Source organism: Myotis yumanensis, unplaced genomic scaffold (genome assembly GCF_028538775.1).
Source record: "Myotis yumanensis isolate MYYU_CA2020_CCGP unplaced genomic scaffold, mMyoYum1.0.hap1 SCAF_4, whole genome shotgun sequence".
In the NCBI taxonomy this organism is placed as follows: Eukaryota; Metazoa; Chordata; class Mammalia; order Chiroptera; family Vespertilionidae; genus Myotis; species Myotis yumanensis.
The window spans coordinates 105971201-106247288 of NW_027223755.1; the positions used below are offsets into that span (position 1 = coordinate 105971201).

The 276088-nt window shown below is 50.9% G+C and overlaps 19 protein-coding genes, 1 non-coding gene and 1 pseudogene across 31 annotated transcripts; 8 read left to right on the forward strand and 13 right to left on the reverse strand.

Annotated features, from left to right (window-relative positions):
* The first annotated feature begins 7834 nt into the window (after nucleotides 1-7834).
* Nucleotides 7835-21837, forward strand: KCTD13 (potassium channel tetramerization domain containing 13). Its single transcript, XM_070413538.1, has 6 exons — nucleotides 7835-8165; nucleotides 9546-9715; nucleotides 18285-18374; nucleotides 18461-18513; nucleotides 19178-19373; nucleotides 21046-21837. Exons 1-6 carry the CDS (start codon nucleotides 7925-7927, stop codon nucleotides 21280-21282), a joined length of 987 nt encoding a protein of 328 aa, XP_070269639.1. The 5' UTR covers nucleotides 7835-7924; the 3' UTR covers nucleotides 21283-21837.
* On the reverse strand, nucleotides 21814-25446 carry ASPHD1 (aspartate beta-hydroxylase domain containing 1). Its single transcript, XM_070413537.1, has 3 exons — nucleotides 24352-25446; nucleotides 22885-22998; nucleotides 21814-22232 (listed from the first exon to the last, which is right to left on the reverse strand). Exons 1-3 carry the CDS (start codon nucleotides 25220-25222, stop codon nucleotides 22123-22125), a joined length of 1095 nt encoding a protein of 364 aa, XP_070269638.1. The 5' UTR covers nucleotides 25223-25446; the 3' UTR covers nucleotides 21814-22122.
* On the forward strand, nucleotides 22487-22612 carry LOC139009692 (U6atac minor spliceosomal RNA). The gene has a single exon (XR_011471404.1). It is a non-coding gene; the product is annotated as a U6atac minor spliceosomal RNA (small nuclear RNA).
* SEZ6L2 (seizure related 6 homolog like 2) lies at nucleotides 23410-45083 on the forward strand. 3 transcript variants are annotated; one of them, XM_070413535.1, is made up of 18 exons: nucleotides 23410-23656; nucleotides 28113-28244; nucleotides 28910-29209; nucleotides 29538-29677; nucleotides 29960-30161; nucleotides 34608-34793; nucleotides 35474-35642; nucleotides 36297-36460; nucleotides 38129-38329; nucleotides 38770-38908; nucleotides 39530-39726; nucleotides 39843-40037; nucleotides 42563-42754; nucleotides 42838-43029; nucleotides 43530-43568; nucleotides 43750-43867; nucleotides 43979-44075; nucleotides 44525-45083. In XM_070413535.1, the coding sequence occupies exons 2-18, from the start codon at nucleotides 28229-28231 to the stop codon at nucleotides 44552-44554; spliced, it is 2577 nt and encodes an 858-aa protein (XP_070269636.1). In that variant the 5' UTR covers nucleotides 23410-23656; nucleotides 28113-28228; the 3' UTR covers nucleotides 44555-45083. The 3 variants fall into 3 exon arrangements, with proteins under 3 accessions (XP_070269636.1, XP_070269634.1, XP_070269635.1); XM_070413533.1 differs by lacking the exon at nucleotides 23410-23656 and adding an exon at nucleotides 26629-27230; XM_070413534.1 differs by lacking the exons at nucleotides 23410-23656; nucleotides 43530-43568 and adding an exon at nucleotides 26630-27230.
* Nucleotides 45084-46283: 1200 nt separating this feature from the next.
* Nucleotides 46284-52896, reverse strand: LOC139009305 (putative protein T-ENOL). Of its 3 annotated transcripts, XR_011471295.1 has the most exons (6): nucleotides 52524-52896; nucleotides 52138-52222; nucleotides 51775-51925; nucleotides 51475-51508; nucleotides 51228-51285; nucleotides 46284-46547 (listed from the first exon to the last, which is right to left on the reverse strand). XR_011471295.1 is itself a non-coding variant. In XM_070413541.1 (5 exons), the coding sequence occupies exons 1-5, from the start codon at nucleotides 52288-52290 to the stop codon at nucleotides 46512-46514; spliced, it is 432 nt and encodes a 143-aa protein (XP_070269642.1). In that variant the 5' UTR covers nucleotides 52291-52895; the 3' UTR covers nucleotides 46284-46511. The 3 variants fall into 3 exon arrangements, 1 of the variants encoding a protein (XP_070269642.1); XR_011471296.1 differs by having other exon boundaries at nucleotides 52143-52896; XM_070413541.1 differs by having other exon boundaries at nucleotides 52138-52895.
* Nucleotides 52897-53033: 137 nt separating this feature from the next.
* Nucleotides 53034-56777, forward strand: CDIPT (CDP-diacylglycerol--inositol 3-phosphatidyltransferase). Of its 2 annotated transcripts, none has more exons than XM_070413540.1 (6): nucleotides 53034-53135; nucleotides 53805-53939; nucleotides 54674-54827; nucleotides 55248-55329; nucleotides 55610-55691; nucleotides 55808-56777. In XM_070413540.1, the coding sequence occupies exons 2-6, from the start codon at nucleotides 53846-53848 to the stop codon at nucleotides 55951-55953; spliced, it is 558 nt and encodes a 185-aa protein (XP_070269641.1). In that variant the 5' UTR covers nucleotides 53034-53135; nucleotides 53805-53845; the 3' UTR covers nucleotides 55954-56777. The 2 variants fall into 2 exon arrangements, with proteins under 2 accessions (XP_070269641.1, XP_070269640.1); XM_070413539.1 differs by lacking the exon at nucleotides 53034-53135 and adding an exon at nucleotides 53271-53706.
* A 6774-nt stretch (nucleotides 56778-63551) lies between these two features.
* Nucleotides 63552-85135, reverse strand: MVP (major vault protein). 3 transcript variants are annotated; one of them, XM_070413543.1, is made up of 15 exons: nucleotides 85037-85135; nucleotides 78819-78957; nucleotides 78440-78635; nucleotides 75802-75925; nucleotides 75568-75699; nucleotides 74953-75047; nucleotides 74425-74661; nucleotides 71946-72227; nucleotides 70906-71144; nucleotides 70291-70488; nucleotides 68247-68633; nucleotides 65905-66021; nucleotides 65431-65557; nucleotides 64744-64932; nucleotides 63552-63808 (listed from the first exon to the last, which is right to left on the reverse strand). In XM_070413543.1, exons 2-15 carry the CDS (start codon nucleotides 78941-78943, stop codon nucleotides 63599-63601), a joined length of 2658 nt encoding a protein of 885 aa, XP_070269644.1. In that variant the 5' UTR covers nucleotides 78944-78957; nucleotides 85037-85135; the 3' UTR covers nucleotides 63552-63598. The 3 variants fall into 3 exon arrangements, with proteins under 3 accessions (XP_070269644.1, XP_070269643.1, XP_070269645.1); XM_070413542.1 differs by having other exon boundaries at nucleotides 84931-85088; XM_070413544.1 differs by lacking the exon at nucleotides 85037-85135 and adding an exon at nucleotides 79468-79711.
* Nucleotides 85136-85338: 203 nt separating this feature from the next.
* Nucleotides 85339-88055, reverse strand: PAGR1 (PAXIP1 associated glutamate rich protein 1). Its single transcript, XM_070413546.1, has 3 exons — nucleotides 87252-88055; nucleotides 87029-87111; nucleotides 85339-85771 (listed from the first exon to the last, which is right to left on the reverse strand). Exons 1-3 carry the CDS (start codon nucleotides 87731-87733, stop codon nucleotides 85572-85574), a joined length of 765 nt encoding a protein of 254 aa, XP_070269647.1. The 5' UTR covers nucleotides 87734-88055; the 3' UTR covers nucleotides 85339-85571.
* A 255-nt stretch (nucleotides 88056-88310) lies between these two features.
* Nucleotides 88311-91970, reverse strand: PRRT2 (proline rich transmembrane protein 2). The gene is made up of 4 exons (XM_070413545.1): nucleotides 91809-91970; nucleotides 90192-91135; nucleotides 89702-89834; nucleotides 88311-89527 (listed from the first exon to the last, which is right to left on the reverse strand). Exons 2-4 carry the CDS (start codon nucleotides 91068-91070, stop codon nucleotides 89517-89519), a joined length of 1023 nt encoding a protein of 340 aa, XP_070269646.1. The 5' UTR covers nucleotides 91071-91135; nucleotides 91809-91970; the 3' UTR covers nucleotides 88311-89516.
* A 1909-nt stretch (nucleotides 91971-93879) lies between these two features.
* Nucleotides 93880-97612, reverse strand: MAZ (MYC associated zinc finger protein). The gene is given in 7 exon segments (XM_070413547.1): nucleotides 93880-93964; nucleotides 94256-94480; nucleotides 95285-95456; nucleotides 95724-95787; nucleotides 96200-97056; nucleotides 97140-97298; nucleotides 97300-97612. Coding segments are annotated over 6 exon segments (1605 nt in total). The 5' UTR covers nucleotides 97450-97612; the 3' UTR covers nucleotides 93880-93964; nucleotides 94256-94277.
* Nucleotides 97613-98608: 996 nt separating this feature from the next.
* On the reverse strand, nucleotides 98609-114045 carry KIF22 (kinesin family member 22). Its single transcript, XM_070411647.1, has 14 exons — nucleotides 113979-114045; nucleotides 107043-107238; nucleotides 104894-105021; nucleotides 104649-104803; nucleotides 104218-104427; nucleotides 103909-104139; nucleotides 103618-103771; nucleotides 103357-103492; nucleotides 101398-101566; nucleotides 100405-100573; nucleotides 99946-100013; nucleotides 98991-99203; nucleotides 98830-98889; nucleotides 98609-98745 (listed from the first exon to the last, which is right to left on the reverse strand). The coding sequence occupies exons 1-14, from the start codon at nucleotides 113995-113997 to the stop codon at nucleotides 98698-98700; spliced, it is 1956 nt and encodes a 651-aa protein (XP_070267748.1). The 5' UTR covers nucleotides 113998-114045; the 3' UTR covers nucleotides 98609-98697.
* Nucleotides 114046-124427: 10382 nt separating this feature from the next.
* On the reverse strand, nucleotides 124428-126146 carry ZG16 (zymogen granule protein 16). Its single transcript, XM_070411646.1, has 3 exons — nucleotides 126055-126146; nucleotides 125759-125891; nucleotides 124428-124840 (listed from the first exon to the last, which is right to left on the reverse strand). Exons 1-3 carry the CDS (start codon nucleotides 126107-126109, stop codon nucleotides 124525-124527), a joined length of 504 nt encoding a protein of 167 aa, XP_070267747.1. The 5' UTR covers nucleotides 126110-126146; the 3' UTR covers nucleotides 124428-124524.
* A 30497-nt stretch (nucleotides 126147-156643) lies between these two features.
* CUNH16orf54 (chromosome unknown C16orf54 homolog) lies at nucleotides 156644-159006 on the forward strand. Its single transcript, XM_070411648.1, has 2 exons — nucleotides 156644-156808; nucleotides 157198-159006. Exon 2 carries the CDS (start codon nucleotides 157198-157200, stop codon nucleotides 157879-157881), a length of 684 nt encoding a protein of 227 aa, XP_070267749.1. The 5' UTR covers nucleotides 156644-156808; the 3' UTR covers nucleotides 157882-159006.
* A 13115-nt stretch (nucleotides 159007-172121) lies between these two features.
* Nucleotides 172122-188767, reverse strand: QPRT (quinolinate phosphoribosyltransferase). Its single transcript, XM_070411650.1, has 4 exons — nucleotides 188516-188767; nucleotides 174068-174603; nucleotides 172521-172652; nucleotides 172122-172450 (listed from the first exon to the last, which is right to left on the reverse strand). Exons 1-4 carry the CDS (start codon nucleotides 188526-188528, stop codon nucleotides 172232-172234), a joined length of 900 nt encoding a protein of 299 aa, XP_070267751.1. The 5' UTR covers nucleotides 188529-188767; the 3' UTR covers nucleotides 172122-172231.
* Nucleotides 188768-196376: 7609 nt separating this feature from the next.
* On the reverse strand, nucleotides 196377-201112 carry SPN (sialophorin). 2 transcript variants are annotated; one of them, XR_011471297.1, is made up of 3 exons: nucleotides 201062-201112; nucleotides 198679-200699; nucleotides 196377-198266 (listed from the first exon to the last, which is right to left on the reverse strand). XR_011471297.1 is itself a non-coding variant. In XM_070413549.1 (2 exons), exon 2 carries the CDS (start codon nucleotides 200681-200683, stop codon nucleotides 199352-199354), a length of 1332 nt encoding a protein of 443 aa, XP_070269650.1. In that variant the 5' UTR covers nucleotides 200684-200699; nucleotides 201062-201112; the 3' UTR covers nucleotides 196377-199351. The 2 variants fall into 2 exon arrangements, 1 of the variants encoding a protein (XP_070269650.1); XM_070413549.1 differs by having other exon boundaries at nucleotides 196377-200699.
* A 19471-nt stretch (nucleotides 201113-220583) lies between these two features.
* Nucleotides 220584-221046, forward strand: LOC139008336 (ubiquitin-conjugating enzyme E2 L3-like; annotated as a pseudogene).
* A 7887-nt stretch (nucleotides 221047-228933) lies between these two features.
* On the reverse strand, nucleotides 228934-234173 carry CD2BP2 (CD2 cytoplasmic tail binding protein 2). Of its 3 annotated transcripts, XR_011471298.1 has the most exons (8): nucleotides 234118-234173; nucleotides 233502-233594; nucleotides 232335-232470; nucleotides 232061-232218; nucleotides 231520-231949; nucleotides 231332-231438; nucleotides 230095-231275; nucleotides 228934-229964 (listed from the first exon to the last, which is right to left on the reverse strand). XR_011471298.1 is itself a non-coding variant. In XM_070413551.1 (7 exons), the coding sequence occupies exons 2-7, from the start codon at nucleotides 233577-233579 to the stop codon at nucleotides 231144-231146; spliced, it is 1020 nt and encodes a 339-aa protein (XP_070269652.1). In that variant the 5' UTR covers nucleotides 233580-233594; nucleotides 234118-234173; the 3' UTR covers nucleotides 228934-231143. The 3 variants fall into 3 exon arrangements, 2 of the variants coding, with proteins under 2 accessions (XP_070269652.1, XP_070269651.1); XM_070413551.1 differs by having other exon boundaries at nucleotides 228934-231254; XM_070413550.1 differs by having other exon boundaries at nucleotides 228934-231275.
* A 1657-nt stretch (nucleotides 234174-235830) lies between these two features.
* Nucleotides 235831-249065, reverse strand: TBC1D10B (TBC1 domain family member 10B). The gene is made up of 9 exons (XM_070413552.1): nucleotides 247585-249065; nucleotides 243146-243245; nucleotides 242743-242850; nucleotides 242546-242652; nucleotides 238893-239007; nucleotides 238706-238771; nucleotides 238335-238524; nucleotides 237441-237595; nucleotides 235831-237350 (listed from the first exon to the last, which is right to left on the reverse strand). The coding sequence occupies exons 1-9, from the start codon at nucleotides 248772-248774 to the stop codon at nucleotides 236703-236705; spliced, it is 2679 nt and encodes an 892-aa protein (XP_070269653.1). The 5' UTR covers nucleotides 248775-249065; the 3' UTR covers nucleotides 235831-236702.
* Nucleotides 249066-252918: 3853 nt separating this feature from the next.
* On the forward strand, nucleotides 252919-255210 carry MYL11 (myosin light chain 11). The gene is made up of 7 exons (XM_070411651.1): nucleotides 252919-253024; nucleotides 253718-253813; nucleotides 254057-254132; nucleotides 254330-254434; nucleotides 254530-254608; nucleotides 254898-254946; nucleotides 255039-255210. Exons 1-7 carry the CDS (start codon nucleotides 253022-253024, stop codon nucleotides 255141-255143), a joined length of 513 nt encoding a protein of 170 aa, XP_070267752.1. The 5' UTR covers nucleotides 252919-253021; the 3' UTR covers nucleotides 255144-255210.
* Nucleotides 255211-255342: 132 nt separating this feature from the next.
* On the reverse strand, nucleotides 255343-260349 carry SEPTIN1 (septin 1). 2 transcript variants are annotated; one of them, XM_070413555.1, is made up of 11 exons: nucleotides 260301-260349; nucleotides 260072-260136; nucleotides 259876-259962; nucleotides 259524-259647; nucleotides 259064-259198; nucleotides 258854-258971; nucleotides 256948-257049; nucleotides 256730-256829; nucleotides 256324-256489; nucleotides 255993-256083; nucleotides 255343-255889 (listed from the first exon to the last, which is right to left on the reverse strand). In XM_070413555.1, the coding sequence occupies exons 2-11, from the start codon at nucleotides 260124-260126 to the stop codon at nucleotides 255803-255805; spliced, it is 1065 nt and encodes a 354-aa protein (XP_070269656.1). In that variant the 5' UTR covers nucleotides 260127-260136; nucleotides 260301-260349; the 3' UTR covers nucleotides 255343-255802. The 2 variants fall into 2 exon arrangements, with proteins under 2 accessions (XP_070269656.1, XP_070269654.1); XM_070413553.1 differs by having other exon boundaries at nucleotides 260046-260136.
* A 9206-nt stretch (nucleotides 260350-269555) lies between these two features.
* ZNF48 (zinc finger protein 48) lies at nucleotides 269556-273187 on the forward strand. Its single transcript, XM_070413556.1, has 3 exons — nucleotides 269556-269746; nucleotides 269909-270001; nucleotides 271110-273187. The coding sequence occupies exons 2-3, from the start codon at nucleotides 269923-269925 to the stop codon at nucleotides 272909-272911; spliced, it is 1881 nt and encodes a 626-aa protein (XP_070269657.1). The 5' UTR covers nucleotides 269556-269746; nucleotides 269909-269922; the 3' UTR covers nucleotides 272912-273187.
* The last annotated feature ends 2901 nt before the right edge of the window (nucleotides 273188-276088 follow it).

The following is a 276088-nucleotide window of genomic DNA, read 5'->3' on the forward strand; positions in this document are numbered from 1 at the left end:
CCCTCTCCCTACCCCACTTCTGCCTTAACCTTTGGCAATCACTAGTCTGTTCTCCTCAATAATTTTGTAATTTCTAGATTGTTGTATAAATAGAATTGTAAGGTTGGCTTTTTCCTCCCCATTCAATATAACTCCCTGAGTGAAACTCCCTAAGCTATTGTATGTATTAATAGTTTGTTCCTTTTTATTGCCAAGTAGTATGGTAACCAATAGCTCAGAAACCTAACAGGAGATGCTGAGACAACCCACAAATGAACAATAGCAGAAAGCTGTTACCTATTCTCAAACCGGAGAAACAAAGGGTTAGTGTTATCAGTTCCTGGAGCAAAGATCACCTGTAGAAGCTGGAATCATGACTGGCCTCTGTGGTGCAAGCTGGACCCATGTGAGAGCTACAGCCATGGGGGATGCTACCTAAACTAAGCTGGGAATGGGAGTGGGAGCAGAGGGTGCTGTTGAGAAATATCCTGGCTTTTCCCCTCCTCCCTCTTTCCATTCTTCCTCCACTGTCTCCCACTGGCTGAGTCCAACGGAAGCCAGCTGATAGAGCTGTCTGAGATGCGTAGTCTGCAGCTGACACAAAACGGAACACATCAGGGGGCAATAAGGAGTGGATCTGAGGCAAACGGGTGCAGGACTTACACAGTAGCATATGTGAGTGTTGAATTTTATAAGAAAATGCCAACTGTTTTTCTAAGTGGAAAAGGTTCCAATGCATTTCAAAGTCATGGACTAACTTAAAAGCATAAACCTACTATCAGCATAAACATTTGTTTTATATCTTTTGTCAGCTGGCAGGTCCAGGTGAAGGTAATTAATTTACCATCTGAGCTGATTTAATTTCTAGGACAACTCACAAGGATAAATCCAAGATTGTGATAAAATAGTCTGCTTGGGCCCAGCTGGTTTGGCTCAGCGGTTGAGCGCCGACCTATGAACCAGGAGGTCACAGTTTGATTCCCGGTCAGGGCACATGCCGGGTTGTGGGCTTGATCCCTGGTGGGGGTGTGTGCAGGAGGCAGCCGATCAATAATTCTCTCTCATCATTGATGTTTCTATCTCTCTACCTCTCCCTTTTTCTCTGAAATCAATAAAAATATATTTTAAAAAAAGAACTGGTGATGCTCATGAAGAGATATGAGGAAGTTAAAGCTCTTAGTTAGCAACACACATGACTAAATCAGGGATCAACTAGGGTATGTAGAGGATCAATGCAGAATTTGATAGTTCCCTGATAAAGGAAAAGAACCATAGGCTCCCCCTTTGTGCCAGATTTATGGGGTTGCTTGATGAATAGTGGTGTATAAAAGGAAAACAACAATATTCTATAGGCAGGTATGCCACCAATCAAGAAGTATTGAGTATTTTAGAATAGAAAACTAGAAGAGCCTTTAGAACGGAGGGTAGGATGGGGGAACCATTACAGTTGGTAGAGACCCTAAAAATAAATCAAGGGAAAGTTTCACACATTCTGCTGTTGTTGCTATAGCTCTTAGATGAGGTAGATATGCCTTGGCTGCTGGACCTAATGAAAGACTGAAATAATGAGTAGCCTCTGGTGATGCCCCTGTAATTAACCAGGACCCCTAGTGCTTGTTCAGACTTTACATGAACAAAAAGGGAAAGGGGCTTGTGAATAGAAAATCCTGGAAACAAATCTTTTTGTAGGCAATTATCATGCCAGTCTTTGGCTTAAATATAATTTTTTTAACTTGAAAAGTATATGATAATTGACAGGTATTTATATTAACATACTTTACTCATGTATAAATAATGTAGGAAGATAAACTCTCCTTTTGATTTATTAGTTGTTGTTGTTTTTAAAGTATATGAGTTTAGCAGACAAAAGGACTCTTATAATGATTTTGAATTAATGTTTGGAGAATTGCAAATCAATCTAATTATTCCTATTGCTTTTTGTTTTATAGAGTACAGGAGCAGAACTTTGTGTTACCTAATGGGCATTTTAAGAAACCCAAAGATAGTTTAGAAATCAAAAAATGTCCTGCCCTGGCCAGTTTTCCTCAGTGGTTAGAGCGTCAGCCCTCAGACGGAAGGGTCACGGGTTCCATTCCGGTCAAGGGTACATACCTCAGTTTCCAGCTCAATTCCCGGCTCTTGTGGGAGGCAGCCAAGTCGATGTGTCTCTTACGTAGATGTCTCTCTCTCTTTGTCTCTCCCCCTCCCTTCTACTCTGTCTTTAAAAAAAAAATCAATGGGAAAAAAATCCTTAGGCGAGGATTAACAGAAAAATAAAAGTCCCATTGGTTTTAATTTTATTTATTTTTTAAATCCTCATCTGAGGAAATTTTTCCACTGATTTGAGAGAGAGTGGAAGAGAGAGAGAAAGATCGATGTGAGAGAAATAGATTGATTGGTTGCCTCCTGGATGGGCCGGGGAGGAGCTTGCAACCAAGGTATGTGCCCTTGACTATAATTGAACCCTGGACCCTTTGGTCTGCAGGCCAATGCTGTATCCACTGAGCCAAACTGGCTAGGGCCCATTGGTTTTGTCTAAATTTGGGGGCTGAATTTAGGAAAAAGCAAAATCCAGAATAGTTGTAGAGAAAATATATAAATATCTAAGAAAAAAATATGATACATCTAAAGGAATTCTGATTCAAAAGAATATATACATCCCTATGTTCATTGCAGCATTATTTACAATAGCCATGATTACAATAATGCTATTGTAAATAGCATTATTTACAATAGCCAAATGCCCTTCAGTAGATGAGTGAATAAAAAAGCTGTGGTACATTTATACCGTGGAATACTACTCAGCCATAAAAAAGAAAAGCTTAACTTTTGTGACAGCATGGATGAACCTGGAGAGTATTATGCCAAGTGAAATAAAGCCAATCAGAGAAAGACAAGTACCATATGATTTCACTCGTATGCAGAATCTAATGAACAATATAAACAAACAAAATAGAAACAGATTCAGAGATACAGAACACAGACTGACAGATGCTAGAGGGGAGGGGGTTTGGGGGGCTGGGTGGGAAAAGTGAAGGTATTAAGCAGAAAAACCTCATAGACACAACAAGAGGGAAAGGGGATGGGGAGGTAGGAGAGGGTAAAGGGGAGATCATGGTGACAGAAGGAGAGGTGATTGGGATGGTGAACACACAATACAATATACAGATGAGGCATGACAGAATTGTACAACTGAAACTGTATCATTTTATTAACCAATGTCACCCTAATAAATTCAATAAAATTTTAAAAATATATTTATAGGCAATGTTGTAATAACACGTAGCAATGAATAATGTTCACTAGGTACTTAACTTTTTTGAAAAATGATTTAAGAGTATGTCAAAAAACACTAATGTGGGGAAGCACGGGACGTGGCTGGAAGGTCTGTGAGGAGGATTCTCTGAAAGGTCGGAGGCCTCTGGGGGACCTTGCCGAAGGCGGCAGCCCCTGCCTTGACTTTTCCAAGCAAGTCTGACCCCCGGGTGTTTTACTAGAATCTTTATGTTTAGACCTCAAAATGTCCTTGCTTGAAAGACGCTACAGATGCAGGTGCTTTTAGTTCAAGCTGTTGTGACAATAAAAGCCTAAGGAGGCAGGCGACCAGGGCCATTTGCTCCTAAAGCAAGCAGCCCCTTAGCCCTCTCTTTCACAGAAACGTGTGTCAGAGTAATTAATCATCGTTTAGGGTCTGCCGGTCAGTCCCTGCACACTAAGAGTTGCCCTGGCCAGTATGGCTCAGTTGGTTGGGGGTTGTCCTAGACCAGTGATGGCGAACCTTTTGAGCTCGGCGTGCCAGCATTTTGAAAAACCCTAACTTAACTCTGGTGCCGTGTCACATATAGAAATTTTTTGATATTTGCAACCATAGGAAAACAAAGACTTATATTTTTGATATTTATTTTATATATTTAAATGCCTTTTAACAAAGAAAAATCAACCAAAAAAATGAGTTCGCGTGTCACCTCTGACACGCGTGTCATAGGTTCGCCAACACTGTCCTATACACTAATGGGTTGCTAGTTCGATTCCCAGTCAGAGCACATGCCCAGGTTGTGGGCTCGATCCCCAGTAGGGTGCCTGCAAGAGGCAGTCAATAGATGTTTCTCTCCATTCCTCTCTCTCTAAAAATCAATAAACTATTAAAAATATATATTTATCTAGACATAAAATCATTTTACAGAAAAAAAGGCCCAAATTCTAATTTTCCTCCTTTTATATATTATTCATGTAACATTTTTCAATGAATTATTATTATGTACACATATATATACTGGTATGTTTAGGCACACATAGATACATAAATAAACAAATAGGTAATAAATTGAATGCTTTAAAACATAACCCCCTGGCCAGTGTGGCTCAGATGGTTGGAGCATTGTCCCATACACCAAAAGGTTGCAGGTTTGATTCCCAGTGAGGGCATATACCCAGATTGTGGGTTCGATCCCCAGTCAGGGCACATGTGGGAGTCAACCGATCGATGTTTCTCTCTCACATTGGTGTTTCTGTCTCTCCTCTGTCCCCCTCTTCCTCTCTTTCACTCTTTAAAATCAATGGGGAAAATATCCTCCAGTGAGGAATAACTCCCCCCAAAAATAAATAACTCTCTTAACAAATACATAGAAATTATAACCATGATTTTGTATACATATTCTTATTTTGTATTGTACCTCTATATATTATTATACCTAGTGTAGTCAAACATTTATATTTATTATCATATTTAACCAAAGTAACCTTTTTTCCCAGAATCAAGGGAAAACTAGAGGACAGAAAATCAAGAATTGTTTAGCTAACTTTTTTCTATGAGCATTCATTTAATATCACTTTAACAAATTATGGTGGCAAAATAAATATATTTATAATATAACCCAAAGGCATTTTTATCTTTTATTAACCTATTGCCATTTTAAGAAATAAGGGTAAAAGTTATGTGTGAGTGACCAATATTTTGTATTTGTTTCTTATGTAGAAACTATATAGGCATTTAAAGATTATTAATACATTAATTATTAATTAATTAATTAAATATCAGCCCTTCTTAACTTCTTCTAAAAAATAGAAAAGGAGGGAACACTTCCAGACTCATTGTACAAGGCCAGCATTACCCTGATACCAAAATCAGACAAGCACATTTCAAGAAAAGAAAATTGCAGGCTAAGAACCCGTAAACATAAATGTAAAAATCCTCAAAAAGATACCAGGAAATGGAGTTCAATAATATATTGAAAGCATCAAAGATTATGATCAAGTGGGATTTATTCTAGAGATGTGAGAACAGTTCAACATTTGCAAATCAATCAATATGCCATGCCACATTAACAAAATGAAGGATAAAAACCATATGATCATGTCAATATATGCATAAAAGCACTTGACAAAATTCTACATTCATTCATAATAAAAAATCTCAACAAATTTGGTACAGAGGAAATGTACCTCAACATAATAAAGGCCACATATGACAAGCCCACAGCTAACATCGTACTCACTGGTGAAAAGCTGACAGCTCTTCCTTAAGATCAGGAACAAGACAAGGACGTTCACTCTTGCCACTTTTATTCAATGTAGTACTAGAAAGCCTAGCCCGTGTTATTGGGCAACACACAGAAATAAAAGGCACCCAAATCAGAAGGAAAGAAGTAAAATTGTTTCCATTTAGAACTAATAAATAAATTCAGTCAAGTTGCAGAATACAACCTCAATATATAAAAATCAGTTGCATTTCTATAAACTAATAAGTTTGTGAAAGATAAATTATGAAAACAATTATTTACAATTGCATCCCAAAGAAAAAAATATCTAGGAATAAACTTAACCAAGGAGGTTAAAAGAACTGTACATTGAAAACTATACGACATTGCCCAGCAGGTGTGGCTCAGTGGATTGAGCGTTGTCCCAGGCACCAAGAGGTCAGGGCACATGCCAGTGTTGCAATCTCAGTCCCTAGTAGTGGGGTGTGCAGGAGGCAGCCAATCGATGTTTCTACCTCTCTCCCTTTCTCTCTCTAAAAAATCAAAATCAATAAAAACATATTTTTAAAAAGAAAAATATAAGACATTGATAAAAGTAATGGAAGAAGACACAAATAAATGGAAAGATAGTCTGTGCTCATAGATTGGAAGAACTAATATTGCTAAAATGCCCATACTACCCAAAGCAATCTTCAGATTCGATGTAATTTTACCAAAATTCCAAATGCATTTTTCACAGAAATAGGAAAAAAAGTCCTAAAACTTGTATAGAAACAGAAAAATATTGAATAGCCAAAGCAATCTTGAGAAAGAACAACAAAGCTGGAAGCATCACATTTCCTGATTTCAAACTATATTATAAAGCTACAGTAATCAGCCCTAGCTGGTCTGTCTCAGTGGTTAGAGTGTTGGCCCAAGAACTGAATGAAGAGTTATGGGTTCGATTCTGGTCAAGGACACATATCTTGGTTGCAGGCTTGATCCCTGGCCCTGGTCAGGGTGTGTGAGGGAGGCAACCAATTAATGTGTCTCTCTCACATTGATGTGTATCTCTCTCTCTCTCTCTCCTCCCCCTCCCTCCCTCCCTCCCTTCTACTCTCTCTACAAATCAATAGAAAAAAATAGCCTTAGGTGAGGATTAACAATAACAACAATAACAATAATCTTCTCTCTATATAAAAGCCTAAGTGACCATTATGACCAGATGACTGGCCAGTAGCTATGATGCACACTGACCACCAGGGGGCAGATGCTCAATGCAGGAGCTGCCCCCTGGTGGTCAGTGTGCTACCACACCGACCACCCCTGACATCCTTTCAGCCCCTTACATACACCAAGCCTGTTCCTGCCTCCGGGTCTTTGCAGTGCCCTTTTCTCTGCCTGGAACTCTCTGCCCTCATACCTCTCCCCGGCCATTCTCAGCGTTAGCTCAGTAACACCTCCTCGGAGAGGCCCTCCGTGATGACCTTACCTACCCACACCCCGCATGCCCTAGCACTACTGCCACCTCCCCTGGGAGGCCATTCCCCTTAGCCTTGTTGAAAACAATTAACAGGCCTAAAAGGGGAGTCACTTGTGCTGAGCCCCACATCAGCAAACCAAGACTTAACACCCAACCTAAATGCAACCTCAACATCTCCCAGGAATGCAATCTCTAACCAGGCAACGTGGGATGAGCTGGTCAGCACTAGCGAGATAATACCCCCCCCCCCCCCCTCCAAACACACACACACACACACACACACACACACACACAGACCCCCTTCCAGACCTCTTAGGAGGCCCACCTTTCCTGAAGCAATATATTCTTTGCTAATAATGTCCCATTTTTGCCCCCTTTCTGCCTTTAAAAACCTTTTCTTTCCTGTAGCTTAGGCTCCTTTCTATTTGCTAGATGGGATGCCATCTGACTCATGAGTGGTGGAATAAAGCCAGTTTGATCTTTAAACGGACTCAGCTGGACTTTCGTCTTTTCACAGCAAAGAGCTCCCCTTGGTGTCTGCTCGCAGCTCAGCTCTGTCCAGTGCGAGGGGCTGGCCGGCGGGACACCCTGCCCAGAACCCTGCTCCTCGGGGCCTCAGTTTCCCCGTCACGCTCGGGAGTCGCTCTGAGAGCGCCCGCCTGACCAAGGATCCGGACGTCGCTTTCCACACCAGGCAGGTGACCAGGAGCAGGGACCTGGTCCTCGGTGGTAACAAGGGGCGCGCCCCGCCCGCGGCCCTGCACCGGCCCGAGGCCACTGCGCATGCTCCGCACTCCCCGCCTCGCGAGGTCGGGACGCGACGTTGCCGCGCCTGCGCAGCTGCCGGGAGGTGCTGGCGCGCGGGGCTGTGGGCCAGTGTCTCCGCGGAGCGGCGGCGTGCGGACGTGTGGGCCGGGCTGTCGGGCAGGAGGGGTCGGCCCCGGGGTCCCGGGGAGCGGCCGGAGGGCGCGGAGAGAGCCCCAGGCCGCCGCCGCCGCCACCTGGCATGTCGGCCGAGGCCTCGGGCCCGGCGGCGGCCGGGGCCCTGTCCCTGGAAGTCCCCACGCCCTGGGGGCTCGAGCCTGGCGCCGCCGCCGGGCTCCAGCCGCAGACGCCGAACAGCAAGTACGTGAAGCTAAACGTGGGGGGCTCGCTGCACTACACCACGCTGCGCACCCTCACGGGGCAGGACACCATGCTCAAGGCCATGTTCAGCGGCCGCGCCGAGGTACTCACCGACGCCGGAGGTACCGCACGCCCCGCTCGCGCTGCCCTCCGCCCTCCTGGGAGACCCGACTCCTCGTCTCGTCGCCCAGGGCCTTCGTGTCCCTTCCCTCCGCTCACTGCCCGCCAGCAGCTCACTCACATCCTTCCATCCCCACATCCCATCTCGTCTCCCTCTTTTCGTTCATAACCTTCCTCCTCCCCCAGCCTTTACCCCCAGCAACAGCCTGCACTTAGAAACAACCCCGTCTGCAGCTCTGCCAGGCCCCGTGGTGAGGGGTTTAACGTGTCACTTCAGAGTTTCCATTGCCTCTCCCAGTTCTCCCACCCTCACCGCCCCAGCTCAAACACCTTGGGAGCCGGCCCTGCTGCCAGCAGCATCCGTCCGGCAACCTTGGTCAGTTTTTCCCAGCTGCCCAGTTCGTTCCCCTCTCTGTCTCAGCGCTGCTGACAGCCAGCCCGCGGAGTTGGGAGATCTTGTCTGTGTCTGTGTTTCCCCTAATGCACTCGAGGACGCCATCTGCAAGTGCAGGTTGTGGAAGGAGAGGCTGCGTGTGGTTTGCCAGGGACAGCAGAGCGGAGGGTGGAGGGTTCTCTCTGGCAGGTGAACCCTACCTTCTTGGAGTGTTGCGTTCAGGTTTGGGCCTCACAGGCCCAAGTGGAATCTTGCAGTTTTGGAGGGGGCGATTCAGGGTGGGGTGGGGTGGGGTGGGGGTTAACGAAGATTGTGAGAGCAGGAAAAGAAACATTTGGGAGGTGGAGCTCAGTCTTCAACTGTCTAAAGGGGAAGAAATTACTTGTTCAGTAAGTATTTGTAAAGCGCCAGTTCATACTGGAGATACTTTGTTTGGGTAAATGGATCCGAGGAGATTAGCCTTATTGAGTTTACTTCTTTCTGGGGACAGGGGAGAACAGTAAACAAACATACCAATAAAAAGAGACATGTGCCCTGGCCGGGTGGCTCTGTTGGTTGGAGTGCCGTCCTGTCCCACAAAAGATTGTGGGTTCCATTCCTGGTCAGGGCACATACTTGGATTGGCGGGTTTCATCCCCAGTCCTTGGTGTGCAGGAGGCAGCCAATCAATGATTCTCTCTCATCATTGATGTTTCTATCTAGCTCTCCCTCTCCCTTCTTCTCTGAAATCAACTGTGTGTATATATATATATATATATATATATACACACACACACACACACACACATATATATATACATGTATATATATATATTATTGGGGGGGGCATGGAAACACTGGACATGTTTTAATGGTATTTTCTTGGATAACGCAGAGGTTTGAGAAAACTTCAGACTTGTAGCTTTGGAATCCTTTTTTCATAAAAGTTTAGTAGCTCCAGGGCCCCCAGAAAAGCCATCCCTTCTCTTTCTTCTCTGTATCCCACCAGGCTGGGTGCTGATTGACCGGAGCGGCCGTCACTTTGGTACAATCCTCAACTACCTTCGGGATGGGTCTGTGCCACTGCCTGAAAGTACCAGAGAACTGGGGGAGCTACTAGGTGAAGCACGCTACTACCTGGTCCAGGGCCTGATTGAGGACTGCCAGCTGGCACTACAGGTGAGGGTCCTTCCCCCCACCTCCTGAGTTCCACTCCTATGCCCATGATCCTGGGAGAGCTGCTCACGTAGTTAGATATAAGGGCATTAGAAACAATGAAAGGAAATAATGGGATACTACTGTGAGAGGCTGCCTCTGGCCTGGCTTTGAGTAGCCATGACCCCAGAAAATTTGGGGGTGCTGTCTTCTGCATCCCTGCTGTTTTAGGCAGGGCCCCTCTCAACATCTCATGCCGAGACTATTGCAATGGTTAAATGATTGCTCTCTCTGCTTGCTGTTTCTACCCAGCCAAACCAGCTGTTACGCTACCACCTGATGAATTATCCTAAAAAATAATCCCAATGTATTCTCCCCTTTGCCCAGAAATCAAATCATAAATAACTCTCTTGTGCCACTAGTAAAAAAAATCTAAACTTAAACGGAATGTAGTGACCTCCATGATCTGATTCTATCCTGGCAGGCAACACCCCGCCTACCCCCAGGGGCTTAAAAAAATTTTTTTTGACAGAAGCTTTGGGGGTTCCAGAGCCCTACCTGCTGTGCTTCATTTCTGTGGATCTCAGGGTTCTGAGGAGAAGATATTGGAAAGCACAGCCAGGCATAGGGGTTAAGTGTCACCTCTACTGTAGCTGACTGGCTGGCCTTCAGTGAGTCAAGTTCTACCTTGGCATTCTGTCCTCATGTTCCACAAGATAGGGAAGTGAGAAAAATAAGTACAATGTAGTGAGTTTTACATAAAGCCTTTTATTCTGTCCTATTTTTACAATGTTAAAACATCCTTTCTCTTATGATACAATATTAATGGAGACTACGAGGGTTTCTTTTTTGATGTCTTTTGTATATTAAAAAGTGATAGCTATGAACAAGTGTTTGTTACCTTGGGGAATACTTATTCTTGGAATCCAAAAGTATAGGATTTCTTTGGGCTGTATCCATATTTTTCAAACTTTGTGACTGCATCCCATAGAGAAAATGCATTTCATATTCATAACTGAAATAAGAGTTTTATAAAATGATACTTTCAAGGAAATGCATTCTGAAATATTTTTTCTTTCCTTTAATGCTCTTTGAGACCCATTAAAGTTATTTCATGACCCATTAATGCAGTGGTTCTCAACCTTCTGGCCTTTAAATACAGTTCCTCATGTTGTGACCCAACCATAAAATTATTTTCGTTGCTACTTCATAACTGTCATGTTGCTGCTGTTATGAATCGTAATGTAAATATCTGATATGCAGGATGGTCTTAGGTGACCCCTGTGAAAGGGTCGTTTGACCGCCAAAGGGGTCGAGACCCACAGGTTGAGAACCGCTGCATTAATGGGTACCCACTTGCAGTTGGAATGGGATGATCTTGGAAGCGCATTCCTGAGCTATAGATTCACATTTGTCTAATGTCATCTCACACCCACTCCTGAAGCTAATGTTGATCTAATGTTATCCACCCCCACATAATCACTCCTGTGTGTCAGGAGGGATTCTGCTGCTTGTATGTTCATCTTGTTCCCCTGTTTGACATTTATTTTTTAAAGAGGATGTTGGGGATGCATCCAAGGTCAAAGAGCCAGTAAGCAGCAAAGCTCACATTCAACCCCAGGTTATCTGGCTTCCAAGGACAGTGCTTTTTCTGTGCTCCAGCTACCTCCCTTCCAGGTTTCTGAGACCGTTCCCATCCCACCCCACTTGGCTAGTGTTTGCTTGTTTGTTCGGAGATTTTTGTTTTTGTTTTTAAGACTTGGGGACAGAATGCTCCTCAATGTGTGGCACTTAATCATCATTGGTCTATGCAAATCTTTTCTCTTTTTATTTTTTTTCCTTTATTTCCAAACCCCTTCCCACTTCCCTTTCCCCCATAGGTACTCCTCCATATGCTTGGATTATGTTTGTTCCCTTGAAAAGCTAAAGCATTGTTTTGTATGCATATAAGTTTCTATAAATGGCATTGAGTTATGGATCATGTGTTTTGTTTCTTAATTCAGTACTTTTTTCAAGTTTTATTCATGCTGCTTCATGTACATTTAGTTCTTTGCTTCTAACTATTGCACAGGAATCTGTGGTATGCACTCACCATATTTTATTTATGCATTTCCCTGAGGTTAGAGACCTAGAGGGACTCCCCACTTTCTGCCCCCACAAATGGTGCCACCGTGAACATCTTCATACATGTGCCCTTGTGGGTCCTCGGCCAGGGTTTCTCATGATTGGAGCTGGGAGTGGAATTGCTGGGTCACAGGACACATATAAACAGATTTCATCAGTATCATCAGATTACTCTCCCGAATGGCTGTAGCACCTTGCACTCTTGTCCAGCAGTGCATAGGGATCTTGTTTCTGCATATCCTTGACGGCACCTAGCATGATCCAGTGTTCTAATTTGCCAATCTGATTCCTATAGAGTGATCTCATTTTAATTTGCATTCCTCTCATTACTAATGAGATCTTTTTATATACTAGCTTTTTTGGTTTCCCCTTCTGTTCATACTCTTGTTATTTTTCCATGTGTTTATTGATTTTTAGAGCGAAGAAGGAAGAGAGAAATATCAATCAGTTGCCTCCGATACGAGCCCCAGCCTGCCCCAAGTGGGATGGAACCTGCAACCTAGGTATGTGCCTGACTGGGAATCAAACCCTCGACCTTTTGGTGTATGGGACAGTGCTCAACCAACTGAGCTGCCTATTCATATTCTTTACTAAATTTTCTACTGCGTTTTTTAAAAATCTTTTTCTTGGCCGGTCATGTGGCTTAGTGGTTGAGCATCACATGAACCAAGAGGTCACAGTTCAATTCCTGGTCAGGGCACATGCCCCCATTGTGGCTCAATCCCCAGTAGGGGGCATGCAGGGGGCAGCTGATTGATGATGTTTCTATCTCTCTATCCCACTCCCTCTCTAAAAATCAATAAAAACATTTGAAAACATTTTAAAAATATTTTTTTCTTGTTGCTTTACAGGAGACCCTTGCATAATTTAGCTTAGTTCCTAGGGAGAATTAAGGCCTATTTCCCTAAGGCATGTATTATGCATAATAAATTTACCTTTCTCCTATGTATCTAGACTGGTACTACTTACCTACCCTCCTTGGGAAAGCTCAGAAAATAGTTACTCAGATTATTTGCTAAGTTTTCAGTTTCATGAGAGGAACCCCAGCTGAAGAAGTTTGTTTCTCATAATAATTTCTAGTCAGTTTTAGATGTTGCCAGTATTTTCTCCTAGAATGTCACTTGCCTATAGCAGCTATTGTTGAATGGAAATACTTGATTTTTTTTATTGTAAATAACCATTTATTATTTTTAAAGCAGTATGTATATGTTATAGAAATTTAGAAAACACGGATAATTAAAAATACGAAAGTATCAAATATCCTTCCAGGTGTGTGTGTGTGTGAGAAAATACAGTCACACTGTATGTGCTGTTTGTAATCTGCTTTGTTTGTTAATAATTGCCATCTTTCCATGTCAGTAAAATTTTATCTTATCTAATATCCAGGGCACACACACATTCTAGAAATGTCTTTTATAGCTGGTTCATCTAAACAAGGACCCAGTCTAGATCCTTGCACCATGTCTGGTTATTATGTTCTTCAAGATTCTTCCAACCCAGTTCCTTTTTTCACATGATGCTGACTTGTTAAAGAGACCACCAGTTGCATAATGACCCAATTTCCAAATTTGCCTAGTTGTTTACTTGTGGTATTATTTGGTTTGTAACCCACCCCATTCTGAGTTTTCTATAAACTACATGATGGATATAAAGGCTTGATATTAAACATTTTGGTTAGAATACATTTTAGGTAATTTTACATTTTTTACATTGTTTGTATTGAGAGATCCATAATATTGCTAATGTGGCTTGTCATTAGTGATGCTCAGAATTAGCCCCTTGATTCAGGTGATGTTGGTGTGATCCTTCCATTGTAGTTACATTCCCTTGTTGCCAACTAAAAAGTAATCTGTATGATGTTATTTTGGCACTATATGAATGGCAATTACCTATCAACCACACACCAATTGATGACCCTTACCTGAGTCAATAATTTCATTGGGGTTGTAGAATAATTATAATTCTGTCATACATCAACATTATTAAGTGTGGTTATTTGTAAGGTTTCCATTGTCAACCAGAGAAATTCTGAATTTAATTTAGTCAAATTCCTTTTTTTCCCCCCCTAAAGGTGTATCCTTTGGGATCTTGTTTAAGAAGTTTTTTCCATTCTGCATTTTTAAAATAACTTTATATTTGTATCTTTTATATATGGATCTTTTAATCTAAATGTTTTTAATCTGTTGTAAATATGAATTATGAAGGGATTTAACTCTTTTTTGTCCTCCTTACAGTGAACTAATTTTCCCAATGCCATTTATTAAACAATCTGTGCTAGCCAGTGTCCAAAATGTCCACCAAGCTCAGCTAGCTTGGCTCAGTGGTTGAGCATGGACTTATGAACCAGGAGGTCACGGTTCAATTCCCTGTCAGGGCACATGACTGGGTTGTGGGCTCGATCACCAGTAGGGGGCATGCAGGAGGCAGCTGATCAATGATTCTCTCTCATTATTGATATTTCTATCACTCTCTCCCTCTCCCTTCCTTTCTGAAATCAATTAAAAAAATTAAACAAAAATGGCCACCAAAATTGTCCAAAATTCTTGCCTCCTGCTTATTCTGGCTCATGTTTAATCCCCTCCCACACTGAATAGGGCTAACCTCTGTAACCAATAGGACATTGCAGAAATGGTAGTGTGTGACTTAAAGCTAGGTCATAAAGATACTGCTGTTTCTGCCCTTCTCTTGGGTCACTCATTCTGAGGGAAGCCAGCTGCCATGTGAGGATCCTCAAGCAGCCCTGGCTTGGGGAGGAACTGAAGCCTCCTTCCAGCAGTCAGCACAAACTCCCACTCATATGGGTGAACTATCTCAGAAGCGGATCCTGGAGGCCACTCAGGTCCTCAGATCACTACAGCCCTGGCCAACATCTGGACTCCAGCTTCATAAAAGACCATGGTCCAGGACCACCTAGCTAAGCCAATCTCAGTTCCCAACCTCCAGAAACTGTGTGAGATAATAAATATTTGTTTTAAGCCAATAAGTTTGTAGTAATTTGTTGCCCAGCAATAAATAACATTTTGATATCTGGAGTGGGATTCTGCCATAACAAAAACTTTAAATGTGGGCATGGCTTTAGACCTGGGAAGTGGGCAGAAGCTGGAATGACTTTGAAGAGTGTTAATAAAAGCCTAAATAGTTTTAAAGAGTTCGTTTATAGGAGTCTGATAACCTTTAAGGAGGCTGCAGTGAGGAAAATGTTATTGGAAACTGGTGCAAAGGCGATCCTTGTTCTGTAGTGGCAGAAGTTTATCAACACTGTCTCCTACAGTAATGTGGAAGGTAGAAACATACCTGGTGAACTGGGTGACCTAGCTAAAGAGACTTCCAGACTGTTGAAGTTGCCACAGTGTTTCTTGTTGCCTACAGTAAAATAAAAGAGGAGAGGGTAAGCTAAAAGAAAAACAGTTGAACAAAATGGAGCCAGGAATTAGAGTTTGAAAATTCCCAGCTTTTCCAGATAACAAATGATGTTGAAATTAATGAAAGGCTTGCCCTAGCCGGTTTGGCTCAGTGGATAGAGTGTCGGCCTGTGGACTGAAGGGTCCCAGGTTTGATTCCAGTCAAGGGCACATGCCAGGGTTGTGGGCTCAATCCCCAGGAGGGGGCATGCAGAAGGCAGCTGATCAATGATGTTTCTGTCTCTCCCTCTCCCTCTCTGAAATCAATTTATATTTATATTTATATATTTATATTTATAAATATTTATATTTATATTTATTTATTTAAAAATGGCTTGTTGGCCTAGAGCAAATACAGGGTATTTTCAGTAAAACTTGGTCTAAAGAGGAAGCTGTGGATGCAATTGTAAAATCTTTTAAAATCTCAAAAATATCCAAGAAGATATCTCAGATAATCATTCAATCAAATAATAGTGCATCCAAGAAGCTTAAAGATGCCCCTCGGCAGTCTCAGCACAAGCCCAAAGTAGAGAAGAGCTTATTTCACAGATTTGTGTATGTGGCTTTTGCCTAGTGAAGTGAACCCCAAGACATAAGATACCCAATAAATTTTTAAGAAAATTCTTTTGGCAAAAACACTAAAAGGCACAGAGCTAGTGCAAGAGGAGAAGAGGCCTTTAGAACCCCAAAATTCTGCAGGCAGGAAATGACTAAGGAAACTGGAGCTGCAAGCATGGACTGTCTTTCATGGAAAAGGAAGGCTGACTCAGGGCAGAACCAAAGCCACAGAGAATCATTTTGGGGTAAGAGTAAGTATCAGAGAGCTCCCAACATTTGTCCAGCTGGATTAAGAGTTTTCATGAAGCAGTGCCTTCTAGGTGCCTCCTGTCCCCTGCCCCGCCCTTTTGAACAAGAGCTCCCTAGTTTGTATCCTCACTAGTATGTCGGTCCCACCTTGTGTATTGGGTGTTTGGGAGAGACAACTTCACAGGCCTTCAGATCAAGAGCAAATGTACCTCAGGAGCTATAGTTAAGGAACTACATCCAAAGCGCCTCATCCGCACCTGGACCTGATTTAGATGACAAGATCCTGTACTTCAAGCTGATGCTGTAATGAGACTTTGGAGGATCATTGGAAGCCGTAGATGTGTTTTACATGTGGGAGGGATTTGATTCAATGGGAGCCGGCCTCTATGGCAGTCCCCAATGACCTTATTTTCAGAATTCATTCTCTTGTGTAGTTTCCTCCCACACTGAGTAGGTCTGACAAAACTAGGTCATAAAAGACATTTAGGCCTCCACCTTGCTCCCTCTGGAATTACTTGCTTTGGAGAAGCCATCTGCCGTGTTATAAGGGCTCTCAAGCAACTCTATGGAGAAGTCCAAGGGACAGGGATCAGATATTTCCAGCCAATAACCAGCATGAACTTGACAGCCATATGAACAAGCTTTCTCAGAAACAAATCCTTCAGACTCCGCCATGCCTTCAGATTACTGCAGCCCCAGCTGACTTGACTGCAACCTCATGAGAGACCCATGCCAGGACCACCCAGCTGAACTCCTGAATTCCTGAACCACAGAAACTGAGAAATGTTGATTGTTGATTTAAACTGTTAAGTTTTGGAACAGTTTGCTACACAGCAATAATCAATACACACTCCATACTTTCCCCATTGATTTTTTAAAAATATATTTTTATAGATTTCAGAGAGGAAGGAAGAGGGAAAGAGATATAGAAACATCCATGATGAGAGAGAATCATGGATCGGCTGCCTCCTGCAAGTCCCCGACTGGGGATCAAGCCCACAACCTGGGCATGTGCCCTTAACCAGAATCGAACCTGGGACCTTTCAGTTCGCAGGCTGACGCTCTAGTCACTGAGCCAAACCGGCTAGGGCTTCCCCATTGATTTGTGGTGCTGTCTTTGTAAATATCAGTTCTCATATATACATTAGTCTGTTTCCAGTCTCTCTACTGTGTTCCATTGTTTGCTTCTGCACCAAAACAACACTGTTTTCATTATTATGGCTTTGTAGGATATTTTAATATCTGGCTCTTTTTTAAATTGACCTAAATAATAGTAGACTTTTTTTAACAGTTATTTTTATATATGTATATATATTTTATTGATTTTTTACAGAGAGGAAGGGAGAGGGATAGAAAGTTAGAAACATTGATGAGAGAGAAACATCGATCAGCTGCCTCCTGCACGCCCCCTACTGGGGATGTGCCCGCAACCAAGGTACATGCCCTTGATCAGATTCGAACCTGGGACCCTTCAGTCCGCAGGCCGACACTATCCACTGAGCCAAACCGGTTAGGGCTAGACTTTTATTCCATATTAATTTTAGAAAAAGCTTTATGGGTGTCAAAAAAATTTTTTTTTGGAATTTGTGTTAGAATTGCACATCTAGTTTATAGGTCGGGAGAGGTAAGAGGAGCTTTGGCATGATGATTCTAGAAGACAGAAAAGGAAAGAAGCATGTGTGTCCGGTTCTGATTCTGCCTTCAGCCTCTCACCCAGCCAGACTCATTAATTTATTATACAGGAGTAATAAATGTATTACTGAGCATCTATTGTACACTATGCACTTACCACCTACATGGGAAGAGACAGACCTTAGCAAATAGACTAAAAACTGAGAAAATGTGAGGAACTGAGTGCTGTGAAGAAAGTGAACTGATACTGTGAAGAGGAAGTAGAGGAGGCTGCTGTAGCCAGGGAGCTTAGGGAGGACCAGTACCCTGAGGGGCACTGCTGAGTTGAGATCTGAATGATGTGGAGGAGCCAGAAACTTAGTGCAAAGTGTCTCTGGTAGTGGGAACAGCAAAGGGTTAGGTGGGCACAAACCGGATGTGCCACACAACAAGCCATTGGTGGGATTGAAGCCCAGCAAGCCGGGGGAGAGGTAGGGACACGATCAGAGATGCCAGATGCTGCAGACTCTTGTGGACAACTAAGGAGTCTGGATTTTCCCCAAAGGTGGCAAGCAGCTTTTGAAGACTTTGAAGTGGGTAAGTGAGTGACCTTTGGTTGTGCTGTTAACCACCTTCCGCTTCTTCTCCAGCAAAAAAGGGAGACCCTGTCCCAGCTGTGCCTCGTCCCCATGGTGACATCTCCCCAGGAGGAGCAGCAGCTCCTGGCCAGCACCTCCAAGGTGAGGCCCTGAGTCCTTAGGGTGGAGGTTGGGGCCTCTCGCCGCAGCCTGAGCCCCACCCTTCTCCATCCTCTCTCCCCCAACAGCCCGTGGTGAAGCTCCTGCACAACCGCAGTAACAACAAGTACTCCTACACCAGGTGACTGGCAGGGGCTAGGGAGGCGCCCTGGGTGGAACCCTGGGCTCAAGACAGCCCTGCTCCTGGCCCAAGGGGAGGGCTATGGCCACACAGAGGGACGAAAGGAGTGCCTGCTGAATGGGAATTCCAGCTCTGCCACTTTACCCACTGGGTACCTCGGACAGGTCATTTTCACTTCTGAGCTTTAGTTTTATCAGCAAACAGGTTTTGGTGAGGATTTGATGATAATGACTAGCATTTACTAAGTGCTTATGTTGTAACAGGCATTATTCTAAGTGCTTTACATATATTAATACGTAATCCTCACAATTGTTTGAAGGAGGTATTGTGATCTCCAGTTTGCAGCTAAAGAAATTGAAGCACTGAGAGGTGAAGTAATTTGCCTAGTTTCACCCAGTTAAAAAGTGGTGGAGCTAGGATGCCAGGTGGTGCAGCCTGACTCCAGAGACTGCACAGGTAGCCACTCTACTGTGCTGGGATTTGCTCAGCAAATGCTGCTTCCTTGCAGAGGCCTGCGTGGCCTGGCCCCAGGGGTGGAGGAAGGTCCCTGCTGGGCACCAAACCCCTGGGCAGGACCAGAGTGCTGGGTGTCCGGGCCCTATGCTGGGGGGAACAGAAGGTGGGAAGCCACTTGTGCTGAGGCCTCCTGGCCCCCGGTCTTCAGCACTTCAGATGACAACCTACTTAAGAACATCGAGCTGTTTGACAAACTGGCCCTGCGCTTCCATGGGCGGCTGCTCTTCCTCAAGGATGTACTGGGGGACGAGATCTGCTGCTGGTCTTTCTACGGGCAGGGCCGCAAAATCGCCGAGGTGTGCTGCACCTCCATTGTCTATGCCACGGAGAAGAAGCAGACCAAGGTCAGAAGGGGTTCAGGGCCTGGTCAGGGAGGGCTATGGTGGTTGGCAGGACCAGGACCCTGGACAAAGGCAGCTGAGCAGATCAGGCAGGGGGAAATCTATCACTGAGAGTCAGGATCCAAGTTCTGGGGTCTTAACTGTGTAAATCATGATGTCATACCATCTTGCCTCTGACAGTCTTATCAGCCTGGTCTCTTCTGACCTTCATGAGGGATGTGCCTCAGATACCAGAATCTTGAAAGTCTCTGTGTATCAAATGCTATTTCACACCTCCCCAACTTTGCACACATTATTCCTTTTTGTTGTTGTTAATCCTCACCCTAGGATATTTTTTCCATTGACTTTTAGACAGAGTGGGGGGCGGGGGGGAGAAGGGGAAGAAACATCAATGTGAGAGAGAGACATTGATTGGTTTCCTCCTGCACATGACCCAACAGGAGGCTGGGGATCAAACCTGCAACCCAGGTGCATGCCCTTGACCAGGAATTGAACCCACTACCCTTTCAGGGCTCAGCTGGTGCTCTAACCACTGTGCAACCAGCCAGGGTTACATTATTCCTTTTTCTTGGGATTATTTTTCCTCATCCCTGTCTGCCTGATGAACTTGTACTTAATCTCTAAGACCCAAGTTAAGCATCACTTTGAGACACCTTCACTCATGAACATTTACACTGACAGTCCCAGACAAAGTTGGTCATTCTTCCTTAGCTAAATAAAGCTGGGGATGCTGAGGGGTGTCAGTAGTAAGGTGTTAGCTCCTTGAGAGTAGGGCTGTATCTTTTTTTTCTTCCAACTTCTTTAGCACTAGTGGGGCTCATAGAAGAGTCTCTCATAGTGGAAGCTAGGAAACACTTATTGATGCGTGAATGAATTGCCCAGCTCTAAGAAGCTTCCTCTGTTATTGGGAAAACAAGATAAACCAATAATTAGAAGGTAGCTTGTTAAGAGTTATGTTAGTTATATTCCTCCAAGACACACAAGGGGAACCCCAGTCACCTCTTTGTTTCGTCCCTTCTACTTCATCACTCTGTGCCGGTGCATTGGCCTTGCTGCTGATGTTCAAATCATCCACCAGACCCACTCCTGTGCCAGAGCTTTTACACTTGCTGTTGCCTCTTCCCAGACTGCTCTTCCTCTAGTTGCCCACCTGGCTCCCTCCCTCTTCTCCTTTGGCCATTGGTCAAGTGTCATCTTCTCAGTGAGGCCTTCTCTGAATACCCTCTGAGGACATTCCTGGCCATGATTATCCCCACCCCCCATAACATTTGTGATCATCTGACAGTTTATATTTTATTAAATGTATGTCTGTGTCCTCCCCCTAGGATGTAAACTTCCTGTGGGTAGGAACTTTGTTTTGTTCATTGCTATGTTCCCAATGTCTAGAACAACCCTGCTACAGCGCACTTATTCAATAAGATTTGTCTAATGAAAGAATATACCAAAAGACTTAGTAGCAAAGGAGAGAAAATAAATAACAGCCTGACTTCAGAGCTGGACCTTGAAGTATAAGTGTGACTTTGCTGAGTTAAGAAGTTGCACAGAGGACAGTCCAGGCCAAAGAACCTGTGATTGCAAAGACTAGGAGGTGTGCCAGTGCAGGAGCAGCTGGGGGAAGGGCTTGCTGTGTGGCTGGACCAGAGGATGGGAGCTGGGGGTTGCTGGCCTTTTGCAGGTGGAATTCCCAGAGGCCCGGATCTTTGAGGAGACCCTGAACATCCTGATCTACGAGACTCCCCGGGGCCCAGACCCAGCCCTCCTGGAGGCCACAGGGGGTGTAGCTGGAGGTGGTGGGATGGCCCGAGGGGAGGATGAGGAGAACCGAGAGCATCGTGTCCGCAGGATCCATGTCCGGCGCCACATCACCCATGACGAGCGTCCTCATGGCCAACAGATTGTCTTCAAGGACTGATCTTGACCTTTCTCCCTGTTTTTCTTCTGCCACTGGGACCCCGTCCCTCTTTCTTTTCCTCCCCTTCCCATACCTTTGCCCCGGCTTTGCTGGCCAAGTCGTGGGTCTCCCTTGTGTCCTTTTATTGCATGGTACTTTCACTTTGGCCCTTTTCCATTCATTCTCACTTCATTGCTAATAACATGGTACATTCCAGCCCCTTCCCTCAGTCAGAGCCCTTCAGAAGGCTACATTCATTCCCTCATTACCACTCTGGCCCTGCTATTTTCCCTTACCAGCTGGTTTAAAATGATTTAGAGTTCTCTTTTTTTAGTACATTGTACATGCCAAAGTGTCAAGCCAGCCCTTAATAACACCCTCCACATTCTGAGCTGCCTCCCAACCATTGTGCAGGGTAGTTTGCTCCCTCTTTCCCTTTCCATTCTCCCTACCTCTTTAAGTTTGTATTAGGCTGGCCTGGGCCTGCACCAGCTCAGCTGTCTTCTCAATCTGTTTCATATTATTTATTATTTTAATTTTCTATTAAATTATTGAAATAAAGTTGAATTGAGGATCTGGTGCTAACTCCCAGGGTGATGGCCAGGGCGATGGCTTGTGTTAAGGGGGTACCTAGCTAGCTGGTTGGGAAGACATGCACCACTGCCATGGGGCTGGTAGCTGGGAAGAAAGTAGTCAGGAGTTAAAAGAGAATTTAAGATCTGTATTTTGATGTTTCACTAGCAAGTTCCCACCCTCAGCCCCACCCCGCCTCCTGCATTGGAGAGGAGGTCCTGGCAACAATGCAACCACCCCGGAGTGCAGCATATCTCCAGCCCAGATGTCTGAAGGCAACACCTTCCTTCAAGGGTCTGGTGCAAAGACAAAGTCGAGGGCCTGGCGCTCAGCTCCAGCCACATTGGGATGCCAAAGGTCCACGATGAAGACCACTCGAGGTCCATCTTCAGGGGAGCCTAGGGTACATGGGAATGGATGCAGAGAGTAGCTGACATTAAGCGCTTATATGCCAGAGCACTCACCAGGTAACCAAAAAAGCAAACACTTTGTAAGTAAATGCCAGGCACTGTTCATCATGTGCATTAATTCTTAATCATCAAAACAAACTCTGAGATAGTTCCATAATTATTCCTATTTTATACAAAGTAACAGGTACAAGGAGGTTAAATAACTTGCCCAAGTTCAAGGAGCTAGTAAATGCCAGGGGTATGTATTGTATTAAAGGAGAGAAGGTTAGCACTCCCCTTGACAAGGGTGGAGGAGGCCCTTAGGCCTGACAACATACGTGTAGTTAAGGTGTTGCCACCTACTTGGTAGCATTTAACCATGTAGGTGCCAGAGGAGCACAGGAACCCCAATCCAGGCCCAGGGTCTTGTGCTGTTAACCACTTTGCACCTACATTAATTTATTTAATCCTTCAGCCACCTGACCAACAAAGCAGTTTCCTTATTTCACAGGTGATTGGAAATTATGACTTGTTCAAGGTTATGCAGCTAGAAAATGGTGGCACTGGAACAGCAAGCCAGTGGGCCTGCGTCTGCAGCCTCTCATCTATTCCCCTCCACTCTTAGTCCCGCATCCCTTCTAGCAGAATGGGACCCCATTACCATTATGAGCCACTGTGTGCAGGAAGGAGTCATCCACCAGGAGACAGTGTCCCTCAGCCCAGCACTGGGGCTCACCCCCAACCACCAGCTCACAGCCAAGGGGGATCTTCAGACCTGTGGGAAAAGACCCAGGCATCCAGCATTCCGGCCTCTATGGAAGGAGCCCACCCCATTCACAGAAAGCAGACAGAGGGTCCTAAACACCAGGTTCTGTGGCGGTTCCTCTTGCTCTCTGGAAGGTGACTGGAATAGAATTATAAAACAACTAGAGGCTCGATGCACGAAAATGTGTGCAAGAACAGGCCTGCCTTCCTCTGGCACCCGGGACCTGGGACCCGGCTGGCTTCCCTCAGGACCCGGTTTCCGTCAGGAACGATGTCAGGAAGACATCTGGTCTGATTAGCATATTACCGTTTTATTATTATAGATACTGGCTGAAAGAAGAACTGGGAGATAAGGGAAATGCAGTGCAAAGCACAATTTTTTCTGTTTTAGAGAAAAGGGAAGGCTTCCTGGAGGAAGTGGCATCTCTTCCTAGGCTTCTGACAATTTAACTCAAGAACCTATTATGTGCTGGGCCTTCCCTCCCTGCGAGATATGAAACTAATGACTTCATCCTTGCCCAGGGACCACACAGCTGTACTGTGAGAAAACTGAGCAGCCACTTCAAATGATGAGGAATAAGAAGACATCCCAGAGGAGGTGTGACACTTGAAAATATGAGTGCTAAAGACTAAGTACGAGTTTTCCAGGAGGTGATGAAATGATAAAGGTAAAGACATTTTAGGTTAAGGGTATAGCATAAATGTGGTGTCTGCCAGGATTAGCCAGAAGGCCTTTATTTTGAAAGCATGGTGGGAGAAAAGGCAAGGAAGGGAACAGATGGGAGGTGAGGAGAGAAAGGATCTAGACTTGATCCTGAGGCGAGGGTACATCCATCTGGTAGCACAATAAGATCATGGAATGAAATAACCAGAAACTTGTTTTCCTTTCCATTTTCTCCATCTTTAAAACATCAAAAAGAGCATCTCAAGTTTGGTGCTACCATGACACTAACACCTTACTAATATTGCTCCCTTCTAAGTAAAGAGAGTGTAGGCTTGTGTCTCAGACTAGAGTATTTAGCCAAAATTTGTAAAGCCTTTTTTGAAGTTTAAATTTGTTTTCATGATTACTCACTATTTAGGACACATAATACTGATTATCATTGTTCTATAAAAATTCCTTTTAAGTAAGTAAAACAAAATGTGGGGGGAGTCCATATGAAGAAACACAGTCCAGGTGGTAAGTGACTATGGCAAAGCTTATGAAGATAGTTTGCAAGTAACTGAAGCTCGGGAAATGCCACTGCTGTGGGCAACAGTTGTAGTGGAAGATTCTGAGAAGAGGCATGATCAGAACACAGTGTACAAAGCTCTGGTGGCAGAGGAGAGGCAAGGAGGTTGTCTGCAGGCATCATCTACTTACCCAGGTGGCATCTGACCCGGGCATTGGTGGGTCCACAGCGGCCTTCAAGCCGGGCCCCCGGAAGAAGGACAGAAAAGCCAGCATTGCCGAAGGAGTTGGCACTCATGAAGCTCCGCAGCCCCCTCAGTGCCCGATAGGCCCCAGGGCACCGGCGGCAGTTGTTGGGCTGGCACCGGCCTGCTTGGTACAGCAGGAGCTGGTAGCACCCAGGAGCCAGTGGTGGGGACCAGCCCCGAGGCAGAGGGGTAGTTCCTGAGAAATCCCAGCTCACAGCCCCAAAGTCCCGCAAAATAGCAGGGAAGCTGCTTTCCAGAAGCTCCACATCATGTCGCTGGGCATCCCGCGGCACGAAGGGCACAGAGGGCAAGTTTGGCAGGAAAAGCAGGCCTGGGCGCTGAATGCCCAGGACCCCTGGCCCTCCTCCAGGGCCTAGGCCACCCTGAGCTGCCCGCCTCACCCTACCCATCCCTGCCCAGGAGTAGCGCCTGGCGTAGGCCCGAAGGCGGCGGCTCACTAGTCCTTCTGTCCTAGGTCCTTCCCCAGTCTCCCCAGAGCTCCCTGGGCTTGGCCTGCCGACCTCAGAGCATCCCCCAGGCCCACCACTGACACCCCCAGCCTGACTCCCTGCCGCCAGGGCCTGCAGATCCTGGGAGCCTAAGTAGTAGCAGTACCAGAGGAAGAGGGAAGTGAGGGCTCCGAGCAGCAGGGTGAAGGCTGAGGAGACCAGGGGCAAAGACCATGTGGGCATGATGGGCAAGGAGGCCATGGCCAAGAGGCCTGGAGCATCTTCCAGACCCCAGTTCCCCTGTCCCCCCAGTTCTTCCTCCATGGCTACTCCCTGGTTCCCCCCGGGGCTGTTTCCCTTCCACATTTCCACTCTGTTCTCCCTCCTTCTGAAGTCTCTCCACCTTGTACCTCCCTCCTTCTCTCCTCCCTCGTGTACCTTTAACCCTCTTCTCCCTTTCCTATCTTCTGCCTCTCTCCCCACTCTCTTATCTCTCCTTTCTCCTTCCGGCACTTTCCTCTCTCACCCTCCGCCTCTCCTTTCCCCACCTTCCGTCTCCCCCTCTCCTTTCTTCTCTCCTCCCTCCACCCCCACCCTCCGTCCCTTTCCTTCTAGCTTCCCTGGACAGCAGTTCCTACCCCAGCTGGACCCGCAGCCCCGGGGACCGGAACCTGCCACCAGTCGTCCTCCGCAGCGGCTTCTCTCCTCTCCCCCTCTCTCTCCTACGGCCCTCTAATCTCATTCCACCCGGCTGGCGGGTTCTCCCTCTCGCTCTCGCTCGCTCTTTCTCCCCTACTCGCTCCTTCCTTGGCTCTCACACATCCTGACGTCATTCCTTCCTACAGCAGTCTGCTCAGCTTAGTTACCCCAGCCCCTGCCCAGTGGCAGCGGTAACTCAGGCGGGGGCGGGGGGGGGGGGGGGGAGGTAGGGGGGTCGTCGCCGGATTTCCCTCTCCCCGGACCCCGAAAGGGCGCCACGTGCGGCGCCAGGGGCAAGTTGCCAACCTCCAGCCACCCCGCAATGCGTAAAGTAGGGGCGGGACAAACCAAGGGGTGGGGCGGACTGCGGACGGAACGCTGTGGCCTGTCCTTGGGTCTGCAGAACCCTGGACCCATCTGCCTGTGACTCCGCCTCCCCTTTCGCTTCCCCCGGAGCCAGCCGGGGGGGGGGGGGGGGGGGGGGGGCAGCCTGATTGACAGTAAAGGCGGCTTCAGCCAATTGCCCACGGCGCTGGGGGCGGGGCCCGCTCAGGCACGGCCGGGAGAGCTGTCCGCGCGCTGGTGGTGCTGAACAAACGCGTCGGAAGCGTTGTGTGTGAGGCCAGAAATAAAAAAGTTAAAGCCCCTGCCGGCTGGCCCGGCTCATGTTGTATGTTGTCTGGTAAGATGAAGGGTCTCTCCTCTCCAAAAACCAGCCTGGTTACCCCTTGGGCTTCTCACAAGTGTGGAAACCTGCCATTCTCCTGGAGGAGGGCGGGGAAAGCCATTGCACAGGACCTTCGGTAGAAAGGAAGGGGAAGTCTGAATAAGGGTTGGGGGCATATTGGGAGCCTCGGCAGCCTGGGAGGAGGCGATTCAGAGTCCAGATGTTGCTGTAACAGGGAGAGGGGTCCGTAATTACTGCTGGAGCCAGAGTTTCCCTTGCCTCCCCTAGGGGCCGCGGGAGTGAGGATTACGGTCCTGGCTCATATGGTCCCTCCTTCCTCCATCTGCACTTCCTCCTCCCTCCCGCCCCCCAATAAATCTCAGGCCCCTCCCTTCGCCCGTCCCCAGGATCTGACGTGGACTCGACACCTTTCTCAGCTTCTCCCTCCGCAGCTCTAGTGCCCGAGCTTCGGCTCTCTAGGTTCCGCAACCCCCTCTGCTCCCCGCCAAGCCCCTCTAGAGCCCAGTAGATCCCCGACCCCACCCCAGGCCCCTCACAAGCTGTCTTGCCTTTCCCCAGCTGGATCACACCTTGGGATCCAGCCAGCCTGGTGGACCCAGGCGCCCGACCAGGAGGGTAACCCAGGAGGCCCGGTCCTTCGGCCCTCTCGGCTCCACCCCCTGCAGCCGGAGCCGCGCCCCCTCTCCCTCAGATCCCGGAGCAGAGAACAGAGGAGATTGGGCAAAGAGGCTTGGGCTCCAGGCGACCCCCCAGCCCAATTCTGCCCCTCCATCCCAAAGGGTAGAGAAATTGTCTTCCTTGCTAACTGCCAGGAAGAAAAATAATAAAGGGGAAGATAGAGACAGAAGAAAGGTGACAGCTAGATTATTTAAGAGAGGCGCAGAGACGAGAAATCAGTGTGAGTCGCCATGGGGACTCCCAAGGCCCAGCATCAACCGCCTCCCCAGCTGCTGTTCCTAATTCTGCTGAGCTGCCCCTGGATTCAGGGTAAGGACATGGGATCGTGGGGGTGGGCCATGAAAGCCCCCAGGGGGGGCCCTTTACCCTCCTTTCTCAGAACACCCTGGTCTCCAAAGCTCCTGAGGCAGGGGAGGGGCACCGCTGATGGAAAGCGACTAGCCAGGGCTTTCCAGTTTGTACCTGGAGCCCCTGACCCCACTGTAGAAGCGGTGGGGGAATGAGTGAGGGTAGCTTTTAGCAGCATCTCAAGGGTTACATACAGGAAGGAGGGCTGGGAAAGTTGGGGGGATGTCTGTGGAGGCGGCAGAACACGCAGAGTACCTGAGTAGGAGATGGAGATGCTGGGAGGGATGCCAGGCACTGCACACACAACTGTTCTTGGATGTATGGACAAAGACAGATGAGCAAAGGCACTGCTCAGAGACCAGATATTCAGTCCTCCACTCTGCCCCTCAGCGAGACCCGGGAGAGACCACAGAGAAATGAGAAAGGAGAGAGAGAGAGAGAGAACGTACACCACACTGCAGAGATAGAAATCCAGAGAGAAAGCTGGGTACTGCAGAAGCAAGGGCTGGGAGGTGCTGTCAGACCAGGAAACCAGGAGACCACTGAGGTGAAATGAAGGCAGCACCATCCCCCCTTCTCCACCCTGCTGGCATGTCCAGGGTTCATTGGAGCCAAGGTGCTCACTGAAGGCCCACACCGCCTGGGGGGAAACGTGGAGAAGAAGGTGGAAGATTGTGAGGGGCAGCTGGGAGCCTCTCCTTCCATCTTAGCTCTCAGCTCAGCCTGGGACCCTGTGAGCTCCTGAAGGCCCAGCTGAGGAGGGAGGAATAACTCCGGAAAAGATCTTTCTGGTGAATGGGGAGTGTGGGGCAGTAGAAGGGCTCATACAGCTTCATCTCTTAGGTCTGCCCGTGAAAGAGGAGGAGGCACTGCTGGAGCCTGGAAGCGAGACCCCCACGGTAGCCTCCGAGGCCTTGGCTGAGCTGCTCCACGGGGCCCTGCTGAGGAGGGGCCCAGAGATGGGCTACCTGCCAGGTGAGCTCCCAGAGTGGCAAGAATAGCACAGAGGCAGAGGGAGGGACAGTCACTCAGGGAATCGGGGAACCAGGCCATTAACATTCAGAGGGAGATAGAGGGTGATGGTTAGAGAGAGCCAAAACTGAGCAAAGACAGATAAATAGAATGGTCAAGAGATAGAAAAACAGATAATCAGAGAAAAAGACAGATGGAAAATCAGAGAACCAGAATCAGAAAAATGGTGGGAGAAAGACACAAAAAGAGAAAGAGAAATACAGAGATTAGTAAACCTAGAATCATAAAATCAGAGTGATAAGAATACTAATCAGAGAAATAAAACGAGTTCCAGAAAGAGCAAGACAGAGGAAAGAGAAAGCGGTAGCTAGGAGAGGAACCAGATCTGAATGGGGAGGCAGAGAGAGAGGCTCAAGGAGACTATCAGAGTGGAAGGACCTGGTCCAGAAGTGAACAGCGGAAGAGAAAGGGGAGAGGATGTCAGGCTGTAGAAGCCTTGGGAGGAGGTGAGGAATTGGGGTGGGGAAAATAGAAGTGGAGGGTCTGCACCTTGTGGGGGAGATCTTTTGGGTTCAGTGGGGAACCCCCAGTTTCCCTCAGCCCTGTGCCCCCCTCAAGACCCACCAATTTGCTCTTCCTGTGCCCTGACTTCCCTTGCACTGTCCCAGGATCTGATCCAGACCCCACGCTAGCCACCCCTCCAGCCGGCCAGACTCTTGCAGCACCCTCCCTGCCACGGGCCACTGAGCCAGGGACAGGGCCTCTGACAACAGCCGTAACCCCTAAGGAGGGTAGGGGGGCAGGCCCCACCGCGCCCGAGCTGCTGACCCCGCCTCCAGGAACTACAGCCCCACCCCTTTCTGGCCCCACCTCCCCAGGCCCGCCCCTTGGGCCTGAGGGAGGAGAGGAGGAGACCACGACCACCATCATCACCACAACAACTGTCACCACCACGGTGACGAGCCCAGGTGAGGCGATTGAAAGGGAATGGAGTAGTGTTCAAGAGGAGCAGGATATGAATAGGAGAGAGGCTGCAGGGAAGGGGTGCAAGAAGGGATCTGGGTACAGATAGGAGAGTTTCTGCTTAATAATATGCACCCATACCATGTACCTTTCTATGTTTTATCCATGTTACAGTTGGGGGAAGGGGATTCTGGGCACAGGGGGAGAGGAGCTTTGGATAAAGATGACGAGGGGTGCAGGGGAGAAGAGAGATGGGGGCCCCCAGAGTTGCATGACTGGGAGGGCAAGAACACAGAGATTTGTTCGACTCCAGCCACTTATATATCTTTTTAGTTTTGTGTAATAACAACATCTCCGAAGGTGAAGGGCATATTGAGTCTCCAGATTTAGGAAGCAGCACCAGCCGCACCTTGGGACTCCTGGACTGTACATACAGCATCCATGTCTACCCTGGCTACGGCATTGAGATCCAGGTAAGTGGACGTAGCATAAAATCCTGAAACCTCCAAGCCCTTTCTTCTGGGTCCTAGGGTGTGCACAGATTTGACCTAAGAGCCAGAGAACCTGTTTCCTAACACAAATGGGCCTGCCTTCTGATGGTCAGGAAGACACCTGGAGTTCTACAACTTGGCCACTGTCACTGTGGTGTTTGGGCTGCCACATACAGGGAAAAGGAACGCAAGGGGGGGGGGCGGATTTTGGGGTTTTCCACCCAGGTTGACTTACCCTGGTGAGTCTGGGTCTGGCTTCTGTAGGTGCAGACGCTGAACCTGTCACGGGAGGAGGAACTCTTGGTGTTGGCTGGTGGGGGAGCCCCAGGCCTGGCCCCCCGACTGCTGGCCAACTCCTCCATGCTGGGAGAAGGACAGGTCCTTCGGAGCCCAACCAACCGGCTGCTCCTGCACTTCCAGAGTCCTCGAGTCCCAAGAGGCGGTGGCTTCAGGATCCATTATCAGGGTGAGAGTCCAGGGTGCTGGTGGAAGGGCAGGGGCCACACTGGCACAAGGGACATCCCTCGGAGACTTCCATGCACAGGGCAACATGGGGACTTTTCCTCCTGACTAGCACCCTGGGGGCAGAACTCTCAGAGGGGACGTGGGCAGTTATTTCACACACTTACAGGCCTATGTCTGAGTGTGCATGCATCCAAGTGACAGCTCATCCATTCACTCAACAAATGCTTAGCTAGTTCCACTTCATACTGGCCCTGGGTTAGCCTTGGGGAGAGGAATGAAGAAGCCACATGTAAATCTGACTTCAAGGAACTCAGAATCTAGGTAGGAAGACGGACAAGTAATCAGGATGATTATAATTCGGGGAGCTAAGGACCCTTATCCCTATGGTGGAGGAATACAGGCAGAAGGAGCAAATATCAAAGGAACCTAAATTTCCCCTATGGAATATAGGGACACCTTCTTGGAGGAGATGATTAAGCTGAGACCTAAAAGATTAGTTAGCTAGGGAAAGGGTAGGAGGAAGCAAAAGAGGAAGGAAGGCAGATGTCAAGATGGATGGAAAAGCACACTCCAAGACCCAGAGAGGAGAAAAAATGTGAGCCCCTTGAAGAGTTGAAGTAATTCATCATGGAAGATAGAATGGTCATAGCTTTGTGATCTGGGACAAGTTACTTAACTTTTCATTGTCTCATCTGAAAAATGGGGATTATAATACTTACCTTGTGGTATTATTAAGATGATCAAATGAGTTAATACATGTCAAGTGCTTAAAATAGCATCTGGTACACAGTGAGAGCTGAAAATGTCAGTCGTTGCTATTACAGTAAAAGCACAGAAAGGGGAGGCGGGAGAAGTAAGCTAAGAGACCAGACCAGGAGGAAGGTTGGATTGTGATCATGCTCTTATCAGCACCAATAAGGAGTTCAGACTCTTCTTCCGGTAAGGGAGGGGGGATATTTTGAAGTATTTAAAGCAGGATAGTGACAGCCTCAGATTTGAGACCTAGAAAGATCCTGCTTGCTTCTGGGGCAGGGAAGGGAATATATTCGTGCATGACTGCATTCATGAGCATCTACCCACAGACAACCTACACACATGTATATCCACACTCGCCTGTGTGTACGGGGAACCTTCCCACAATGCAAGTGTATGTCCTAGCATCCATGTGTACATGTGTGCAGAGGGCCCAGCCACTGTCCCGTTCCACACACCGCTGCCTCTCAAAAAAGCCTTCCTATGTCCTCAGAGACAAGGAAACTGGGTTGAGTCAATGTCCCTTTCACATCACCTCATGGCCTTGCCTGCCCTTTTGTTAGCTTTGCTGACCCCATACTCCTTTCCCAGGGCACGCACACAACTTATATCCCCACTTCATACCCTCTCCAGCCTTTCCTGAGGCTTCCACTGGAGACCTGCTCCAGGGACTCATATGTGCAAGGTGGAGGCACCCTGCGCCAGACCTATTCGTGGAGAGACCAGTGAACTGAGGGACACACAGTTGGTAGTCAGGGCCATATGTAGTTGTTGGGGAGCGAGGGCATGCCTTGAGGGCCTAGGGCAGAGGGTTGGACTTCAGATATTACAGAATGTTCCCCTGCTGCCTCCTTTAAGCAGCCACTTCTCTGGGGCATTGAAAATAGGACTCTAGGCTAAGTAGAACATTTGGGGAAGCAGGGTTACTTCATAAATTGGCCTTCATTACCTATCTCTGTCTTCCCTGCTTTACAGCTTCTCCAGGCACCTTTGGGACCAAAACCCTGTTTAAGCCCTTCCAAATGTGCCCTAGCTGGGCCTCTGGTCCAGCGTGGCCTCATTAGCTTCTCTGACAGACCAAAGTCTCCATCACCCCTCACCCCAAGCCCAACAACTATTGTTTCATTTGCTTCCCACAGCAACCCTGGGGGTGGCCATTGTCAACTCCATCTCTGGGAGGAAGAGAAAGACTCGGGTTATGTGGTTTGCTCAGTCACCTGCAAATTCATTGCAGAGTCAGAACTGCGATTCCCTGACTCCCAGTCATTCATTAATTACGGCTGGCGAGACGCAGGGGACTAACATTTTCTGAGCACTTTTTATATGCTGGCTGCTTTGCATGTTTGTTTGTTTGTTTGTTTCACTTCAAGGCCAATCCTTATTGATAGGGATTATTATTGCCAGTTATAGGTTAGAGGCCCTAGAGGCGAAGTCGCCTGCTGAAGGTCATATAGCTAATAAGTTATTATCTGGAACTCAGATCTGCCTGTCTCCAAAACCAGTGCTCTTTGCACTGTCACATTGCTGCTTGGCTGCACCAATTGATCAGCTAGGCCAGGCTTTTAGAAGACAAAATAAATAAGGCTTGGTTCCATCTCTTAATGGCAATAGACAGTGGTTAATGTGATTATAAACTTACTAGAGGCCCAGTGCATGAAATTTGTGCATGGGTAGGGTCCCTAGCGGCTGCCGGCTGCCAGCCAGGGCCTTCCTTCATTCCATGCCACTCCCTGGTGGTTATAGCAAGCGATCAAACTCCCAAGGGGACACTTTGCATATTAGGCTTTTATATATATAGCTATGTGTGGGACTGTGTATAGGCAAGAGAGCAACCAACTCTATTGGGGAGAGAAAGGGTCAGGAAGCCTACCTGAAAGAGATGGCACATCAGTTACTCCTTGAAAGATTAGAAAAAGCCAGAGAAGGCCTTGCAGGTAGGGGAAATGGTATAAAAAACCATGGAGGTGAGACCATAAGGAGTCACAACCTACACTATGTAGGATATATGGGCCATAGGTGATGAGAATTGGAGGTAGATGTGCTGGGCAGGACCCTGCTGTGGGGCTTGAATGTCAATCTAACGTACTGAGACCTAAAAGACAATAAATAAATAAATAAATAAATAAAGTACTGAGACTCGATTCTGTTGGTCCTGGAGAGCCATCACAGAGGCTAACATTTATTCAAATCAATGTTTCCTAGACAGTTGTTTTTATGTCTGTCTATCTCAGTAGTCTGTAGATTCCCAAAGAGTAAGGCCTGAGTCTTTTCATCTCTTTCTCCCCAGGACCCTGCCAAGGAACTACTTGTTGAATTTTGAATATAGGGAGAGACTAGGTCTCTTACAGAATCACTAAGGGCTAGAGAGTCCGAAAAAGCAAAGGCCTAGGCCAGTGGTCGGCAGACCGCGGCTCATGAGCCACATGTGGCTCTTTGGCCCCTTGAGTGTGGCTCTTCCTAAGCCTTAGGAGTACCCTAATTAAGTTAATAACAATGTACCTACCTATATAGTTTAAGTTTAAAAAATTTGGCTCTCAAAAGAAATTTCAATCGTTGTACTGTTGATATTTGGCTCTGTTGACTAATGAGTTTGCTGACCACTGGCCTAGGCAAGCTGGTATCTCCCAAGCCCTCTGCTAATTATACTCTTCCCCTCCTTCAAGACCCAGCTTTGATGTATTTCTTCTAAGAAGCCCTTCTCGATGAGCTCTGCCTGGTCTGAAACAGACACACGGAGCTCTGTCAAGATCAAGTTCATAGTCCATAATTTACTACCAAGTCACTTTCTATTTCTTTGTTTTATCTCGTATAATTCTACAAGAATTTCAGGAGGCTTTCAAAAAAGAATTCAAGCAATAAAAAGAAATAGAATAAGAAAAAATTGGTACCAGGTAATGTTTATTAAAGCTGAGAAAATAGACTGTGGACAAGCCTTGTTGCCAGGGATAAGCTATAATCTGGTTCTGAGCTTCCTAGCAGCCAGTGCAAAAATAATAGAGAGATTACACAGTTCTCACAACAAGAAAGGAAAAGACAAAGCAGTTCTTTAATGAAAGCAAAGCTGTCCCTAAGCACTTCACTTACACGGGGAGATCTATTTAGGGAGCAGTGAGTATGATGGCCTTTAATGGTGAAATAGTCCAAGTTTCTAGAGGAGTTTCATTTGGTTCCTCTGGATGAAAGCTGAGGGCATAATACCCTAGTGTACCTCAGTGGAAGTCCACTGCATGTGTAGAGGGGAGAAAATGCACTGAATAACTTGAATGCTCATTGGCTGCATCTGGAAATAGGTCACAGTGTTTCTCTGACTACCTCAAAAGCACTGTGTGAACTCACTTTGGAAGGCGAACAAGCTCTGCAAATATATTATTTGTTATTATTAGAGCTGGATGGGGTTCAGAGAGGTCAATTGATTTGCCTGGGGTCACACAGCAAAAGAATTCTAGGATCCAGAATTTCTTTGAGTCTCAGGTACCTTATCTATAAAGTGAAAGGCAAAGTGGGTAAATTACAAAGATTAGAGGAGATAAGAGATGTTGAAATGAGCTCTTCATGAGACAGTTTGCCCATGTGAGGACTCCAGTATGGAGCCATTTTGTGCCCCCAGTGGTCCTAGAAAGAGGGGAGGAAGTGCTGGGGGACTGGGAGGGTGACATGGAAAATGACCCCCCTCCTCCCTGCTCTCCCGCTCCAGCCTACCTCTTGAGCTGCGGCTTCCCTCCCCGGCCGGCCCACGGGGACGTGAGTGTGACAGACCTGCACCCTGGGGGCACGGCCACCTTCCACTGTGATTCAGGCTACCAGCTGCACGGTGAGGAGACCCTCATCTGCCTCAATAGCACCCGGCCAGCCTGGAGCGGTGAACCCCCCAGTTGCATGGGTGAGTCTCCTGCCACAATAGGTGGGGGCTTCTGTCCTAGGAACCCCACTGGAAGGGTCCTCTCTTGGGGGTCTCCATCTTTGGGGAACACCCATCTTGAAGGGGTTTGGACCCTGAAGAGTTGCTATCCTGGGGCCTCCATCTGGAGCTCTTTACACCGAGGTCTCTATCCTTGGAGTCCCCATCGTTGGGGGATCTCCATCCAGGAATGTCCCACCTGGAAGTTTCCATATTGGGAGTCACCATTCTAGAGGTCCCTTCTTTTGGAGACTCCTCATCCTAGAAGGAACCATTCTTGGGGCAGGGAGGTGGGGGGCTGGAGTCTCAAACTGTGGGAGGGTCTCTATCCTGAAGAGTTCCTCCTGGGGAACCCAACTTGAAGATTTTCTATCTGAGGGCTTAAATTACGGGGCTCCCCCATGGTTACCCATCCCAGCATGTCCACATCGGGGGAGTCTTCATTTTGGTGGAGTCTCTGTCCTGGGGGTGTCCACTCTGGGTTTTCTTATTCCAGGTCTGGGTGCCTACCTGGGCAGTACCCTGGAAAAGGTCCTGTTCTCTGGGGTGGGCGTGTAGGGCAGAGGCCATGCTGAGGCCAGGTCCCAGGCAAAGGTGTGGATGCAGCAGCTCTGAAGATTGGGAGGACAAGTCACCTTAACCTGCCCCTCCTCTGCCCACAGCATCCTGTGGTGGCACCATCCACAATGCTACACTGGGCCGTATCGTGTCACCCGAGCCCGGGGGAGCTGCAGGGCCCAACCTCACCTGCCGTTGGGTCATCGAAGCAGCTGAGGGACGCCGGCTGCACCTGCATTTCGAGAGGGTCTCGCTAGATGAGGACAATGACCGGTGAGGGTCTAGGCCTGGGGTCAGAGTCCCCACCTCAGGGAGATAGGGAGGCTGCAGTGGGGAGACAGACTGACCTTGGGTGGGTCCCAGTTGGGATCTGTGTCAAACACAGGTTAGTCCTTTTTCTTAGACAGTAGCCGTGGAAGCTTAGATGAATCTCTTAGCCTCTCTGTGCCAGTTTCCTCATCGGCAGAATGGAGGGAATAGTACCTCTCTCTCAAGTTTCCTGTGAGGATAAATGCATTAAGACATGCAATGTGCTTAGAATGGTGCCCAGCACACAGTAAGCACTAGAAATGTGTTTGCCATGGTCGTCGTCATCATATTATTTATCTAACAAACCGGTAACCCAGCTCTGCCCAGTAGTTGCTACGTGACGTTAGGCAGGCTACTTCATCTTTCCGGGTCTCAATTTCCTCATCTATAAAATGAGAGGTTTCCTGTGAGCATTAAACATGACAAAATATGTAAAGGCTTAGCTAAGTACATGGCATATAATTAATGTTTGAAAACAATAGCTATGAAAATAAGCAAGGCGCTCCAGTGGCACAATCGGCGAGCGCGCGGGTACTTATAAGAAAACAAGAAGAGCAGGTAAGAGACGAAGCAGCTTCTGAGGGGAACTGAGCTCCTGGCCACCTCTGTCCACTCCAGGTTGATGGTGCGCTCAGGGGGCAGTCCCCTGTCCCCGGTGATCTATGACTCTGACATGGATGATGTCCCTGAGCGGGGCCTCATCAGTGACGCCCAGTCCCTCTATGTGGAGCTGCTTTCAGAGACGCCTGCCAATCCCCTGCTGCTAAGCCTCCGGTTTGAAGGTAACTGCCCCGCCCCGCCCCCAACCCCTGTGCCTTCCCCTCTTCCTGATGCCCACACACGGTCACAAGCACATACTCTATCCCTGCTCATCTCCGTGTTTGGATTCCTGAAACCTGACTTGTCTCCCCACCCAAAACGACAAAGATCCCTTCATATGGACCCTTTCTGATTTCATGAGGTGGCCTCTTCTATTTAAACTTCATATATGGCTGGATCCAGGTACACAGCCAAGGGACCAGTTACCTTAACCTCTCAGTTCTTTCCTCTGTGTTGGCTTCATTCTCCAGCACTCAGTTTGTGGTGAACCCAGCAGTGCCAAATTAACATACTACCAACTTAGCAACTCTATCAAAAAGAGAGCAAGCATACCACTTTCCCAAGGGCTTCAGCGAAAAATGCCAGGAAATGTTCTGATGGCCTGGCTTAGGTCATATGCCTATGCCTGAGCCAATCGCCATAGCTAGGGGCAGATTATGATTGGCAGATCCACATCACGAGGTCATCCCTTCTTGGCCCCAACTGAACCTGATGGACTGGAAGTGGGGGAGGCATGTGTGCCAAACGGAAGGGGGATTGGATGCTGGACTGGTAGAAATAAGGAGGTCTGTTGTCATGGGAGAAGGGACATTTGAGCTGGGCCTTACAGATGGAGATAATTTCAAAGGAGATAAATTGGGAATTAATGTTTCGGGTGAAAGGAACAGTGTGAACAATGGTAAAGAGGTAGAGAAAGGCATGTTTGGGAAACAGAATTTCAGTGTGGCTGTAGCAGAGGATTTGTGCAAATAGTAGCAGGAGAGAGACAAAGAAAGTGAAGTGCTCAGAAATGAAATGAATCAAAGGGTTGATTCATTTCATTTCTGAGAATCAGAAAAATGGAATTGGCTCTGTACCCTAATGGATGTGTAGGATTTGGCCATGGTACCTTATAAGGTTAAGTAACAGTGAGATAGACAGTGAATCTACAAAATAAATTGCATGTTCTATTCTGAGAGTGCAAGGAGCATGCCCAGGTTGGAGGCCTGCCCCCACAGTGTGGGCCACTGCTGACTCAGGAGCGTCGGACTCCTGTTCGGTATCACAGGCATCGACATCTTAGCTCAGAGAATTTTGCAGCCAAGGTATGGTCAGGTGGGAAAACAAAAATGCTCTACAAATGTTCATTTTCCTGACTTAGTCCAAAGTCAACACACAGCTTTTGTGTCAGCTGCACTTTTGGGTGCCAGCCCAGCATGGACCATCAGGGGTTATCAGAATCCAACAGTTATTCTTGAGAAGAGAACACACCCCCATGCAATTTCCAGAGGCAAGTGTTTGTGGCTGGTAATCAAGCAACCTGGGTTTCAGACTTGGTTCTGACACTGCCCTACTGTGTGACCGTGGGCAAGTTTGGTTTTTTGTCTGTGGACCTTAGTTTCCTCATCTGTAGAACGGTGGCTAGGATTTGACTAGCCTAGGGGCTTCCCTCCAGAGGCTGGGGAGGTAACATCAATGTACAAAGGACTGTTAGAGTTTTAGGGAAACTGGAGAGTGAAAGCTAAGTCCAAAGGCATTTAATTTTAAGCAGCCCACTGAGTGGCCAAACAACACCTGAATTCAGCCCAAGTTCCCGATTGAGACCCCTGAGGCCTGTCCTAATGCTTAATTTGTGTTTGTCTCTTCCTTAGCCTTTGAAGAAGATCGCTGCTTTGCCCCCTTCCTGGCACACGGCAATGTCACCACCACAGACCCTGAGTACCGCCCAGGGGCGCTGGCTACCTTCTCATGCCTCCCAGGATATGCCTTGGAGCCCCCTGGTCCCCCCAATGCCATCGAATGTGTGGATCCCACAGAACCCCACTGGAATGACTCCGAGCCAGCCTGCAAGGGTGAGCCTTCCATATCCCAGTAAGACCTCAGTCTACAGACTGCCCCCCGAGCTGGGAATCCTAGGAAGGCCATTCACGGAGACCTGCATACCCAAACCTAATAAACGCAGGCCTTAGGTAATCTCTGTCCCTTTCAGAGACTTAGTTTTCAGAACTAAATGATTGGTGGGCTTGTTACAGAATCCAGGGGTCACAACCCGGATGTCTCCAACAGCTAGAAGTGGAGCTGGGCGAAGTGGTGGACTGGGTGGAGAGTGGGCAGGGTTAATTAAGAGCAGGGCTGGGGATTGGATGCAGCAGGACTAGGGGTGGCAAGAAAAAACAGGTAGCAGGGAACCCGTGAGGCGTCTGGTGCATACAGTTGGGAGTGGTGAGGATTGTGGTGAAGTGGAGACTACATGCCCACCTGGGTCCTGACTTTGACACCCTTTCTACCCTAGCCATGTGCGGAGGGGAGCTGTCGGAGCCGGCTGGTGTGGTCCTCTCTCCAGACTGGCCCCAGAGCTATAGCCCCGGCCAGGACTGCGTGTGGGGCCTCCATGTCCAGGAGGAGAAGCGCATCTTGCTCCAAGTTGAGATGTAGGTTTGGGTGCTGCAGAGGATGCGGTGGGTGTGGGCTCAGCAAACTGTGGTGTAACAACACACTAGCCTGCACCCCCAGCCTGGCAGCTCCTGTGTCTACCAGGACTGGGTGAATGTGTGGTCTGGTGAATGAGGAGACTAAAGGTTCCTGACCGGGGTGTGGGGGTCAGGTGGACCTGGGTACACACCGCTAGTCAGCCAGTCTTGGACAAGTCAGCGGGGTAAACGGCCTTCCTCCGGGCTTTTGTGGGAAAGGGCATCTGGTCTGGAATCTCCCACTCGGGCTGTTTCTGAGGCCACCCCGGAGCAGATCTCCGGGACCCAGGCCCAAGTTGTTGCAGCACCAACAGAACTAAAGTGGGTGTGGGGAGAGTGCAGTGAGCTGACTTGATATGAGGTAGTTAACGGGACTGGACAGAACCGGAAGTGAGCGTGGCCAAAAGCCGGTCCTCAGGCGGGGCCTGGAGATGGGTGGGATGATCAAGAGCACGAGGAGTCCCAGAACTAGTGGAACCTGGAGAGACCAGCATAGAGAAGCCCGTAATTGGCCAAGACTGAGGAGGGGCCAGACAGATCGGATCGTAGTCCAGCCTCCATATCTGGTCCTACTCTCTGCAGCTTGAATGTGCGCGAAGGGGACATGCTGACACTGTTCGACGGGGACGGTCCCAGCGCCCGAGTCCTGGCCCAGCTGCGGGGACCTCAACCGCGCCGCCGCCTCCTCTCCTCTGGGCCCGACCTCACGCTGCAGTTCCAGGCACCGCCCGGGCCCCCAAACCCGGGCCTGGGCCAGGGTTTCGTGTTGCACTTCAAAGGTACCGAGGTCTGGGGTCCCCAGATGGGCAGGGTTCCAGCAGGAGCGAGGCCCCACGAGGCTGGACGGGTGCCCTGGTCGCAGGGCAGCCTCTGAACTCGCCTCTCTACCCTGCAGAGGTCCCCAGGAACGACACGTGCCCCGAGCTGCCACCTCCGGAGTGGGGCTGGAGGACGGCTTCCCACGGGGACCTGATCCGGGGCACAGTGCTTACTTATCAGTGCGAACCGGGCTACGAGCTGCTCGGCTCCGACATCCTCACCTGCCAGTGGGACCTGTCCTGGAGCGCGGCCCCTCCGGCCTGCCAGAAGAGTGAGCCCGCCCCGCCCCGCCCCGTCCTCTCCCGGCCCCGCCCCTGCCCTTCTGGGCTCCACGCTCCGGTGGGCCCCGCCCACTTCCCTCTGCGCCCCGCCTCCGGCCTTTGTCCCCGCCCCTATCCTGTCCAGGTTCCGTCCCTTCCCCCTGGGTCGCTCCGCCCGATGCCCTTTGGTGCCCGAAACTGTGCCCTCTGGACCTCAGTCTCATCCTCTCGGGCCGCCTCCCTCTCTCTGGCACTGCTCTGGTCTCGGACCCCGTTTCCTCTGGGTCCTGCCTCATCTTTCCAAGGCCCCTCCACTGCTCCTTGGAATTCTACCCTCCCTGGCCCCATCAGTGCTTGGTTACTCGCTTCCTGTTCTAGGTCCTGCGCCAGTGTCTCAGCCCCCAGCCTTTGACATTACAGGGAGTCAGGTTGCTAGGGCCCTAGGGCCTCCCTAGGCAGTCAGTGAAGCCCCCTGCTGGATTTGGGCTGGGGTTACTCAGAGGGGTTGGGGGCCCTCCCTACCCTGATGGAGTTCAGTCTGAGGGAGGGACAGCTAGTTAAACAACTCAGGATATTACAGGGTGGTAACCACAGGTACTTAACATCTCTGAGCCTTGGCTTCCCACCAGTGAAGTAGGAATAGGGGGTTGTGAAGAGCAAATGAAGTTTTTCACACACTGCCTGGTGCTGTAACAGTAAGTAATAGCTGCTGTAAGTACGAAGAAGGGCTGTGGGAAGAGGGGGGTGTTATTTGTCCCAGGGAAGAGGCAGGACATTTCACAGAAGCGGTGATATTTATTTTTTTATTATTATTTTTAAATATATTTTTTATTGACTTCAGAGAGGAAGGAAGAGGGAGAGAGAAATAGAAACATCCACGATGAGAGAGAATCATGGATTGGCTGCCTCCTGCAAGTCCCCCACTGGGGATGGAGCCCACAACCCGGGCATGTGCCCTTGACCGGAATCGAACCCAGGACCCTCCAGTTTGCAGGCCAACACTCTATCCACTGAGCAAAACCGGCCAGGGCAGAAGCGGTGATATTTAAAGGAGCTGGGAGCCGGGCTGGTGTGGCTCAGTTGGTTGAGCATTGTTCCATGAACCGAGAGGTCACCTGTTTGATTCCTGGTCGGGCACATGCCTGAGTTTTGGATTTGATCCCCAGTACAGGGCATGCAGGAGGCACCTGACCGATGTTTCCATCTCTTTCCCTCTCCCTTTAAAAAAAAAAATTAATAAAAACATATTTTAAAAAAACAACAACACACTTTAAAAATAAATAAATAAATAAAGGAGCTGGGAGTTTTTATCTTTTAGAAGAGCAAAAAGGGGTGGCATCGTGTCACTTTCTCCCAGTTTGGGGCAGCCTGTTACTAGAAGAAGGGATTGTAGGTCTTCTACCTGGCCCTTGGGGGCACTGGTGGGGCCCATGAGTGTAAGTTTCAGGAGGCCAGATTTGGATTGGACACAAGTCTAGTTGACACAGCTTCCCAGATGGGACAGGGACAGGGACAGGGACAGAGAAGGATGGAGGCAGGGTCCAGAGTGGGTAGGCCTAGCCCGGCTGCTCCAGGCTCAAGAGTGAATCTGCCCAAAGAGGCACACTGAGCCTGAAGCTGAGCTGAGACCCAAACCTCTGAATTTCAGCCCAGTGCTCCACAGCTATGTCCTGAGTGGTTCCAGCTCTGCCATTCCCTGAGTGACTGTGCGCTAATCACTTGACTGCCCTGAGCCTTGGGCCCCAAGGCAAATGACAGTGATATTGACCTCAGGATGATCAGAGAATATATCAAGTTTTTGTTGTTGTGGTTTAATCCTGACTCTAGGATATTTTCCCATTGAATTTTCAGAGATAGTGGAGGGGGAGGGGACGGGGGAGAGAGAGAAATACTGATGTAAGAGACATATAGACCAGTTGCCTCCCACACTTGCCCCAGCTGGGAAGTGAATCGAACCCGAGAACCTCCGGTCCTCCGGCCAACGCTCTAACCTCTGAGAAACACAGTCCAGGGTGAGGTTTTTTTTCCTGTTTTTTTTGTTTGTTTGTTTTTAATCAGAGTATATTTCATGTTTGTAAACATTCAGCAGGATGCCTTGCACAAGTCTGTATATAAGAAATGGCTGTGATTATGACTCTTCCACAAGGTTGTAAACTCAACACCTGCAGGGGCCAGGCAGGCGCTGTTAGTGAGCAGTGAGCGGGCTGGGAATGCTGAGGGAGAGGAGCCGGCGGGCAGCTGCTGTTCTTCCGATGGCTGCCATGCGGGGCTGACACTGCGGGGATTTAGCTGGTATGCTCAGTGCAGTGGTTAAATATTTAACATTTTATCCTAGGATGGGGCCTAGGTTGCCCCAATCACTGTGTTCCCGAAGAAGCCAGAAATATAAAACACATTGAATTATAGGTTTTTCCAACTCCTGCTCCCTTCATTCTGAGGAAATAGTGGGAAGTAGGGGGTTCAGGCATCTCCTAGCCCTGAGCTGGGAGGTCTTTTAAGGCACGAGCTCCCCTTGACTTTGCCCTCTTGCCAACAGTCATGACTTGTGCTGATCCTGGTGAGATCACCAACGGGCACCGTACCACCTCGGACGCTGGCTTCCCTGTTGGCTCCCATGTCCAGTACCGCTGTCTGCCGGGGTACAGCCTAGAGGGAGCCGCCGTACTCACCTGCTACAGCCGGGACACGGGCACACCCAAGTGGAGTGACCGGGTCCCCAAGTGCGCCTGTGAGTCGGGGGACACCTGGGAAGGCTGGCTGGGTGGCTTGCTCAGCAGTGCAACTGGCATGTGACTGACATGTTCCCTGCAGTGAAGTATGAGCCGTGCCTGAACCCCGGGGTGCCAGAGAATGGCTATCAGACGCTGTACAAGCATCACTACCAGGCGGGCGAGTCTCTGCGCTTTTTCTGCTATGAGGGCTTCGAGCTCATCGGCGAGGTCACCATCACCTGTGTGCCCGGCCACCCCTCACAGTGGACCAGCCAACCCCCACTCTGCAAAGGTGCCTGGGCAGGCAGGGCAGGAGGGACATAGCAGTGTTTGGGGAGTGACAGGGCTGAGAAAGTCAGGTAGCAAATTGGAGACCAATGGTAACCCTGCTGAGCTCCCCATTCACCTCCTGTGGGCTCTCATCCAGAAGTCCTGGGGAGTCACGGTCATGAAATGATCCTAAGGGATATAGTAGAAGGGGCTTTGGTTTGGAAGTCTCTTGTCCTCTAGAAAGGTCTCAGTTTCCCTGTTTTTGAAAATTTTACAGATCTGGATGGTTTAGACTCCCCAGGGTTAGGATCCAGGAACTTCAAGGGGTCTGCAGGGGGAGGAAGAAGGCCCTGCCCTGACTCCTCCTCCCTCTCCCCCACCAAGAGAAAGACAAAGCTTAGGTTAAGCATCGGGCAGAGAGAACCAAGCTGTCCAGCCCAGCCCCACTGGGCTCCCGCCCTCTACCCAGCCTCCTTCCCTCCCTGGCTCAGACCCCGTCCCCTCCCCCTCCTCTCCCTGCAGTGGCCTATGAGGAGCTCCAGGACAACCGAAAACTGGAAGGTCAGTGAGGGCACAGGTGGAGACCCAGGCCTGGCTGAGTCGGGAGGGCAAGGCAGAGGCTGGGGGCAGGAGGCCAGGCCCCGGAGGGGTGAGGCCCAGGGTTCAGGGCCCAGGGCAGGAGGCTGGGAGAGCCCAGGGCTCGGCCCAGCCCCAGCTCAATGACCTCTCCTCCTCCCACCAGTGACCCAGACCACAGACCCATCAAGACAGCTGGAGGGAGGGAACCTCGCCTTGGCCATCCTGCTGCCCCTAGGCTTGGTCATTGTCCTCGGCTGTGGCGTTTACATATACTACACCAAGTAAGTGCCATCGCAGGGAGCTGTGGCCGGGTGGGCATCCTGCCTGCCTGGAGGGTGAGATGGGGTTGGGGGCTCACCTCTCTATAAGCCTTTCCATCTCCTCCCTTCCAGGCTGCAGGGAAAATCCCTCTTCGGCTTCTCGGGCTCCCATTCCTACAGCCCCATCACCGTGGAGTCAGATTTCAGCAATCCACTGTATGAAGCTGGGGTGAGTCCTTCCCCTGCCCCTGGAGTGCCCACCTCCCAGCTCCCCCAGGACGCCATACCTTCTCTCACAGTCTCTGTAATCTGTCTTGAGAATTTCAAACTCAGCTGCCTACAAAGGCCACATCAATGAACAAAGCAAGTCAGGTGTGAACAATAGGGAGTGGTGAGGACTTTGGCTCACGGAAGAATTTGTGCCCCACCTAGTCCATAGTGGAAACGGGCCCAATTCCAGATTGTTCCAGACAATCCAGAAATTCAGATTTTTATGTGCTTTTAATATGCTGTAGGATGAACCAAACATATCCATTTCCACCCTATGGCGCCCAAACCACCAATGATGTTACCTGAAAAGTCCAGGTTCTTTCCCCTTCCCCGTGTTCATACTCCCATGTTGCTGCCTCCTCCACCACCATCCCACTCCAGCAACTGATCCCATCTCTCTGTCTCCAGGATACACGGGAGTATGAAGTTTCCATCTGAACCCCAAGACTAAGGCTGCAGGACCCAGACGTCCCTCCCCTCCTCATTCTGGGCGGGAGGAGTGCAGGACCTGGTCTCTGGCTCCTTCCTTCCTGTTGTGTAAATAGTTTCCTGGTCCTACAAGGGGGCTTTGTTGGCCCTGGGGACCCTACAGTAAATAAACCAGCATCCTGTCACCCAGAACCTCCTCTTCTCAGTTGCCAAATAAGGGGCCTCCCCCACCCGACTGGCTTTTGGATCCTGGCATGGGAACTCAGTTCCACTACAACGCCTGGGGCCCCTCCAGCCCAGGGTACTTCATAAGGACTGCCCCCGAGAGCTCCGCTGTTCCCTTGGCCATGAAGGCTCTGCCCTTCCCAGATGCTCTGGCCCCAGCCTAACCCCTGAGCTTGGAGGGTCAGAAGGATAAAGGGGGAGCCGGGACGAGGCCCCTATGCCCTTCCTGCCATCTACTCAACCCACAGTCTCTCTCCACCTTTGCTTCTGGATTTTTGTTTTTGAGCAATAAACTGGAAATCACCATTTGTAACTGGGCTGGTGGGGTGTGGGAAGGTGGGTCACTGAGCATTGGAGATGGTGATGGTGGCCTCTCTGGAGAGAGAGCTGGGGAAAGGGGAACAATTGGGGGAGGAGGGGGAGATCTAAGACTAGGCTCAGGTCAATGTCAAGGGGTCAAAAGCCTGGCTGTAGGGTCAGCCTTTGTGGAGGACCGGCTGGGACAAGTCCCTTCTGGGCCTCAGCTTTCTCTCCACCAAGGCTTGCTGTTTCTAGCCTCTTCTCGCCAGCAGGTAGCTGACAGTAGTCCCATCTCCTCCCTCACTGTTTGGCAGGAGACAAACAGGTGTCAATTTGTCTCATGTTTACCCCCCTCCTGAGAATTTTTGTATCCAAATGTACTATCTCCACCCACTCACCATTTTGGCACTTAAGCATATATCTGCTCTTATAGGTCTCCCAAGTATTGGTCATATTTGCAGCATGTCATAACCCGTGAGCTTGCTTTGTATCCTGTATCCATTTCTACTTTAATTTTCAACATAAGGAATCTCTAGCCTGTTTGTCTAAAGAGCTTCTAAATTAATTGGCTTTTACTTAATTGAAAATATATATTTAAATACAATTAAACATTTAGGACATTCAAAAGGATACTGCAATACTCAAAAGGGGGTTGAATTTTAGGAGAACATGGGGCAAATTGATCTTGATAATAACCTGAGTTTGGGGCATTTATTCTGGGCCAGGCATTGTGCTAAGCACTTGTGTGCATGTTTTTAACCCTGTGAGGCAAGGACAGTTATTCCCATTTTCAGATAAGGAAACTGGCTCAGAGGTATGAACTGACTTCCTCAGGAAGCTACAGTATTGACCAGACTGGAATGTAAATGAAAACTCCACAAAGCCTGCTGAACTGCCTCTGGCTAGTAACATTCCCCATCGGCAGGAGACCCCAAAGCTCAGAGGGGAGACCACAGCCTGATTGTGGTGGCAGAGGTGGCAAGAGTGGACCTGCTCAGATGCCAGGCCTGGACCTTATGGTGCTAACGTTTGGCTAGGAGGCTGGGTTGGGATCCATGAGCACACCTCTGCCAGCAGGTTGATAGATAACGCCCTGAATTAAAACCGCTCCAATAATATGTCCACAACATCCGACAAAAAAAAGAAAAAGAAAAAGAAAGGCCATGCCTCCCGCATCTCCATGCCAGAGAAGTCACACCAAGCACTGCCAGGGTTGGGAGGAGGGAAGGATCTGTCTCTTTATTTAAGCCTTGGTTTTCTGGCTGTGTCCTTGCCAGCTGAGAGTGGAGAGCTGTGTGATGGTTCCAGGACATTGTGGAGGCTTCAGGGGTGATGACTGGAAGTGATTAATGAGTGTGAAAGGAGCTCTGAGGCACGTTGTACAGGCACAGAATGGGGGGAGGGCATGAGGGGCCGAGAGCAGTACGAAAAGGGGTTGGGATCATCCTTCAGAGGCCAAGCTGCTAGGCAGAGCTCCCTAGAAAAGAAAAAGAGGCTGTGACTCTTTATTTATTTATTTATTTTTGAGGCTGTGACTCTAGATCCAAGGCCCATGTTTTTTTTATCCTCCCATTCTTCCCCTATCCATCCAACCCCTACCCCCACCTATCTATCCATCTACCATTCCCCATCTATCATCTATCCACCCACCCACCATTCTGCTTCCATCCATCAATTCATTCACATATCTACCAACATCCCCTATCCATCTTTCCACTCATCATATGTCTGCCCATCCATCTATCCCTCATTCACCCACCCACCCATGTCTCTACCATCTGATCACTCGCCCCCACCCCCATTTAAACTTCTTGAAGGCAGGCACTCTATTTGGCTCCCATCTATACTCCAGCTCCTACAGTAGTGCTGGCACACAGGGAGTGCTTACTAAACTAATGAATTTATCTACCATTTATTTATTCGCACATTTACTTACCCTCCCCAATCTATTCATCCATTCCCCCACTCAATATTTTGACCACCTACAATGCCCTACAATTCAAGGGGCAATTCGAAGATCTGTAAGCTTCCATGTTCTTTCTTGAGCATAAGGAAAAGTCTCTTGGGACCACCAGGGGCCAGCAGGTGGATGAAGGGGCGTTATTCAGCTCGGGATGAAATCGCCAATGAAGTACCATTAGGAAAGGAAGGTAAACTACTATATGGGCAGGCAGGGCCCTCACAGGGCATTGTGTCCAAGGTCCCCATCTGACACACGGGGCAAGGGCAGCAACTTGCACAATACTATCCAGTAAACAGCAAATTAGCTCCTCAGGCCCAGGCGCTTATGCTACTTGAAGCTGCTTCCAACACCAACTGGGAGAGATCAAACGTCCCAAAGGCACTAGAGTCAGATCCTGGAGGACAAGAGGGGCTGGCTGTGAGCTGTATTTGCCTCTGCTCTCGGTCGTGAACCTTTAAGTAGCAGCCTCTGTCAGACATGACTATTCCCATGGCCTGCTGGACCTGACACATATTGACACTCAACAAACATTTGGTGACTATCAGTTCCTTTCCTGCCTTCTTCATGAATCCCTCTCCCCCTCTGCCAATCTTTTTTTTTTTAATGTTTTTATTGATTTCAGAGAGAGGAAGGGAGAGAAACATCAATAATGAGAGAATCATCGATCATCTGCCTCCTGCACACCCACCACTGGGGACGGAGCCCACAACCCTGGCATGTGCCCTGACCGGGAATTGAACTGTGACCTCCTGGTTCATAGGTCAATGCTCACTCTGCCAATCTCTTTAAAGGAGAGGTTCCCCAAGCCTCCATCCACAGCACCCTCTTCTTTCTTATGCTGTACACCACCCCCACCCTGCCCAGGGCAACTGCACACCCTTCAAATGCCACCTCCCTCCTAGGTCAGACTGCTTCAATGAGATTGAAGCCATATTTCCAACTGTCCACAGGGTATTTCCACCTGGAGTTTCTGTGGGCACCTCAAACCCAATCTGTTCAAAGGCGGGAGGATGACGTCCACGCTCCAAGAGGAACGAGAAGGCTGGCATGACCGAGTGCAGTAAAGCAGGGTGCAGTTCTAGGCAATGAGGTTGGAGGGACAATGGGTGGGAGGAGAGAGATCATGTAGGGCCTTGTAAGCCACTGGAGGACTTCGGCTTTTACTCCGAAATGGAAACGACTGTGGAGTTCTGAACAGAAGCACGACATCAGACTTAGATCACCCAAATCAGAAACCCGGCCGTCATCTGATTTCTGCATTTCACCCCCGCTAATATTTCTAATGATTACCAAACTCAATCTTCCTGGTCTTTATTTTTCTTCTTTTTTCAATTACAGTTGACATTCAGTATTATTTTATATTAGTTTCAGGTGTACAGCATAGTGACAGTTATGTAAGTTACAAAGTGATCCCCCTGGTAAGTACCCACCTGGCATCATACATACTTATTACAATATTATTGACTATATTCCCTATGCTGTTCTTTATTTACATCCTTGTGACTATTTTGTAACTACCAATTTGTACTTCTTAATCCCTTCACCTTTTTCTTTTTCTTTTTCTTTTTTTAAATATATTTTATTGATTTTTTACAGAGAGGAAGGGAGAGAGATAGTTAGAAACATCGATGAGAGAGAAACATCGATCAGCTGCCTCCTGCACATCTCCTACTGGGGATGTGCCTGCAACCCAGGTACATGCCCTTGACCGGAATCGAACCTGGGACCTTTCAGTCCACAGGCCGACGCTCTATCCACTGAGCCAAACTGGTTTCGGCCCTTCACCTTTTTCAACCAATCCCCCAAACCCCTCCCATCTGACAACCCTCAGTTTGTTCTCTGTAACTGTGAGTCTGTTTCTGTTTTATTCATTCATTTACTTTGTTCTTTAGGTTCCACATATAAGTGAAGTCATATGGTATTTGTCTTTCTCTGATTGAATTATTTCACTTAGCATAATACCCTCTAGTTCCATCCATGTTGCAAATGGTAAGATTTCATTCTTTTTTATGGCCAAGTAATATTCCGTCGTATATATGTACTAATCATCTATTGACAGACATTTAGGTTGCTTCCATATAATGCTGCAGTGAACACAAGGATGCATGTATCTTTTCAAATTACTGTTTTTGATTTCTTTGTATAAATACTCAGAAGTGCAATTGCTGGGTCATAACGTAGTTCTATTTTTAATTTTTTGAGAAACCTCCATACTGTTTTCCGTAGTGACTATACCAATCTGTATTCCCACCATCAGTGCACAAGGGTTCCCTTTTCTCCACATCCTGGCCAACACTTTGTTGATTTACTGATGATAGCCATTCTGACAGGTGTGAGGTGATATCTCATTGTGGTTTAAATTTGCATTTCTCTGATGATTAGTGTGACTTCATGTGTATATTGGCCAAGTGCATGTCCCATTCGGGTCTTCTGCTCATTTTTCAATTGGATTGTTTGGGTTTGGGGTGTTAAGTTGTACGAATTCTTTATACATTTTAGATATTAGCCCCTTATTGAATATATCCTTGGTGAATATCTTCTCCCAACAGATAGGTCTGTCTTTTTGTTTTGTTGATAGTTTCCTTTGCTGTGTAAAAACTTTTTAGTTTGATGCAACCCCATTTGTTTATTTTTGCTTGTTTCCCTTGCCTGAGGAGATATATCCAAATATATATATATATATATATATATATATATATATATATATATATATATCTCAGCACAATGTCAAGAGTTTGCTGCCTATGTTTTCTTCTAGGAGGTTTATGATTTCAGATCTTAATATTTAAGTCTTTAATCCATTTTGAGTTTATTCTTGTATTTGGTGTGAGAGTAGTCTGGTTTCATTTTTTTGCATGTATCTATCCGGTTTTCCTAACACCATTTATTGAATAGCTTGTCACTACTCCATTGTACCATATAGACATGGGTTAATCTCTGGGCTCTCTGTTTCAGTGATCTAGATGTCTGTTTTTATGCCAGTACCATGCTGTTTTGATTACTGTAACATTGTAGTATAGTTTGATATCAGGTAGCATGATACCTCCAATTTTGTTCTTCTTTCTCAAGATTGCTGTGGCTATTCAGAGTCCTTTTTGGTTCCATATAAATTTTAGGATTATTTCTTCTAGTTCTGTGAAAAATGCCATTGGTATTTTGATAGGGGTTGGTCTTTATTTCTTGTATCTGCCCTTGCTTTCATCTCTACTATCACTGTGACAATTCAGGACCTAGTCATCTTTAGCTTAGTCTCTTGGAATAATTTCTAACTGGCCTCCCTGCCTCTGGTCTCTCCCCTTTCCAATTCATTCTCCCCATTGACCACCAGAATGACTAATCTAAAATTCCAACTGCTCTTGCTCAAATCTCTTCAATGACTCCTCGGCGAGGAAAACATCTATGGATCTTGCTCAGGCCAGTGTTCTCAGTGGTTAGAGCACTGACCCACACACCAAAGGGTTACGTATTCGATTCCTGGTCAAGGGCAGGTACCTGGGTGGCAGGTTCAATCCCCGGTCCCTGGTTGTGGTGCATGCGGGAGACAACCAATCGATGTGTCTCTCCCATTTAGACGTATCAGCCCTCACCCCCACCCCCCCCCACACACACTTCCATTCGCTCTAATAATCAATGGAAAAAATATCCTTGGGTGAGGATTAACAAATAAATAAATAAATAAATAAATAAGGATCTTAATAAAGCACACATAAGGATCTTAGTAAGTTCTCTTGATTAGTCCCTGGCTACCTTGCCTGGATACTCCCAACAGTTTAACTACTCTAGTCTCACCTCTCCCCTGCCCTAGGAAGACACACACACATATACTCACACTCACTCTACTGAGACTCACTTTTGTGCCTTTGCTTACACAAGCCCGACACTTGGTATAACCCCTACCTACTAACATGTTTTCCCCTGGATAATTCTTTCTGTGGTGTCACCTCTTCCAGGAAGCTCCATGATTCCTTTTGTTTCTGTCCCAACTGATCAGGGATAAGTGCTCTTCTTGCTGTTTCCATTTCTGTTACGGGAACTCACCCATATTACATAGTAATTGGCCATACACTTGACTGGCCCCACACTAAACTGTGAACTTTACAAGAGCAAGAACTGTATCATTCTTTTCTGTGTCCCACGTTCCTAAATATTTGGTTACTACCGAATGACCTTGTGCTCTGGGGACCCTGTACATACCTTGTCACGACGGGATGGCAGAAGGTGTGCGTTGGTGCAGGCATGGTTCCTGTCAGAGCTGGAGATGGTGGGAGGGAAGGGAGAGGGATGAGAACTCTGAATTCCAGGGTCAGCGCAGAACAGAATAGGACTGCCTGGTTTAAAAATCCCCCTGCCCGGATGGGATGTTGTCAAACCCTCACTCTCTCCCCTTACAGGCTCATCTTTCTCCCAGGACAACGGGCATCTCCCTTGAAGCCTCACTCACCAAGTGTCGGTGCCTTGGGTCTTGGTGAAGACTTCTGGAAGTAGAGGCCCCAGTCAGAGAAAGGACTATCCCTCAGTACATGGCCACCAACAGATGGGCTAGGGAGGAGGCTGCGGGGATTCCTAGCTAGCAGTGAGGAGTGGGTCCTGGTTAGTGGGGGGCGTCTGGCTGTGAGATGGGGAGACAGGGGAGATGGACAGATTCCTGGAGAAGTCGGCTATGGTTGGGAAGGAGTCAGGAACTGGAACTAGAGTTATGGGAGGGTCTCTGGACACAGTGGTCCCGACACGGGGGAATCACCGTGTTTGTATATCTGAGTCTCTTGGTCTTGTGTCTGTTTTTCCTTGCTGGGCACAGGGTTCACGTGGTAGCCAGCAACAAACAAGGCCTCATCGGTGAGTTCTGTGCTGATCTGGGCCAGGAACTCCTCAGAACGGGATAATGAAGGCTTCTGGTGAAGAGAAAGTCAGGACTCAGCCTGGGAGTTCCTGCAGACCCGGGCCCTGCGAGGAGTTGAAGGGCTGGGCCCTGAGATGTGGCCCAGAAGGCCCTGTAAGTGGGGGGCCTAGTGCTGGGGGTAGAGTCTCTTAGGGGGAGTCTGGGTGCCCTGGCCAGACTCTACTTGGGCTCGCCCCCACCTCTAGAGCCCCCTCCAATGCTCACCGAACCTCCACTCAAGGACGCTGCAGCCTGGGACAGCCCGCTCCCCTTCCTCTCCTTACTCCTGGTGGGACTGGCTTCCATCCCCCTGGGGACAGTTGGAATCTGTGCTGAGAAACCGGCCCACTTCCTCCACACCCTCCCCACTCCATTCATTCCCAGGCCCAGGCTTAAACCAGGCCTTTAGATACAGAACCATCCTGTCTCCGTAGTTCTCTAGGGAGGAAGGGGGAAGTAAAAAAATAAAATAAAATAAAAACCGTCGCCTTAAATCTCCCTGGGTGGGAAGTTCCACAGTAACCCCCTCCCCCCGGTCGCCGGGGCCCCTCTTTCCTTCCCACCCACAGCTCTTCCCTGGGATCCAAGGCCGCCGACCGGCCGCCCCCGACCTGGCAGACGGGCTGAATCTTGGGCTACCGGGCAGGAGGGAGGCGGGGGAGGTTCGGGCCCCGGTGACAGACCGCTGGGGACGGGGAGGTGGAGCGGGGAGGAAGGCCGAGGTAGGAAAGAGGGGACCCGGCGGCGGCGCCGCTGCCCGTCCCTATAAAACCCTCGGTGTTTGCGGGGTTCCGCGGCCCCGTTGCCAGGCGATGAGGGATTCCAGAACCAAAGGCCGGGAGGGGCGGGGGGAGCATTTCCCGGCGAGTCGCACGCGCTGCTCCGGCTTCTCCTCCACCCGCCGCAGGTCCCTGCTGCGGGGCGGTGCCCCCAGCGCCGGAGGCTGGAGAAGCGGGCGCCGCACTTCGGGCGAAGCCTGCGACCTATTCCTCCCACCACTAGGGGCACGCGAGCGGCAGCCCCGCCCCGGGCCGCCCTCCAGCCTCTCTAGCCGCCGCGCAGCCCGAGCCCGCGAGCGCCCAGGAGGCGGGGAGAGGGGCGGGGAGAGGACGCCGCGGACTGTACTACATCACTTCGCCTCCGGGGACGCGGGGACGCGGGAGGACGGAGTTTCCCCTCCTCGTCTTTGTCTCCAGGGAGTCACACCCGCCTCCGAAAGCAAAGTACGGATATTCATCGAGGCCTCTCCTCTCCGGACCTCCCCTTCTCCCTCCGTCCTTCCTCCCCCCCTCCCTCTGTGCCTTGGTACGAGCCGATGGAAAGGGGCGGAGGGAGGAAAAGGAAAAGGAAGCGGGCAGGTCTTAAAGGGGCCGCAGCCATTTTTTAAGGCCTCCTATTCCTTTCTCCAATTTTGGAAGTACGCGCGCAGAAGAGTAGATTCTCGGAAGCTGAGCACCACTGGAGCAGGAGGGACCGCAGCTGGAGACTGCGGCGCCTGCGGGGCGGGTGGAGGCGGGGGTCCGCCCATCGGAAGGGCGGGGTGTGCGCGCCCCCTGCGCCCCGCTCACAGCTGGGGCGGCCCCGGCTCCCGCGGGCTGCGAGCTTTCACATCTGGGGCCGGGCGCGGGCAGCGGGGTGTGGCGCGCGGAGCGCCGGGCAGGAGGGTGAGGCCGCGCGGCGGGGCTGAGATCCTCTCTGGGTGAACAGCTGGCACCCCCGGATCGGTCCGGGGCGGCAAGGGGGCCGCCGCGATGCCAAGCGAAAATATCTTCCTGTTTGTGCCTAACCTAATTGGTGAGTGCTGCCCACGGCGCCGGGCCGGAGCGCAGGGAGAGGGGCCTTGGGCAGCCCTCCTGATCCCGCCCCATCCGTCTCCCCCGTCCCATCCCAAGGTTATGCCCGGATCGTCTTCGCCATCATTTCTTTCTACTTCATGCCCTGCTGCCCCCTCACGGCCTCCTCCTTCTACCTGCTGAGCGGACTCCTGGACGCTTTCGATGGATACGCTGCGCGAATCCTTAATCAAGGTGACAGACAGCTCCTCCCAGCCAACCTTGAGGCACGACAACCCGCGGCTCCCTTTTCCTGCCTCCTGGGGACCTGAGGGTGGGCAGATGCCCTGGGATCCAAGGACGCTGTCATTCTCATCTCTGTGGAGCAGAACTGCATGGCCTGGTTTTGCAGAAGGGGTTTAAGCGAGCTGTCGGGGAGAACCCACTGGTAGGGAGGGGGTGTCATAGCAGGACTGGGTGGGCAGTGAAGTGCTGGAGGTCTTTGAGTTAATGTCCTCCAACAGGTGTGTCCTGGATGCTACTGTGCCGGGCACAGCGATCCCGGTTCCAGAAGGCCTGCTGGGGGGAGGGTGGATGGGGCAAGGGAGGTGGCATCTGGAGGGCTGAGTCTCTGCCCCAGGCCCACCTCCAAGACTTCCCCTTGGACTTTGAGTCTCCTTGTCTTGACACCTGGACTCTTGGTTCTGGGATTGATGAGTTACCTGTAAACTTGCTTTTTCATCCCCACCCCGCCCCCCACCTCCACTCTCTCTCCACACTCCCATGCCTCCTCATTTCATGTTATGGTGGCCTTTGTCCGTTGACCTCGCACCCCGTGGGGCAGCCTGCTTTCCTTCCCAGGCAGTGGATGGTGGACATTCTTCATCTTCTTTTAGACTTTGCATCAGAGCGATACACACCTATGGCCCCTGTTGTCAATCTGCTGCCCCCTAACAGTTTCCTCCCAACTGACAGCCCCCATTTTTCAGGGACCCGGTTTGGGGCCATGCTGGACATGCTGACCGACCGCTGCGCCACCATGTGCCTGCTGGTCAACCTGGCCCTGCTCTACCCTCGTGCCACCCTGCTCTTCCAGCTCAGCATGAGCCTGGATGTGGCCAGCCATTGGCTGCACCTCCACAGGTCTGCAGCTCTGGGGGTGCTGGCCTGCTGAAGGGAGGGGTGAGACGGCCTGGGAGGGTGTCTGGGATGGCTTCAGGCTTCTGAGAGGTCTCCTTTTCAGCTTGCTTTGAACAACCATGGGCAGGTCCTCTCTGGCAGCAATCCCTAAAACGCTTCTGACTGGATAGTCAAGGCTTCCAAATAGCTAACAGCTCCTAGGAACGGGAACAGGGGCTTTTGAATGTGGCATTTGAATGCTGGCTCTGTCCCCAACTAGGTAATTGTGTGGCTTTGGGCCAAACAGTGGTGCTCAGCTGGGCTCCAGGTCCTCCTGAGTACAGCAGAGGCAATCCCAGTACCTTCCTCCTGGAGGCTGTGAAGAGGATTAGGTGGGTGTCAGCGGTAATGAAGGCTCATGGATTCCTCTGCTTTCTCCCCAAGCTCTGTGGTCCGGGGCAGTGAAAGTCACAAGATGATCGACCTGTCGGGAAACCGGGTGCTTCGTATCTACTACACCTCCCGGGTGAGCATTTCCTACCCCCTCACTTACTCAAACCCTGGGCGGTGCCCTGGTCCCAGGGGAGGGGAGCCCTACAAGCTGAGGTGTGGGGGTGGGGAGGGCCTGGGAATCGTTCAGGCGGTTACTCTGTTCCTCCCTGCCATCCACTCCCTTATTTCCCAGTACACTTCCAGCTCCCCATCCTCACAGAGATTGGCCCCCGTTCCTGTGTGTGTTGGGGGTGGGGGGTGTTTGCACACTGTCCCGCCCTCTTGTTTAAGCAGCCCGTTTGCTATTTGTGCAGCCTGCTCTGTTTACCCTGTGTGCTGGGAATGAACTCTTCTACTGCCTCCTCTACCTGTTCAGTTTCTCCGAGGGACCTTTAGGTAGGAGATGAGGGGCAGGGCTGGAGGGTGGGGGGTTCTGGCCTGCCCAGGGAGATGTGGGCCCTCCCCCTCGCCGTGTCCCGTGTTCTCAGCGTTGCCCTGCTCCCTTCCCACAGTCGGCTCTGTGGGTCTTTTCCGAATGGGACTGTGGATCACCGCCCCTGTCGCCTTGCTGAAGTCCCTCATCAGCGTCATCCACCTGATCACCGCCGCCCGCAACATGGCTGCCCTGGATGCGGCCGACCGCGCCAAGAAGAAGTGACCTCGGAATTCAGCCCCTGCGGCCCACCTGCCCTGGGAGTCTCCTGTGTCACACGGCTCCCCTCTTCCTCCCAGGAGGTCCAGGCTCTTGTCTTCCTAATGTGTTGTCCAACCCGCTGGAAGTGGGTCAGGCCAGTCCCACCCCTGGGCTCCAAATCAGGAAGGATGCTCAGGAGACCCCGCCCACACAGGCAGTGCTTCGGGGCACCAAGAGGCTGGTCTGAGGGCTGGGCATCGTCGCCCCTGCTGGCTTAGCCCTGGGGTCTGGCTTGGCCCGAGACTGGAGGGACGCTTGTGTGAGGGAGATGGGGTAAGGGCGGGGTACCCGAACTCTGCCCCTGGCCAGAGGAAGCCTGCAGGTCCTGTGGCCGGGCACAGGGAGCCGTCTGGGTCCTTCCCCATGGCAGCGTCCTCTGTCCCGTCGGTCCCAGCTCTGAGAACTTGGATAATAAAGGGGCTTCACTATCCTGGACCTGCTTCCCTGTGAAATACTCTAGGACTGGGGCCTGGGTGGGGGGAGCTGGGGGAAGAAGGAAGGTCCCTGGGCTGCTTCTCCCCCTGTATGGACTGGCTAGGTCCTTCCTCACATTCCACAGAGACCTCCCTGCCGCCCAAGGTCAGGCCATGTCCCCTTGCCCACCTGCTTCATTTCCTCTCCGACACTGTCCCGAGCTGTCTGCATTTATTTCTGTCCCTGGTGTTTTCTAGGCCCTAGAATATAAACTCCACAAGGGCACGGACTTTTCTTGCTCCTTCTCTATCCCCCGATGAAGAGTAACCTTAACCGGGCCTATTGTAGCTGCTTAATAAATATTCACAAGTGGACCAGTTGGTTTCTCAGTGAAGTCTTTAGACCACCTGTGGGGTATTTTTTTTTTCTTTTAATTCAGCTTCTAGGACATTGAACCAGAGTTGGAGTCTCTAGGGATGGGCCCAGAAGTCTGCAATTTTAATAATCTCCAGGTGATCAATTCTTCCTGAGAAGGTCGAGAATCACTGTTCCTTCTTAAACGTTTTTTTGGGCACCTATTGGGTGGCAGACATTGTTCTGGGCATCTGTTCCAAGCAGCCATCTCTACCCTCTGAGCTTTCTCTACTGTCTGGCACTGGCTTTTTTTTTTTTTTTTTTTTAAACTATATTGAGCTTACCATATGCCGGATCCTGCGCCGGGGTTGTTTGCAGCTGTTACTCATTTTATTCTTATACTAGTGTAGCCAGGGGGCCCACATGTCCAGAGAGCTGAAACTCAGCAGGTGTGTGCTGAGCCCTCTCGGAGGTCACAGGCCAGCGGGGGGACCTGGTCATGCGGTTAGGGGGGTGTTTGTTGGGGGATAGGAGTAGGCAGTGCTGTGAAGTAGGTGCTGGTGAAGGATGTGGGCCATTTAGGAAGCTGGTCGGGTTTGGAGCCAGAAGAGAACGCAGAAGAGAGAGCTGGTTTTCAGCTGAGGACAGGACAGAGAGCTAGTTTTGGAAATGGAACCTGATGAGATCATGTTGCTGAAATGTGCTGGGGGTTGGGGGTGGAGAACTAGTGAGAGATTGGGGGGAGCCATCAGGCAGCCTGAGGAGCTCAGTAGGGCATTTGGACTATCCTAGGGCCACATGGAGCCATTGAAGTAATCTTTCAAAATAATAGGCAAAATATTACCAGGGGAAAAAATTAGGTTGCAGACTAAAAAAAAACAGGATGATGAGCCCTGGCTGGTGTGTCTCAGTTGATTGGGCATCTCCCTGTGCACCATCAAAAGGTTTCTGGTGCCCTGACCAGTTTGGCTCAGTGGCTAGAGCATCAGCCTGTGGACTGAAAGGTCCCAGGTTTGATTCCGGTAAAGGGCATGTACCTTGGTTGCGGGCACATCCCCAGTAGGGGGTGTGCCGGAAGCAGCTGATCGATGTTTCTCTCTCATTGATGTTTCTAACTCTATCCCTCTCCTTTCCTCTCTGTAAAAAATCAATAAAATATATTTTTAAAAAAAGAAAGGTTGCTGGTTTGCCCTAGCCGGTTTGGCTCAGTGGATAGAGCGTTGGCCTGCGGACTGAGGGTCCCAGGTTCAATTCCGGTCAAGGGCACATGCCAGGGTTGTGGGCTCAATCCCTAGTAGAGGGTGTGCAGGAGGCATCTGATCAATGATTCTCATCATTGATGTTTCTATCTCTCCCTCTTCCTCTCTGAAATCAATAAAAAATAAAAATAAAAAAGGTTGCTGGTTTGATTCCTGATTAGGACACATGTACGGATCATGGGCTCGATCCCCGGTAGGGGGCATGCTCTCACATGGTGTTTCTCTTTCTCCCTTACCATGTCCCTCTCTCTCAACATCAATTTTTCAAAGGGCGATGAAGGCAACTGGCACCTTAAGTGCTCACTTCTCCCCAGAGGCGACCGCTGCTACTCATTGCTTATGTACCTGTCTAAATTCACCCTTACACATATGTCTTAAAATATTTTATAGATGCTGTTCTGCTAACAAGCTACCCCTGCTCCAAGTGCTTTTGACTTGTATTATTCTACTTGAACTGTAGTGTGTACTACTTGAACTTGTATTATTCTACCTGAACTGATGCCTACACTGTAGTGTGTACTAAGCTATACAACAAGCCTTTTCCAAAAAGGAGAGATCCTGAGAAGGAGGCCAACCTGGCTGGCTTGGCTGCAGAGCCTTCACCCCCGCCACACACAGCAGCCCAATCAGTGGTCTTCTTAATGGTGGCGTAGAATCCCATCATTGTTAACCAGGTCGCGCCATCGTGAACAATGTGCAGTAAGTCACCTGGACTCTCCGGGGGGCACTTGCAGGAGTGTTAGCACGGCGACAGGGACACATTTATACTCGAGGAAGACAGTCACAAGCTCCGCAGTCCCTTCAGCTCCGCAGGTGTCCTCCTACCTGGCCTGGCCCAGTCAGTCAAGGTGTGAGAAGACCTTCTTCTTTCCTGCGTCAACTCCTCCGGCCAATGAGCACTCGAGCCCTCTGTCCCTGGATGGTCCTGGCTCTTGGGCCCTAACCTTTTATAGCAACGTCAGGAGTCTGTCTACGTAAATCCAGCTACTGGCCTGAAAAAGACGAGGGAGCGTTGGGCAAGAGTGAGCATCTCCCACTCAAATAGAACATGGGCCAAGGCCTGAGGACAGCGTGGTGCCTGTGGTCCCATATCCAGTGACTGGACTAAGCTCAGGAGGAACCTGCCAGGAGGAGCCTGTGTGTACAGCCTCGGGAAGTCTCGGCTGAATTGGGGTCACCTGGGGAATGTGGTGGAGTCACATTATCCTAGTATATTGCTATGGTCTGAATGCGTGCTTGCAACATTCATGCGTTGAAACCTAGTGCCCTATGTGACGGTGTTTGGAGGTGAGGCCTTTAGGATGTGATTAAGTCACAAGCCCTCATGGATGGGGTTAGCGCCCCTGATAAAAGAGACCCGAGGACACAGCTAGAAGGCGCTGGCTGTGAATAGGAAGAGGGGCCTCACCAAAATGTGACCGTGCTGGTGCCTTAGTCCTGGACTTGCAGCCTTCATAACCGGGAGAAATACATTTCTGTAGTTTATGCGCCACCCAGTCTGTGGTACTTTGTGACAGCAGCCCGGATGGATTAGGATAAGTGCAGCCATAACTTCCTGGATTCAGCTACACGCTTTTAGCCTGAATGGAGAACCACCGTGCAGGGCTTCCCATCGCCTCACCCACTCACTGGGCCCTGCCGCTGAGAGGTTCCCTCAGGTGGTCTTGAGTCTCCTCCTGCCTCTCATACTGTGATGGTTAAAGGGCCTGAGCTGCTGCATTGACCTCAAGATGTACAGTGGCTCAAACACGATAGTTTATTTTTAACATACGTTAAGCCCCAATCAGGTGCTCCTAATTGTGAAGCAGCTCTCCAGACACAGATGTGGGGGCTCTGCTGGCCACCTGTGGTTCCATTCAGCTTCCTCCCATGGGCAGCGGGGTGGGGTGGGGGGGCACGCCTGGAGGGGGAGGTTGAGAGGAGAGGGGGTGTGAAGAGGTGTCCTGAAGGGGATCTAGCACAAGGCTTAGTACACACACGCTGCTTGCTGGGAAGGCAGGGAATGGGCACATACCACTTCCACTTGAGTTCCACCAGCTACAAACTCAGTCATGGGCCACGGCTGCGTGCAAGGGACGCTGGGAAATAGAGAGGAGCTGTGCGCTTAGGAAGAAGAGAAAAAGGACTTGGTAAACCACACCTTGCCGCGCTGAATGTGATCTTGCTCTTATAGACAGGATTTTCTTTTTCAAGGGGCCCTTACACAATTCCATTGCTCCATCTGGTATTCAACCCAGAAAAGCCATGTGCTCCGCTGCTGGAGGAAAACAGGCTGTGCTGTTCTGTGTTTGATGGGCTGTTTAGGGGACCTTCAAGGATAAATTTGGTACCAGGGACTGACTTAGAATCTGGCTCCAGCCCTACCCGGTTTGGCTCAGTGGATAGAGCGTTGGCCTGCGGACTGAAAGGTCCCAGGTTTGATTCCGGTCAAGGGCATGTACCTTGGTTGCAGGCACATCCCCAGTAGGAGGTGTGCAGGAGGCAGCTGATCAATGTTTCTCTCTCATCGATGTTTCTGACTCTCTATCTCTCTCCCTTTCTCTCTGTGAAAAATCAATAAAATATATTTTTAAAAAAAGATTTAAAATATATATATATATATTTTATTGATTTTTTACAGAGGAAGGGAGAGAGATAGAGAGTTAGAAACATCGATGAGAGAGAAACATCGATCAGCTGCCTCCTGCACACCTCCTACTGGGGATGTGCCCGCAACCCAGGTACATGCCCTTGACCGGAATCGAACCCAGGACCCTTCAGTCCGAAGGCCGACGCTCTATCCACTGAGCCAAACCGGTTTCGGCAAAATATATATATTTTTAAAAAGTCTCTGGCTCCAGTGCAAGCCGTAACTCCACTGCATTTCCATCAAGGCCCGTTTTCCTGTCACTGAGGTAGATCCTGTCTCCATCATACCACCCATGCTGAGCCCATCCTCATGCACACAGTTTAAAGACCAGCTTCCTCTCCTGCCTTGTAGTATCTCACAGCTTGGTGAGCTGCATGTATAGGGTGCCCCAAAATTCACACAAGATTGGCAATTCAATTCAATTGCAAATCTTGCGTGAATTTTGGGACACCCTATAGTAGTCAGGGAAAGCTAGATTGTACCGCCGTATTAACCCCACCCCCCAAACCTCAGTGATGTAAAACAGCAAATATTATTTCTTGCTCCTGCTGCATGTTTACTGTGGGTGAGCTGGCCTCTCCTTCTTGCCATTTTTCTCTCTGGGACCCAGGCTGATGGAGCAGCCTCTACATGGGATATTGCTGGTCACGAAAAGGGAAAAGAGGATGATGATGTCACTGCCCCTTGAGTTTCATCATTGGCCAGAGCAAGTCATGTGGCCAAGCCTGACAGCCATTAGAGATTCACGTGGAGACATCAAGGAAGTCATCAATGGAAATCAGCCCAGACCTCAGGGTGAGACCTGAGGTGGCGAGATGGAGAAAGCGGCTGAGTCAGGGAGCAGGGTCCAGGGTGACTCATGGTCTGGACTGAGCAGAGGAAGTGGAGCCGCCCAAGGCAACTGGGGAGCGGCCAGTGAGGTGGGAAAGGTGGAGGAGGCGGCATCACGGGAACCAGGTGGGAGAGGGGTGGACGAGGAGACCCTAACACTGGGCTAGCGGCAGGGACATCATCGGTAATGCTGATTTGAGTTGTTCCCAGGTAGCACGGGGCGGAGACAAGAGCTCATTGGAGTGGCTTGAGGGATAATGAGAGTGAGGCATGGAAACAGGAATTTGGCTGCGAAGGGAACGTGAAGGCAGTGGCAGCTGCAAGGAATGTGGGGCTAAGGGAGAGTTCACTCAGGTTCTACAAGGAAGAGAGTGGAGCACGTTTGGCTGGTGACAACGATCCAGGGGAGGAGGAACTGGCGGCAGAGAAGGTGATGGATGCGGGAGTGCACTCAGGACTTGAGATCGGTGGGACCTAGAGCCCAGGGGAGGTGCTGCCGACAGGAGGGAATAGGAGGGAGAGCGGAGATTTGCTGGGGAGGGGCCAGCCTTCCTGCCCAAGTTACTTGTATTTCCCCAAAGAGGTGAGAGGAAGTGGGCAGGGGTGTGGGGGAGGTTGAGAGGAGAGGGGCTGTGAAGAGGTGTCCCTAAGGGGATCTAGCACAAGCTCAAGACGTGTATTCAGAGGGCAGACATTAGGTCTCCTTGAGATTTGTTGCCATGACTTTAACATGAGATGCGTCAGTGTGTGAGTATGTGGGTGTTCCCCTTCCAGCAACACACAGCTGGTCAGCGTGGGGTGGGGCTTTCCCACTAAGTATCACCTGGGAGGGGAGAGGTGGGGGGTTAAGGGAGGTTTTGAGTGAGGGAATGACATGGACAGGGTCAAGGTCACCGGAGCCTTGAGTTGGAGGACTGGTTGCTGGAAGGTGAGGGTGAAGCAGCAGGCGTTGAGGGTTCAGAGGTAGAGATGGCCATGGGAGCTGGTGGCTGCAATGGGAAGGAGGAATGCCCCCGCCATGACCTTGCCGGCTGTCACTCACCCGAGGCCCCTGGCAGTGAACAGTGCTGACATCCCTTACCACGTGCCAGGCACCAGGTGAAGAGCTTTAAATTCATCGCCCGCTCAAGGGAAGTGGAGGAGAGTTGGGAGGAAGCAGAGGCGAAGGGGCTGAGCCAGCTCCACCAAGTGCTAGGGCTAAACAGCCCCTGGCCTCCACCAGCTCAGACGTGAGTGGAGCCACTGGCCACACAAATGCAACTCAACTTGGAAAGGGGCAAGGCTCCTGGGGTCAGGCCCCACGGGGGGGGAGGGGGTGATGGGGGGAGGATAAAGACCCTAAAAACACACAAAACTGCAGCCCTGCTCAATAGGGGACTTGCTGGCCCATCACAGCCAGGAAGAGATCAAGAGGCTGACTCGCCCCCTCTGGCCACACAGCCAGCAAACCCAAGCGTCTCTCCACCCTGGGATCTTCTGCTTCCTCAGCGGAGACCAGGCTGAAGGGACCGTCACCCTGCAGCCTCCACAGGTGCCCACACGGATGGCACCGGGGCTCTTCCCTCAAACAGTCCTGGGGAGGGGGGGGGGAGGAGACACTCCTCCCGCGATGCCCTCGACGAGCCCACACTGGAAACCCAGGAGGCACTCCAGTTCCTACCTCCCCTGGGCAGGATTCTCCTCCCCGCCTGACAGGGAGACTGCACAGGCGCAGGGCGCACAGGCCTGCCAGGTGTGGCCAGCAGGTGGCGCCAAAGGAGCCGCCCACGTGCTGAGGGTGGGGTGCATGCACCTGCCGCTGGGGTCCTGGAGGAATCGGCAGAGCCGCTGCCAGTGCAGTGCAGGCCCCGTCCTCTCACCAGGGGCATCTCCCACCTGCAGCCGGAGGCAAGCTGCTGCCAGAAGGAAGTCTGGCTGAAGAGTGTGACTTTGGGTTAGGGTTCCCCGGCCTCGTTCCCTCTCCACATTACACATGGGGTCGTCTAGCAACTACCTCAAGATGTCAGGTCTTCGCGACCCCTCCTCCCCTGCCCACCTTCGCATTAAGCTCCCCCGTGACACAGACGAGACAAGGGTTTCAATGCCCAGAGGTGTACGTTTTATTTGTCGACGTTGTACGGCGCTAAGGCACAGTGTGTTTGCTTCCAAGAACTTGAGAGGAATGGAGAAGCAAGTGTTCTTCGGGGCCAGGACCCCCGGCCGCCTTTTTGGCTGCCGGCTGGGCCTCGGACCCCAGCCCCAGCAGACCCAAGGCTGTGCTGAAGAGGTTGATAGGAGTGGAGCCGTCAGTGATGAGGGTCGATTTCAGGCCCAGGCTCTGAAGCAGTTTTACCTGGAGGGAGTTGGAGGGTGAGAAGACAGAGTCAGACCCCGGTCCCTTCTCTCATCCCCTTGGCCGCTTCTCTAGGGCGGCTACCACCCACTCATCGGACACTGCAACTGCCCCCCAAGCCGTCCTCATAGGCTCAGTCAGTGATAGGCGAGGGGCCTCAGCGGGGCCCGAGGGCGCATCGCCCTCTTCCTGGGGCCACAGAAGGCCTGGGGCCACAGAAGGCTCAGCCCCTCCCTGCAGCTGCCCCAGGAGCTCACCATTCCACCCTTCGCACGCCAGGCCTTTCTGGTCCTTAAATGCGGCAAGTTTCATTCTCCTGTGTCTTTGCACTTGGACCCTCTCCTGGGAAGCTCGTGTCAACTCTGCATAGTGCTCAAGTGACCGTCCTTAGACCAACTAATTTGAAATGTCACCTCCCCTTTCACGGTATCACCCACTTGACTTTCTTTGAAGCACTTGTCACACGGATGTCCCATCTGTTTATTTTGCCCCCAGAAGCTCCGGTCCACTGCTGAGTCTAGTGCAGTGCCCAATATGACACCAGCTCAAGTGATACAGGTCAGGACCTGGGATACAGGGACAGTTCCACCACTCCCTCACCTCACCCCTCCACCCTCAGCATCTCTCTAGTCAGTGATTCTCAACCTTCTGGCCCTTTAAATACAGTTCCTCATGTTGTGACCCAACCATAAAATTATTTTCGTTGCTACTTCATAACTGTAATGTTGCTACTGCTATGAATCGTAATGCAAATATCTGATATGCAGGATGGTCTTAGGCGACCCCTGTGAAAGGGTCGTTCGACCGCCAAAGGGGTCGCGACCCACAAGTTGAGAACCGCTGCTCTAGATGTTGTATTTGCCTCCCCGGCTCTAACGTCTTGGTTCCCAGTATGGTCCCAAGACACACACACACGCCCCTCCCCCCACTCTCACCTGCATCTCTGGCCCTGCAATGGCAAGGTCCCTGATGGTGCTGGGGCCCAGGGCCTCCGTCATCTGCTTGAACTTCTTCACCTCCACCTCAGCCAGCTGCTGGGCCTTGCTCACCTCCAGCTCCAGCTGGGACCGGGCATAGGTCAGTTCTAATTCTCGTACTTTCTTTACCCGCTGGAGCTCAGCCTCCTGAAAGGGGAAAATCCAGCATTCTTTCAATCACGTGGGCCCCCAGGGACAGTCCAGCAAGTCACCTCGCCAGCAAGCCTGAGGGAACTGGGGTGGAAGTAAGGAGATTGTAAACTTATAGTCAGTTAAGTGTGAATCCTGACGATGCCACCTTTAGATAGTGACCCATGGGAGGCCCTCAGTCCAAGCCTCAGTCCCCTCATCTGTAAATGCAATAATACCTACTCTCATGGGCTTCTGAACATTAAATAAGATCATGCATGTAAAACATATGCAATACCTGGAACAAAACTGCCCAATGTTCGAGCGCATACCACACGGAAGATGAGTATAATACTCATCTGTGTCTTCCAGGCAGGTAGGAAGTGAATTGACAGAGGACAAGGGACTTTATAAACCACAAACATGTGAGTAGAGCTGAATATTAGGGCACTTGGTATCCCACTCGGCTGCAGGGACAGCAGGCCACACCCTGCCAGGGGCATCTCCCCCACTCACCGTCTCGATGGCCAAGGCCTCTGCTTTCAGCTTGGCCTGCAGCACGGAGCCCTGTCCCTCGATGCGTGCCGCCTCTGCGCGGGACTCGGCCTCTGCCTTGGCGGTCCCGGTGCTCTCCACGGCCGTGCTGGGGACACCCACAGTCAGCAAGACCCAGAGGAAGCCCTGCCCTGCCTGCTCTCCTCCAGCTCTGACTTGTGCTGCAGACACTTTCACAAACACCCCCCTGGCTCTCCCCACCAGCTGCTTTGTCAGAACCCTCAGCAGGCCATCTTTTCTTTTAGTTCTTTTTTAATATTGATTTTATATATATATATTTAGAAACATCACGCATTGTTCCACTTGTTCATGCACCCGTTGGTTGATTCTAGTATGTGCCATGACTGGAGCTCGAACCTGCCATCTTGGCGTATTGGGACGATGCTCTAACTAACTGAGCTACCCAGTCAGGACTTCCTTTAGTTATCGACCCACCTCAGAGCCTCCAGCTCCAAGAGTTCCCTGCGAGCTTTCTCGGCTTCTGATTGGTCCAAGATCTTCTGGCGCTCAAGCCGGCCACGGGCTTCTTGTTCTAGTCTCTGAGCCTCATGCCTGGATGGGAGAGAGAACAGAGAAGATGCTGGTGTGGGGCAGAGCTGGCACAGGAGCTCCAAGGGCAGGCACCACTGATCTACGTGGGACAGAACCTGGCCCATGGGAGGCACCCAACATGAAACAGAAGAACTATGTGCGCACTGTGAGCCCAGCACGATTCTGGGCTCAAGGGAATGTGGTCATGACCAAGGCCCTGCTTTCATACAGCTTACCGTCCAGGGGAAAGAAACAAGTAAAGGAGGAAGATTTCAGACAATGGCCCGTTCCCTGAAAGTGAGGACACAATGGCGACTTGGCAAAGAGGGTGCCGCTGCAGTTGGATAGAGAGCCATGGGCTCTCCAAGGAGGTGACCTTCGGGCTGAGGCCCGAGGAGGGGCCTGTCCTCCAACTCCCAAGGGGCGGACCCTGGGAACAGGGAGCAGCCCGTGCAGAAGGCCTTCAGCTCAACTGTGCATTTGAAGAGCAGAAAGGAGCTGGTGGTATGATGCCAACAGCAATCAAGGCTCAACTACAGCAAGACTGTGCACACAGGGGCGCACCTAGAGTGCCCAGCTCAGGCGACTGGGGAGGCTGAGCCACTGGGCCCCACAGGACACCTACTACGCAAGGCCACTCTACCAATTCCAGGAAACAGCAGCCCTACCTAATACACAGAAACAAACACAGGGAAGCAGCCAAAATGCAGAGACAAAGAAACATGTCACAAATGAAAGAACAGAAGAAATTTCCAGAAAAAGAACTAAGTGAAATGGAAGCAAGCAAAGTACTAGATACAGAGTTCAAAACAATGGTTATAAGGATGCTCAAGGACCTTAATGAGCTTCAAGGGACTTAGTGAGACTTTCAAAGACATGAAAAAGGACCAGTCAGAAATTAAGCATACTCTAATTAAATGACTTACAGGGATTCAACAGTAGAGGATTCAGAGAATCAAATCAATGATTTGGAATATAAGGAAGCAAAAACACCCCATCAGAAGAGCAAAAAGAAAAAAGAATCCAAAAATATGAAGATAGGGTAAGGAACTTCTGGGACAACTTCATGTGTACCAACATTTGCATTATGGGGGTGCCAGGAGAGGAGCGAGAGCAAGATATTGAAAACCTATTTGAAGAAATAATGACAGAAAACTTCCCCTACCTGGTGAAAGAAATAGACCTACAAGTTCAGGAAGTGCAGAAAGCTCCAAACAAGAGGAACCTAAAAAGGCCCACACCAAGACACATCATAATTAAAATGCCAAACGTTAAAGACAGAATCTTGAAGGTAGCAAGAGAAAAGCAGTTACCTACTTACAAGGGAGCAAGTGCCCATATGACTGTCAGCTGATTTCTCAACAGAAACTTTGCAGGCCAGAAGAAAGTAGCAAGAAATATTCAAAGTGATGGAAAGCAAGGACCTACAACCAAGATTACTCTACCCAGCAAAGCTCTCATTTAGAATTGAAGGTCAGATAAAGAGCTTCACAGACAAGAAAAAGCTAAAGGAGTTCATTACCACCAAACAAGTATTACATGAAATGTTGAAGGGTATTCTTTAAGAAGAGGAAGAAGAGATAGAAAATGTGAACAATAAAATGACAATAAATACATATCAACAATCAAATCCAAAAATCAAAATAAATGAACAAGAAATCTAATGAACAAAATGGACTGATGAATAAAATGGAACTAGAGGCCTGGAAACATGGGACAGACTGATGAATCTCAGAGGGGAGGGGGGAGAGGGGTGGGCATAGATTAACCAAAGATCTTATATGCATATATGCATTACCTATGGACACAGACAATAGGGTGGTGAAGGCCTGGGGTGGGGCAGGGCGGGAACCAGTAATGAAGGGCGGGGGAGATATCTGTAATACTCTCAACAATAAAAATTTTTAAAAAACTAAAACTAACAAAAACAAAACAAAGAAAGGAGCTGGTGGGCCTGGAGCCTGGGGAGAAGGCTGAAAGGTGAGGAGGGGGGGGCAGGGCTGCCCTCAGAGTGCCTGCAAGAGCACAGAAATGAGCTTGGTTCTGGCACAAGCAAGGCGAGAAGCCACAGGAGCAGGGCGGCATCTGGTCACACTCTAAGTGGACCATGCTGTCTTCCCCATAGGACAACAGCAGACTGACCATCAGGGGACGCCATGTTATGCAGGGCCCAGCAGGGGGCTGGAGATGGAGCCCCTGGAGAGGTCTGGCCATGGGAGGCACTGCGGGCGGCTGCCCTCACTCACTTGGCAGCTGCCTCCTGGGAGTTGGTGGTAATCTCGATGGCCAGCTGGACGCTGCGCTGCAGGGCGTCCCGGGTCCTCTGGTCCACAGGCTCCACCGACTGCACATCCACGCTGCTGATCACCAGTCCGTTTTGGGGGAAGATGGCCCGGTCCCGGGGCTGGAGCAGAGTCTCAGCATCGGTCCCCTTGGGTTCCAGAGTCTCGAAGCCGAAGACGGCCGTGCGAATGATGCGGGCCGAGTTCTTGTGGAAGTCATCGAAGGTGACCGAGGCCACGGCCCCCCGCACCCGGGACGCTATGGCCTTGCAGGCGTCCCCCACGAAGTCAGGCACGGAGAAGAGCTTAGCCGCCTCCTGGGGGTCCTTTCGGTCACTCAGCTCAAAGTGCCTGTGAGCAAAGGGGCCCAGGACAGGGAAGCATTTTCCTCCAGGAAACACCTCTCTCACCTTCACATGGGACTCTGACTCCACCCTCCTGGCTGGGCAGGGTCATTCAGGATAGAGAATGCTGATCAGTGTCCACCATGTGCCAGTGAAATCCTAAGAACCTTGCCGTGTTCCCATCTCATTCTCTCAGTCACTCTAGGGCAGTGATGGCGAACCTACGACACTGACACGCGAACTCATTTTTTTGGTTGATTTTTCTTTGTTAAATGGCATTTAAATGTATAAAATAAATATCAAAAATATAAGGCTTTGTTTTACTATGGTTGCAAATATCAAAAAATTTCTATAGGTGACATGGCACCAGAGTTAAGTTAGGGTTTTTCAAAATGTTGGCACGCTGAGCTCAAAAGGTTCACCATCACTGGTCTATGCTCTTAGCGGTCATGCTCTAGCAGCCAAAGACATCAGCGCCTCATCAGCCTCTGTCAGGGTCCCGGCCACTCAGCCGAGAGGTAAAGAACACCTCCTTGAGCCCTAGCTGGTTTGGCTCAGTAGCTAGAGCATCGGCCTGCAGACTGAAGGGTCCTGGGTTCAATTCTAGTCAAGGGCACATGCCTGGGTTGAGGGCTCGATCCCCAGTAGGGGGCGTACAGGAGGCAGCCGATCAATGATTCTCTCTCATCATTGATGTTTCTCTCTCCCCCTCTCCCTTCCTCTCTGAAATCAATAAAAATATATATATATTTTAAAAAAGAACACCTCCTTGGGAGTAGCAGAGCATCACTTCTAGGTGTGGCTTATCTTCTCTGTCTCTAGCAGCTGCCATGAGATCCCTCACTATGTACAGCAAGCCTGTCAAACTCAAAGGCTAACACCAAACAAATGAGGCCCACGGCCCGTGAGTTTGACATGCTTGATGTCCAGGGCATTGATCTGATGCTCATTGCATCCTTTCATCAGCCTGTGACATTTTATTTGTTTATTTTTGTTAATCCTCATCTGAGGATATTTCTTCCATTGATTATAGTGAGAGTAGAAGGGAGGGAAGGGGAGAGAGAGAAGCATCAATACGAGAGAGACTAATCGATCGGTTGCCTCCCCCATGCACCCAACCGGTGCTGGGGATCAAACCTGCAACCCAGGGAACCGACCCGTGACCCTTTGGAGTGAAACTGATGGTCATGTGTCACCCTCACTTGACAGATGGGGGAACTGAGGAAAGTGTCAAGTCACTGGCTCAGAGCCACAGCTAGCAGATGGCAGGACTGGGACGCAGACCCAGGTGGTTGGCCCCAGAGCAGGTACTCTTGACCATCTGCCCACACCGCCACTCCTGCCCGTTGTGTCTGATAGATCTTCCGATAGCCTTGCAGTTGTGTGGCTCAATATGTGCCCGAGTGTCCTCCAATCAGGTGCCCAAACCCCTGCTCCCAGGAGGGGAGCCCACACCTTCCCTGTCATTCCACGGGGCATCAGATGGGTTTGGGGAACCCCTGCGTGTCCCTCTTGACCACGGCATAGAGTCAGGCGCTCCGCCTCATTCGCAGCCCAGCACTTGGAGGAGGCATCTCTCGTTCTCAGGGTTCTGCTGGGGCTGCTCCTGCAGAAGCCGCCGTCGCCCACCCCGTCGCCCCCACCCCAGCCCGCCCGCCCCTTACCAGTTGTAGGCGAGCTGCAGCTGCAGCCGGGCATGGTCTGCGGTTTCGATGGTGATGACATCTGTGAAGAAGTCAGGCCCGAGCAGCAGGCAGAGCGCTCGGCGGGCGTGGGGACGCTTGGGCCGCCCGGCCGAGAGGGACAACACTGTGAACTGCTCCTCCGGACCCAGCGACACCAGCTCCGGCCCAAACACCACGCTGCAGAGGGAGGCGGGAGTGAGACACTCACAGAGCCTCCCTGCCCGCCTGCCACCCACCGCCAGCCCCCTGCCGGCCCGGCCCTCACCGCCAGCCACCCGCCGCCAGCCACCCACCGCCAGCCCCCTGCCGGCCCGGCCCTCACCGCCAGCCACCCGCCGCCAGCCACCCACCGCCAGCCACCCACCGCCTGCCCCCTGCCGGCCCGGCCCTCACCGCCCGCCACCCACCGCCAGCCACCCACCGCCCGCCACCCGCCGCCAGCCACCCGCCGCCTGCCACCCGCCGCCTGCCCCCCGCCGCCTGCCACCCGCCGCCTGCCCCCCCCCGCCGCCTGCCACCCGCCGCCAGCCCCCCACCGGCCTGGCCCTCACCGCCTGCCACCCACCGCCTGCCCCCTGCCGGCCCGGCCCTCACCGCGCTCTCTTCTCTCTGTAGTCGTACACCTGCACCGCCGCGTTGTGAGGGACGCGGTAGCTGACCACGCGGGTCTTGTTCCGGGGAGCGGAGGGCAGCGCCGTGGTCACCTCCTTCCCTCTGTCGGCCAGAGGGTCCTGCCCCTTGTTCAGCAGCTCCTCCACCCCCGGAGGCAGCTCCTTCTCCCACAGGACCTCGTCCTCCGTCAGCATGTAGGTGCTTCCGATCACCGCGCGCACCTCCAGGGGACAAGGAGGGGGTTGCAGGGAAGGCGCAGGGGAGAGGCCCACCCAGCAGCGGGAGCAGAGCTGGCCGGGGCAGTGGCCGGGCCATTAAACAGCCTCTGGGATGAGGCTGCGTTCACACCCGCCATCTGCGGGCTTGTCACTCTGTCACCTCCCGGCCTCAGTTCCTCACCCGCTAAAGGGACCCCTCGGCGGCTACCTCACAGGGTTGAGTGAATGACATCTCACATGTCTAGTGCTGAGGACTTGGCACATAGTAAGTGCCTGATATTATTTCTTCTGGAATTTTCCTTCCTGGGCAGTTTGGCCGGTGTCCTAAGGACTGATGTCATCCCAGGGACCAGGTGGCATACACTAACACTACTTGGATTCTGAGCTCTACTTGTAGGTTGGACTCTTAGAGAGAGAGGCCAGAGATGTGGTCCTAGGTCAAACCAAGGTTAAGGTTTCAGGTGAGGGTCAAAGAGGAAGGACTCTATCAGGGTAAGGGCCTGGGGGAGGAGGTCGGTTCTTACTGTTCCTCTGCCCACCCCAGTCAGGCCTTGACGCCAGGGGCCAGATCTGCAGTGGGAACAGAGTCCCCATCCTGAACCCTGGCTCACCTTCCCCCTGGGGGCGTGTCTAAAATGTGAAGCTCGATGTTTAAGACAAAGGGAAGGCAAGGGCACATACTCCACAGAACACCCTCATACCTGCCAGCTGCTATCAGTGCTACTGACGTACCGCCCCCCCCCCCCCCGCCCACCGGCCCCCCCCCTCGCACAGCGCAGTGACAGGTCCGGCCCTCGGAGTTACCCTTCCTGTCTTGATGTCCTGCACGTAGATGCCCTCGTTCTGGTCCAGGGGGATGGCCTGACGCTCCTCCACCACCTCCACCACGGCAGACGGCACGTACTCCAGGGGGCCACGGATGAGCCAGTGGTCGCCAGCCTTGTGCAAGACCTTCTCCTCACCGTCCCCCTCCTCCAGGGGCTGCAGGGCCCTCAGCAGCAGCCCCTGCTGCTCCGACAGCACGTACACGTCCTGGATGCCTCGCTCCAGCCTCTCCCCCGGCTGGAGGAAAAAGGACTTCTCTCCCTGGTGGGGAGACACGGGGTCAGGAGCAGGCACACCCAGGCTGGTGGGAGCCTCTGATGGCACCATCTCTGCCAGCCCCTGGGCTCTTGTTGAGGACAGGAGCCCCCAGAGCACTCCCCCACCCCCCCCCCCCCCCCCCCATGATACCGTGAAGTGTTAGCTGGACCCTGAGGCTCTGCAATGCCTGCAGATCCCAGCTGGTCGAACCTGCCCTTAAGATTCTGTGAATTGTCAGGACCTGAATCCTCTCAAGCTCAACAGTAAGAATTAACATACTGTTACTCCTCATTTCTCCTATGTTTTGTTTTCTTGGTGTAGTCTGGGTATTGGCAAACTCTGGTCTTTGGGCCAAATCTGGCCTGCGGCCTTTTTAAGAAATATACAGGGGTGGGCAAAAGTAGGCTTACAGTTGTGAGTACACGAAAGTTTATTCTTATATTTATTAATTATTGTATTATTATTAACCTATTTTGCCCACCTCTGTACATATAATCTACATGCTGTAAAATTTACCCACTTCAAGTATGTAATTCCGTTGTTTTAGTATATCCACAGAGTTGTCTGACCATCACCACAATCTACTTCCAGAACATTTTCATCCCCCTGAAAAGAAACGCTGTACCTAGATCAGTTACTGCCCATCCACCCCACCAACCCATTTTCTGTCTCTATGGATTTACCTATTCTGGACATTTCATAAAAATGAAGTCATACAATATGTGGTCTTTTATGCCTGGCCTCTTTTGCTTGGCATGATGTTTTAAGTTTATCTATGTTGTGGCATGCTGATCATCAGTACATGAACTTTAGTTCATGTTCATTTCCTTTTATAGCTGAACTAGAGGTCTGGTGCACGGATTTGTGCACCGGTGGGGTCCCTCGGCCTGGCCTGCGGGGACCGGGCTGAAACCAGCAGTCCGACATCCCCCAAGGGGTCCTGATTGCAAGAACTTTCCCACCCTCCCCCCTCCCCCTTGCCCTCAGATTCATCAGTCTCTTCCAAATTTCCACGCCTGTGTTGAGCGTCTGCCCCCTGGTGGTCAGTGCACATTATAGCTACGGGTCAAACAGTCACTTAGGCTTTTATATATATACTAGAGGCCTGATGCACAAAATTCGTGCACGGGAGGGGGTGGTGTGGATTCCCCTCAGCCTGGCCTGCACCCTCTTGCAATCTGGGACCCTTCAGGGGATGTCTGACTGCCAGTTTAGGCCCAGCAGTCAGACATCCCTCTCGCAATCCGGGACCACTGGCTCCTAACCACTCGCCTGCCTGCCTGATCACCCCTAACTGCCTCTGCCTCAGCCCCCACTGCAGCTTCATCCAGAAGGACGTCCGGAAGGTTGTTTGGCTGTTCGGTCTAATTAGCACATTATGCTTTTATTATTATAGATACTAGAGGCCCAATGCACAAAATTTGTGCAAGAGTAGGCCTTCCTTCCCCCGGCTGCCAGCACCAGCTTCTCTCCGTCACCCGGGACCCGGGCTTCCCTCACAGCCCCGGCTTCGTCTGGAAGGATGTCCGGTCTAATTAGCATATTACGCTTTTATTATTATAGATAGATAATATTCCATTGTATGGATATGCCACAATTTTTTATTGATTCATCAACTAATAGACATTAGGTAGTTGCTACTTTTTTCTGCCGGTTTTTGCAAATAAAACGTTACAGGCACACAGTGGCACTCATCCATTGACAAGTGCTCTGTGCTGCTTTCACAGAACAGCCGAGCAGAGAGTTGCAACAGAAGCCATACTGACCGATCGCAAAGCCCAAAACATCAACAATTTGGCCTTTGTAGAAAACGTTTGCCAACCCGTTAATCCCTGTATAGTCCAGAGAGGGGATGAGATAAGGGTTGGGGAGGAGGGTAAACCAAGAGTGTTTGTTTGTTTGTTTTACACAGAATGACGTTTCCAGGAACATGAAATAGAGTTTCCTGGTCTGTCTGCAGCGTGGGGCAGGGCCGGGGCGGCGCTCCCAGGGAGGCAGTGTGACTTGAGGTCAGGGGCTGCCCGGGAGACCGATGGGTGTGTGTCTCGGAGCTAGAACCTAGTGCACCAAGGCACAGAGGGAGCCATGACAAGTGGGCATTTCCAGAATATGGAGCTGGTGCGGGAGAGAAGGGAGAGAGGTCTGAGCCCCTCCTGCCACTGAAGGACATTCACTCCCCGGGGGACGTGGAGGCACCTACCTTGACCACAAGCTTTTGCCCCAGCTGGTTCTTGCCATCCGGTCCAACGGGGTCGAGAATCACACAGTAGTTGCGGGGGCCCAAGGTGGTGATAGGCACAACCCCCAGCACCTCCTCGTAGACATCGGGCACATGGGCCTCCGTGTCCTGCACCGTCACCAGCCACTCCTCCCCCGTGCGGCGGGCCACTCCCCTTGAGTCTCGGAAGTTCTGCAGAGCCCGGAGGTGCAGCGCCGTCTGCAGAGCAAGACATCCAGTGTTTGAGTGAACCCCCCTCCACTGCCTCAGGGGGCCTGGGAGCCCCGTTGGCCACCAAACGCTCCCGGGTCTCAGTGCCAGTTCCTACCACCCGGGAGGACTTCTTAGCCCTTTCAGATGACCCAGGATACTCCTCGGGTTACCTGGCCTCTGAAGTTTTTCTTCTAGTGGCCCTAGCAATATTGCTTCTCTGTTACCTGACACCATCTCTGCCACCCTGAGCGTTCCCTGCCCGGAGGTCCCCTAACCCGCATCCACCAGAGCACAGACCTTTTCTGTGAGGATCACGGCGTCCACCAAGTCCAGAACCTCCTCGAACACTGAAGGGAGGTACGCACCCACCGAGCGGACCAGCCATTCCTCTCCTGGTGGAGCAGTAAGGGTCAAAGGTCACCCAAGCTGGCTCCCAGCTGCCCCTGGCCATAAACCCAGGCAAGTAACCTAATTTTTGTGTCTTGGTTTTGTATATGAAAAATGGGAATAGTAGTGACTCAAGGTTGTTTGGGGACCAAATAAGTTACAATTTGCAAAGCATTTTGAGTCACACCTGGCAGAGTTAGCACTGCATTTAAGACATTGTACATACATCACATCTGTCAAATACAAGTGCCAATTACATGTGACCACCCGCTTTGCTGACCTAGAAACTGCCCCCAGCTCATGACAAAGGGTGAGGGGAGGGAAAGGCCTGTCAGCATGATGGTGATCACAGGGTCAGGGCTGGACGTCGCCTGCATGAAGGCGGGTGGGGAAGCAGCTGTGGGCAGCCCTCGATGGCTGTAGCCACTTGGGAGTGGCTTTCCCCACCTCCCCCCACTTCCCCTGCAGTTGAGAGAGTCCGAGCCGTGGCCTGCCCACCCCCTCAGTGCTCCTTCACAGCCTCACCGGTCACCCTCTCCTTGCCGTCCCGGTCCCGGCACTCTTTGCGGGCCCTCAGCCGCAGAGCCTGGTTCTGCCTGATGATCGTGGCCTGAATGATCTCTACGACCTCCACCTCCTTCTGGGGGATGTATGTGCCTTGAAGGGGAGAGGAGGCAGAGGTGGAGGTCAGAAGGTATCAGGGCTGTGATGGAGGCAGGAAGCCTCGGACCTCACTCCGGCCCAATGGGAAGAACTCACCAGGTCCTTCAAATAGCCACTCGTCTCCTGCCACTACCTTGTCTCCATTCTCATCCTCAAAATCCAGCAACGCCTTGAGATGGAGCGCCGTGTTGGGCAGAACCACCTGCAGCGGGGTGATGTCCTAATAGGGAAGAAGGGGGTCATGGGGCATTCAGGGCTGTGACCCCAGGAGTCAAACCTGATGCCTTGGAGGTCAGAATCCACGGCATCAATCTTTACACAAGCCCGAAATAAGACCCGGAATGAAACGTTCAAGATGGGGAGAGTCCCCAAGCCACCGGGTCTGAAGGACTGAGAGCTGACAGAGCGAGAGGCTGTCACTGCTGATGAGCCGAGGACACGCATTCCTCTGGAGCGAGAGCTTAGTCGTCGTTTTGAACTAGAAATGGAGGCAGGAAACTGGGCCGAGGCTGGAGGGGAGACGTGGGGAAATATCTGGAAAGCTGAATAAAGTCATAGTTCATGGCCCAGTGTGCACTGGGGCCTCCCTCTGGGAAGTACAAGGCGGTGGGAAGGTATAAACTGCTAAACAGGCACATTTAAAGCACGTGGCTTTGCTTTCAAGATTGCCTCATGGTCGCCAGAGAGCCACTGTGCACCAGTGGTCACATCTCCTTCCATCAGGAAGGGGGACCTGCCAACAAGCAGCCACACTGCTTTAGAAGTTTGCAGAAGTGCCCTGACCGGTTTGGCTCAGTGGCTAGAGCATCAGCCTGCGGACTGAAGGGTTCCGGGTTCGATTCCGGTCAAGGGCACATGCCCAGGTTGCAGGCTCAATCCCCAGTAGGGGGCGTGCAGGAGGCAGCCAATCAATGATTCTCTCTCATCATTGATGTTTCTCTCTTTCTCTCTGAAATCAATAAAAGTATATTAAAGTAAAAGCAGATAGGGGTAGGCATAAAGGGAAGGGGACAGAGATCTAAATCCTACCGATGGTCTCAATTTCTAACTAAGTGGGGGAGCAAGTTGTTCAATGTGAGGACGGGAACTAGGAAGAGTGGAGAAGGATAAATATTTAGCAGCGTGCAGAGGGAAAATGGAGAGAAAGCTGGTTGGGAAGGAGAGACGTGATGAGCAGGGCTTGGGCTGGAAGGAACCACTGGACCTGTTGCCTGCTTGTGATACTGCTGTGGCGGCAGAGCTGTCCACAGGCTGGCAAACCCGTCCGGAGTGTGAGTACAGAAAGGGCAGGTGGTAACCCTGATCCAGGACCCGGCTTTGCCCAGGCCCAGCGCGTAGTGTTAAAATGAGGAGGTTCTGTTGGGGTAGGAAGGCAAGCCGGGAAGAGCATCTGGGACAGAAGATGGGATCAAAAGCCTTGAGGGGACATGGCAACAGAGGAGGGCTAGGAAAGGAGGCTGGGGTTTAGTTTAACTTCGGGGGGAGGGGCAGGCTGGAGAATAACCAAGCCCGCACTGGACATGGCCCTGGCGGGGCTGAAGCCCAACAGAAGAGGCAGCGTCAGAGTTGAGGTCAGGAGAGCCAAGTGGTTGACAGGCTCCGAGGAGGACAGGCGGGTGGGGGAAGGGAGGCCCAAGCCAGGGGCCACCCTGTGCAAACGGGGTGTGGGGGCGGGGGCGGTAGGGAGGGAGGATGTGGTTCAGGCAGAGGCCAGTCCTGACACAAAAGTGGGAAGAAGCATTGCAGGGGCCCTGGGCTGAGGGAGGGCCCGACTCCCCTGGATTGGAGCACGCGGGTTTGAGAGCATGAGCTGCTGTGGCTGGAAAGCAGAGGTGAAAGAGGCAGGGATGAGGGGAGCTTTCTGTCCACCCCAGGGAGCTTTTAAATACTCCCCCCGCTCCCACTCCCCACCCCCGCCCCCCACCCAGCCGGGATTTAGTTGGTCTGAGGTCGGCCTAGATATGGGTGATTTTCAACTTCTGACAGTTTCAGACTTAAATAAAGCTGATTCTGAGGCAAAGAATACCCCTAACTCTTCACTCAGAGTCCTCAAGGTTAACATTCTAATTGCTCCTCGTCACTTTCCATCTCTACACACACACTCTGCAGACATTTACGTCTCAGTGGACAGGGATGTCTTGGGCTTCCCTGGGTCACATGTCTAGGCTTCCAGGATCGGGAGGCGCTGCTTAGCAGAGGAACCCAGAGTGAAACGGTGTAAACGGGCACGGAGGTGAAGGCAGGACAGTGACGGAAGTGAAGGTGGGACGCCCACAGGCCCAGGGCCTGTGCGACAAGGAGGGCCTGGCTGCCGGGGCAGCCTCCAGCGCCCTCCCGTGGGAAAACCAGGCGTCTGAACCTGGGCCCCATCTTACCTGCCATTGCTGTCACTGCCCACCCGCGTCTGGCACTGTTTGAATGAATAAAACGCTTACGCTTGGCACAAGCCATTCAGTGCCAGATTGGCCGGGAGTTCCCAGCAGGCTCTGGAGCCTGGTTGGTTAGGTGGTGAGATGGGCTGACAGCTCTCAAAAGGGCAGGTCTGTTGTGGGCAGGTGAGGAGGAAGGGGCGTTTGGGGAAGGCCAGTGGAGGGGCTATGAATCGATTCTACCCCCAGTGAGAACCAGGAGCGGTGGCCGCTGTCCCCTCCCACGGTGCCCACTTGTCTTCCCTCCTGAAGGCAGTGTGGTAGCAGGACAGGTAGAGAGGGTCTGGGGGAGGCAAGGCAGATACCTTTTCCAGAACCTCCCCTGGGTACAGGGGGAAGGGGTCCTGGGCCAGCCGGATCTCCAGGTCAGCGTGGCGGAGCCGTACTTGCCCCGTGACATCAAGCAGCACCGAGCCCTGGGCATCCCGGGACACCGGGTTGGCCACTGTGCAGTAGTGGCGTGGGGGGACGGTCACCATGCACAGGGGGGCAAACAGGACCCTGTTGGAAGGGAGAAGTGGTGTGAGGACCCAGGAGACTTCCACTCCCAAAGGAGGTGGAGAAGGAGAGAGAAAGCTCCCTGTGACCCAAGTGAGGGCCAGTCCTCAGACGGATAATCACGCCAGCGAGACTAACAGAACCGCCCCAGCCCAGGTTCCCCCACAGCCCAGTCCTGACACCAACCTCTCATTGTCCTGCCGGATGTAAGTCTTTGGCCCAACCTCCACACGGGACACATTGCTGTTCTGGTCCAGCACATGGATGTAGTGGTAAGGGGGGATGCGGATGATGGACTCTTCAGTTGCCATGGTTACGCCTGTGCCTGGGGCAGCATATAGAGTGACAGGTGGGTGGGGGGAAGATACAGGATGAAGACAGGGGGCCTAGGAGGAGGCAGGCCTGAGCCTGAAGACTGGCTGGAAATGGGGAAGGACCTTCCTCCTCCAGCTCAGACTATTCTACCCTTCCCTGTGCCCATGTCCAACTCTTCCTGGCTCTTCCCACCCTGGCAGCACAGCTCACCCAGACTTCACCCCTGCCAAGAACTGCCCAACAGTTACCCACAGACACCCAGGGCTCTGGGCTGATCCTTCCCCTCCTTCCCATCCGCTTTACGGCCTGAGCTGCCTGCACTTTCCCAATCTCCAGCCCCCGGGGTGGAGGAGGGCAGGGCAGTCTCTGGAGGGCTGTGGCTTCCCCAGCACGGTGGGGGTGGGGATCGGTGGCTCCTCCAGCGGCCTTTATTTCAGAGGATCCTGAGGACCCCAGCAGTATTCAACTGACAGCCCGTAGCCCAGGAATATTTGCATAATCTTTGCTCCTCCAGCCCCACCTGTGCTTGAAGCAGTCCTGAGATCCTGATACTCCTGTACAATCAGCTGGGTCAGGAGCACACAAATTATTCCAGTTCTTTCCTCCCCTTTCTCTCTGGTCTGTTACCACCCTCAACTTCCTGAATCCTGGGCGGCTCCCCCAGTGATTGGCCCTTTCAGGAAGTCACACCCGCTACCTGAACCCTCTCACTGCCTCCAGCGCGCCTTGGACTTTGGACAACAGGTACCTTTGGTCACACAAAGGAAACCAAGTTTACTAAACAACTCAAAGCCTTGTCTCCTGAGACTTTGGTCAGACGTTTTAAAAGCCACCTGCTCCACCATTCATCCAGCTCCCAAGCTGAGCGAGAAACGGGAAGCAAGGAGGGATAGTGGGCACAGGAATAAGAGGCAGGAGCCACTACCCTATAGAGTCAGGCGAGGGGACCCAAGAGTTTTACTTGACCTATATAATCTGTAAAATGTCAATTTTGGGGTTTAGAAATTGAGAGTTCTCACAAACCCCCAATTCCTCCTTTTCTTGAATTAGGAGATAGACCCTACATTCCCGCAGACAGAACTGGTTAGAGCCAAGGAGCAGCTGTGCCTTTAGGTGGGACACAGGTTTTCCTGCTTACCACAGGCCCCGCCACTCCCTGCTGCCTTCCACCCGGACCCTCACACCACCTGCCTGGCTCCTGTTCAAAATACTGTAACTCAGCAGCATCCAATAGGACTTCCTACAATGATGGAGATATTCTACGTCTGTGCTGTCTTTGGGCTGACCACATTTGAAATATGGCTAGTGTAACTGAGGAAGTTTTTAGATATATACTTACTGCTTTCAGAGGAAGGGAGAGAGAGAAACATCAATGATGAGAGAATGATTGATTGGCTGCCTCCTGCACACCCCACACTGGGGATTGAGCCCACAACCCGGGCATGTGCCCTGGCCAGGAATGGAACCGTGACCTCCTGGTTCATAGGTCAACACTCAACTACTGAGCCACACTAGTTGGGCTGTAAGTTTTAGACTTTAATTAACATACCCAAGTGAGAAGGTACCAAATACGATGCAAAATATTGTGGGCTGGGTTTGTTTTTTTCGGGGGGTGGGGTGGGGATAGCCAAGTACATACATCTGAAAACTAATACTAAATAATATTGAACATAAACTGTAATTGAAAAAATAGCCAAGTGTGGCTGGCTGATCCCATATTAGAGAGTGTAGCTGTAGGTAGCCGAGTCCCAGATAGGGGGGAGTCCTCCGAGCCACACAGCACGTTAGTGGTGCTTTTGCGACGAGAATCTCGAAGGAGTGGCTCCCTTATGGTGCGGTGTGGTTAACGCTGCAGACTCAGGCAGACTGACTGCCTGGGCTTCCTGGCAATCCCGATCTGCCGCCTGCGTGCCTTGTATTGTTTCCTAACACCTTACTTCGTTTTTAAAGGGGTTACAGTTTTGATCTGTTTTCCTGGTACACTTTTCACATCAGAAGGATGTTATTTTACTCATTCTTTTATCTTGCAACTTTGTATGGGATTTGACCTTGATACTTTTCTGTCGCTCCTTTTTATATGAATTCCCCTTAACCTGTAGGAGTGGCTTTCCTAAGGCCAGAGCTCCCTCTTCTGTTGATGTTGGGTAGTGTTTGAAAATACTAGGGCTGGCGTTCTGTTTGGGGGTTCTGTTCCCCTCCTCACTCTTTCCTTTCTATTGCCCCATCCTGCTCGGCTGTGCTCCATTCCCTGAAATTGCTCCCTGACATGGGGCTTCTTATGTGCCCCGGGGGCTGGAACTGCCTGGATCTTCGTTCTCCCCTTTACTGGATCAGTGATCTGGGACAAGTCCCTTGCCTTCCCTATACCTGTTCCCTGGCCAATAAAGTGGGAACGGATAGGGCATTTACCCAGCTAGGAGGGCTGAGTTCATCATAAAGCACTTGGAACAGAGCCTGGCCCTTCAGAAGCACCGTGTCCATGAGGCAGGGACTGGCCTGAGGCCCCTTTCCTATGCTTTAGAGCATGTGACTGAACACCAGACACTCACCATCTCACCTGGCCCCTCGACCTCAACCCTCCCCGTTTCTGGTCAGGAATGTGGCGGGTCTGTGTCATGCCAGCTGTGGGGCCAGAACTGCAAAGAAAGGGGCGTCTGGCGGCCCAGTGAGGCCTTTTCTAGCTGCTCCTGTGCTGGGTTCTCTGCAGGCGGCAGCCTGGCCGGGAAGGCAGATGGGGGAGAGGAAGAGCTAGGGCTGCAGGCGGAGGTGTGGACAGGCTGCACGAGGCCCCGCAGGGAAGATTTGAACTCTAGGTTATGCAAGGCTGGGAAGCAGGCTCTGGAAATAGTCTCCAACGGCTCGTTGTTGATGATCCCAATCCCCACCCGCTATGGCTGAGGCCGCTCCACCATCTGTCACCCCAGCTGGGCGCAGTCAGTGGGGCTGAGAGCCTGGCCCGGCTCAGTGACTCAGCTGAGAGTCATCCTTCCAACTGATCAAACTGGGCTCCTGCCTTGTTCTGAAGCCAAGCCCTGGCCAACTACCTGTTTCAGTACCAGGACTTTTCTTAACCTTCCTGCCAAGTTCACCCAAGAACAGCCTTTGCCTTTTCACTCGCCATCCACAGGAGTGAGCTTCAACAGAGGGCCTTTCAGGGGATCGGGGCAACCGTTCGACTCAGGCAGGATGTTTGTGACAAGTTTCAGATTTAGACTTTTGTCGTTTACCAGATGACATGTACAGTCAGAGCATTTTACTTCCAGTAGATCAGGGCCCTCAAAAGACAATGGGCCGGTTGGCGTGGCTCAGTTGAGCATTGACCTATGAACCAAGTCATGGTTCGGTTCCCAGTCAGGGCCCGGGTTGTGGGTTCGATCCCCAGTGTGGGGTGTGCAAGAGGCAGCTGATCAATGATTCTCTCATCATTGATGTTTCTCTCTCTCTCCATCTCCCCTCCTCTCTGAAATATATATATATATATATATATATATATATATATGACAATGGCTAGTCTGTTGACCTTTGAAAGGCCCTGCCCTGACTTGGGTTTGGCCCCAACTCCCCAAATCCATCCAGACCTCCCTTTAGTGCCTGCTTCTGAGATCTGCCCTCGTCTGCTCTCTGGGCACATGTCCGGGTTTGCCCGATCACATGTCCCCATGTGTCATGAGGCTCCTGTAAGAACCAGTCAGTTTTCACCCAGTCTCAGAGATCAGCAGCTCCTGCTGCACCACACCCTCCCCCCTCACACAGAGGCCGGGGGAACGGGTGGATGAGCAGAGACAACACAGCCTGTGGGAGGAGGAGCTGGGTTCATCCTCTAGTTAAGAGACAGCGTTCACCTGTGTCTCCGCTGAGAGGTAAACTTATGCTACAGCAAAATGTAATTAATGAGCAAGGAGTCCCTACGTATCAGATCCTCAGGGTCAACTGTGAGTGGCTGACAGTGAATCTTAAGCAACAGATGCCCAAGTCACCAGCCACGCTGGTGGGCAGTGAGCAGCAGCAGCCTCACCTGGAAGCTTCAAATGCAGAATCTTGGGCCCCACCCAAGAGCTGCTGAATTAGTTGGCACCTTAACTAAACCCCAGTGATTTGGGCTCACATTAAAGTATGAGCAGAACAAAGATGAGCTCAGATTACAGACTGCTGCTCAAGGGCAGGGGAGTTCATTTATTCTCCCCCAGCCCCCTCACCCCCAGGCCAAGTAGCCCCTAGCCAACACAAGCCCCCCAATCCTAAGTCCTGGGCTCTTGGTCCAGCAGGCCTGCAGTTGGAGGTGAGGTCGTGTTTCAGCCTCGCCAACATCACCTCTATCAAGCTTAGAAAATTGCACGTGAAGTGCAGCCCAAACAGGCGCTCAACTTCCCAGTTTCCTTCACCAATTTTCAACGTTCTAGTCTTTGTTGGAGAATCAGTCACACTCAGGCACCTCTCTCCCAGACCGCTTCCTGGCTTAGGGGATTACTTCCCGCTCTAGGGGACTACAGCAGAAATTCTGGGGGATTTGTCTCATGTAAACCATTTAGCAGCAGAACTTTAGGGACTTTTCTTCCTAGGAAAATCTTCCTGAGCTCCAGCCCAGCTAGGCCACTTTGTGGAAGGAGCAGCAGCTCAGGTGCCTCTTGTCCTACCTCCATCGCCCTCCCGCATGCTGCCAGTGAATGCCAATCATTGAAGGCAAGGGTCGCCTAGATTAGGAGTGACCCAGGAACCGGCTTCAGAAGCCCTGGTCCAGGTCAATGTTTTCTAAACTTGTCATCGTAGGACTCAGCTGCTAGTGCTCCCAGGTCTCACCCCAGACCCAATGGGCAGAGGTTTCCGGGAGACTCTGGAACCTGTACCATTGGCAAGTTCCCCTGAATAACAGCTCCCATCATTCATTATTAAGAACTTAATCTGTGTCAGGCATGGCGTTAAGTACCTTTAATTAACTCCTTTACTCCTCACAAGAACCTGGGAGCTAAGGAACTTGCTGAAGATCACAGAATGGTCAAAGGCCGAAGCCAGAGTTCCACCCCAGGTGCCTGGACCCAGAGCCCCCAACCAGGAGGCAGCTTGGCTTCTCAGGCACAAATGTCAATAAGACCTAGAACAAGGACTTGGGTGGGGCTGGGTGCTCCCAGGGAACAGTGCCAATGGCAGTTCAAAGGTGAGCATTCTCTGCCACCTGAGAGGGCAGCACCCAACAAGGAGGCCCGAGGTATTCCAGGTGGCTGCCTGCCTGCTCATGGCTTTGGAGAGTGCCCTGCCCAGGAAGCACCACTCCAGGGCAGCTGGGTGCCGTGTGCCAAGGGGAGAAACAGGCAGGCGTTCCCAGGGAGTCAGTTGGCACCCCTCGCGACAGCCAACCTTTCCTCCATAAGCCTGGGGTCCACCTAGGCAGGCAGCAAAACACAGGACATCTGTCTCAACCCCCATTCCCCGCCCCTCCATGCTTCACTCCTGAGATCTACGGTCCCAGAGCTTCCCGTTTTCCACTTCCCCTCACCCAGGGAGAGCAAGCCTTGCTCATCCAACTCCACTCCTTCTGGGATGAAGCCTTGAGACTGCTCTGCTAATGGCGTCTCAAGTGATCTGCAAAGCCCACAGTTGGCATAGCCCTGAGCGGGAGATGTGAAAACCTCAATATCTGGCAAAGTTGAGGGATCTCAATGGGGACAAATCACATTCCAAGGACTCTAGGGACAGGCCAGAGCCCAGGCCCCCGGGGGGGGTGGGGGGGGACCCATGAATACAGCAGGGCCCAATCTAATCCTAGGAGGGTGTGAATGGACCCCTTAAGCTTCCTCTGGCCTTACTGCTGATGTGGGAGCTTGAAGTGAGGGAGGCCCGAGATTTTGGAGGTGAGGGGTGTTGGCAAGGTGACAAATTGATCTATTTTTACTTCAAAAGACAGAAAAAAACTCCAACAAGGAAAACAAAATCTCTAAAGGCCAAGCCTCCACCCACCGTCTCCCTGCTCTGCTTCAGAGGGTCTTACCTGCCCCAACAGAAGGCACCAAAAGGCAGGACAGGCTGGAAAGAGCCCGGAGGGACACAAGGCCCTACGCTGGCTCGGGGTGTTGGGGCCAGCGCTCAGTACTCACATCCAGAAGTGTGTCTGACTGCAATGACTCCTCAGACTGGGGAAAGCAGGAACCCAGCCCCAGGGATCACTTCCCGGTAGCTCAGCGCAGGGCAGGGCAGGCTCAGGGAGGGGCTTAGGCATTTAAAGGGCCCTTGCAGCTGCTGCTCCTTTTCTCCTCTGGGCGGCGGCTGCAGGCACTGCAGCTCACCAGCTGGCCTCACTGGAAAGCAACTGGGAAAGGTCAGAGGACTGAAGACAGGTGTGGACGAGTTCACCGCTAGCTTCCCAACCTGGGGGAAGACAATGATGCCTTCCCAACTGTTAGGCTCCAGCTGCGGCCCCTCTTCTAAGAGAGGATGACTTTGTATTTTTTATTTTAGATTCAGAAATTTCAGGTCAGGTCTCCAAACAGATTCCACAGAAAACATAAACACACACATGCCCCCTCACTGGCAGGGTGCTGTGTCAGGGCTTTGGAGTTTCCCAGCATCCAGGGTTAGGGAGGCAGGCCAAGGCCCCAGCAGGCACACACACTGCAGCCCAAGGCAGCACAGTCAGTATTTCCGCTGCCGGGGGAAGAGACTACTCCCTGAGGACCGCAGTGGGGGGCTGGTGGGGCTGGGGTCCCCTGAGTCCAGGCTGAACAGGTCCCTGCCAGTACGAAGGATCTGCTCCTCCAGCTTCTTGTGTCGCTTCATGTCTGAGAGGACTTTGTCCAGGCGGGCTTCCCGTTTCTGGCTCCGGGCTGAGCTTCCTGGAGAAGGGAAGGTGAGAAACGTGGAGGGGGTGAGGCCATGCTCTTGGGGAATCACCAGGGAAGACCCCCTCGGGCAGTGGAGAGCAGTGCAAAGGCCCCAGGGTAGAAACAGGGAGGTCTGTCCAGAGAGTGTAGAGAGCTGGGGAGACATGAAAGATGAGGCCAAAGAAATGAGGTGGAGGCCATGATAAGGGGTTTGGATCTTATTTTAAATGGAAATGCCTTTGGAAGCCTTGGTGGGGGTTGGATACTCTCTCAACACGCTCTCCCCTCTCTCCCCAGCAATGGAAACCTTTGGAGGATTTTAGACAGAGAAGTGACATGATTTATGTTCCAAAAGGATCATTCTAGTCACTGAGATTGGAGGCAGAGAGATCAGTAAGGTGCTATTGCAACTCAGACGAGATGGTGGCTGGGATGAGCGGATGGTGTTGAAAGTTGCAGATGAACTTGGAAATGTTGTGGAGGCAGAGCTACTGGACTTGCTGCTGCTGGCTTGAATGTTGGAGTAAGAGAAAGAGAAATCAGGAATGGCTCTACAGGTAAATTCTAGGAAGGCATAAGGGTGAAAACTGGGTCAGGTTAGCAGATGTACACAGGGGTATACGGGTGTGAACCTAGATAATAATGAATGACCAGGAAGACCTGGACTTCTGGGGAGAATGGAGAGAAAGGAAATGGGAGCCATGATAGAGTTACCTGTGGAATTCTCTTAAAGGAATACAGTGGGGCCTTGACTTATGAGTGTCCTGACTAACGAGTTTTTTGAAATACCAGCTGTCTCTCCACCGATTTTTTGCATTGAGTTGATAGAGTAATTTGAGTTAACGAGCTCCTTAACGAGCTGGGTCTCTGAACGAATTAAACTCCTAAGTCAAGGCCTCACTGTATAGGGTTATGGGTTTAAGCCAGTGGTTCTCAATCTTGGCTGCACATTGGAATCACCTGGGAATCACTTTGTTATGGGGTGGGGCCACAACATTGGTAACAAAGAAACAGAATTTCCAGAGGATGAGGCCCAGAAATCAGGATTTTAAAAAGATTCCCAGGTGATTCTAATGTGCAGCCAAGGTTGAGAACCACTGGTTTAAGCTGAAAGGATGGCGCCCCTGTGTGAACGCGCTCCCCTGCAGCAGCAAGTTGTAGAACAACCAAGGCACCAGACAACGGCCCCTTGGAGAGTCACTTTCTGGGTAAGCGGGAGCAGAAGCCCTTCATCTCCCCCCACCCCGCCTCCCTCCTGTCAGTCAGTACCTGGAGTGCGTCTCCGGTCAATCAGGGAGTCCTTTGGTGTCATCGGCTCATCATCGAAGTCAAATTCTGTGGGCATGTGCGGCCTGGGACAGGTGGGCAAGGAGTGAAGGGTGAGGGTGGTGCTCCGCCCGGCCTGCCAGCGTTCTCTCCTGCTCTCTTCCCTCCCTCCGTTTTCCCTGCTCCTGAGTCCCACCTCCCCCCGCTGTTCCCTCCTGGTCCTCACTTTTCCTCTTTCTCCTCTTGGGCCTCGGGCTCCTCGTCGGATCTCTCCTCTTCACTCTGAGCCTCGGGAGTGGGCGGCCGGCGGGGCAGGATCTCCGCCTGCAGCTCCAGGGTGCCTTGGGCGGCCAGCAGTTCATAGAGCCGCTGGATTTCGGAGGGGGGCGGCCTCCAGGACTGCCCATCGGCGGGCAGCTCCACCTCCTCATCGCTGCAGGGCACGCACCAGTCCTCGGAGTCGGCCTGGGCACGCTCCTCCCCCTCGGCGCCGGGGGCTTCTCCCGGCACCTCCTCGACCCCAGACCCCTCGCGCTCGGCCTCCTCCCGGCCTCCTTCCCCCTCTTCCTCGGCTCTACCGGCCGCAGCCGAAGGGCCTGCGGTGTCTCCCACGGCCAGAGCCTGGAGGCCGGAGGTCACCTCCCCTTCTTCGGACAGAGGCGCCGCCGTGGTGGCCACAATGTCTCCATGGCCCCGGACCAGGGACATAAGCCACTAAGGAAGGGACCCCGGGATGACAGGGGAGGCGGGAGCCCTCCGCTGGGGGCCCCGGTCCCGGGGGAGGGGCGTCCCTAAGGCTGGCTCTCCAACCAATCGGGCTCCAGCAGCGATCCCCGCGACCAGACCGCCGGTCCCCGGGAGGGGGCGCTCAGCTTCCGGCAGGGACCCCGCCCACGGACTGGGGTCCGGTGCTCCGTGTCCCCGGCTTCGGCGGGACCCACGGCCCGGCCGGAGCCGCTCTTCTCGCCGGCACGCCGCCCCCTCCGCCGCTCGCGGAGCCGCCCCCTCCGCCGCCGTACGCACCTGGAGCTCGGCCCGCTGCGGGCGGCGCAGGGGCGCAGGGCGCAGGCGCAGAGACGGCGTGGCGGGCGCCCCGCCAGGGAAGCGATCGGGGAGGGGAAGCGGGGAGCTCGCACATGCGCAGGCGGCGCCGGGCGCAGGCTTCGCCCGCAGGAAAGATGGCGGTCGGCGCGGGGCGGGCGCGCTACCCGGGAGGTTCGCCCCCCGCGGGGCAGAGCTTGCGCACCAGGTGGCGGACCAACGTGAGGACCAACTGAGGCCGGAAGCGAGTTTCATGCAGGCTCCATTTATTGGTGTTTCAGACTCATGCAGCATCCGGCATACAAAAAGGGAGAATTAGTTTAATGTATCCTTTTTTTTTTTTGGTAGACTTTTAGTTTTTTGGGGTTTTTTTTCTTTTTTCTTTTCTTTTTTTCAGAAAACAAAAAACCCGCTAACTCCAAACCGCGTTGTAGCTCGGTGTCTGCCTCCCTAGCGGAATGTCGCGTGCAACACACTTCCCTCCTCTTAGAAAATCATTATACGGCGCCCCGTCCCTCCCTCGCTCCTCGAGGCTGTAGCTTTGGTCCTATTTGGGGGTTCTTACGTTACGAAGCACGTGAGTCACCCCAGCCTTTGCCTTGAAGACACTGGCCGACTGGGTTGAAAAGCCCAGGTGGGGCAGTCAGTAAATTAGGGCCCACCGGGGCGGGGCAATAGCTGCACCTCCCTCCTCCCGGGTGTTTGAACTGCGCTCACCTCGCCCGCACAAGTCCCCAGGGGAGCCCGCCGGCCAGCTCTGCGACCCCGGGGCGCCCTGGAGGCATCCGGACCTGGGTCTTCCCGGCAGAGAACAGCCCTGGGCTACAGGGTCCTCTCCCGACATTGCTGCCCTTTCCCAGCCTGCTCTAAGTGCTGGAGTTTTTGCAGAATAATCAGTGACAGCAGAAAAACCAGAGGAGAGGATCCTTAGGGAAGGGAAGGATGCTGAGGGGAGATGAGGCAGGGAGAGGAACAGGGAAGAGGGTGTGGAGAGGGACGGAGAGATGATACAGGAGAGGAGGAAGAAAGGAATGGGGGGAGATGGCAAGACAATGAAAGTTGGGGGTGGAGACCAGGTTTGAAGTGCAGGTCATTTGGGAGGTTTGAAGAAGTGCAAGATGGGAGAAATGCAGGGAGGCTGAGAGTTTGGGAGATGTTGAGGGAGGTTTCCAGAAGTGCAGGGATAGAGAGGCTGAGAGGCTGGACTGGCTGCAGGCAGAAGTGCAGGGAGACTGGAAACAGTGCAGGGAGAAGGGAGGCCTACGGTTGGCAGAGGAGCCTGGCAAGATGCAGGGCCAGGAAAGCTGTAAACAAGGCTGCTCAGGCTCCCTTGGTCCCTATGGGTGCGGGCCTGGGCCATCGACTGGGCTCCCGGCGGGGGAGCAGGGGAGGATGGGCCCAAGACAGCTCCCAACAGGAAGAAAAGTCTTGGAATGCAGGGCAGAGCCCCTCACTTATACACTGTGGAAGAGGAGAGGGAGGGACAGACAGAGAAAGAGACAGTGGGTGGGGGAGACAAGGAGAGACAAAGGACAAGTAGGGGAGACAGACAGGAGAGAGCAGGGTCGGGGGGTTAGTAAAGCTGCCCTCGCCAACCCTTCCGTGCCTCCCAGCCTGTCCCAGACCCCCACTCACCGCCTAAGTTGATGACACAGGAGGCGATGATGATGAGGACGCCCCCGACCAGCGCCACGATGCTTAAGAGCTTCGCCACTCGACCCAGACGCTGGGCCCCATCCACATCCCCCTGCTGCAGACTGTTCCGGGACTGAGATTAGGGTGAGGAGTGGGGCATCATGGCCAGGTCAAGAGAAGCCAGCTCAGCACGGATCAGGTGAGAGAGCCATCCAGAGGAGAGAGGTCAGCTCGTGGTTAGGGAGGGAGGAGAGATGGAGAGACAGAGGGAGGGGGGCATAGGTCAGCAAGGTTGTGCGAAACCTGCCTGGCCATCCCTCCCACCTGAAGGGTGGGGCAGTAGTGGCTCAGAGGGTGAAGCCCTGTACTTTGGAAGCGAGATCCATGCAGAGAGGGAGAGCCAGGCTATTCCTGGGGCTTTGTCCCAGTGCAGGTAGTGGGGAGCCGCAGCAGGCTGGGGCCAGGGTCTCGGGGAGGGGGAGGGGCTCACCATAACGGCATAAGCGAAGGCCACAATGTTGACAGGCCACATGGGGCAGAAGCAGGACAGGATGGCGAGGATGATGTAGTCGCGAGGTTTCTGGGTGCCCTCACCTCCCTCTACCCCAGATCCTGCTAGCTGGGAGCTGGGGTGGCGGCTCAGGCTACCTCGGGGAGATCCTGGATGCCCACTGTGAGCCCTTCCTACTCGGTCCTCCTCAACCAGCTGCTGCAGCACGCGGGGAGGAGCCCCATTGGCTGGGGGGGCTTTTGTTGAGGGTGATGAGTGAGGCTGGGGGGCCGGACCCTCGTCCCCATCGCCAGCCTGCAGGGGAACGACTGCCCCATTCTCCTGCTTGTCCTCCACACTCTCAGTCAAGAACTCAGGGGTGGGGTCCTCCTGGGTAGGGGGCTCTGGCTGCAGGGCTGACTTGGGAGTGGGCTGGGAACCTGACTGGAGGTCTCGCTGGGGTGTGGGCTGTGAGGCTGGCTCACGCGGGCCCGCAGATTCCAGGTTCGACCCCTGGTCTGCAGTGGCCTCTTTGCTCATTTCTGGCTTGGATGCTGGCTCTTGGCATACTTCTTTGGGCCTGGAGTGGGCTTGTGGTTCCCCTCCTGGGCTTGAGCTAAGGTCTTTGGCCTGGGCTGTGTCGGGGGCCCCTGTTGGGGTTTCTGTGTTTTCTGGAGCTAGCCCAGCCTTGGGCTCTGAGTCCACAGGGTCCACAGTGATGTCTGGACCTGGCTGCAGGGCCTCAGGCTCATCCGGGACCCCAGCTGGGGCCTGGAGAGGGCCAGTTCCAGCCTCAGAATGGCCAGGCCCTTCTCCCTGGGTCTGGGGACCCTCCTCTATCCCCTTTATCTCAGAGGCTTCAGAGCTGCTGGCTGCCATCTTGTGATGGGAGAGAGGAGAGGGCCTCTGTGGGGAGGACGGAGCAGCAGAGACAGCAGCAAATCCTGGAAGAGGAGGAGATGAGCTTGGTGTGAGGAGGAAAGAGGCAGCTCTCAGCACTGCAGCCTAAGAGGGTTGTGCTCCTGTCTCCGGGCCAGCCCTGGGCTGCCTCTGGGGAGAGGAAGAAAAGTTGGGGTTTCCTTTGCCTTGGGGTGGGACGTCTCTGGGGAGGAGTGCTCTGCTCAAATTCTTCTGCTTGGAGAGCCCTGGGAAGGTTAACCCTTTGTAAGCAGGACCCTCCCCATGGTCTTTTCCTGGGCACCCCCAACAAGATCCAGCCTCCCAGGTCCTAGCAGATGCCCCAGCACCTCAAAACCAAGCTCTGCAGACACCCATACACTCCGACAGGCAGACTAGGCAGAGGCCCGCACTCACATTCCACTCCCGCGTCCTCCCCTACCTGGGCGCCAGTGGGTGCGGTTTTCTTGTTGCGTGTTTGGGGCGCAGATGCCCCCGCTCCTCCCTGAGGGTCCTGGGCATCTCCTCTGAGCCCCTTCTCAGCCCCTCTCCCAGGGATTCCCTTGTCCCCGGGGTGCCCCCGGCGCCTCCTTCCTTTGGCTTGGCGCGCCTTGCACCACCAGCCAAGAGGCCATGCGCCCGTATTCCTGTGCGGTACAGCCCTCCCCGGCCTCTGCAGTCTGTCCACTCCTACCCGCAGCCTCAGTCCATCCGTCTCACCTCAACGCCGGCCTCCAGACTGCTCCCGCCGCTGCCGCCGCTGTTGCAGCAGCCGCAGCCCGGGAGGGAGCGAGTCAGCGAGCAAGCGAGGGAGGGAGGCGGCGGGTCTTCCCTCCGCTCTGCTCATCCCCTCCTCTCAGGTCGCTCTGCTCTTCCCCTCCTCTCCCGTCCCCTCCCCTGCGCTCGGCTCCGCTGCCGCACGCGCTGCCCCCGCCCCTCCAGGCCCGCCCAAGGGAGCCACGCGTGCCAGGCCCGTGTTACCCAGGCAACCGGCTGGGGGACCACTCGCGCCAGCTCCCTGCTCCTTCCCACGCGCACCTCCTGGGGGTATCCCCTTCCCAAGTCCCGGGCCCCTCCCGCCAACGGTCACCGGGGTTCCTGGCAGAGGCAGGGGGTTGGGTGAAACGGAGAGGGATCAGCGAAGAGGCAGGTCCAGGGTGAGAGGCAATACTGGGTGGACGCACCCCTCCGAGCGTAAAGAGGGGAAGGGAGATGAGGCAAAACTGGGGGAGGCTGCAGGGTGGGGTTTCAAGAGAAGGGAGTCTGCAGAGTCCCTCTACCACAAAGCAGCCGCAGAAATTGGTACTGGAAGGCTCAAGGGTCCCTGGAAAGAAAAGCCAGGCCTGGGAGGGAATTACCAGGGGGCAGGGCAGGGGCCACAGCGGTGTCTGGAACAGGAGGAAGGGGCTGGGGCAGAGTCCCAGAGAAGACAGGGTGGACCATGGCAAGAATGAAAGGGGCAAGTGCAGTTTTTCTTCTCAACCTCACTGCTCGGAGTCCTAGGGTGCAGACTTCCCAACCTTTCTGCAGCGACATCATCGGCCATCTCCTCAGGGCCTGAGATGTGTTAGTATTTGGCTGGGTTCTAGGAACTGTTTGGGTTTCTAACCCAAGCCTCTCCAAATCTGCAATAGCTGGCTTTTCTGGGCCTGTCCAGATTGGGTACCCCCCACTCCCACCTCTGGGAGGGAAGAGCCAGAGCTGCAGAAGGCAGGACAAGGCAGCGACCCATAGCCCCAAGAAAACCCTTGGGGCGGGGGGGCAGGGATTTTGGTGAGAGCAATTCATTCAAGCCAGAGCCAAGTTTTTATTTAAAATTTATTGTAATGGGATCCACGCCAAGAGGAGGGGGTGAAGGGTAGGGAACATGCAGGGAACACAGGAACACGATGACATGGCCAGGGCCACAGCTTCTATCTTGGGGGAGAGGGATGAAAAGGCCGGGGCTGGAGCTGGGGTGGAAGAGGAAAGGGGGAGACACTGCAGCTGCCTTCCTCCACCCCCAGGCAGCACCTCTAGTCCCTGGACCTCCCCATTTACCCTGGCCTCCTAAAGTTCCATTTCTTGTCCTGCCTCCGGCCCAAGTAGCTCCTTTTGCTCCCCTTGACTTGTTCTCCCCTGACAGAGTCTTAAGGAGTGTATGCTTAGGGCTGACCCTAAACAACCCTGCCTTATGAAGGCACAAACCTTTGCCTTCCCTGCTTCTGCCCCTTCTCAAATCTCACCTTTCCCCTCTCTAGGACAGAATCTTTGATTCCCCTCCTTTCTCTCCTCCCTCCCCCTGGAAAAAAAAAAAAGCACCAACTCCCCAGGGAGGGGCAGCAGACAGTAGGGGGGGACTGGAAGGAGCGCAAGGACCACCAAGGGAGGAGGCTCACAAATCCCTGGAAGGGCAGGGCAGGGGGTTACAGAGAGGAGAGGGGTGAAGGCAGTGGCCGCTCCTGTCCTCTGCCACCCCTGCCCACTGTCCAGGGGGCTTGAACACAACCAAGGGGACAGGTGTGTGTGGGGGCAGGTCTGATAGGGAGAAGAGGAGCAGGAGAAACAAATCGTTAAAACCTAGTGAATTCCCCTAAGAAAACATTTCTTCCTCCTTTCCTTCAGGAGGCTCCTTGGGTGGTGGGGGAAGCAGTGAGGAGTTGATGGGAAGAGAGGAGGGGGAAAGGATACCAAGGGACTTTCCTCCATTCTCCCCCCTCCCCCTCCCCAACTAGGAGTTCACCAAGGCTGGGAGGGAAGTGGCTGAGAGCTCACAGGCACCCCCTCGGCCCCAGAGAGGGAGCCCACAGCTGTGGGAGGGGCTGCCACTGATGCAGCTGCTGCTGCCGCTGCCGCTGCTGCCGCCGCCGCTGCCATTGGACAGACCTCACCGGTACCTGCATGGTGAAAAACATCAGATCACAGCGCCATCTGAATGGCAAGAGCCTTGCCCCTGGCCCCAGACTCCCTCCCCGGGACACAGCCGTTGCTCACTTCCTGTTTGGTCCCCAGAGGCTTCGGCCTGCATCCTTACCCAGTTCTCCTGAAGGGCCCTCTCTGTTCCCAGAAGTCTCCCTAACCTGAGTGATAGATGGACATCCCTGGCCTTCCTGAGATCCCCTACTGGGCCCCTTGAGCCCCCTTGTCCCACACACACCATCTCCCCCAAGCCATGTCCCACGCCTTGCCTGGTGGGTGCGGGGGTCCCCCTCAGCAGGTGGGCTGTGGCTGGGGGGCATCTCCCGGGACAGGGGGGGTGGCCCCCCCTAGATGGGTCTGCATGTGGCCGGCCAGCTGGGCAGGGGTCTTGCAGTGCACGCTGCACAGCTTGCACAGGATGCGGTCAGCCCGCGGGGCCTGGAGCCCATGGTCCTTCACCGCGTGGATGCGCAGGTATGCTGCCGTGGTGAAGCCTATGGGGGGGGGGGGGGGGGTGGATTGGGATGGGGGGGATGGGGTCAGCCAGGTGGAGACCCCAGAGACGGGGTTATTCTCCTAGGCTGGGGACACTCTCCTCAGATGGCCCTGTCCTCCTCCCACATCCTTGGTAACCTGGGGCCAACTACTCTGCTGGGGCTGGTAGGTCGCAGCCCCACCCTGAGCTTTGGACCTAGTTGAGTAGTGTCCGCTCCTTGGCATTGGTACCCAGAACCCATCCTCTGTGGCTGAGGGATCTCTCCTGGGGTGACAGGCCACTGATTCCTAGCCACTTGAAGGGTTGACCCTCAGTAGAGACGGCTGTGTCCCCTCCCTCCAGTGCCCCATATAGTCTCAGCCCAGTTATTCAGTGAATAAGCAAGTCTTTTTAAAAGCAGCTTTCTCTGCTACTGGGGTAGGGTGCATGCTTGTTAAACTCCTGCCAAAGTACTCCACTTGTCGCAGGAGCCGAAGATGAGAAACTGTGGCTGCACAGCTGAAACCTTGTCTCTCAACCCTTGGGCACTCTTGACCATTCCTTCCCCAAAATAGCCACGTCCCATTCCCATCCTCCCCACCCACACCCAGAAGTTGACTCTTTCTAGTAGATCATCTCTTCCAGCCACGACCTCTTAGAACTTAATGATGTTCAGTGGGCCCAAAGTTGCTTCATTTGCTTCCTAGCGGGCTCTAGATGCCACGAGCTCTGTTACAGCACCTTTAACTCACATCTGTGAAAGGGCCTCTGGCTCTGTCCCCACCCATTGTCCCTGGCCCTCCCAGCATCCCTCAGCATGTACCTTTGTTGCAGAGCTCACAGACATGGTGAGGGCCCTGGCTGTGCACCTTCATGTGGTCCGAAATATAAGCCGAGCTCAGCATCTTGCCACATACGTGACATGGCACCTTCTCTTCATGTCGTACTGTGTGCGCCCTCAGTCGATCCTTCGTAGCAAAAGCTGCCTCACATTTCTGGGGAAGGGGGAGGGGTGTGGGGGGTGTCAGGAGAGTTAAAGCTTCAGGGAGTGGGGAGAGGGGAACAAGAGGTTAAAGGAATCAGAGCCTTGGGGATCTTTGATCTGTAGGAAATGGGAGTGAGACGATGAGGCCTTGAAGAAGGGATGAGAAAATGGAGTGAAAAAGCAAAAAGAGAGAAAAAGGGGGTCTGAGAGGCTGAACTCAGACAACTACAATGAGGATCAAAATCATGAAAACCAAGACAGGAAGAGGGCCTCCTACCTCGCATTTGAAGGGCCGTTCTGTTGAGTGCACTTGTCTGACGTGACTGTTGAGGTGATCCGGCCTGGGGACACGTTGGGGATGGGGTTAGGCCCTGTGCTGTAGAGACGCCCCCACCTCTGCCTAACCTAGTACAAGAGACCTTTCCCAGGTCCCTGCATTTCCTCCCAAGCCCTGGGGATCAGAGTCCTAGCCGGGCAGGAAACCCCTCCCCTGGAGCAGGGCTGCCTTGTCCACGCCACGCTTTCCAACAATCCTAAGACCCACCCCCTTTGCTAAGTACCACCCCCTGCTCCCTGGTAACCCAGAGAGGCTCTTCTCCCTCCTCCCTGGGAGTGGCTCCCAGTCCCCATCCTCAGAAACCTCCTCCCTCCCCACCAGCCAAGGCCAGGCCACCTCCATAGCAGTCCCTCCCTCCCCACGGCCTAGAGAGCGGCCAAGGCCTGGGCCCCGTGCACACCGGGCCCCGTGCACACCGGGAGAAGCTCTTGCCACAGTGGGAGCAGTTGTAGGGCTTGTGCACAGCGCCGTCATGTGAGCGCACGTGGTAGCTCATGCGGTCCTTGCGCTTGAAGCGCTGTTGGCACACAGGGCACTGGTAGGGCTTCTCGTCGGAGTGCGACAGCTTGTGTCGGTTCAGATGGTAGACGTCGCGGAAGGCCTTGCCGCACATCTCACAGGCGTGGTTCTTCCGGATGCGCTTTCCCGAGGCGGTCGTGGTCACTACACCACCGGCTGCCACTGCAGCCGCTCCACCGCCTGCACCCGCTTCTCCCCCTCCTCCGCCGGCTCCGCTCAGCTGGGGCACGCTCAGGAGGCTCAGGGGCACCATAGTGGGCATCTTCATAGCACCCGAAGGCACCCGGCCGGCCTTGGCTCCCGTGTGGATGGCCTCGTGCCTCCGGAGGTTGTAGCCGTTCTTGAACTCCTTGGCGCACAGGGCGCAGATGTAGGGCCCCTTGCTCTTTGTCTTCTTCTCCAAGGCAGATGCAACCGAGGCCACGGCGACCGTCGAGGTTGGGGATACGACGGCGGTGGCCGCGGCTGCGGCGATGGTGGCGGCAGAAACAGGGGGCGCAGCCTCGGCAGCGGTCGCAGACACCGGCGGGGCCGGCGGAGGGGGTGCGGGCGGCTGCTTCAGAGCCGCTGTGTCCACTGTGGAAGCGGCGGCCGGGGCTGGAGGCGCTGCAGCAACAGCGGCGGCGGCGGCGGCAGCTGCAGCGGCAGCAGCGGCGGCGGCGGACTCCTGGGCGGCGGCGAGAACCGGGAGCAAGTCCACCTGGAGGGGCTCGGCCGTCGGGGCCTGGGGCGTGGGTGGGGGCGCCGGCGCGGCCTGCGGAGACAAGACACCATGTAGGCCGCGGCCGTGGGTTGGCGCCCTCCCAGCCTGGCCCGGCACTGCCGGCCCCTACTCACCTGGAATGGACTCTGGGCGCAGCCCTGGGAGGCAAAGAAGCGGGACTGGAGCTCAGCCCCGACCTGCAGGGGGTTCTGGGCGTGACCCTGAGGTGGCGGGAAGGAGTTCATGAGGCCGCCCACCCCCCGGGAGTCCAGGCCCAGCACGGGGAAGGGGGGGGGCCAGCAGCGTGCAAGGGAACACGGGGAACATGGCCTCGGCCACGGCGGGGTCCCTGGGGCTCAGCGGGGGCCGGGGGGCGCGGGCCGCGTGGGGCCTGGGCTCGGGGCGCCGCCCCCAGCCGGCCGGGCTGGGCCGCACCGAACGCATGGCCCGAGGGCCGCCCCGCCGCCCGCGCACCCCGGCCGGCGGGAGGGAGGGAAGGAGGGCGCCTGGCGGGCCACGGAGCGCAGCAGTGATGGTGGGGGCGGGAGGCCCCGCGGGGCCAAGGACCGGGGGCGGGGGCCCAGGCGGCAGCGGCGGCGGTTGGAGCCTGGTGGGGCGGGGTGGGGGGAGCGAAGGAGCAGCCTCGGCCCCCGCCACGCGCGCGCCCAGCCGGCGCCTCGGGGAGGGCGGGGGAGGGCGCGAGGGAGGGAGGGGGACAGCTGCGCGCGCACCGGGCGCGCGGAGGGGGGGTGGGACGGGAGGGAGGGCGGGCGGGAGGGGGTGTGGGAAGGGGGGGTGGGGGCGGGGGGAGGGGGTTGTTACCTGGAAGATGAAGCTGCTCCAGTTGCCGGGATCCATGGCGGAGGGAGGGAGGGAGGTGGCTCGTGCTCACCCTGGGGCGGGAGGAGGAGGAGGAGGCGGCAGTGGGGGAGGGGGAACCCTGGGAGGTGGTGCGCGGGCCGGCGGGAGGGGGAAAGGAGGAGGAGGGTGGGGGAGCGGAGCACACTGCGCGCGGGGAGGGCGGGCGGGGGGCGCGAGGACACACAAGAGGCTGGAGCGGGCGCGAGCTCGAGCGCGCGCGGGGCCAGCGGGAGGGGGAGGGAGGAGAGGGACTCTGGCGGGGAGGAGGGACTGCAGGAGCCGCCCAGCAGCCGGAGTCGTCCCCAGCGCGAGACCCCTGAGACGGCCGCTGATTGGCTGGTGACGGCGCAGGTGGTGGGCGCGCGGGAGACGGTGGCTTCTCTCCCCCCACTTAAAAGATTTTACCCCCCCTCCGCCGGCTGCGGCCGTTATTTCGCGCGCACGCGCACAAAACCGCTGTCGAGGAGCGGGCGGAAAGGGGAGCGCGCGCCAGGGGCACGGATAGGGCGGAGCTCAACTCAAAGCGCGCGCCCGCCTAACGGTTGTTGTCCTCAGGCTTTGGCTTCAGCTTTTTGTTTCCAACGGGCCACCGTCCCTTCCCGCTCCAGTTTACTTACAAACTTGTGCTGCTGCATGTTTTCCCAAAGATGGCGCCCCAGAAAGTTACAGCGGAGCTTGTGGCCGTCCCAAGGGCAACTATACCCCGGCCCCACCCCCATAGCCTCAAGAACCAGGCTGAAGCAACGGAGTTAAAATTGTATTTATACAAGAAAGGGTTATACAACGACTGGAAAGAAAAAAAAAAGGCAAAGTGACGAGGGGAGCTGGCAGTCAGGAGGGGCTGCCGTACTGGCCCGCGGCGAGACCCAAGATGTTCGCCTGCAACAGGAGGGAAGGGGAACAGCGTCAGAGCCGGGGCAGGGCACAGGCCGGGAGAGGCGCGGGGCCAAGCCTCGGGCTCACCTTCAGGAAAGACTCCAGCTGCTTTCCTGACATGACCTTCACACGTTCCAAGTCCTCCACCTGGCAGGACAACAGCCATGGGCAAGCGGCCTAGGGGGTACCAGGCTCTTTCCCCCTCAGTCACCCAACTCCATCCAGTGCTGCCCTCCCTGGGCCGTTACCTGGCTGAAGGGGCCATGGAGCTCCCTCCAGCCCACGATGAGCTGGGCCTTCTTCTGGCCAATGCGCTGCAAGCTGCGCAGGTCCCGGGCTGAGCCCTCGTTCAGCATGTCTAGTATTTTTTGGCGCCCACGGGCCAGTAGCTCTGGGCTGATCTGTAGCTCCCAGCAGTCCTCAGCCTTTTCCTTGGACTCGGGGGCATCCAGGCCCTCCAACTGTGAGGCAGGGAGAGGTGAATGACAAAAACAGCAGAGTTTGCTGCTCTGACAAGGATAGCAACCTAACAGCAACTGCCTGCCCCGCCCTCTCCAGCCTCTTTCCCTCCTGTCAATTGTCTGACCAAAAACTTTTCCCTCTGGTCACTCATCTTACTCTCATTTTATCCAACTTGTGAAAGAATGGTTAATGGAATTGCTGTGAAGGTCAAATGAGTTATCGAACATAAAACACATAGTAAGCTCTTAAATCTGGCCCCTCATTTCTAAAAAAGAATCAGCTCTTTTTCACCCCTAGGAAAGCACATAGGAGAAGGTACTCAATAAGTGGCACCTCCCCCAACCATCTCAGTTTTTAGGTAGTTCTTTCACTGTTGTTTCATTTCTCCAGTGTTGAGGTCATGTTTCCCTACATGGGCTCGTAAGTTTGTAAAGGGCAGGACCAAGGCTACATACATACCATACTAGTTAAGTAGTTACTGAGTGGAAGAGCTTTCAGGAAGAAAGGTAAGTAACAAATAATAGAAAACCACTCTGCTAAGTACAGTATAACACTACACTTCATCCTAAATGCCCTGTGAGTTACTTCTGTATTTAGACCACAAGCAACTTGGAAGAGTTGTAAATAGCTGGTAAATATTCTGACAGGTCATGTGATCCCATGGTCATTGCTCTCCCTCTACAGGTTACTAACCCTTACTTCTAGGCTCTAAGTATAGCCTAAGAGTCCAGCTACTCTGACCTTTCTCTTGCGGCTTTTCTTCTTCAGGATATGGATGTTAGCATTTGGGGATTCTGCTTGCTCCTGAACTGAAAGAAAAGAACTGGAGTCATTACAGAAGCTACTTTTCACCCTCCCTGATAGCCACTTGGTTCTCCCATTTCTGATTCCCCAGTTCCCCTCCACCCCAAGTTAACCTCTTCTTTTGTTGTGTTTCCACATGACCTTTCTTATACCAGTATTTGAAAGTAATCTCAGTTGGTCTTGTATGATAATCCATCATGCATTTGTCAGTCTACCCCATTGTACTAAATGCCTGAGAGCAGAGAATCAGATCTATTTCAGATCCTCCTCACCCATCCCAGGGGCTGGCATATGGTGGGAAGACCTGAGTGACACAAGGACTGCTGCTCCTAACCCTCCTCCCTCCTGAGATCTGTTATCTGTGCCCTTCTGGCTGGCCCCCAGAGCCAAACTTACTCAACTGTAGGGGAATCACGACAGCCTTTTTGAGGGGCTTAGCCACTGTGACTGTGCGGCGGGCAAGAGGTCGGAGCATTGTGGGAGAGCAATTCTCTTTCTCTTTTGGGTCCACAGTTTCCTGGGCCCGCACCTTGGCTTCCAGTTCTTTTTGCTTCAACTTAAGCCTCTGTTGGGAAAGGATAAGGGAGAGATGTGACCCAGAACCAATTTTAGGGCAACTTGAAGGAGAGTGGATTAGGAAAGTAAGTATGCAGGGCTCCAAGGCCCTAGAGCAGCGGTCACCAACCAGTGGTCTGCGGACCACTGGTGGTCCGTTAGGTCTGAAAGGTTGGCGACCACTGCCCTAGAGGGCAGGGTAAAGGCCAATGGAAGCTACCAGGAGACAATTGGAGCCCAATATAATTAAGGGCTTTCTAATGATTAGGGCTGCTCAGAGATGGAACAAGCCTCTTTTTGAAATACTAAAAGGACTATTCAAGCAAAGTGCTAACTTAATTTGATAATTAGGTTTTCCAAAATGGCAACATCTTACATTTGTTCCTTTTATTTTTAAAAAAATATATCTTGATTGATTTGAAAGATGAAGGAAAGGGAGAAAAACATTAATGATGAGAGAGAATCATTGATTGGCTGCCTCCTGCATGCCTCCTACTGGGGATCGAAACTGCAACCGGGGCATGTGTCCTTGACAGGACTTGAACCTGGGACCCTTCAGTCCGCAGGCAGAAGCTCTATTCACTGAGCCAAACCAGTTAGGGCCATTTGATCCTTTAACTTGTAATCCCCTCCCTCCCCATCTGATCTCAATTATTTTTCAAAGTTAAGCCATGTTAAGGACATTCAAACAGAAGCTGAAAAACTGAAGGACTCCAGTGTGGGTGAAAACTGGATGCTGGTCTAGCCTTTCAGTGAGTGTCCTTCCTTATCTGAAGATCCTGATTGCTTCTCAAGGGAAACAGGGACCCCAGCCCCCACCTTTCTAACACTTACTTCAATCTCCAAATCCTTCTCCTCCACTGTCTTCATGAGCACCATTCGCTCTCGCTTTGGGGTGCTCAGCAGAGGGGTCCCCTGGGTTCCCCGGGAGCCCAGCAGACGGTCCAAGCTCAGGAGGCGCTCTAGCATGGCTGGGTCCATGCTACTTAGCTTCTGTAGGGAGCTGAGCAGACAAAGAGGTTACTCCCCACCTACTTCTCTCATCACCCTCTCCAGCAGCAGGATTCTCCTCATTGTGCCTTAACTTGGTGTTCTATTTGGTTCCAGAACTCTGGTGTTAACTTGTTGGTTAACTGAGCAAATCATCCAAACTCTCTGGGTGCAGTATAGAGATTGATCACTATCTCTCAGGGATACCAGATCAGATGAGAAAAAGCTTTTTTTAAAAAAAATAGTTTTATTGATTTCAGAGAGGGGAAGGGAGAGAGATAGAAACATCAATGATGAAAAAAAAAGAAAAAGGAAATATCAAGGATGAGAAAGAATCATTGATTGCCTGCTTCCTGCACGCCCCATCCTGGGGAACCAAGTCCACAACTTGGGTATGTGCCTTGACCAGGAATTGAACTATGACCTCCTGGCTCATAGGTCAGTTTTCAACCACTGAGCCACACCAGCTGGGTGAGAACAAGCTTTTAATGAACACAGGAATTCGGAGCCTATGTGCCTATCCATGTGGAGGAGCAGTCAGGGAAGCTTCAGAGGACGTCATCTCCAACAGGGCTTTGAAAGCCACTGAGACCTCACATGTCAAGGCTTTCCCCTGAGGGCAGGAGGAAAGGCCTATTCAAGTGCAGTCCTGAGCATAATAATGCCTAACATCTGTCCCTTCTGTCTGAATTTTTCCCCTTACATCTGACCTCAATTATCATTCAAAGTGAATTTGATGCCACCTCTCTCACGATGCCCAACTTGATTGTGCATCTTCTTTCCTACACTGAACTAGCTCCTCAAAGACAGGGATTGCCCTGTTCTGTGTGTACAATTACCTAGGAAGAACAGGATCAGAAGATATGGATGAACGCTAGAAGTCATTCCTTCCTTCCTAGCTCTTACAGAACAAGCAACTTCTCCATCCTTACTATACTCTGTACTACCTATCTTGCATCACATATTGATATTCTCATCTTATTTCCCCTACTAAAACGTGAGCCCTCTGAAGTCAGGGTCTGACTAGGTCTGATGTATCCCATCTTTGAGCTCACCCTCAGAATTCGATTCTGGGCCAAAGAGCCGCATGTGGCTCGAGAGCCGCAGTTTGCCGACCACTGGGCTAGGGGAAGCACATTTTTATGTATGTCATCCTTCCTCAGCTACAATAGCCCCCCTGGGGCACTAATCCTTGGTCTCCTTACTTCACCTCTGTTCAGTACACAGTTTAGAGGGGGCTCGGTAGAAACAGAAATATTAAAACTGCAACTGACTCCTTGGAGTTAGGGGGGCAGGTGGCGAGACACAGAAAGCAAGACCCACTAAACAGAGATGACCTGAGGGTTAGTGCATACTGGCCCACAAGGGTATCAGAACTGGGGGGTGGTCACACCCACAGAAGAGACTCAGTTTAGAGAGGCTTTGTTTGGATTGAGGGGAGAAGCAGGGGAATGCTATGACACAACCGGCTCCTCGGAGTCATGAAGAGACTGAGAGGTCTCAGCCAGACATAGCTCTTCATCTCTGTCTCCTTTGCTTTGCTCTAATCCTCTGGACCTGAAAGACCTGAGCCAGAAGCAAAAGTACTTGTCCTTGAAACAGCTGCCCCAAAATAGGATGTTTTTGCAGAAAGGGAGGGGACTAGGTGCTCAAGTAGGAAGCCTCTGGAGGACCCCAGGCAGCAGCACCAAGGAACAGGTTCACAGATCAAGGATCTGATGGGCTCAACTCACTGCTGCTCTGCACCCAGCCCAGACACAACAGGAAAGGGAATATGCCCAAGGTCTCTCCCCATCTGCTCACCTGAATTTCTGAGAAGCAGAGGCTGGAGGCGCAAGGGGCTCAGGATTCCCAATCTCTTCTTCCTCAGGACCTCGGGCTCTCTTTGCCTCTGGAGGGCCTACCAGTTCTTTCTGAGACAGTTTAACAGGTGCCAAGACTAGGAAAAATGGGGTGTGTGTGTGTGTGGGGGGGGTATGTCAGCCTCTGTGCTACCGCTTGGTGGATTTAGCAAACCCCCAATTGTCCAGACCCGCCTTTTCACTCCTGCCAACCCGTCCTCACCATGAAGCTGTAGGCTCTCATTGGTAAAAGGTCGGTTGATCACCTCCTTGGACCTGGCAGCAAAATTGAGTGCAGAGACTGTGTCTAGGTAGAAGCATCTCTCGGGGGCAATGTTGGCAATGAGGATGCTGTGGGCTGAGCCACCCAGAGAGTCCTGAGGGATGGGGATCGGGCAGGATGGACTGGTCAGAAGGCCCCATGTTTCCATTCCTTGACTGCTGTTTCCCAAAACCCCCAGGAGGCCCAAGACCCTCTTCTCCAGCCCCTTTGCCCTGATATGGGTGGCCTGACCTGCAACAGGCGGGTGAGCTTGCTGTCCCGGTAAGGCACACGTGGGAGGCCCTGGTTCAGCGCATCCACCACCTTGCCCAATACAAAGAGTGAGGAGTTGATGGCTCCACTCTCCTTCAGCCTCAGGCCTTTGTTGCCTGTACGCCGGTTATCCTCTGAGCCAGCCAAATCAATCAGATAGAGTTTCCCTTCCCGCTGACGAAACGGGGCCAAGCGTTCCCGCTGGTCCACCTGGGGGAAGAACAAGGGCCCCAGGGTTAGCTCAGGCCGAAGGGGGTTCCCAGGTCCTCACCCATCAGTGGGCCTCACCTTAACCAGGAGCACAGCATGACTGCGGGAGGAGCGCTGGTTGAGCCGAGTGGGTCCTACAGTCCGATTTCGACTGGCTGGTAGGAAGTGCTGCTCAAAATCAGCAAAGCTAGTGATGGGCTTCTGCGTGAGGCCTGGAATCAGTATGTTTCCTCGACAGTCTTCTCGGATCACCAGGTCTCCGGATGCAGGGTTTAAGAGGTCTAATACCTATCGGGGCAGTGAAAGATAGGGCCAATTTTCTAGAAACACACTGCTTACTTTCTGGGAATCAGTTTCCTTTTGTCTGCAGGATTCTCAAAGTTGTACCATCTGTTACCCCAACCTCTCTCTCTCCAGGTTTTAAGTCCTTGATACAGAACTTATGTTCTAGAACTAAGTCTTACTTTGACCCTTTGTGTCTCTCCTCCCCAACCAGAGCAGGGCCTCACCTTTTCCTGGTAGATCTCTAAGTAGGACATAGTGACAGAGAGGGCCCATGGCCGGCCCTCAGCGCCCTCCTCCCTTGTGAGCTGTAGGAGGTCCATGAGAGCCCGGGGAATCACTCCAGGTTGCTCTGGGCTGCCCAGCATTGTGTGCGTCTTCCCTGGGAAAAGAATGGAGAGAGCTGTGAGATTTTCCTCCCCACTCCGAAGCCCTTTCTAACCCATAGCTGTTCCTTATCTGCCTCCCTCACCTGCCCCTGTGGGCCCATAGGCAAGCACACTGGCATTCTGCCCTTCCAGCAAATGCCTTAGGATGGGCTGCACTGATCCTGCATAGATGTCCTGCTGAGAACTCCCCTCTCCATAGAAGGCATCAAACCTGCAGGCAGGAAGAAAGGAGGGAATTAATGGACCGTTACAATTTCACCCAGACCTAGAGGGTAATACTGGCCTCAGATTTAAAACAGTCCATCCCTTTCTTACAAAAAGACCCTCAAAAGCACCAACTGAACACCTGTTCCATCCCATTCCTAACTGATGTTAGGAATACAGAGATGAATCTGATGCCTCTGTTCTTGGGAGTTCTGCAGTCTGGTGAGATGGACAGACACACACACACACACACACACACACACACACACACACACACAAGCCAGATAGTAAATATAGACTTTGTGGGCCATATGGTTCCTTTCACAAGTACTCTATCCTGTCATTGGAAAACAGCTTTAGACAATCCTATATAATAAAAGCCTAATATGCAAATCGACCGAATGCCAGGCCAGCCAAGGCAGGTGCCAGCGGGCAGAGAGGCGACCAGCAGGGGTGGCGGGGCGACCAGGGGGTGGGTCCGGCCCGACCCCTGATCGGCCCCCAACAGGAGGAGGAGCTGAAGTGGGGAGCATGGCAGGCAGTAGCTCAGCTGAAGTTGCAGCAGTGACAGCGGCAGCGGTGCGTACACCACAGCCTCCCAAGCCCCAAGTCCTGGCGGGAGGCAGCAGCAGGGAGCCCTGGCAGGCCTAGCCACTGCACCTCCATTCCCTCAACTGCCGTGGCCACGTCTGGGGACTGCCAGCCATGGTTGCGCCGCGTGGTCCCCAAGAAGAGCTGCTGCCGCTGGCTGGCCCCAGGTCCCAGTGGTTTGGGGACTGGGAGGAAGGGGAGGATGAGGTGGTGATGCCCAAGGCCAGCACCACAGGCAGGGGAGTCCAGCCGGGGGCTGGGCATGGGGGCCAGGCAAGCGGTGCCCCAGGAACTGGGCTTGAACTCCACCCGCCGCTGCCCATTGCCATGGAAACTGCATCCACAGGTAGGACAGGCGGGCGCCGCAGCCCCGTAAATAGCGCGTTGGGACCCAGGTCCCCAGACTGCCCCCTTCCTGCAGCGCAACTCTGCACCTTCCTTGCACTCCTCACCTTGAGCACCTATCTCCCCCCAGGCCCCCACACACTCCATGTCTGTGCCCGAATTTCATGTGCCAGGCCTCTAGTCTGTGTGTGTCTGTGTGTGTGTGTGTGTGTGTGTGTGTGTATATAAAATATATATAAAAGGTTAATATGCTAAGTGTCCGACTGTTCGACCAGTAGCTCTGATGCACACTGACCACCAGGGGGCAAACACTCAACACACAGGCATGGAAACATGGAACAGACTGATGAATCTCAGAGGGAAGTGGGGAGGGAAGGTGGGAAGAGATTAACCAAAGATCTTATATGCACACTAGATCTTATATCCATACTAGGGTCCCTCGGCCTGGCCTGCGCTCTCTTACAATCCGGGACCCCTCGGGGGATATCAGACTGCCAATTTTGACCTGATCCCTGCAGGCCAGGCTGAGGGACCCCACCGGTGCACGAATCCATGCACCGGGCCTCTAGTATGTAAATAAATGAGCATGGCTATGTCCCGATTAAGTTTTATTATAAAGACTCCTGGTCAAACTCCTACAGGCTGTAATTTGTCACCCTCTGGCCTAGGATGACAGGGCAAGGAGTCTGAACTTTAAATCTCTGACACTACCCAGCTACAGCCTGGGTTAGTTGTCTGGTTTATGTTCCCCCAACCATTCCCACACCTCCCCCAGATCCTACTTGGGGATCTCCTGCTTACCTTTGTTGCTCAGTCCCTACTTTGTGCCTATTTCCCCCACAAAACTGTGAACAGTAATGTATGTCTGATTCAGCTCCCAGTCTTTCCCCACAGTATAGTATCCTTCAGAGCACCCATCACAATGGGCACCTGTGAACATTTCCTGAATGAACAAATGAAGATGTGGGGAACAAAGCAGTGCTAAGGAAGGAGCAAGAATACTGAGGAAGCAGCTCTGAGAAACTATGTGGGTAAGTGAGAACATGAGCAGACCTAGGAGAGGGATGGGAAAAAAGAATGCCTGAACCTTACTGGTATTTGAGAGTCTCCTGGTGGTTCCTCCAGTTGGCAATCTCTAGAGAATAGCTGTCCAGGCCCCGTACACAGGGGGTATCATTTGCTCCAGATGTGCCATCTACAAATGGCCTCAGTCGCACAGCCACCCTTACTCGAGCTGGAGGCGGGCGCCGGACAGCTCCCACCTTGCTTAGCCGACAGCGACCAGCTCCTGGAGGAGAGAAGATAAGTTTTAGCATGAAGTGGGGTGTTGCACAGAGGAAGTAGGGACCAGCTTTGCTGAGAGGTATGGGTAGGAGTGTTAGAGGAGGAGGTATCTGGTATAGCTGAGCTCTGAAGGATGAATCGGAGCTTGCCAAGCATTCCAGGTAGAAGGAATGGCATGTGCAAAAAGCATAGAGATTTGAAAGCTTGAGACCTCTTGGAGAACTGGTGAGGCAGGATGTGTGTGTTCTGTTAGTGAGGGTGAGCAGCGAAGGGCAGAATGGAAGAAAAATAGAAAAATCAAATACATGGTTTCAGGCAGAGTATGGTGGGGGGGATTAGAGGTGAGAAATTATATATAGGCCAGGGACTATTGTGTACTTAGCCAACATTAACATTTAGTAAGCACTGACTACATGCCAGGCACATTGGTGTTCCTGAAAGATAGGGTCTGTTAGTCCCATTTTATCAATGAAGAAGCTCATAGAGGTGTAGCAGCTCTTGTGAGCACCATGGTATTTTATACCTGGGGCCATGTGATCATAACTTTATATCATAGCCTTTACTATAGTACTGTCTTTTTTGCTCTTCAACAGAGGAAGAGGTAGAGCCTAAAAGCAAAACAAACCCCAGTATCTTAGAAGACTAGAGACCTCCATAAGCAAGGGCAGGAAGAAGGCCTGGAGGCTCGAGCCCTGGGGATACTATTGGAAGGGCCAGTGGCCACAGCTCATTTTGTAAGAAGCTCTTTCCCACCCTGGCCATGCTGTGGGTGGCCCCAAGCTTGGCCTCAGTTCCTTCCATCCTCTTCAAGTAGGTCCAGTGGGTGAAGACTGTAACACAAATAACCTGAAAGATCTAGTTTAAATACAGATTTAGTGCCCTGGCTGGTGTTGCTTAGGGATTACAATGTCAGTCTGCGCACCAAAGGGTCTCGGGTTCAATTCCTGGTCAAGGGTACATATGTGAGTTGCAGGTTCAATTCCTGGGCCCAGTTGGGGCACATTCTGGAGGCAACCAATTGATGTTTCTCTACTTCTCTCTCTCTCTCTCTCTCTCAAAAAAAAAAGCAATGGATAAAATATCGGGGGGCGGGGGGGGTGGGGGGGGAGAAGTACAGGTTTAGCTCCAGTACCTGGGGTGATGCCTGAGATTCTGAATTTTTAGCAAACTTCCAGATGCTGCTATTGCTGCTGCTACGGCAGCACATTTTGAATTGCCAAGTTATAGACCAACACCTGACAGATTGTTCTAAGGATTAAGAGATAACATTTGCCCCCTACCTAAAACCACTCTTACCTGAGTTTTACAATACATACACACACACACACCACACACATGCCAAACTTAATGATGGCCTTCTCTTGATGGGGGGTTATGCAGGTTTATGTTCTATGTACCCAGCCCTGTAATGCTGTAGTGTGTGCATTTTTTTTTTTTTTTAAGAATGGCACTATGGACATCTTTGTTTAGAAGGGATGTGGTTGAGAGGCAGCCCCTAGTCTCTTTTTGTCCCAGTTCAGATTACAAAAGGCACTGACATGCAATCCTTCTCTACTGTAAGCATTCTGTTTAGTATGCTTTCGATAATTCAACCTAAGTCATTAAAAAAAAACATTGAGTATCATTAGAAAACACATAAAGATAAAACTAAAAAAACCCTCTTTTTGTGAGGATTGAATGAGCTGAAGAAAAAAATGTTATGAGGAGGGTATTTCTCTAATTTATGTTGGAGGATACCATACTGTGTTAACAGTAACAGTAAAATTCAAACCTGGATATCTTCACCTTCATATCCTTTTAATGAGGATGTCATATTGACTCTCTATTGTCTGCCAACGAAGAAAGTCCTTGGCAGCTCTGACTCCTTTTTGCTGGTAGTAGGGAGCCACAGGCCTCATAGAAGGCAAGAGGCTGGCATGTGTTGGCCAGAACAGAAACAGCAAGACAAAAAGGTGGACACACTACCCCTAGAAAGAATCTTTTTGTAAAAAATTGATTTCAGAGGGGAAGGGAGAGGGAGAGAAACATCAATGATGAAAGAGAATCATTAATTGGCTGCCTCCTACACACCCCCTACTGGGGATTGAGCCTGCAACCTGGGCATGTGCCCTGACTGGGAATTTAACTGTGACCTCCTGGTTCATAGGTCGACACTCAACCATTGAGCCACATTGGCCAGGCTAGAAAGAATCTTATGCATAAGTAAGACTTACCCATAAGCAGATGGCCTATTTCAAAAACTGGGCCTCTGTCCCTTCACCTGACAATGAAGCTAATTGTACCATTTCTCAATTTATGGTTTACCAAGCACATGTAGTTTTATTTATTTTAATTTTTTAAATCTTTATTGTTGAAAGTATTACATATGTCCCCCTTTTCCTCCATTGACATGTTCTAGCTAAGCACATGTAGTTTTAATTTGATCCTCATGGCAATCCTGAAAGTCAGCAACAAGTAAGTAGAAATTAAATTTTCAGTTATTAGCTTGTGACCCGGATTAAATGACTTAACATCCATTTGCCCCAGTTTCCCTGTTTATAAAATGGGGTGGGGTTGGCGTTAGAAGGGCTTAATGAGAATTAAATGAAGTAACATATAAAATTCCAATACAATAACTAGCATACAGTAGGTAGGTTCATTATTCAAGGTAAGGCAGGCTGTGTTCAAATCCCAACTCTACCACTTACAAACTAACTAACCTAAAGAAGTAATTTTCTATTCCTGTGCCTTAATTTCCACACCTGTAAAATGGGAATAAATAAAAATACCTACTCTTTGGGTTGTTAAGGCAATAAATAAGGTAATTCATGTAAAAGTACTTGGTTCTTGGTAAAAGCTCAGTAAGTGTTTTATATTTATCCCCCATTTTTCATATGAGGAAACATCAATAAAGAGAGGTTAGCTAACTTGCCCGTGTCGACAGCTAGTTAGTGACAGAGAAAACTTCAAAGAAAGGCCTAATGCCAAAGTTCATTATGATTCCCCAGGCCATCTCAGCCCTTCCTCTTTGTATCCCTATGGGCCTTGGAGTCTGCAACAAGTTCCACCTACCAGCTGTGTGACCTTGGGAAGGCTTAATGTCTTGAAGACTCAGTTTCTCTTTATAAAAATAACAGTATCCTCATAAGATTGTGAGGAGTCAAAGAAAAAATATACATGCAATGTTTATACAGTGCTGGCAGCAAGTGCTCTCAGTAAATGTTAGCTATTGTTATTGTTATGATTACACTCTTTCTCTTGCTACTCACTTCTCAAGGCAGCAACTAGCTTCTGTCTGCACAATTCAGCAGGGTGACCAATGACCTCCTTACTGCTGAATCCAGTAGACATACTCGGTCTCCTTCCTATCTGACTTCCCCGCAGTATTCAATACCCTGATCTGCTTTCCTTTGGGAAATATACTTTTCCCTTAGTTTCCATGCCACTTCACCCCTTCTCGGTTTCTGCCATTTTTTAAATGTTTTTCCTAGACTCATTCTATCCTCTTTCTAGACCAGGGCTGCTCAGTTTGGATAATTCTTGTGGTGAGGCTGTCCCATGCATTGTAGGATATGTAGCGCACATACTAAACACATATGCCAGTAGCATTTTGTGCCACCTCTCCCCAATTTCAACAACCAAATTTCCCCCTCTAGTTGAGAATCACTACTCTGATTCATTTCATGGGCATGGCCACCTGCTCTCTTGGCTTTAATTACCATCTAAAGCTGATGAATCCTAATTGACACCTCCACACTAGAGTTCTCTTCCTGAACTTCAGATTTACATTCCAGGCTGCTGCCCTGACATCTTACATGGTTCGAAGGTGCTTGGAACTCCACCTGTCCTAAACTGAACTCTTCCCCATCTCTCTGCAACATCATCCTCCTACTATGCTCTCTAACGGAAATGACAGGCACCAACCCAAAGATGGGAATCTTTCTTAACTCTACCTTCTCATTTCCCACATCAGTTATTCATTACATAAGTCAATTCTACCTTTTTAGATGAGTCCACTTCTCTCTATTCCCACTGCACAATCTTTGCCAAAGTCATCATCATCTCAACAGTTTCCCAACTGGTCTCTCTGCCTCTAGTCTCACTCACCTCCAATCATTCTCTCTCCACTTCCTTCCTTACACTGTAAGCCAAGCATGTCAAACTCAAGGCCCGTAGGCCACATGTGGCCCACAATGAATATTTTTGCTGCCCAGCCAATATAATGGTATGTAAAAAATGTTTTAATAAAAATTTCGTAACTTAATTTTTACAATATCCTGTTATACAAAATTATTAATAATGAACCACAACATTCACTAATGACTGATTACTATAATCGTGTTGCATTCATTTCCATTATGCGCCTTACTTGCAGGCGCACCATTTCTCTCCACTAATACTAGCAGCGAATATTTTAGCAGCGGATTGCCACTTTAGTCTTGGATTGACTTGTTTGGTGTGCGCAACAGGAAATATTTCGCTTTCAGAGAACAAGAAAAATAGGTTTATTTGTGTTACGCTTATTAATTTGTGCAGGTATTCAGTGTCTGGTAAGTTAATGTTCACGAAAAAATATTAATTTTTATTAAAAGTTCTATTATTTTATGTTAATGATGACTCATTTATTTCAGCCCTTTGTATTCAGCATGTCTCTATCGAAATAAACCTACGTTTCTATGAAAATTGAAGATTTTGTGTGTGTTTTCTGCAGCCCACATAAACTTAAACCTTGTTTATTTAACCTGTGTTAGCCTTTGAGTTTGACATGCTCGCTGTAAGCGCTCAGCCGCAATGAATTCCCTTCAGTTCCCACACACACTAAGTTGGTTCACACCTTTGGGCCTTTGCATGTGCTATTCTAGCTCCCTGGAATATCTTCTGTACCCCACCCACCCCCATCAAGTGACTGATGTAAATAGATAGACCTTACTTGCTCTAAAAAGCCTTCCCTTCTAAAATGACTGACCTATTAAGGTTCAATTAGGTGCATCCATGGCTCACTTTAACTCCTCCATCCAAGCACTAATCACACGCCACTGTAACTGCGCGTTTGTCTGTTTTCTCCATCTAACTGTAAACTCAGTGAAAATAAATCTTACTCTGCTCACCTTTATATCCCCAATGCCTAGCACAGAGTAGGCTCTCAGAGAGTACTTGCTGAACAAATTAAGGTTTGATGAATACGCTAACATAAAGTATTAACCTGTTCGTTTCCTGTTTTCATCATAAAAGTGGTTCACTGCCATTCTTGCCCCAAAGCTCAGGGTCCAGGAGAGGAGGGGAGAGGCACATGTAAACAACTGCTTACAGGACAAGAGTCTCTCCCCTTCCTAAAAGCAACTTTGAGGTTGGGAGACGCTATTTCTTCTAATTTCCCCCTCTCCTACAATTCCCCAGCTTCATTTAACTCTTTCCTCTTTTATGCTGAGGAAAATTGAGCCAAAGATAGCATCTTTGGCCCCTCTTTTTTAAGAAATTATTTGGTAGTCTTTTTGCTTCACCAAAGTCTGGCAAACTCCTACCCAACCTTTGAAACACACCTAAAATATTGCTTCCTTAATAAAGTCCTTCCAGAACACCCAAGGGTTTACTTCAGATTCTGTACTCTCTATAGCAGTTTAGATATACATAATCTCTCCTTGCTTTTCATGTTATCATATGTTTAAATGACTACCTACCAAAACGGACTATAAGCTCCTCTAGGGAAGCAACCATATTCATTCAAGTGTTTTTATGATACCTACTATGTACCCGACATAGTGGGTCTTGGAAGGGTAAGAGCAGGTTGTGCTCAGACAGCAGGAATTTTATGTGCTTGGACATAATGGTTGAGAGTAGAGGCTCTGAGTTGGCTGCCTGAGTATGAATTCAGACCCCAATATTTACCAGTTGTGTTAACCTATTTAACCCATCTATGCCTCAGTTTCCTCATCTGTAAAACAGAGACAATAACAGCACTATGTGGAGATTAAATGACTCATCACCACAGAAGGCTAACAACTGTGCCTGGAACCGAGCAAGGGCTCCACATGTGTTTGACATCCTACTAAATAGCGTTGCTTCTCCACAGGCCTGACAAACAGTAAGGGGACTCGAAGAAGTGACTATGGTGCCCGCCATAACCACAGGCCAGAACTCAGTCTACAGGAAGCGAGCAGAGGCATAAACACATACGCACAAGATTCTGACTATCCAAACAGTCTTTCCAACTCTAAAGTAGCATTGATCTCCACGCTGGAGTGAAAGAAAACCGTCCCTCGTTTCCCTTTTCTGTGGTCTCCGCACATTAGGCTGTCAACTCACAGGCGGCTGCAGTCGGTCTCGCCCTCGGCCTGCCCTCCTCTCTCTCTCAGGGATCCCCGCCCCCCCTCGCCCGCGCACCCAAACAACCCGTCATACGGGCATCCAGCTCCCTTGTTTCTGTCCTCACGGTTGGGGTGTTTGCCACTTTTCGCTCGCTTACTCAGGTAATCTCCTGAGATGGAGTCATCGTCTTCATTTTACAAAGAAACTGAAGCTCAGAGAGGAAACGTGCACTGGGCTCAAAAGAGGCTGTAAGTGCCAAAGTCAGGTCTCAACCCGAGTGTACTGACCCGTGAGAAGAAACAGTGAGAAGAGCGAGGTGGGCTGACCCGCCCGCGGCTCCCACCTTCCGCCGTGTCCCCGGGTCCCCCCAGGACAATCCCCGGATCCCGGGTCAGATACTGACACGTTACCCCGCCAGGCGCCAGGCCTCGGCGCCCTGCCCAGGCCGGGCTCACGTACCTACGGTCGCCGCCGCCATCTCGCGTCGCCTCAGCTGCCTCCTTAGATCCGCCTCTCCTATTCGAATTTCCCGGTGCCCCACCCCTCTCTTGGCTCCACCAATCATGGCCATTCGCCGCCGGAAGCCGTGCAACTATCCCGCCCTCTAGGGCTCGCCCGGAAGTCCAGCACGAAAAAGGTTCCCCTGCCGGAGCACGCATGCGCGCCCGTTAGCTTCCCAGCCGTTGACGTCCGGGCCCGCGCTCCTCCGCAAACTCCGGCGCCCGAGGCGGTGGCGACTGCGGCCTTTGGGGGAGCTGCTGAGTGCCGCCCAGTTTCGAGGCGTAGACTTGCGTAAGTGCAGACATTTCGCCTCATTTCCCCCCTCAAATAACTACGAATTTTAGTACGAATCAAGCAGACAGTGATTGAAGGCACTTAATCAATTTATCCAAAAATTTCCCTACGCCGAATACTATTTTCGTGGTAGAAGAGATTATATAAATAAGGAAAATGTTGCGTAGAAACGGGATTATTCTAAGCGACTGGTAACGGTCTTCACTTTCGAGAGTTTTTGCCTCAGAAGTTGTTTCGCGCGCTGAGAGCCGTTTTGCTGCCGCGGGACCCCCGCCCCGCAGTCGGTGGGGCTTCGCTGAGCCCTTCCGGTGGGTCCGGAGCGGCGCTGCACCGGGCGGGCGCCTTGCACTCACCTCTCGCCGAGCCAGAGCCACCAAGTGAGGGGCAGCTAGATGCGCCCCCTTATGTCGCCTGTCTGAGCGAAGGAGACCAGCTCGGACGTTGCCTTCTTTGTAAGTCAACATGCAGCGTAGCGAGCCCAAAGGCAGCCTTGGTCTCCTAGTCGACTTCAGCCGAGGTCCCGCATCCTATGGGTTCACCGTCTGTGAGGTAGTGCCCTTTCCTTTCTGGGAGCTTACTCGGGGAAGATCATGGCATCTTTGAGCTCCTGATAGGGCCCTTGTTTGTTTATTTATTTTTAATAATTCTTTATTGTTGACAGTATTACATATGTCTCCCCCTTTTTCCCCCATTGACCCTCATCTAGCCCGCTCCCTCTCCCGCCCCATCCTCACCCCCCACCCCCTGCCCCTTTGTCTGTGCCCATGGGTAGGGTCCTTGTTTAGACATTATGTCCTACCTATTAAAAAAACAAAATAAAAAGCAACTATTAGACCAGTGGTTCTCAAATTTTGGGGGCTTTGAAATCCCTTTACATTATTAAAAATTGAAGCCCCAATGATCTTTTGTTTATGTGGGTTTTATCTATCCATATTTACTGTATTAGAAATTAAAACAAATTTAAACTGTTTATTAATGCACTTAAAAATTAGAGTAACAGTCCTGGCCAGGTGGCTTAATCGGTTGGAGCGTCCTTGCATGCCTCCAAAGGTTTCTGGTTCAATTCCTAGTCAGGGCACATACCTGGGTTGTGGGTTCAATTCCTGGTCTGGGTGCATTCAGAAGGCACGTGATTGATGTCTCCCCCACCCCCCCCCACCCCCCGCCCCCTTTCCCTTCTCTCTCTCTCAAATCCTCTGGTGAGGATTTTAAAAAATTACAGTAACAAATCCATAGAGACAAAGTAGATTAGTAGTTGCCAGAGGATGGTGAGGGGTTGGTATATTGGGACTATTGCTAATGAGACAAGCTAGTATCCAGAACAAGCGGAATAGGGAAACTGAGACAGAAAGCTAAATGGCCAAGCCGTTTACAGCCATCTAGTAAATTGAAAAATTATATCTTCCCTTAAACCTAGGATACTTAAAAGTAAATGGTTTACATTTCCCCCTAACCAGAGGGTAAATAGCTTAAATCACTTTACTCAAGGAGATAGGTAGCAGAAATCCAATTAGTGCCATTTGCCACCACACCCAAGTACAGATAAAGTTAGGGGAATAAGTCTTTTTGGCACAACAGCATAAAACATGAATATTCTATTGAGATCCTCCCCTAAACTCCCAGCCTTTAAAACCCCTCAAACCCAAGGTCCCAGCTCGGGGCTCTCCCTCCTAGGAGCATGCCCCTCCCTTTCCCTCCCCCCACTCCCCCCACTCCCCCCCCCCCCCCCCCCGCACCCTTACTACTCCTTCCCTCACAGGCATGCATCCCCTAAATGCTAAGGGAACCCACAAAATTTGGTGGGCAGCAGCAGCTAATCCCGGGCTAACCCCCTGAACCTGTCTCCAGGGCTCCCTGTTCTCTGACAGCGAGCCAAAGCAGCCCAGTGTAGGCTCATTTCCCACCTAGTCCCTTTCCTATTGCTTCCTCTATCCTAGACCCTTCCTTGTTTCACTGTCCCCAGATTTAATAAACATCCTCTAAAAAATCACCTGGACTCATATTGTGAAATCTTTCCTGCATGAAATCAAGAACCCACACACTACTGGCAGGTTCCCTTTCCAGTAACACTAATAGGTATGAACTTTCTTTTTGGGGTGGTAGAAATGTTTTGTAATGAGATAGTGATGATAGTTGCCCAACATAATGAATATAATAAAAACCACTGAAGTGTACACTTAAAAATGGTAAATTTTATGCTACGTGAATGATATCTTCATTTTAAAATCTGCCCCGAAATTACAATAACAAATGCATTACATAAAACATTTTAATTTAAAAAATAATATTTCCAAAGCAAAAAAAATAAAATGTGAGAAGAGAGATATTGTTTTACATTTTTACAAATCTAATGTCTGGCTGAAGAGCTAATAGCTGGGCCCAGGCGGTGTGGCTCAGTGGTTGAGCATCAACCTATGAACCTGGAGGTTGCAGTTCGATTCCCTGTCAGGGCACATGCCCAGGTTGCAGCTCAATCCCCAGTATGGGGTATACAGGAGGCAGCTGATCAATGATTCTCTCTCATCATTAATGTTTCTCTCTCTCTCCATCTCTGAAATCAATAACAAAAAAATATATCCTATATAATAAAAGGGTAACATACAAAGTGACTGAATGGCAGAATGACCAGTCGCTATGACGTGCACTGACCACCAGGGGGCAGATCTTCAACGCAGGAGCTGTCCCCTGGTGGTTAATGCAATCCCACAGGGGAAGCACTGCTCAGCCACAAGCTGGGTTGACAGCGGGTGAGCACAGCAGCCTGCCTCATGGCAGCGCTAAGGATGTCCAACTGACAGCTTAGGCTCAGGGCCTCAGCTGTCAGTCGGACATCCCCTGAGGGCTCCCGGACTGCAAAAGGGTGCAGGCCGGGCTGAGGGACCTCCCCCCACACACCCCCAGTGCATGAATGTTGTGCACTGGGCCTCTAGTCTACACTAATAAAAGAGAAACATGCAAATTGGGGTCACTCTACTATACCCACCAGCCAATCAGAGCGACTATGCAAATTAACCCAACAAAGATGCCGGTTAATTTGCATACGCAGGCACTGAGCGAAGACTGAAGGCTCTGGCTGGAGTGAAGACTGAAGACTGAAGACTGAAGAGGCTTGGCTTCTCCACTGCTGCCGGACCAAAGGCCTGGGTCCCGGGTGCCGGAGGAAAACTGGTGCCAGCAGCCATGGGAAGGAAGGCCTATTGCGCGAATCTTCGTGCAACGGGCTTCTAGTATATATATAAAAGAAAAAATAGCTGGATTCTCATATCTACTTCTGCATTTGCCTGTTCTGTTATCATATATCATATAACCTCTTGAAAACACCACCATACACTCAAGAAAAAGGATGCAAGGGGAAACAATCAAATGACATCATAGTTTTATTATGAAAATAGTTTTGTACTTGCAGATCCCCCTGAAAATGTCCCAGGGATCTCCAGAATCTTCTGGACCACGTTTTGAGAACCACTGACCTAGTGATTGGCAGTTTGATTTTTCCCTGCACTTCAGAATAGGGTATTCAGGTTTTCACAGTTGTTGCCAGTCCTCAGATATTTGGTAAGATACCTGCCAGAAATAGTGGAAAGAGCATAGGTCAGCCTTGACTGGGTGGTTCGGTCGATTGGGGTGTTGTCCTGTACTCCAAAAGGTTGCAGGTTCCATTCCCAGTCAGGGCACATGACTGGAGTATGGGTTTGATATCTAGTCGGGGCATGTGCGGGAAGCAACTGATAGATGTTTCTCTCTCACACCCGTGTTTCTCTCTAAAATCAATAAAAACATATCCTCTGGTATGTTTTTATTGATCACATAATTAAAAAGGGTATAGGTGAGGGAGTCAGGAGTTCTAAGGATGAATAAATAGCTCAGATGCAGGGCTTTGATGCCAGGTCACCCACAGTAGAGATTTAGCCTCTTAGTGCCTCGGTTTCCTCAGTTTTTAAGAGAGAATAATGGTTGGACACGCCTCCCAGGTTTGATTTAAGGGTACCATCTGCCTTGTGGAAATTAGGATTGTTAAACACCTGACATTCAAAGACAATAAAATAATTCAGTTCACAGTGTATTATTTGCTTGTAGTATGCTAGCCCACTGTCCTAGGTTGTAGGGATACCATGGTGAACAAGAAGACAGGCATGGTCCCTGTTTTCCTAGAGTTTATTTTTTTGTGGGGATAGGGGTGTGGGAGTGAGTGATCGTGACAGACAATAAACAGAACTTTTAGGGGGCGAATGGGTAGCAAGATCTGCATCTGCCTGGTTGAAATTAGGCTTGTTAAACACATGATATTCAAAGAGAAACTGAGTTATTTTTAACTTCCAAACTAGACTCTTAGAAAACAAAGGAGAACAGAAGAAAGTAGAACATAGAGTTTATACCACAAAAATTAGAAAGAGACTATGAATGACGCAGATGATTCTGTTCTTTAAGCCTAAGAAGGTTAAGTGAGGGTCATCTGGGGTGAAAGGCATAGTGGCAGTGATGGAGGCTGGGAAAGAGAGGACCATACTTGGAAGGCCAAGAGGAGAAGAAGGAGTCCTTAAATCAGTGATTTTCAACCCTTTTCATCTCTTGGCACACATAAACTAATTACTAAAATTCTGCAGCACAACCAAAAAATATATTTTTTGTTGATCTGACAAAAAAAAAGTTACAATTTTGGTTCATTCACACCAGATGGCTATTGTTGTGTTGGCTGTTGTCATTTCTTTATTTGACAATCTAAGGGAAAAGCGGTCAGTCAGTGCTCTTGACCTATATAGTCAGGTATTCTTTTAAAAATTCTTGTGCCACAGTGGTTGAAAATCACTGCCTTAGATAACAGATCACCACAGCTGGCCAGGAAGCTGGCACCAGTCTACCCAGAAGGGTACTGAGGACTGAAGTGAGCTTTGGTGGTTGCTGTGCAGGGGCAAGTTTGATGTGCTCACAGGAATGATGAGGCTTGCTCTGCAGAGGTTGTGTTGAGAAGACAAAAAAAGAATAGTGTATTCATGTTTAAAACAAAATATTGTAATCCCTAGAGCAAAAATTCTTAAAATGTGATCTCGGGGGGCGGGGGGCGGGGCGGGGGAGGCTCCCTGGCCTCTGCAAAGTTAAAACTATTTTCATAATAATACCAAGATGTTATTTGCCTTTTCTCAGTATTTATTTCATTGATTTTTAGAGAGAGAAACATTGATTGGTTGCCTCTGCATGCGCCCTGAATAGGGATCAAACCCACCACCCCTTCTGGTGTACAGGACAACTCTCCAACCAACTGAGCCACACCAGCCAGGGCAACCTTTCCACTCTTACTCATAAGTGTACAGTGGAGTTTTCCACAGTTTACATGATATGTACTATCACAACAGATTGAATGCAGAATGGGCTAACTTAGTGTAGTGTGAAAAAGTCAGAAGAGTAGTTGCCTTTTGGGAGTTGTGGGCAGGAAGTGATTGGGAAGGGCTAAAAGGAAATTTTCTGAGGTGATGGTACTGTCCTATATCGTTAAAGGAGTTTGGGTTATATAAGCATATGCATTTGTCAAAGCATGACAGGTTTTTTTCAACTGCGTGATCCTCATATTAAAATTCTTATAAGATTTTGTTCCTAAGATATTTGAAAATGATGGACATGTGAGAAATGCCCAAGTTTTGCAACATCAGAAAGACCTGAGTTTAATCCTGTGCTGCACACTATGTTTATGACTTTGGACAAATAGTGGCATTTCTCAGAGTACCTAGTAAGTAAGGCACCTAATAAATATCTTATATGACTGGATTAAGTAATATAATTATTCTAATGGGCCTCATCCAGTCAAAGGCTGAGAACAAAACTGATACTGTATGGTATCACTTTATATAGAATCTAAAATTATAAAGTCAAAACTCATAGAAACAGAGTAGAATGGTGGTTGCCAGGAACTGGGAAATGCAGGAAATGGGGAGATGTTGGTAAAAGGGTGCAAACTTTCAATTATAAGGTAAGTTCTGAGGATCTAAGATGTACCATGGTGTTTATAGTTGACTAGAGGCCTGGTGTACGAAATCAAGCATGGTAGGTTCCCTAGGCCTGGCCGGTGATCAGGGCCAATCTGCGGAGCAACTGGCTGGGCGATCAGCGGGGGGGTCCCCGCTGGTACCCGCCTTGGCAGCGTGGGGTCTGCAGGCTGGGGGCAGCTCCTTCATTGACCGTCTGCCCCTTGGTGGTCAGTGCACATCATAGCAACTAGTCATTCTGCCGTTTGATCGATTTGCATTATTAGGCTTTTATTATATAGGATAATATTGTATTGTACAATTGTATAGTTGAAATTTGCTGAGAGAGTAGATCCTAAGCTCACGAAATTTTTTTTAAAGAGTAATTATGTGAGATGATAGATGTGTTAATTTAATTTGGGAATCCTTTCATAATATATACATATATCAAATTATATTGTATACCCTAAGTATATTACAATTTTATTTGTCAATTATACTTCAATAAAGCTTGAAATTTCTCTCTTGCCTTCTAGTGCATCATTACTCATTTCCTTTACCTCTCAGATCACTCCGTTCTTTATTTCTTTAACTGATTCTTCTTCTTTGTACCAACCATCAAAAGTTGATATTCTGCTCTCTTCTGACTTCGGCCTTCTCATTTTATATGTCTGCAGTGTCCCTCAGTGACTTCTTCTACACCCATGATTTGAACTGCATTATCTATGTGCTGAATCTACTAAGCTCTGTATCAAAGCTTTATTCTCAAATATCTCTCTGCCTACTGTTGGATCTCAACCAGGTTGTACCACAGATTTATCAAAATTCAGCAGGTCCAAAAAGCTAATTAATTTTTCCTTTGTGTTCCCCCATCTCAGAGAATATCCCTCTCTTCCTAGTTGCCCAAGCTGCAGATATGGAAGTTCTCTAGACTCTCCGCCTTCACTCACCCTCATGCTTACAGTTATCAAGTTCTTCTGAGTCTATTCTCTCCCTCAAATCTCTCAAATTCTTCCTTTTCCTTTATTCCTCATATACTGTCTTTGTACAGACATTTAATCATTTCTGATGTAGACCTAGTCTCAAATATTTTCTTATCCTTCTTTTACCTTAGTCCATTTCCCCCACTTACACCAGAAAATTTATTTTTTTATAAATCTTATCAATCCCCTGAGCAAAATTTTCATTCAGTGTCTTCCTATAGCCCATAAGATAAAGTTTAAATGGTTTCACATGCTATTTATGGTCCCCACCTTTCCATGAGACTTCATTTTTTGCCTAATTGCATTTTAGCTATACTGAACCACTTGTAGTTTCCATATCTTCAGATTTCTGCATAAGCAGGTCTCAGCACCCTGTACTGCCTCCCCATACACACACACACACACACACACACACACACACACCTTCCTTCACAAAGTCTTCTCTGACACTCCAGAGAAATTTACCCCTCCTTTGGCTCCTTTAGCATCTTATGAAAACACCTTTGCCCTGGTTTTGCTCAATGGTTAGAGTGTCAGCCTGGGAACTGAAGGGTCTCAGGTTCCCAGCCCAGGTTGGAGTGTGTGTGGAAACAGTGTATTTCTCTCACATCTCTCTCTCTCTCTCTCTCTCTCTCTCTCTCTCTCTCTCTCTCTCTTTCTTTCTCTTTCTCTCTCCCCCCTCCCACTCTCTCTAAAGATCAATGGAAAAAATATCCTAGGGTGAGGATTAAACAAAAAGAAAAACACCTTTGTTACAGCACCAATAAATCTATTTGACCAGAAGAAAAGTAACAAATCTTTGGTAGTCTTTATGTTCCTAGAACTTAGCAGGGAATGTTTGATGAATGTGTGATTAGCTCAATTCAATAATTAAAAAACCTTATTAAGTAAAAGAAAGTTTTCTTTAAATAAAATGTTCTGCATAATTCTGATATGTAGACTAGACAAAAGCCAGAAATCCTATCACTTAATCCTCTTCTGCTATGTATGCCTCTTAGGTGCCAGTGCCTTTACTGGGCACAGTGTGAAAACCACTGGTTTAAAGGCTGTCCTAGCCCTAGCTCAGCTGTGGGCAAACTACGGCCCGAGGGCCGGATCCGGCCGTTTGAAATGAATAAAACTAAAAAAAAAAAAAAGACCGTACCCTTTTATGTAATGATGTTTACTTTGAATTTATATTAGTTCACACAAACACTCCATCCATGCTTTTGTTCCGGCCCTCCGGTCCAGTTTAAGAACCCATTGTGGCCCTCGAGTCAAAAAGTTTGCCCACCCCTGCCCTAGCTGGTTTGATTTAGTGGATAGAGCATCGGCCTGTGGACTGAAGGGTCCTGGGTTCGATTTGGGTCAAGGACACATGCCCGGTTGTGTCCCCAGTAGGGGACATGCAGAAGGCAGCCGATTAATGATTCTATCATTGATGTTTCTCTCTCTCCCTCTCCCTCTCTGAAATAAACAAACAAACAAACAAACAAATAAATAAAGTCTGTTCTAAAGTTGACCAGATATCTGATCTGTCAAAAGTCTGTCATAAAAAGGATTGAAGTGCTGATACATGCTACAACACGAATGAACCTTGAAAACATGTTAAAGGGAAGACACTTGACACAGAAGGCCACATTATTGTAAGATTCCATCTGTATAAAATGTCTGGGATAGGCAAATCCATAGAGACAGAAAGTAGATGAGTTGTTATCAGGGGCTAGGAGAGAAGAATGAGTACCTGCTTAAAGGATATGATATGGAGTTTCTTTCTTTTTAACAGGAGAAAACTCAATTTATTTTTTTCCAATCACCACATATCCCTCCTATACCCTCTTCCATCTTCACCCTCTCCCCGCCCCCCTGCCTTCTGGGGTTTCTTTCTGAGGTGATGAAAGTATTATGAATTAGAGAGTGGTGATAGTTGTTCAATCTGTGAATATACTAAAAACCACTGAAATGGCACAAGGGTGAATTTTATATTATGTGATTTATATCTCAATAAAGAAAATTACAGTGACATAATATTCCATCCAATGAAATTGATTAAGAGAAAGGAATTGTTATAAAAATAGTCTAGGCATGAGTTTGTTTCTATAATGTTAATATCTATATATATAAAAGCCTAAGTGACCGAAAGACCAGAATGACTGATTGACCAGTCGCTATGATGCACACTGATTACCAAGGGGCAGATGTTCAAGGCAGGAGCTGCCCCCTGGTGGTCAGTGTGCTCCCACAGCCAACCTTCCCCGGCCAACCAACCTCCTGCCACCCTCACTGGGACTGGGCAAGCCGGCCCCAATCGGTCCCAATCTCTGGCCAGGCTGAGGAACCCCACCTGTGCACGAATTTGTGCACCAGGCCTCTAATTTCTTTATAAAGTTATATGTACATAATTGTTATCTTTGTCTAATTGGGAAGAAATGTTTTAGGACTGGGAACTAGAGTCCTAAGAATTATTTTCAAAGCAGCTTTATATTGCTGAATCTAACCAGTCACTCTAATCCCTGAACTCTAACCAATCCCTTATGTTCATAGAAACCCACAGTGGAAATCTCCCCCACTTTGAAAAGCCCTTTATTTTGAGGATGGTGTTGATGCATAGAAGCTGTGAGGAAGTGGTGACTTCCTAAGGAAGGAACCTCAGTTCTGAAGGAGCTAGAAAGGACACCAGGGCTTATGGGTAAAGGTGGGGAGGGACTAGTCTGGGTAATAGGCAGAGTCCTTGACACATTAGGCTAAACTTCAGGTGGGTTCTGGGAAAGAACAAAGGATAAAGGTCCAGGCCACCCACATACAGGGAGTGGGTTAAGTTCTAGAGAGTGAGGTGACAGCCTTGGTAAAGAGGTGCTATCTCAAGGGAGGGGAGGACAAGGGGAGAGAAGGGCTAGAGAGTGGAGCATCTTGGGTTTGGGCAGCAAGTCACATCGAGGCCTTACCCTCAGCCTCAGAACTCCAATTTGGGTAAACACTCTCAGGAGCTATCCTTGAAAAATGAATTAGTGCAAATCAGAATCTTATCTCCTTTTGATAAATAATGAAGAAAAGCGCAAGACTTTAACACCTTTCCCCCATCCTCCCACTCTTCCCTAGACTAACATCCTACAGATAGCCAAGAAAGAGATTCACACATCCATACCCAGAGTCAGGAGGTGGATCCCAGCTGCAGACACCCACATACACACAAGTTTAGCCATGCCCTTTTATTTTTTAAATGGAGCCATGTGGATGGGGTTGGTGGCAAAGGGGTTCTCACCCCCCACACTGCATTGCTCTTGCTGGGTCTCAGCAGCTGCTGCAGTCGCTGGGATATTCGTCCCAGTGCAGGCCGATGGCATTAATGAGGGAGCCAGAGCGACCACTGATGAATCGTAGCACAGAGTTGGGGTACAAGGGGACAGCATTGAAACTGGTGCCTGTGTCTTTTCCAAAAGGCAGGTAGCGGCCCTTGTCAGTCACGAAGACCAGCTTCCTCAGATAGTACTTGTACTTGCCAGACACCTGGATCACCGATTCCCCAGGGTGCAGAAAGATCTCCTCCAGGTCTCCCTGGCTGCCACCCACATAGTCGCTCCACACCTTGCCATAGCGCACCTGGAGACTGGGGACAGGGTGAGGAGGAAGGAAGCGGAGACACTGAATAGGGTAATGAGAACGCAGGACCTCTTGGCCTCTACCCTGAGACCTTCAAACTGGTGACAGGGATGGTAAGCCTCCTGCCAGTCGCACAGTGTGTGAGGGTTGGGTGAGCCCTTGGGGATCATACAGGGAACTTCAACTCCTCATTTTGACCACAAACAGACTCACAGAGGGGAAACAACTTTCCCAGAGTCACTCAGTAAGTGCCAGAGCTTGAGCTTGAAGTCTAGACTCCCACTGTACCCTCACCCCCACCCGAAAGAAGCAAAGCAATTTCTCAAACATCTGAAAGGCTCTCATGAGGGAAAAGACTTGTCTCTGCTGCACCAGCATGCGGATCCAGGATCAGAAGGATACACATTTTAGGAGAGGCATCCGCAAAGATGGAGGATGCCAGAGGGGGTTTAAACCTAGGGTAGGGCCCTGGCCAGGTAGCTCAATCCTGATATGCATCGTCCCAGTATGCTAAGGTTTTGGATTTGATCCCAGGTCAGACCAGATACAAGAAACAACTAGTGAATGAGTAAATAAATTAAACAACAAATCAATGTTTCTCTCTCTCTTTCTCTCTTCCTCTCCCTTAAATTAATCAATAAATTTTTTTAAAAAAGTAAAATAATAAACCTCGAATGGGGGCCAAACTAGACAATTTCCAGGCCCCTGAGAGTTTATGGTATGTGATTTACCCAGGATCACTCATGTTCGGATTGTAGAGGTTTCAGCAGTGCAGGTCTCAAATCCAAGCCTCTAGCAGCTTTCACATACCATGTTATCCCTGGACTTGTTGATTGAAACAGGTGTGACCCAAAGTGACTGAGAAGTTCCCACTTTAGTAAGATCCCAGAAGGTCCTCAAACCACAGAAACTCAGTGAATCTTACCCTACGATGTAGTATCTGTTGACGCGGACACGGATGGCAGTGATGGGGCCGTCCATCTGGTTGCCAGAATGAGAGAATCGTTGTCCGCCACCGCCTCCATACTCTCCATTGTAGGAGGAGGACCTCGCCTGAACTGGAAGGGAAAGTAAGAGATCGAGGGAGAAGTTCCCTGAGAGCTCAGTTTCTCCCTACCATGCATATTCCTCCCACAACTCAGTTCCCACCACCCCAACCCCGCCTCTGAAAGCCTTGGCTGCCAGCAGGACCCCGTACTGGGCCCCCAGATTCTCACTTACTGGCATTGGCAGAGGCCGATGCACAAAGGAGGGCAAGAACCGCAATGGCCAACATTCTGGGCCTGGAATGGGAAGAAAGGAGAAGGTGAAGATTTACCCTCTTCCTCAGGACTTCATTTACCCAGGCATCCCTGACCTCCAGTTGAGACTCAGACCTAGCTGACCCAGTCTTGGCTTTGAAAGGATGCATAGTCTCTACTCCTGTTCCTCTCAGATACTATCTTCTGTGTCCTTATCCCCTCTGCCTCTCCCTGGTCGGCCTGTAGCCAACCCTCCTCCTCTGTCCCAAGGCAGGAGATCAATCCTAACCCTCTATCTGGATTAAGCTGTATTGAGCGCTGTTCCCTCCTGGCACAAAGCAGGAAAGGAGTTTTCTAAAGAAGTAGAGGACATCTCCAAATCATAGAAATGGTTGAGTGTACCAAACCAGGAGTCTGAGAAAACCTAACTGAAGTCCAGCTGGGGTAGATTGGCCTGATTTATGGGGCATCTGGGGCATAGTTTAAATTCCTAGTTTTACCCTGGTCTCAGAAGGAAAAGAGCATTTTAGAGGTGTGTCTCTGTGTCACCTGAGGAGTGAAGGCAGTCAGAGAAGAGACTGTGCCAACACCAGTTTCCAAGCAGTTCTGGTGGAGGTGGGATAGATTGAAAAGTTGTAGGAGTTGGGACTAGCTCAAGATATTAGATCCCTGGTGCGTAATATATTTGTCATCATTCTTTCTCCACTATCACAAATATGGCCATGTCCACGCCCCTGAGCATCCCAAGTGTCCCCAGTCTTTCAGCTGAGACCCAGATATCGATGCACCTATGACTAACTCCGATCCAGATGCCCCAGTTAACTGACACCCCGCTCTCCCCTCTGCAGTTCAATCCAAGCCAGCTCTTCTGCTCAGCGTGAATTCCCCCTAACTCAAATCCAGGCCTCCTTGTCTCCCCTTAGCTCAGGCCTCTGTCACCCTTTACCTGGCAGTTTCAGATGCAAAGTAACCCCCCAGGATCTTGCAGATCTTTTATACCAAGTCTAAGCCCTCCCCCTGCTCTTTATCGTGTGAACCTCACCTCCTGGGCAAACATGATCAATCTCTTAGGGTCAGTTGTCAGGCAGGGTCTGGAACATTTTATCCAGCCCCTCCCCTTAAGGGTTACAGGTGGCAGGGTGGGGTCCACTCTAGGCCAAAGCCCAGATCTCAGGAGGAGCAGAATAAACTTGAGAAATATCACCAAGCAAAGGGCAAACAGCGTTGGGTGGGCAAAGTCACTAATCACCTCTGGGTGTGGCCTAGGGTTCTCCCTCCTCTATTGGATGTTTACAAGGGCTCTCACCTGCAATCTGTTCTCCTTTTGAATAACATTGCCCTCTCCAGCCTTTAGAAAGGAATTGCACTGCCCACGTCTTATACTTTAGGAGGGCCTACTATTTGCCTGACAAATTTTTTTTTCTGCTCCCCTAGTATTTTATGTGAAAAAGTTCAAACATACAGAAAAATTGGAACAATTGTACAGTGAATACCCATACACCATGTGCATTGTACCATGATTATATTTTGCTGTACTTGCTTTTGTTTTCATCTATCCATCCTCAAACTTATAAACCCTTCACAAATCTTTGAAAAGGGTGACTTGGGACTACAAGTGGACTTTTGAACACGTGTAGATCTCCGGGGACACAAAGAGTCAGTCCAGCGGGCACGTGGGAAGCTGAGGAACTAAGAGTAAACAGGTCCTCTAGCCCAGTGGTCGGCAAACCGTGGCTCACGAGCCACATGCGGCTTTTTGGCCCCTTGAGTGTGGCTCTTCCACAAAATACCACGTGCGGTGCGCACGTACAGTGCGATTGAAACTTCGTGGCCCATGCGCAGAAGTCGGTTTTTGGCCTGGGCGAGTCTATTTTGAAGAAGTGGCGTTAGAAGAAGTAGGGGGTGTCGGTCGGTTGGGCGACGGGAGACGCAGCGCAGGCGTACCCTAATTAAGTTAATAACAATGTACCTACCTATATAGTTTAAGTTTAAAAAATTTGACTCTCAAAAGAAATTTCAATCGTTGTACTGTTGATACTTGGCTCTGTTGACTAATGAGTTTGCCGACCACTGCTCTAGAGGGGCGCAGGGCCCTCAGGCCTCAAGCTGTAGCCTGCACAGGACAACTGTTCCTCCCAGCAGATCTGAAACTTCCCCAGGGTTGATATCAGAGATTTCTTGTCTTTGCAGGCCCTTCCCCTCCAGGATCAATTCCTCTCCACCTAAAATCCCGAGGACTGACTTCTGAGTTCTACTTTATGACCCTCTAGGACTGGTCCTCTAACCCTCTGAGTCAGCAGGTCCTTCCAAGCAGAGAGAAGCATGGAGTCTGTCATTAATGACCACTCCTTACAGGTTCCTCTCCCCTTACAGGCTCCCCACCCCTTACAGACTCACCACCTGGGACTGAGTACTCCTCCTAGAAACAAAGGGAGCCCCATCCCGAGCAGCCGGAAATAGGGTGTGGCTCCTGGCTGGGAGATTCCGGGTGCCTGGAGGACCGGCAAGGATGCCTTGTCTGAGCTCTCCTTTCCAACCTTCTCCAAGTCCTTTGCCAAGACTTTTACCTCATTCTAGCCGTAATGTTCTGTATGTCTCTGTCCTCTCTGTGTTTGCCTCTCATTGCCAATTTTCTCTTGTTAAACAAAAAACATAACTTCTGTGGCTGAAAGCCTTTTTAAAGGACAGGGTTTATTGAGCCATATGCTAGTCAGAAAAGGACAGGTCCTGGAGCGTGAAGTCTAAACCACCAGCAGCAGGGCCAGGTGAAGATAAGCGTGTCTGCTGTCCTGGAGTTACAGAGCTCTGTTACATTATGTTCTGGGGAAGGAAGATGTAAGCTGTTTTGAAAGAATTTACACAGACTACAGATAAAGGGGGGTGGGAAAAGGTGAAGGGGGCAGTTCTAGGATAGTGCACAGTCCATAAGGAAGAAATATTTATTACTCTTGATTAGGTACAGGCGACAGTCCTGAAAGTTCATGCAGATTCAGGATGTGGTGGTGTCCAGTGGTGGCTACAGATGCCTGGACTTGAGTCAAAGCCCTAACACACTCAGGAATGCAGCTGTCTTTTGCTCATTGGCCCACAGCTAATAGTAAGTTAATTGTTTGTGCCTCTTTTACCTTCTGGCAGCCTGTAATTTAATTTGAAATGTTTCTCTTGTCACTCTCCCTTTATGTCTTGATCTTCCACCACATCTCCTGCTCTGAGGCTTTTCTCCAACGCCCCCCCCCCCCCTTTTTTGAAGCTTTTCTTTACATTCCCTCTTTCCTTTTTTCCTTCTGCCATATTTTTTTCCTTCTGTCTCTCCACCTCTTCCAAGCTCTTTCTCTCTTTCCCTCTGTCCTCTCACCATAGGCCATCTCAACTCTTTCTTCTGAGGAGCATATCACGCAGTATGTGACCAGAAACAGGAAGTCAATGATGGCAGCTCAGAAAGGTCTGGGGTGAACACCATGTGAGAATGCCCTCATATTTCCATGCATGACACATCGGGGACCCTCAGAACACGAGCTCCCACACTTGTCATGGGTTCACTCTGATGTACCGATCCCGCCTGTGCAAAGACCCAGAGTCTCCTCCAGGCTGCAGACTGCTCCCTGGGTTCCCCACAGCAAGTCTCAGTCCCCTCTCCAGAGTGGAAGAGATGCCTTTCCTGTGGTGGGAGGAGTCTCCGGGTTCATCCTCCTCAGGTCCTAGAGACAAGGAAGGCCACTGTGTAGTTAATGCTGGTATGTTTAGGTTTGCTCGATGCAGTGCCTGAAAAGCCAGAAGGAAGAAGGTGAAGGCAGCGGGACACCAGGCCCCACTCTGCTTCCACCTCATCAGCTCCCACTTGATCTGTTTCACATTTTTAAAATTGATTTCAGAGAAGGGGGTCAACATCTATGTGAGAGAGACATTAATCAGTTGCCTCCCTTACATGCCCCAAATGGGGATCAAACCTGCAACCTAGATATGTGCCCTGACTTGGAGTTGAACCTGCAACCTTCCAGTGCATGGGACAATACTCCAACCAGCTGAGCCATCTGAGGGCTGGTCGGTTTCATATTTTACCCATATGCTAGCTGTGAGCCTACCTGTCCCTTAAAATCCAGATAAAGTTGCCATAAACCCTTGCCCCGTCCCCAGTCCTACAGGCAGTGAAAGCCCAAACTCTTTCAAAGCTTCCTGCTATTGACAGCTTCCTGCTGTCTCAACCCCTCTCATAGTCTCCTCTGCCCTTTGGCAAAGCAACTCATTCAACACACATTGATGGGTTGGAGGCACTTTCTATAAGATGCTGAAAAGATAGCAAAGAGGAAGAGAGAGAAATCCTACTCGCTAGGCACTTTCACTCCAGTTTGGGCAGTCTGACAAATGAACAACTACATTACTGCATGATATATGCTATAAAAAAAATAAGCAGCCCTAACCGGTTTGGCTCAGTGGATAGAGCATCGGCCTGTGGACTCAAGGGTTCTGGGTTCGATTCCGGTCAAGGGCATGTACCTTGGTTGCGGGCACATCCCCAGTAGGAGGTGTGCAAGAGGCAGCTGATCGATGTTACTCTCTCATCGATGTTTCTAACTCTCTATCCCTCTCCCTTCCTCTCTGTAAAAAATCAATAAAATATATTTAAAAAAAAATAAGCAAAGTAGAGATCAAGGGAGAAATAAAAAACTTCCTGGAAACAAATAAAAATGAACACATAACAACTCCAAATCTATGGGACAAAGCAAAAGCATTCCTGAGAGGGAAGTTTATAGCTCTACAGGCCTACCTCAAGGAACAATAAAAATTTCTAATAAACTAACCCTACAATTTAAAGAATTAGAGAATAATAAGAAAAGCTCAGAGTAAGTAGAAGGAAGGAATTAATAAAGATCAGAAAGAAAATAAATGACATAGAGACTAAAACAAAAACACACAAAAACCCCCCACAAAAGATCAATGAAACTAAGAGCTGGTTCTTTGAAAAGATAAACAAGATTGATGAACCTTTAGCCAGAATCATCAAGAAACAAAGAGGACCCAAATAAATAGAATCAGAAACGAAAGAGTTGAAATAACAACTGATACCACAGAAATACAAAAGATTACCAGAAAATACTATAAACAACTCTATGCCAACAAGCTGGACAATGTGGATGAACAAATTCCTAGAAAAATACAATCTTCCAAAACTGAATCAGGAAGAAACAGAAAACCTGAATAGGCCAATAACAACTTATGAAATGGAAGCAGTAATCAAAAAACTCCCAGCAAACAAAAGTCCTGTTCCAGACAGCTTCACAGGGGAGTTTTATTAAATATTCAAAAAACTAACACCTATCCTCAAACCCTTCCAAAAAATTTAAGAGGAAGAAACACTTCTAAGCTCTTTCCACAAGGTAAGCATTATCCTAATTTGAAAACCAGATAAAGACACTAAAAGAAAGAGAATTACAGGCCAATATCCCTGATGAACATAGATGCTAAAATTCTCAACAAAATATTAGCAAATTGGATCCAGCAATATATTAAAAAGATCATACAGCATGACCAAATGGGACTTATTACAGGGATGCAAGGCTGGTATAATATTCACAAATCAATAAATGTGATACATCACATAAATTGAAAGACAAAAATCACATGATCATATTAATAGATGCAGAAAAAGCATTCAACAAAATCCAATACCCATTTTTATAACTCTCAGCAAAGTGGGAATAGAGGGATCATACCTCAACATAATAAAGGCCATATATATGACAAATCTACAGCCGACATCATCTCAATGGGTAAAAACTAAAACAATTTCCCCTAAGAACAGGAACAAGACAGGGATGTATGCTTTCACCACTCTTACTCAACACTAGAGGCCCAGTGCACAAATATTCATGCACTGTGTGTGTGTGTGGGGGGGGTGCCTTAGCCTGGCCTGTGCCCTCTTGCAGTCTGGGAACCCTCAGGGGATGTCCACCTACCAGCTTAGGCCTGCTCCCTGGGGGATCGGGCCTAAGCTGGCAGTCAGACATCCCTCTGGCAGCCCAGGAGCCTATGGGGTGCAGGCCTAAGCTCACAGCCATCAGCCTGGCTTGTGGCTGAGCAGAGCTTCCCCAGTTGGAGTGCACTGACCATCAGGGGGCAGCTCCTGCATTGAGCGCTGCCCCCTGGTGGTCAGTGTACATCATAGCGACCGGTCGTTCCTGGTCATTCCACCATTAGAGTCAATTTGCATATTACCCTTTTATAATATAGGATAGTATGGGAAGTCTTGGCCATAGTGATCAAATAAGAAGAAAAAATAAAAGGCATCCAAATTGGAGAGGAGGATGTAAAATTGTCATTATTCACAGATGGCATGATATTGTACATAGAAAACTCTAAAGCCAAGCCAATGTGGCTCAGTGGTTGAGCATCGACCCATGAACCAAGAGGTTACCAGTTTGATTCCCAGTCAGGGCATATACCTGGATTAAGGTCTTGATCCCCAGTAGGGGTGTGTGTGGGAGACAACCAATCAATGATGTTTCTTTCTCACAGATGTTTCTATCTCTTTATCTCTCTCCCTTCCTCTCTCTCTTAAATCAATAAAAACATTTTTTTTTAAGAGAAAACCCCAAAGACTCCACCAAAAAACTACTAGACTTAATAAATGAATTAGGCAATGTAGCAGGATACAAAATTACTCAGAAATTGATGGCATTTTTATACACCAATAATGAACTTTCAGAAAAAGAAACTAAAAAAAAAAAAAATTCCCATTTTCCATTGTAACAAAAAAATTAAGATACTAGGAATAAACTTAACCAAGGAGGTAAAAGACCTGTACTCGGAAAACTATAGAACATTGAAAAAAAAAAGAGATAGAAGAGATATAAACAAGTGGAAGAATATACCATGTTCGTGGATTGGTAGAATTAATATAATTAAAATGTCCATACTACCCAAAGCAATCTATAGATTCAATGCAAGCCCTATCAAAATACCAGTGGCATGCCCTAACCTGTTTGGCTCAGTGGATAGAGCGTCAGCCTGCGGAGTGAAGGGTCCCAGGTTCGATTCCGGTCAAGGGCACGTACCTTGGTTGCAGGCACATCCCCAATAGGGGGTGTGCAGGAAGCAGCTGATCGATGTTTCTCTCTCATTGATGTTTCTAACTCTCTATCCCTCTCCCTTCCTCTCTGTAAAAAAAAAAAAAAAAAATCAATAAAATATATATATATATATATTTTATTGATTTTTTTACAGAGAGGAAGAGAGAGAGAGACAGAGAGTTAGAAACATCGATGAGAGAGAAACATCGATCAGCTGCCTCCTGCACACTCCCCACTGGGGATGTGCCGGCAACCAAGGTACATGCCCTTGACCGGAATCGAACCTGGGACCCTTGAGTCCGCAGGCTGACGCTCTATCCATTGAGCCAAACTGGTTAGGGCAATAAAATATATTTTAAAAAAAATACCAGTGGCATATTTCACAAATCTAGAACAAATACTCCAAAAATTTATATGGAACCCAAAAGACCCCGATTAAATGCAGCAATTTGAAAAAGAAGAACAAAGTTGGAGGGATCATAATACCAGATATCAAGTTATACTACAAAACCACTGTAATCAAAACAAACTGGTACTGGCACAAGAACAGGCATATACATCAATGGAACAGAACAGAGAACCCAGAAATTGATACACACCATTATTCTCAATATTTGACAAAGGAGGTAAGATCATACAATGACACCCTAACCGGTTTGGCTCAGTGGATAGAGTGTTGACCTGCGGACTCAAGGGTCCCAGGTTCGATTCCGGTCAAGGGCATGTACCTTGGTTGCGGGCACATCCCCAGTGGGGAGTGTGCAGGAGGCAGCTGATCATTGTTTCTCTCTCATCGATGTTTCTAACTCTCTATCCCTCTCCCTTCCTCTCTGTACAAAAATCAATAAAATATATATTTTTAAAAAGAATCATATGAAAATAAAAAGATCATACAATGGAGTAAAGACAGTCTCTTCAATAATGGTGTTGGGAAAATTGGACAGGTATATGCAAAAAAAATGAAACTAGACCACCAACTTACACCATATACAAGAATAAACTCAAAATGGATAACAGACTTAAATGTAAGTCATGAAACCATAAAAATCCTAGAAGAAACATAGGCAACAAAATATCAGACACCTCATGGAGCAAAATTTTCAGATATGTTTCCTAGGGCAAGAGAACAAAGGAAAAAATAAACAAGTGGGACTACATCAAAATAAAAAGCTTCTGCACAGCAAAAGAAACCAGCATCAAAATGAAAAGGAAACCCACCATAGGGGAGATCATATTTGCCAACGATACATCTGATAAGGGGTTAATTTCCAAAATATATAAAGTACTTATACAGCTCAAAAAAAGGAAGACAAACAATCCAATAAAAATATGGGCAGAAGACCTGAATATATACTTCTCCAGAGGACATACAAATGGCCAAGAGACATGAAAAAATGCTCAACATCACTAGTCATCAGAGAGATGCAAATTAAACGACGAGGTAAAATATCCTTGGGTGAGGATTTAAAAAATAAATACATTTTAAAAAGAAAACAAAGAATTTCCTTATATTTTAGTAATTTAATTCTGTATACTATAGACATTACACATTGTGTAAAAAATTTTGTGGAATAAAGTATCTTTTCAATTTCCAGAAAGAAAAAAAAGAAACAAAGCATAGAAAGCATGAGGAGGGAGGGGTAGGCTCTTCCTCTGCTGGGGCCCCTCTGTCCAGGTAACGTTTGTGGAGACCTGATTGAAGTGGAGAGAAATACAAATATTTGGATGAAGAGTAGGTCAGGCAGAACACACAACAAGCACCGAAGCTCTAAGCTGGAAGTGTGTGGGATGGAGTTAGAAACAGCAGGGAGGGCAGGGTGGCTGGTGTAGGTGAGGGAAGCCTGCAGGAGGTGAGGTCTGGGCAGCAGCCAGTGGGCAGATGGTGCAGAGCCTGGGAGGCTGTGGTCACGAGTTTAGCTTCCTTCTGAGGGTGAGGGGAGCCATTGAAGGGTTTTGCCTTTAAAAAGAATGACTCACTCTGGGTTTTGATAAAGGGAGAATGGCCTGGAGGATGGGTAAGAGCGGAAATGGGAAGCCACAGTAGGAGCCATGTGGACCTTTCCCTGTTTCACTGGGTTCCTCTCTCCTGCCCTCCTGGACTGCCTGAGAGCTATTCCCTCTCTCAGACAAAGCAGCTTTGTCCTCTGAAAGTCTTGGTGCAAATTCAGACCCCAGGCTGAGAATTTGCTCCTTTATCCCCATCAAGGATTTTTGAAAAAATACTAGTATTTCCAAACAATGGCATATACGTTTCCTGTTTAAGGAAAAACAACTCTCTACCTCCTCACTTACACATTGGGCCTCCACAGCAGTTTCATTTGAACAAAGGATTTTATCAGAAAAACAAATGTGAACATTGCTTTTCTGTTCACCCTTCACTGTTCCAATGATTAGTCTAGCGAGCAAAAGTGACTTCACTAAGTTGCAAAGAGGATCCCTCCACTCCCTACCCTCGTGTGCCCTATTTCTGTGGTTTGCTCATACTTCTCCAGCTATCTAAAATGCTCTCTTTCTGTCTACCTACTATCTTTTGCCCTCAAGACATTCAGCCCATACCACCACCATCACCACCACTCCCTTGCACCCACCACCCAGCCTTCTCTCACAGACTCCTCGGGTCTCTTCTCTTCCCAGCCCCTCCCCTTCAAACAGAATTCCTCCTTCCTTTCCCTGGTCTCCAGCTGTGCTTCTTACATCACTAGGCTGGTCTTAATTACCCTGCACTGTAATTTATCTGTTTACATGGAAGCCTCCTCTAAAAGCAGGAGCACATCCTAAGGCAGGGACTATCTTATCCATCTCTGAATTCCCAACTCCTGTATCTCACCTAGCACAGAGCAGGTGCCCCATAAATGACAATCAGGTGTCTTGCAGTGAGACTTCTGTCAAATGCTCCTCCACACATCTGTGTCTCTCCTCTTGCAGGCTTGGATTTGGGTGTTTTTTTGGTTTCTTATTTACAATTCCTCTGGAGAAACTGTATTCAGAAGAATACTGGACATAAAAACAGAATTCCAGGTCGAGGTCTATCCAACACTTCTTAGCTGTGTGAACTTAGAGAAGTCACTTCATTCTTTGGAGCCTTTATTTCTGCATTTGTAAAATGAGAAAAACAAGTCTCAAGAGCAACCAAAATCTTCAAGGACAGTCTTTTTCAAACTGTGGCTCATGTATGTTGTTAATTTTTAAAAAAATATATTTTATTGATTTTTTAACAGAGAGGAAGGGAGAAGGATAGAGAGTCAGAAACATTGATGAGAGAGAAACATCGATCAGCTGCCTCTTGCACGCCCCCTACTAGGGATGTTCCCGCAACCAAGGTACATGCCCTTGACCGGAATCGAACCTGGGACCCCTCAGTCTGCAGGCCGATGCTCTAACCACTGAGCAAAACTGGCTAGGGCTTAAAATTAAAATATAATTGACATATAACATTATATTAATTTCAGATGTACAACATAATGACTTCATATACATACTAGAGGCCTGGTGCACAAATTTGTGCACATTGAAAGGAAATTAATTAGAAGAAATATTTTAATATCTCTATTCGCCCTTTCTCTATAATAGGTCAACCAAATTCACGGTCGACAATGACAAAACAAAACACATGCATGTGATTGGTGCCAGTGAGAGCTTTATATGTATCACGCATGCACGAGCCAACTTAGCCATATATATATAATAAACTTGCTTAATTAGACCTAATTTCTGATATAGCTAAACTTTTTCCAGCCCAGTGAAGCACCCCAACTTCTCTTTCAGGAAATTGTCAGCAACACAGCAGTAAATATCAACACAAAGCAGATTATTATTGTAGATTTTGCAGGGAGAACAACGGGTAAAATATTTAACTGCAGCAGTGTTTGACTATATTCTGCACAGTGAGAAAACCTGAAGTCATTTTCAGGGTCCACCATTTCTTAGTTCTTTTCAGTTGGGTCAAGTTTCTAAGCTTTCTAAATCTCCATTTTCCAGCTAATGAAAAGAAAATAGGATTCCACTGAGTCTCCTATCTACCTACTCCAGGACTTCTGTGAGGATCAAATGAGATGAGGCACAGAAAATGCTTCATAGACTTTGGTTAAAGTGTGAAATGTTTGCACCTGGCTATAAAGCAAGTCGTGTTCCTCGACTGAAGAAATGCGAGGAGGCTAGTTGTCACTAGGGAGAGGAAGCTGGGCATTGCTACGTGACATCATTACCCAGGGCCCACAGCAATCATTTCCGGGCTGGGCTGGGCTGTGGGCTGCATTTTGTTGGCTGTGATTTAGTAGGCTTTCACTTCAGGGTGGTGGCGGGGCCTCTGTCCCACTTGGGGGAAGCCGAGTGTTGCTTTGTGGGTGCTGTTTCTCTGTGTATGTCACAGCAGCTCCTGCATTGAGAGTCTGCACCCTGGTGATCAGTGCGCAACACAGTGACTGGTTGGACGGTCGGAAACTTAGCATATTAGCCTTTTATATAGATAGATCATGCTACAAAATGAGTTAATCATTTTTTAAATTGGAAACCTATAGCAATGTACTAAGAATTCACAGACAGAATATCCTATATAATAAAAGCATAGTATGCAAATTGTCCCCTCAACTGGGAGTTGTCCAGGAGTTAGACCAGGGGGTGGGGCCGGCTGGGGGAAGGGAGGGAAACCCTGGCTGGTGGCAGGGGTAGGCAACTGGGGGAAGGGAGGGAGTACCCAACCAGCAGCCGGCAGCCGCTAGGGACCCTACAGTGCACAAGTTTCATGCACTGGGCCTCTAGTTGTATTATAAAGAGACATGGGCTTAAAGTAGCAGTTCTCAAACTGTGGGTCGCGACCCCTTTGGCGGTTGAACGACCCTTTCACAGGGGTCGCCTAAGACCATCCTGCATATCAGATGTTTACCTTACGATTCATAACAGTAGCAACATTACAGTTATGCAGTAGCAATGGAAATAATTTTATGGTTGGGTCACAACATGAGGAACTGTATTTAAAGGGCCAGAAGGTTGAGAACCACTGGCTTAAAGACTGATTCCCGTCCTTGCTTCATGACCTACTAAGTTTCTTCACCTGTAAATTGGAGATCATGAGAACAATCCATTTTTTGTCAACCTTCTGGTAGAGACCTGGCATGTGGTAGGCACTTAATAAATGTCTATTCTCTTTCCACTGCAGACTTCCACAAAACAGCCTTACTTGCCTGGCCAGTGTGGCTCAGTGGTTGAGTGTCAACCTATGAACCAGGAGGTCACAGTTGGATTACCAGTCAGGACACGTCCGGTTTTCAGGTTCAATCCCCAGTGTGGGGCACGCAGGAGGCAGCCAATCAATGATTATCTCTCATCATTGATGTTTCTATCTCTCTCTCCCTTCCTCTCTGAAATCAATCTATATATATAAAAGCCTAAGAGACTGTTACACTGGAATGACTGGAACGACCGGTCAACCGATCACTATGATGCACACTGACCACCTGGGGGCAGATGCTCAAGGCAGGAGCTGCCCCCTGGTGGTCAGTGAGCTCCCACAGCAGAGCGCCACTCAGCCAGAAGCTGGGCTCACAGCTGGTGAGCGCAGCTGTGGTGGCTGGAGCCTCTCCCACCCCTGCAGCAGTGCTACCGAGCGGCTGAGGCGACAGGTGCAGTGGAGCTGGGATGAGCAGCAGCAGAACTGTGCCTGGCCCTGGTTGGGGCTCCTCCCTAGCCATCTGCTGCTTCAGCACTGCTGCATCCCCCCTGAGGGGTCCTAGATTGCGAGAGGGCGCAGGCCAGGCTGAGGGACCCCACCCGTGCATGAATCCATGCATTGGGCCTCTAGTAAAAATATATGAAAAAAACAACATACAAAACAGCCTTTCTTTTTGGTCTCTCACATAAAGTTGATCTGGGCAGCCATGATCTTTCTCACAGGTAGCTTTATTTCTATTTTTTTAAAAATATATTTTATTGATTTTTTACAGAGAGGAAGGGAGAGGGATAGAGAGTTAGAAACATTGATGAGAGAGAAACATTGATCAGCTGCCTCCTGCACACCTCCCACTGGGGATGTGCCCGCAACCAAGGTACATGCCCTTGACCGGAATCGAACCTGGGACCCTTCAGTCCGCAGGCTGACACTCTATCCACTGAGCAAAACCGGCCAGGGCAGGTAGCTTTATTTTATGACTTAGCTTGACTTCAGATTCTAGAGATGTGTCTGGTCTGGTGTGGCTCAGTTGGTTGGGCATCGTCCCGTACACCATAAGGTGGCGGGTTTGATTCCCAGTCAGGGCACATACCTAGGTTTTGGGTTGGTGAGCATGTGGGAGGCAATCGATAGATGTTTCTCTCTACCTTTCTCTATCTCTAAAAAAATAACAAAAAAAACAGATTCTAGAGATGTTGTCAAATGCATAGTAAGACTTGAAAATGAATTTTATGTAAGTTGGTCTGGATGACTGAAGGGAATATGAGTTTAATTTCCTTTTATTGAGGGATAGTTACATGGTAACTTTTTTTAAAAATATATTTTATTGATTTTTTATTTTATTTTATTTTTTTACAGAGAGGAAGGGAGAGGGATAGAGAGTTAGAAACATCGATGAGAGAGAAACATCGACCAGCTGCCTCCTGCACATCTCCTACTGGGGGTGTGCCCGCAACCAACGTACATGCCCTTGACCTGAATCGAACCCGGGACCTTTCAGTCCACAGGCCGACGCTCTATCCACTGAGCCAAACCGGTTTCGGCTACATGGTAACTTTTTAAAAAAAATACATTTTTATTGAGTTCAGAGAGGAAGGGAGAGGGAGAAAGAGAGAAACATCAATGATGAGACAGATAATTGAATGGCTGCCTCCTGTACGCTTCCCACTGGGAATCGAGCCCGCAACCCATGCATATGCCCTTGACCGGAATCGAACCCGTGACCCTTCAGTCCTCAGGCCAACACTCTATCCACTAAGCCAAACCAGCTAGGGCCATGGAAACTTTTTAAGCCTCCTCCTCATTTTTTGCTTTCAGTCTTCAAGTCCTTACAGAATTGTTTGATCCACTGCAACTCCTTTTTCCCTTTGTTTAGCTTATCTTCCCTTTGTTTCCTTTCTCACAATCACTCTCTAAACATATGACAATATAATATTAGAAGAGATGAAGTCCCCATCCGTCTGGGCTGGTTGAACCAGCCAGATCCAGTGCTCATATCTGCTGGACAAGCTGCTGTCAAAGTGGGAGTGAGCTGAGGTCATTCTACCAGGATGCACTAATTTTTGCTTTGTGTCAGGAAGAATTTATCTAAAAATATGAGCAGATCTGGCCTCCTTTATATATATATCACATGAGATTCAAACAGTCATCTGCTCTTGCACATGGAGTGTTCCACAAGTGCATGAAAAGGGAGCAGTGTGGAGAGCTGCTGAAGAAAACCGGCTGGCTGTGTGCAGACCCAGCTGCTGCCACTCAGAAGCCAGCCATGTGCCTGGGCCAACTTATTTGACTTCTCTCTGCTTGTTTTCTCGTGGGGAGAGAGAGAGAGAGAGAGAGAGAGAGAGAGAGAGAGAGAGAGAGAGAGAGAAACTGTACCTATCTCTCAGGGTTGCTGTCAGAATTTAATGGTAATGAGAGTAAAGCTCCAGCAGATGTGTGCGTGGTGAGTGCCAAGGAAGTGTTTCTATGTGAGTCAAGTGAGCACAAGTAAATCATGTATTGTTAGCATTCCACACACAGGCTTCAATCTTGTTTTTTTCCTTCTCAATTGAAGATACTAAAGACTAACTTGATGGGGAACATAAAAATACATTTTTGGGAGGGGTCTAGCAATCTGACTCTGCACCTAGTTAATCAGTATCCCTAATGCTAACATTGTTATTAGCCTATAATCAAGTCACTGCCCCTTTCTTAATGATCTGGTCTTCACGATCTGTTTACCTAGATACTCCCATTTTACAGAGGCCATAAACCGTGAACCATACACAACCCCTGGAGGAGGTTATCAGTGCTGGCGCCAGGCCAGGCCTTTAGGTGTGGTCTCATGGCCCCCATCCAACACGGGATTTTTTGCAAAGCCCGAGAAAGGTCTGGAAGTCTCATCATTATTTGGGGGACAAAGAAACCAAAGGGTAGAAAGAGAAAGCTTCCTCCATATTGGGGGGCTCAGGATTTGGAAACAGGCTCCCCTGAGTCACAGTACTAGTACATCTGGAAATAAATGGGTTTTTCCTGTATCTCTGAGTACTCCTGTATGTCTATTTTCTGGTCACTGGTAAATTCTGTAACAAACTAAAGCCCAGTGTATGTCCAACTGAGGCCAGAGTCACTGACTTTAGCATCCACAATACTTCTCAACTTGGCTCCTATTGTGCCAAGGTTATGAGATCTCATATCTTTTCTCTAGTATCATCACTTTTTCATGTCCACTCAATTTATAAAATAAGGGCAAAATGCTCAACGAACCACAGAATACTGATACACAGGCAAAGGTAGCCTGAACCTAATGCAATCAAAGCATTTGCAGAGGCCACTTGGAAATGGAAATGAAGCTTCCTGCCCTAGAGGGGCTCAGAGCCACTTGCGGGGCAAACCAAAGGCACAGCCCTGCCAGGGCAGTGAAAGATCAGGGTGAGCTGATCAGGTCAGTCCGACACTGAGGAGGGAATGAGGACCCTGCCCATGGCCAGGGAAGTTGGTCACAGATGCCAGGACTACAGAGTGAAGAGAGAGGCTGGCCGAGGCCTAGCTCTACCATTTATCTTGGGCAAGTTATTTAAGTCTCTGAACCTCATTAGTAAAAGAGGGATAAGATCCATTTCAAAGGGTTGCTTTAGAGCAGTGGTTCTCAACCTTCCTAATGCCGCGACCCTTTAATACAGTTCCTCATGTTGTGGTGACTCCCCAATTTCATTGTTACAAATTGAACATAATTAAAGCATAGTGATGAATCACAAAAACAATATGTAATTATATATGTGTTTTCCGATGGTCTTAGGCGACCCCTGTGAAAGGGTCGTTTGATCCCCAAAGGGGTCACGACCCATAGGTTGAAAACCACTGCTTTAGAGGTTTAAATGAGATATAAAAAACTGTGCTTAGCAAATTGCTGGGCACATAGAAGATGCACAATCAATTATGGCCAGAACAGTAGCATAGGAGGAGAGGAGAATTTGAACAAAGTAGGAAGAGCAGCAGAAGGACAAAGTGGGACCATCTTCCTTCACTACAGAAGGTAAGTATCAGGGCAGATAAGGCTGCAGGAACCGGAGGAAGCCAAGAAGAATCCCCAGGCAGGCCGTGAGTGGAGCCAAGAGTTTATTTTCTGATTACTAATCTACCCTTGCTGGGGTGGGGATCAGGGGCAAATGGGGCCAACCCCACTCTCGGCGGCTGAGAATCAACAAGGAAGAGAACTGGGGCTCCTGCTGTGCGTATGGAGAAGGACGAGGCTATCGGTTACTGGAGAGAGCTGATGGAGCTGGGCAGGGCTCTCTAGGGAAGCTGTGAAAGGTTTGGAAGAGCAACTGTATGCAGGTAAGGAAGAGAGAATTGTCCAGGTCCATGTTACAGGATGACAGGAAGCAGGTAGAGTTGGAGACTCCAAATGTGGTGAGTTGTGTGATTTCCTCCAATAGATTTTCTCTCTAATCTGGTATAGGACAAAAGGAAGCTGATTATATTGGTCCAGGGAAAAGGATTTATGAGGAAGGGGTGGCAGAAGGACTAGGTTGACAAGTGCTGGAAAGAGAAGGGCTGAAGCACTGCGAAGTCATGGACTATAAAGTCAAAGTTATAGAGGAGGTGGAGTGAAGTCGGGGGGGGGGGGGGGGGGCGGGGGGGGGGGGGCGGTGAGCAGTCAGAGATGGACTCCAGGAAAAAGAAGTGTCAGTAAGATGGACCAGCAGGTGGAGCAGGAGGAAGGTCAGGCTCAGAGCCTGGGGAATTTGATGGTCAATGTAGAGCAGTCTTGTATGGTATCAGGTTTAAGGCGGGCCCCTAATGTGAAGGGGCAAATCCTTAGTGATCTTTCAAAGATAAGAAGCAATGTTAAATCAAGGTGGAAGGGGCTCCAAGTGTTGATCCTACTGTATGAGGTGCTTTATATAAACTATCTGATATTATCTTCCCAATAGTCCTTCAAGTTGGTGATTTGTGAAAAAATGGTAATGGCACAAATTAAAGCGATTGCCAAAGGTCTCACAGCTGTTAAGCCTGGCAGCTCAGATTTAATCCCAGGGTTGACTGGTTCCAAAGCCCATGTGCCTTTCACCTCCCCAGATTTCCACAAAGAGTGGCACTTGAGACCTTTCTAATTCATTCTCATCGTTTTTCACAGCTCTCAAGGTTGGAATCTCTGATCTCGGTGTGTTGGGCAGCCAGGTAAGTGAGATCTGGCAGGCCCCGAGCAGTGATGAAACTCTCTTGAGCTCCACCCTGTCTTTATTCCATGATGGCAGCAAGCTGGCCCTGGGTGAGGCTGGAACTCTCAGCTGGGCTGGACCCCACTGCAGAGAGGGCAAGTGTGACGAGAAGAGCAACAGGAAGTACCTGCGTTCTCTTGTTGAAGCTCTGAGTTTGTTTCATGTGATTGCCCTGCTCAGTGAGTCATTCATTTAGTGGAAGGAGGATGTTGGAGATGGTCAGATCTGGGTTCAGATTCAGCTCCAGCACTTGAGTTGTGTGACTTTGAATGAATGACCTTGACCAACTTTCTCAGTTGGCTCAGAATTTCAAGGTTTTCTGGGACAGGGAACCTTCCGTTATAAAACCAGATATTCCCAGGCAAATGGGACAGTTAGACACCCCAAACAAGCTACTCAACCCCATTATGTCTCAGTTTCTGAGTATAAAATGGGGTTATCTGTGGCCTATTTCTCTGCTTCTTACCACCTGGTGGTGTACTTTTCAGAGAACACAGGAGCTGGGAGCATGGTTTAAATTCAGTCTGGTCAAGAGAAGTTTAGGATTGACTGCATGCTCCTGTATCGCTGAGGCTGAACTTCTGAAGTGCAAAGCCACTTTCTTCAGCATTCTGCTTGGAGCTCTCAGCTGTTGCTCAGGTTGCAGCCTGAACCATGAGTCAAGAGCCTCCTGAGTTGATCACCTCCCAGTTGTTCCTGGCTGTTGCTTTTTGTTCCCAGGTGAGTGTGGCAAGGTCCAAGCACACCATGCTCAGTAGGCAGTGTTGAGATTGGGGTTAGTTGTGTGTGAATGAAAGCAACTTGAAACAGAAGATCCAGAAGTCCAGTCACGTTAACATTGCATAAGAAGAGCTTTATAGGCTTCAGCCAGGATGGGTGGCATAAGCATGGCAGGAAGAGAGCAAAGTCTTCCCGAAGTTGTCTCCCCTGGTACCTGCTATTGATTCTCTTTCTTCCTGAAATTGGTGGCCTCCACATTTTGCCCAGGAGCCAGGTTCATAGTTGTACTCAACAATGTAGAGTGAGAAGGTGTGGAGCTTTTGTTCCTGTAGGAGGGTGAGTTCTAAGCAGAAAGTAACGCCCTAGCCAATTTAGCTCAGTGAGCATCAGCCTGCAGACTGAAGGGTCCCAAATTAGATTCCCGTCAAGGGCACATGCCTGGGTTGCAGGCTTGATCCCCAGTAGGGGGTGTGTAGGAAGCAGCTGATCAATGATTCTCATCATTGATGTTTCGATCTCTCTCTCCCTCTCCCTTCCTCTCTGAAATCAATAAAAATATATTTTTTAAAAAAGTAAAGAGAAGTGGATGAATTCAGCAGATGTAAATTTAACCATCCACAGTTCCTCAAAAAGTTAAACATGGAGTTACAATGTGACTGAGAAATTCTCCTAAATCTATACCAAAGAGAAATTGAAAACATATATCCACACAAAAACCTATACATGAGTGTTCATAGTAGCATCTATCTATATATATATATAAAAGCCCAAGCAACTATTTGACCAGTAGCTATGACACACACTGACCACCAAGGGGCAGATGCTCAATGCACAGGCATGGAAACATGGAACAGACTGATAAATCTCAGCGGGAAGGAGGTCGGGGGAAGGTCGGGAAGAGACTAACCAAAGATCTTATATGCGTACTAGAGGCCTGGTACATGGATTCCTACACCAGTGGGGTCACTCTGCCTGGCCTGCAGGGATTGGGCTGAAACCTGCAGTCTGACATCCCCCAAGGGGTCCCAGATTGTGAGAGGGACCCCACTGGTGCACAAATCTGTGCACCGGGCCTCTAGTTACTTATAATAGCTAAAAAGGGTAAACAACCCACAAAAAAGGGGGGAAACAACCCACAAGTCTATCAATTGATAAATGGGTAAAAATGTAGTACATTGATACACTGGAATATTATCTATAATAATAAAAGTGTAATATGCTAATTAGATTGGGCAGCCAAACCACCTTCCGGATGACCTTCCAGATTGTGAGGGCTGCTGCTGCCAATGGGGCTGAGGCAGCAACAAGGGTTGCTGCTGCCTCAGCCTTTGGAGCTCCTTGCATGAATTTCATGCATCGGGCCTCTAGTGCAGCTATAAAAAAGGAATGAAGTATTGATTCAGACGATGGCATGGATGAAAAGACAAAAGGCCACATATTATATTATTACACTAGAGGCCCGGTGCACGAAATTTGTGCACAGGTAGGGTCCCTAGGCCTGGCCAACGATCAGGGCCGATCAGGTTCCCCATCTCCCCATCTCCTCCTTCCTTCGCTGCCTGCACGCCACCATTGAGCAGTTCCCCCTGCCTCTCCATCTCCTCCTTCCCTCGCTCCCTCAGCGTCCCACCACCACCACTGATCACCCGCCATGTTCCGCACCACCCCTTGGTGGTCAGCACACATCATAGTGAGCGATCGAACTCTTGTTCTCCTGGTTGAACTCCCAAGGGGACACTTTGCATATTAGCCTTTTATATAGAGAGATTTGCATAAAATGTCCAGTATAGGCAAATCCATAGAGACAGAAAGAAAATAGTGGTTACCAGGGAATGGGGAGTAACTACTAATGGGTACAGTGCTTCTTTTGGGGGTGATAAAAATGTTCTGGAATTAGGTAGTGGTGATGGTTGCATAGTATTATGAATATCTTTTAAACCACTGAATTGTACTCTTTGAAAGGGTGAAATTCGTAGCATGTGAATTATATAGCTCAATAGAAATAATACAGTTTGGCCACCCAGTCCTGCTACATGTAGAAAGTGCAGCAGTGGAGCGATGCATTCAGGATCCGTTGGAAGCCCTTGGTGTCGGGATGCAAGTGCTAGAGGATGGATGGTCTCCTGGAACCAGGCACAGTGGGTCCTCCAGTTGGGTCTCAGGTGGCTAACAGCACACAGAGGTAGTAAACCTTCCTGATGGCCAGGTGAGTTGTGGAGGGCATGAAGCTTCATGTTTTCTTGAGAACATCCATCTCCACAAGAATCAGGCTAAGAACCCGAGTATGGTCAGGCTCATGTACACACAGGAGCTGGGGAAAGATGTGGTAGCCCCTCCGCCCTTCTTTCTCCTGGCACATCGACTGGGCCACAATGTATCCCAGAGTGTAGGGTCGGATGCTGGGCACTGAAAGCCTCAGTCTGGAATGGGCCTCAGTGACTTTCCAAATGTCGTTATGGCAGAGAAACAAGACCTGCAGCAAGTGGCCATGTGGGCAGGGGCCACTACCCATACTTAGCTCAACTGATTGCTTCCGTGAGATCCAACAGGCGTCGTGTATCTCCTCATGGGCCTGTGAGCTTCAGCTTCAGCTTGGGGCTGTAGAGAACCGTTGAGGTATAGGGTGGCTAGATTGTGCAGAGGGGACCCCTGCACCTGGTGATCAGTCAGCGAGTCCTTTCGGCTGGGAGGGAGCAGAACTCCAAGGGATAGCTCAGCAACCTCCCAAACCTCTGTTCCTTTGAGGGTCAGATACACTAGGCCTGGTGTCATCTAAACCTACTGATTGGATAGGACATAGCACAGAACTATGGCTTCCAGTTTTACAAACACATTTCCTCACAGAGGGTGCACTGCTGGAAAAGCCTCCTTCCTCCCCCTCTCCTGTCTGCCACCCCCAAATAAATCAGGCCGTGTCATCCGGAAAGTCTTCCCAGTCTCTCATACACAAAGGAGGGGCACGTAATTAACATACACTGAGACTATCAGGAGCTGGGACATGCTTGGTTGCTTACTCCCCAAGAAAGCCCCACAAGTGCAGGGACCATGTCTGGTTGCTCACCGATGAATCCCTCTACATGTCACATAGTAGATATTCAATAACTATTACTTGGATTTGTGATTTCACTAGTAGCCAAAATGTCCCCAACTCAAGTTAGGGTTGACAGGTTGCATTTTAGTCCTACGGGGCAGCCAGACTCCCTGGAGGGTCATCATAGCTGTGTCCCTGACTGCAACTGCATTGAGCTCAGCGTCAGGGATTCTGACACCCAGGCACACAAGAGCACAAGCACATGCACCCACACACGTGGGAGCACACCCACAGACACTCCACTCAACTCTGGCTTCTCTTCCCGAAAGTAGGTGTCCAGCCACACTTCCGGCGTGATGCATCTGCTAGTGACCTGGCTTGGCTGCTCCTTTTGGAAGTCCAGGCCAATCCGTCCTGGTTGGCGCCTGGTAATTTTCCTTGGAAGCCCTGAACAGGAGTCGCTCTTGAGGAGATCCTGAATAATAGATAAGCATCATTGACTCTTGGCAAGCCTTCCCTGCTCACCCTTCCCACCCGCCACGGAGAGGACTCCAACTCCTAGCCTTTGGAGAAGTAGTGGAAGGCTTCCCAGAGGAATGATGTGTTAGCGGACGGAGTCTTGATGGGCGAGTGAAGGTTGGCCAGAGAGAGGGGTGTTCTGATTTCAAAGGGAAAGAGACTGTATCCCCAGCACACAGTAAAATGTCACATCACTGGGGTTTTATTGGCTGGGCAGATGAATAAAGAAGAACACACAAGAAGAAGGCAGACAGTGGCTCCCGGAGCTTGAGCTGTGTGAGTGTGAGGCTGGAGAGGGGGGTTTGGAGCCAGACTGTGAAGGGCCTTGTGTGTTTAGCCAAGGAATTTCAACTTGATCTTGTTGGCAACAGTAGGCCCTCAAAAAATTTTCAGCAGAAAAGTGACAGGATCAGAACTGTCTTTTTAAAAGATTAACCTGGAAAAGATGAGGATGAGGAGAAATGAGAGGAGGCTGGGGAGACTGAGGGGTGAGAACGAAATAAGGGGTGGCTGTGGGGGTGGGAAGGGGCATTTTACATATATTGTCACCTGGACCAGTTGGAGGGAGGGGGTGGGAAGGAGAGATTCCAGACTATCCCACACGTTTCTAGGTCCGCCGACTGGGAGGCCAGGACGCCATTAGTTCAGATAGACATCAATAAGCTTATAGAGCAAGGGGGCTTTTGTAAAAAATATTTTTATTATGAAATAGTACACAAATATATAAAAGTATAGCCGAACCGGTTTGGCTCAGTGGATAGAGCGTCGGCCTGCGGACTCAGGGGTCCCAGGTTCGATTCCGGTCGGGGGCATGTACCTTGGTTGCGGGCACATCCCTACTGGGGGCTGTGCAGGAGGCAGCTGATCGATCTCTCTCATCGATGTTTCTAGCTCTCTGTCCCTCTCCCTTCTTCTCTGTAAAAATTCAATAAAATATATTTTAAAAAATAAATAAATAAATAAAAGTATAAAAAGAAACGTGTTATGTAGTACAATAGTAATAAAGCTGTTTTTTACTCATTAACTTGGAGTCACCTGTGGAATTTAGTCGGAAATTCTGTTTTGAAACATGATTAACAGACCCAGGATTATATAAATTAGCACTGTTTGGGTTACAAGTCCCAGAAACTTAACCCGCATTATTAGGCACAAAGGAAAATGTATTATAAGGACACAGGAACCCAAGGACAGCAATATGGCTGGGCATTGGGAAGGAACTGGAACTCAGGACTCAAACACCATCAGAAATCTCTCTCCAGTGCTCCTCTCTGCGGGCTGGCTTCTTCACTTCTCTGGCTCCAGTGATGGGAGAAGGACCACTGACAGTTCCCAACTTTTCTGTCAGATTCAATCTCCCAGGGAGTCAGTCAGTCTTAAAACTCGAGGGAAAGAACTACAGTAATTAGTCCAGCCTGAGGCGTCCAACCCAGTAACAGTGTGCAGTGACATTGTACAAATGTGACGGCTCTTACCGCAAACGGTCAGGAAAGAAACTTCCTCAGATAGTGGGCATCCAGCAGATGCCCACTCCAGGGCAGAAGCTGTTGGACCCCCCTTCCCGCCCCAAATCCACCCCAGGAGGTACAGAGAGTGCTCAGGCAGTGGTTCTCAGCCTTAGCTGAACATTGGGATCACCGGGAAAGCCTTAAAGAAGACTGACGCCCACTCCCCCTCAGACGACTCACGCTTTTTCAAAAGCTCCCGGGTGCTTCTCATGAGCAGCCAAGGCTGAGGACTCGGGGCTGGTGCCCAGCTTCTCTAATGTTTATGTGCCTCCAGTCACCCGGGTACCCTGAGCAGATGCAGCTTCTGCCTCAGCAGGTCTGCAGGCCCTCGGCCCACTCTGGCAGCGAGGGTCTGTGCTGCGCAGCCCAACAGAACTTCCTGTGGCGGCCACACGCCGCGGCCGTGCTGTGCAGTACAGTGGCCACTAGCTGTATGTGTCCACTGAGAACCTGAAGTATAATTAATGAGACGGAACATTTTATTGTATCTTACTCTAATTAATTTGAAGAGCCACGTGTGGCTAATGGCTACTCTATTGGACAGAGCAGGGCTGGTGGATCTCAGTTAGGGGGAGGGCATATCTGAATCACCTGAGGTATTTCTTAACCAACTTAACGCTCTTGTTGCTACTGTTTTCCTCTGCACACACCCCCCATTCAGACCCTAAAACGGGGGGGTAGAAAGGGGCGATGGTCATAGGGATAAAGAACCACTGGCATAGAATGTTCCAAGTTATCTATTTCTGTTACAAACCACTCCGAAACTTGACCTAAAACAGCAATATTTATTTCTGTCATAAATCCATGTTCGGGCAGGACTCAGAGGGGCAGCTCACCTCTGCTCTCGTTGGCATCAGCTGACGTGGCTGGAAGGCTGGGGCTGGGCCACCGGAAGAGCTGCTCATTAAGGGGTTGGGTGGTGGCTGGCGGCTGGCACCCTAGCTGGGGCTTTAACCAGGGCACCTACAGGGTCTTGGGCTTTCTCACACTTGCGATTGGATGCCAGGACGTGCACTGAGTGGCGGGGGAGCAGAGTGCCCCAGCTGGCCAGGCGGGAGCGCTGTCCTTTTTAAAAAACGAGGCTCGGGAGCCATGCAGTCACTTCTGCTGTGCTCCACTGGACTGAGTCACTAAGACCAGCCTCTATCCAAGAGGCCGAGGCTGGGCCCAGTCTGAGGACAGCAGTGCTGAGAGATTTGCAGACATGGATAAAGGCCATGAGTACGCGGACTGTGAGACCTTGGGAGCCTGGCCAGCTCCTCAGGCAAGAAACAGCGTTTGATCTCACGCGGCTCCTGCCCCTCCTCTTCCTCCTGCATGCCTGGTTTCTCTGAGCTCTGTACTCTGTAAAACCCTGTGTTGGGAAAGTCTGGGTGGTGGCGAAACAACAGCGTCGGCCCTCAGCTGCCCGCTGTGCGGCCGGCCTGGCCGAAGGCCAAAGGCCGATGGGACTTAGCAGTTCAACTTCACTGGTGGCAACCGGTGGTTCGGTAAACGTCACCTGTCAGCCGCCACCAGTGCTGACCAGAGAGAGCAAGATATTGAAAACCTATTTGAAGAAATAATGACAGAAAACTTCCCCCACCTGGTGAAAGAAATAGACTTACTGGTCCAGGAAGCACAGAGAACCCCAAACAAAAGGAATCACAGCCAGTCCTCGGGTGATTTCTCTGGGCCCTCAGCGCTTAGCATGACACCACCACATAGACCTAGGAGCGATGAGCACCCAGGACAACTCTACACGCAGCAGCACACAGCCAGCTGCCTTGGCTACGGAAATCAAGTTTTCCTCGCTGTTTCCAGGCACAGTCAAGCCCACCCCTGAACACCCGGCCCTGAAGCACCCACCCCACAACCCAGAGCACCCCTCAAAGACCTGACCCACAGACTTCTCTATTGCACACACTCCTTGAGTAACTTCCTGATTCCTTTTCTCAGAAATTCTTTTTTTTTAAATTAAATCTTTATTCAGATTATTACATTGGTTCCTCTTTTTTCCCCCCATAACTCCCCTCCACCCAGTTCCCACCCCACCCTCCGCCCTCACTCCCCACCCACTGTCCTCATCCATAGGTGCACGATTATTGTCCAGTCTCTTCCTGCATCCCCCACACCCTTTCCCCCCCAAGAATAGTCAGTCCATTCCCTTTCTATGTCCCTGATTCTATTATAATCACCAGTTCATTCTGTTCATCAGATTATTTATTTACTTGATTTTTAGATTCACTTGTTGATAGATGTGTATTTGTTGTTCATAATTTGTATCTTTACCTTTTTCTTCTTCTTCCTCTTCTTAAAGGATACCTTTCAGCATTTCATATAATACTGGTTTGGTGGTGATGAACTCCTTTAGCTTTTTCTTATCTGTGAAGCTCTTTATCTGACCTTCAATTCTGAATGATAGCTTTGCTGGATAAAGTAATCTTGGTTGTAGGTTCTTGGTATTCATCACTTTGAATATTTCTTGCCACTCCCTTCTGGCCTGCATAGTTTCTGTTGAGAAATCAGCTGATAATCTTATGGGTACTCCCTTGTAGGTAATTGAATTTCTTTCTCTTGGTGCTTTTAGGATTCTCTCTTTGTCTTTTGCTCTTGGCATTTTAATTATGATGTGTCTTGGTGTGGTCCTCTTTGGATTCCTTTTGTTTGGGGTTCTCTGTGCTTCCTGGACCAGTAAGTCTATTTCTTTCACCAGGTGGGGGAAGTTTTCTGTCATTATTTCTTCAAATAGGTTTTCAATATCTTGCTCTCTCTCATCTTCTGGCACCCCTATAATTCGGATGTTGGTACGCTTGAAGCTGTCCCAAAGGCTCCTTACACTATCTTCGTATTTTCGGATTCTTTTTTCATTTTGCTTTTCTGGTTTGGGTGTTTTTTGCTTCTTCGTATTTCAAATCTTTGACTTGATCCTTGCGACCCTCTGGTCTGCTGTTGGGAGTCTGTATAATATTCTTTATTTCAGTCAGTGTATGCTTAATTTCTAGTTGGTCCTTTATCACAACATTGAGGGTCTCACTAGATTTCTTGAGGGTCTCACTATATTTATCGGTGGTTTCTAGAAAGTTCTTGAAGAACCTTAAAAGTGTGGTTTTGAACTCTATATCCAGTAGTTTGCTTTCCTCCATTTCTGTCATTTGTGTCCTGTTTCTTTGTCTCGGCATTTTTTATGCTTCGCTGTGTCGATAGAGTGGCTTTCTGTGCTAAGTGTCCTATAGGGCCCAGTGGCTCGGCCTCCCCAATTACCTGAGGTAGACACTCTTGCTGCACCCCCTTGTGGGCTTTGTGCACAGTCTTGTTGTAGTTAAGCCTTGATTGTTGTAGGTAACACTGGGAGGATTTGACCTCCAGGCCAATTTGCTGTGAGAATCTGCTGTGTCTACAGTGGGAGAACTTCTGTGCTGGAGACACCCTTATGGGGCAAGACTTGCTTCAGTGGGGCTTTGGTGCTCACTGAGTCTGCCCCCTGAGTGTGTCCCTTATGGGTCTGAGGGGTTGTAATTGGATGGTCCCACTCTGACCACTGGGTACACTGGCTCTTGGATCTAAGGAGGTGCTAATCTAGCCTCTGCCTAGGCTACCCAGCAGAAGCCAACTGTAAAGCAATGCAAGTTGCCCTGGGGCTTTGGGGCAGTTGCAGTTTGTTAAGTTATTTTCAGATTACAAAGGGCCGGGCCTTTCATATGCAAAAGCCTCCGTGCACTGCTTGGGCGGGGCGGGTCCCAGGGGATCAACACGGCAGGCAGAGCGAGCAGTATGGCTGCTCTCAGTCCTGCCTTCAGAGGTGCTGGCAATCGCTGCGAGTGCCTCCGAGAGAAAGCTGCCCTCAAGTTCCGACCGATGCCAGACAGTCCTGTTTCTCCCGTATGAGTCTGGGTCCCCAGAGACTAGCCCGGAACTGGAGCTCAGAGCCTGAGACTCCCTCCTGATTGAAAAAGACAATCGTGTCCTCAGCCACCAGCCCTCTCCGCATGCACCTCCGCACCTTTGTATTTTACTTCCGCACCGCACCTCCTCTGAGTCTCAGTATGCTTTTCTCTTCCCTTCTAGTTGTAGAAATTCCACTCAGCCAGCCTTCCTGTGGTTCTGGATGATGTCCGTTATGTCTTTTAGTTGTATTTTTGAAGTGGTTGTGCGAGGCAGCAATCTCTGGTGTTTACCTATGCCGCCATCTTGGTTTATCTCCTTTTCTCAGAAATTCTTGGTGGGGAGTGGGAGAGACCTGGAAGTGAGGGCACCTGGGTCTGGTCCCCAACCCACAGAGCCGATAAAAAAGGACACAGGTTTATTTGGGAGTGCGGAGATTACGAGAAATCATTTTCTTCTCTATGTTTCCATTTTCTATATTGTTAAATTTCTGATTGTGGTAAAATATACATAACATAAAACATACCATTTTAATGATGTATAAGTACAGTTTAATGGCATTAAGCATATTTACATTGCTGTGCAACCATCACCACCATCATTTCCAGAACTATTTTATCTTCTCAAACTGAAACTCTATCCCCATTAAAGTAACTCCCCTTCCTCTCCCCCCGCCCCCCCCCCCCCCGCCCCGCCTCCCACCCCGGGCACCCACCATTCTGCTTTCTGTGTCTATGAGTTTGACATGCCTTGTTGCAGGCTCTAGGAACCTGTAAGTAGAATCATACAGTATTTTCCCTTTGTGACTGGCTTATTTCACTTAGCATAATATCCTAGAGCAGGGGTAGGGAACCTTTTTCCTGCCAAGGGCCATTTGGAAATTTATAACATCATTCGCTTATTATAATTCACTTACTATAAATTTGGTTGCTATGAAAAAAGTTCCTAGATTTATTGAATTTCGAGTCCTGCCTGCAGATGCCTTGGCAGGGCCGGACCAAATGATTTCATGGGCCTCATACAGCCCGCGGGCCAGAGATTTCCCACCCCTATCCTAGAGGTCATCCCTGTGGTCGAATGTGCCCTAGCCAGGTGGCTCCGTTGGTTGAAGCATGTTCTGTGCACCAGAAGGTGGCAGGTTCCATTCCCGGTCAAGGCACATACCTGGTTTGTGGGTTTGATCCCTTCCTCTCTCCCTAAAAATAAAAAAATATGCTCAGGTGAGGATTAAAAAATATATGCATATTGAGAATGTGTCAGAATTTTCTTTCTTTTTGGGGTGAATAATATTCCAGTATGTATGTGTGTGTGTGTGTGTATGTGTGTGTGTGGCATTTTGTCTATCCATTCATCCACTGATGAACACTTGTTTCTACTTTTTGGCTTATTGTGAACAACACTGCTATAAACATTGGTGTGCAAATATCTGTTTCAGTCTCTGCTTTCAGTTTTTCTGTATATGCTTAGAATACATAGAGCATAATTGTGGGATCATTGGTAAATCTATTTAATTTTTTGAGGAAGCAGTTAAAAATTTTTAAGCTTTTTAAAAAAGTGATCAAAGAGCCCTGGCTGGTTTGGCTCAGTGGGTAAAGCGTCGGCCTGCGGACTGAAGGGTCCTAGGTTTTATTCCAGTCAAGGGCACATGCCCAGGTTGCAGGCTCAATCCCCAGTGTGGGGTGTACAGGAGGCAGCTGATCAATGATTCTCTCTCATCATTGATGTTTCTATCTCTCTCTCCCTCTCCCTTCCTCTCTGAAATCAATACATATATATATTTTTAAAAGTTTTAAAAGACTGTTAAGAATAAAACACCACCTGGCTGGTGTGGCTCTGTGGTTGAGTGTCGACCTATGAACCAGGAGGTCACAGTTGGATTCCCAGTCAGGGCACATGCCTGGGTTGCAGGCTTGATGCCTAGTAGGGGCTGTGCAGGAGGCAGCCGATTAATGAATCTCTCTCATCATTGATGTTTCTCTCTCTCTCTCTCTCTCTCTCTCGCTCTCACTCTCTCTCCCTTCCTCTCTGAAATCAATAAAAATACATTTTTTAAAAAAAGAATCAAAACACCCATTTCAAAACTTTAAAAACAGAAAAATGTTTGTTCATTATGATTTTTAATAATGTCTACTCTTCTAGTGTTTTTATTTATTTTTAAAGACTAATTGAGAGAGAGCATCCATAACAATTTTCAGGTTTTATTTGGTTATTTATATGGATTTTAAAAAATAAAACATTTTTATTGTAATAAATACATATAACATAAAATTTACTGTCTTAACCATTTTTAAGTGTGCAATTCAGTGGTATTAAGCCCAGCCAGCATGGCTCAGTGGTTGAGCGTTGACCTATGAACCAGCAGGTCACTGTTCAATTCCCCGTCAGGGCACATGCCCAGGTTGCAGGCTTGGTCCCCAGTGGGGGACATGCAGGAGGCAGCCCATGAATGATTCTCTGACATCATTGCTGTTTCTATCTCTCTCTCTCCCTCTCCCTTCCCCTCTGAAATCAATAAAAATATATATATAGTTTTAAAGCTCAGACTTTAAGGCTTATAATCTCGTGAAATTCCCGTCTCTTCAGGTTCCTGCATACCTCATGAGGCCCAGAACCACGAGCTGTTCATTTCCACTGACTCCATCCCCCTGTTGCACTTGGCGCTCCTCTGCCCCTTTCCTCCCAACCACCAGGGCAGAGCGACCTGAGTCAGGCTGCCCCGTGATCCCCTTTTGTAAGACACTAGCATTTCAGCATATTTTTGTAGCTTTTCACACTAAATGGTTGTCATTTTGCAAAACAAAATATTCACACTGGGTAAGAGTTGTGTTGTGTTCCGGGAGCTTGCTATACCAGGAATTTACATCTATGCTTCCCCCATCCCTCCTATGTACGTGGGCCGTGTGCCTGGGCACAACACCTCCCTTATTGGGGCTCACTTGTCATCTGTCAGTGAGTCAAACCACACAACCTGAAAGGACACCAGGAGCTAATGACACCATCCTGTCCGCACCCAGGCTCCTCCCACCCTCAGCCACGGGAGGAAGGAGCCAGGACGGCCAGTGTCCAGGGTCTTGGAGACGTGCCCAGCCTGTTTTTGACTCTGGACTTTTCCCAGAAGCTTGGCATTGTTGCTACCAGGCCTCACCTCACAGATATTTTCTAACTGAAACTGGGGCAAATGGTCTGAAAACATGGAGATGTAGAAGACATGCTCGCGAAAAGAAGGCAGAAGTCTCGCTCCCCCAGGAGGGCATGGGGGCCGGATGGCAGACGCTCAGTGGGCAGGACAGGGCCAGGGCAGCCTGCAGAGAGCAGGCGGAGGGAGGCGCGTGGTGCTGGGGTAGAGGGGGTGGGAAATGGGCCTCTGGGTGCATGTTCTGGGGCCTGACTATGGAGTGACACTGAGTTCAACAGAGCCACTGCCCATTCTGGCCCCACCCCTCTTGCCAGGAACCGCCTCCCCAACAACCGACCGCAGTGACCACATCCCCCCAGGTTGCCTTGGAAACACGTCTCAGGACAGGGGAGTTGGGGCACAGTTGCCCAGCAACAGGTGGTGCCTCCCTTCCGCCCTCATCTGAGGCCCTGCTCTGCGCCCTTCCACAGGCCAGGGAAGAGCTGCTCTGAAGGGAGAGGGGAGCCCAAGGACAGAAGACTGAGGTGAGGAGCACAGGAGGCCCCTGTAGATGGGAGCCCCTGGGACCAGCCCCCACCACTTCCTCTCTGTAGGCCCAGCAAGCCCTGAGGGGCTGAGGAGACAGAGGGAAGACGCCCTTGGGGCCCTTAGAGCTTTGTCTGAGGCACCTGGGACCTGGGAGGGGAAATGGGGTTCTGAGCAGGAGGGCCCGGCTGTGGGCCCAGTGGTGCTTCCCCCACTTTGCCTCCTCTAGCCCTTCCCGGGGTCCCTCTGCTCCTTTCCCTGTCTGGGCCTGTTTCTCGGCCAGATTCCCAGCCCCCTGACCCGGGTCCCTCTATGCAGTCTTGGCTGGGCCCTGGCTGCCGCTCTGGGCCTCTGGATTGTGCTTCCTGTCCTGACCCTGTCTCCCCAGATGCCTTGGACTCCAGAGCAGCCCCCTGAGCACATGGAAGGGCCCCCTGCGTCCGAGTCGGCCTCGTGGCCCCCGCTGCCCTGTGGGCCTTGCATCCCCATCATGCTGGCCCTGGCCTTGCTGGCCGCCCTCTTCCTCCTCACCACGGCTGTGCTGGCCGAGCGCCTGTTCCGCCGCTCTCTGCGACCCGGCCCCAGCCACCACCCGCCCACCCTGGTCTGGCGCCCCGGAGGAGAGCTGTGGATCGAGCCCACAGGCACCCCCCGGGAGCGCTCCGAGGACTGGTACGGCTCGGAGGTGCCCCTGCTGATGGACCAGGCCCCGGACCCTCCTGTCCCCGGGGGCACCTTGGAGGCCCGAGCAACAGCCCCGCCTGCCCCGCCTGCCCCTTCGACTCCACACTCCCCGCCCAGCTTTTTTGTTCCCCAGATCCCACCCCAGGTCCCAGCCCCAAGTACCTTCTGGGGGCCCCAGGCCTGGGAAGGGAGGCCCCATGCCCCGGGCCTGGTGAGCTGGGCTGAGCCTGAACAGAGGCCAGAGCCCAGCATGAATTTGGGGAGCCCCCAGGCCCGAAGACAGCGGCCAGGGAGCCCTGATCCCGAGTGGGGCCTCCAGCCTCGGGTCACCCTGGAAGACATCTCAGCTTTCTGGAGGCGAGAAAGCCGCACCAGCGTGGGTTTCTGAACCCCCAGAGCCCGGAGGACTGGCCTCCCAGAGGCCTCTGAGCAAGGCCGGACCTCAGAGCTCCCGCCTGGGAACCCAGCTGACACCTGAGGCCAGGGAAGGAGGCCAGGCTTTTCACACCGGATTTCAGTTCAGCTGGGTCTGGTCTGGGCAGGCTGGGTGTGGACAGAGCCTGTGCTGCAGGGGAAGCTCAAGGTGCTTCTGCTTAGCTGCCTGCAGGGGGCGCTCAGTGCAGCGTGGAGGTGGGGAGGACTCTGGGCCAGAAGCCGCCGAGATCACGTTCCTGATTAAGAATTTAAGGTACGAGACCCGCATGAAAGAGCATCGCCGCAGCGGCTTCCGCCTTCCTCACTGTGTGTCCAAATGCCGTGCCAGAGGGCAGGGGGCGGTGGACGCCGAAGAAGAGATGCCAGCGGTGCTAGCAGATGACAGGAGCCCAGCTTCCGGAGCCACAAACCATCCCGCCAGGAAAACACACACGGAGAGGCCAAGGCCAGCAAAGGAGCATCTTACGAAAAATGAACCCCAGCTCCGAGCACAAACGAGGGGAGCCAAGCTGGAGAGGCCGCTCTGCCTTCAGCCGGGGCCTAGAGCCAGATAACCAGCGGGTCCTCTGCCGTCTCCGAAGGCTGACACCCCAGCCCGCGGATTCTTCCCGCCCCGCCCCCCCATCGTGAGGGAGGCCTGGGCCAAGGACATCTGAGGTTGAACCAACATGGAAAACCTTCCCAGGGCAGGGCAGCTCCCAAAATGCAGCGTTTGGCAACATTTTAGAGAGACAGGTCCCCCCAGGCAGGCAGGCTTACTTATAAAGCTCCAGCTCCACCCGGAGAATGGAGCCCCCAAACGTCCTTGGCCCCATAGCACCCGTCTCAGCTGACCTCGCTGGGAGCAGAGCCAGGGGCTGGCGGGAGGCCAAGGAGTTTTCACTCCAAACTGCGGTCATGACTGTTAGGGTTCTTGCCGTATCGGTTTACCAACTGTACTATTATTTACTTTATGTTTTCTTTGATTGGTTTACTGTTTGCTTAATAAATTTATTGTAGAAGGAATATTTCTTGTATCACCTCTGTAAATGGAAAACCAGTATCACCTGCCATAAATAGAAGGTCAAATAAATACATTGTAAACAAAGACATTAAGTTCTAAGCAGACATTGTTCCCTGCTGGAGGCAGTGACCTTAAGAGCTGATCTTTCTTTGTTGTTGTTGTTGTTTTTAAAAAAGGAGGGATGATGTCAGCAAGTGTTAGGCGGTCCAGCTGCCACCCTGAGACCCCCCTCAGACGGATCCTGCACCGGAAGCAGGGACAGCGAACCTGTGCTGCTTACTGCCGGCAGGGGCCTCGGAGTTCACCCACCCCAGGGAACTGCTGCTCCGAGGGCCGGGGGCTCTGGGCCTGGACCTGCCCTCTCATCCCTCGGACGCCAGAAGTTGAAGGAGCAGTAGAGGAATGAGTAGCCTCTAGGCCAGTGGTTCTCAACCTTGGCTGCACATTAGAATCTCCTGGGAATCTTTTTAAAATCCTGATCTCTGGGCCTCATCCTCCGGAAATTCTGTTTCTTTGTTATGGGGTGGGGCCACAACATTAGTAACAAAGAAACAAAAATTTCCAGAGGAGGAGGCCCAGAAATCAGGATTTTAAAAAGATTCCCGGGGGATTCTAATGTGCAGCCAAGGTTGAGAACCACTGCCCCAGGCGGAGGGACCTCTCCCCAGGGACCTGATCCAGCACAGGGTCCTGGCGCTGCCCCTGAGCCAGGCCGGGGATGAAAGAATCAGACCTGGTGTCTACACTCCAGGACCTCCCTGTCTCTCCAGTGGCAGCGCCGGGGGTGGAGGGGGTGGGATAAGACGGGACACGTAACTGACAACCCTAATACAAGGCGGGGTTCCTGTCCCGTCTGCCTCTCAGGCTGGGGAATGATGTCGCCTCGTCAGGATCAGCTGACAGGAGTGGTGGTGGGGACTCCGCCCCCAGGAGGGATCAGGCCCCCGGGGAGCAGAGCAGAGGCAGCGCTCAGAGCCTCCACGTGTGGAAGGGGCCCCGAGACAAGGCCCGGCTCCCAGGCTGGCTGTCACCACTGACCGGAGGCTTCGGGAAAGTGGTTTTCATGTGACCGAGCCTCACGCTCTTCCCTCTGTGCAGCGAGAGAGTTGGAAGCTGAGCAAGACGCTCTGTTGGGACTTTTCTAGCTGTGGCACCTCAGGGTGGTATAGAGCAGTGGTTCTCAGCCTTCCTAATGCCGCGGCCCTTCAATACAGTTCCTCGTGTTGTGGTGACCCCCATTTCATTGTTACAAATTGAACATAATTAAAGCATAGTGATTAATCACAAAAACAATATGTAATTATATATGTGTTTTCCGATGGTCTTAGGCGACCCCTGTGAAAGGGGCATTCGACCCCCAAAGGGGTCCAGGCCCACAGGTTGAGAACCGCTGGTCTAGAATGAAAGATGGATGACAGATGGGGGAACGTGAGCCTCCTGAGGCAGCGTCCAGCCTGCTATCCCCAGATCCAGAACCTGGCCTGGAACATAGCAGGAGCCCAAGGAAAGGGGGTGGATGAGTGGGTGGACAAGACATGCATCAGTTTTACACACCTTGCTCCTTTCTCTGCATTTCAGACCCCTCCCTCTCCTTCTAACACCCTCGTGTTACTTCCCCGTGTTCAGTCCTTCCTTTGTGTCTTCAGGCATTTGAAACATCCTTGCGGTTGGTCCTGTTAGGGGGGGAGGGGGGGTCCTCGGGGTCCCTCGATTTCACGGCAGATGGTTTCCTCTTGGGTTTTCTAGTTCGGGCTGTGAACTCGGCTGCAGCGGGGCCCTGTGAGTGGGAATCCACGTGATCAGTGTGAAGGGGTGTCTTAGGGATCCTGTGTTTGCTCCTGCCCAGGGAGCTTCAGAGCTATTACCAACACTGGACCACATTCTTTGTTAATTTTATTTGAGCTTCTGAGACAGACAAGGTTCTGTTTGCTCCACGGCTGGTGGGAAGATGTTTTTCTAACCTGCTCTTCTCAATGTCGCAGGCAAGGCCTCGTCTCCAGTCTGGAGGTGAATGGAGGGCCCAACCCCTTCATTGCCAAGCTCTGCAATTCAGAGCAGCTCTGGCTTTCAACTTCCTCCCTGTGTGGCCCCTGGGGGTTCCCCTTCCTTCCTTGAAGCCCAGCTGCACATTTTAAAGAATGTTTGTTTGTTTTATGCAGCATTTCTAGATGTTTCATGGTGGGAATGTGCTTGTCCGGTTTTAACATCCACAATATCACAACAAAACCAGACTATTTCCTTTATAAACAAATTCAGGTCTCCCGCCCTTAAAACAGCAAGCTCGCTTCCCTTGGCCGGAGCATCGTCCATGCCCCAAAAGGCTGCAGGTTTGGCTCCCGGTTAGTGCACATATCTGCGATGCGGGCTTGATCCCGGGTCAGGACACGTGCGGGAGGCAACCAAGTGATGTTTCTCACCTCAATGCCTCTCTCTCTTTCTCTCTCTCTCTCTTTCTCTCCCCCCCGATTTCCACTCTCTCTGAAACCAATGAAAACATATCCTCGAATGAGGATTAAAGAAAACAAATAGCCCTGGCCTGTTTCTCTCAGTGGTTAGGGTGTTGGCCCCCTAAAAGGTCAGGGGTTCGATTCCTGGTCAAAGACATGTACCTGGGTTGCAGGTTCGATTCCCAGCGTGTTTGGGAGGCAACCAATCGACGTGTCTCTCTCACATCTCTCTCTCTCTCTTCCCTCCCTCCTTTCCACTCTCTCTAAAAATCAATGGGAAAAATATCCTCGGGTGAGGATTAACAACAAAAAACCAACAACAGCCAAACAACAACTAATTCTCCATCCTTCTCCACAGTAACATGACCTCTCACCTCCTTCACAGACAAACCTGCGGAAAGCTGTCTGCCCCGCAGTCCACACGTCCCCCTCGCCCCTCCCGCTGCAGCCCCTGGGCGCTTCCCGAATTTGCAGAAGCCGTTTCCACAGACCCAGAGCCGCGTGCTTCCACCCAGGGACTCCGTTCAGCCTCCTGTCCGCAGCATTAGACACCCGGCTCCACTGGCACATTCTCTCCCCGTGCCCGCTGTGGCTCCACACACCCCTGGCTGCCCTTGCCTCTCTGCCTTCCTCAGGGGTCAGCCCTGGACTGCTTTGCTCTCCTTCGACACACTCTTCCCGGCAACCTCATGACGCCGTGGCTCCCATTACTCTCTTGTGGTCCTCCCGAAGATATTCCCCCCGTTATTCTAAAGTAGTGGTGCCCGTGGGAGAGAAAGGTGATCTCGAGCCAGTGCATGGCTATCCCTGGGGAGTCAGTGTTTGTCCCCAGAGCAAAACCAGCACCGCCCCCCCCCCCCAAAAAAAGTGCAGGGGTCACGGATTCACATGTATAAAGAGGCCAAGCCAGAGCCGTGGGTGAGTGATGTGGACGAGGGGACGGAGGCGAGAAGAGACCACATGTCTGTCTCTGGGCACGGCTGCCACTCGGTGCCACCAATCACGTCCATCCCTCTGGCTTCGCACCAGAAGCTAAAAATCTGGGGCTTGGGGTAAAATCCACCAAAATATTTATAAACATTGATAATGTATTGACCCATACAAACCAAATGAAGCAAGTCTGTGGACCGCATGTGGCTCGTGGACCATCAGCTGCAGGTCCCTTCTACGCAGCCTTGAACAGGTGCTCATTATCTCGGCCTTGGGTGGTTTGAGGCGGGCACCTGCTCCCAGAAGGCCTTAAGTCAGGGCTTTCCCACCTTCTCGCTATTGATGTTCAGTAATTCTTCCGTGGGACACTTTCCCGCATCACCTCTGGCCTCCATCCACTAGGGGCCAGTAGCATCCCCTAGTTGTCAACCACAAATGTCGCCCAGGGGAGGGGAGGGGACCAGGAACCTCTGATCTAAGTGGAGTGTTTTAATGAATTAACACGCCTGCCCATGGACAGGACGGCCGGGGAACCAGTGACACCAAAAAGGAATAAGATGAAGAGACAGACAACCAGCCCTGGAGGAACCAGGAGTCAGGCCCTGCACCCCAAACAGGGGGAGGCTTCTGGGAACACCCTGCAGCTGCAGAAAAAGAAAGGGTTCTGGGAATTACAAACATAATTTCCCAAATTAGAGAGTTCAAGGGAAGTATGGGAGGACAGAGTTTAAACGTTTTTCAGGATGTAGAGCAAAATGACAAAGAAATGGGAAACGTGAAAGGAAAGAGACAAAGGATCCTTCCATTCAACGTTCATCATTAATGGGAGTCCCAGGAAAACAGGGGAGGACCAGCGGACTGTGATTGAGGGAAACGGGGGCCAGCAGAGCGGAGAGGTCTGTGCACGGGAAGGCCCGGCGAGCTCTTAGCAACACCACCCGAGACTCCCGCTTCTCACCACGGTTACCCCTGCTTGAAACCACACCACCACCGTGACCACCACCGTGACCACCACCACCAAACCAACCAAATACATGTAATAACAGTTTTCAAAACACTGAACACCAAGCAATGAAAGGAGGGAAAGCAATGAAAGCCCCGAGAGAAAGGAAAGCCATCAAGGCTGGTTCTTTCCGGAGGGCCCAGCTTGCTGCTTTGAGAGTTTCCCAACTGCAGGCAGAGTCGGGGACTGAAGCGGACCCTGAGGACTCCTGGCGCTGAGAGTGCAGGGGGACCACAGCAGCTAGAGGCTCAGAACAGAACAGAACACAGGAGAGTGAGTTGCCCGGAGAGAACCCCAAGATCTGTAGAGAGGCCCCCATGAGTATTCAGCAGAGAACTGCTCAGCACCCAAGGCCCGGGAGCAGCGTGCAGGGTTCACACAAGGCCAGGGCCTTCCCACCAGCCAGCCTGGAAATGCCAAGGACACTGGGCCGTCCTCAGGAAGGCCTTGGCTTGGTAGTGGCGAATAATTAATTAACCCGGAGACTGAACAGACTCGGAATCACAGCACATGCAAAGAGGTAGCAACCATAACCCATACTGAGGATAATCATTCATCAACCGAAACCAACCCAGAACTGACACAAGCGTTAGAATGAGAAGATTAAAATAGCTAATCTAACTGTATCCATATGTTTAACAAGTTAGAGACATGGAGATATACAAAAGATACGTCAGACTTCTAGAAAAGAAAATTACGATATCAGAGATGAAAAATACACTAGTAATAACAGATTAGACATTGTAGAAAAAAAATGAATGTTGTGACACAGCAATAGAAACTACCTAAAAATGAATAAGAGAAAAAGAAAAAAAAACACAGAAGCTACTTAAAATATAACAGAGAAAAACTAATTTAAAAAAATTAAAAGCACATTAGTGAGCTGTGGAACAACTCATGCAGCCGAATATGTGAGTAATTGGAGTTGAAGGAGAGACATGGGGGCGCAGGAAAAATATTTTAAGAACCAATGGCTGAACAATTTCCAAATTTGGTTAAAATTGTAAATCCAAGAAACTCAACAAGTCTCACACACAAGAAACTGCACCAAGGCTCATCATAATCAATGTGCTCAAAGCCAGTGATAAGGCAAAACTTCTAAAAGCAGCCAGAAAAAAAGTATGCAGAGGTAGCTCAACATCACTGATCATCAGAGAAATGCAAATCAAAGCCACAGGTACCACCTCACGCCCGTTAAGTGGCTGCTAAAAAAAGAAAGACAAAAACTAGTGTCGGTGAGATGTAGAGAAATCGGAACCTGTGCACTGTTGGTGGGGATGGAGAACGGTACAACCACTGTGGAAAGTAGTATGGAGGTTACTAAAAATGTTAAAAATAAAATTACCATGTGATTTAGCACCCCCACCTCTGGGTATATACCCAAAAGAATTGAAAGCAGGGTCTCAGAGCACACCCATGTTCACAGAAGCACTACTCACAGTGACCAAGAGGTGGAAGCGATACGGGTGTCCGTCGACAGATGAGTAGATAAGCAAAATGTGGAGTATACATACACACAGTAGAATATTATTCAGCCTTAAAAAGAAAATCCGGTCACATGCTACAATATGCATAGAACTTGACGACATTGTGCTAAGTGAAATAAGTTAGTGTCAGAAAGACAAATACTGTATGATTCCCCTTATATGAGGAATCTAGAAAAGTCGAATTCATAGAGACAGACGGGAGAATGGTGGTTGCCAGGGGCTGGGGGACGGGGTTGGGAGCTGTTATTTACTGGACACAGAGTTTCGGTTTGGGAAGACGAAAGGAGTTCTGGAGGTGGTTACACAACATGTGAATATGCTTAACACTGAACTGTACACTGAGAAATGGTGACGGCGGTAACTGTGATGCCGTCCATTTTTATAAAGTCCTACTAAGCTGGCAGAACTCAACTGGGTGGCTTAGGGGTTTACACATGGGAGAAAAACTACAAAGAAAGTCAAGAAGATGGTGACCATGGCAGTCAAAATGGTCGTGACCTCGGAGCAGGGACCAGCCTGGGATGGGGGTTGGGCTCTGGGAAGCTGGCCATCTTTTATTTCTTATCTTTTGATAAAAATATATTTTATTGATTATTTACAGAGAGGAAGGGAGAAGGGATAGAGAGTCAGAAACATCGATGACAGAGAAACATCCATCAGCTCCTGCACACTCCCTACTGGGAGTGTGCCCGCAACCCAGGTACATGCCCTTGACCGGAATCGAACCTGGGACCCTTCAGTCCACAGGCGGATGCTCTATCCACTGAGCCAAACCAGCTAGGGCAATCTTTCATTTCTTGACCGAGGTGATAGTTCTTTTCATGCAGATTCTACAGTAAAAGAGGAAAAACACTTGGGGGATGTCTTTGCAGATTGATGGGGCCCAACACAGTGGATGAAACGGGTCCAGACCAAGACTTTTAGAGCACAGGGGCCAGGGAAGAGCCTGCCTGCTCCCAGAGGCCAGAGGTTTTCTGACCGTCGTAAACCAGCATGGAACTGGGTTCCCAGTGCTGACAACGGGAGCCGGAGGGGACAGCTGTGCATTCAAAATACCGAGGACAAGTGACTTTCCATCTTGATTCTCTATCCAACGATAAAGTGTGAAAGTAAAATAAAGACATTTGAGACATAGCGAACTCTCAAAGATGCACCCTTACCTATCAAGGTTCTAGAGAATATACCAACCAAAGCCAGGGCTAAAGCAAGAAAGAGAAGACACGGAATCCAGGGAACTAGGGATCGACTCAAGAAAGAGGTGAAGAAGAAAAAAAAAAAGCCCTAACTGGTTTGGCTCAGTGGATAGAACGTTGGCCTACGGACTGAAGGGTCCCAGGTTCGATTCCGGTCAAGGGCACATGCCTGGGTTGCGGGCTCAATCCCCAGTAGGGGGCGTGCAGGAGGCAGCCAATCAATGATTCTCTCTCATATTGATGTTTCTATTTCTCTCTCCCTCTCCTTTCCTCTCTGAAATCAATAAAAATATATTTTTTAAAAAAAAGAAAGAAAGAGATGAAGGCCCCAGCTGGTGTGGCTCAGTGGATAGAGCGTCAGCCTGCAGACTGAAGGCTCCCGGGTTCAATTCTAGTCAAAGGTACATCTCTGGGTTGCAGGCCCAATCCCCAGTGGGGAACATGCAGGAGGCAGCCCATCAATGATTCTCATCATTGATATTTCTCTCTCTCTCCCTCTCCCTTCCTTTCTGAAATCAATAAAAATATATTTAAAAAAAAAAGAAGATGTGAACGAAGTCCCAGTGGGCGGTGAAGGAGACCGCTCTGCAGCCTGGGGAACAGCCACTCCAGGTGCAGGCAGGTCAGAAGCTGCAGAGAGGTGTCTCTAAGAAATCAGAAACTCTAAAGTGTTTGAATGTAATGAGATATTTCAATCTCCGGGGAAGACCTGGGGAGGGGGCGGGAGTGGGGCGGCGGGGGGGGGGGGGGGGGGTATTTGTAATACTTTCAACAATAAAGTCTTTTAAAAACCTGAAGGTAGAGTTTAGGCTTGAATTCGTGTTCGCCATACACAGCAAACAAATAAAACAAAACAACAAAGGTGTTTGCTTCTGGTCAACAGGCAGCCGAGTATCAGGAAGTCAGTGACCTGTGGACAGCCCTTCGCTGGTGCTGAGGCCTCGCATCTCTTAGCTCAGAAAGCGGGAAGGTCGCCCAGGGACCCACTGAACTGGAGCCGTGCAGAAGGCTCTCTGCCCTGCCCATTTCCCGGGGGAGCTGTGCCCCATCTCCTGCCCTAAAGAGCACCACAGCGCTGAAGTAAAGGAAGCCACACATCTGGGGCAAGCCTCCAAGCACCAGGAGACGGCGAGAGCCGCTACTCACGGCCTCGCGGTCAGCTTTCTTCAGCACTTTGTCGTCTGGTCTTACACGCCAGCTACTTAGCGCCCCAGAAAGCACCTCTTAATTGTTACTGAGTAACTGCCAGCATGACCTGACTCGGGAAGCGACTGGAACAAAGTACGGGGGTGTTGAAACATTTATGGAATTTTACCTACCATGTGCCCTGGAAGGGCTATTGATGAATTAATACATGTGTCTACACCACATAATGCCACAGTGGGACTTTTTAAAGATCCAAGGTTTCATTGCTTTCAGATACAGCTTGGTTGGCTGATAATGTCTTGCCATTTTTTAATGCTTTCAGCTTTCACTGGCCTTGGCATTCTAAACCTCATGCCCGCTGAGTTCACTGACGGTCAGTCTGGTTTGACTTCTTGCCTTCCCGGACCCTCTCGACCAGCGGTTCTCAACCTGTGGGTCGTGACCCCTTTGGTGGTCGAGAGACCCTTTCACAGGGGTCGCTTAAGCCCATCCTGCATATCAGATATTTACATGACGATTCATCACAGTAGCAGCATTACAGTTATGAAGTAGCAACGAAAATAATTTTATGGTTGGGTCACAACATGAGGAGCTGTATTTAAAGGGCCAGAAGGTTGAGAACCACTGCTCTAGACTGAGTGCCCCAGTTGGCGGGTGGGTGGAGGTGTGGCAAGGGATGGATACATGGAAGGAGGTAGCTGAGAATTAAGACAGAGAGAAGCTGAGGGGGTGGATAAGAGGGTGGCCAGGAGGGCAGATGGAGGAGGGGTGAGAAGGTGGGTAAGTAGAGAGGACAGATGGGTTGGTGAGTGAATATGCATCTTGGTGATCTCTGGAATACACAAGGCCTTGAAAAGTCACTGAGATACCTTGGGCAATTGGATGGGGATCTGATAAGGGGATTAACCTGGAAAAGTAGGAACTACTGCCTACACACATACTCACACCCCTCAGCTTTCATTCTTTTCTTTTTTTAAATATATTTTATTGATTTCTTTACAGAGAGGAAGGGAAAGGGATAGAGAGTTAGAAACATCAATCAACTGCCTCCTGCACACCCACAACTGGGGATGTGCCCACAACCAAGGTACATGCCCTGGACTGGAATCGAACCTGGGACCTTTCAGTCCGCAGGCCGACGCTCTATCCACTGAGCCAAACCGGTCATGGCTCAGCTTTCGTTCTTGAGCAGATGCTACACTTAGTATTCATAGCCTCCATGGCTATTATCTTTGGAACCTGGAAGGGAAAATGGAAGGTGGAATCAGAGAATGGACGATGGTAGAATTACAGTGCCCTCTGGTGGCCATAAGTGGATTTGACATTTGGTATTTTCAGGTATTTTGTTCATTGTCTATTCTTCCCACCCTCCTCCTCCACACTGGAATATAAACTCCTTGAGGACAGGGATTTTTGTCTGTTTACTCATTGTTGTATATTCGGTGTCTAGAATAATGCCTGGCACATAGTAGGTGCTCCAACCCTGCCCCACCACTTTCCTGATGTCTGACCCTGACAGCTCTCTTAACTTCATAAAAGCCTCGGTTTCCCACCGGGTAAAATGGGGACGCTACCACCACCCACCACGAGCACTGACTGAGGGAAGGAGACGTATGTGTGCTGAGCAAGGACACCCGGTCGGTGCGTGCTCCCCTCGTGCTCACCAGCCAGTCTATGCTGGGCGAGGGGCAGCCTGCGGAAATCCTCCCGACCCAGCCCAGGCCGGCCAGGCAAGGAGGGAGTGTAGCCCGTTAGACAGGGCAATGCCAGCTGAGGTGAGATTCCTCTTTGCCATCCGCCCCCTGTCCGCGCCCCCCCGCCCCCCACCTCTTCCAGCTGCTCCCATCCAAGAGGCTGTAAGTGCGCTGAGCCTTTCAGCTGTGTTCCCTCCGCCTGCGTTCCTTCTCCGTCCCCCAGCCGCACCCACGGTCCAGCCCTGGGAGGCCCAGCCCTGGGAGTGGCCGCTGCAGCCGCCGCCGGGTCCCTGCAGCCACTCCCGGTCCTCAAATAGCTCTTCCCGCAGGAGGCGCACCTAACTGCCGACACGCTCCCCTCCCCTTCCAGCTGCCAGCAGATTGCTCTGGGGACAGGCTCCATCCAAGTCCTCTGGCCCCCGGTGGTGGTCCGGGCCCGCCCAGCTCCGAGCCGCCTCACCTCCGCTGGTCCCAGCTTGACTCTGCCACCGAACAACCCCAGTGGTCGCTGCCACCGAACAACCCCAGTCGTCGCTGCCACCGAACAACCCCAGTGGTCGCTGCCACCGAACAACCCCAGTGGTCGCTGCCACCGAACAACCCCAGTCGTCGCTGCCACCGAACAACCCCAGTCGTCGCTGCCACCGAACAACCCCAGTCGCTGCTGCCACCGAACAACCCCAGTCGTCGCTGCCACCGAACAACCCCAGTGGTCGCTGCCACCGAACAACCCCAGTGGTCGCTGCCACCGAACAACCCCAGTCGTCGCTGCCACCGAACAACCCCAGTCGTCGCTGCCACCGAACAACCCCAGTGGTCGCTGCCACCGAACAACCCCAGTGGTCGCTGCCACCGAACAACCCCAGTGGTCGCTGCCACCGAACAACCCCAGTCGTCGCTGCCACCGAACAACCCCAGTCGTCGCTGCCACCGAACAACCCCAGTGGTCGCTGCCACCGAACAACCCCAGTGGTCGCTGCCACCGAACAACCCCAGTCGTCGCTGCCACCGAACAACCCCAGTGGTCGCTGCCACCGAACAACCCCAGTGGTCGCTGCCACCGAACAACCCCAGTCGCTGCTGCCACCGAACAACCCCAGTCGCTGCTGCCACCGAACAACCCCAGTGGTCGCTGCCACCGAACAACCCCAGTCGCTGCTGCCACCGAACAACCCCAGTCGTCGCTGCCTCGGAGCCCGGGCCCGGCCGCCTCCGCCCCCGCAGGCGCTGCGCTTCCGCCTGCCCAGGACCCAGCCTCCTCTGGAGGTGACTGAGGGCTGAGCCCTTCCCGGGCTCAGGGTGAGCTGGAGGCTCCGCCCGTAGATTTCATTTTCTCTCCCCTTTGTCTCATTCCAGCGCCCCCCCCGCCACACCCCAATAATTCCGTCTGCCTGGGTCCCCCCATGTATTCCGTCAGCCTGGGTCCCCCCATGTATACTGTCCGCCTGGGTCCCCCCAATAATTCCGTCCGCCTGGGTCCCCCCCCCATGTATTCCGTCCGCCTGGGTCCCCCCCCCCATGTATTCCGTCCGCCTGGGTCCCCCCCCCATGTATTCCGTCCGCCTGGGTCCCCCCCCATGTATTCCGTCCGCCTGGGTCCCCCCCATGTATTCCGTCCGCCTGGGTTCCCCCATGTATTCCGTCCGCCTGGGTCCCCCCATGTATTCCGTCCGCCTGGGTCCCCCCCATGTATTCCGTCCGCCTGGGTCCCCCCATGTATTCCGTCCGCCTGGGTCCCCGCCATGTATTCCGTCCGCCTGGGTCCTGGGGCTCTCCAGTGAGACTCGGGCCCATTTCTCCCCCTGCTCCTCTCAGGCCCACTCCCTCCCGGGTCCCACCTGCTTTGCCCCCAGTTCCCAGCTCATCCAGGGCCCCAGCTTCCCTGTCCTCACACCCAGAAGTACCCCTGGTTCTACGGGGCTCCGTTCTCCTGCTTCAATCAGGTCTGAGGAGCTGGGGCTCAGAGCACTCATCTCTCCCTGGGGAGGGACGGGATTGAGAGGTGCAGCGTGTGAGAGAGAGGACAGGAGCGGCCCCAGGTGGCACCTGTGAGCTGTGTCCTGTGGAAAGGGCCCCTTCCGGCCAGGCCGGGGTCTCTGCTGGGGAGTCCTCCCTGGGCTGAGCCTGCTCCCGGCAGGTCTGAGGGGCCGGGGCTTTCGCATCGCCGATGAGTGCAGTGTTTCCCTGACCTGCCCCTTCCCAGGCCCCTCGGGGGTCTCCGGGGTGGGAGGGGGCTCAGGGAAGGGCACCCCCACAGGCGGAGCCGGCCTCCAGGGTCCGGGGGGAAGGAGCCTTTGGGATGAGAGCTGGTTTCCTCTCCTGGCGAAGGGCGAAGAGAGTGGGTTCTGGGAGGGGAGAGGGGCTCCAGACTGGAACCCTCTGGAGGTGTCACCTCAGGGGCCACCTTCATCCTAGGGAGCCCTCGTGTCCGGTTGCTCACAGAGCCCCCCCCTCCCCCCTCGGAGGTTAGAGAGATGAGCCCTAGGCTGGGGCTGGGAGGGGGGGGGAGGCACCCAGCTGAGCGAGACCTCAGGCGTGTGTTTGGGGAGCAGGATTCAGACTCCCTGCTTAGACCCCTGGTCCTGACTTTGCATGGAAGGGAATGAGCCCCTGAACATGCACAGGCCCCGCCCCAGCCCTCACCCCTCAGCTCCCTTTGCCCTGGCCCCAGCTCTACCGACCTCCTCCCCCAACCGACGGCCCAGGGAACCAGGCCCGGAAAGGCGGGTCGCACCAAGCAGAGCCTTCACCTTGGGAAGACGCACGGTGACGGCTGCTGGGGCCCCAGGAGGCGAGGGATGGACAGGCTCTCACCTCCACCAAAGAGGCGGCAGCAGTAGCCAGAGGTGAGAGGCAAAGACAACAACCCACAACTAGAGCATCAGCCCAGCGGAATGCTCCCGCCGGACATCCCACCTGATGCCACGTGTCCTCGAACTGGACGTCATTCATTGCACAGCACACACCATCGCTCAAAAAGAACAGTGCCGATCGAACGATGACCGACGCTGGCTTCACTCACCACTTCTACTTTATACTGTAGAGAGGGCGCAGTGGGACTTGTTTCAGCAGAGATGATCAGGTTGTACCTATAACCGGCATGTACGGCCACGGCAGCCACGGGATGGCCGGTGCCTGGCTGACAGTGGCCACAGACACTGCTGATTACAGACACAAGTGACTGGCGAGAAGGCGGAGTGTGAAGAAGTGCATAGCAGAAAAGACAACTCCGGTAATTTCTAGGATTTCCCGGGCGCTTACCACGTGTTAACTACGGCCAAAGAAACGTCTAAGGTTGGTCATTTATTAGACCCATTTTACAGATTAGGAAACCGAGGCGAGCAGAGGTAGAGTCCCAAGAAACCATGTTATCCCGTGGCCAGTGTCATCCTCTCCGGCGTTAGGAGCGGCGGGCATGGGGCGCCGGAGTGGCCCCCTCGGCAAACAGCTTCAGGGAGAAATCCAGGGCCGGGGCCGCCTGGGTCAGCATCCCCAAGGAGATGACATCGACGTGCGGCCCGCAGAACTGAGGCAGGTTGCCCAGCGTGATGCCCCCGCTGGCCTCCACGCCCACACGCGGGAACCGGGCCTTCAGCGCTTCGGCCGTGGGGTGCAGCTCCTGCGGGACACAAGCCGAGGGGAGGTGACAGCCCCTAACACGGCCCCTCCCAGAAGCAGACCCCGCTCACCTCCGGCCTGAAGTTGTCCAGCAACACGAGGTCTGCTCCTGCCTCTGCCGCCTCCAGGGCCTCCTGCAGGCTGCTGCACTCCACCTCCACCTTCAGGGTGAAGTTGGCCGCCTGCTGGGCCCGCCTCACCGCCTGCCAGGCCGGGGGCAGAGTGACAGGGGGTGGCGTGAGGGCCACATGGGGCTGGGACTGGCAGGCAAAGGCCCCGGAGGGGCAACAAGCTTGGGGCTAATGAGGACACGGGGCATCAGGATGGTTTCTTTCGTATTCGGTGAAACCACATGAAATGGTCCCCCTTGTGGGTCCAAAAAAAAAGGCCAAATATCAGTAATATTTGGCATTTGGATGAGTTCAGTTTGACTCAGAGCATTAAAACGGAAGGGCTCTTTAAGAACCTCTCCTCAGCCCCTGTGGGTTTGGCTCAGCGGCTAGAGCGCCGGCCTGAGGACCAAAGGGTCCCAGGCTCAATCTCTGTTCAGGGCACGCGCCTTGTTGCTGGGTCCTCCTGGGCCCTGGATGTGTTTTTGTCATATGGATGTTTCTCTCTCTGTGTCTTCCCCTCTCTTTCCCACACTCCCTGAAAACCAGTGGGAAAATATCCGCGGGTGAGGATAAAAATAAGAAAAAAAGGACCTTTTCACCGGTTCAGGGACCCAAAGCTGGAGAGCCATGGACACTGGACGCCCCACGCTGGTCCTTTGCTCTTGAACATCATGCGAAGCCCGACGCTTACAGAGAAGCACATCCAAGCCCTCACTTTACAGAAGGGGCGCCTGAGGGGTACAGGGGTCTCATCCCGCTCCCGCCTGCGAGGAAGGGCTGCGGGGGGCTGGGGCCAGGGTGACCTGTCGGCCATCACCTTTCCCCTCCATCACCTTTCCCCTCCATCACCTTTCCCCCTCCATCACCTTTCCCACTCCATCACCTTTCCCACTCCATCACCTTCCCCCTCCATCACCTTTCCCCTCCATCACCTTTCCCCTCCGTCACCTTTCCCCTCCGTCACCTTTCCCCTCCATCACCTTCCCCCTCCATCACCTTTCCCGCTCCGTCACCTTTCCCCTCCGTCTCCTTTCCCGCTCCATCACCTTTCCCGCTCCGTCACCTTTCCCCTCCGTCACCTTTCCCCTCCGTCACCTTTCCCCTCCATCACCTTTCCCGCTCCGTCACCTTTCCCCTCCGTCACCTTTCCCCTCCGTCACCTTTCCCCCTCCATCACCTTTCCCCTCCGTCACCTTTCCCGCTCCATCACCTTTCCCGCTCCGTCACCTTTCCCCCTCCGTCACCTTTCCCCTCCATCACTTTTCCCGCTCCGTCACCTTCCCCCTCCATCACCTTTCCCCTCCATCACCTTTCCCCTCCGTCACCTTTCCCCTCCGTCACCTTTCCCGCTCCGTCACCTTTCCCCCTCCGTCACCTTTCCCCTCTGTCACTTTTCCCGCTCCGTCACCTTTCCCCTCCATCACTTTTCCCGCTCCGTCACCTTCCCCCTCCATCACCTTTCCCCTCCATCACCTTTCCCCTCCATCACCTTTCCCCTCCATCACCTTTCCCACTCCTCCGGCCGCCACCACGTGGTTGTCCTTCACCATCACCAGGCCGCCCAGGTCGTAGCGGTGAGAGGCAGCTCCGCCCACGAGGAGCCCATACTTCTCTGCCAGCCGGAAGCCGGGCGTGGTCTTCCGCGTGCCCGCCACCTGCCCGGCCCAGCCCGTGCCCCGGGCAGCCGCCACGGCGGCCGCCGCCTGGCTGGCCACCCCGCTGCAGCGGGCCAGCGCGTTCAGGGCCGGCCGCTCCCCCAGCAGCAGGCCGTGCGCGGGGCCGCGGACCTCGGCCACCTTGGCCACGGGCACCAGCTCTGCTCCCTCAGGGAGGAGCCAGGAGACCTGGCAGTTGACTTGGGCAAAGATGGCATCGAAGAAAGGCCGCCCGGCCAGTACGCCCGGGGACTTGGCCCACAGCGCCGCCTGCGCGGGGGCTGCCCCTGTGGCCCAGGCCGCATAGTTGAAGCCCGGGCAGTCCTCGCGGAGCCAGCTGTCCGCCAGGGAGGCCAGCGTGGCCGGGGGCAGCAGGAGTGCCAGGCCTGGAGGGAGAGAGAACGCGCTGTGGTCCGGCTGCCTCTCCTGTGGCCAGCGGTGACCATCAAAACACAGCTGACTCTTGAGCAATGCAGGGGTTCGGGACAGCAACCCCCAGCAATTGAAAATCCCTATATAGCTTTTTAAACAATATTTTAATTGCCCAGCTGGCGTGGCTCAATGATTGAGCATTGACCCATGATTCAGGAGGTCATGGTTTGATTCCCCCTCAGGGCACATGCCCGGGTTGCAGGCTCCATCCCCAGTGTGGGGCGCACAGGAGGCAGCCAATGAATGATCCTCTCTCATTACTGACTTTTCTAACTCTTTCTCCCTCTCCCTTCCTCTCCAAAATCAATTTTAAAAAGACCTTTTAAAATAAATAAATAATATTTTTATTGATTTTTAGAGATAGAGGAAGCGAAACATGGATGTGAGAGCAGAACATTGATGGACTGCGTCCTGCACGCCCCCTACCCAGGAATCAAGGCTGAAACCCAGGCATGTGCCCTGACCAGGAATTGAACCAGCAACCTTATGGTGCACGGGATGACGCCTGATTGACTGAACCACACCTTGAGGGCTCCCATATAGCCTTTGACTCCCCCAAAACGCCAGTTACCCCTCCTTATCGATGGGGGATTGCTCCCGGGACCCTCCCCTCCCACTGATACCAACCTTCACGGATGCTCAAGTCACTGTATAAAACACTGCAGATCAATGCATCCAACCACGGCCCAAACAGTACAAGTGTTTATCGGGGGAAAATTGCATGTAAGGGGGCCCGTGCAGTTCAAACCCGTGTTGCTCAAGGGTCAATTCCATTTAACAACCAGCAAAATCGGGCACTAGCCAACCAGGGTGAAGCTCTGGGGGTCCTGGGAGCGGGGCTGGGGTGCTGGGAGGCCCCTGTGGACTGGTCAGGGTTGCCTGATTGAGCAAATAAAAACACACACCACCTAGTTACATTTAAATTTCTGACCAACATCAAGGATGTTTTAGTATAAATATATCCTAGGTGATATTTAGAACATACGTTTAAAGTCTCTGCTGGTGCCCTTGCCGGGTAGCTCATTGGTTAGAGCACTGTCCCAGGGAGCCAAGGTTTCGGTTCAGTCCCTGGTCAGGGCACATATCAGAGTCAGCCAAAGGCTGCATAAGTGGGCGGAGCAGCAGATCAATGTCTCTCTCTCTCTCTCTCTCTCTCTGAAATCTTCAGGTTAAAAATTTAAAAATCTATCTGTCGGTTATCTGAAATGCAGATTTGAACCATGTCCTGTATCTTCTCTGGCGACTTAGTGCTGGGTCAGCAGCTATGGGCCAGCCAGGAGCGGAGCGAACAGCATCTCCGTCACCGGCTGCCTTCCGGTCCGCCTGGGAGCCCCCAGTGAAAGACCAGCTGGGTGTCCTTCAGCCGGGCGTCTCCACGGCACAGGGCTTTGAAGCTGGAGGCTCAGCTTTTTCTGGTGCAGATGGGACAGAGGGGAAGGGCGAGTAGGCCGAGGGCCACACAAAGCGCAGCAGAGTCAGACCAGCCAGGCATTGCGGTCGTGGCGCTGGCCCTCTGACTCGGCCTCTAGCGTGGAGCCCCCCCCCCCCACACACATCTGATGTGTCAATAAACTGTCACCTATCTAGAGATGGGAGCTGTAGAGGGAGGCTGTCCACAGGGACACGGCTTGAGCCCCTCTCTGTGGGACACAGCTTCAGGAGTGTGGCTGAGTCCTTTGCCTGTGAAATGACAGCTGTGGACACGCGGTTGGTCTCTGAGGTCCTTCCTGCTGTGAGTATGGGCTAACGTGCCCTCCCGCCTGTTGAATGAATGGGATGACAGCAGAGGAGGCTCAGGCGTGGGGCATCATCCCCACCTGTCGGCCAAGAGAAGATCTGCAGCCTCAGGAAGCACGGAGGACTGGCCTCCCATAGATCTCTGAGCAAGGCCCAACCTCAGAGCTCCCGCCAACTGGGCAGCCTGTGAGGGGGTGGGGTTGGGTTGGGTCGGGTCGGGTCGGGTGGGGTCGGGTCGGGTTGGGTTGGGTTGGGTGGGGTTGGGTTGAGTTGGGTTGGGTTTTGTTGCTGCACTTTTGCTCCACGTTGAAGTAACGCCATGCACCCTGCCTCACTCTGCTCTCAGAGGTGGGCTCTTCTTCCCCAAAGCCAAGAGGCTGCTCTTCACCCCTCACCCCTGCCCTCAGCCACCGTCCTGCCATCGAACCGAGGCCTTCTGCCCCACATCCTCTCCCACAGCTGTGCCAAGTGGCCTCCACTCCTCTCTCACAGCCAGCGGTGCCCTGGAGGGGTGCCGGGAGCAAAGTCAGTGCAAGGGACAAAGACGCAGTCCCCATCTCCCCTGTGGGCACCAGTGCAGCCAGGCCAAGGCCTGGAACGAACGGCAGGAGGCAGGGCCCCCATTCCAGGCAGACTCGGTGCAGCGACCTTTGCTTTTTAAAGCGAATTTGAATCTTTCCACTGGCGAGTGTCAGAGAAACAAACGGATGCCTCTGTACAGGCTGATTCATCTCGATGGTGGAACTCCACTCGGCAATGAGGAGGGAACCAGCCACCGAGACACGCAACGGGGACCCCTCTCAAGTGCATGGTTCTAGGGAAAGAGGCGGTTGGAAGGGCTGCATTCTACCTGACTCATCCAGATGACATTCTGGAAACGGCAGACTCATAACCACAGAGAGGAGGCGGATGTTTGCCCCGGGGTGGGGACGGCCTGGCCAGGAAGGGGCAGCACCCGGGAGTTTTTGGATGTGATTGAACTATTCTAGATCTTGTCTGCGATAGTGGCTACACCACTGATGCCTTCATTAAGCCGCAGAGAGCTTCACAGAGAAAAGGGTAAATTTCACTGTCCATAATTATAGCTCATTAAACCTGACTTGAAAGTAAAACAATAAACAAGTAAATTTGAGTGGATCACTCGCCTGTTTAAAACCGCACTTTCACCCTGGCCGGTGTGGCTCAGTGGTTGGAGCGTTGGTCCATGCACTGAAGGGTCGACGGTTCAATTACTGGTCAAGGGCACGTACTTGGGTTGCAGGTTTGATCCCCGGCCCTGGTTGGGGCACACGCGGGGAGGCGAGCAATCGATGTGCCTCTCACACCGATGTTTCTCTCTCTTTCTCTCCCTCCATCCTACTCTCTTTAAAAATCAATGGGCCCTGGCCAGTTTGGCTCAGTGGATAGAGCGTCGGCCTGCAGACTGAAGGGTCCCGGGTTCGATTCCGGTCAAGGGCATGTACCTTGGTTGCGGGCACATCCCCGGTGGGGAGTGTGCAGGAGGCAGCTGATCAATGTTTCTAACTCTCTATTCCTCTCCCTTCCTCTCTGTAAAAAATCAATAAAATATATTTAAAAAATAAAAATAAAAATCAATGGAAAAAGTATCCTCTGGTGAGGATTAACAACAACAACAAAACCCACCCTGGCCGGTGCGGCTCCGTTGGTTGACCTTTGCCCCAGGCACCAAGAGGTTGCGGGTTCTATTCTCGGTCAGGGCACGTGAAGGCAGCCGATCCATGTTTATCTCTCTCTGGCTCTCCCCTCCTCTCTTTCTAAAATCAATAAAAACATATATATTTTCAAAAACTCCCCACTTTCTTTTTTTTTCTTTTTAAAATATATTTTATTGATTTTTTACAGAGATGAAGGGAGAGAGATAGAGAGCTAGAAACATCGATCAGCTGCCTCCTGCACACCCCCTACTGGGGATGTACCCACAACCAAGGTACATGCCCTTGGCTGGAATCGAACCTGGGACCCTTCAGTCCGAAGGCCGAGGCTCTATCCACTGAGCCAAACCGGTTAGGGCAAAACTCCCCACTTTCATTGTATTAGCTTTAGCTCTCTTGACTTCTTTGCATTTTTAATATATTCTTTTGACAAATCTTTATTGAGCAACTGGTCAGTGCCAGGTACTAATTGGAGTGACAGAGTGGACAGCTGTTTCTCTTAGCATTCAGGCCTTAGCCCAGCGGTTCTCAACCTGTGGGTCGCGACCCCTTTGGGAGTCGAACGACCCTTTCACAGGGGTCGCCTAAGACCATGGGAAAACACATATATAATTACATATTGTCTTTGTGATTAATCACTATGCTTTAATTATGTTCACTTTGTAACAATGAAAATACATCCTGCATATCAGATATTTACATTACGATTCATAACAGTAGCAAAATTATAGTTATGAAGTAGCCACGAAAATAATGTTATGGTTGGGGGTCACCACAACATGAGGAACTGTATTAAAGGGTCGCGGCGTTAGGAAGGTGGAGAACCACGGCCTTAGCCGACGCTATTCCAGGTTGTGCCTCTGCCTGGAAGCCCCTTCTCTTACCCCGCCCCTCCCCCGGCTCCCCCTTCCTCTCACTCCTCTTTCAGGTCTTCTTAGGCTCTGTCCTCTGCCGGGGGCTCTCACAGACCCAGAATCAGGCCACATGCTCACTCCGCTCCTTGCTCCTTCCTTCTCATCACACCCCAACCTTGTTTCCCCTCTGGGGGCAAAGGTATGTCCTTCCAGAGTTTCTGGCTGTGTCGCAAGTGCCTGGCACAGTGAACCAGATGAATGTGCTGCTTCGATTGGGCAAACACAGCCAAACATTGGACGTTTTCTGTTGCTCAGCTTAACACGAAGTGTTCACTGACACTCAGCCACGCAGAGAGGCCACACGGTGGAATGACTCAGAGTCTAGACTCTGGAGCCACAGGGCCTGGGCTTCAAGGCGGCTCGGGGGCCAGCGACCCACCCTCTCTGGGGCCGTAGGCTCCGCACCTGTAAGAGCGATAATGCTAATGATCCTCTCTAGAGCTGCTATAAAAATTAAGTGGGTTAATATTTGCCAAGTGCTCAGGAACACATGGCAGACGTGTTTGCTGAAGGAATGACTGAGGATTTACCGAGGGTGGTGGGAGTGAGAGGCAGAAATGACAAGTGCCCTGGGGACGGGGCAGCAGTCCCAGCGGCCTTGAAGGATGAGTAATGTTTGCCAAGCAGAGGTGTGGGGGGTGAGGAGGAGGGCGAGATGGTTCAGGCTGAAAGAGCAGGTGCTCAAGGCTCAGAAGCGAGAACATAGAGGGAAGGTCGGCTGAGTAGGGTTGGCAGGAGAAACGGTGGGAGTTGAGGCCAGAGAGAAAAAGGACCAAACTAGCTGGAGTCTGGATAGATGGCGGGAGCCGTAACGGAATTGTAAGCAAGGGAATGACATGATTGTGACTTTTTCTGGAAGGGTCACTCCAGCCATCAACTGGAGATGGGTTGGGGCAAAAGGAGGTGCAGCCATCGGCCAGACAAGAAGAGACGCAGCCCCGAATCGGGCGGGAACCGCAGGCCTAGTGGAGGGGGCACAGGTTGTTCCTGAGGCGGGATGTGCAGGACGCGCAGCGAATAAGATAGAAGCCTTGGTTTCCGTCCTGGCAGCTGAAGACGCACCCAGAGCTGTTCAGGGAGGAGCAGGGTGGGGGGAGGATGGGACCGCAGAAGACAGCAGCCCGCTCTGCCTGTGTGTGGCCGCCGGGCCCACCGCCTTCGCGCTCTCACTGGGCCTCACCACAGGACAGCGTCCCTCCCTCTGCAAGTACAGAAGCCAGCCTCGCGCCGCCCTGGTGGCCCTGGTGCCGCCCTGGTGGCCCTGGTGACAAGGTTTATAAGCAGCAGAGCTAGGGGGCTTGGGGGTTGGCACGAGAGTGACTTTGGTTTTGCAGATGCCAAGGTTGCGATGCCAGCAGGAAAGGTGATGGCTGTCCCCGATGGAGGGTAGGAGAGTGGCTCTGGAGCTCAGAAGAGATACAGGGACGAGGATTGGAAACTTTGCAGCCGCCAGTGGACATGGCTGGCACCTGAGCATGGTGGGCGGGGGAAGAAGAGGAGGCCCCGGGAGGGAGGGGGTGTCTGGATTTCAGGAAGCAGGGTGTGGCCCTGGCCATGGTCTCAGTGGTTAGCGTGTCAGCCCACACCCTCAGCCAGGGTGCGTGCAGAAGGCAACCAGTCGCTGAGTCTTCTCTCTCTCTCTCTCTCTCTCTCTCTCTCTCTCTCCTTCCAATCTCTCCGAAAGCAATGGAAAAAATATCCTCAGGTGAGGATTAACAAGAGAGGGGGTGCCGGGGGGAGAAGTAGGGTGTGAACAGAAGCAAGAAGGCTGACCGGGGTTGGGCTTAGCAGCGGGCAGGCCTTCCAGAGCAGTTCTGGTTCCGTGTGGTTGGGCAGGAACCACGTGGTCGTGGTCAGGAGTGTGCGGAGGTGAGGGCGCGGGCAGTGGGTGTGGACACTCTTGCAGCAGAGGCTGAGGGAGCAGGGCCCCCCACCGCTGCCCACGGGGGTGTGGGGGTCACCCGGGCAGCTTCCCAGACCCTCGGCCGCGCAAGCCCATTGCAGACCCCCTGCATCCGAGTCTTTGGGGGGGGCTGGGGGGGGGGGTTCCCAGGCACCCGGTTTTCGAAGCCCTGCCCCTGTGACCCAGATACACATGAGGGTAGGAACCAATGCGCACACAGACCACACACTGCATGTCCCGTTCAGATGAAGTGGCCGGAGGAGGCAAATCGAGAGACAGGCTTCCGAACAGTGCTCGCCTGGGGCTGGGAATGAACTCAACGACATGAGACCTTACGGAGGCGGAAATGCCCTATGGCTGTACAACTTGGGAAAGTTACAAAAACCACTGAGCTGTCTGCTTAACCAAATAAGATCCCGTGCTCTGCGGGAAGGAGGAACCATGCTGCAACCCCCGAGAACCGGTGCAGCCAGGAGCTGAGCACCGAAAGCCAACCTCGAGCTCCTGAGGCAGAGCACACCGCCACCCCGGAGCGCTCTCGGCAAAACAGATCAGACTTCCAGATGCAGCCAATGGACAGAGGAACGCAGGAAGGCATCTCGCAGGGTTGCCACCAGCAAGGTTCAGACCAGAGGAACCCTCCAGAGGATAACCGGTCTTTTAGCAAATGCATTGCAAGGAAAGAAAAGGTTAAATGATTGTAAAACACATACTAACCAATCAATCGCAGTGTATCGATCTTATCTGTAACCTAATTCAAACGTACAAATTGAAACGAAATTAGGACATTTACGAAACAATTGAAAATCTGAACACTGTCTGGATATTTTTTTTTTTTTTTTTTTTTTTTTTTTTTTTGTTAAATATTCCCCCTTTATTATTAAAGTAGTGCTTGAGATACATAGGCTTTGAGGAGGGGAGAAAAGGAGACTCTGCTCTCCATTATTGTTGGGAAGCATTTTTTTTTTGTCTCAAGGTGTTTGAGTTGAGCACATTTATATTGTTTGTGCCTTTAAATTCCAATTCTGAATTCTACAACATGCAGCATTTAGTGAGAATGTTTAAATAGCTGAGCTGCCTTAATGATATCGAAGTTTTACTTTTTTTTTTTTTTTTTTTTTTTTTTTTTTTTTTTTTATTTTCCTCTTAAAGTATTACAAAGGGTATTACATAAGTATCCTTTCCCCCCCCCCCCCCCCCCCCCCGCCCCACTGTCTGGATATTTGATGACATTAAGAGAACTTTTAAAATTTAGTTGTGACCTAACCGGTTTGGCTCAGTGGATAGAGCATCGGTCTGCGGACTGAAGGGTCCCCGGTTCGATTCTGGTCAAGGGCATGTACCTTGGCTGCAGGCACATACCCAGTAGGGGGCGTGCAGGAGGCAGCCGACTGATGATTCTCGCTCATCAATGTTTCTAACTCTCTATCCCTCTCCCTTCCTCTCTGTAAGAAATTAATAAAATATTTAAAAATAAATAAATAAATAAATAAAATTTAGTTGTGATCATTGCATTGTGAGTGTAATAAAAAGAAGTCATGCCTGGCTGGTGTGGCTCAGTGGTTGGGCATTGACCCGCGTACCAAGAGGTCACCAGATCGATTCTCGGTCAGGGCACATGCCCAGGTTGTGGGGCTTGATCCCCAATGGGGGGCATACAGGAGGCATCCAATCGATGTTTCTCTCTATTCCCCACCCTTCCTCTCTCTCTAAAATCAATAAACACACACACACACACACACACATGCACACACACACACACACATGCACACACACATACACACATGCACACACATACACATGCACACACATACACACACGCACACACATGCACACACATGCACACATGCACACACACGCACACACACACGCACACACATACACACATGCACACACATGCACACATACATACACACACATACACACACATACACACATACACACACATACATACACACATACATACACACATACATACACACACATACACACATACACACATACACACATACACACATACACGCACACATACACACACATGCACATACACATACACACACATACATACACACATACACACACACATACACACACACACACACATATATTTAAAGCCCAACCGGTGGGTGTGTCCCAGTGGTTAAGCATCAGCCAATGGACCAGGAGGTCACTGTTCCCTCAGGGCACATGTCCGGGTTTCTGGGCTTGATCCCCAGTCGGGGGCGTGCAGGAAGCAGCCAATCAATGATTCTCTCTCATCATTGATGTTTCTGTTGCTCCCTCCCTCTCTGAAATCAATAAAAATATTTTTTTAAAAGAAAAGTCATTATATTTTAGAAAATACATGCTAAGAAGTTAATGTATAAGAGCTGGTTTTTAAATATATATATATTTTTAATTGATCACATTAAGATAATTTAATGTTAACAACCCGGGCCTGTGCCCTGAGCAGGAATCGAACCATGACCTCCTGGATCATAGGTCGATGCTCAGCCACTGAGCCACACTGGCCAGTCCGAGAGCTGGTTTGCTTTAAGGTCACCCTGGGAGGCAGGAAGGAGGGGGTGTGGCTGGGGCTGGACTGGCCACAGCTGATGGTTGCTGAGGCTGGATGGTGGGTACAGGAGGGTTCATCAGATTGTTCTGTCTATTTATGTGAATGTTTGACATTATAATTTTAAAAAATTGGAAAGAGAGAGAGAAGAGAGGCCCCTCATTTGAGACAGGGTCAAGGGGCGGGGGGAGCAGTGGTTCAAAACCCAGGCTCCACAACGGAACTGTCTGGGGAGCTTTGCAAGATGCTGGCCCCCCCCCACCCCCACCCCCGGAAAATCGGATGTAACGGGTCTGGAATGTGGTGACATCATTCTAACTCGCAGCAGAGATGGGAGCTCCTGACCCGCCGGACTAGAGGGAAGCTGCCATCCCTGGCGCCTGCCAGCTGCCCGCACTTGCTACGCCTGCTCTGCGCGGTCACAGTCCTGCTCGCAGTTTTTCACGGTGGAGATCACCCGTCTTCATAGGTGGAGAACGAGGCTCAGAAGCACAGAGGCAGTTACTGAAGGGCAGAGCTGGGAAACCGCCAAGCACACCAGCCCTGCCTTCTCCGCCCGCGGGTGACCGCCCACCCCTTCCTTCGAGATCAGTTCCTCTGATCGCCTGTTGCAGAGGCAGATGCCCGGGCTCCACGTTCCATTTGTGAGAAATAAACAAACACGCCTGGCACTAGCTCTCCTCAGGCCCTGACTCCATGCGTTTCCAACCAAAGGGGCTCCTTTGAAATGAAGGCTCTCTGAACGCGCAGCTGTGAGGGAAAGTTATTTTTATAACTTGGCCGAGTTGTACAGCCACCGCAGCTGCAGCAGCTGGCAGGGACCGGAAGGCATGCTGTTCCCCTGCCCGCTCTCTGCACTCTCACTGGTGGTGAGAGTTCCCTGGAGGTGCCTGCCCTTCAGAGTATCCTTTCATCCTTGCTCTCTCAACCCGATACCTTCCTAATTGCTTTTCCAGCGTTTTGTTAAAATTGGCATCTCTGGCCCCGCCCTGCGGCTCAGATGCTTGGAGCGTCTGTCCTCCCCACGTTAAGGGGCCGCATGTGATCCCCGGTCTGGGCACCTGCGGGGGGGTGGGGGTTTCGGGTTAGGGGTTGGGGACTGGCAGCCTATCGATATCTATCTATCTATCTCCCCCCCCTTCTCTGCCTCCCTCTAAAATCAATTCTAAAAATAATAATTTTTAAAAAGAACTGACGTTTTTTAAAAAATTGGTATCTCTGTTTCTGAGGGTACTTACTGCGTCTCTCTAAACACCTTACAGGGAAGGATACAGATAAACTGGATCTGGCCCGACATACGGAGGCCTTCCCCGCGGGCATTTCTGCCGGTCCTGTCTGCGCTTCCAGGTTGTCCTGACTAGACAGGGCCCCTTGCCAGCATCGGGCTTCCATCCCTCATCTTCCCTCCCTGCCTGGTGGGCGGACAGAAAGGGCGGCTGTGCCAATGAACCGAAATGAATATAACAAGTCTCGGTTCTGAATTGTATGTGGAGCCATGTGGCCTGTGTTTGCAGCCTCGGTGGTGTTACAAGAGGCTGACAAAGTCCTCCAGCTAACACCAGGTAATGATGGTTTCCCCAATTTACAGGGGGAAATTAATGTAGATAGAAGTTGTCAATTTTAAAGGTTTTGTCTTTATAAATTTTTCTTAAACTCTGGGGCCTACTGCCACTTGTCTATAATCAAATCCGGAATGCCGTAATGTATAGTAATAACAGCCAACACTTTTACTGTCCTTCCTAGGCACTGTGTCAAACATTTTATATATATTAACACATTTCACCCTCACAACAACCCTATGGGAATACTACTATTATCCCCATTTTACAGATCGGTAAACCTAGGCACTGAAAGGGCAAGTAACTGGCCCAAAGTTCACACAGCTGGGAAGTGTGCTCTCAGGAACACCCGCCCAGGCAGGCGGGCTCGAGTCCCCTCACTTACCCCACCTCACTGTTAGACAGACCCGAGCAGAGCCAGGACGATGGGCCAGGGACAGAAACTCACCAGGGCAGAAAGTCCCGGATGCCCGGCAAGGGGCAAAACTGGGAAAACAAGGACCTCGCCCCCAGGGCAACCTGCCCTCCCCTGGCTCATCACTGGTCGTGCGGGTCAGACCCCTGACCTTTTCCTCCCTAAGAGAACATCTAGGCCTCGGTTGTATTTCAGCTCCAGGCCCAGAAAAGCAGCAAAACCAGACAAGTGATGCCAGGCTGCCTGGGCACCAGCTGCATTGACTAATGACCCCCTGTCCTGGCACCGACCAATCAGTGGAGACTGTGACCCTGAAAGAGCACAGCTGGGAAGCTGATGAAATTCTAACAAGACCCTCCCCTAAGATGTCCACCTGCAAGAGGACAATAAATATGCTAGGACACAGCAGCCTCCAAGGAGCACTCCCATGCCATCCCCTTCTCTCCTCTTCCCACAGGCACGGTCCCCCAACCTCTCAGGAACCCCATGAGGCATGCAACCAGGGGAGCAGTGGGCCGTCAGCTCGTCCCAGGCTCACCCCTGACCCTGTCTCCAAGCCCCCTTCTCTCTGCCCTCCCAGTGACCAAAGCAGCCCCGCCTGGCTCTCCTGCTGCTTCCTCTATGTCCGTCCTTGTGTCACTGCCCTAAGTGTGTTTTTGCTGCCACCCTGGACCCAACACCCTTCGGCTCAGTGCTGTGCAGCCCTATCTGCATTCCCCCTCCCTTTTCCTTAAATACATTCAATTTTTCTCTATTCACCATCTGAGATGGCTATTTAGCCTGCCCACGCACCACCAACTTGAACCTTTCACTCACCACACTGCCATTTAATCTAGCACTAAGTCATATTTTAATTCAGTATATGTTTATAATATCAATATTCAGAGTTCTGTAAGCTGCAGTCAGGGCTCCGGGGCCCTGTCCCTGGTGCTGGAGCAGAGCCTGGACCGGGAGTCAGAAGCGCCTGGGTTTGGACCTGCTCCACCACCCACACGCGGGCCAACGCCAGGCGGTTTGCTAACCCCTCTGGGTCAGTCTCATGAGGAAATCAGAGCTGCAAAGAGGAGGGAACACGGCGATTGACATCCAGTGCCTGAGCCGATGCCTGCCAGGTTTTGCACGCCCAGGTGTCTGACTGGCAGCTTCGGTGATCCATTTGGCAAACACCAGGTGGAGACAGAAGCTGGCTTGCACCGCAGCTTCTAGATCAATGCTCTTTTCTTCCCCCTTTCTCTCTAGCGAAGAGCAACAACCTCCACCTCGGGCCCAGTGTGATTACCCAGCATACGAACGGCACAATAACCTACAGAATCTCAGAGCAGTTGGAGGGCAGCAAGAGAGAGGGCCGAGGGGTAGCTGGGGCCAGACTGAGCAGGCCTTGAGTGCCAGGAAAGAGTTAGGGTCCTGCTCAATAGGCCGTGGGAAATCACTAAAACTTTTCATCGGAAGTCACAGCATCAAAAATGCTCTTTGAAGTTTAACTATTTGAATGGTGCCTCTGGCTCCTGACAGATGTAAGCGGGAGGCTGTTGAACTGCTGGGCAAGAGGCAGGGAGCCAGGTGAGGTGTAGGGAGGCATCCCTCCTGAGCGGTGAGCAGAAGGGCCACTACCGGCACCCACGTCCCCAGACTTGGGGCTGGGCCGCCCGCTCACACCTCGGCCAAGCCTGACCTCTCCCCCTTTGCCCACCAGCCCGCCATCTGCTTCTGCCCCAACTCTGTCCTCGCCACTCCTTCCCCCCGTCCCCCGCTCCCCGTCCCCCAGCCTTTGCCTCACCCCCTTGACTTGTCTGCTCCTTCCTGGCTTAATTCCCTCGGCTCAGTGACCCAGCGCCAGCCCTTCTGAGCCGCACAACAGGTGTGGTCACCTGTGTGAAGGCAGCAGAGGCCTCCCCCGGGTGGGAACAGCCCGGGAAAGGGCGCAGGTGACGCCAGAGAGGTAAATGCATAGGCCTCGGCCGCTGTCCAGGTGTTGGGGTGCGAGGACAGTGAGCAGCAAAAGCTGACCCTGAGGTTTCCAGTCTGAGCAGGAGGGGGTGAGGCAGGAGCAGAAATGGAGCTGGCATGGCAGGGGGAGGTCCAGGTGGAGGCGGGCAGACGGGGCTCCCCAAAATGGAGCGGAGCTGAGGAGGCCCGGGCTGCAGAGACAGGTCTGAGGGACGCCTCTGTGCAGGCATCACACCGAACCTTCCCCACGGCCCAAGTGAGGGCATGTCATCTTCTCAGTGAGGAGCAGGCCCAGCAAGGCTGAGCATCTGCCCGAGGCCACACAGCGAGCAGGTGGCAGGGATGGGACTGGAGCCCAGGCTCTGACTCTGAGGTTCTTTCCAAACCAAGAGCAGTTTGGGGCCAGAAGAGCTGCCTTCACGATCACAAGGGGGCTGGGCACAGGGGGCGCGGGGCCAGCAGAAGCCGCGGGGCCAGGGCGGAGGTCAGAGCTGGGAGCTCACAGATGGGCCCCTTCCATGCATCCTGTCATCTGCCCTCCTCACACACTTGTATTGTCGTTTCATAGATGCAAGGAAAGGGGCTCTGAGAAGTCGGCGACTTGCCCAAGGTCACAGCCTGTTTCTGGTGGGGCCTGAACCTGCCCCCACCCCCGCCCGCCCTTCATTCGGCATTTAGCGACATCACCCCCGCCCCGCACCCCCCCCCCCCCCCCCGCCACCCCCGCCAGAGGATCGCTGGACTCAAGCCCCTCCCCCACCCGCGGCAGATGGGGCAGGACTTGGCTCCAGGCCTCTCCAGCTGCCGGCCAGGGGCAGAGTCCAGAGCTGGCCCCATCCAGCCTCCCCAGAGCCCCCAGGAGCCGTTCCCTCCAGGCCACCCCGCCTTTGCTGGGGCTGAAGCCCGTTCTTGGCCAGAGCTCCCTGAGACCCAACAACCAGGAGAAGCAGCGGGAGAGGGCCTTTGCGGGCAGAAAGGAATGCCTGGGGCCCAGAGAGGCTGGAGGGATTGCGGGAGGTGAAGACCCCCACGGGCCAGAGGAGCCTCCGTCTCTGGTGGGGGTGGAGCGATCAGGGACTGAGATAAGTTGGGAGGGGAGAGGGGCAGAGGGTGGGGGGTGGGGGCGCAGGGACACAGGGGAGAGAGGTCTGGGGGCTCCTTTACCTTCGGGATCCATGACGGCTTGGAGCTGGCTCAGCTGCTCAGATCCAAAGTTCAGAGAGCTCTGGGGCGGGGGGGTGGGGCTGCCGGGGTCGGGGAGGAGGGCCCCAATCAGCCCTTCCCGCTTCCCTGGGGCTCCCTCTTGTCCTCGTTCCGGCGTCAGGACCCCTGGCGGGGTGGTATCTCGTCTGCTTTCCAGGCTCCGAGGGGAGCTCTCCTTTGCTAACTCAGAAGTCCTCCCTCTGAGCCGAAGGCCTGTTCTCTCCACACGCCCAGCGCCCCAGGGTGACCCAGCGCCCCAGGGTGAGAGGCCGAGGATGCAAGACTGTGCTCCCCTTGAGGGCCCGCAAGCCCCTTGGTGGTGCCCTAGGTCACAGGTCGGCAAACTCGTTAGTCAGCAGAGCCAAATATCAACAGTACAACGATTGAAATTTCTTTTGAGAGCCAAATTTTTTTTTTTAATTCTTTTTTTTTTTTTTAATATATTTTATTGATTTTTTACAGAGAGGAAGGGAGAGAGATAGAGAGTTAGAAACATCGACCAGCTGCCTCCTGCACATCTCCCACTGGGGATGTGCCCGCAACCCAGGTACATGCCCTTGACCGGAATCGAACCTGGGACCTTTCAGTCCGCAGGCCGACGCTCTATCCACTGAGCCAAACCGGTTTCGGCAAGAGAGAGCCAAATTTTTTAAACCTAAACTATACAGGTAGGTACATTCAACTCTAAATTCAACTCTAAATTCACGGTTTTCGTCTTCCGTTTTTCTTTGCTGCTTCTTTGTAGCCATGTCAAACAGGGCACCTAAAACATGTTTCATTTTATAATAATAAAGCCACCAACACAAAAGAATTGCAATTCTTAAATTGATGACAAAAATACCTGTAGGATTTGCAGCTGGTTGGAAAAATACAGGTAACTTTATGCTTCGAGTAGGTACTTTTGTCACCCGCGCGCGATTTGCAGACGCGACTAGCACTAACCACTGCACCATGAGACTGCTGACTGACTGGCTCACTCAGCTCGTGCATGAATCGCGCTGTGTATCCCGCGTCCCGCCTGGGCTGCGTATCTGGACGCCCAACCGACCGACACCCCCCACTTCTTCTAACGCCACTTCTTCAAAATAAAATAGACTCTCCCAGGCCGAAAACCGACTTCTGCGCGTGGGCCACGAAGTTTCAATCGCACTGTATGCACGCCCGCACGTGGTATTTTGTGGAAGAGCCACACTCAAGGGGCCAAAGAGCCGCATGTGGCTCTCGAGCCGCAGTTTGCTGACCACGGACCTAGGAGAACCGGGCTCAGTGGGTTCCAATCCCAGTTCCATCCTTCTTCATCTCAAGCGCCTTTTGACCTCTTTCCACACCTCAGTTTGCTCTGCTGTGAAATGGGGTAACACTTACCCGGTGGGTTCGCCTGAGAACAAGTGAGGAAACTGCCAGCGACACAGAGTAAACGCTGGACAAATGTCCATTTCCCTTCCCGTCCGTCCCAGGGTCCTGTAAGGTCGCGGACAGATCAGAGCCCGGCCTCTGAGAGGGGAAGGGGGCACTGCCATGACCGGTGCTTCGCCTCCAGGCCTGTCCCCGTCCAAGGATGGCCGCCTCCGTTTCTTCCTGGGAACTGCGGGCTCCGGGCGCCGGGAGCTCTGATGCCAACCCACTGGCACCATCCCAGCCTCGCCCGTCCCTTCCTCTGCAGACAGGACCTGCCGGGATGGGGCCTGGAGACAAGCGGGAGTCCTGGGCCCAAAACCGAAGGAGGCCTCTCCCCGGGTTCCATGTTGTACCCAGCGCCTTGCTTGCCTCACTGGCGCCCAGGACTGCTCCTGCCACCTTCTCCAAACCCTGTTCCCCTCGATGTCATTTTCTCCCAGTTTCTCCCTTAAAGGCTCTGTGCTGTTGCTCTTTATTTTTTTTTTTTTAAAGAAATTTCTTTTTTTAGCCGTAACTGGTTTGGCTCAGCGGATAGAGCGTCGGCCTGCGGACTGAAAGGTCCCAGGTTCGATTCCGGTCAAGGGCATGTACCTTGGTTGCTGGCACATCTCCAGTAGGAGGTGTGCAGGAGGCAGCTGATCGATGTTTCTCTCTCATCGATGTTTCTAGCTCTCTATCTCTCTCCCTTCTTCTCTGTGAAAAATCAATAAAATATTTTTTAAAAAAAGAAATTTCTTTTTTTAAAATATATTTTTATTGATTTCAGAGAGGAAGGGAGAGGAAGAGAGATAGAAACATCAATGATGAGAGAATCATTGATTGGCTGCCTCCTGCAGGCCCCACACTGGGGATTGAGCCCGCAACCCGGGTGCCCTGACCGGGAATCGAACCGGTGACCTCTTGCTTCCTGGGTCGATGCTCAACAGCTGAGCCACACCCGGCTGGGCTCTGTGCTGTCCCAACCCTCAAATTGCGGTGTTCCCTCAGTGTGGCGGGAGTTTCTCCTTTCCTCCTGGGCACACAACTAAGCTACATTTCTCAGCCTCTGTTACACGGAGGCCACCACATGACTGAACTCTGTCCCATGGAGGGTGAGAAAAAGTGAACGTCTCCCCATGGCCCCCCTCTCTCCTCGCCAGGAATGATGGAGCCACAACACGGAAGGAGCCTGGGCCCCTGAATGGCCTCAGGGGAGGTCACCCTCCATACGCTAGTATTGAACTGTCACATAAGCAAGGACAAAACTTCTCTTGAGTTATATACCTGAGTTTAGGGATTGGTAGTTACAGCAGTTAGCTTGCCCTGACAAACACTCTAAGATTGTCTCCTTTTCTCATTCTACACAGTAAATGCTAGAGTTAATACATTTATTCATCAATACCATTATTTAAATTGCTATCTAAAATCAAATGCCTCGCCCTAACCGGTTTGGCTCAGTGGATATCCGATAGAGCGTCAACCTGCGGACTGAAGGGTCCCAGGTTTGATTCCAGTCAAGGTCATGTACCTTGGTTGCGGGCACATCCCCAGTAGGAGGTGTGCAGGAGGCAGCTGATCGATGTTTCTCTCTCATCGATGTTTCTGACTCTCTATCCCTCTCCCTTCCTTTCTGTAAAAAATCAATAAAATATATTAAAAAAATAAAAATGAATAAAATTAGATGACTCTTGGCCCAGCCGGTGTAGCTCAGAGGTTGAGCGTCAACCTATGAACCAGGAGGTCAGAGCTGGATTCCCAGTCAGGCCACATGCCTGGGTTGCGGGCTCAATCTCCAGTGGAGGGCACACAGTAGGCAGCTGATCGATGATTCTCATCATTGGTTTTTCTATCTCTTTCTCCCTCTCCCTTACTCTCTCTGAAATCAATATGCTAATATTTAAAAAAATACTTTAGTCCTAGACGGTTTGGCTCAATGGATACGGCGTCAGCCCGTGGACTCAAGGGTTGCAGGTTGGATTCCGGTGAAGGGCACCTACCTTAGTTGTAGGCTCGATCCTGGATCCCTAGCCGCCCCGGTTGAGGCAGGTGCAGAGGCAACCAATCAACATGTCTCTCTTATGTAGGCGATGTTTCTCTCTCTCTGTCTCTCTCCCTCTCTGCCACTCTCTCTAAAAATCAATGGGAAACTGTCCTTAGGTGAGGATTAACAAAAAAATACTTTTAATAAATAAATAAATAAAATCAGATGACTCTTGCCCTGACTGGGTAGCTCAGTTGGTTAGAGTGTCATCCTGCTATGTCACAGTTATGGGTTCCACCTCAGGTCAGGGCACATATAAGAACCAACCAATGAGCCCTAGCTGGTTTGGCTCAATGAATAGAATGCTGGCCTGTGGATTCGATTCTGGTCAAGGGCACCTGCCTGGGTTGTGGGCTTGATCCCCAGTGTGGGACATGCAGGAGGCAGCCAATCAATATGTTTTCCCCCAAAATGCTCACCTCTCTGCATTTCCACACGATGATGTCAGCATCTGAATCTCCCAAGATAGAAACCTTGAAGTCTAACCTCATTCTTCCCCCATTACCTCAACAGCCAATTCGCCCTAAACTGCATTCTCTGAATAAATACGTTTCTGATCTGAACTCTGCTTTCCCCTGGGGCCACGCTCGCACTATATTTAACTTGGACTAGAATAATGTGCTCGTCTTGGGGCCACACTGCCTTCAGGCCATCTCTGGATGCCAGGTTCACTCAAAAGACGGATCGGATCTTGCCCCGTGTTTACGTAAAAACCATCATTTGGCCCTGGCTGGTTTGGCTCAGTGGCTAGAGCGTCGGCCCCCGGACTGAAGGGTTGCGGGTTCAATTCTGGTCAAGGGCACGTACCTCGGTTGCAGGCTGGATTCCCAGCCCTGGACCAGGCATGTGCAGGAGGCAACCAAGCAAAGTGTCTCCCTCACATCGATGCTTCCCTCTCTCCGTCTCTCCCCTCCCTCCCACTCTTTCTAAAATATCAACGGGAAAATATCCTCGGGTGAGGATTAACAACAACAAAATAAATAAATAAAATAAAAGCAGTGTTTCAAAAAAAACCAAAAACACCACAACACCCATCACTGGTTCATTTATTATTTCGTTTATCCCTCCGTTCGGTAAACACATACCAGGGAGTTACTATGTGCAGGCCCTGGCTCCGGAGCCGCAGAGATGACATTGGACTTGCAGGGGCTACACTGTCGTGAGTGAGGACCCCTTCACACAATTGCAGCCCCTGGTTTGTGCCGTCACCAGCTGCTGTGAGAGTGGACGGGAAACATTGTCTGTTTGGGGCCGAGGCAGCAAGGGTGACATTTAAAAAAAAAAAAAAAGCAGTGACATTTGAGCTGAACCTTGACGGTTGAGGAGTTTGGTGGGAAGTCAAGAAGTGTGTGTGTGTGTGTGTGTGTGTGTGTGTGTGTGTGTGTGTGTTTTCTCTCTCCCTTTCCCTTCCTCTCTCTCAAAAAAATTTTAATTAATTATAAAAGAGTGTGTGTGTTGTGGGGCAGCTGGGGCAGGGCTGGCTCAGGCAGAGCGTGCACAGGTGAGCCAGGGTCCAGCCGGGCTGTCCTGCTGCCGCAAGCTGAGCAGGCGGCTCGATTGTCTCCAAAAGACCTCGGGTTCTGTTGTCTACCGTCTCGACCGCAAGCCTGTCCTGAGCAGGACAGTCCCACTGTGCAGGCCGCTCCATCCCCTCTTCGAGTCTGAAGGAGCTGGAGAGGTCAGATTGGCAGGGGTCGCTTCTGCCTGAAGCCCCCGGTGCCCATCCTCCGCAGGTCTGCCTGCCAAGGGCCAAGGGCCAGAAATGGGGGTGCAGAGGGAAATCGGGTGTAAATGTCCATTTCAGAGAGAAAATGTCCTTAAAATCGTGCATTGGGGCCCCTTTCCTGTGTTTAATACGTTTCTCAAGGCCTTCCCCACGCAGACCCTCTTCCATCTGGAAGTTTCGTTTTGGATGACAAAGCTTTATTTGTAACTATGGTCTTACTAGTAATGTGCACTTTTAACACTAAAATAGAAACGTATTTTTAAATGTGAGATGAAGAATAATACACTGTATATGGTTGTGTCTATGTGAACCCTATTACTTAAGAATCTAGAATGTGCTGGTAATTAACTTTTGAAAGAGAGAAAAAATGTTATTTTACTGTCTGAACAAAGATATGTTCAACTGCCCGGCCAGAGCACATGCCCAGATTGTGGGCTCGATCCTCAGTGTGGGGCGTGCAGGAAGCAGCCGATCAATGATGGATTCTGTTAGAACAAATTAGCTACACAGAATGTGTAATAAAGGATATTGTATATTTTAAAAAGACATATTTTTGGCTCTCTCTCACTCCCCCGCCCTCCCTCCCAGGAGCGTGCCCTTGCCTCCCACCTTCTTCCCCACAGACCTGCATCTCCTAACCTCTAAGGGACCCGCACGGCTTGCAACCAGGGCAGCAATGGCTGCGGCAGCTCATCCGGCAAACCCCTGAGCCTGTTCCCAAGGCCCCCTTTCCTCTGGCTTCTTAATGAGCCAAGGCAGGCCAACCGAGGCTCATTTCTCCAGCTCTTTCTTGTTCACTGTTCCCAGCTTTAATAAACAGCCTCTAAAATTAAAATATATATATATTCAACATTTTTAAACATTGATTTCAGAGAGGAAAGGAGAGAGAAACATCAATGATGAGAGAGAATCATTGATTGGCTTGCCCCCTGCACACCCCCTACTGGGGATTGAGCCCGTGACCTCCTGGTTCATAGGTCAATGCTCAGCCACTGAGCCACACCAGCCGGGCTATTGTCAACATTTTTAATTATCCTCCCCTCCCCAAGGAAAGCACATGGCATGTTCCAAGAGCTAGCTACAAGGAACTGGATGAGGCGGGAGAGCGAGAGCACTGGCCAGGCAACGGCGGCAGAGGAAAGGCAAGGCCAGACCTTGACAGGGTCTTATACTACAGGCTAAGGAGCGGGGGTTGGGGAGCGCAGGGGTAACCTGGACAGAGTAGCCTTTTATTTATTAATATTTTAAAATTGATTTTTAACAGAGATAGGGAGAGGGAGAGAGAAACATCAATGTGAGAGCAAAACATGGATCAGCTGCCTCCCGCAGGCCCCTTACCAGGGTTTGGGCCCGCAACCCAAGCATGCGCCCTAACCGGGAATTCAACTGGCAACCTTTCGGTGCACGGGATGACGCCCAACCTACTGAGCCACACCAGCCAGGGCCACAGGATGACGCCCAACCTACTGAGCCACACCAGCCAGGGCCACAGGATGACGCCCAACCTACTGAGCCACACCAGCCAGGGCAGAGTGACTTTCTAGAAGTGTCACTGGGTTGCCGGGAACAGAGGGTGGAAGGGATTGGGGCCGGGAAACCGAAAGGGCAGTCTCAGCAGGACCGGGTCAGGCTGATGGGCCTGGAGAGAAGGAAGGGCTCGCAGGGCCTGGGCGCGGGCAGCGAGGACAGAGGAGGGAGCGAGGCTTCACGGGGATGCTCTGTGCTTTGCTGAAAGGCAGCAGTTTCGCCTGCTGTCCTCAGGTAGAGCATTCCATTCCCATGGAGCTTCCCCTGAGCTGAAATGGGCTCATGCAGCAAAGCAATTACCATTCACGTATATGGAAAAATTGGGGGGCGTTCCCAGAATCAAAAAATAACTTGCCAAACCATAGCAAATAATACATAAAACCTAAAATAACACTAACATATAGTAAAGGCACTGACACGCTCGCGGCTCAGGGTGCGCTGCCCCTTTAACCACTGGCTACAAAACAATTGCTGACCACTGTTTCCTCCTTTCGCCATTTTTAAATTTTTATTTTTAAAAATTTATTGTTGACAATATTATCGATATTCCCCATTCCCCCTTCCTCCCCCCCCCCCCCAGCCCCTGCCCCACCCCAGGCCTTCCCCACACTGTTCTCTGTGACCATGGGCTGTGCACACATGCATACAAATTCTTTGGTTAATCTCTTCCCACCCCCTCCCCTCCACCCTGCTCCCCTCTGAGCTCTGTCAGTCTGTTCCAGCATCCAGGCCTCTGGACTTATTTCGCTCATCAGTTTATTTGCTCATTAGATTCCACATGTAAGTGAGATCGTGTGATATTTGTCTTTCTCTAACTGGCTTATTCCGCTTGGCATCATGCTGTCCAGTGAGAGTGAGAATCTTCTGTGGATTTCTTTCATTTATCGAAAACAGGCACCAGTGTACATCTTCTGTACAAGTGAAGTGGCAAGCGAACAGGAACCTCCCGAAAGCAGGAGACACCTACGATGTATGCAGCACCTGCTGAGGCCTCAGCGGAGGCGTGAAGCCGGCTTCGGTTTAACTCCCCTCAGGCTTCCAGGCCAATGGGAACGCTCCGGCCCCTTAGCACGGCTCCCGCCGGCCTCTGCAGCCTCACCTCCCGCAGCTCTCCCCAAACCACACCCCCAGGGAACACCTATTAGCTCATATTTTTTGTAATTGTAAAGTGATTGGCATTTATTGTATAAAATTTGCAAATATAGAAAAGTATAAACAAAATAAAAACCACCCATAAACCTTTATAGATAACCACGGTTACTATATATTCCCACTTGACATTATATTGTAGACATTTTTCAAAATCATTACATAGTTTTTTATGTTTTTTTTTTAATATACCTCACTGAATCCTCAACATTATTTTTTTCTTTTATATTTTTATTGATTTCAGAGAGGAAGGAAGAGGGAGAGAGAGATAGAAACACCAATGATGAGAGAGAATCATTGATTGGCTGCCTCCTGCACACCCTCCACTGGGGAACGAGCCCGAAACCTAGGCGTGAGCCTTTGACCGGAATCGAACCTGGGACCCTTCAGTCCGCAGGCCGACGCTCCATCCACCAAGGCAAACCAGCCAGGGCTCATTACATAGTTTTTTAAAACATTTTTAGCAACTATGAAAAGTACAATAAGCCATTTACAGGTTTTTTTTCCTATTTTGTTTGTCAGTTTATTTTGTTCATTAGGTTCCACATGTGAGAGCATATGGCATTTGTCTTTCTCTGGGTCCCTCGAGACATATATTTTATTAATTAATTAATTAATTTTGTTAATCCTCACCCGAGGATATTTTTCCATTGATTTTTAGAGAGAGTGGAAGAGAGAGGGAAAGACAGAGAGAAACTTCGATGTGAGAGAAACACATCCATTGGTTGCCTCCTTCATGTACCCAGGCAGGGCCTGGGCCAGGGAGGAGCCTGCAACCAAGGTACATGCCCTTGACCGGAATCGAACCCAGGACTGTTCAGTCCGCAGGCTGATGCTCTATCCACTGAACCAAACCGGCCAGGGCCCTCATGGCATGTAGATACTAAAGTTTCACCGTCACTATCCAAAGTTCAAGTTAAGATGCTGAAGGTGTGGACACAAATGTCCAAACTAGTCATGAGCTCTGAGGCAGCCAGGAAAGGGGGCCGAGTTCTGAATCGGGCTCACAGGATTGGGTTTCTGTGAAGGTGGAGATGTTGTGGGCAGCAGACTGGCACCAGGTGTCTGACCAGTGGGTTCAGACCAAACCTGGGTTTCAGCCACCTTGGTACTTGGGTTGTGGCTGGGAAAGAATTCAGAATCCAGACCCAAACTCTCAGCGAACACTTCCTGGGTAAGTCACAGAGGTCGGAAAAGTAATTCCTGGGGGCAATGGGCTTCGGAAACAAGTGCAGAGGTAAAGGGGGGCCCTTGGAGCTTGGGAGCGAGGAAGCTAGTCAGCAGTGCTGCCTGAGCAGGTGGAGGGGCTGGCCTCTGAGTTCAGGGACAAGATTTTCTGAGATCGGGGACTTGGTTTGATAAATCGAAGACCACAGCTGCGGAATCCCTACGGGACTTTGGGAACTCACTTCTGCTGCCGTGGGGCTACCGCCGCCCCAAACAGCGCTTGTGAGAAGTAGGAAAAGGTGCCAGACACAGCCTCGTGGGTGCAGTCTGCATGGTGAAGGCCGGGTTTCCGCCCCAGCCCCTCTGTGCCCCTCTCTCCCCCACCTCATGACCTGACTGCCAGGGCCCTTTCCCCATCTGTCCCCTGGTGACCCCCTGTTACTCCGCCCTCGTTTTGTAGGTCAATCTGTCTGCTCTCAGCCACTGGCCCCCAGTGACTCAACAACTTCCTCTTTGCAAATTTCCTCTTCGCCCTGGGGAAATACCAACCGCCTCTGGCCCATGCGGCTCCCTGGGCGCTGTCCTGGGCTGGTCTCAGGGACAGCCAGTTGGGTCCTGTCGCCTCCTGCCTGTCCCAGAGCCACAGGGGAAGCCCCTGGTGCTGCCAGCTGTGGCACATCCTCTTTAGCTGGCTCTCACGGACTCGTATTGGAGAAGGGCAGGAGCTTAAAACAGACAACACATTACACATGTGACAGCAGAGCATCACCAGGACCCGCTCCCAGGGCTCCTCTCCCCTGGCTCCCGTGCAGGGGAGGCTGTGAGGGGGCCGAGCAGCTGGGCTAAAGAACCGGGCTGGGGTCACACGGGCCGTCTTCCCATCAAGCCCAGCATTCTTTCCCTGGCCTTTTCCTACCTCCACCCCATCTGAGCAGAGAGGAGGTTGCAGATGTTCTCAGCAGCTGGCATGTCCTCAGCCCCGAAACCTTTCCTGCCCCGCCCTCACGCCCTCTGCACACACCACTGCCCTCCACAACCACCGCATCCTTGTCTCCTGCACACAAACCACACCCGTGAGTGGACCCACACGGGCGCTGGGGCTTCCGAGGACTCCACCCGCCCAGAAGCTCTTCTCACCTCTGCCGGCGGGAGGTGGCATAGCCGAAGCCTTTGGCTGCCTCGGTCCATGGTCCATAGTGAGGGAGGGAGTGGTGGCTTGAGCCAGGGGCCAGCCTCGAGGCCAGTTGTGCACCAGGCACACCTGAGAGCACAGCTAGAGGGCACCGCTCCAGGCTGGCCCCGCAGAGCACTGTGGCCCTGAGTTAATGGAGTTTCGTGGGTCGACCCAGTGGCTGTCCTAATCTATGGGCCAAATGTGCTTTACGGAGTAATCCTAGACGGAAGTTGCTGGCTGGTCATTTCCTTCTTCCCAGACTCTGGTGTCCCTGGGGAACCCTCTGAGCAATCATAGGCCAAGGACATTGGCATCATAGAGACTCAGCATCTGGTTTCAAAGACAAAACGTGGCGGACAGGCGATGGAGAGAAGTAGGGCTGGTGAGGAAGTTTCATTCATTCAGTCTCTGAGCCTTCAGTGGGTGCAGGCCCTGGCCTCCTGCTGGGTTGGGGCGCTGGGTGGAGGTGCTGGTGTTGGGTGCGGAGCTGGAAAGTCCAGGGTTAAGAAGCTAGATGAGGATTCAGAGTGAAGATGCTGGGTGCGAGCGCTGGGTGCTGATGAGGAGGGAAGCGATGATAGGAGGGTGCCGAAAGCTAGGAGTGATTCTGACCTCCAGACTTGTTATTCACAAGCACTAAGGGACCTCCACATCTCCCGCTACCGGCCCGTCAGAAGCGGGGGCCTCCACAGCCTCATCCTCACTGCCCACCAGTGGCTCTTCCTCCCCCTTCAGGCTGGCGGCTGACTCGGCCTTTAGCTCCTCCAGTGCCAAGGAGCCCTGGCGAGACTTCCGCCTACCAAAGAAAGTGGTGAGTGTGGGCCGACGGCCAGAACCCTCCCCTTCTGGGACCCCAGAGCCCTTGTCACCACCAGACACTCCTGCTGCTGTTATCACAGCCTCTTCATCAGACACTCGGGCGGGCCCAGCCCAGGCATCGACCACCCCATTGCGCTTCCCACCTCTGTTTAGTGTCAGAGCCCCCGTCCTCCGCTTCTGCCGCCGGCGCCACAGCAGGACGAGTGCCAGGAGGATAATGACCGCCAGCAGGGCCACAAGCACAGCCACCACCAGGGTGTTACTTGTCTTCTGATCTGAACTTTGGGAAGGCCCACTGGCTTTGTTTGTGGAGATGCCTGGGGTAGTCATGGGTATGTTTATCCCAAAGATGGGCGAGCCACTGGTCTTCTTGGGAGTCTCCAGAGAGCTGGTTGCCATGGTGACAGGGTGTCCACTGGTCCCATTGGAGGTCTCCAGAGAGCTAGTTGCTATGGTGATAGGGGGTCCACTGGTCACATCAGAGGTCTCCAAAGAGCTAGTTGTCATGGTGACAGGGAGTCCACTGGTCCCACTGGAGGGCTCCAGAGAGCTGGTTGTCATGGTGACAGGGAGTCCACTGGTCCCACTGGAGGGCTCCAGAGAGCTGGTTGCCATGGTGACAGGAGATTTACTTGTCAATGTCCCACTGGAGGTCTCCAGAGAGTTAGTTGCCATGGTGACAGGAGGTTTACTCGTCAACGTCCCACTGGAGGTCTCCAGAGAGATAGTTGCCATGGTTTCACCAGCCGTAGTGTGAAGTCCCAGAGTAGTCATTGCTGGGACAGTAGGATCACTGGTTGCATTGGAGATTTCCTGGAACATTGATAACTTCCTGGTGTGAACTTCTTGGGTGGCTATTGGATCCGCTATAAAGAGGCCAACGCTGGCAGCCATGGTCTCAGGAGAGGACACTTCGTATGGAGCTGAGGAAGGCAGGAGGTGCCCAGTACCGCCATTTTCCTCAGGGACCCTTGTTATTGCCTGATCGGAGGCCACTGAGTCCAGGTTTGAGGCCTCAGAGATGTTTGAGACCAAAGAAGAAGAGGTCTGTCTGGGAGTAGTCATCTCCGGAGACTCTGTGTCCACCTCGTGGACCCACAGACCCCCAAAGAAGAGGAGAAACAGGGTCATTTCCATGACAACAGACATGAGCAGGAGTTGGGACCTGAGGGTGGAGAAATGGAACACATAAGAGGCTGGTGGTAGGACCTTCCTCCTGCCGACTTCCCTGCCAACTGCCAGGCCTAACCTGAGGTTTAACGGCTTTTTCCACCCTTTCTTTTACTATTATCAGAAACAACAAGGGAACAGATGCTGGGAGCTCCTCCATCAACTCTATCCCCTAGGCCCCCTCAGGCCATAGCAGTTTGCAACCAGCAACGGCCACCCTTCCCGGCCTTCCCTGACCCTCTTCAGCCCCAGTGGCTCCTGATCCTCTTTTCCCGCCATTTGTCAGGGTCTTTCCGAGCCATAGGCACATTCCCAGGTCTGATGAGACCCCCGACCCACCGAGTCCCACCCCCTTACCAGCTCACGTGATAAGGCCCAGGCCTGGGGCCAGGCTGCTCCAACTCCTCCTGAAGCTGGGGTAGGACTGGGCGGACAGGGGCCCCAAGGGGAAAGGAAGTGGCCCTGGCTCCACCCACCCCACCCCAGCATCCTGCCCCACCCGCCCTGTTCCCACTGCTGCCTTGTGACCAGAGCGGCATCACTTACTCTTTCCGGGGTCTGAGGTGGTGCAGGGGTTCTGGGGTCCAAACTGGGGCGGGATGGGGAATCTGGGGTCGGGAGTCCTCCGTCTTAGCAGGGAAATGGGCGGGAAATGGGACGGCCAGAGGTTCAGCTGGGATAAGGAAGGGGGTCAGACCTGGGGTGATGGGAACCTGCACTTAAGATCTAGGGGGTGCAGGGGAGGAAATGAGAGGGGAGGGTGGTTTCCTTTGCATTTGTGGTCCCCAAGCTGTTAGGCCAGAATCCAGGAAGTACCAGGGGCAAGAGAAAGCCCCTGACTCTGCTGGGGGCAAAGAAAGCCTTTGCAGGCTGCACGGATCCCTGGTGAGCCCCTGACTGCTTCTCAAGAAGCCGGAGGGCCGCCACAGTGGCCCCGTGTGGCTGCGTAGCTAAGTCAAGGCAGCTGCAAGCACTGCACAGGCCATGATCTGATTCTGGCAGAGGCCTAGCACACACGTGGCCCTCTCCGTGGAAAGAGCAGTCTGGGGAGATCTGCTGGGGTGCCAACCAAGTCTCTGAGGACAGGTATGAGGAGGGCTCGTTATTTTCTTCTTTGGATGGTTGCTGTTTTCTGATTTTCCCCCAATTTGTAATCTCTGACTTTTGCTATGTGTGTGGTTTTGGTTTTTGCCTTCTTTCTAAAAACATAAAAACTGTAAAAGCAATAGATGTACCTATAGGTGAAACAGGCCAGTGTCAGGCCTGGTCCTGCCCCACTCACAGGCTCAGAGTCTGACGCCAAGACCGAGACGCCTGGGTCAGAGACACAGGAATCAGTAGTCGCCGCACAGCAAGCAGCAGGCGCTATGTGGTTACCAGCTCCCCTCGCCCCCAAGGCCCGCACAGGGACACAAAGGGGCTTGCCCCACAGCTGAGGAATTTCTCTTTTCAAGCAGGCGGTAAGGAAGCCTGTTCCCTGTCCTTACAGGAGACATTACTTTGCCCCTTAGAGTTACTCACTGCAAACACAAACCTAAGAAGTGGCCTGATATGGAGTGGCCAGGACTCTGCCTGCCACACACCAGCAGGCGCTGCAGGGAAGCTCAGGGCCACAGCAGGTGGGATGCCTCTCCAACAGCCAGGAGAGCGCAAACTGGGAAGGCTCCATTCACCACCAGCAGGCAAACATTCCTAACAAAGCCTTTGCGCATTCGTGTATCCTGTCTAATAAAGAGGGAATATGCTAATTGACCCTCACACCGTGGCAAAGATGGCAGCTTACAGCCAATAAGGAGGGAATATGCTAATTGACTGCCCCGCCCTCAAAGATGGCGGCGCCCACAGCCAATAAGGAGGGAATATGCTAATTAACTGCCCCGCCCTCAAAGATGGCGGCGCCCACAGCCACAAGATGGCGGTGCCCAGTCCCCTCAGCCCTCCAGCCACCCAGGGCTACCCGAGGCTCAGGTAACCAGGGCTGGCTGAGGCTTGCGCTGCCGGCAGTGGCAGCAGCAGAGGTATGACGGGGCGTCGCCTTCCCCTGATCGCTGATCACCTCCCACCCCTGAGGGTTCCCGGACTGTGAGAAGGGGCAGGCCGGGCTGAATTTTCATGCACCAGGCCTTTAGTTTCATTATTTTAGACTAGAGGCCCGGTGCCCAAATTCATGCATGGGTGGGGTCCCTCAGGGTGGCCTGTGGGGATCGGGCCCCAGCTCATGCCCCCAGCCTCGCAGCCCCGCAGCTCCACCTGGCACCCCGCCGTGGCCTGGCACCACCCCCTCACCTGCTCCACCACCCTGCCTGCAGGACGATCAGTCAGGGCTGGGGCCCCTGCTCTCTACCTCAGCACCTGGGAGCCAGGTGGCAACCCCTCCCCCCACTGCCACTGCTGGTTGCTGTCTGTGGGGCGATTGGTGGGGCAATCGGGCCCCCCACTCGCACCCACCTTGGCCTGGTGCCACCTGCTCACCTGCTCCACCATTCCACCATGGTCTTACTCTCATCATCGAGGCCCATCAGAGTCAGCAGCGCCTTCACTGCTGCTGGCTGCCAGCGCCGCATCGATGACGCCCATCATGTTCCGCACCACCCCCTGGTGGTCAGCACATGTCATAGCAAGTGGTTGAACTCCTGGTTGAACAATTTGCATATTAGGCTTTTATTATATAGGATTTCATTACATACACTGTTCTGTACTTTTCTTTTTTTATTGAACTAATGAAAGAAGGAGAGAGGGATGGAGGGGGGTGGGGGGGGAGGGGAGAGGAGGGAGAAATGGAGGAAGGAAGGAAGGAAGGAAGGAAGAAAGGAAGGAAGGAAGGAAGGAAGGAAGGAAGGAAGGAAGGAAGGAAACCATTCCATTGTTGGACCTTTAGGTTGCTGCAACATTTTGCTACTGAAAACAGAAAAGTAGGAATAATTGGCTGCAAAGTAATAGGATGTTAAAAAAATGTTTTTAATTCCAAAAAAAATAAAGATGTTTGGAAGACTGCACAAAGATTCCCAAATTTTCCAATCTTTAAAAAAAAAAAATCACTAAAGCAAAATTTACCTATCTATCTATTTTTAATCTTCACCCCAGGATATTCTTCCCATTGATTTCCAGAGAGAGGGAGGCAGGGAGGAGTGGGGGGGAGAAAGAGAGAGAAACATGGATGTGAGAGACACATCGATTGCCTCCAGCACACGCCTCTCCCAGGGCCGGGGAACCTCCAACCAGGGTTCGTGCCCTTGCCCAGGAATCGAACCCACGACCCTTCGGTCTGAGGGCCGACGCTCTAACCACTGAGAAAAACCAGCCAGGATGCAAAATTTATTTTTGGCAAAATTGTCATTCCGACCCAATTGCTGCTGACAAAAGTGTATGTTCCCCAGGCTCCATGCGGGGCCCCAGTTCCGGGGAAACCTGAGACGATGTAGACACGTCCAGCCTGAAGCACTCAGGGAACGAGACCTGGCAGCACAGCCTGCGGACCCCGGGGTGGAGAGAGAGGGGATGGAATATGAACCAGGGCGGTGGCCCCAGGACGTCACAAAAGGGCAAGACTTTGGAAATACTTTTAGAAAATGCTGGTGGTCGCAGTTTTTCAGGTACAAACCTCTATGCAGGATTCCAGCCGTTCCTCACAGCAAGCCCTTAAAAATTAAAAATTAAAAAAAAATACACACACACACACACACACACTAGTATATATGTGTATATATGTATGTATATATACACATATATACATACACACACACATATATATGTGTATGTATGTGTGTGTATATATATTTATAGATTATTTTAGAGATAGAAGAAGGGAGAGTGATAGAGAGATAGAAACATCGATGGGAGAAACATCATCGATTGGCTGCCTCCTGCGCGCCCCCCAGTGGGGATGGAGCCCACAACCCGGGCATGTGCCCAGACTGGGAATCAAACGGTGACCTCTTGGTTCCTGCGTTGGCACTCAACCGCTGAGCCACATCAGCCGGGTGCAAGCCCATTTCACAGGTGAGGAAACAAGGTAGGAGAGGTTAGGTAAGCTCCTTGGGCAGCTAGAATGGGCCAGGCCCCATGCCAAGCACTTTACACTCACAGAGCATTTATTAGGTTCATATTATTACCCTAACTTTGCAGATGAAGAAACTGGGGAACCAGTTAAGAGACTTGTCCAGGTTCAGACAACCAAGTGCTAGAGATGAGCTTCAAAACCAGGTCGGCTGAAGGGCCCACGGCCCAGAGTGAGCATCTCCAGGGCAGTGCCAGAGTCTGACAGGTACCGTGCTGCGCTCAGAGACATGCTGTGTGTAAAGTTCACATGATAGAAAACTTGCTAAAATAGAGGCTAGATTCAGCCTTAGGGAGTGTCTAGGAAGACTTCAGGGAAGCAATGTCTAAAAAGCTAAAGGGAATAGGGACCCTTCTCCTCTTATACCTTCATTCAACCCATCTGTAAATTCTGTTTTTTCTACCTTCAAAACAGGGCCAGCGCCTGACACCGGATGTTGGCTTCTGGATACCCCTCTCCTTCAAAGGGACCAGGGCTCCTGGGCAGTGGCTGATTCCAACTCGGGGCAGGCAAAGCACCAGATGCGCCTGGAACATCTTGTGCTTAGAAAGCAGGAGGCACTCGCAGGATGACGGTAACCTGTGGGAAGGACACGGAACCAGCTTGAGGGAGTTCCCTCTGGAAAAGCAGGGACACGTTAGGCATCAAGATGAGTAAGGGTGGTGCTCACTGAATGAAGGACCCACGAGCTCATACCAATTCTGGAAATATTAGACATGCAGAGCGAAGGACGAGGGGGAGCTGAAGGGAGGAAGGCGAGTAGGGAAGTTCTTTTGCAGTAAGAAAGCCAACTCATCATTAAAGAAGGAATATAGAGTTTAAAATGACCAAGTTACAGTCACCATGATAACTGATTCAGGTAAGGACGGGTGCTAAAACCATGGGGTGGAATTGGGGCGGCAAGGGGTGTTGCATACCAGGATAGGGTAGTTTTAGTCTTACAGTATCTCCTCACAAGATATGTGTTCATACCGAGGAAGAGTATGCAATTTTAGGTGGAGAAATCTTAACCAAGGGATCAAAGTTAACATCACCGGTAATGAGGCAAGCCAACATGGGGTGGCTCCAGATATGAGGGCTGAGAGGGGCACAGTGCCACTTCTGTGGTAGCCCCAGCAAAAAACGCATAACCTGAGTCCAATTGTGAAGAAATATCAAGCTGCCCTGGCCGGCTCAGTTGGTTAAGAATGTCATCCTGCCCTGGCCGGTTAGAGCATCGGCCTGCGGACTGAAGGGTCCCAGTTTGGTTCTGGTCAGGGGCACGTGCCCAGGTTGCAGGCTCAATCCCCAATGGGGGGGTGCAGAAGGCAGCCAGTCAATGATTCTCTCTCATCACTGATGTTTCTATCTCTCTCTTCCCCTCCCTTCCTCTCTGAAATCAATAAAAATGTATTTTTTTTTTTTAAAAGAAAGAATGCCATCCTGACACACCAAGGGTCAGGGCACATACAAGGATTAACCAATGAATGCATAACCAAGTGGAACAACAAAACAATTTCTCTCTCTCTCTCTCAAAATCAATCAATAAATAAATTTAAAAGAAATATCATGCCAATCCAAATTAAAGGCTATTTTAGAAAATAATTGCCCTCTACTCTTCAAAACGGTCAGTGTCAGGAAGGACTAAGAAAGCCTGAGACCTTCTTCCAGGCCTTAAAAGAGGAGAGATGTGTGACAACCAAATGCAGTGTGGGGTTCCGAAGCACGCCCCGGGGATAATGGCAAAATTCAAACACAGGCTTAGAGTAGACAGTAGTATTGACTTAGCATCAGCGTTCCTTAATTTAACAAGTATGTTGCGGTTATGAAGAAGAATGTCCTAGTTCACAGGAAATACGTATTTGAAGTATGTAGGAGGGAAGGTGCACCATGCAGGAACTTCCTCTTAAATCGTTCGACAAAATAATAATAACAACAACACAAATAATAGCAACGGAGAGAACATAGAGCCCATGTGGCAAATGTTAACGGTAGAGCAGGAGCTTCTGCGTCGGTGGACGGTGGCGATTTGGGGAGAGCGGCGCACTGGGAGAGGGGGACGCTCCGTCCCCGTGCCCTGCCCTGCGAATCTCTCCCAGCGGGCGGCTGCTGAGTTCTTTCCTTTTATAACAAACTGACCATCTAATATCTTTTAACATTTTCCTGAGCCGCCGCCCTGAGCCTCCAGGTCGACCCAGGGCTACAGGGTTCGCGTTTGTTTCAAAGCCCGGGCCCTTTCCTCCCATCCACCACCCTCTCCAGAGAGAGGACGGCAGGGCGAATGTACTCGTTGAACATCATGATTTCTTAATTTTTGTCAAAGTAACGCATATTATAAGCACAAAGGGTTTCTCATGAATGGTAATACTCTTCCCTCTTCCCTTCCAAGCCGTGGTCCTGGAAAGAAACCGCGTTTTAAAATCCTTTTGACCTATTCTAGTCTCAGTTCTCCTGGAGGATCCATATACTTAAAGCAGAATATGCTTGTTCTGCTATTTCTTTTCTTTTTCTTTTTTTTAAAAAAATATTTTATTGATTTTTTTACAGAGAGGAAGGGAGAGGGATAGAGAGTTAGAAACATCGATGAGAAAGAAACATTGATCAGCTGCCTCCTGCACACCCCCTACTGGGGATGTGCCCGGCAACCAAGGTATATGCCCTTGACCGGAATCGAACCTGGGACCCTTCAGTCCGCAGGCCGACGCTCTATCCACTGAGCCAAACCGGTTAGGGCTCTTTTCTTTTTTTTTTAATCCTCACTCAAGGATATGCTTATTAGTGTTGAGAGAGAGAGAGAGATCGGTTGCCCCCTGGACACTACCAGGGATCAAACCTGCAACCTAGGTATGTGCCATGACTGGGGAATCAAACCTGCAACCCTTTGGTGTACAGGATAATGCTCCGACCACTGGGCCACCCAGCCAAGGCTGTTGTTTCTTTTTTTTTTTTTAATTAAATCTTTATTGTTCAGATTATTACATTAGTTACTCTTTTTTCCCACCATAACTCCCCTCCACCCAGTTCCAACCCCACCCTCTGCCCTCACTCCCCACCCACTGTCCTCATCCATAGGTGCACGATTGTTGTCTAATCTCTTCACTCACCCCCACACCCCTCTCTCCCCGCCCCCTAAGAATAGTCAGTCCATTCCCTTTCTATGTCCCTGATTCTATTACAATCACCAGTTCATCAGATTATTTATTCACTTGATTTTTAGATTCACTTGTTGATAGATGTGTATTTGTTGTTCATAATTTGTATCTTTACCTTTTTCTTCTTCTTCCTCTTCTTACAGGATACCTTTCAGCATTTCATATAATACTGGTTTGGTGGTGATGAACTCCTTTAGCTTTTTCTTATCTGTGAAGCTCTTTATCTGGCCTTCACTTCTGAATGATAGCTTTGCTGGATAAAGTAGTCTTGGTTGTAGGTTCTTGGTATTCATCACTTTGAATATTTCTTGCCATTCCCTTCTGGCCTGCAAAGTTTCTGTTGAGAAATCAGCTGACAGTCGTATGGGTACTCCCTTGTAGGTAACTGATTTTCTTTCTCTTGCTGCTTTTAGGATTCTCTCTTTGTCTTTTGCTCTTGGCATTTTAATGATGATGTGTCTTGGTGTGGTCCTCTTTGGATTCCTTTTGTTTGGGGTTCTCTGCGCTTCCTGGACTTGGAAGTCTATTCCTTTCACCAGGTAGGGGAAGTTTTCTGTCACTATTTCTTCAAATAGGTTTTCAATATCTTGCTCTCTCTCATCTTCTGGCACCCCTATAATTCGGATGTTGGTACGCTTGAAGCTGTCCCAGAGGGTCCTTACACTATCTTCATATTTTCGGATTCTTTTTTCATTTTGCTTTTCCGGTTGGGTGTTTTTTGCTTCTTTGTATTTCAAATCTTTGACTTGATCCTTGCGACCCTCTGGTCTGCTGTTGGGAGTCTGTATAATATTCTTTATTTCAGTCAGTGTATGCTTAATTTCTAGTTGGTCCTTTATCACAACATCGAGGGTCTCATTAGATTTCTTGAGGATCTCACTACATTTATCGGCGGTCTTACCAGTCTTTTCGAGGGCTTCTAAACAGTTCTTTAAAGACCTTAAAAGTGTGGTTTTGGTGGGAGATCGAAGATGGCGGCATAGGTAAACACCGGAGTTTGCTGCCTCAAACAACCACTTTAAAAATACAACTAAAAGACGGAACGGACATCAACCAGAACCACAGGAAGGCTGGCTGAGGAGAGACTCTTCAACTAGAAGCAAAAACAACAGCATTCCGGCGCTCAGAGGAGGCGTAGTGTGGAAAATTTAAAGGTACGGTGGTGCGGTGGTGAGGTGGTGCGCGCGCAAAGCGGGCTGGCGGCTGAGGGCGCGGTTGTCATTTTCAATCAGGAGTGAGTCTCAGACTCTGGGCTACAGATCCGGGCGAGTCTCTAGGGACCCAGACTCAAACGGGAGAAGCGGGACTGTCTGGCTACGGCCCCTCCGAGGTTTGCAGCGGTTGCTGGGACAGAGAGGCAGAACCCCTGGGGACGGACTGAGAGTGGCCAGCGGCTCCCTCCCCCCGCCCTGTTGAGCCCGCCCGCCCAAGCTCTGCACACAGCCATTTGCCGATCGCCTCAGGCAAAGGCTGGATTAGCGCCTCCCCAGAAGACAGACGTTTTCCGCACAGCTGATTCCAACAGCCAGTCGGCCTGGTGGTCAAATCCCTCTAGTGTTAACTACAACAATTAAGGCTTGGCTAGAACAAGACTGCGCACAGAGACCACAAGGGGGTGCACCAAGAAAGCATAAAAGATGCGGAGACAAAAAAACATGACAGAAATGGAGGATATGGAGCTAAGAATCGCAATTTTGAGGGCTTGCCATAAATTTGTGCAGAGCCTCACGAAAACTAATGAGACCCTCGATGCTACGATAAAGAAATTAGAAAGTAAGCATACACGGACTGAAATAAAGAATATTATACCCAATAGCAGACCAGAGGAGCTCAAGAATCAAACCAAAGATTCGACAAAAAACACCCAATTAGAAAAGCAAAATGAAAAAAGAATCCGAAAGTGTGAAGATAGTGTAAGGAGCCTCTGGGACAGCTTTAAGCAGTCTAATATCAGAATTATTGGAGTGCCAGAAGATGAGAGACAGCAAGATATTGAAAACCTATTTCAAGAAATAATGGCAGAAAACTTCCCCCACCTGGAGAAAGAAATGGACTTACAGGTTCAAGAAGCGCAGAGAACCCCAAACAAAAGGAATCCAAAGAGGACCACACCAAGACACATCATCATTAAAATGCCAAGAGCAAAAGACAAAGAGAAAATCTTAAAAGCAGCAAGAGAAAGAGGCTCAATTACCTACAAGGGAATACCCATACGACTGTCAGCTGATTTCTCAACAGAAACTTTGCAGGCCAGAAGGGAATGGCAAGAAATATTCAAAGTGCTGAATACCAAGAACCTACAACCAAGATTACTTTATCCAGCAAAGCTATCATTCAGAATTGACGGTCAGATAAAGAGCTTCACAGATAAGGAAAAGCTAAAGGAGTTCACCACCGCCAAACCAGTATGAAATGCTGAAAGGTATCCTTTAAGAAGAGGAAGAAGAAGAAAAAGGTAAAGATACAAATTATGAACAACAAATATGCATCTATCAACAAATGAATCTAAGAATCAAGTGAATAAATAACCTGATGTACAGAATGAACTGGTGATTATAATAGAATCAGGGACATAGAAAGGGAATGGACTAACTATTCTTGGGGGGAAAAGGGGTGTGGGAGATGGGGGAAGTGACTGGACAAAAAGCATGCACCTATGGATGAACACAGTGGGTGGGGAGTGAGGGTGGAGGGTGGGGTGGGAGCTGGAAGGAGGGGAGTTATGGGGGGAAAAAAGAGTAACTAATGTAATAATCTGAACAATAAAGATTAAAAAAAAAAAAAAGTGTGGTTTTGAACTCTATATCCAACAGTTTGCTTTCCTCCAATTCTGTCGTTTGTGTCCTGTTTCTTTGTCTCGGCATTTTTTTATGCTTCGCTGTGTCGATAGAGTGCCTTTCTGTGCTAAGTGTCCCAATTACCTAAGGTAGACACTCTTGGTGCACCCCCTTGTGGGCTTTGTGCACAGTCTTGTTGTGGTTAAGCCTTGATTGTTGTAGTTATCACTGTGAGGAATTGACCTCCAGGTCAATTGGCTGTGAGAATCAGCTGTGTCTGCGGTGGGAGAACTTCTGTGCTGGAGACACCCCTCTGGGGCTAGACTTGCTTCAATGGGGCTTTTGTGCTCACTGAGTCTGCCCCCTGAGTGTGTCTTTTATGGTTCCACGGAGCTGCAAGCTGGATGGTCCCACTCTGGCCTCTGGGCTTCCTGGCTCCTGGATCTCTAGGGAGGTGCTAATCTAGCCTTTGCCTGAGGCTATCCAGCAAAAGCCTCCCTGCAGGGCTTGGGCGGGGCGGGTCCCATGGGATCAACAGGGCGGGATTAGCAATTATGGCTGCTCTCAGTCTTGCCCTCAGAGGCTCTGCTTCTCAGTGTCCCAGTAGTCGCTGCAAGCCCCACGGAGAGAAAGCTGCCCTAAGGTTCTGAGCGATGCCAGACAGTCCCGCTTCTCCCGTATGAGTGTGGGTCCTTAGAGACTCGCCCGGAACTGGAGCTCAGAGCCTGAGACTCCCTCCTGATTGAAAACGACAACCGCGCCCTCAGCCGCCAGCCCTCTCCGCATGCACCTCCGAACCTTAGTATTTTACTTCAGCACTGCGCCTCCTCTGAGCCTCGGTATGCTTTTCTCTTTCCTCCTAGTTGTAGAACATCCACTCAGCCAGCTTTCCTGTGGTTCTGGATGATGTCCGTTCCGTCTTTTAGTTGTATTTTTGAAGTGGTTGTTCGAGGCAGCAAACTCCCGTGTTTACCTATGCCGCCATCTTGGTTTCTCCCGGCTGTTATTTCTTGATAGATCCATTGTGCCTGCCATGTGAAAGAGAAACTCGCTGACACCAACCCACCGTCCAGGTCAGCTACGCCCCTCCGTTTAGGCCCTTTGTAATAAAGTGCTTTTGTTACTTTAAAATCATAGCCCTCTGTGGTCATTTTCCGTATCAGCTGTCAGGCACAACAGTGGTTGAGCGGGGTAGACTCTGGAGCCAGACTTCCTGGCCCAGACCAAGGCTCAGCCACTGACTGAGTGTGTGACCCTGGGCAACAAATGTAAACTTAGCCTCAGGTTGCTCATTCTCGAGAAGCGGTTAACACTAGCAGTACCTGCCCAGCAGCCTTGTTCTGAGGTTTAATGCGCTGGGACATGGAGAGCTCTCGGAACAGGGCCAGCGATCCCAACCCCTGCAAAGGTTGGCTGTTCCAAATTCTTGGTTGTCACCTTGTGGCTTCCCTTCCTTTATCTCTCTTGTGCCCGATTTCTGCTCTGTGCACACTGACTCTTATAATGCTCACGGTAGGTACTACTTACACTCTCTTCCTAGCATTGCCTAGAGGGGCACTGTCGCATACAGCAGCCACCAACCACATGGGGCTGTTTTAATTTAAATTAGTCAAAATTAAGTAAGACTTAAAATTCATTTCCTCCATTACAACGAGCCAGCCACATTCCAAGTGCTCAAACACCACATGTGGCTGCTGCACTGGACAGCACAGAGGAATGCTTGCCTCATCTCAGAAGTTCAAGATCAGCACTGTTTGGGCAGATGGAAAAGGACAAGAACCGAAGATTTCATTCCAATGTGGGGTCTAAAACAAGAAAACAACAAACAAACTCCTAAATACAGACAACAGAATTGTGGTTACAGAGGGGACGTGTGGAAGGATGAAGAAGGGAAAGATATATGGTAATGGGATAGACTTTGGGTAGTGAACACACAATAGAGTAAACAGATGTTGTGTTATAAGGTTATATACCTGAAATTTATGTTATTAACTAGTAGTACCCCCAATGAATTTAATTTTTTAAAAAGGATAAAATATTTAGGAATAAATTTAACAAAGGAGGTGAAAGACCTATACACTGAAAGCTACGAGATATTGATGAAATAAATAGAAGATAACACAAATAAATGGAGAGATACTCCAAAAATTAATGTTGTTAAAATGTCCATACTACTCAATGCAATCTACAGATTCAATTTAAAAATCCAATGGTATAGTCCTGTGCACTAAAGGGTGGCAGGTTCTATTCTGATCAGGACACATATCCAGGTTGTAGGTTCGATTCCCAGGTGATCCCCTGTCGAGGAGCATACTGGAGGCAACTGATCAATGTTTCTCTTTCACATTGATCTCTCTCTCTCTCTCTCCCTTGCTCTCTCTCTGAAATAAATTTAAAAATATATCATTGGGTGAGGATTTTTTTTTAAAGCCAATGGTATTTTCCCAGAAATAGAACAAGCAATCCTAAAAGTATATGGTAGCATAAAAGATCTCAAATAGCCAAAATAATCTTCCATAAGAACAAAGATGAAGGCATCATGCGTCCCGATTTTAAACTATATTACAAAGCTGTAGTAATCAAAAAAGTATAGTATAGACATAAAGTCAGACACTAAAACAATGGAACAGAAGAGAGAGCCTAGAAGTAAACCCACACATAAACAGTCTATTAACTTATGACAAAGAAGCCAGAATATACAAATGGGTAAAGGATAGTCTCTTCAATGAATTGTTCTGGGAAAACTAAAGACTTGCATAAAAAAAATGAAAACAGACCCCTGTCTTACACCATACACAAAAACCAACTCAATATGGATAAAATACTTAAATATAAAAATCTTAGAAGAAAACGTAGGGGTAAGCTCCTTGACATCAGTCTTGGTGGTTTTCAAATTTAGCACCAAAAGCAAAGGCAACAACCCTGGCCAGTTTGGGTCTGTGGTTAGAGGGTCGGCCCACGGATGGAAGGGTCTTGGGTTCGATTCCCAGTCAAGGGGGTCAAGGACATGTACCTCAGTTGCAGGTTCGCCAGCTCCAGTTGGTTGCGGAAGACAACCAATCACTATGTCTCTCTCAAGTGATGTTCCTCTCTCTCTCTCTCTCTCTCTCTCTCTCTCCCCCTCCTCCTCCCTCCCTTCCACTCTCTCTAGAAATCAGGGGGGGAAAATATCATTGAGTGAGGATTAACAACAACAATAAAAAACAAGCAAAGGCAACAAAAGCAAAAATAAACAAATGAACTACAACAAACTAAAAAGCTTCTGCACGGCAAAGGAAGCAATCAAAATGAAAAAGCAACCTAAAAAATTCAATCATATATCTGATAAGGGGTTAATATCCAAAATATATAAACAACTCATACAACTTAATAACAAAGAAACAAACAATTTCAAAATGGGTACAGAATCTGAACAGATATTTTTCTGAAAAAGACATACACATAGTCAACAGATACATGAAAAAAGTGCTCAATATCACTAATCATCAGGGAACTACAAGTCGAAACCATCATAGGGTATCACCTCCCATGTATTGGAATGGCTATTGTCAAAAGGACAAGAAGTAACAAGTGTTGAAGAGGATGTGAAGAAAATGAAACCCTTGTGCACTGTTGGTGGGAATGAAATTGGTGCAGCCTTTATGAAAAGCAGCAAGGAGGTTCCTCAAAAAGCTAAAAACTACCATCTGATTCAGCAATTCAACTTCTGGGTATTTATCTAAAGGAACTGAAAACACTAATTCAAAAATATATCTGTACCCTACGTTTATTGCAGCATTATTTCCAACAGGCAAGATCTGAAAGCAACACAGGTGTCCATCAATGGATCAACGAATAAAGAAAATATGGTGCACATGTATACAATGAATATTATTTGGCCAAATAAAGGAAGGCAATCTTGTCATTACAACAACATGGATGGATCTTGAGGGCATTATGCTAAGTGATATATGTCAGACAGAGAGAGACAAATACTGTCTGATCTCACTTGGATGTGGAATCTAAAAAGCAGACAAAACGAAAACCAAACTCAGATACAGATGGGTGGTTGCCAAGGTGGGCTGGACAAAATGGGGGGAGGGGGTCAAAGGGTGCAAACTTCTAGTTATAAAATAAACAAGTCCTGGTGATGTAATGTACAGCACACTGACTATCGTTAACAATACTGTATATTTATTTGAAAGTTGCTAAGAGAGTAGATCCTAAAATTTCTCATCACACACACAAAAAAAAATCGTAACTGTGTGGCAATGGATGTTAACTAGATTTATGTGGTGATCATTTCACAATATATACAAATATCAAATCATTATGCTGTACAATTGAAACTGATATAATATTATATGTCAATTATATCTCAATTAGAAAATGAACAAAGAACAGCCCTGGCTGGGTCGCTCAGTTGGTTAGAGCATCGTCCTGATAGGCCACTCGACCAATGAATAAGTGGAACAACAAATTGGTGTTTCTCTCTCTCTCTCAAATCAATTTTAAAATTTGGTCATTGTTCCCATACTGGGACCTCCTCTGTGCAGGGCTGACGGGCAGCCATATCTGTTTGCTCCACCCTGGTGATTCCCTGAGATCCCGCCCCACCCAATTTACAACCCCACCAAAGCTGTGCACAGCAGCTTTTGCATAGAATGGTCTGTCCTTTCTCAGGTGAAAACTCTGTCAAACAAGCTGCAGCTGGGTCAGGGAGCTGCAAACCTATCAATAAATGGCCCCAAAAACCGGCACCGGCACCAGCCTGCCTTGCTTCACAGTTGGGCCTCGTCTGGGCACTTCCAAACCTGATACAAAGAGGAGGAATCTGCAGATCTCTCTGTAGCTCCTGCTGGGTGGTCTCATCTCTGATATTTCTATCTCTCTCTCTCTCCCTCTCCCTTTCTCTTTCTGAAATCAATAAAAAAAAATACTATTTTTTTTCAAAAGTAAGTATTATGTAGGTAAGGGCAGCATTGTTATGGCATTTTTGGAAGGTCCTGAAAACACCCACTGAGTAAGTGTTCACACCAGAAGAAGAATGCCCAGGAGGGAGCCTGCTAACATATCCACTTTAGTGATGACCACCATTCCGGGCCTCAGCTGGGCCAGCCTCTGCTGACTCTCTGCATCTCCAGGAGCAATCAGGGCCTGCTTGGCTTCTTGGATGAGCATGGCCGAGCCCTCCATCACATCGAGAGCAGAATCTAACATGGTGTGCGCAGCTGCGGGGTCACTTGTCGATGCAGCCACTCCACGGGCAGCCTGGGCCAGTGTCTTCAGAGCTTGGGCCGTCTCTCTAGCTGCCACCCCTGTGGATAAAAGCCATCTAAAGTCATACTTGGGAGTAAACCTCTAGACTGGAGCCTCCTAGAAAGAAGTGTGGCACACCTGAGCTCCAGATTCCTTATTATAAAATTTGAATTGCTGTGCTTCTCAAAGAAGTCGCCCACACCACTGGCTCTGGACCAATCCAAGAGAGACATTCTAACAAATGCCATGCTGAAAACTGTTTCCCTCTGGTTCCCCTCACTGCCCCACTGCTCCTAGACCTAGAACACCAAGTGCATGGGATCACACACAGGAGACTCATTCAAACCCACCTTCCTTCTCAATTGTTTTGATTGGGGCATAAGCTTATCTATATATATAAAACCCGAATATGCAAATAGACCAAATAGTGGAACAACTGAACAACCAGTTGCGATGATGTGCGTTGACCACCAGGGGGCGTGTGCGGACCATGGCGGGCATCGGCAGCAGGTGGCAGAGTGCCAACATGGTGGGCATCGGCCGTGATGGGATAGTGGAACAGGTGAGCAGGGATGCCAGACCAAGGTGGGGCGCCAGTTGCTGTCATTGGGGCGAGCCTCTGGTGGTTACTGAAAATTTTTTGCTCCCACGCGCTGCGGTCCCGCCTGGGACTCGTACCTGCTGCTGGTACCGGCCCTGTTTGCACCCGCGTCCAGCACCGGAGCCGCCGCTCACGCCCATTGCCAATGCCGGGTGCCGGTCCCATCACTCGGAGCTGTAAGCAGGTGTGAGTGGCGGTTGCTGGCCCAATCGCCCCGAGGGCTTCTCCACCTACCCCTGCTCCTGAGGGGTGATCAGGACAGCAGCCACCACTCACACTCACTAATGGCACCGGCCCTGCTCACACCCGCTGCTGGTGCCGGCACCAATTGCTCCACGCCATCAGCGGGTGCGAGTGGGGTGGGAACCAGGTGGAGGGGAGCTATGGGAGGAAAAAGGAGAGACATCTGTAATAATCTCAACATTAAAGATTACTTTTTAAAAAGAATGTAGATGATAAGGTTAATAAAAATGAGAGAAAAAAATCAAGTGGAAGAAAGGGCTAATAGAGTGACCAACTTCACATTTGGCTGAGCTTCCTGGGTTCACCCCAAAAGGAACAATTTGCATGATGAGTTCTCTCAGTTAAAAAGGAGTCAGTGTTCTCTTGGCACTCACTTCTAAAACTGATTTTTATGCAAGAACAGACTTTATACCGGTTGATGTCATGTATGTAATGGCCAATGGGCAATGCATCAGTCATGAGCAAGAGCCTGGGCCTTGGAGTCTGACTGGCTAGCCTGAAGGCGACTCTACCAGCCCTTAACTGTGTGCACTTGGGCACCTTTCTGAGTCTCCGTTTTCCTGACCTGAGCGGTTCGGTTGGTCGAGCGTCATCCAGTGCACCAAAAGGTTGCCAGTTCAACTCCCGGTCAAGGCGTGTGCCTGGGTTTCCAGGTCAATCCCTGGTGGGAGGCATGCAGGGGGTAGCCAATCAATGTACCACTCTCACATCCATGTTTCTCTCTCTCTCTCTCTCTCCCTCCCTCTCTCTCTCTCCCTCCCTCCCTCCCTTCTTCTCTCTATAAAAATATTTTAAAAAGTGAAATAAAATGAGAATAACAGATTTACCTCACAGCGTTAATTTGTTCATTTATTCCACAGATTTTGTTGAGCACTACTTGTCAGGCATATGAGACAGTAATGAAGCAAATAAAATGCCAGTCATCTGTCCTCCTGCAGGTGACCGTCTCTCGAAAGGAGACGGAGAGTCTGCACAATTATGTAATGTTAATATGATGGAGGAACTTAACACAGAAACCTGAGGAAGTGAGGGAGCCAACCACGAAATCCCCGGGGAAGGGAATTACACAGGAGGACAAAGCCAAGTCAAACATCCTAAAATGGGATCGTGCCTGGCATGTTCTAGAAACCCCCAAGGAGGCCCGTGGGGCTGGAACAGGGCACAGGACGGAGAAGATGGGAAAGGGAGGTCACAGCGGAAACAGAACCAGACTCGTCGAGTGGATCCTGAGGACTTTTGCTCTGAGGCCATGGAGAGCTGTTGCAGGGCTTTGCCTTTGAAAAGGTCCCTCCTGGATGCTACGGGTGAGACAGGTTGTGGGGACGAAGGTGGGGGCAGAGAGACCGGTGAGGAGGCTCCTGCACGGGACCTGGTGAGAGATGATGGGGTCTGAATCAGGATGATAGGAGATGTGGACAGAAGTGGTCGGTTGCCGACTACTTTTGAGGTAGAACCAACAGGGTTTTTTTAACATATGGGAGAGAGAGATTAAAGACAACACCAATGTCTTTGGTCTGATCAACTGTCAGAAAAGAACGGTTGTTTTCTAATAAGGGGAGGCTGGGTGGAGCGGGTTTGGGGAGAAGATAAAGAGTTCATCGGGAGACATGCTAAATTTGAGATGCCTATTAGACACTCAAGTGGAGATTTCGAAATGTAAATTTGGGGGACATCAGCATTTGGACGGTGTTTAAAGCCATGTGCCTGGAGGAGTTCACCTCAAGAGTGAGTGTTGATTAAGACAAGAGGACCAGCACTGATACGGGTGCTACTCCAATTACACAGCGAGCCGTGGTGGCTCAGAGACACTCATGACTCACCTAAGGCCACCCCGCTGGTAGGAGGTAGAATCAGGATTCTAAGCCAGGTCCCAGTGTGCGCTCCTGGGAGCACGCCTTCGCCTTTCCCTCCCCTTCTTCCCCCACAGGCCTGCATCTCCTAAACTCTAAGGGTCCCCACGAGGGACCAGGGGAGCAATGGGCAGGGGCAGCCCCTCCCAGGCTAAGCCCCTGGCCCTGTCCCCAAGGCCCCCTTTTCTCTGACTCTCCACTGAGCTGGCAGCAGGCGCATTGGCTAGCTTCTTTCCCATGGCGTTTCTAGAGCCAAAGCAGCCCTGCCTTCTCTCTCCTGCTGCTCCTTCTACCCTAAGCCCTTCCTTGTTGCACTATTCCTGGCTTTAATGAACATACTCTCAAAATAAAATAAAAACCAGGTCCTAGTCCAGATCTTGTACTCCTCCACAGTGGTCTATGTAGGCTTCTATCAATCTAATTTGGCCCATGGCTATAATCTAGACTAATGAGAGAATTTAACTGCAGATAGGAAAATTGGTCCCGCAAGAGGACCTCTACCCTGCCACGAAGTAGCATCCCTCAACAGAGCTTTCTCAATTGGGGCCACTGTGCCCCCTGGGGGTCCTGGCCTTTCCAAACTGGGCGGGGGCGGGGCCAGACTGGGTGCTGCTTCGTCCCCCTTTAATGACCTCAACCAGCAACTGGTGAACATGGGCTTTCCCCAGTGGCATCTTGGCAACCACGCCATGGAGCCGGTGACCCCTCTTCCTGCTCATGCTGCTCAGTGGCGTGGACTCCCGCTGGTGGGCTCATCTACCTGAGTCAGCAGTGATCTCTGATGAGTGTTTGCAGGGGGGGGGGGGGGGGGGGGGGAGGCAGAGGGGAGGGGGAGTTGCTAGGCCTTGGTGTGAGCAGGCGCACGGGGAGGGGACTCTGGTAGAGCCTGGAAGGTGTGCTCAGAGAACGTTGTTTCCACATTGTGTTGAGCATGACGCAGAAGGAGTCTCTAGTCCAGCATTCCCCAAATATCAAGTGGATACCCTCATCCTCTTGAGATGTTTGTAGGTAGTTTCGGGCCTGCGTTAAGCACAAAGAGTAAAATAGGGGCTCCCTTTCCATTCTCTTCCAGTCCTTCTATGCCGGGAAGAGTCTCAGCTGGTGCCAGGATGGTCGCACGCCTCTGGGACACGTGCTGATTTCCTGCTTCTAGAGAGCAGGCCTGGGGCTTAGGGCAGGTGGACAAAGTTCCCGGACTTTTAGAGGTATACGTTCATCAGCTTTCTCTTATTTATGAAGGTGGCACTGGCACTCTACTGATCGTGGTGGAACTTTCAATAAATAAATTTAAATTAAAAAAAAAAAAAAAACAGCCGAAACCGGTTTGGCTCGGTGGATAGAGCGTCGGCCTGTGGACTGAAAGGTCCCGGGTTCGATTCCGGTCAAAGGGCATGTACCTTGGTTGCGGGCATATCCCCAGTGGGAGATGTGCAGGAGGCAGCTGGTCGATGTTTCTCTCTCATCGATGTTTCTAACTCTCTATCTCTCTCCCTTCCTCTCTGTAAAAAATCAATAAAATATATTTTTAAAAAAAAACAAAAAAAAAACAAAAAAAAAAAACACCTTCTACACTGGGAATTGAAATATGTAATGGTGCAGCCACTTTGGAGAAGAAGTTGGCAGTTCCTCAAAATACTAAATGTTTTTATTTTTTATAATATATTTTATTGATTTTTTACAGAGAGGAAGGGAGAGGGATAGAGAGTTAGAAACATCGATGAGAGAGAAACATCGATCAGCTGCCTCCTGCACACCCCCCACCGGGGATGTGCCCGCAACCAAGGTACATGCCCTTGACCGGAATCGAACCCGGGACCCTTCAGTCTGCAGGCCGACGCTCTATCCACTGAGCCAACCCGGGTACGGCAATACTAAATGTTTTTAATCATATGGGCATAACCACATGACCCAACAATTCCACTCTTAGGTATATACTCAAAATAAATGAAAACATAAAAACTTACACACAGACCAGATCCAAGATGGCGGCCAGCAGGAGGCTGATGAAGGAGCTTAAAAAAACCTGAAAATTTGGAATGAAAACCTCTGTAACATCCAGGTTGATGAAGCTAATTTGTTGACTTGGCAAAGGCTTATTGTCCCTGACAACCTCCATCGGATTAGGGGGCCTTCAGAATGGAAATCAACTTCCCAGCAGAATACCCATTCAAACCACCGAAGACCACATTTAAAACAAAGATCTATCACCCCAGCATCAATGAAAAGAGGCAGGTCTGTCTGCCAGGAATTAGTGCTGAAAATAGGAAGCCAGCAACCAAAACTGACCAAGTAAGTAATCCAGTCTCTCATAGCATGAACGACCTCCCCAGCCTGAGCACCTGCTTCGGGCTGACCTAGCTGAAGAACACTCCAAGGACCATACCAGCTTCTGTAAGAATGCTGGAGTTTACAAAGAAATATGGGGGAAAGCGACCTGTGGACTAAAACCTGCTGCGATTAATTCCAGCGAGTGTGAGCAGGGACCCTGAGCTGTGCATTCAGACACCCCGCGAAGCAGGGCTCTGGAAAATTGGCACTGGCCACCGCCTGGCATTTGCTTGTAGCAGTTACTAACTTTCTACAGTTTGCTTTTTTTTTTTGCTTTTTTTAAAGATACTCTTTCTTTTTAAAAAAATATATTTTATTGATTTCAGAGAGGAAGGGAGAGGGACAGAGAGATAAAAACATCAATGATGAGAATCATTGATCATCTGCGTCCTGTACAGCCCCCACTGGGGATGGAGCCCACAACCCAGGCAGGTGCCCTTGACCGGAATTGAACCCGGGACCCTTTATCCCACAGGCCAATGCTCTATCCACTGAGCCAAACCAGCCAGGGCTAGACCTTAAGGTTTAAAATAAAAGGTTGTGGTTCCTTTTCTTCCCATGCCCTTTCAATGCCCACTTTCTTGTATTCAGTTTATTTCTCACTCTTTCGCTTTTTCAGACCTAGACCCCATCTCCTCCACAAAGGAGAAGAGACAGCTCTGTTTGGTCTGGTGGCTTCTCTTCTCTCATGTTGCACTGCCCAGTGTGGGAGTTCATTCCAGTTATTCTGATTCCAATTTATAACACCCTTTTTTTTAAATTTTAAAAACAAGCAAACCACCACCACCAAAAAAAACCCCAAGAAACTGTGAAAAGGGAGGCCCACCTCTTATGTAAAAATCTGGCCCATGTTACCACAATGACACTGCTTAAATGGCAACCCTGATGCCTGTGTGAGGCCCGCCTGCTGGGGGAGACCCTGCAATATCAGGTCTGTGGCCACCCAGGGGGAGGGGGCAGCCAGCCAGAGGACACTGCACTTGTTCCAGTAACTTCTCATCAGTTAGAGGCCCCTGAGGTCAAAGTTTTACACCCCTCCCTGCAGCCATTTTAGAAGATGTGCTGGTCGTTACAGACAACACTAAACCCAGAATGTCCATTTGAAATTCCACACTCACCGGTCAGCAAGCTCCATCCGAATGTGCTCATTCTCCACCTCCTCAGAGCAGCAGCCCCACCCCAGCCCTCATCAGCATGGTTTGACCCTTTGCAGGGTTGGTATTGGCAGGACTCAGCTAGAGCCAGAACCAGTCCGGGGTCACCGATGCCCTGCTGGCCTCTTCCTTCGAAGCAGCCGGCCAGGCCAGCCCAGGAACAAGACGGCCTTCCTCCCTCCGGACGCACAGCCTTTGCAGAGTCAAGCTCCACTTGGAGCCCACTCAGTAATGCTCTTTGCCTGTGTTTTACATTGTTTTCACTGCCTTTTTTTGTAGAAATAAAAATTCACCTTAGCCGAAACCGGTTTGGCTCAGTGGATAGAGCGTCGGCCTGCGGACTGAAAGGTCCCGGGTTCGATTCCGGTCAAGGGCATGTACCTGGGTTGCGGGCACATCCCCGGTGGGGGATGTGCAGGAGGCAGCTGATCGATGTCTCTCTCATCGATGTTTCTAACTCTCTGTCTCTCTCCTTTCCTCTCTGTAAAAAATCAATAAAATATATTTAAAAAAAAAAAAAAATTCACCTTAGAATTAAAAACAAAAAAACAAGCTTATTCACATGCAAAAACTTGTTCACAAAGCATCTATCCTATCTAATAATAGACAAACATGGTCGCCCTGACCGGTTTGGCTCAGTGGATAGAGCATCGGCCTGCGGACTGAAGGGTCCCGGGTTCGATTCCAGTCAAGGGCATGTACCTGGGTTGCGGGCACATCCCCAGTGGGAGGTGTGCAGGAGGCAGCTGATCGATGTTTCTCTCTCATTGATGTTTCTAACTCTCTATCCCTCTTCCTTCCTCTCTGTAATAAAATATATATTTAAAAAAAATAATAAAATAGACAAACATGGTAATTGACCGTACCTTCGCTACGCCTCCCATCGGCTAATCAGCACAATATGCAAATTAACCACCAACAAAGATGGCGGTTAATTTGCATACGTAGGCTCCAAGCGGTGGAGCAAAGAAGCCTGATGGGACCGGTGGAGCAGCGAGGCCTCATAGCCCTGGGGCTGGCAGAGCAGCTAAGCCTGATCTTTCTGGGGCCGGCTCCGGCCAGAACTCGGCCAGAGTAAAAGCCTGGGTCCCGGGTGCCGGAGGCAAACCGGTGCCAGCAGCCAGGGGAAAGGAAGGCCTATTGCACGAATCTCTTCATGCAACAGGCCTCTAGTATATGTATAAAAGTCTAAGCATCCATTATGACTGAACGACTGGTCAAACGGTCAGTATGACATGCACTGACCACCAGGGGGCAGATGCTCAAAGCAGGAGCTGCCCCCTGGTGGTCAGTGCACTCCCACAGCGGGAGCACCACTCAGCCAGAAGCCGGGCTCACAGCTGGGAGTGCAGCTGCGGTGGTGGCAGGAGCCTCTCCCGCCTCCCCCTTGGCAGTGCTGCTGGCAGCAGTGGCAGGTGGCGGCGGCAGCAGCAGCAGCAGCTGGCACAGCAGACTGGCTGCCACTTCAGCACTGCTACATCCCTTGGGGATCGGTCCGAAACCCGGCAGTCTGACATCCCCCAAGGGGTCCCAGATTGCAAGAGATCACAGGCCAGGCTGAGGGACCCCACCCATGCATGAATCCGTACACTGGTCCTCTCATTATTGACAATTGCCCCAAAGCAGAAACAACCCACATGTCCATCAACTGATGAATGGAATATTATTCAGCTTTAATAAGAAATGAGTAGTGACACACGCTTTAACATGGGTGAACCTTGAAAACATTTTGGCAAGTGGAAGAAGCCGTCATATAGGACCACATATTGTATGTATGATTCCATTCATTTCAAATGTTCAAAAAAGGAAAATCCATAAAAACAGAAATAGATTGGTGATTGTCAGGGCCTGGGAGGTAGGAAAGAAATGGGATTCAAGGTTTCTTTTTGAGGTGATACAAATGTCCTACAATTAAGTGTGGTTATGCTGCAGAGCTCTGTGAATTTAAAAATTCATTGAGCTCTGGCCAGTGTGGCTCAGTTGGTTGATGGGTTGAGCATGGTCCTATGCACCAAAAGGTTGCCAGCTCAATCCTCAGTAGAGAGCATGCAGGAGGCAGCCAAACCAAGTTTATTCTTGCATCAATGTTTCTCTCTCTCCCTCTTCTTCCTCTCTCTAAAAATCAATAAAAATATATATAAAATTTTTTAAAAATCTCACTGAGCCTTGGGAGTGTGGCTCAGTTGTTTGGAGCATCATCCCATACACCAAAGGGTGTGGGTTCCATTTCCGGTCAGGGCACATGCCCAGGTTGCCAGTTCAATCTCTGGTTGCAGCATGTGCAAGACGCAACCAATCAATGTTTCTCTCTCACATTGATGTTTCTCTATCTCCCTCTCCCTTCTTCTCTAAAATCAAAAAAAATATATTTTAAAAAATAATGAAATGTTTAAAAAGTGATATGTTATTGGAAATATGGAGGTAAGTATCAGTAGAAACTAAAAGGAGTCAGAACATTTGTACAGGAGTGAGATTCGTAAGGGGGAGTGCAGGGCATTGCTATTTTTCATTTGCTTATACCATGGAATGCTATCTGAATTTTTAAAACTATTATTTTGAAAGAAAAATAAAATTTAAAAAAGACTTTTGCTATTGAAAACAATTACTTTAAGAAGTGTTTTAGGCCCAGCTAGTATTGCTCAGTGGTTGAGCATCTATGAACCAGCAAGTCACAGTTTGATTTCCGGTCAGGCACATGCCCGGGTTTCAGGCTCAGTCTCCAATATGGGGCGTGCAGGAGGCAGCCAATCAATGATTCTCTCTCATCATGTTTCTCTCTCTCTCTCTCCCTCTCCCTTCTTCTCTCTAAAATCAATACAAAACATTTTTAAAAGAAGTTATTTAGTATCAGTCCTCTGCGTTTGGAGGCCTGTGCACTCAGGACATTCACTTTCACATAAATAATATGGCAAGAGTCAGTCATCTGCCCTGTTTCGATTGGGGGACAAAAACATTGTCGCATGAGCCTAAGACAGGGTGAAATAAATCTCACAGGAGGAGGACAGAGGAGGAAATGTGAGAGTGTTACCGAAGACGGTCAGTCAGAGTGTCTTGGAGTCTCTCCCATTGGCCAAAAACTAGAAATATGAATGGACAGGACCCCTCCCCAGCACTCCAAAAGCTAGAAAGATAGAAAAAGAAGCCTTCCCTATCCCTATAAGAATGGCAAGCTTGAACAGGAAGAGGAGTGAACTTTGAGCAGAAGGTGAGATTGGTTTCTGAGATGGGAGTCCACCATTCTCCCAGGTCCTATGGCTCCTGAGTAAAACCTCTTTCTTGCCCTGGCCGGTGTTCTCAGTGATTAGAGCATCAAACTGTGCACTGAAGAGTCTCTGGTTCAGTTCCTGGTCAAGGGCAGGTACCTAGGTTGCAGGTTCACCCTGATCAAGCTGCGTGCAGGAGACAACCAATTGATGTGTCTCTCTCACATAGATGTTTCTCTTCCTCTCCCCCTCCCATTCTTCCACTCTCTGAAAAGCAATAGAAAAAAAACTTTGGGTGAGGGTTAACAATAGCAAAACCTCTTTCCTTTTCACCAGCACCTACCTCACAAGTTTGACTTTCATTGCAGGAGGCAGCCGAACCTCCATTTTTTTGTTTGGTTACAAGAGGGCTCTGTGGAGTTGTCTAGAGTGGGTGTTCCAGGAAGAGGGAACACCTTAAACAAGAGAGGCAGAAAGGGACAGGTTGGCTGGGCTGGAGCCTGGGATAAGAAGGGGGTATAAAGAAGACAAATTTGGCCCTAGCTGGTTTGGCTCAGTGGATGGAGCTTTGGCCTACAGACTGAAGGGTCCCAGGTTTGATTCCTGTCAGGGCACATGCCCAGGTTGTGGGCTCAATCCCCAGTAGGGGGCGTGCAGGAGGCAGTGGATCAATGATTCTCATCATTGATGTTTCTATCTCTATCTCTCTCACTCTCCCCTCCTCTCTGAAATCAATAAAAATATATTAAAAAAACAAACAAACCAGGAGATAAAGTTGGAAACTTGGGCTGGGCTCAGAGTTCATGACATCTGGAACAAGAGGAGTCTTGTTGAGCCCCCTTGTATCCCAACTAAATTTGTTGTGATTCCTTTGTAGTCTAGTTTCAATTTCCTCCCTTGGGCCATCTGCTGAGACTGGAGAGCTCTAAATAGCCCTTCTAAACCCTTTTCAGCAAATAGTTATTGAACATCTGCTATGTACTAAATGTGACACTCAGAGCTGGGGATATATGGGCTCCCCATGGTCCCAGCTCCCAGAGAACCTACTGCAGTCATCGATAAGGATTACAAAGTACAAGGACCTGTGGGACCACATAACAGGAGGCCTTGCTCAAATCTAGGGGTCAAGACAAGCTTCCTGGAGGAAGCGATAGAGAAACTCCTCCCGGTCTCGGCATCAGGACCAGCTGGGTATCTGTGGGCTCCAGCTGGGCTCTAGTTGGGAGCAGAGAGAAGACAAGCTGCTCAGCCTCAGGCCTGGGAGGGGCGGGTTCCGTGACTGTGCAATGAGGCATCAAGCCAGCCGGGTGGGTCTGGAAGGGGTGGCAGATGTGTCAAAGGCATTAACACTTCCTCCAACTCCTCCGGCTTTGTGGCGCCCCAACCTTTGTTAATTTTAGCCCCTTTGGAGGCTCCTCCAGTGCTGGTCTCCCCGGGACCCACCAGCTGCCAGGGCAGTGTGATACCCAGACCCTCAACCAGGAGTACCCAGCTCGCCTTCCCCCGCTCCTGCTGCTCTCCTGGAAAATGGCTGCCAAAGGCTAGAAGCTGCATTTCAGCGGGTCTGGGGTCCCAGATGCAGTGACATCTGCAGTTTTGACCTTGAACCCCTCCTATGAATTTGTCCCTGGCTCAGTGACACTCCCAGGGACTAGGATGCCCCTGATGACTCCTCTGTCCTGCCCTTTGAGAGACCCTTGGGTCTAGACACCTGTACACCGCCCACCCAGATCACTCCTCATCTTTTCTGGGGCAGCACAGACAGACAGCCCGAGACCCCCACTCTCTAGCCTGGCTCAGGAGGGGGCTGTCCCCCTGGCACAGAACCAGGGAAGAACTGGCTCATTCCCTATTCCTTCATCACCACTGACCCGTCTCAGGCTAACTGGTGGAGACAGACCAGGAGAAAATGCTCTAGGTGCCGTCAGACATCTGTGCTTCTGGGCGCAGTGGGAGAAATGAAGAGCCAGCTGGGAAGTGGGGCGGAGCCATGAAGCCTTTAGGAAAAGGAGGCCTAGAGCTAAGTCACAACAGACACCTTAATTGGCCTTCCTTCCCCAGGCAGTCAGAGAAGAGGAAGGCATCACTGGCCCAGCCTGGAGAAGTGAAATGAGCTGCCCTGCTCTGGAACAGGCTGGAGCCTGGAGTGGGGGGAGGTAAGGGAGAAAGGAAACAAAGGCAGATGGAGGCCTCTCAGTCAGCTTCAAGCCTGTGAACTTTATTGTGAGGGCAATGTAGAGCCATGAGAGGCTTTCAGTAAAAGACAAGGAACTTCACCTCCCGGATCATCCTCCCCCAAACCCATAACCCAAATCTAATCATGAGAAAAATACCAGACAAGCCCAAATTTTAGGAATATATTACAAAATACCTAACCAGTGCTTCCAAAACTTTCAAGGTCAGCAAATACAAGTCTGAGAAACTGTCACACCAGAGGAAGCTAAAGAGATATGACAACTAAACGTAATGTGGTATCCTAAAGGGATTCTGAAACAGATAAAGGACATTAGAGAAAACTTATAATTAAAATCCATATCAAGTATGGATAGCCCTAGCTGGTTCGGCTCAGTGGATAGAGCGTCAGCCTGCCGACTGAAGGGTCCCAGGTTCAATTCCAGTCAAGGGCACATGCCTGAGTTGCAGGCTCGATCTCCAGTAGGGGGCGTGCTGGAGGCAGCTGATCAATGATTCTCTCCCTCCCTCCCTCTCCCTTCCTCTCTGAAATTAAAAAAAAAAAGTGTGGATAGTTAATAGCAACATATCATATATCCATACAATAGATTATTCAACAACAAAAAAGTACTGTTACACGTTAGAATCTTGAAAACATGCCAAGTGCAAGCAGCAGACACAAAAGACCACATATTGTAAAACTCCATTTGTATGAAAGTCCAGAATAGGCAAACCTACAGAAGTAAATCAGTGGTTGCCAAAGACTGAAGGGTGGGGGGGATGGGGGGGGGGGCGGATGGGATGTGATGGGAACTGTTAATGGGTGGGGTGGCTCTTAGGGTAGGAAAGAATGTTCCAAAATTAGATTGTAGTGATGCTTGCACAACACCATGAATATACTAAAAACCACCGAATTGTTCGCTTTAAATGGGTGGATAGCTCAATAACTTAAAAATAGTAACGTTGTTGGTTGGTTAGTTGTAACAAATGTACCACTGACAGATGTTAATAGGGGAAACGGTGAACTCTCTGTACTACTCTTGTAAATTTTTTGTAAATATACAAAACTACTGTAAAATGTAAAAAGCTTATTTAAAAATTTACACAGCCCAGTGTGGCTCAGTGGTTGAGCGTTGACCTAGGAACCAGGTCAGTTCGATTCCCAGTCAGGGTACATGTCCTGGTTGCAGGGTCAGCTCCCAGTAGGGGGCGTGCGGGAGGCAGCCAACCAATGATTCTCTCATCATTGATTTCTCTCTCCCTTCCTCTCTAAAATCAATAAAAACATATTTTTTTTTAAATTCAGACACATATACAAGTTTGTTTTTAAAGCAAGTGAGTTAAGTGCTGTTAAGGGCTTGAAAGAGACATGGCCACAGAAGACTTAGGGATATTCATGAGGGGGAGAGGCATTCAGCTGGATGGGGTGTGGGTTGGTTTCCTATTGGGGCTTTAACAAATTACCACAAACTCAATGGCTTAAAACAACACATTTTATTCTCTTAGAGGTCTAGCGGTCAGAAATTTAAAATTATTTTCACTGGGCTAACTCCTGTCAATAGAGCTGCATTTCTTTGTTTTCCTGCCTTTTCCAGCTTCTACAGGCCACTGCATTCCTGACACATGGCCCTTCCATCTTCAAAGTCAGCAGCAGTGTAACATCTTCTCCTCCCTCACTTTGATCCTCCTGACGCCCCTTCCCTTCATAGGACCCTTGATTACACTGGGCCCATCTCAATTATCCATGATAATCTCATCTCAAAGTCAATCATTTCTGCAAAGTCCCTTTTGCTACGTAAGGTCACATATGCACAGGTTCTGAGATTGAGCATGTGGACACCTTTGGGGGCAATTATCCTGCCCACACAGGGGGTCATCAGGGAGGTGAACAAAGGAACAGGCAGTGAGGGGAAGGGAGGTCAGCTGATAGGTGGAGCCTACGGTGCCGGTGGGACATCCAGGGGAGTTGTCCATCGGCTTCCTCCCATCTCGTCACCAAACACTAAGCACCTCCCACGAGTTAGTCACCGGGGATATAAAGGTGCGCACTCTTTTCACTTCTGAACATTTCTGAAATCACGATGCACTTTTTAATCGATGACATCTTACAACTGCAATGGTAGGGTTTCCTTTTTTAATGACACGAAGTAAACCATTTTACAACCAAAGGCACCTTGAAGTCAATGAAAACGAGGTCTGGCTTAGCACTAGAGTGGGTGTGATGATTACAGAAACTGTAGGCCTCACTAGAACATCAGGTATCCCCTGGTTCTGGCCTGGCCCCTTCCACCCCCCAGGTGTCCCATGGCTCTGGTGCTCAGCTCTCCAGTAACTGACAAACTCCACCAGAGCCCTGGCCACACACATGCTCAGCTAGGCTCCCACAGCAGGTCCAGGAACCGATCCCGCCCCAGGTGTAACCTGTCTTGGGAGTCAGGCTGTTCACCTGGCCGCACATTGAAAAGACCCAGCCTCCAGGCCATTACCTAGATGAGTGGTTCTCAACCTTGGCTGCACATTAGAATCCCCTAGGAATCTTTTTAAAATCTGATTTCTGGGCCTCATCAGGATTTTAAAAAGATTCCCAGGGGATTCTAATGTGCAGCCAAGGTTGAGAACCACTGACCTAGATCAACTCATTCAATTCTCTGAGAAGTAATTTTACAGCTCCCCATGAGATCCCAACGGCCAGCCAAGGTGAAAAGGGGAGGAATCAACCTAACTCGGTGCAAGTGAGGAGACTAAGGCAGCACTAAAGGGATGGGGGGGGGGGGGGGGGTGTTCAGGTCTCACTATAGAATTACACCTGTCTGAGACATGGTATAATTCCACCCCGCTCCCTCACCCCCTAACTCTGAATTCCTGGAAGGGGACCAGCTCAGTTATCTTAGTCCCCTCAAGGCACTAGCCCTGTGCCAGGCACACTGTGGGAGCCCAGAAAATATACACTTCAGGGTCTCAAATGCCAAGCAGAAAAGACCTGGTACCAAGAAAGGTCTGGGAAAGGAGCCCCTTGGGTTTGTGCCAAGCCTCTGATTTGCTGTGTAACCTCCAGTGAGGCACCACCCCTCTCAGCGCTTGTTCAATGGACAGCTGAAGGGTCCTTCAAGTGCCAACGCTGAGTCTGCACTTCACCTAAAGAGCTTGAGACAGTGGGAGCCAGTGAATACCAGGCTTCCTGCTCACACCCAACAGATGTCCTAGCCCTTCAAGGCCTGAAATCTCCACTTCTGGGCCTCTATCCTATACTAGCTGCAAGGACAGAGACTCTGAGGTCCTAACAGCCAACAACCTAAGAACAGCGAAACAGGAACTCCCATCCTGGAGAATGACATGGGAGTGAAGGGGTTTTCAGATGGTGAGCAGAGTCCAGGTGGGGAGGCCACAGGACACCTGACAGCCCTGGCTCTGCCCCTAGGAGTGGTAAACAAAAACCAGAAACTCTCAAAGAGAAACTTCATGAGGAAACACTCAAGGACAGAGGCAAATCCAAAGGGGCTGTGGAGGTCCCTGGCTTCTGGCCATCAGGACAGTCAAGGGCTTAATACACAACTATAGACTTTTATTGGGAATGGAAACTGACTGAAAAGTGGCCCCCAATATCCTCACTGCCTGAGGCAACTCTCTGGGGCCTCCTCCAGAGAGTCCAGGAAAGAAAGAGCCACTAAACTGGCCCTCAGAAGGCTCAGGTGTAGAGGTCAAAGTCAATACGTTTTGAGTTGTAGAACTGTCCACCAGGGGGGTCCAGCTTCCGGCAATAAACACCATCAGGGAAGTAGCCTTCATTCACCCAAGTCTGCAGGAAGAAAGGGCAGAACTGGAGGAGGACTGAGTGAGGGCTGGGAGGGGAGAGACGAGGCAGATGGGGCTTACCTGCATCTGGCTGCTGGAGAAGGGCCCGTAGAGCTCAGCATCACCTGTGTTCTCCCACTTATACTCCCACATCACATCCAGCAGACCATCTCCTGATGACTCTGGTTCTAAAACAGCAAGCAAAGCCATTTGGGCTTCAAGTGTCCTGCCCCTGCCCACAACACCCCACCTCTGCCCTGAAATCTCACCTCCTCTCTGGACAGGGGTTGGGGTCTCCAGCTCCCCTTCTGCTACTTCCTCAGCAAACATGTCCAGAGAAGGCGGGGGGTCAGGAGGTCCCTGGGTCCGGCACCCCAACCCCTTCAACTGCATGGCCAAGCGTTCTCTTGTCTCCTGATAAACACCAAGGTTGCCGCGAGCCACCATCTGGTCGGCCAAACTGCACAGCCGGTCCAAGCGCTGGGGGGAACTGGGCCGCCCAGGTCCCTTGCTACCCCCTTTGCCTCCTCCTCTGGCCCCCAGACGCCTCAGTGCCCCAGCCACTGTCTCTCTTGGCAGCAGGAGCTCCAGAAGGCCCTCCAGGAGGGCTTGGGGACTCATTGGTGTCTGGCCCAGGCTGTCCTCCTCCTCGGAGTCTGACGGTGAGCGCTGACCAGGTGGCCGCTCCCTGATCTTCACCTGTAATGTGAAAATGGGAAGGGGGGCGGGGGGTTATTTCCTACAAACTGCCAGCAGGGCCCAAGCACTTGCTGCCTCCAGGCCCCAGCCATGCCAGCCCCGGAGCCACACCCAGTCAATGTTGTCCAGCCAGCTGTCTCGGATCTGAGCATCCCGGTTCAGGAAGTAGTTGCCATCAGCATCAAAGTGGCCTTCCTCCATCTCTTCCTGAAGGTTGAAGGGTGTGATCCGCACACCTCCCTCACTGGGGAGTGTGGCTGCTTCCTGACCTGCACCAAAGACACAGGTGTCCATGCTGGCAGGCAAGAGACAGGAGCCTCCTTCGTCCACATTCCCAGAAGCCGGTTTGCTTCCCTAGCAGAGTCAGTTCTTGGGTATAACTCACCTTCCACATCCTCTGAGGCCAGGATGTCATATTTGCTGGACCGCTCATCATCATCATCCTCCTCATCGCTGTCCAAAGAGTGTTTGCCTTTGAAGCGGCTCCCAGGACCTCCTGCCCCAGCCACAGGGTCCACTAGCTGTGAGCAGGAGTCAGACAGTCCACAGATGCAGGTTACTGGTTATTGAAGGGAACCAAAGTTTTGCCAACCTGAAGCTGCCTTTTTGGAATATTAATTTTAAGCTATTAAGAAACAAGACTCAGAAAGAACCTTTGGCCCTCCCCGCTTTCCTGCCCAATAGATTCAAACAAAAGAAACCTACTATAGCAGTGGTTCTCAACCTTGGCTGCACATTAGAATCACCCGGGAATCTTTTAAAAATCCTGATTTCTGGGCCTCATCCTCCGGAAATTCTGTTTCTTTGGCGGGGGGGGGGGGGGGGGGGGGGCCCACAACATTGGTAACAAAGAAACAGATCCCCAGTGTGGGGTGTGCAGGAGGCAGCCGATCGATGATTCTCTCATATCATTGATGTTTCTATCTCCCTCTACCTCTCCCTTCCGCTCTGAAACCAATTTTTAAAAAACTGTTTTAAAATGTCATATATGCCGAAACCGGTTTGGCTCAGTGGATAGAGCGTCGGCCTCCGGACTGAAAGGTCCCAGGTTCGATTCCGGTCAAGGGCATGTACCTGGGTTGCGGGCACATCCCCAGTAGGGGGTGTGCAAGAGGCAGCTGATCAATGTTTCTCTCTCATCGATGTTTCTGACTCTCTATCTCTCTTCCTTCCTCTCTGTAAAAAATCAATAAAATATATTTAAAAAAAAAATGTCATATATGCCTAATGTTGCCTCACTGAGTTTGGAATTTTCATGCTGATGTGAATTTCCCATGTGCATGTATTAAATTTTTTTTTCCCCTGTTAATTTGATTTTTGGCCCAGCTACAAGAACTTAGAAGGTGGGAGAAAAGTATTAATTTTTTTTCTTCGCACCCGCACTCTTCCTCAAATGCTCCAGGATCTGGACGCAACCTGAAAATCCCCCAAACCCCCTTCGCAGAGAACATGAAAACCTTGCCCTTTCTACCCGTTCTTTCTCCCCAAAGCTTCTCCCCTCTGGCTTCCAGTTCCCGTTTCCTCTCCAGAACACGGAGGCCGGCCCCCTCACCTTCTTCTTGGGAGCACTGATCTCCTCCTTATCCTCCTCGTCTCCCACGCCCTGGAAGGTCACTTTCCGCTTGGGCATGGCTGGACAGAGGGTCTTCCCCAAACCGCAGAGGGAAAGGTGCAGATTAGGGGACCCGCCGCGAGAGGGCCCTCAACGCAGCAATCCCTCCCAGGGGCGCACAGAGCCAGGCTGTGGGGGAAGCAGCACAGAATAGGGGGCCGGAAGGGGAGTTGGCGGCCAAGAGGCCCCGGGACCCGGGATGGCATCCAAGAGAGCTGCTGGGGCCGGGTCCGAGAGGCGGGCACGCGGAGGGGCCCCCACCCGCACCCCCACCCGAGACGCGCGGGGACCCGCTTCCTCCCGTGACCACCCCATTCCCGGCTCCCGCAGTCCAGTCGCCACGCGGGTCCGCGGGCTGACACCCGCTCCTCCACCCCAGCTCCCTCGGGCCCGTGAGGTCTGAGCGGACCCGGGACTTAGCGCCCTGGTCCCCCGGCTCCTCGCTGCGCCGAACCCCCAACTCCGCCGCGGACTGGCCCCCACCTGCCGCGGGCTGTGTGCACAGCTCAGAGCAGCGGCAGAGCCCCGGGACTCGAGCAGCCCCCGGCGCGCTCACCTGAGGACCCTGGGCCGCCCGGCAAGGGAAGGGGGAGCTGCTCGCGCCTGGGCTACATCCGGGGCACAGGCCTTCACCCGGAAGGGAACTGTGGAGAGCGCCCGGAAGGCCGGAAGTGGCTTCGCTCCAGGGAGGACCAACCGACGCCGCGGGCGGGAGTTCGGGCGGAGCGGGGAAGTCACACCCCCGCTCAGAAGTGACGTAAGCTGTTTGGGGCAATAGACGAGAAGACGGGACCTGTGAGCTGCTAGACCCCCATCGAGCGAGAGGGATGGCCCCACCAGTGTCCATTCCCTCCCACAGCAGTAGCGGCTCTGGGGAGACGGGGGCGCCAGGTCACGGTGGGAGCAAAGCCGAGCAGGGCCGATGGGGTCCTGCCCTCGTTACTCTTTCTAGGGTTGCGTCACCTTTCCTCAGGGCTGGCCAAGGGCCCTGCGCCCCTCACCATCCCAGCTCGGCGGCCAGTCATCGGCCCTCTCCTCTCCCTGGGGTGAGCCCGGCTCTCCCGCTGGCCCGCCTTGAGGCCCCGGACCGGACCGGGGTGGGGCACTCTCCGGACCCAGCTCCCTTTAGGACGCCGGGGAAGTAATTTACCCACCCCTCTCCCGGGGCTGATTCTAGGCTTCCGAAGTGGAAAGGGCCCGCTACGGGAGAGGTGGCCGTGGCACCGGCTCCCAGCACCGAGGCCAGAGCCCCTCTCCAACCACAGCCGCAGAATGAAGACCCTCTTAGCAAACAGGCCCCAGCCCAGGGGCCCTTCCCGGGTTCTGTAATCTGGGCCGAGGCAGGGCTGGGTAGGGAAGTGGGCCTCCGTGCTGCGGGGACACTCGGAGCCAGAGTCCCACTAAGCTGAGGCTGTGCCCAGGAAGAGCCTATTGGAACCATAGGAGGCAGCATGGGGGTCCCCAGGGGAACAAGATGGACCACCTCTCCTCCTGCCCGTTTCCTCCAGAAACTGCACCCAAAGTCTGTGCTCAGTTTCTCCCACAGGTACAGGTTCCAGACCTGGAGAGCATCATGCTAATGAAGGACCAAAATACCAGCTACCACGGTCCCTGGTTCATCTCCCGGGGAAGCCTCCTCTTCTACCAGGAGCACCAGGCAGACATGCCTCTGGGCCTCATCCTGTTGCAGAACTGCCAGGTGGAGCCATGCTTTGGGCCACAGAACCCTATGCCTTTACCATCCTGACCCCTGGGGTAGAGGGCACAGAAGTTGGGCAGGCCTACAGGCTGGAAGCAGAAAACCAGGAGCGGGGAACCTGGCTGTGGGTTCAGGCTGGGGTGAGCTGGAGGCAGCTGGCTGTGCTACCACCCCCACCCGCTAGGGGCTCAGTACCAAAGCTGTGCCAAGCAGCTGGCCAAGAGCCCAGCTCACCCCCACATCCCCCCACCCCCCCAGGACTGTGGCCTTCTAGCCACCCTCAGTCCCCACTCCAGGTTCCAGGAGTTGCATGAGCGCTTTGGGAAGGAGATCCGGGCACTGCAGCTGATACGTAGAGGGCTTCCGGAGGCCAGTGACAATGGAGACAGCCGATCCCAGGCAAAGATGGAGCAGGAGCTCAACCATTGTTTGTTGATGAATGGCTGAGAAATGGACCAAAGCCCAAGGGGTACCTACCTGCCAAAACCAGCCAACTGCTTCAATAGATCCTGGCTCACTCATCACTTGCTCCCTCCCTCTCTAGTCCTTATTCTAACCCCCTTCATCAAATAACAAGGCAGGAGACATGCCCAGGTATAATAGCAGGTTCTTTTCTGGTTCCTCAAAGCGCCACATGGGGTGGGGGCAGATACAGAAGAGAATGTAAACATTGGGTTCCACCCCCTGGAGCTCAAGAAAATACCCCTTTTCCAAATAGGGGCTGGAGGGTTAGAAGGAAATAAGGTGAAAGGTGGGGGTCCTGGTGAGGCAAAGCAGGGGACGCATGAGAATACAGAGAAAGGTGGGTGAACAGGAAGGAGAGCAGGAGGGTGGTGGGTGAGGAAGTGGGGGACATTTCCTGTTCCAGTGCATGTCCCCTTAAATAGAGTGCAAGAACATTGTGGAAGGAGAACCAAAGGACAGAAGATTGAGCGAACACCCCCACCCCTGGGCCAACCAGGTCCTTTATACATAATTACAACACAGAGATGTCCAGAAGTCAAGGAGGCCCCCGGCCAGGAAGTGGGGGAGGCAGGCAGGACTGGAGAGAAAAAGGAACCTAGCTCCACTTCATGGGTACGGGGAGCAACTGGAGTGTAAGAATCTGAAAACTGACTCCCCCGTTGCCAAGAGTCACCCCTTTGGTGACAAAAGGCCAATCAGGACAGCACCTGGAAAGGGACCCCAAAGGGAACTGGGGCAAGAGTGAGAGAGACCCCAGCGCGACCTAACTGGAGGTGAGGGGCTCCAGACTTGTTCAACAGCTGCCTCGGAGAAATGCAGCTGCCCCATGCACTGACTGTCCTGGCTGTAGGGATCAGCAGCTGGCAGGGAGACGGGGATCAAGCCACTTTCCTCAGAAAGAGGGACAGCTTACTGAGGGGTCTGCTCTTGGCTGAGGGAAAAGGAGGGGGCCATGCAGTCCAGCCCCAGAGCAGAGGTCAGAAGTAAGCGTCCTGCCGGGTCTCAGAGGCCGAGGACCTGTCCCCACCATCCTGGGGGGCTGGAGGCCCATCTGCCTTCCGACGCAGTGACAGCTTCCTGCCTTGGGCCTTCTTCTCCTGCTTCTGCCGTTCCTTCTCTTGCTTCTGCCGCTCCTTCTCCCGCTTCTCCCGCTCTTTCTCTTGTTTCTGTCGCTCTTTCTCCCGTTCCTTTTCTTGTTTCTCACGTTCCTTTTCCTGTTTCTGCCTTTCCTTCTCCTGCCTCCGGTCCTTCTCCTGCCTCCGGGTCTCCTTGCTGGGACCCAGTGGAGTGCTGTTACCAGTGGGCGAAGGAAGGGATGGATGAAGTCCCTCAGCGGTGACCACAGGCCCTGGGGCAGGCCCAGCACTGGCCCTCTGGGGAGGGGGTGGAGATGGGGCTCCTCCAGCTGCCAGGGAGCCCCGGCTCTTGAGGCCAGGGAGGCTGAGGAGGCTAGAGGAGGGGCCCAGGGGTGGCTGCTGCCTCCGGCGTTCCTCATGGATGGCCCGGGAGCCATGTAGTCGCCGTGAGGGCCGATACTGTAGTTCCCCCCGGGTTTCCCGCCACTTCTTGAGCTGGGCTGTGTTTTCTCGCTCAATCAGTGCTTCTGTCACTGGGAGGCTAGTCACCTAGATGGAGAAGAAATGGGTACCAAAATGCAGATGAGGTGGGGATGGCCTGAAGCAGATTTGGGCTTTGCCAAAGCCTCTCATGCCTACCTCATGCACCAGGAAGTCCTCCTGCATGCACTGTTGGGGCAGGTTGCGTAGCTGCTCCATGGTTTCATACATGCCCTGGCAGGAGCGCAGCTTCTCCACTGAGCCCAGTGTGTGCCGAAGCAACACCAGGGCCACCCGGAAAATGATCTTTACGCCTGCAGAGTAAAGACAGCACAGGTGATCATGCCTGGGATCTCAGCATGTCCCATGTAGGAGGGACTCACAGCTCCCATCCCTATCTACTGTAATGTGGGGCGTGGGTACGGCGTTTTGGCCAGGTTTAAGCCTCGGACTAATGAAAGGACAGGGTCCTCTCATTGCCACGTGCAAGTCCCAGCTGGAGGGCAGGGCCCTCCCAGCACAATTATAGCCAACCGCTGTGGTTGTAAGCTTGAACCTATGGTCCGAACACGTAGCCCCACGTGCCTTGTGCTAGAGTTCAGGTGCATGTAGTTGAGTGAGGTTGAAACTCACGAGAACGCTGTAAACAATCTGATCATGCCCCTACTTTGCCTCGTGGCATCTGCTATAAAATAAAGTCACGGCTTGTGGACTCCGGCGCTGTCTCCTCATCAGGAAGCAGCGTCCCACCGAGACCCAGCATTCATTCTCTTGTCTGTCTTTCCTTAATCCTCTCCCAACCCCCCGCCTCCCCGCCCCGGATCACCGTTGGCTGTGCTGGCGCGGCCCACTGTAAACCTTACATATGAGGAAACTGAGGCCAAGATGGGAAATGAGCTGCCATGGGTTTCAGGTTCCTGGGAGGGAGAGTAGGCTCTGGGGTTAGTGGCAGAGCCAAGACCAGGCCTCAGATTCCAACCCCCAGACCCAACAAGCACCTTCTATCAGCAGACCACCGCCTGGCAGGCACTGTGAAAACCCCCACAAATGTACCTTCACAGAAGAACATATCCCAGACACGCAGCACTGAAGCCCAGGGCAGAGTGCGGGCAAAGATGCACATGAACCATTCTGTCATGTAGAGCACGGGGTCAATGCGCTGCCGCCGCAGGTGCCTGTGTGCCAGTGGGGAGGCACGGCGCAAGAGTGCAAAAAAGATTTCTCCGTCCAGCTGAATGGCCTCCTAAAAGTGAGATGAGCCATGAGAAGGGGCCTGCTGTGGCCCCCTTGAGCAGGGGATCCTCACCTCAGTGGGCGAGGCTCAGAACAGAGGGGACAGAAGGGCAGAGGGTGGGGCAGGACAAGGACCTCCCTGCAGCCTTGGGGAAAAGTCAGCCTGTTGTACCAAGCCTTCAGGTACTCACCAGCCCTGCACTGTAGTAACCCGGGAGGTACTTGTCGCAGATCTGTACCAGGCACCAAAAGGCTTGCTGAGAAGGGCAAAAACAAGGAGGGAGTGGGCCTGAGAAATGGAGCAGAGAGCTCCCCCATCACCACTGTAGGATAAGATCCTCCCCACCCCCTCCCCAACCAGGACCACAGTATGCTGACCTCAGCAGGCATGTGCATGAGCAGCACTGCAGCCACTGGGGCCTGTGCCTGGCAGTAGCCCTCGTCGGGCCGGTAGATAGTGTAGGCCTTAAGGATTCGATACAGGTCCTGTTGCCTGTGGGTATCGGGAAAAACCATGAGGGCAAGCACAAGAGTTGGAAGCTCTCTGCCCCAAACTAAATCTGCCCAGCCTCCAGCCCCAGCCCAGACCCCTCCTAAATCTAATTCCAGATTAACTTCTGAGCTTTACTACCACACACCTCAATCCCCTTCCTAATCCTGCCTATCAAGCTTAAACCAAAGACTCAGATCACACAAAACATTCCAGGCTGCAGACTTCCACCCTTGCCTGCACACCCCACATGCTCCCTACCATTCCCAGCAGTCCGTGTTCGCTCTCTCTCCATCTGCCAGCATCCAATAAACCTTCAAGGTCATCTTCTTGCAGAAGCTTTCAATAGCCACAGCTTCAGTCCTCCTCTAGCACAGTCTGAATGTTTGTATCATGCCCCCCTCCCAAACCACCACCACCAATGGGCCCTGCTTCTAGGTGAAGGCTTGGGAAGCCAGGTGTGCCTTAGACCTTTCTCTTGTCTCTACATCCAAAAGAATAAAATCCTTCCCTAGACTTGCTCCTCTTCCTTGAGGGTGTCCCAACACTGTGTCTGGGAATTCCATCCACTCAACCCCACATCAGAAAACAGAAAGCCCTCCTTTCCTCCCCATGGCTAATCACAGTCTTCTCAACACTACGACCTAAATTTATTCCATCTGTTCCTTCACAACCACTTCACAGCTCACACCTTCATCACTTACCCAGGAAAAAGTAATCACCTCCCAGATCATCTCCCTGCATCCAGTCACACACACACTCCTGACCACCGCTTACAATCGTGTTTCCAAAATGCAGTCACTGTGCTTTATCTGCATTCCACCCCTACTATTATTCTCCACTTTGCAATAGCATCCATGAAATGACAGGTTTGATATACTAGTTAGTTACCTAATACCTGTCTGCTTTTATGCCCTGCCTTCCCCCCTGTTGCTACAGGTGAACTGTCTGTGATCCTGGACAAGCACAGCCTTTCCACTTGGGACTGGATCTCATCCCCTTGCCTACACAGGCCATCTCCAGTAACCTTCCCATCTCTCCTGCATCATCAATTTTTCTCCCTCTACTAGATCATTCCCATTGGCAAACTACATCTCTTATTTCCTTTAGTTTAAAGTAAGTCTCTTGACCTCACTTTCTTCTCCAAATATCACAGTTTCCTTCCTTACCTATTAAGTGAAACTCTGCCAGAGTATAAACTCACTGTCTTCAATTACTTTCCTCCCTTTCTCCAGCGAGGCTTTAATCCACTGTTCCCCACAAAACTGTTTTTATCTAAGGCAGTGATGGCGAACCTGTGACACGCGTGTCAGAGGTGACACGCGAACTCATTTTTTTGGTTGATTTTTCTTTGTTAAATGGCATTGAAATATATAAAATAAATATCAAAAATATAAGTCTTTGTTTTACTATGGTTGCTAAGATCAAAACATTTCTATATGTGACACGGCACCAGAGTTAAGTTAGGGTTTTTCAAAATGCTGACACGCAGAGCTCAAAAGGTTCGCCATCACTGATCTAAGGCCGCCCACAGTTTTAGTCCAGAGGTCAATTTGCAACTTGACTTTACTTGACCCATCAGAAGCATTTCACACAGCTGACCCTAAAACCCCTCTTCACTTTGCTTCCAGGAATCACATACTCCTGGTTTTCCTTCTACCTCTCCAGCTTCTTCCAGTTCATTTACTGGTTCATCTCAGTAATTGCTATTCTTAAAAATGTTGGAGCTGCAGGGCTCAATCTCTGAGCTTCCTTTCATTTATACACTTGCTGCCTTGACAACCTCATCCAGTCCCATGGGTGAGATTTAGTCCCATCTAGAGAGTGACAGGTCTTCACTTTCCAATTTATTTCCAATTTAAACCTCTCCCCGAAATCCATAATTATATATATTTACCTCCAACCTACTTGACATCTCCATCTTGATATCCAATAAGTATTTTAAACTACACATTCCAAAACTGAACTCCTGATACCTCTCAAACTTACTTTCCCCCCAGTTTTCCCCATCCACATCAGCATATGGTAACTCCATTCTTCCAGTTTCTCAGGCCAAAAACCTTAAGAGTCATTGATAACTCCTCCTTCTCTTTCTCACACACACTCCACATCTAATCGACTGGCAAATCCTTTTGGCTCTAGCTTCAAAATAAAACCAGAATCCAACCATTTCTCCCAGTAGTTCCACTGCTAAGATCCTTATCTATCAACATCTCTCCTGGATTATGGAAATAGTCTCCTCACTTGTTTTCTCTGCTTCTGTCCTTGTCTCCTTATAGGCTATCCTTAGCACAGCAGCCAGGATGAACCTTTTAAAATATACAAGTCAGCCCTAGCCAGTTGTTTAGTGGTTAGAGCATCAGCCTGTAGACTGAAGGGTCTCAGGTTCAATTCTGATCAAGGGCACATACCTGGGTGGCAGGCTCAATCCTAGACCCCGTGCAGGAGGCAACTAATGTGTCACTCATACATCGATGTGTCTCTCTCTGCCTCTCCCCCTCCCTTCTACTCTATCTAAAAATCAATGGAAAAAATATCCTCAGGTGAGGATTAACAAAAAAAGTAAAATAAAATACAAGTCAGATCTGCTCAGCCGGTGTTGCTCAGTGGTTGAGCATAGACCCATGAACCAAGAAGTCACCAGTTCAATTCCCGGTCAGGGCACATGCCTGAGTTGCTGGTCTGATCCCCAACGAGGGGTGTACAGGAGGCAGCCCATTGATGATGTTTCTCTCTCATCAATGTTTCTATCTATCCCTTTCCCTTCCTCTCTCTCTAAAAATAAAAGTCAGATCCAATCACTTAAACCCCAATTTCCATTCACATTCTCTAGTCCACTCTTAAACTCCTCTTTATCACTTACCATCATTTATTTCACATACAACATATTTTCTTTCATCGTACTGTCTATCCCCACTAAAATATAATAAGCCCCATGAGGGCAAGAGTTTTTGTCTCTTGTTCACTGCTGTCATCCGTGACTAGAAGAGTGCCTAGCAGATAGTAGATGCTCAATAAATATTTGCTGAAAGGATGAACTTCTTGATAAAAAATGTCATCCGAGAACCACCTAAGATCAACTTGCATATTACTGGGAAGCAGTAAAAATACACTCGGAAAAGCCTGGGAAAAAACAAAAATTCAAGTGCCCTGGCACAGTATTTAAGGGCCCTTCGTGATCTGGCCCTAAACTACTTTTCCAGCCTCAACTACCCAACCTCACTGCCCAAACACAGTTTACATACCCCCCAGGCAGGAAAACCTTGTCCCCTGCTCTGCTCCCATCCAGCCTTCAAAGCCCAGCTCAATGCCAGGAGCCCTTGCTGTGCCGCCCTTTCTTACCTCAACAACAGACCCCCAGCCCCACCCAGCAAGTCAGAGTCTTCTGAGAGCATGTCCCTCAGTGTGGCTTGACACTCAATCCACCAAGGACCAGCCTTCTAGAAGTCCTGGAGAGCATGAACTGCTTTCAACTGTCTTGTATCCACCTGGAGCCACAACAAATGTTTGCTAACTAACCCACGTGGCCAGGCCACCTTACCCATGCCCCCCTCGAGCAGCAAACATCTCATGGAAAGGGAACTGGCGGTGCAGGTCCTTCTCAATCACATCCAGCCACTTGGGGTCCCCAGGAGCCCGTTCCAGCTCCTACAGTGGGAAAGCAACGATTACCTCAGGATCTGGGGAGCTGATGATATCCTTCAGCCAGTGTCACATGTCCCCACACCCTGGACACACCTCAAACTTGCCCGGGTTCTGCTCCAGGAGTTCCTTGCTGTTGGACAGATACTGCCAGGCCTTGGCTCTGAGGGAGGAGGGTATTCCCTTCCGGCAGCGCAGCTTCACCTAAGGTAGAATGGCAGGCAGGGGAACAGCTTCAGGGACTGGCCCAGCCTCCAAGTCTTCCCCAGCAATCCTCAGGCTCCCGGGGACACCCCTCCCACATCCATAGGCTTAACTCCACTCCACTAGACCTTGCCTGGCTTAAAGTTACTCCTTCCCCCAGGCCCAAGTCCCACTTCTCCCCAGCACGGTCCATAGAGCAGATACTACCATGTTCCTGGGCTTCCCCAGAGCACCGGGGCCCACCCTGCCCCTGCCCCTTGTGCACTGCCCTGCCCACCACGTAGTCTTCTCAAACCTTCTGGAAACGTCGTGACAGCCACTTATCCCAGTTACTGAACATCTCCAGCCACTTGAGCTCCCGCTGCCGAGCCACATCCACGGGAATGGAGCTCTCTCTGCAGGATGGGGGAGCATGGAAAGGGTCAGTAGCAGTAGTGTAATACCTGGATTGCTGAGGGAACTGAGGCAAGCCACTTCCAGGCTCAAATGAGAGACTGAACATAAAAACATTTTGTGAGCTGCCAAACATCAGCTGTCTGGCCATTAACTATCCAAGGCCCTAGTTAACCAAACTGAAAGGACGTCTTCCCTTTGGAAGGAATCTCTGCACAGAGATTGTGTTCTCATGTTGGATTTCTATACAGACGTGTGTTTAAATCCTACTTCTGATGTATATAAGTTTGGGGAGAGAGTACAGAATATGTAAAACCATAGTTTGCATTAGACCTAAATTCAAGTTCTAGCTTTTAACACTTATTTATTGTATAATCCTGGGTAAGTCACTTAATTCCTCTAAGCCTCAATTTCCTCATGTATAAGAAGTAGAGAAAAACAATATCTACCTGACAGTTTATATGAGACAATACATATAGGGGTGCAGGAGATAATAACAATTATTATCCATAAAATATAGAATATACTTCTCTGTCTCCTTAGAAGCAACTGTCTTGAGTTTCCTCCTATCAGACTCTTGAGATTCCCTTGGGCCACCTGCAATTCTCTTTACCTCCTCCTCTCTGAAATCACCCCCGACTCCCAGGCAAATGAAGCTTTCCTTACACTGTTTGCTCACTGTCTGTCAGAGCTACACATCAAGATGCCATCAGTCTTTTTTTTTTAATAGACTTTAAAAATTGTTTTGTTGATTTGAGACAGAGAGAAAGAGAACAAGAGAGAGAGAAACTTCAATTTGTTGTTCCACTTATTTATGCATTCATCGGTTGATTCTTGTATGTGCCCTGATTGGGGATCAAACCCGCAACCTTGGCATATAGAGACGATGCTCTAACTGAGTGAACTACCCAGCCAAGGTCCCCATCAGTCTTGAAATAATTACTTTTAGGAGTCAATACCAGGAGGTGAGTGGAATGGAAGAAAGAGCTTGGGGTTTCCAGACAGACCTGAGCTCAAATCCCATTTCTGTCCTTAGAAGTCAGGGTGTCTTGATAAGTGATAACCTGAGTCTCTTCCTCATCTGTAAAACAGGGATGTCACAACCTACATCACAAAGTTATGGGAGCCCCAGCTCCTTTGGCTCAGTGGATAGAGCATCAGCCTGTGGACTGAAGGGCCCCAGGTTTGATTCCAGTCAAGGGCACATACCTGGGTTGCAGGCTCGATCCCCAGTGGGGGGCACGAAAGAGGCAGCCAATCAGTGATTCTCTCTCATCATTGATGTTTCTATCTCTCTCTCCCTACCTCTCTGAAATCAATAAAAATGTATTTTAAAATAACAAAAGAAAAACACAAAGAGACGAGAAGTCTATTGAGAAACTGTATATAAAGGACTATTAAAAGAGAGGGCTCACCCAGCCAGCATGGCTCAGTGATTGAGCGTCAACCTATGAACCAGGTCACAGTTCGACTCCCGGTCAGGGCACATGCCCAGATTTCTGGCTCAATCCCCAATTTGGGGCTTTCAGGAGGCAGCCGATCAATGATTCTCTCAGCATTGACGGTTCTATTTCTCTCTCCCTTCCTCTCTGAAATTAATTTAAAAAATAAATATGTTTTTAAAAATGCACAGAAGAGCCTGGCCAGTGTGGCTCAGTAGTTGAGCGGCAATCTATGAACCAGGAGGTCCCCAGGGCACATGCCCGGGTTGTGGGCTTGATCCCCTCTGTGGGGCATGCAGGAGGCAGCCAATCAATGATTCTCTCTCAGCATTGATGTTTCTTTTTTGTTTTATTTTAATATATTTTTATTGATTTCAGAGAGGAAGGGAAAAGGAGAGAGATAGCAACATCAATGATGACAGGGAATCGTGATTGGCTGCCTCTTGCATGCCCCACTCTGGGGATCGAGTCCACAACCCAGGCATGTGCTCTGACTGGGAATCAAACAGTGACCTCCTGGTTCATAGGTCGACGCTCAAACACTGAGCCACGCTGGCCAGGCTCATCACTGATGTTTCTATCTCTCTCTCCCTCCCTCTTCCTCTCTGAATTCAATAAAAAGTATATTTTTTAAAAATAATAAAAAATAAGCCCTAGCAGGTTTTGCTCAGTGGATAGAGTATCGGCCTACGGACTGAAGAATTCCTGGTTTGATTCCAGTCCAGGGCACATACCTCAGTTGCAAGCTCGATCCCTGGCCCTGGTTAGGGTGTGTGTGAGAGGCAATCAATTGATATGTCTCTCTTACATCAATGTTTCTCTGTGTCCCTCTCCCTTCCACTCTCTCTAAAAATCAATGGAATAATTTCCTCAGGTGAGGACTAACAAAAAGAAAAAAATTAAAAATGCACAGAAGAGGCATCTAATTGAAGTAGGGGAGTGGCTATCAGGAAAGGCTTCCTGGAGAAGGGAACCTGTGAGGTAAGCCACAAAAGACTGGGTAGAACTTAGCGGGAAAAGGGGGAGAAAGGTATCCCTGGCCTGAGTGTGAATCAGTCCAACAGGAGCACAGCACGAAGTGCATGGTGAGGAGCGGCAGGAGAGCAGACCAGAGGGGCTGGCAGAGCCAGATAATAAGGAGCCTATGCGCAGGCTAAAGCACTTGGACTTTAACCTGTGGCCAGTGGGGAGCCACTAAGAGTTTTTTTTGTTTTTTTTTTTAATATATTTTATTGATTTTCCACAGAGAGGAAGGGAGAGAGATAGAGAGCTAGAAACATCGATGAGAGAGAAACATCAATCAGCTGCCTCCTGCACATCTCCCACTGGGGATGTGCCCACAACCCAGGTACATGCCCTTGACCGGAATCGAACCTGGGACCCTTCAGTCCGCAGGCCGATGCTCTATCCACTGAGCCAAACCGGTTTCGGCACCACTAGGAGTTTTTAAGGTACATATGGCCCAGTCAGCCTTGTGCCTCAGTAGATTCCTCCAGCACAGAAGATGGATTTGAGAGAGACAAAACTATAAAGCAGAGAAACAGCATTCAGCACAGTGCCTGGCATACAAGTGGGGCTCACTAAAATCCAATTCGATCCAAGAATTCCTTAGGATAACATGGTATTAAGGAGAGAACCGTTGGTCACAGAGATCCAGATTGAGTAGAGCAATTCATTCAATTGCTTCTTCATTTGTAAATTGGGTACAACACATCCCTCAAGCATGGGAAAGCATCAGGGTCAAATTTCAGTTGCCTTTCCCTTAGAGAACCAAGGATGTTGGTGCGCAAAGGTTTTCTGATTTTTTTTTATTTTATTTTTTGGTGGGTAATAATCCCTGACTAGAATATTCTCTCACCACCAGGCAGGTCCTCCACCAACCCCAACAGGCCCAGCCATGATTAAATCCTACATATTCTTTAAGATTCAGATTAGCTTCAGCAGGATTCCCAGACTGGGCAAAACATCCCTTCCCCAGGTGCTCACAAAATCCTGTGATCATCTCTAAGTGAAACCTAACATACATTGAAACCAAGTATTTAGGTATATTTCTCCCTCTAAATGATGAGCAACTTGAAATGACTGTTTTATCCTTAATATCCTGCACAGGGCCTGCCACCTGGGTACTCAGGTGATGCTGAACTGACCAGCAGGTTACAGGGGTAGAGGAACAATGTGCAGGATCCAAAGAGAGAGAAGGAAGAAGTCAGGGGTGATCACACCCCACCTCAGGAGTGACTCAGGCCCCTGGAGGGAACTAGGAAAGAGTAAGCTGGGCTGGGGAGATGAGAAAATGGGGAAGAGCCCTTCCCCACCCCCTTTCCCTCAGTGAAAACACAAGACTGTCCTCTGTTCCGCAGAGGGGCCCTGTTTTCAGAGTCTCCCTCCATCAACCAGATTTCTCCACCTCCCCACCCCATCAGACCTAGGGTATGAGGAAGGTGCGATGGCTGCTTCACTCACAGACTCTCCCACTAGGGGACCAGAGATCTCTACCAGAACCCCTGCCCAGCCAACACTGTAGACTATCTGGCTCAAAGCTAGAGCCTCATATAAAGGAGCTTGGATGATCTTAGATATCATCTCATTCAGCCTTTCCTTTCATAAACTGAGCACGGAAATGGGGAAGACACCGGCTCAAGGGCACACAACCCACCAAAGGCAAAGCTTAGGCTCAAGCCCAGAACTCCTGACACCTGCTCTGAAACTCACAAACATGTGCAGAACTCTGGATGAGGATGCTCTAGGCTAGGGCATGACAGGAATCGCCAGGTATCCCACACCCACGAATCACCCTGGATCCTCAGAGGAGGCTGGGCTGCCAGGGTCTGAGCAAGCTACTTCTTCTCCCCCCACCCCCAAAACCTGCTTCACTGAAGCAGTCCCACTGGGTACTCACAGGCTGCCCGAATACTGGCTGCCCCCAAGGAAGCCATACTTGTCCGTCTTCCGCAGGGCCAGCCCATTTATCTCCGAGTCTGAGCCTATGGAGCTCACATCATCCACCAAGGACTCCAAGGTCCCAGACATGAGGCTCACGGAGTCCAAGTAGCTCATAGTGTCCGGGGCCTGCCCTCGGGGCCCAGAGATGCCAGGTCCCAGGCTGGACATGGAGCCTAGATCCTGAGAGTTTTCTGCAGGCTCTGAAGCAGGGGTCACCATCACAACCGCGACCAGAGCCTCACTAGTCCCTGAAGGCCCTGTGCCGGACCCGGAGGGGTCCTCTGGAACCGGTCCTGTTGATGCTGATGTTGCTGCTCCATGTCCACTTGTCACCTGTCCTGCTGTCACTGCTGCAATCCGTGCAGTCACTCCTGAGGCCGCTGTGGTTCCCGGCTTGGGGGCAAGCGGGGGTTTGGCGGTCAGGGCTCCAGGAGCCGTTCTGGACGAGGTTCTGGTGGAGGTTCCTGGTCCAGAGGCGGGTGAGGTTCTAGTCTCCTCCGTCTTTGGAGAGTCTGCCCCTAGGGCGTGAGCCATTGACGTCTGGTCTCCGATTACTGCCGCGGGCACCAGGACCTCCGGGCCGGAGGAGACCTGCGCTTCGGGTGAGGCCTCCAGTGTTAGCATCACCACTGTGCTGCCCGTGACCGTCGGGGCTGGGGCTGAGGCCGGGGCTGAAGCCGGGACCAGAGCTGAAGCCGGGGCCGGGGCCGGAGCTGAAGCCGGGACCAAAGCTGAAGCCGAGACCGGGGCTGAAGCCGGGGCCGGGGCCGGAGCTGAAGCCGGGACCGGAGCTGAAGCCGGGACCGGGGCTGAAGACGGGGCCGAGGCTGAAGCCGGGACCGGGGCTGAAGCCGGGGCCGGGGCTGAAGCCGGGACCGGGGCTGAAGCCGGGGCCGGGGCCGGGGCTGAAGCCGGGACCGGGGCTGAAGCCGGGGCCGAGGTCTGGGTGGGCCCCGGTAACCAGGTGGGCCGCGCCTCCCCGGGGGCCACCAGGGTGACCGGGGCTGAAGTGGCCGTGGTCACTGGCGGCCCCGGAGCCACCACCAAGACGGGCCCGGCCCGGGAGCCGCGGGGCGGCGGCGAGGGGGCCGCGGGGGCGCCATGACGGCGTGGCGGGGCCACAAGGGGCGCCGGGCCCGTCTCCATGGCCGCGGGCCGCCCCTCACATCCCCCTCCCGGCCAGGACGGCCGCAGAAGGCGCCGCCCTCAGGCCGCTCCGCGCCGCCCGTAGAGGAAGGGGAGGTGAAGGGCGCGGCCCGGCGCGCGCTGGGGGCGGGGACGGGGCGCGGGCGGCCGCCGGCCCGCGGAGGCGGCGCTCGGGTCCGGGGGCTCCAGGTGCCGGGGTCTCTCTCGCGCCCTCTCACCCCTACCGCTCTCTCGCCGCCGCCCCCTCCCTCCTGCTTTGGGCGAGCAACCGACCTCGCGCCTGCGCACACGACCGGGTGCCGGCTGAGCGGCCAGCGTCGCGGCGTTTCACGCCTGCGCGCGGGCCGTCCCATCGCGCTTCTTTTTGTTCCCGCCTCGTTAGAGGGCTTGGGCGAATAATAGGAGAAAGGGAACTGGGTTTCTGCCAATCGTTGTACGGGTGGGTGAGGTTGGAGGTGGGAAGAGGAAATGGAGAAAAGGTATAAGACCAATGGGAGGGCGGGTGAAGGTAGGGGGAGGCGGGACGAAAGGAGCAACTAATAGAAAATCAGGAAGCTGAACCTTCTGGCCAATAAAAATGGCGGGAGAGTGAATGACCGCGGAAGGAGGCGGGTACTGTGCGAGAAGAGGCGGGCCTGGCTAATATAAACGATAAAAAGGCAGCCAATGAAAAGGAATAGGCGGAGGTCAAATTGACAGACAGTCACATCTATTTGGGCGGTGACAGACAGCATCTGCAGTCAATAGGAAGAGCTGCGATATTCTTTATGTCTCCCAAGAAGGTCAGAAGGAATGACAGCTGGGGGGCGGGCCAAATTTGCAATTAATTTGCCTCGTCAGCCAATGAGCGCATTCTCTCACTTTAGCCACAGGCCAAAGGGGAGGGGTGCTGCCAGCGGGCGGTGCCAGCCCAGGGATATCGGGGACAGCCGGAGACTAGCGCCGGAGGGAGGTGACAGTTGGGGACAGCGCGGAGTAAAGACGGGGGCCGGGGGCATTAGCGAAACCCTTAGCCAATCAGAATGCCGTGCTGCCCTGCCCGAGTCCTTTCTGGGCCCCCATTCTCCAGCCAGCTACGATCTCCCCTCGCTCTCCCCCACCCTGGTGGCAGGTGAGGCCCTGAGCTCTGACACAGATCCAGTGCCCCGATCCAGCGCTCTCCACCTCCTCTCTGTCTGAGTCTCACCCCGGCTCCCAACCAATTCCTACACTTCAAGCCCAGGCGACTACAGCCCAAACCTCCAGTGGCCAATTTCTCTGAATCCGCCATTTCCTGTGGGAATCCCAAGCCCCAAGTCCTCACATCTCATCCTTTCAATTTGCCCCATTCTAGTGGGGATCCCAGACCCCAAACCATGAATTCCCAGTACCATGAAATCTTACATCTGTGTTCTTATTCTTTCGGTAATTCAAAACCCTTCAGTCAGCCACTAGCCCCTCGTTGCCACACTTCTCTGTGCTCATTTTCTGCTAAGAAACCAGACCCCAATCTTATGAGCGCCCCAGCCTATCCTAGACGCAAACACAAAGTCCTGACTTTCTGAGCCTTTTCTCCCTCTGACCCTCATTACCCTGAGCTCCCGGCTTATATGCTGATTTCCGTAGAGTCCATCATCTTGAAACTTCAGTCAGGCCTAACGCCCCTGTTCCTCCTGGGTTTCTGAGTTCCGGAACTCCCTCCCATTCCGTGTCTGAAATATATTGTTCCTGATCTCCTTCTCAACTTCCCCACTTTCCAGTTGATGCAAGCTTCCCCCATTCCTGTCTTTGGAGTTCTCCTCCCCTCCCAGAACCCAGTAATAAGTGGGTTTCCCTTTGGCCTGGACCCCCATAGTAACCTTATAAGGTGAGGCAGCTGTCAAACGAGGCAGGGAGGGGCCAGTTCAGGAGGCCAAGAGCAGCTGCTAAGTTTAGGGTGGTTTCTTCTCTCTTCTTAGAGACAACAGGTGGCTGGGCCCCAGTGCCCAGAAAAGAAAATGTCTTAGAGGCATTGGCATGAGGCTGGAGGAGGGAAAGGGAAGGAGGCACCTTGCTCAGGACATTGGGTCCTAGAGGGAGCAAGAAGAGGAGGTGTCATTGCCAACCTGGGGCCTCCTGGAGCTTCCTCAGCCAATACTGCCCCAGACCTCCACTGTATGGAGGGACAGGACACCGAGGCCTAGAGGGGTGGGATAGAATACCTCAAAGTCACACAGTCAGCCACGCTGGGTTTTGTCCAGAATGGATTGAGAAGCCACTGACCATTCTAGTCAACTAAGAAGAGGTGACCAACTAATTTCTCTCTTCGTGTCTCTGACTCCCTTCCTCTGAGTTCTAACTTTCAAACCAGAATCCAAAGAAATGGTTATAGACACACACTAGACCAGTGAAGGCGAACCTATGACACGCGTGTCAGAGGTGACACACGAACTCATTTTTTTGGTTGATTTTTCTTTGTTAAATGGCATTTAAATATATAAAATAAATATCAAAAATATAAATCTTGCCGAAACCGGTTTGGCTCAGTGGATAGAGCGTCGGCCTGCGGACTGAAAGGTCCCAGGTTCGATTCCGGTCAAGGGCATGTACCTGGGTTGCGGGCACATCCCCAGTAGGAGATGTGCAGGAGGCAGCTGATCAATGTTTCTAACTCCCTATCTCTCTCCCTTCCTCTCTGTAAAAAATCAATAAAATATATTAAAATATATATATATATATAAATCTTTGTTTTACTGTGGTTGCAAATATCAAAAAATTTCTATATGTGACATGGCACCAGAGTTAAGTTAGGGTTTTTCAAAATGCTGACACGCCAAGCTCAAAAGGTTCGCCATCACTGCACTAGACTATGTCCTTCTCCTGTTTCAAACCTTTTCAAGGCTCCCAAGGTCTCAGCTCCCAGCCTGGCATTGAAGGCCCTCCAGTTCCAGTATCAGAGGTTTCTAGCCCCTCCGTTCATGCCCCATCACGATTCTGGCAACCTGAACACTTCTGATCTTTCGCTTCTTCAGGCCTTTGCCCATCCATGCCCTCTGCTTGGCACACCTGCTCCTCCATGTTCACCTGACTCACCTCTACTGATCTTCATAAACTCATTTTTATGCTCCTAGACAGGGCTGCTCTGCATTTATCCTGTCTTCATGACTGGACTGTAAGTTCTACTAAGGCAGGGCCTAAGTAATAATATGATTACATTTCACTAAACTGTTTCCAAATAGTGTTCACACCCACAAGTTCTGTGGGATGAGAGTTAAATTCCATTTTACAGAAGGGGAAACCAAGGCCCAGGGAGTTGAAGCACAAAGCCCAAGATGACAGAGCAGTCTCTCTGCCCTAGGCTGTCTAGTCTCTTCATACCTAGTGATTCCACGTTCTATATCTTTCCTCACAAAATCCTCCTTCTCTGCCCTAACTGGTTTGGTTCAGTGGATAGTGTCGGCCTATGGACTGAAGGGTCCCAGGTTCGATTCTGGTCAAGGGCATGTACCTTGGTTGCGGGCACATCCCCAGTAGGGAATGTGCAGGAGGCAGATGATTGATGTTTCTCTCTCATCAGTGTTTCTAACTCTCTATCCCTCTCCCTCTCCCTTCCTCTCTGTAAAAAATCAATAAAATATATTTTTTAAAAATATAAATAAATAAATAAAAACAGTGAATTTACTTAAAAAAAAAAAATCCTCCTTCTCCATGAAGACTTTCCTGGTCCTTCAGATTCCCCAGATGGCTCTCTCCCACCTCTAAACTCTGCCACTACCCCTACACATACTCTCACTTGACTGTGAACTCCAGATGGGAGTGGGTTGTGTTTGTCAAAGTGCACCCATAAAGCACAGCACAACACCTGGCGCACTGTAGGTGCTCAATAAATTGACTGGGTTTAAATCTAGGCACACCCCACTCAGGGGTACAGGGATGTGGTTCATCTCTCTCCAAGCGCTGTGGCCCGGCTTGGGCCTTCTTTGAACTCTGCCACATTCTAACTCCCTTTTGAAAGAAAGAACAACCCTTCCTGCCCAGGTTCTAGTGAGACATGCATCCCAAGACTCATTCCCTCCTCCCTCTCTCCCTGGACTCCAGCTGCTGCAGGCCCTCCAAGAAAGGAAAGGCCCTGAGCCAGGCTATTTTGGTATCTGGGGTGGGCACCCGCAGGGCTAAGGTTACCCTGGTATGTTAAGGGCTCCCTGGGGCAAGACTATATAACCCCAGAGAGACTGCGGCAAGCTTGCTCTCTGCTACTTTCCAGCCTTGCCCCCCAGGAAACTGAAGACATGGTAAGAATCTCCCAGCCCCTGCCCAGATCCCTCAGACCTCAGAGCAGCCTCACCCTTGAAAGAAGGTAGCTGGTTCCCAGTCCATCAAGAGGAAGAAAGATGAGTCCTTCTTATCTTGGTATCACTAATGGGGTGCATAGGGTAATCCACTCAGACACTCCATTCACTGGAGCCCAATCCCTCTCAAAGCATGCTCCATACTGTCCTGCTCTCAATCTTCCTAAAACCTTCTGGGGCCAAGCTGGCAAGGATTCCCACTCCCATGTCTTTTTTAAATCTTTATTGTTGAAAGTATTATTAATGTCCCCTTTTCCCCCCATTGATCCCTTCTGCCTCCCCACCTTCCCCACTCCCATTTTATAAATGAGAAAGTAGAGGTTCATACAGAATGAATGAGTGGATCAGGGTCACACAGGAAGTCTGGGACTCAGAGGAGGCAGGCTCAGGACACTAAGAAGAAGAAACTTCCACTTGGGTAGGATGGAGGGGTGGGACTCACAGGCTACAGATAGGAATTTGGGGACACAACTGAAACAAGCACCCACAGCAAAGCCGTCACAAAGAGGAGGAAGCCTAGAGCCAGATGAGTTGCTTTACAAGAATGGACGCAAAGAACCCGGAGTCTAATCCATTGCCTCCAGAGAACAGTAGGATCTGGCCCATGGATGTCTTTGCCCAACCCTCACCCCCCAGGCACCCAAGAAGGCCAAGAGAAGGGCAGCAGCAGAGGGTGGAAGCTCCAATGTCTTCTCAATGTTCGACCAGACTCAGATCCAGGAGTTCAAGGAGGTGAGTGAAGGGAAGGGAGACTGAATCCTGACCAAAGGCACCCTTGCTGCCCTCCCCCACCCTCCCACCCCGGAATGTGCACCTGTTTTAGTGGGAGGGGAAGGGTTTAGAATTCCTTGCTCCCCTCCCTTCTTGGCATGAAAGAGGACAGCTGGCTGGGGGCCACAATCTGATCTGCCTGGAGTAAGGATGCTAAAGCTGGCCATGGGGGACCTAACCCCTCCCTGCCCTTGCCCTCCACAGGCCTTCACAGTAATTGACCAAAACCGTGATGGCATTATTGACAAGGAAGACCTGCGGGACACCTTTGCAGCCATGGGTGAGCCCCCCACCCAATCCCCTTAAAGGTCCAAGGCTGTAGAGTCCTGGGAATTCAGCAGCCTTGGGGGCCAGCCCTGCTGACTCCACCTCAGTCTACCCAGATGAAAAATGGGGGGATGATGTGAATTTATGAGAAGAATCACCCTCTGGTCCCAGGACCCCACTCCAGCCCATGCTTCCCCCGCCCCATTCCAGGGCGCCTCAATGTGAAGAATGAGGAGCTAGATGAAATGATGAAGGAAGCCAGCGGCCCCATCAACTTCACCGTCTTCCTGACTATGTTCGGAGAGAAGCTGAAAGGTGAATGAAGCATCCAGGGTCCAAGCTCCCAGCTGCCCCTTCCCAGATCTTTCAGAGACAGACCCTTCAGGAACCCGTGTGCCCTCTTACTCCAGGTGCTGACCCCGAGGATGTGATCACTGGAGCCTTCAAGGTCCTGGACCCTGAAGGGAAGGGTGTTATCAAGAAGCAGTTGTAAGTGACCCCTCCAGCTGCTCACCCACAGAAAGCCTCCTTAAGTTCCTGCCAAGGGTTAGGCGTTGCCAGGGATACGGGAGAAATGAAGACTGTGATTAGGATTAAATTTGCCCATCACATGTGGGGAGAAGGGCAAAAGCCTTTCGTGTTTGTGTTTGTGAGATCACTGGAAGGATCCAGAGTGACCCTGGTTTTCAGGAGAAACTGGGAATAGCAACAAGGATGAGGTGGGAGTGGGAAGAATTTACAAGGCCCCATCTCAACTCCCCTTGTGTCACCTCTCCAGTTTGGAGGAGCTGCTTACCACCCAATGTGACCGCTTCTCCCCGGAAGAGGTGAGTGGGGCAGGGGCCTGGGAAAGGCAGAGGGGTGGGGGACGGGCGCCCCGGGAACCCGCAGGAAACGCGATCTGGCCGTCTTTCCCCAGATCAAGAACATGTGGGCGGCCTTCCCTCCCGACGTGACCGGCATGGTAGACTACAAGAACATCTGCTACGTCATCACGCACGGCGACGCCAAGGACCAGGAGTAGAGGGCCCTTCGGGACAGCCTGACCCCCACCCCAGTCCTAATAAAATTGAGCTGGTCTTTGTTTCTTACCCGCGGCCCCCAGCGTGTGATTGTGGGGGCGCCGGGGGAGAGTGGGCTGGAGCGGCCGACCCATGAATGAAGGCCGGCCCACTGAGCTCGCCGCTATTCCCGCAGGGAAAGCGAAGACGCGTGGCCTCAGGAAACTTAGTTTTGTTTTTAATTTTTTAATTGATCTTAGAGAGAAGATGACGTCTATTTGAGGGACATCGATCGGTTGCAGTTGCCTCCCGAACGCACCCCGGCCGGGGCCGGGACCGGGACGGCAATCTGGCCTTGTGCCCTGACCGGAGTCCGACCGGAGTCCGACCGGTGACCTTTCGGTGCACGGGACAGCGGTCAACCCGCTGAGCCACACTGGTCAGGCAGGAAACTTAGTTTTTATCGAAGACACTGTTGGGGTTTAGAGGGGCTGGGCTGGAAGCCCCGGCTCTGGGGGGGGCGGAGGGCGGGGCGGGGCCAAAGGCAGGACCCCCAGCTCTGGGGTTGGGAGAACCCGTTGGCCCAGAGCCCAGTGCCTACAGGCTCCGGGGTGAGGCTCGGGGGTTGGACAAGAGGCGGACGAAGGCGGAGCTGACGTAAAGCGGCACCAGGCGGGGGTCCTCAGAGAGCGGCCGACTGCTCGCCCTGAGCCTGGCTCTGCTGCACCTGCGCCTGCATCTTCTCCAGCATCTCCTGCATGCGACGCAGCTGTGGGGCAAGATCGCAGGCGGTGGGGCCGGGCGTGGCCGGAGGGCGGCTTCCTCGAAGAGGACTGGGGCTTTGGTCAGTGGGGGGCGGGGTGCTGGCTCACCTCTTCGTCTTTCTCTCGGATCAGCTTCTCCGTCTCGGCCAGGGGCAGCATGGGCAGCGGGATCTCCGCGGTGCTCCGGCGGGAAAGCTTACTAGGGGGAGGAAAAGGAATAGGAATCAAGGGCGGGACCGTGGTTGTGTGGGTCACGACCCCGAGGCGGGGCCTGGAAGGGGGTTGGCCTCTGGGAGGTGGGCTCTTGTCCTTGAGGTTAGGGCCGGAAGCTAGCTGGGTGGGGAAAGACTTGGGGAAAAAGATCTGGATGGTCAAGGCGGGGTCATGGATGTGGTGATGGCAAGGCCTGGAAGCACCTGTGAGTCCACTCCGCTCTCACCTGCGGCTGGCCCGATCGCGAGCCCCAGGCCGGGCCAGGCTCTGTAGACAGCGGGCCCGGTAGCCCTCATAGAGCAGATCGTGTGTCACCTCCTTCAGGTCCTGCAGGTGTGTCTGCACCAGCATCCGTCGCAGGTTCAGGAAATCGCAGTGATGTGGGTTCTCCACTGGGGGACCGACCGTGCGCATCAGGAAGCTTCCGGTCCGGGCCCACCCTCTGGGTAAGGTCTGCCCGAAATCCCACCCCGCTCCTGGGGAGGGTCCACCTCTGCAGCTCAAAGACCTCTCATCTGGCTCCTAGGACCTCCCAGACCAGAGCTCACCCGCCATCACATGTTGGGTGCGGTTGACTTGGCGGTGGCCTGGGCTCCCTGCTGGCCTCGGAATGCACGCCCAGCCTTACTCACCCTCCACGGTACCCCAGGAGTAGCGGCGTCCCCTCACTGGTCGGGTGCCTTTGTCCCTCACTACCTCGCATGAACCGACAACTGCGAAAGGGATGCTTTCCTAGAGGGCGGGAATCAGGGATCACCACTGGCCCCTCAAGGGCAGAAACTCCTTCCTCAGCTCCCACCTCCACCTCTGCCTCCCTGCTTCTCGGCCCCTTCCTCCCTTGCCTCTGCACCTTCATCTCGGCATCCTGCCTCTTGAAGTCCTCATCCTCATCTGAGTCACAATCGGGGAACTGGTAGATGTTGATTTCCTCCTCCTTCAACTGGTCCCGGATCTCAGAGGAAACAGATGCGGAGACAGTGAGAATCACAGAGGCTGTGAACAACAGACATTGCATGGCCCAGGCAGATTCAGATACTGACACTTGCCCTAGCCGGTTTGGCTCAGTGGATAGAGCATCAGCCTGTGGACTGAAGGGTCCTGGGTTGGATTCCAGTCAAGGGCACGTACCTAGGTTGCAGGTTTGATCCCTGGCCCTGGTTGGGGCACGTGCAGGAGGCAACCAATCAATGTTTCTCTGTCTCTCCTCCTCCCACTCTCTCTAAAAGTCAATGGAAAAATATCCTCAAGTGAGGATTAACCAAAAAAATAAAAAGTGCTCAGATACAGACACTGGGTGGTCAGACAGGAAAGACAGATGGTGAGAAATGAACTGAAAGTGCAGCCCTGGGCTGTGTGGCTCAGTTGGTTGAGCATCATCCTGGGCACCGAAAGGTTGAAGGTTTGATTCCCGGTCAGGGCACATGCCCAGGTTTCAGGTTCTGTCCCTGGTCAGGGTGTGTGGAGGAGGCAAGTCATGTTTCTCATGTCAATGTATCTCCCTCTCCTTTCTCTCTCTAAAATCAATAAAAAAGAAAAAAGCTCTAGCCAGTTTGGCTCAGTGGATAGAGTGCTAGTCCTCGGACTGAAGGGTCCCAGGTTCAGTTCCGGTCAAGGGCACGTACCTCAGTGACAGGCTCAATCCCCAGCCCTGTGTGGGAGGCAACCAATTGATGTGTCTCTCTCACATCCATCTTTCTCTCTCTCTTTCTCTTCCTGTTTCTTCCACTCTCTAAAAATCAATGGAGCCCTAGCCAGTTTGGCTCAGTGGATATCGAGTGTTGACCTGCAAACTGAAGGGTCCCAGGTTTGATTCCGGTGAAGGGCATGTGTCCAGGTTGTGGGCTCGATCCCCAGTGGGGGGCTTGCAGGAGGCAGCCAATCAATGATTCTCTCTCATCATTGATGTTTCTATCTCTCCCTCTTCCTTCCTCTCTGAAATCAATAAATATATATATATATCTTTAAAAACACAAATCTCACACAAGGGAGGGGCATCACACTGAATTTAATAAAAAAATTAAAATAAAAATCAATGGGAAAAATATCCTTGGGTGAGGATTAACAAAAAACAAATAAAAGAAATGAACATAAAAATCTCAGAGATAATGGGACAGTCATAGGGTGAAAAGAGTGGGACAAAGACACCCTAACAGCCAAGGCAGAGTCCTGAAAAGATTCTAAGATGAGGAAGATTCCAAAATACCCAGAAAGAGACATAGAAGCAGAAACAGTGGGCGCGGGCTCTGAAGACACTGGAGGGTGGGGGCCATCAGGGGTCATCACGTCTATGTTCCTACCCTCAGACAGGCTAGGCATCCAGCCCAGGGATTCCATTCTGAGTTTCCAGAGACACGGCTCTTTCAGGCGGCTCACTACCTATCTTCCGAAGAAACTCTCTAATAGCATTACACATCATGCTCCAAGAAGTCTACCCCAAGATCAAAGGAGTTAAAGCTCAGTTCAGGCCCTAACCGGTTTGGCTCAGTGGATAGAGCATCGGCCTGTGGACTGAAAGGTCCCAGGTTCGATTCCGGTCAAGGGCATGTGCCTTGGTTGCGGGCACATCCCCAGTGGGAGGTGTGCAGGAGGCAGCTGATTGATGTTTCTCTCTCAGAGCGATGTTTCTAACTCTATCCCTCTCCCTTCCTCTCTGTAAAAAATCAATAAAATATATATTTTTTAAAAAAGCTGAGTTCAGGTTTAATCATGACTTTTGGCTTCATGTGGGGCCAAAGGTCAGAAGTCACCACACCCACCTTCTGCTTGAGAGCCTGGGTTTCGCTGGGCATCAGGGCATCTGCTTTGCCAATGACGGGGACGATGTTGACCTTCTCGTGCACCGCCCGGAGGAAGGCAACATCGAGGGGCCGGAGCCTGCACCAAGGATCGGCCAGGACTTGGTCTCAGGATGTAGAGTCACCTCCCAAGCCTCCCCGAATGCCCAACCCCCAGGGCGGCCCTCAGACCCCCGGCCAAAGGGTGAGATGAAGTAGAGGCAGCAGTGGACACGGGAATCCTGGATGTTCTTCCGGTTCAGGCCACTCTCATCCCTAAGATACTGCTCAAATTGCTCCTCAATGAAGCGCACCACGGGCAGCCAGCTGGGATGCAGGGAGGGGAGAGAGCATGTGGTGGGAGATCAGGGATCACATGGCAGGGAAGGGGGCAAGACTCCCCAGGACTGTGGGGGTGGGAAGTAGTTTCTTTGTCTCCAACCAAAGAAATCAAGAAACTGGCAGGGTCGTAAGTGAGATGTCGGGAAGCACAGGGCACTTTGGGGGCACACAGCCACAGAAATGCCCCCCACCTTTCAGTCAGGGTGGGTGGGAGGCCAGGGCAGACCAGCCCTGTCACTGACCCCTCAGTTTCCACCAAATAGCCAGCCATATTGGGAGACTATCCCTCATTCCCTCCCCCGCTCCTCACCAGTCTGAGCAATCCACCGAGTCCCCAAAGCCAGGTGTGTCCACCAAGGTCAGCTTCACCTTAATACCCCCCTCCTCGATCTCCACGCCCCGACGCTCAATAGTCAGCGTTTGTGTCAAGCGAGCTATGGGTACGGGAAGAGATCAGGGAACTGGGTAGGGGTCTGAGGCAGGACTAGTTTCCTTTCTCAGTATCAATCACAATTGCCCCCACCTATTTTTTTTTAGGGGAAGAAGCCGTAAGCTGCCCGAGCTCCCCAGAAAGTCATGGGAGAGCAGATGGAAAGGAAGATAGTGTAGCCTGGGGAGACAGGAGGGGGTAGAGTGCCTGGAGAGGATGGGGAGGGTCTTACCGCTGGCCTCTGGCAGTTGCCGATCCTCATAGAGGTTGGTGAGAAACAGGCTGTTGATGAGGGTGGATTTCCCCAGGCCTGACTCCCCTGTGGACAGGACAGGCCCACTTGGTCAGGTCAGAGGACAGCCAGGGTCTCTTGAGGACCCACCGCCTCCAAAACCCCCAGACCTGCCACCATGAGTGTGAAGTCAAACCCCTTCTTGATGGACTTGCGGTGCAGCTGGTTGGGAAGGGCTGCGAAACCCACATACTCCTTGTCCTGTTGGTGGGGGGCAGACAATATAAGGCTGCTGGGAGCAGCAGACAGGGCCCCCAGTATAACCTGATCTCAAGGGCTGGAAGCCAGCCTGCTGTGGGTTGACCTGGGCCTGGCTGCCCTTGCGGTTGGGGCCTGGGGACATGTTCTTAGGCATAAGGACTCACCATGGCCCCCGTCGCTGTTGCTGTACCTGCTGTCTCTCCCCACTTCCTCTGGTGAGGCAGGAAGTTGAGTGCAGCAAACAAGGGGGCGGGCAATGTAGGAAGCTGAGATGCTTAACTGGCCCCGAGAGGTGGGGAAAGCCAAGACCAAGAACACCTGGGGTCCTCACCATCTGGATCCCTCTGCCCATCACCCCTACGGGAAGCTCGAACCCCTCTGTCCTTTGCACACCTTTCTCCCAAGTCCCATTGTCTGGTGCATCACCCTGGTGGGAGGTGGAGTGTAGGCGGAGAGGAAGGAAGCAGGTTGGTCTGTCTAGCAGTGAGATGAAGGCTTTGACAGGGATGGTTAAAAAAAGAAAAAAATCCTCCATCTAAGTGATAAAACCCATAAAAGGACTGGAGGTGGGAGGGGCCATCATTTTTTCTCACCAGCTCATACAATGGATTTTTTTTTCTTTAAATGCAATGGATTCTTAAAAAGACTACAGGTCATTGGACAACCGCCAGAGAGATCTTCCTTAGAATCCTGGCCAAGGCATCCCCTGCTTGAAACTCTTCCAGGGTTCCCCAGTGAGCTCAGAATCAAGTCCGATTTCTGACCTGGCAGCAAAGCCTTCCCCATCTGGCCTCATCACGCCTTTACTCACTCTCCCTTCGCAAGGGCCCACATCCTTGACCCTGCCCATACCGAGCTTTTCCTTTTTTTGCATCAGGTGAACTCTTCATCCTTCAAGGATTTGATTAAAAGGGCTCTTCCTCCTCTGAAATCTTCCTCAACTTACCCTAGGCAGAGTCATTTTCCCTCCTCTGGACTTCCCAGCACCTTTAACAGGCTCCTCCAATGACCACATTTGCTTACCTGGATGTCTCTTCTATGCATGGTTGGGCTTTCTAAGGGCAGGGACCATGTTTCCCTAATTTCTATGTCCTCCGTGTCTTACACAAGGACTGGCACAAAGAAAGTGCCAATAAAACTCAGAAAGAACTTCTTTTTTTTTTTTAAATATATTTTATTGATTTTTTACAGAGAGGAAGGGAGAGAGATAGAGAGTTAGAAACATCGATGAGAGAGAAACATCGACCAGCTGCCTCCTGCACATCTCCTACTGGGGATGTGCCCGCAACCCAGGTACATGCCCTTGACCGGAATCAAACCTGGGACCTTTCAGTCCGCAGGCCGACGCTCTATCCACTGAGCCAAACCGGTTTCGGCAGAAAGAACTTCTTCTATGCGGCCCTAGGCAAGTCATTTGGCCTCTCTGAACTCCGTTTTCCTAATGTAAAATGAAATACACACATTTCCACTTTATCAGGACTCAATGGTTTCAGATTACATGAACTTTGGAGCCAATCAGTTATATATCAATTGACCTTAGCATTTATGAACTGAGTGACTTTTCTGAGCCTTTTTAAAAAAATTTAATTAATTAATTTATTTTTAAAATATATCTTTATTGATTTCAGAGGGGAAGGGAGAGGAGATAGAAACATCAATGATGAGAATCATTGGCTACCTCCTGCTCGCCCCCTACTGGGGCTTGAGCCAGCAACCCGGGCATATGCCCTTGATCAAAATTGAACCCAGGACTCTTCAGTCCACAGGCCTATGCTCTATCCACTGAGCCAAACCAGGTAGGGTTCTGAGACTTTTTTTAAAAGATTTTTTTCTTGAGTTTTTATTTTTTAAAAGACTTTTAGAGTGAGAGGAATGGAGAGAGAGAGAGTGAAACATCCATGTGAAACATTGATCAATTGCCTCCTGCACAACCCCTTCTCCCCCTATCAAGCCAGAAACCGGTAACCCAGGCATGTGCCCTGACCTGGAATTGAACCTGATAGACTCACCTTTCCCTGGAATGTGATTACTAAACCCACCTGTCCCTGGAATGGCGATGACTTACTGTAAATGTGATGTGACCCCAACCCAGAAGGAGCACCTTGTATGGACATATACATCGACTAACCAACCAGCTCTCACCAAGTACCCCAAGCCCTCCTGCCTTCCTCATTCTCCTTAAATAAGAGTTCTTATCGATGCACGAGCTGCTGCTCTCCCTTTGCGAGACAGCCCGGCAGGTCTTTCCTCTAATAAAGCCTATGTCACCTGTTTTTTTCGGCCTCCAACTGATCTTTCAGAACCAGCAACCTTTAAGTGCACAGGACAATGCTCAACCAACCAAGCCACACAGATCAGGGCCTCTCTGAGCCTTTAAAGCTAGTCTCCTTGCCCTGGCCAGTGTGGCAAAGTGGGTTTTTGTAGATTCGGGCCTGCACACTGAAGGATCGCAGGTTTGAGTCCCAGTCAAGGGCAGGCACGTACTTGGGCTCCCCACCCCCTGGACAGGGAACGTTGGGGAGGTAGCCAGTCTGGTCTCTCTCACATCGATGTTTCGCTTTCTCCCCATCCCTCCTTCCCTTCTGTTTTCTCTGAAAAAGCAATGGGAAAATATCCTCAGGTGAGGATTAACAACAACAAAAAAGCAAGCATTAAAAAAAAAAGAAAAAAGAAAAAGCTAACCCAGCCGGCATGGCTCAGTGGTTGAGCGTCAACCTAAAAACCAGGAGGTCATGGTTCGATTCCCAGTCCAGGCATATGCCTGGTTGCTGGCTGGGTCCATCATTGATATTTCTCTCTCTCTCTCTCTCTCTCTCTCTCTCTCTCTTTCTCTCTCTCTCTGAAATCAATGAAAAAATATTTTTAAAAAATAAGAAAGCTAGTCTCCTTATTATGCCTTGTGAGGGCCTGCTTGATCTGGATCCTGCCCATTTTCTTTCTCCACTTCTTGTGGTTTTATTATGTCCCTTTTAGCCCATGGTATGGACTGACTTGTGTTTCTCAAAAATTCATGTGTGGGAACCCTAACCCCAATGTGACTGTATTGGAGATAGGGCCTTTAAGGAGGTAATCAAGGTGAAATGAGGTCCTAAGTGTGATCTGGTAGGTCTGAGGTCATAGGAAGAGATACCACTGATCTCTCTCTGCAGAGAGGAAAGACCATGTAAGGACCAGTGAGAAGACGGCCTCACCAGAAACCAACCCTGCTGGCACCTTGAATTTGGACTTCCAATCTCTAGAACTATGAGAAAGTAAATGTCTATTTAAGATTGTGGCATTCTGTTATGGCAGCCTGAGCAGATTAATACAGCCTATAGCTCAATCCTTTCCCCTCTTCACTCTAATGAGTTTAATGTGTAATTTTTGTATTTGTATAAATTTTGAAATATGTGTACAATACAGTACATTTTTTATTTTATTATTATTTATTTTAGAGAGAGAAAGGGAAAGAGAAAGAGAGAGAGAAACATCAATGTGAGAGAGGAACATCTATCAGTTGTTTCTTGCACACACCCCAACCCACAACCTGAGTAAATGCCCTGATGGGGAATCAAATTCTCCTTTTGGTGTACAGAATGATGCTCCAACCAACTGAGCCACACCAGCTAGGGCTAGTATACAGTATAAATTTATACAAATGGTTTTATATATATATATATTCATATACATACATATGAATACATTTCTGTGAATTTTTTCATTCAGCACTATTTTTTTCAATATATCTTATTGATTTTGTACAGAGAGGAAGAGAAAGAGATAGAGAGAAACATCGATAAGAGAGAAATATCGATCAGCTGCCTCCTGCACACTCTCCACTGGGGATGTGCCTGCAACCAAGGTACATGCCCTTAACCAGAATTGAACCTGGGACCCTTCAGTCTGCAGGCAGACGCTCTATCCACTGAACCAAACTGACCAGGGCTCAGCACTATTTTTTAAAATATATTTTTATTGATTTCAGAGAGGAAGGGAGAGGAAGAGAGAGACAGAAACATCAATGATGAGAGAGAATCATTGATCAGCTGTCTCCTGCACACCCCACACTGGGGATCGAGCCCGCAACCTGGGCATGTGCCCTGACCAGGAATCAAACCTCAATCTCCTGGTTCATAGGTCGATGTTCAACCACTGAGCCACGCCAGCCGGGCAATTCAGCACTATTTTGAAGATTTATCCATGTTGCCATGTGTATATCTTATCCTTACTTCAACTTTGTTTTTAGTATTGTTCCCCTCATGTAACCTTGGGAAAAATCACCTCTCTGAGTCTCACTTTCCTCATCTATCAAATGGGTTTGGAAACTCCAGCCACACTGAATTCACAGAGGTTGTGCAAACTTCACATGATAATAGAGACATTAAGAGTGTCATCTTACATGAATGGATTAGAAAACTGTGGTACATCTACACGATGGAATACTATGCTGCTGTAAAAAAGAAGGAACTCTTACCATTTGCAACAGCATGGATGGAACTGGAGAGCATTATGCTAAGTGAAATAAGCCAGTCAATGAAGGAAAAATACCACATGATCTCACTCATTCATGGATAATAAAGACCATTACAAACTTTTGAACAATAATAGATACAGAGGCAGAGCTGCCTCAAACTGATAGTCAAACTGCAGTGGGAAGGCCGGAGAGGGTTGGGGGGCAGAAGGGAGGGGAGTAAGAGATCAACAGAAGGACTTGTATGCATGCATATAAGCATAACTAATGGACATAAGACACTGGGTGGTAAGGGAGAGCAGGGGATTGTCAAGGGCGGGGGGTGGGGGAAGGACACATATGTAATACCCTTTGTAATACTTATTATAATATTTTTTTTAAAAGAATAAAAAAATAAAATAAAATAAAAATGTCAAAAAAAAAAAAAAAAAGAGTGTCATCTTACTAGTTGTGTGACCATGGCATTTTACTTTAACCTCTCTGTGACTTAGTTTCTTTTTATTTATTTTTTTTGAAGATGGTATAGCAAACGTGGAGATTTATTGAAGAACAAGTACAGATTCCCAAGTGGGGAGGAGGAAAGAGTCCCCTGACTTAGTTTCTTTATCTGTTAAATGGCACCATCAACAAATTCTACCTGATAGGGTCATGATGAAGATTATATGATCTAATACACAGAAAGCTGTTATACCGTGCCTGGCAGATGAGATGAGCCCGCACAGAATGCGAGTATTGTTATGGAATGAGCTGGGGGTGTGACAGTGCCACCAGTTCACATCTAGTGGGTTCTTGTAGATTCGTTGCTGAGGATCCAAACAGAGTGAATCAGTCAGGGTTACTTACGGTCCTCTGGGGAGACAGAAATAGCCAAAAGTGTGACAGCACTGATGCTAAAGTAGTGTAAGAGGGATAAACAGTCCTTCCAGAAGCCAAGGGAAGGGAAAATGCTCCTCTCCCTTCACCACAATCCTTCCTCCTTGCTCATCAGGCTGAGCAGCCCTGAGTCAGTTAAAACTGAACTCCTCCCACCCTTGCTCTCCACAGGATATAGCCAATGGGTGTCCAAGTGCTTCCTATCAATCAGAAAAATTGGTCCCTTTCTTTCTATACCCTCTACCCTCTTGCTCCTGCCCTCGGTTCAGACTCTGATCAGCTCTTCCCTGAGTTATTCAGCAACCTTTAAGACAATAACATGGGCCTGGCTGGCATGGTTCAGTGGTTATCGACCTATGAACTATGAGGTCACGGTTCAATTCCCAGTCAGGGCACATACCTGGGTTTCGGGCTTGATCCCCAATGTGGGGTGTGTAGGAGGCAGCCGATCAATGATTCTCTCTCATCACTGATGTTTCTATCTCTCCCTCTCCCTTCCTCTCTGAAATCAATAAAATATATTTAAAATAACATGTAAAATAAACATGTATATTCATTTATTATATAACCAACACATATTCTCATAGAAAATTTTAAAAAATGCAAATAGATTAGAAAAATTTACATCTAATATCACTATTAAGCCTTTTTATCTTTCTAGATTTTCTCCTATGCCTCTACATATTAATATATATTTACAAAAATAGGATCATAGTATAACTTTGTTTGGAAGCCTGTTTCTGTCCATTCATACTAGTATGTTCTATACATCTTTCTTTTTTAAAATACATTTTTATTGATTTCAGAGAGGAAAGGAGAGGGAGATAGAAACATCAAAAATGAGAGAGAATCATTGATTGGCTGCCTCCTGCATGCCCCATACTGGGGATGAGCCCACAACCTGGGCATGCGCCCTTGACTAGAATCGAACCAGGGACCCTTTAGTCTGAAGGCCAACGCTCTATCCACTGAGCCAAACCAACCAGGGCTATACAGCTTTATTTTTTATTTTTTTGTACATTTTTTCTTTTTCTTTGATAATGCACATCTACATTGTTATTTTTATAGATGCTCAGTATTTAGGTTGATTCCCATTCTTCACTGTGATAAACAATGTTGAGCAGGGATGAACATCTTTGTGGTAATATCATTGTGTACTTGTCAAGCCATTTCCTTGGGCCTAATTCCTATAAAAGGAATTGCTGAGTCAAAGGAAGTAACATAGCTCTAGCCAGTGTGGCTCAGTTGGTTGGGCAATCGTCCTGTGCACTGAAAGGTCGCCAGTTCAATTCCCAGTCAGGGCACTTGCTGGGTTGCTGGTTCTATCCCAGGTTGGGGTGCGTGCAGGAGTCAACTGATTGATGTTGATGTTTCTCACTCTCTCCCTTTCTCTCTGAAATCAATAAAAACATTTAAAAAATAGTAAGTGGAACAACAAATCAATGTTTCTGTCTCCCTTACTCGCTAAAAAATCAATAAATATATTTTTAAAATTTTCTCTGCAGAAAAGGTGGTTGGCTGGTCTTTTGTGTTAAGTTTAGAGATGATGTGAATTAATAGTGATGCAATATTCTATTTATATGCTTTTTAACTCCAACAAATCATGCATAGTCATTCATGTGATAAGGTCTGGGGCTTGTTTAGACAAAGATCCCACCTTGAGCTTCCTATGGGGCAACGCATGGTACACAGCAGTTTTTCCATTTAATAATCTGGATTAGTTATTTTTATTTTGTTAGATATATTTTTAGCCAGGCCGATGTGGTTCAGTGGCTGAGCATCAACCCATAAACAGGAGGTCACCAGTTCGATTCTGGTCAGGGCAGGCTGCAGGTTGCCCAGGTTGCCCAGGTTGCAGGCTGAGTCCCCATAGGAGGGCAGGTAGGAGGCAGCAGATCAATGATTCTCTCTCAACCTTGATGTTTCCTCTCTCCTCCCTTATTCTCTGAAATCAATAAAAACATATTTAAAAATATGTTTACACATATCTATATATTTTTTATTTGGATTAGTTCTTTTTATCTTGCTATGTTTTCATAGCTACCTATGGCCCCACCAGGCATTTCCTGGAGGGGCTACTGTATCTTTAAACTCAAGTTCAGGTTCAGACCTAGTAACGAGGCTCTGTCTTCTCAGTCAAAGCCAGCTCTGCAAGAGTGTGGGCTGCTAGCTTTGGGGGGGAAGGTTCCTTCAAGAGGGGCTAGCTCTTGCCATTTTTTAACTTCTTACCTGTTTGCTGGCACAGATACCTGCCACATGTTGAACCCCCAAATGTCTGTGGCATAAATGAATAAACTTACCATACACGCTTTCACTGCTTTCCTATTATATAAACTCACGACACATTAAAATGGGAATGTTCTCAATTGCCCTCTTTGAGGATAGGTCTTAATCATCTTGGATCTCAATCTGCTAGCACATTCTAGGTTTTCAGTTAGTATTCGGGCCACTGTGCATTTCATTCCCTCCGTATGGAGTTCTTCATTCAACCCCCACTTCAGCCAGACTCTGGGCTTTGAAGTCTTAGCTGTCCTTGAAGTACCAGCTCAAAAATGCCACACCTTCCTCGGTTACTCTAGCCAAAGGACCAACAGCTGACATTTTTTTCAAAATGTTTTTACACGTACTAATCTTCAACCATTCAAATGGGGTATTAATGTTCCCATTTCACAGTTGAGGAAACAGAAGTAATTTCCCCAAAGTCAGGCAGTAGTCAATGACAAAGCCAGAAATCAAACAAATGACCTTACAGACAGGTCCAAAGGCACCGAACTCCACGGAAGTATCTCGCTCTCTGCACTGCTCTCCCTTCGGGTCTGCCATGTCATCTGGACATTTCCATACTCTAGTGGGCCAAGAGCTTCCGAATAAGCTTTTGTATTTTCAAGGCCTAAACAGTGTCTAGACATTGGTTGGTGACCCATACGCATGTGTTGACTGACTTGAGGTCCTTGTTTCTGTCTGTCTCACATCCAGGCGGACCGACACACAGAATCAGGCGGACTCACTCCCCGACTAGAACGCCTCCTGCCCTCCCGCTATGGGGGGCAAGTAACGCGGGCCTCGGAGTGCATTTTCCACGATTTGTGTGCTTGTCCCTTTAGCCTGGCAGCACCCCAAGGACAAATCTTACATGTGTTCCATCGCTTGATGCCACATTCTGGGCTTAGCAACGAGTGGCTAATAAATGTGGATTAATACTGTCACTCCTCCCCATCATCAGACGGGCCGCAGGGACTCCCAGGCGCTCGGCCCCAAAGACAAGCCGCCCCAAAGTACAGATACTGGGGCTCAGGCCCAGCCAGGGCCCCCCGAGCTGGGGAACGGGGCTCATGTTTCCGCCTCTCCGGCGCGGCCTTGGGCAGGGCTGCGACCTGTCCCTTGGTCTCCCCGTGGCCTCCGTCTCTCCGCTGGTGTCATCGTCTTTGTGGCTCGGCCTCTAGCCCTGCCTCTCCCGGGCCCTGGCTTTTCTCAGCTCCTCCGGCTCCGCTCCACGACTGTGTCTGTTTCTGCATCTGCCGCTGCCTCTCGCTCGGCCTCAGCGCCTGCGGACTCGGCGCCCGCAGGGCACGACTCTGAGTCCGGCGCCGGGGCTCCGCTCCGGGCGCAGGGCCGACCCCTCCGCCCGCCTCTCCCCAGCGGCGGCCCCGGAGGCACCGGCCTCCGTCTCGGCCGCCCCGGCCCACCCCCCCCGCCCCGCCCCGCCCGGCCCGCGGCTCCCAGGCCGGCCCGCTTTGTTTCCGAGTCTCGGACCGGCCGGCTTTGTTCCCAGCGCCTCGGAGCCACGCCCCCCGCCGGAGGCCCCCGCCGCCCTTTGTCTGCCGGGCCGGCCCCGCGCCCGGCCGGTCCGCGGCGGGAGCTCTTTGTCTCCCCGGCCGCCGACCCGAGGGCCCGGCCCAGCGGCAGTTCGGAGAGTCCGGCTCGTCACCAGGAGGCACACGGTTAATACCACCGAGTTCGGGCCCGGCCTCGGCTCAGAGCAGCCCCTCCGCCGCCACCCGCCCGGCCGCCGCCACCGAGCTCGGCCGACCGCCCGGCCGCCGCCGGCGCGCGGCTCCTCCGGGTCCTAGAGCGGCTCCGCGCGGCCCGCTCTTCCGTTTCCCGTCCCCGCCCCCGGCGGCCGCCCCGGGACGCTGGTCCGAGTCCCCTCCCCGTGGGACGCGGAGCCCGCATCCCAGAGCTGTCGGGGGTCCGGGCGCTGCGCTCACCCCGGGGCTCCGGGGAGCGCGGGGCGGCGGAGCCGGAGGCGCCCAGCGGGGCGGGCGGCGGAGCCGGAAGGAGCAGCAGGTGCAGGGGCGCCGGCGGGGGCGGGGGTGCGGGGCGGGCACCGGGAGCCGCGCCCGGCACCTCGGACCCCGATGGTGCCCGGTGCCCGCCGGCGGAGGGCAACGGCCGGGCGCGGGCCGCACGTGGCCGCGTGACCGGGGCTGTGCTTGTCCCCTTGCCCAGGCGGCGAGCCTGCGATGGAGCGCGCGGGGGAGCCCTGGGGTCCGGACCTGCGCGGCCGGGAGGAAGGGGAGCCGCCGGGCGGCGCCCGCACAGGTGAGGCCGCAGCGATGCGCCGCCATGTATAGGTGATGGCTGGGTCGAGGGCTGCGATGCTGGGCTCCGCCTCGCCAAGACGCAGGAAAATCGGCAATGAACTGTGTTTCCAGGGAGAGAGGGAGCAGGAGCAAAAACAGAGGAGTCCGTGTGTCTGTGCACCTACTGTGCGCCGGGCCGGTAGGGCGTCATCGCAAGGACTCGCCCCCCCCCCCCCCCCCCCCAGCAGTCCTCGGCCCTCGCTGCCTGTGCCCTGCGGCGGGTCTCCTGCTGCCTCACCGGGCAGTGGCCACAACCTCCCTCAGCCCTCTTTTCTCCAGCGATGCACCCTGCGCCCGCATGGAGCCCAGACTGCATCCGATCTGGTCTCCCTCCTCCAAAACCTCCCCTACTAAACCTGCCTCCTAATTAAGAGTCTTAGCCTAGTGTTCGGTTCAGCCCCTAGTCCCAACATCCCTTTCCAGCTTATCCTCCAGTCTCTCTCTCTCTCTCTCTATCTATCTATCTATCTATATATATATATATGTTTGCTACTTTGGTGACAGTGCAGTTATTCTGAACCCACAAGTATGATTATTTTTGTTTTGCCTTATTTCTCCTATCAACCCTAAGCATCTTGAGGGATAGGTGTGTGTCTGGGGCATCTCCGGTAAACACAGACGACTGAAGTAATAAATTACAGGATGGGCTAATACCAAAAAGATAGCATTGAAATAGCAAATACCAGTTTTCCTAAATAGGGACGATATGATGTAGTGGTAACACAGGCTTGGGGGTCAGACAGACCTGCGTTAGAAACCTGGCTGTGCTACTTGCTAATCTTTATAACCTTGAGCAAGTGACTTAAATTCTCTGAGTCTGCAAATGGGCACAGTAATAGTATTACCTCATGGGATCGTTTGCAAGTGTTCAGTAATGCTTAGTTCGGTGATTGGCGAGTATTAAAGGCATGGTTAAAGGGAAAATACTATTATTAATGAGAGGCGCAGACAATAGTAAGTTCTTTAGAAGTTCAGAGAGAGAGAGATCCTTGTGACAACAGATTGTCAAGGAAGCCTTTCTGGGCTGAGCAACAGGGCAGGCCTACAAATCGCTTTTCTTTCCCCAGGTCTAGGGGGTGAGAATGTGGAGATGTCTCGGGCGGATGAGTTTGAACCTACCCCACAGGAGGATGACTTGGGGTTTAAAGAAGAGGACGATTTGGCCCCAAGTCATGAAGTAGGAAATGCCTCTCTCAAGCCTGAAGGCATCCAGACCTGGGATGACTTGTGGGTCCAGAGAGAGGGACCAGGAAAACCCCAGGCTCGAGACAGAGGCCCCCGGCTCCTGGGAGAACCACGTTGGGGCCAGGCTAGCGATCGGGCTGCTGTATGTGGCGAGTGTGGCAAGAGCTTTCGGCAGATGTCGGATCTGGTGAAACATCAGCGGACACACACCGGGGAGAAACCCTACAAGTGTGGGGTCTGCGGCAAGGGCTTTGGGGATAGCTCTGCCCGGATCAAACACCAGCGAACTCATAGTGGCGAAAAGCCCTACAGAGCCAGACCGCCAGCCCAGGGCCCTCCAAAGATTCCTAGGTCCAGGGTCCCTGCCGGGGAGCGCCCCACTATCTGCGGTGAATGCGGCAAGAGCTTCCGGCAGAGTTCAGACTTGGTGAAGCACCAGCGGACACACACGGGCGAGAAGCCCTACAAGTGCGGCATCTGTGGCAAGGGCTTTGGTGACAGTTCTGCTCGCATCAAGCACCAGCGAACACACCGCGGGGAGCAGCCCCCCCGGCCCATGGTGCCCCGGCGGCCGCCGTCTGGAGCAGCCACAGCAGCCGCGCAGGGACCCAAAGCCCAGGACAAGCCATATATCTGCACCGATTGCGGCAAAAGATTTGTGCTCAGCTGCAGTCTTCTGAGCCACCAGCGCAGTCACCTGGGGCCCAAGCCTTTTGGCTGTGATGTGTGTGGAAAGGAATTTGCCCGGGGCTCAGACCTGGTGAAGCACCTTCGGGTGCACACGGGAGAGAAGCCCTACCTCTGCCCTGAGTGTGGCAAGGGCTTCGCCGACAGCTCTGCCAGGGTCAAGCACCTCCGCACCCACACTGGCGAGAGGCCTCACGCCTGCCCGGAGTGTGACTGCACCTTCAGCCTCAGCTCCACGCTTCTCCGCCACCGCCTGACTCACATGGAGCCGCAGGACTTCAGCTTCCCAGGCTACCCCCTGGCTCCCCTGATCCCCAGCCCACCCCCCAGCTCCAGCTCCCCGCCACCTCCTCTTGGTACCAGCCCCCCACTGACACCTCGAAGCCCTTCGCACTCAGGTGACGGGCCTTTTGGCCTGCCTGGCTTGGAGCCAGAGCCCAGGGGCCCACAGACCGGGGAGCCACCCCCACCACTCGCGGGTGACAAGCCCCACAAGTGCCCTGAGTGTGGCAAGGGCTTCCGCCGAAGCTCAGACCTGGTGAAACACCATCGGGTGCACACGGGGGAGAAGCCCTATCTCTGCCCTGAGTGTGGCAAGGGTTTTGCTGACAGCTCAGCCCGAGTCAAGCACCTCCGTACCCACCGCGGTGAACAGGCTCGGCCGCCGCCACCATCCACTCTCCTGAGGCCACATAACCCCCCCGGCCCAGCGCCCATGGCCCCTCGACCCCGAGTCCGGGCCCAGCCCTCCGGACTCAGCCAGCCCCATGTGTGCGGCTTCTGTGGGAAGGAGTTCCCCCGGAGCTCGGACCTGGTCAAACACAGGCGCACACACACTGGGGAGAAGCCATACAAGTGTGCAGAGTGTGGCAAGGGTTTTGCTGACAGCTCTGCCCGGATCAAGCACCAGCGTGGGCATCTCGTCCTGAGGCCCTTTGGGACCGGGGGTGGTCTGGCAAGGCCCCTCAAGGAGGAGCCACCAGTGGGACTGGAATGATGGGGCAGAGGGAGGGTGGAGGAGCAGGAGTGGCATCTTGCCTAATCAGAGAAGAAGGGACCTGGGAGTTGGTGGGAGAGGGAAGGAAAGAAGGTGGGAGGGGAAGAAATGGAGAAAGCAGTGAATAGATGAAGATTGGAGACAATGATCTTGAAGCTCAGGAAACTGTCCCAGCTGGGCTCAGTCAGGACCTTGCCAGTGCGGTCATACCCCCAGCTTCTAGAACACTGCCTCGTGCACAGTAGGCACTCAATAAAACTTTGTTGAATTAAGAAACTGGTCTGAGCCTGAAGTCTTTAACCCTAAATTCCTGTAGCCTCTAACCTGTTAAGAATGGGTCAGCACCCTGAACCATGGTTTGGTCCAACCTTATGAGACTTGGGGCTTAGGGGCCAGAACTAGGCAGGGGCAACCTGATCATCCTTCTAAGGAGAGTATTGCTGTGCCGCAGGCAGTGCCCAGCCTCAGGCCATTGGACATGGTCTTGGCCAGGAAGGGCCCCCGTGGACAGAGCCCAGACCTGCCTGCCCTGGAGGACCCCACCCACCCTGACACATGGACGCTGGCAAAATGGGCCAGAGGCAGCAGAAGGAGAACTCTGCATGCCGGGCCCAGGCCCTGTGCACACCCGCAGAGAAAGTGGCTGGGAGGGCAGGACTGGAATGAGGAGAAGCCAGGGAAGTTCAAAGACCAGACAGACACAGCTCCACGTTTCCTTGCCAATAAACTGCTTGTCTGCGGCTTGGACTCGTGTGTGTGTGTGTGGTGAGGGGTGGAAAAGGTGTCCAAGGGTCACAACAGGCAGAATCCCCAAGCTGTGTGTAAACATGTGGGTCCCTTGCCTTCTGTTCTGGTCAAAGAAGTGGACTTAGCTGTTTTCTAGCTCTGACATCTGGTTAAATAGCCACCAGTTCTGTCAACAGGTCCCAGGACTTGATGCCCACAAGGCGCCATCCACACCACGCACGCCACACAGCGCGGCCCTTAACAGGAAAATCTCTGGATCCCACAGGCTGAGGGTGTTCAGTGGCAACAAGTGGGCGGGAGTGTGGTGGGCTGCGCTGGTGCCGACAGAAGGCCCAGCATTGATGCTCTGCCTGCCGAGAAGCCCCACTTCTCTGAGACCCATTTTCATTTGTCAAACAGGTCATTTGGCTGCACATCGCAAAGAGAAGGCAAAAGGGGTACCACTTTATCGCCTGGAAAAGGCCAACATATTTCCCAGCGACCCAGGTGTCTTTAGGAGCGGGACTCCGATTGCTAGCTTTTTCTAAGGAGGGTGGCAATGGGGAGGAGGAGTGAGAGGAGCTGATATGATGGCCAGGGACAATAAAGGCTGGGGTGGCCCTGGCAGGGTAGCTCAGTTGCTTAGAGTGTCCCCCACATGCCGAAGTTGCAGGTTCCATCTCCAGTCAGGGCACATAGAAGAGGTAACCAATGAATGCATGGATGGTCGATGGGTTTTTCTCTCTCTCTTTTCCTCCTCCTCCTCCCTCCTTCTCTCCCTCTCCTTCTATTTTTCTCAAAATCAATTTAAAAAAGGAAAAAAAAGAGAGAGAGAGACTAGGGCAGTTCACCCACCTAAGAAATGAAGTACAAGACTGCTCTGCTAGTTCACTGGTTGGTTATCTATTAATCTGCATGAGGCTCTCAGAAGCTCTCAGATCATAACCCTCAGACAAGCTAGCCTGAAACCCATAAAAGATGGTTACAGTGCGGTTCCTCCCTGTCCTCCCCTCCCCGCCCCCCAAATTGTTACACACACTTGAAACCTTAGAGTTTTGCATTCAGGCCTGGGCTTCTTGGAGGCTTTGGCACACAAACCCATAGGCCTAACCGGAGGCCCTCCTTGCTGGTTTTCCTCGTCTCCCCTCCTTACCAGATTGGGCCTGAAGCCCACCCTGCAGAGAACTTTGTAAAATTACATCTGGCTGTGGACGAAAGGGGCCACATACTAAACCTGACAAGCTCAGGGGAGGCCTGCACGGTGGCCTTACAAACTCGGACACCTAGAGTAACCACAAAGGATGGTCTGAAATTAAAACTTTCTGACTAGCCCGGCTGGCGTGGCTCAGTGGTTGAGCATCGACCTATGAACCAGGAGCTCACCGATCAATTCTTAATCAGGGCACATGCCCGGGCTGTGGGCTCGAGCCCCAGTGGGGAGGCAGCTGATTGATGATTCTCTCTCATCATTGATGTTTCTATCTCTCTCCCTCTCCCTTCCTCTCTGAAATCAATAAAAATATATATATATTTTAAAAACAACTTTCTGACTAAAAGCAGTTCATGGTGAGCAGTCATGTCCTAGGCAGGTATTTTTCCCTAACAAGGGTGTATCTGTACCTAGGCCGAGCCTGTCTGTTGTCTTTTTTGCATCTGCAAAAATATACCTAATAACATGCCTTTGGAATATCAAAGAAATTTCCTTTTTTCAGACCCCCTCAAAGCACAACTACCAGGCCAGAGCAGAGACTACAAATCCCCTCATTGTTATTATGATCATGTTAATTAACTGTTAGCTATCCTATGCCCACCTACTATGTAAAAGAAGTATGTGTCTATTCCTTTTACTTTTTATTCAATCCCAGAGATTCTCTCCCCACTACCCCTGCCCCCCTGTGCTTTGTCCTGCCTCCATAATCTATCACCAATGAATTTCATGTAACCCCTATGCCTCCTCCTTTGTTTGTAGTGTATAAATAAGGTGCAAAACTGCCACTCTCTGGAGCATTTTCTCAGTCTGTTGGGATTTTGCTTCCTGGCAATTGTCATCAATTTAGCTCAAATAAACTAAAAAAAAAAAAAATCTATAGGTTTGAAGATTTCTTATTTTGACATTTTCTTGGTGTAGTACAACAAGATTCCAAAGAGGCCCACCAGGACCACTGCAGACCTGGACCCATGCTTAGCACCAGCAGGAGCCCAAGGTGCCTCACTGACCCATTCTTTGTTTTGCATCTTTTTTGCATTGGGTGAACGTGGGTGAGTTTCCATTGGAATTCTGGACCTCCTGGTTTTAAGATAAGAGGCCCTGATTTTATTTGAGCAGGTTTTAAAATTTACTTACTTACTTACTTATTTATTTATGTTAATCCTCACCCAATGATCTTTTTCCATTGATTTTTAGAGAGAGTGAAAGGCAGGCAAAAGAGAGAGAGAGAAACATCGATGTGA

Coding starts and splice junctions, on each gene's coding strand:
- KCTD13 (XM_070413538.1), top strand. CDS start 7,925: ATGTCGGCCGAGGCCTCGGGCCCGGCGGCGGCCGGGGCCCTGTCCCTG. Junction 8,166..9,545: donor GGTACTCACCGACGCCGGAG/GTACCGCACGCC, acceptor GTATCCCACCAG/GCTGGGTGCTGATTGACCGG. Junction 19,374..21,045: donor CGGAGAAGAAGCAGACCAAG/GTCAGAAGGGGT, acceptor GGCCTTTTGCAG/GTGGAATTCCCAGAGGCCCG.
- ASPHD1 (XM_070413537.1), bottom strand. CDS start 25,222: ATGTGGAAGGGAAACAGCCCCGGGGGGAACCAGGGAGTAGCCATGGAG. Junction 22,999..24,351: donor CCGGGTCAGATGCCACCTGG/GTAAGTAGATGA, acceptor CTTTTCCCACAG/GTCTGAAGATCCCCCTTGGC. Junction 22,233..22,884: donor GCACACAGTGGCTCATAATG/GTAATGGGGTCC, acceptor CATGTACCCTAG/GCTCCCCTGAAGATGGACCT.
- SEZ6L2 (XM_070413533.1), top strand. CDS start 27,152: ATGGGGACTCCCAAGGCCCAGCATCAACCGCCTCCCCAGCTGCTGTTC. Junction 39,727..39,842: donor TTTCGTGTTGCACTTCAAAG/GTACCGAGGTCT, acceptor TCTACCCTGCAG/AGGTCCCCAGGAACGACACG. Junction 43,030..43,529: donor CCAACCCCCACTCTGCAAAG/GTGCCTGGGCAG, acceptor CTCTCCCTGCAG/TGGCCTATGAGGAGCTCCAG.
- LOC139009305 (XM_070413541.1), bottom strand. CDS start 52,290: ATGAATGGAGTGGGGAGGGTGTGGAGGAAGTGGGCCGGTTTCTCAGCA. Junction 51,926..52,137: donor CGTCCTTGAGTGGAGGTTCG/GTGAGCATTGGA, acceptor TCTCTTCACCAG/AAGCCTTCATTATCCCGTTC. Junction 46,548..51,227: donor TGCCATCCCGTCGTGACAAG/GTATGTACAGGG, acceptor TTTCTTTTCTAG/GGAGCTCTGCCTAGCAGCTT.
- CDIPT (XM_070413539.1), top strand. CDS start 53,664: ATGCCAAGCGAAAATATCTTCCTGTTTGTGCCTAACCTAATTG. Junction 53,707..53,804: donor GTTTGTGCCTAACCTAATTG/GTGAGTGCTGCC, acceptor TCCCATCCCAAG/GTTATGCCCGGATCGTCTTC. Junction 55,692..55,807: donor TTTCTCCGAGGGACCTTTAG/GTAGGAGATGAG, acceptor CCCTTCCCACAG/TCGGCTCTGTGGGTCTTTTC.
- MVP (XM_070413543.1), bottom strand. CDS start 78,943: ATGGCAACTGAAGAGTCCATCATCCGCATCCCCCCTTACCACTACATC. Junction 72,228..74,424: donor GGCAAAAGCTTGTGGTCAAG/GTAGGTGCCTCC, acceptor TCTCCCCACCAG/GGAGAGAAGTCCTTTTTCCT. Junction 70,489..70,905: donor TACAGAGAGAAGAGAGCGCG/GTGAGGGCCGGG, acceptor CTCCCTCTGCAG/CGTGGTGTTTGGGCCGGAGC.
- PAGR1 (XM_070413546.1), bottom strand. CDS start 87,733: ATGTCCCTGGTCCGGGGCCATGGAGACATTGTGGCCACCACGGCGGCG. Junction 87,112..87,251: donor CAAGAGGAGAAAGAGGAAAA/GTGAGGACCAGG, acceptor CACCTGTCCCAG/GCCGCACATGCCCACAGAAT. Junction 85,772..87,028: donor TGACCGGAGACGCACTCCAG/GTACTGACTGAC, acceptor TCCCTTCTCCAG/GAAGCTCAGCCCGGAGCCAG.
- PRRT2 (XM_070413545.1), bottom strand. CDS start 91,070: ATGGCAGCCAGCAGCTCTGAAGCCTCTGAGATAAAGGGGATAGAGGAG. Junction 89,835..90,191: donor CCTTCGCTTATGCCGTTATG/GTGAGCCCCTCC, acceptor CCCTAATCTCAG/TCCCGGAACAGTCTGCAGCA.
- KIF22 (XM_070411647.1), bottom strand. Junction 104,428..104,648: donor TAGAGATCTACCAGGAAAAG/GTGAGGCCCTGC, acceptor CTGCCCCGATAG/GTATTAGACCTCTTAAACCC. Junction 100,014..100,404: donor CGTGATTCCCCTACAGTTGA/GTAAGTTTGGCT, acceptor CTTTTCTTTCAG/TTCAGGAGCAAGCAGAATCC.
- ZG16 (XM_070411646.1), bottom strand. CDS start 126,109: ATGTTGGCCATTGCGGTTCTTGCCCTCCTTTGTGCATCGGCCTCTGCC. Junction 125,892..126,054: donor ATCGGCCTCTGCCAATGCCA/GTAAGTGAGAAT, acceptor TTTCCCTTCCAG/TTCAGGCGAGGTCCTCCTCC. Junction 124,841..125,758: donor AACAGATACTACATCGTAGG/GTAAGATTCACT, acceptor CCCTGTCCCCAG/TCTCCAGGTGCGCTATGGCA.
- CUNH16orf54 (XM_070411648.1), top strand. CDS start 157,198: ATGCCTTGGACTCCAGAGCAGCCCCCTGAGCACATGGAAGGGCCCCCT.
- QPRT (XM_070411650.1), bottom strand. Junction 172,653..174,067: donor CGGCCGGAGGAGTGGGAAAG/GTGATGGAGGGG, acceptor CCGGCCTGGCAG/GCGGTGAGGCGGGCCCAGCA. Junction 172,451..172,520: donor TGGACAACTTCAGGCCGGAG/GTGAGCGGGGTC, acceptor TGTGTCCCGCAG/GAGCTGCACCCCACGGCCGA.
- SPN (XM_070413549.1), bottom strand. CDS start 200,683: ATGTCTGTTGTCATGGAAATGACCCTGTTTCTCCTCTTCTTTGGGGGT.
- CD2BP2 (XM_070413550.1), bottom strand. CDS start 233,579: ATGCCCAAGCGGAAAGTGACCTTCCAGGGCGTGGGAGACGAGGAGGAT. Junction 232,219..232,334: donor GGCCTCAGAGGATGTGGAAG/GTGAGTTATACC, acceptor TCTTTGGTGCAG/GTCAGGAAGCAGCCACACTC. Junction 231,950..232,060: donor GGCTGGACAACATTGACTGG/GTGTGGCTCCGG, acceptor TTCACATTACAG/GTGAAGATCAGGGAGCGGCC.
- TBC1D10B (XM_070413552.1), bottom strand. CDS start 248,774: ATGGAGACGGGCCCGGCGCCCCTTGTGGCCCCGCCACGCCGTCATGGC. Junction 239,008..242,545: donor GCTGCTCGAGGGGGGCATGG/GTAAGGTGGCCT, acceptor CGATACCCACAG/GCAACAGGACCTGTATCGAA. Junction 238,525..238,705: donor GTTACTACAGTGCAGGGCTG/GTGAGTACCTGA, acceptor TCTCACTTTTAG/GAGGCCATTCAGCTGGACGG.
- MYL11 (XM_070411651.1), top strand. Junction 254,435..254,529: donor GTTCGGAGAGAAGCTGAAAG/GTGAATGAAGCA, acceptor CTCTTACTCCAG/GTGCTGACCCCGAGGATGTG. Junction 254,609..254,897: donor GGTGTTATCAAGAAGCAGTT/GTAAGTGACCCC, acceptor TCACCTCTCCAG/TTTGGAGGAGCTGCTTACCA.
- SEPTIN1 (XM_070413553.1), bottom strand. Junction 259,648..259,875: donor GCAACTGCCAGAGGCCAGCG/GTAAGACCCTCC, acceptor CCGTACCCATAG/CTCGCTTGACACAAACGCTG. Junction 256,830..256,947: donor GGCAGGATGCCGAGATGAAG/GTGCAGAGGCAA, acceptor CCCGCCCTCTAG/GAAAGCATCCCTTTCGCAGT.
- ZNF48 (XM_070413556.1), top strand. CDS start 269,923: ATGGAGCGCGCGGGGGAGCCCTGGGGTCCGGACCTGCGCGGCCGGGAG. Junction 270,002..271,109: donor GCCGGGCGGCGCCCGCACAG/GTGAGGCCGCAG, acceptor TTCTTTCCCCAG/GTCTAGGGGGTGAGAATGTG.